The sequence below is a fragment of the Phocoena phocoena genome, chromosome 10 (assembly GCF_963924675.1).
Source record: "Phocoena phocoena chromosome 10, mPhoPho1.1, whole genome shotgun sequence".
Lineage (NCBI taxonomy): Eukaryota > Metazoa > Chordata > Mammalia > Artiodactyla > Phocoenidae > Phocoena > Phocoena phocoena.
In genome coordinates this window covers 85,949,002-86,237,359 of record NC_089228.1, presented here as the reverse complement: position 1 = coordinate 86,237,359, position 288,358 = coordinate 85,949,002, and the positions used below count along the sequence as shown (strand labels likewise).

Below are 288,358 nucleotides of genomic sequence, written 5' to 3'. Positions count from 1 at the left end.
CTGAGTTCTTTGGCCCACTATCCCTTCTTCGTCATAATCCATCAACATCATTAGCACAAAATCCGTCCTAGCTCAACAGTTCAGCCTTTTGTTCGGCTGCACACTTGATTCCTACAAATCTGTTTCTAATTCTTCAACTGTACTCACCTTGGCACTTATCCACCCTGAGTAAATCCTACACCTGGAGGTCACTGGCCAGCAATGGATAAAGGCAAGAAAAAAAAGTGGATTGTTTTCACATAAAGCAATGCTAATCAACCCCAGTTTAGTTCTAATCATTCCTTGGTAAGGCTTTACTACATCTCAATTTGATCCCCAGTCACATTCCTCAAACTCTATTCCAAAACTTTTGCCCTCAAACTGCTAGCCACAGTCCCTCATATCTTTATCTTAACAATAAGTTCACATTCCATTTTACCAAAGTGATTGAAGCCCTTTAACACAAAATGCACAGCTTTCTCCTCAATCTTTTTTTTTTTTCTCTTTCTTCCACCTTAGAGGGAGAAAAATGATTCATCTCAGAATCTCAACCATCATGTATCGCCTTTCAACAAACTAAATGACACAAGAAGAAAATAATCAGTCAAATGCAGAATATGAGACATTCTACAATATAAATGGCTCCACATTTTTAAACGGCATGGGAGAAAAGGATTATGGGGGAAAGAATGTTAGAAATTGAAAGAGGCTTAAAAGAAATAATTACCAATGCAATGGATAGACCTTACATTGATGCCGATGCAAACAAGGTGCATATAAAAAGACACTTGGAGACAACTGACGACAATTAAATAGGGGCTGGGTATTAGATGACAGTGAGAAATTGATGTTAATTTTTAGGTCTGATAATAGCATTATGGGTGTGAAAACAAAGGTCCTTATTAGTTTAGAGACACATACAAAATTATTATGAGTAAAATGATACATGTTTCTTGGAATGTGTTTCAAAAGACTCTGGCGACTTTTTTTCCAGTGTGGGGAATAGATGAAACAAATTTTTGAAAATGCTGACAATTGTCAAAGCTGGATGATGGGTACCTGGGGAATTATAGATCGACTCTACTCTTGTGTATGTTTGAGAATATATATATTGAAAATTTTGAACAAAAAAACAAAGTGTAGGGGAGCAAAATTTGCCACCCCAAAATGTGTCTCTTTGGCATAAGTATGATTTTAGGCTGATTAGTTTTAGGAAACAAACTACACAGAAAGTCTTTCTTTTCACAACCCCCTTAGCTGCCTAAAGAATTTAGATAAAGGGCCTGTTCCCTAAATACAGCTATCACCAGAGGTATCTGCAAAGAATATGGGCTCCGTGGGGAGGAGGAAACTCAGCAGGGCCTAAAGAGCAGAGTCCACTCTGTGTCCCATTGTCTTTGCGTGGCCCAGAAAACATTTTTTTACCAAACATTTGCTTTTCCATCTCCATGTGAATTGCCTTCCTCCCCTTTAAAGTCCCAAACCACTACCCACAACATCCTCTTTTGTCTTTAGCTGAAGAGGGTATTTAAGGTGAGGGCTTCGGCCATTTTGGTGAACTACTAAGTTCTTCTGGGTGTCTCCCATGTACCCACGTTATTAAACTTTTGTTTGCCTTTCTCCTGTTAACCTGTCTCATGTCAATTTAATTCTTAGAATAGTCAGAAGAACCTAGAAAGGTAGAGGAAAATGTATTCCTCTCAGACAAAAGCAACTAAAAATCTTTTTTAAATCATTATTTAAAACTCATTCTTTTATTCTAACCTCTTAAATCTCCCTATGTTTGGTTGTTCACCCACCCTCCGCCTTCAAACAAGCTGGCCTCTTCTGTCCTAACCTTCTCTGAATAGTACTGTTTCCGGAAGCTATAACTATCTCCCTATCTTTCTTGAAACCCTGAAATTTTAAGAAAGGAGTCCAGATCACTTCTGCCTTTCCCAAAATTGCATTCACTCCTTATCCCCCCCATTTCCTCTCACCCCGGCAATCTGATTTCTGCTCTCTCACCACTTTGCAATTCTAAAAATCTAAGGTGCTACAGAACTAATCTTTACACAAACAGAAGTCTGTCTCTCTGTCTCTTTCTGCAGCCACTGTCTCTTCTCTTCCAGACCATTCTAAATGCTTTATTTACATTTATTAACTCACATAATCATAATCATCCTAACAATCCTATGAGGTAGGTACTATTATTATCCCCATTTTAGAAAAGGGGAAAATTGAGGCTGAGGAAGGTTGAATAACTTGTCCATGGCCACACAGCTGGTAACCGGTGGGGCTGACAGCCTGGGCATTCTGACCTTTTGCCCATGTGCTTGACTGTCATGCCAAATGACTTTTATTGGGGGCTAGCACAGGACTCCTTCTTCTCCACAAGCCTGTGTGTGTGATGTACAATGAATGCCACAAGGAGATAAGTACATACAGGACTGTAAAAAATTAATAAACAGAAACCTCAATTAAGTAGAGTCTGGAGACCAGAAGGGTGCGCTTTCATGCCCTGTGATGACAGCAGAACCCAACAGGAAGAAGAAAGGCTCCTCTTCTTTCCTGGCAAGGACTCAGCCAATGAAAAACCATGGACTCTGTTTTTTAAAACCCTCCAACCTCCTTTGTCTCCCTATAAAAGTGTTCTCCGTCCCTTGCCATGCAGGGACTTGCACATATCTCGCCATGGCTGCAGACTCCAAACTGTAATTCTCTACTGATCCCAAATAAACTCACATTTGCTAGAGAAATATCTGGCAGTCTATTTATTTCAGGTCAACATTTTGGTGGCCCTTACAGGAACCAGAGAAGATCCCCGAAGGCTCCAGGGCTGGTGAGCAAACAAATGCTTTACCCACAAATTGAGTTCCTTGAGCTCACTGCTTTTCTCGCCAGCCCTGGAGTTTGAAGGTACCTCTTTCTCCTGAATCCAAGATCACACTCTCTTTGCATTTGAAGCTCTCCAGGTTTTATTCCGGATCTGCTTAAAGGCTTTGTCCTTCTGAGTAAGGCCTTGTTCTGTATGTGAATACTCAATTGACACTTTGGTCTGATTTTGAGATTAGACTGTTTTAATCAAAGCTGGCTGAAAATGTCTTCAGCCCATTTTTTCAGAAACAGAGGTTGCATCTCTGAAGCTGCCAGTTTTTCAGCCTTCAGCCTATTCCTCTGGAAGGGATATTCTTGGGAAACTGGCTAAAAAAGGCTTTGGTGTGGCTCCTCCAGGACCAAGCTGTCTCCTTAGAACTGGCTGGGATTAGCCTACAAGCAGTTTGAATTGAGTTGCTTGAGCTGTTTGAGTTGTTTGAAAATTGTTCTTTTACTCCAGAGAAAAACCTCTGAGAAATGGGACCCTGGTTATCTAAATCTTCACACACACACATACAGCTGCTCTGGACAATTTTATGTTTAAAAACCACAGTCCTTCCTCAGGCACATTTCTAACTAAATGAACAGACCTGACCAAAGGCAATTTAGAATATCAATGGCCATTATAGGGAAGTTTTGAAATCCCAAACTTAATTTCCTTAAAACTGAATTAGACTACAATAGCTCAAAATTTTCCAAAATTGAGTGGAATGCTTATTACTTCAATCGGTATTTTGAGGTCTCCCTCCCAACATTATCAGCGGTATAAAATTGTGTCCCTGCCAAATAAGATTTCAAGATTAACTGAGGCAAACAAACAATTGAGGAAAGATAAAATGGCTCCCAGAAGCTCAGGCTCTTCTGCTCTGGCTACTTTGTCTCAGGCTCTGTCTCTTTGCGCCATCTTATCTCTCTCCTTTGGCTCCTGTACACCAAACTCCACCTCCAGTGGCCTCTTCCTCCTTCCCTTCTGTGTTGCCTATACCTCCTCTGTACCCTCAATTCCCACACACAAACTTCCCCTTTTCACTGAAACTCTCCCCACTCTCTTTTCCTCTGAACTTGTCAGAACCTGTCCCTATAAAATGAAGCCTTCTAAGGATCCAGAAGCTAAACCCTTAATTTCTTATATTCCTTGGACTAAAGCTGAACTGCAAGACATAGTCAAGGATTTTCCCCTAAGTAATTGATGATTCTCACAGATTTGCTGAGGAATTCAACATAGCCATTTACACTTATCAAACTGGTTCCTCTGACATACACCAGCTAGTTTATATGCTTCTCAGTGAAGGCCAGGCCAGCACTGGGTGAAAACCACTACCTGGGAGAATCCTGAAAGATCTCTAGAATTACAGCTGAGAGACCAGCCCGCTAACTTATTGTGTAATCAGGCTCAGGCAATTGCTAGGCAACTTCATGGAGCAATTCCCAGGGCTTTTTCAAAGTCTGTTGACTGGAACAAAATTCAGCCTTGCCCACAAAATTCTAATGAAACTGTTCATGACTATTACAATTGACTTCAGATTATTATTTATTTATTTATTTTTGCAGTACGAGGGCCTCTCACTGCTGTGGCCTCTCCTGTTGCGGAGCCCAGGCTCCGGATACGCAGGCTCAGCGGCCATGGCTCACGGGCCCAGCCGCTCCGCGGCATGTGAGATCCTCCCAGACCGGGGCACGAACCCGCGTCCCCCGCACCGGCAGGCGGACTCCCAACCGCTGCGCCACCAGGGAAGCCCGACTTCAGATTATTTTTAAAGAAAATCTTGGTCTCCCTTCAGACGTTGATTCTGCCAGGTAGTTTTTAACTCTACATTTATTAATGGACTGAACTGGGATCTTTCCTTTCTAGTAAAAAGGACCAGGATAGAATTGGAAACTGTCCATTCCAGATTTAGTTTATCTGGCAAACCAGGTCTCTCACAATCTAGCTAAGTCACCTAAAAGTAAGACTGCAAAGATTCTTAATCTTCACCTCCAGAAAATAAAGGCTCCTAAATGAAACCAAAATCCTCCTAGTTTCTGCTATTTTTGCAAAGATCCAGGACATTGGAAAAGAGATTGTTACAAATGTAAATACTTTTAGACCCCTTCAGTCCTCTAACCTGCCTTCCAACTGCTCCCAGCTCTCAATGACAGGGCTCCAAGGAACTACAGGAGGTTTTCCCAATCCTCCCTCTTAATCAGCTTGGAGAAACATTTCTCCAGATTGGGGATGAATCTCTTCCAGTCCTAAGTGACGCTGGAGCCTCTCTCAGTGCTCAACCTCACTGCTGTAAATCAGCCCCTGCCTCAGAGGACTAAAACAGTTCAAATAATGGGGATTTCCAATGAACCTCAAGAGGTTCCTATCTCTGAACCTGTTCCCTTTTGATTAGGCCCTTTGAGAGATACACACCATTTTCTCCTTAGTCCCTCAGCTCCTACTCATTTATTAAGCCAAGACTTCCTAGAGAAGTATCATGCCAGAATTTCTTTCTCCCAAAAAAAGGAAATAATTGTAGAATTTGACAGTAGTCATAAAAGTACCCAAGAAGGTGAATTAAATGACCCTCTGACATCTTTTATTTGTTCCATTTCTGAGGGTACTAGAGCTGATTTTAGAAACACTGATCATTTGTCCTTATTGAATCAGCTACCACCTTTCTTATGGGTAAAATCACCAACTTATGCTGGCAAAATTCACAGCACACCTCTCATCAAGATTCAAATAGATCCCTCAAATCCTCTTCCCAGCGTTAACCAATACCCTATAAGTAAAGAAGCCCTTCAAGGCATAAAACCGGTAACAGAGATTACAAGGCTCAAGGCCTCATTATCTCTCTGTACTAGCCCCTGTAAGACTCCAATTTTGCCCATAAGAAAATCTAAGGGCCAAGGTTGGAGATTTGTCCTGGACCTCCCAGCAATAAATGACATTGTAATCCCTCAACACCCTGCTTTTCATAACCTTCATACCTTACCAACATCCATTCCCACAAAAGTAAATTATTTGCTGTAACTGATTTATGCAGTGCATTCTTTAGTATTCCAGCTAATGAAGCTAGCCAATACCTTTTTTGCCTTCACTCAGGAAGAAAAACAATTCACCTGGACAATAATGCCTCAGGGTTTTACTGAGAGTCCTTATTTTTCACAAATCCTGATGGCCGATCTGGATAACATAAAGTCCCCTAGAGGTTCTATTTTGCTGCAATACGTGGATGATTTGCTTCTTTGCTCTCCTTCTCAAGCCTCCTCACAGGAAAGCAGCATCCACTTGCTAAAGCTTTTAGTCTTAAAGGAATGTAAGGCTGCCAAAGAAAACTTGCAGTTTGTCCAAACCCAGGTTCAATACTTAGGGCATCTGATATCAGAATAAGGGCTACACCTACATCCAGATAGACTTCACGGTGTCCTAAGTTTCCCCAAACCCAAGACTAAGTACCAATTGCAAGGTTTCCTCAGACTAGTTGGTTATTACCAAAACTGGATTCTAAATTTATCTCTTATGGCCAAACCTCTATATGTTTTACTAAACAATAACAATCCTGACCCAATTTTACAGGAAGAACCAGAAGACATAGCCTTCAAGGCCTGAAAAGAGAGTTCGATAAATCCACCTGCCCTTCAGCAGATTCCCTTTTTGCTTTTTGTATATGAAAAGGAAGGGAATGTCCTTGAGGTACTCAGCCAAAAACAAGGGCACCCCATCTACTCATGGGGTATTAGAACCAGCAACTGGCCCAGTGGCACTGGGATACCCCCTTTGCCTTACAGCCATTATGGCCACTGCCTTTTGGGTTAATACTATTGAGAAAATCATTGTGGGGACCCCTATAGCCATTTTTATACCTCATGAAGTTGAGGTTCTCCTGAATTCTCCTGACACTCAACATTTCTTAGCCAGATGCCTCACCTCCTAGCAAGTCCTTTTGTTAACTGCTCCTCACATAACTCTTTTACATTGTAGTAACCTTAACCCTGCTGCTCCTCTCCCCTCCATCACGGACAAAGTCCTTCACGACCGCTTAACACTGATGACTGATGGACTACCTCCTAACTCCTCTTGATGATCTGCAAGAAGCTCCCTTGGGTAATGTTGACTTCTCAAGGTTCACTGATGGGTCTTATTTAAAAGGTAGCAGTGGCAAATATTGTGCTGGGTATGCTATTGCAACTCTGTTTGATGTTGTTGAAGCAGCATCTTTACCTATGGCTACTTCAGCCTAACAGGCTGAATTATACACCCTTACGTGGTCTTATACTTTAGCCAAGGACAAAACTGACAATATCTATACTAATAGTAGATATGCTTTTGAAGTAATTCATGATTTTGGAATATTGTGAAAGCAATTTGGATTCCTTAATTCCAGTGGAAAAAAAATGTTAAATGGCCCCTATATTCAGAAATTATTGGATGCAATACTTTTGCCTGCTGCTTTACCTGTTATTAAGAGTCTGAGGCATTCTAAAACTTGACTCTCTGCAAACTAAAGGAAACCACCTTGCTGATATTTCCTCAAGGAATGATGGCCTTAAAGGGACCAACAGCAGCCAAACATCTGTCACGGTCCAAAGGGATTTCCCAAGTAATAACTTAGAAAAACTGGCTAGGGAAGCCCAACAATTGGCCTCAGAAAAGGAAAAACAAGATTGAAAATTCAACAATTTTTGGTTCAATAAAAATAGTTTGCTTTGGACCAAATAACAACCCAGTCCTACAGAAGACTCTAAAACTCCCACTCATCACCACTGTACATGCATTAAACCACTGGTCACTGACAAAATTACAACATTCATAAGTCAGTACTGGTGCAGAAACATTAACAAGGCCATAAAAAGTGCCTAACTCACTTGTCCCACTTGTCCAAACTACAATCCAAGAAAGCCTGTTTGTTCTCTCAGACATTTTAAACTACCTAATGGACCATTTGAGGTCTGACAAATGGATTTCATACAGTTTCCTCTATCTCATGGATATAAATATGTTTTAGTCATGGTCTGCATGTTTTCATAGTGAGCTGAAGCCTTCCCTTGAAGACAGGCTGCTGCCTGTTTTGTGGCTAAAGTCCTTTTGGAAAAGATTATGCCTACCTGGGGAACTCCTCATTTACTGGACAAGTACTTCAAAAAGTCTGTGCTGTTTGGCTGGTTTCACAACACTTTCACTGTGCTTATCACCCTCATCCTCTGATTTAATTGAACACATGACAGCATTATTAAGACTCAACTGGAAAAATTTGTAGAGGTCCTCCAAATACCCTGGCCAAAGCATTGTGATTGGTCCTTCCAAATCTCAGATCCACCCCTTGTGAAACTCATAAACTCTCACCCTTTGAGAGAGTCACAGCATGCTCAATACACTTGGCTCCTGCTTCTTTTGACCAACTACCGATAAAAAGGAATATTGCCAATATTGTTTTTATTAAAATAAAAATTGCCTTTAATAAAAGTAACCGTGTTTTGGTAGAGCAATATTTTTACAGTGCATTCTCATGAAACAAAGACCTTAAACATCACACCTTGCAACCTAGAGATTTTGTCTACTGGAAAAGACATCTCCAAAAGAACTCTCGTTAATCTCACCAGAAAGCCCCGTATCAGGTACTTCTAACCAAGCTTTATGCCACCAAACTCCAAGGAATAGACTCTTGGATGCATATAACACACCTAAAGAAAGCATCAAACACTGACTGGACCCTCACATCATCTGATGACCTAAAAGTAAAGATTTCTCAGAATTGAAGCAAACAGCATCTGATGAGACAGCTTTCCCAAGATACCTGGACCAGGCCTGTTGGAAGTTTGTTGCCAACCCTTGGTGATGACATAACACATCAGATGATCGCCAATGTCTATGATCTTAATAACATATGGACTTTAGATAAAAAGTGCCTGAGAGTTCTTCCTCCTATTCCTGTGTTACTCACGTGTGATCTCAATAAGTTTGTAATCTGTACTTTACCTATGACATGAAACACTACACCTAGAAAAGGTCCTTCTCAACACTGAGGGACAAAAAGCTGCTGAAAATAGAAAATCTGACTCTTGATCAGTGATGGCTTTTAGAGAAAGATCTTGATCGCGAGGGGGAAATGTAAAAAATAAATAAACTGAAACCTCAATTAAAGAGAGTCTGGTAACCAGAAAAGGGAACTCTAACACGCTGTGATGACAGCAGAGCCCAATAGGAAGAAAAAAGTCTTCTTTCCTGGCAAGGACTCAGCCAATGAAAGGCCATGGACTCTTTGGCTACTACAGTCCTCCCAACTTCCTTTTCCCCTTTATAAAAGTTTCCTTTTCCCTTGCTATGTGGAAACTTGTACATGGACCACCATGATGGAAAACCCCAAATTGCAATCCTCTGCTAATTCCAAATAAACCCATCTGTGCTATAGAAATTATCTTTATTTCACGTCAACAATAATTGGAGGTTCTTTCACAGTGTTCTGAAAAATCACACCTAGGAGTTTAACCTGAAATCAGACACCTCATACATCAATCTATCTGCTCTACTGAGTTCTGACTTCTTGAAGGCATCAGTTATGACCTACTTGTCTTTGTTTCTCAATTCAAAGGAGATGTTCAACCACACAAAGATTCTGTCCATTGAATGAATAACTGTTTCACCTGCACATATTTACTTGGCTCCAATTGGGAAACGGGGTATGGAATATGCTTGCTCTGGTTGTCTCATCTATCAAATCTTAAAAGGTCCAAATTTAATAAACTTCAACAATGTCATACCAAGATCGACCTGATTCAAATCTGTCCAAATATCAATTACAGTACCTCTTAATAATATGAAAAAAATTGTCTCATTTATTACATCCAGAAATTAACACAGAACTGCTACTTGCATTGTCAAGTTCATCTCACGCTGACTGATTCTGTTGCTCATGACAAAGGTTTCAAAAGTATTGAGCTGACCAAAAGGTTTGTTCGGGTTTTTCTGTAACATCTTGTGGAAAAACCCGAACAAACTTTTTGGCCAACCCAATATTACAAATCTGATTCATGATCAGAATCACAACATTTACAGTGATTATTATTTTAACTTCCCTTCATTCATTATTAATGCCAGCTCATCTCAGGAATATCTGATTCTGTTTAGCCTAGTTGTTTTCAGTTGTTTGGATATTGCATATTCCAAATTGTTGGAACTTGCATACCACGCCTTGAAGCTTTCTTTCTTCCCAGGCAATCTGATGGGAAAGCATGGTATCAACACACCTAGAGGAAGGGTTGTGTCTTATACCTCTTTCTCTTTCAGTATATACTACAGATCCTGTCATACACTAAGCACTCAGTATACATTTGTCAAATTGAATTGACTTACATTCTATCTTGAATGACTGATATTTGAATAACTGTCAGTATTACTTGGTCTTATTTGGAGGGAGAAGGGCTTATTTTAGGGAGCACAATCTTGTAGGGGCAGAAGATTTTTTTCCCGCTTTCCCTTCTAGTTTCTTTTGCTGACCTAATAATTAAATTGACATAAAAGAGATTAACAGAAGAAAAACACTTTAATTATGTGGGTACACGATCCCCATAAAGACATGAGGCTCAAAGGCATTCAGGCAATTGAGGCTTATATGCCATCCTGAGTGAAGGAGAAGGGGGTAAGGGTCTGGGGCTTCAAAGGGGAAGAAGACAATTCACAGGAAGATGAGAAGAGCAAATACTTGGCAAACAAATGTTTGCCTTGCCATGCAGATAAGTCTTCCTGATATAAAAAGTTATTTCTGGTAATAGCTCTCTTCTTGGTACAGGTCCCCTATCTAAAAAACAAAAAAATTTTTAGGCAGTTAAGGGGAAGGTAAAAAGTTCTTCCTGACTCTGCTGGGCCTTTATTGCCTTCAACTCAAAATAATCCACATGCCAAAGTGGCATATTTTGGGGTGGCATATTCTGCTCCCCCTCAATCTCTGGGTTATGACTTCCTGGCTTTTCTATTACATTTCTTCACATATATAAATTACATTAATAGAATCTTAGCAAACCATAAGAACATTTCAGATTTTATCATCTAGTGCCACCAGTCTTGCTTTTGACAAAAGTAGGTATTAACTTTTGATCACACATATTTGCAGAATATTAAGCTTTAATAAAGTTGAAGATAATATTATTAAGTTTTATTAATCATTTGCAAACTGGTGTCCTAGGTATTCTGAAGAGATTGTTACTACTGCTTCCTTTGTTTATTAACTTTAAACCACAGAGTTTCTTTACTTACATCTGTTCTCCTTTTCATTTTAACATTCTGCCAGGTATTAAGTATCTTTTGTAAAGACTGGAAAAGGAGGGTGTTTTCTTGTGTAGAATGATGGTGCATGCTTGAAAAATATGTTATAGGTACAAAAACATGGCACAAGTAATAAAAAATACTATATGAAAGTCCTCAACCAAGCCATAAGGATAGAAAGACAATTAATGCCAAGTGAACTAAGAAAAAGAGCCAATGCACAGCTTATTGCCTGTCTTACACAAAAAAAACAAAACAAAAAATCCTGTTTCCAGCACTTTATGAACCTGCTAAAGACTAAATGGAATCAGATATATAGGCATTCCTCTGATAGTTAAAAGAGGTTAGTATCCAAGTACTTCATAAAGACGTTAATTAAATCCAGCTTCAGTCTGTGCTAAGGCACTGTTCTCTTAAAGTTCTAAATAAATTAGAACTGTTCTAAATAGATTAAGTACACTGCACTCCAAAGAAAAACAGGAGTTTCAGCATGTAGATAAATGCATTGTGAATTAGCTCTTTTAGGAAAAAGAAAAAGGAAAAACAGAAAAACAAAAGTGAGATATTATTAACATCACTGAAATTCACAGATCACAATGCTACCGTTGGTGGGCCTCTCATACATAAATACATATTAAGCCCCTACTATTTGTGCATCATACAAACATACAGTGCCCAAAGGCCTTCATAATCCAGTTGATTAAAAAACCCATAAACACAGAAAAAAGCATTGTCTTGATTGTCTACATAGAAAATCACAAGGGATATACCCCCAAAAAAGCTCTAGAACTAATACATGGGGTTAGCAAGGTCACAGGATACAAGATCAACACACAAAAATCAATTACATTTCTATTCACTTATAACGACCATACAGAAAACAAAATTTAAAAACACAATGTCAGGGGCTTCCCTGGTGGCTCAGTGGTTAAGAGTCCACCTGCCGATGCAGGGGACACGGGTTCGTGCCCCAGTCCGGGAAGATCCCACATGCTGCGGAGCGGCTAGTCCTGTGAGCCATGGCCGCTGAGCCTGCGCGTCCAGAGCCTGTGCTCTGCAACGGGAAAGGCCACAACAGTGAGAGGTCCGCGTACAGCAAAAAACAAAAAAACAAAAAGAAACACAATGTCATTTAAAATCTCTTCAAAGAAGATGAAATGCTTAGGTATAAACCTAACAAAACAAATACAGGATCTATATGGAGAAAATTACAAAATACTGATGAAAGAAATCAAAGAAGGCCTACATAAAAGGAGAGAAATATTGTTCATAGATTGGAAGATCCAACATAGTAATGATGTCAACCCTTCCTAAATTGATCTATAGATTTAATGCAATTTCCATCTAAATCTCAGAAACATACTTTGTAGACATAGACAAGTATTCTAAAATTTATATGAAAAGACAGGCTAGAATAGCTGAAATAATCTTGAAAAAGAGGAATAAAATAGGACGAATCATTTTATCCAATGTTAAGGCTTAGTATATAGCTACAGTAATCAAGGGAGTGTGGTACTGACACAGAGATAATCACATAGATCAATGGAATAGAATAGAGAACTCAGAAATAGATCCACACAATTATGCTCAACTGGTTTTTGACAAAGGTGCAAAAGCAGTTCAATGGAAAAAGTATAGTCTTTTCAACAAATGGTGCTGGAGTAATTGGATATCCATAGGCAAAAAATGAATATCAACCTAAACCTCAAACCTTATGCTAATATTAACTCAAAATCATCACAGACTTAAATGTGAAACAATAACTATAAAATGTATTAGAAAATACATATGAGCAAATCTTTAGGACCTAGGGTTAAGCAAAGAGTTTTTACACTTGACACAACCAATGATATTCATAAAAGAAAAACTGAATTAACTAGACTTCATCAAAATTTAAAAATATTTGTTCTGTGAAAGATCCTGTTAAAAGGATGAAAAGATGAGAAAATATTTGCAAACTGCATATCAGACAAGGGACTAGTACTTAAAATATATAAAGGACTCTCAAAACTTAACAACAACAAAACAAACAAGCAATCCGGTTAGAAAAAGGACAAAAGAGATAAAGAAATATTTTACTGAAGAGAGGATACAGATGGCTAGTAAGCACATGAAAAACATGTTCACTATCGCCAGCCATTAAAGAAATACAAATTAAGACTATGATGGGATATCACTACATACCCACCAGAACAGCTAAAATAGAAACTCATGATAACACCAAGTGCTGGCAAGGATGCAAAGAAAATCAATCTTTCATACATTGGTGACAGGATTATAAAATTGTACAGCCATTCTGGAATACATCTGGGTAATTTCTTATAAACACTAAACATGCATGTAAACAACAGTGTCCTACTATATAGCACAGGGAACTATAATCAATATCTTGTAATAACCTATAATGGAAAAGAATCTAAAAAAGAATGTATATATACTGTGTTTAAATATACAGTATATAGACAAATGAATATATATATCCAGATTTATGTATCTGAATCACTTTGCTGTACACCAGAAACTAACAGAACATTGTAAATCAACTATATTTCAATTTGAAAACAAAAACAAACACACACAAAAATACTAAACATGCAGTGACCATATGACCCAGCAGTTGCATTCTTAGGCATCTATCCCAGAGAAATAAAAACTTCTGTTTACACAGAAACTTATGTAATAGCAGCTTAATTTATTATAGTCAAAAACTGGAGAAAACCCAAATGTTTTTCAAGAGGAGAATGATTAAACAAATTGTGAAAAAATACAAAAGGTAAATATGTCAGGTGATGGATGTGTTAACTCGATTGTGGGAATTTTCATAATGTATATGTATATCAAATCATTATACTGTATACTTTAAATATATTACAATTTTATTTATCAATTATATCTCAATAAAGCTGAAAAAAAACCTATGGTACATCTGTACCATGGAATACTACTCAGCAGTAAGTAGGAACAAACTATTTATGCTCATAAAATCTTGAATGAATCTCAAGGGAAATTCATTGAGAGTGGAAAAAAAAAAGCCAAACTCAAAAGGTTACATACAGTATTCCATTTATATGTCATTCTTGAAATGAAAAAATTAGAGATGAGAACAGATTAGTGGCTGTCAGGAGTTAGAGACAGGTAGAGGGGGAGATGAGGATGGCTGTAAGAGAGCAAGAGGAGAGATTCTTGAGGTGATGGAATTGTTCTGTAGCTTGACCATGGTGGTGATCATATGAATCTACAAATGTGGGAAAATGAATAGAATTAAATACACATACACACAGGAGGACAGGTACAACTGGTGAAATCTAAGATGGATGGATTATACCAGTGTCAATTTCCTGGTTGTGCTATTATACCATAGTAATGCAAGATGTTATCACTGGAGGAAACTAGGTGAAGGTTACAAGGGATCTCTCTGTATTATTTCTTACAACTGAACATAAATCTAACAATTTTTTTCAAAATAAAAAAATTATTTTTAAAAAAGGCATTGTCGCTTAATAATCTAGAAAATACGTACCATAGGAATTCATAGCAGTAGAGAAAGTATGGTCTGGAGCTACAAGTCAAAGACAGGACTTTCCTAAGTGAGTTCATGAAGTATGGTAGGATCTGCTTAGGCATAAAGGAGAGAAGTGACAGCTTCATTCATAGAGTAAAAATAAGGAAGCAAAACTTCCCAGTTTCTGCTAGGAAGATGAGGTAAGACAAATTTCAATAACATGGTAGGCAAGCAATGGAGTTCCTTTGCCCATTTTTTAATCAGGTTGTTTGTTTGTTTGTTTATACTGAGTTGTATGAGTCCTTTATATACTTTATATATTAATGCCTTATCAGACATATAATTTGCAAATATCTTCTCCCATTCAGTGGGTTGCTTTTCATTTTGTTGATAATTTCCTTCACTGTACAGATGGTTTTATATTAATTGGACCAGAGGAAGCAAAATCAGCTCAGATTTCATTCCTTCTTCTCTTTTGAAAAAATGCATCTTTCATTTTAAAAGGGTAGAACAAACATGCTACAAAGAAACAGGGCCTAATATTCATCCATTCCTTCACTGATTCATCAAATAAAATACTAGGCTCATGCAATATGCTTGGTATTTTGCAAGAGGTACAAAAGTGACATAAACATGGTACAGAAATAAAAATGTGACAAGGGTCTAAGTGAGCAAAACCAGGTGGCATCTGTTTCCTCAAAAAGTTTACCAATTTAGTGTAGGAGACGTGTTAATTCAATTGTCACCCAAACAAATGTAAAATTATATTTCCAAAGTGTGATGAAGAAGAAGCTTACAGGGCCATGACAGCATATATTAGGAAGATTTGATTTAGAGGAACAAAGGATTGTGTGAGAAAGTGGTTGGGGAAGGCCTCCTTAGGAACAGATGACTGAGCTGGGATCTGAAGATGCATGGGTGTTAAATTAGGAAAACAGCATGGCAGAGAAGAGCCTGCCTGGCAGACGAATTATGAATGCAGGAGCCTCTTAATAGGGAAGCAAGGCGTGCCTGCTCAAGTGCTGTAAAGAAGAAGGCAGAGTGCAGTATAGCTGCAGAGGTAGGCAGGGCCCCCCAGACTTCACTTTCTAAGCCATGGTCGAGATTTTATCCCAGAACAAAGGGCATTTGTTGATGGGATGGTATAATAAGATTTCTCTCTCAAAAAGACCACCATGCTTATCAGGATTAGACTCGTGGTGCCCCATTAGGAAATACTGCATTAGGCCAGGGGAGAAACGATGTATTTTGAACTGGTGTGGGAGAAACGGAATTAACAAAAAGGGGAAAACGCGAGAAGTATTTTTAGAAGGTATACTCCAGTCTTCCCTGGTGGCGCAGTGGTTGAGAGTCAGCCTGCTGATGCAGGCGACACGGCTTCGTGGCCCGGTCCTGTAAGATCCCGCATGCCACGGAGCGCCTGGGCCCGTGAGCTATGGCCGCTGAGCCTGCGCATCCGGAGCCTGTGCTCCGTAACGGTAGAGGCCACAACAGTGAGAGGCCCACGTACCGCAAAAAAAAAAAGAAGGTATAATCCACTGAATTTTTTGATGGATTAGATATGGAGTAAGAAGGTATCCATATGACTACTTTCTAGTGTCCCAGTTTGCAGAACTGACCAGATGGTGGTGCCCTTCAACAAGCTAAGAAACAGTGAAGACCCCCAGCTGGGGCTGGAACTCATAAGTTCAAGATAGTTTGAATTATGTTTGAGACATCCAAGTGAAGATACCAAATTGACAGTTGGATATGTAATTCTGGCACCCAGAGGCAAGGTTTCAATCAGAGAAGAGATTCTAAGAAAGCCTTTTGCTGATTCAAAGATGTTAAAGTCTCCCACATAGATATAGTTGTAGATCTAGAGATACAGAGAGATAGAGACATATATTCAGGTATTAAGAGAAATTATAGAAATAACCTTGTATTTATGGTTCCAAATACTTTAAGAATTATGCGTTAAAGTATCAAATACCAAAAGAATGCAAATGGACAAATATTTTGAAGGGAGAAAGGCTGATTCCACAAACATAAACTAGTGAGTTCAAAGTTAAGCACCAAAGGACCCTAGAACAGATGAATAAGAGGATTATTTGTGAGCTCTTCAGAAAGAAAACCATAATCACTAGGTGCCAGAAGAGGCCAAAGATTAGGCAAACTCATTCTAATCCTTTTGTTTAAAGAATTATCATTAAAATGTGTCAGACTTAGGATCTGGATTTCAGCAAGGCATTTGACAAACACTCTTTAAAAACTCTTATAAACAAAGAACAAGCTAGATGATGACATTGATAGGTGCTAGAGAGTTGGCTCCAAAGGTAGATTTGAGGTCCATCAAGAAGAGGGTAATGGTGATCTGCAGTGCTTTTACTACAGTGCTGTCCTTTTACTAACATTATTACATTTAAACATTTGGCTGTGAGAATGATATTGATCAAATAGGGAGATGATAAGGTTAAAATTTAAAATAAACAAACCCTGAATCCTAATGTTTCCAGAGAAGTCAGTAGTTTATCAACTGGTGCTGATTTTGCACCCCCTCCCAAAGATATCTGGTAATGTCTGGAGACATTTTTTGTTTTCATTACTAGGGGGAAGGGAGGAAAGGGGTGAAGTGGTGTTACTGACATCTAGTGGGTAGAGGCCAGAGATGCTGATAAACGTCTACAGGATGTAGAGGACAGCCCCACCTCTGCCCCCATCAACCAGGAAAGAATTATCCATTCCAAATATCAATAGTACCAATGTTGATAAAACCTGATATAAATGAACAGATTAGAAAAAGAATTCAAATGTAGCAAAATAAATAAAGATCATTATAACATGCTATATTTACTGCCTCCCTATATCAACTGTATAAATCATGGGCAAGGTATTAGAGTCCCTTCCTTCCACTACAGTAGGGGCTGGAATTAGTCTTCTTGCTCCAGCTATTCATTCAAAAAATATAAAACCATTTCTGGAGACTGATTTACTTTCTCAGGGCTTCTTTTTCTTTCTTTGTAGAAAAAGAGGTTGAACATGATGGTATTTATTGTAGGCTAGAAAATGCCCCCCCCCCCCGCAAAGATATCCACATCCTAATCTCTGAAACCATATTTGGATAAAGGAGGTTATGTGTGAGATACGTACATAAAGTAACAGGTTAGATAACAGGTCCCAGGGGTCCATTCAAATATGATTCTATAATTCTACTGTCATTAGGAGGAGTGGAGTAAGTCAAGTTTCTATCCTACATTTGAAGATTTGTTCATTTAATGCTTAGCTTCTTTTCCAGACCAAAAATTGTGACTTCTTTTGCCCTTACTGATGGTATTATCATCCAACATTAAAGCACTCTTGACTTTCTCTGAATACTCCAAATTCTTTTGGACTTCACAGTTGTAGAATCTCTTATAGAAACCAGCCCTGAATCCAGGTGTGACCAATAATTATAAGCAGAACTAGATAACAGCTGCCTATATTCTGCTTTCCTGCTAAAGTACCTTCCAACATAAACTCACATTTGCTTTTCTAAAATGGTGAACAGTTCAACCTCTCCGTCTTTTCTGAGTATTTTTGAACTTCGTTTTGTAAAGATCTTGCTGATCCTCCCCATACGAATAAGATAAACTTGGCAGGAACTGAACTTAGCTCTATTTGTTTCTAACCTCTAATTAAATGCTAATCCTATCCTTCAGAGGGCTGGTGTCCTCAGCCAACTTATAGTGTACTTTCTCTTCCCTTTCTCATGTTCTCCAACCAACTAGATAAATAAGAAAGGACCCAAGAGAGAACTCTGAACCCTCCTCTTTGGCTGTGCCTATAAAAGAGAAAAGCAATGTAGAAATCAAAGAGCCAGTTATTTAAGAAATATAATGTCAAACTACTGGGTTTTTTTCTAACATTTTAACTGCTTCTAGACCAGCAGAGCAGTTATTATCTCCTCCCAAGCCGGAAGTGCTTCATCAATTACCATTTTCTGGGCATGACCTATTATGCCCATGACTCCAGCCTGTGATATAATGACCTAAGAGAAATCAAAACTTTGTCAATGGTTTCTAAGTATTCCACAGAGGCCCACAATTCTAATACGGGTTCCCCTTTTTAGAAAGAGATCCTTGAAAGGTACCATTAATATGCATTATCATTTACAATATCCTCGCTGTGATTTTATAATTTATAATAAGAAATACATATTTGGCCTTCTTCCCCACTCCTGGCACAGAGCTCTAAAACTTTTGGAATTTTCTAAGTGATGAGAGCAATAATGATGTCCTTCAGTTATGTTAATGAGATGAATTTGGAAAGCCCCTAGGTAACCTAAGGATGGGGGCTGGTTGTCAGAAGGACCAACCCGTGTGGTCAGAACTTTCAGTCCCACCCTCTCACACCAACCTCCAGGGAAGGGAGAGGGGCTGGAAGTTGAATCAATCCCCAGTGGTCAATGATCTAATCAATCATGACTCTCTATAAGGAAGCCTCCATAAAAACCAAGAAAGAACAGGGTTCAGAGAACTTCTGGGTTGGTGAATACATAGAGATTTCGGGAGAGGGGTGTACTCAGAGAAGTCATGGAAGTTCTGAGCCCTTTCCCCATACTTGCCTTATGCATCTCTTCTATCTGGCTGTTCCTGAGCTATAACCTTTTAAAATAAACTTAATATGGTAAGTAAAATGTTTCTCCAAGTTCTGTGAGCCACGCTAGCAAATTAATGGAACCCAAGAAGCAAGCTATTGGAATCTCCAATCTATAGACAGTGGGTCAGAAGCACAGGTGATAACCTGGATTTTCAACTGGTCTCTGAAGTGGGGTGGGAATGGGGGAGTCTTATAGGACTGAGCTTTTAAACTGTGGGTTCTGAAGGTATCTCCAGGTAGATAGTGTCAGAATTCAGTTGAATTGTAGGACACCCAGCTGGTGTCAGAGAACTGCTTGGTTTGGGGGGAAAAAAACAACAACATACTGTAGATGGGTGCAGAATTGTACCCACCAAAAACATGTAACAGTAGGTACTAAAGGGCACACTACAAAAAATTATATTCGCGGCTACTTAGACTTACTTCCACTGAACATAAAAACCTTGTCTAACCTATTTTTGTATGCCATTTTGATTTCAATTGTCCTGTAACAAAATTCATGAAAACCAGTTTTAATCAATATGCCAATTTTATTTCTGAAATATGCAAACAAATCAGTAAAGTTTTATTTGAATCCACTGACAATAATATACAAGTGAATTCTAAAGTCAGGATCTTCAACTTAAATCTAAGCTTGCATCAAAAAATTGGAAAATGGAATGTTATATCCTAAGGTTGTTTCTGTTTTGTTTTATAGAGACAGAGCAATTCACTCATCAACCAACACAAATTCACTGAAATCCCAAAAGGTACATGATCATCACTAATAAAAATGACTGGGTTTGAGATGCATTTTATTCATATAAAAATGCCAGGTAAATGCTGAATAATTATAAGTCATTATTTCAAATCTGATTTGTGAGGCAAAGCATTTGTTTGGCAAAGACTTGTTCCTCTAATCCTAATTACTCAGCAACCATGAAAATGACTACAAATGACTGACACCTTATTTACAAGAACTTTCATATTTTCAGGCTATAATATTTACGCTTATATTGACAGTTCTTATTTAGTCCACCTCATGGGGAGTCACAAAAGTTTAGACATGTACATTGAATAGCAAAAATATTTTCTAGGAACTAAAACCTTGACTTCCACAAGCAAGATAAATAGCATGCCTTCAAAAACATGATCAACTGGTATATTAAAATGAGTTTACTAAGCCAATTAGGTATAAACTATTTATTAGCACAGAATGTATTAAACTCCATTCTCCCTAAAAGCTAAATGACTACATCTTTCCTTCATCCTATATTCTATCAAGTATTATGGTAGGTTTCAAACTGTGTTCAAAAGGGCCTGAGGCATCCTGCTCTAGGCCAGAATCCTACATGTGATCTTTCGGGCCCAACCATAGGCTTTGCCTGGCAGGCCTCATGTTGACAAAGCTGCCATTCCCACCTTAGACTAGGTACAGAGCCAGTGCCCTGCAGTCTCTACTGTGAGTTGCCTTCCACCCACCCCACCCACGCACTGGCCATGCTCATATTTGCATTCCTAGCCTAGGCACCTCCTTTCAGAAGCCTCTTTGTGTATGTTGCGGGCGGGGGGGGCAGTGTCTCCATTATCCTAGGCCCCAGGTCCATAAAATGGCAAGAGCCTTTGATTTGGGGCTCCCTTAGCAATGAGACCACCCTCTCTCCTATCTGCACCAATCCATCTGATCTTTGTCCAGTGCTAGACCATGGGGAAAAATGGGACATTGGGGAAACAAGCACCCTTTCTTTTTGGCTTCTTGCTTACACCATCACGGTAGTGAATAAAGGCTTAATTGTTATGTTCCATTTGACTTGTCCTGATTGAACACTACTATACCTGGAAGCTCCTTAATAAAAGAGTTCCATGGAGGGACCTTGAGGACGTCATGAGGGAGGTGAAGTCAGGTAACAACACTCCTCCCAGCAACCCCCCTTCCCAAAACACACCTACTGGTTTCCATCAGAATAACTCTGTCTACCTGTTTTATATGTTGAGGCTATGAGCAAGATTTCAACTGAGAAAAGAATTGTTCAAGGCTTACCATAAGTGCTTGGTACATCAATAAATATTGATAAAAAAGAGATCAATAAATATTAGTTGTCATGATTACTGCGAATTTAGAAAACAGTATACTAGTAGTTCTAGTTTCTAGATTCTAAATAGTCCTACCATTTTGGAAAGGAAAGAGCCCAGCGTAAGTATCAAGGTCAGCATTCATTATGGACATTCACCCTCAGACTAGGGAGGGCTCCACCATCACAGTAAAGAGGGATCTTGAGACCACAATGAAGTCGTAAAGAATATGACAGATGTTAGAGCCTATCATTACCGGAATCTTCCACTCAGAGAGAGGAAAGAGATAGAAACATGCTGTAATTGGGCTCACAGATGAACGGAGATGAGGATTCTCACCATCATCCTGGTTGTCATCATACCCTAACAGCTACTGTTCAGTGAATATTTATAAACACACACCAGACAGGAAACTTACATGCCGTCAAGACTAATCCTTTAACAAAACCCTGAAGTATAATCTCCATTTTACAGATTAAGAAACTGAAACTTGAAGGGACTGAATAACACTTCGAAGGTCACACAGCAGATGAGGAACTCCAGCTATATTTTAACCAGCTTTATTACAAGCCTCACGCTTTTATCCCCTACCGATAATGGCCCCTTCACCAACGTTCCAACTTGCATAGAGTGAAATATCTGTCCTATAACTTATCACTGTGTTGGGTGCCTTAATAACAAACAACTAATTCTTCTACACTACCAACAAAGAAACACTCCTAGATCATCAAAACAAACTACCCATCACTTGCTCAGACATATGCAGTTAAAGAAAAGCAAACAAATTAAAAACAAAAATCTAAGAGCCTCACAAAATTTTCAACCAGTCATTGACCCAATCCATACTTGATCTCTTAACCTTTTCATGTAACCGTCTTCTCTCCTAGCGTGAATGGTGAACATGAATCTCATCAGCAAACTGCAGAGATATCTAATTGGTCTTTTCCCCTAGCTCCTGAGATCACTTTCAGTTGCTCCACCCACACTCTGCCTCTTGTCCTATAATCCAAACTAGGTCTTCTGATTGTGACAGTAAAATAGAAAGATGTTAAACTGGCCTGTGTGGGATGTGAACACTACACCACGGGTTTTATTTACCTATCTTTTAATTAATTAATTCACAGTTCACAACCCCCCACTCACTCTTAGCCTACTATAAAGTGCATATGTTCAAAGAGAGAATGTACATTTCAAAATGTACAACACCTTAAAATTAGCCCACTGCCCAGCTATTTCTCACTTGAATTAATTTGCATCCATGAATAATTAAGCCAACACGGGGTATTTCTGTGTCCTCATGAATGCCCTGTCTCTCACTAGTCAGTATGACTTTATTGTTAACCACTTCCCAGAAAGGAAATTTCTCCCACAACTTCTCTATGACTTTCATGGTCCTTTAAAAGAGCCCTAACTAGCTGCTAATCGATTCACCCAAAATTCAATGAGGTATCACTATAAGTGATATAAATGGAAAGTTTGCAATCTACTAGGCCAGGTGTCACATGGTCTCCACACTCAACCAAAATATAGATGCTCAGTGCTAGTCAGGGCACAGCTGACTCACTTGGTGAAGTATGCAGATGACTCACTGTGAAATCCAAAGATACCACCGATGAAAATGACTCTGTTTAGCGATGTCTTTCCAATCTGCCAACTTAGTTATAAGATTGGGAGGCTGTATTGCCCATTTCCTGTGTGGTTCTTTTTTCTGCCTGAAAACGATAAAAATATCCAAGTCACTTCTAGCCAGGCTGACCTGTGTCTTTTTTTTTTTTTAAAGACTATTGTCTGGGGCTTCCCTAGTGGTGCAGTGGTTGAGAGTCCGCCTGCCGATGCAGGGGACACGGGTTCTTGCCCCGGTCCGGGAAGATCCCACATGCCGCAGAGTGGCTGCGCCCGTGAGCCACGGCCGCTGAGCCTGCGCGTCCGGAGCCTGTGCTCCGCAACAGGAGAGGCCACAACAGTGAGAGGCCTGCGTACTGCAAAAAAAAAAGACTATTGTCTGTGTTGGCCAATTATGTTCCTTTTTTATATATTTACATTTATTTATTTATTTATTTATTTTTGGCTGTGTTGGGTCTTTGTTGCTGCACGTGGGCTTTCCCTAGTTGCTGAGAACGGGGTCTACTCTGCCGCGATGCCCATGCTTCTCATTGAGGTGGCTTCTCTTGTTGCGGAGCACGGGTTCTAGGCACGCAGGCTTCAGAAGATGTGGCACACAGGCTCAGTAGTTGTGGCACTCAGGCTCTAGAGCACAGGCTAAGTAGTTGTGGCACATGGGCTTAGTTGCTCCGCGCCATGTGGGATCTTCCCGAACCAGGGCTCGAGCCCGTGTCCCCTGCATTGGCAGGTGGATTCTCACCCACTGTGCCACCAGGTATGTCTTGACCTGTGTCTTTTTTGATGTTACTCCAAGACCATAAAGGGCAATGATTATAAGGAAGTGGTACTAGAACCACTAACACACTTGAAGCACAGTGACACTGTGCTCATTACAACCACCGGGCTGAGATGTGATACTGACAGAAACTGCAACTGTTTCTAAGCTGTGTACACTCATACAGAGAGGAGCTGAGGTCAGTGAGGCAAGGAATGGACTCTGGACAAGGAACGTTTGTATTTTAAAAGGAATCGACTAAGATGCCACTGATTCCAGGTTTCAAAATGTTGGTACCTCTGTAAACCCTTCCACAAAATAATAATAGCAATGATTATTATTTGTGGAGCCCTTACTATGTGTTAGGCATTATACTAAATGTTTTAATCACATCATCTCATTTAATCCTTGCAACCCCAGGAAGCAGGTAAGAATGATCCTCTATTCTTACCTGTGAGGCAGCTGAGCAAAGTGGTGATGGAATCTAGAGCCAATTGCTTAGGTTCATATCTGGCTCTGCCACCCATTAGCTGTATCATCTTGTTCCTACACCATGGAGTGGTTTGGATGATTCAAGGAATTGACTTATGGAAAATAATGTGCAGGCTAGCTATGATTATTTCCATACCACCAATGGTTAGCTGGAAGCCACAGAGCTGGGAAGGGCACGTGAGGTGTGATACAATAGCTCCCTGGAGATCCAGCTCAAAGCAGCACTGCTAGCGAGGATGGTTGACACTTAGGGGCAGCCCTCATCAGGGATGATGTTAACAAACATCTTCATCCTTCCATCTGCTGCTTGTTTATCCATCTACATACCAGGAAAAGGCAAGAAGATGCTACTCCTCTGTTATCACTAAAATCAGACCCCTGTTTCTAGGAAAAGAATGCACCCACAGTTCTAGTCCTTAAGTACAAATTCTGACCCAGTGGCAGTTGTCTATTCAGGATGGATCTCCCTCAGACTAAAGTAAGTATAGTTCTTGTTTTAAGTGGGGTTCCCTAGAAGCAGAGCCTGAGACAGGGATTTAGTGAACATGATTTATTGATGGGGTGCTCCTCAGGAAAAATCTGAAAGGGAAAGAGAGAATCAGGATAGGGAAAGGAAAAGAATTAAGCAAGGATGTGGTCTCAGGTAAACTGTAGCCTTAGCCTGATCCATGGAGGACTCTAGAACATAAATCACACCAGAAAGCTATTCCCACCTTGAGGCAAGGAATCTGGTACCTTTTTTGGGTTTTTTTGTTGTTTTTTTGGTATCCTCCTATTAGTGAGTCATTGGCCATGAGATGCTTCCAGGGTGAAGCAGCTGCAATCAGCCAAGGGCAACTCCAGGAGAGGCAGAGGATGCAGGTGGTGAGCCCAGAGTAGCCAATCCCCACATGACCTGGAGGATCTGGGCAGAGCACCAACAGCATCTACTGTTGTCCTATCAGGCAGTAGGACTATAAAAACAAAGTTATTGCCCCTCACACCCTTTATACAGGCACATGACTCCATAAAGAGCTTAATCCAATAGATTAAATGACAAATTTGCCTTCTTACTTAAAAAAAAAAAAATCAAAATAATCAAAATAAAGTCTCTGAATCCTAAAGATCTACCCAAGCCAGGCAGATTCTCCAAGACTCTCTGTTTTAGGAGGGGATGAAATAGGCTGGGGCTCCAACGAGAAGTTCCAGTTAACGGACCTCTTGCCCAGCCCCTGAATAAATCTGTTCCTCTGACTTAGTTTTGCCAAAATGGACCCAGGCAAATGGAAATCATTCCTGACGCTTATTGGCAGGCTACCATATTTTCTACCTCAGAGAAAGTCAGGGCAGGAGAGGGTGTTCCCAACCTCCTTTCTCTAAGGAAATTACAAGACTGAGACAGTTCAGTTACAGGAGTGTAATTAATGCCATTAAACCACTGTTGGGGAATGATTATGCCTTAAATTTAGAGGTCACCTCCCTGTAGGGATTCACAAAGGAAAAATCCTCACCCTTACATTGTCTTTCTCATACTGACAGCACCTCCTGTGAGACAGGCAGACAATCTGCTTTGCTCTATGAGGCCTCTCTGGGCAAGAACACACATTTAATTTAGCATCCTCTGGTACTTCCCCTGGAGGTCTTGTCTTCCATATCCCTTCCTGGGATGTACGCAGGTCCAGTGCCCTGGACAATGGCACAGGGCACCACACTTAGAACTGCCCCACGTTTGGTTTAATGTTCTGATGTCATTCTCCTAGAACTCTTAATAATTTCTGAAGAAAGGGCCACATATTTTCATTTTACACTGGGTCCCACAAATCACGTAGCCATCCCTGGATGTATGTTTTGAGCCAAACCTGGGATATAAGGAAATACTGCAGCACCCTGTAACCTCTACAGGGATTGTGTACCCCATGGGTGTGCTAGTCATTAGTTACTGTCGACCAAATATTTTGGGTTCTCCTTCCAGACACAGGTAGGATTGAACCAAAACCTGTTGCTGATGAAATGTGAGGAGGAAATGATGATGTCACATCTGGGCAAAAGGTGCAGAGGCCAGTGCTCCATTCACCACATTGCCTTTCTCCTGCCTGGGTCATCAAGATGCAGCTTCCCTCAACCAGTCCCCAAGAAAGACAGAGCCCCCAGAAAACCTGTAGTAAACACGTTCTGTGAACAGAATAAACCTTTGTGGTTTTAAGCCACTGAGATTGTGGCATTATTTTCTCCCATAACTTAGCCTATCCTGATGGATGCAGAGGGTCATAAACAGATTCTCAAAGCATCCTTTGCAATACTTAGAGACAGCCTGGGAGAAGAAGCAGCGTGAATGGTGACAATGTCTGATAATGGGGAAGAAGACTCCCACACAAAGATATGATGGGTTAGAGGAAACCCACAGAGTATTGTTTAGTATTGGTTTAGTCCAACTATTCACCACTGAACCTCAGAAAATATATACCATTAGCAGGGCTCACTTGTAATGGTCTCAACAGCAAATACATTTGAATCAGAGGAAAAAAAGTTTGATTAAATTTGTAAGTCCTTCCATCCTCACCATTTTGCTCCTCAAATACTCAGCAAATGCAAATTGCTTCTTTCTTTTTTTTTTTTTTTTTTTTTTTTTTTTTGCGGTACGCGGGCCTCTCACTGCTGCGGCCTCTCCCGTTGCGGAGCACAGGCTCCGGATGCGCAGGCTCAGCGGCCATGGCTCACAGGCCCAGCCGCTCTGCGGCATGTGGGATCTTCCCGGACCGGGGCACGAACCCATGTCCCCTGCATCGGCAGGCGGACTCTCAACCACTGCGCCACCAGGGAAGCCCCTGCTTCTTTCTTAGGATGAGGAAAATAAGGAAAGATAAAATGACCCTAAAAGACCCCAAAAGTTTCCTGGGGTTGACTAGTGAAGCTCAGCAAATAAACAGTATTTTAATAAAATGTTTGATGAGCTTGGGAGATGCAGCAGCTTAAAATAAAATCACCCTATTTCATATTTGTCTCTCTCACAAGGAAGGAACCAAGGTCAATGTGAATTTACAGTAGCCCCTGGAACAGCTCTGTAAAGAAGGGTCTTGTCCTGCCTGCAAGTTGGAACATCTGCAGTGTTCTTTTATTCATGACCAAATGTTTCCAGAGTGATTAAACTGGCATTGTAAATGTGCAGTCTATATCAACTGAGTGGCAAGGATTAAGTGAGATTCAGATTAAAATGCTAAGGGAGTTTGTACCAAGATCAAGCCAGATATATAGTTAACACTAAGAAAATACGTGCTGAAGAAGAAGTGTAAAAACAACCACCTAGAGAAAACTTCAGAATAACAAACTGCACCAGAGAAAGCATCTTGAATGGCAAGTCAGTCAGTGGTGGCTGAAATTACCTTTTTGAAAGTACAATTGCTCAGCAGTATTTAGAAAAAAAATATGCAGCCAAATAAACAACAGGTATATTCACAGTAGATTTGGTTCAAAAAGAAGGTACAATAATAAAGTCCATTTTATTGATACAATAAATGTTGATAAACAAATTTCAGAACAAAATATAATTTGGAAACCAAAAATTAAGAACTGCTAGATTTATTACTTCAAAAGAATAAAAATGCTTTGAGTCTTACAGAGCTTTTCTCTCCCAGAATCCACAACTGAAAGCCAAAATGAATGGAAATTTATTATTTACCAAATATTATTGTAATAGATAGAATAAAAAAAGAACACACCATTAGAAAACATCTGTAACCACTATATGAAAAATGTCTTAAATTTTTGTTCTGTAACGAATACAGAAATAAAATCACAAATCCCTTTCCAGTGACATTTAAAGTGACCTGAGACACTGATTAATTAACACACAGTCAGCCCTCCATATGTGCAGGTTCTGCATCCTTGGATTCAACCAACTATAGATCAAAAATATTTTTTTAAAAATTCCAAAAAGTTCCAAAAAGCAAAACTGGATATTGCTGTGCACCCGCAACTATTTAAATAGCATTTACATTGTATCTACATCTATTTATATAGCATTTACATTGTATTAGGTGTTATAAGTAATGAGATGATTTAAAGTATACAGAAGGATATATGTAGGTTACATGCAAATACTCTGCCATTTTATATAAGGGACTTGAGCATGTGTATTTTTTGGTATCCACGGGGGTCCTGGAACCACTCCCCCTCAGATACCCAGCAACAACTGTAAGTATGATGTTTGAACTGATCCCCCTCCAACCTCCCTGTCTATGGATTTCTAACCTTCTCTGAATCAGTTCACATTCCATGGAATTTCTACCCCATTGATCTGCAGGCCTTTGCTACAACCTGCATTTTTGGATCTTCAAAGAGAACAAGAAGGGCAGCAATAGACTGGCATCTGTATAAATTCCAGGTGGCAGACGTAGGGGAGGAAAATTTGGCATGCCAAAATGTGTCCCTTTGGCATATAGATTATTTTGAGCTAAAAACAATCAAGGCCCAAAAGACTCAGGAAGAAACCTTGACCTTCCCCCTAACTGCCTAAAAGAATTTAGATAGAGGGCCTGTTCCTGGAAGACAGCTATGACCAGAGCTTTCTGCAAAGAATATGGGCCAAGTGTGGTGGGGGAAGCTGGCCATAGCCCAGAGGGCAGAGTCCACTCTGTGTCCCATTGTCTGTGGTGGCCCAGGAAACATTTATTTACCAAACATTTGCTCTTCCATCTCCATGTGAATTGCCTTCCTCCTCCCCTGTGAAGTCCCAAACCACTACCCACAACGTTCTCTCTTGTTTTCAGCTGAAGATAGTATTTAAGGTGAGGGTTACTGCCATTTTGGTGAGTTACTCACTTTTTGTGGGGGAGGGCAGGGGGGTATCTCTCCCATGTATACATGTTAATAAATTTTGTTTAATTTTCTCCTGCTAATCTGTCTCATGGCAATTTAATTCTTAGACCAGCCATAAGAACCTAGAAGGGTAGAGGAAAATTTCTTCTTCCCCAACATGGTCTTCTGCCTGAGAAATTTCCCAAGTTGGCTTCATGGAAACACTCCTTCCCAGACATACACCCCCTTGATCCTGAAGCACTGAATGGGAACAGTGGAATGGTGATTCCCTGTCCATCCTCAGTGTCAAATGAGAATGAGGAAGAGGCCAGGATAACGTAAGTTAGAGGCCAAAGCACAGCACACTGGTTAAGAACAGGGCCTCTGAGTCCATCCAGCCTACATGCAAACAACGTATCTGTTATTGCTCTAGTTTCCACACCTGTAGCATAGGGATGGTAATAGTACAAAACAGACAATAAACCAAATAATCTTTATACAGAACTTACAGGTTATCATGCACACACAAGTCAGCAATATATGGTTGTCATTATGATTATAGTGAATTCTCTCTCTTCTGGGAAAAATTCAGAGACACTCTGAGCCTCTTGGCTCCTTCCATCCTCTTAGAAGAATCACATATCTCTACTTGCATGTTATGGATGCTGATTCTACCAAACAGGTGAACAGATGTGGCTGTCCCAAAATTGGACAGAAAGATAAAATACAGACTGACTGTTGAACAAAGGTCAGGAGGAGGCAGCTGCACAAGAAGAGTAAGTCGGAAACAACATTCAAGGTCCAACCCCTGATGAGGTGTTAAATGATGGGTGGGAGCAGTCCCTGCTGTAATCCAGTTAACATTTAGCACCTAATTATCACTTCTCAGTGGAGTCCAGACTAGATTATTGTGAACTGCAACCTCCAAGCTACACAGGAAATGTTTGATGCTACTAAGCAACAGATTCAATCATTTAACAGGCACTGGCTATCCAGTGCAAGAGATGCAGAGTATTACTCTAGTTAATCAGTGAAACATCATCCCTTTTCTGGATCAGCCTGCAGTTCAGCAGATTCTAGCCAAACAAGATGTGGATGATTTAATCCAAGATTTCCTTCTAAAATGCCTTTTATAACCAGCAATCATGAATATAGCAGAAAATACTGTCTGAGATTCCAAACCTAGATTTTCCTCCACATACGATACAAAGCAATGTTAGTGATTCACCACCTTTGCTTTTGGGGGGTGGGATGATAAATTTCCTAATCCTTTCAGTATCCAAAAAAGCCATTTTCTCAGTATGTAAGTGGGATAACTTCTAGGGATAGAATGATGACTAAAACACAGGTCCTACCCTTGAGAAGCTCTGATACAGAAGTCTAATATGGAACACTTGAGAGAGGGGGCAAAGGTTTTCAAAACAGTAATAAGTATAACAAAATCATTAAAAAAAAAAAAAAAAGATGGTGGAAACCTACAAGACAGAGCACTTAAATCTGCCTAGGAAAGGCCTGGAAGGCTTTCCACATAAGCAATGATATTTATGTTACATCCTGTATTAACAATACAGGCATTGTTCTTACTGACAATTCCTTGGCCAGCGTATTTGAGTATCTGCGTTCCTCTGCTGGAACTGCCAAATTAGACCTCAAAGCCCATATACCCAAGCTGCTAGATACTATCACTTTTCCATGACACTCCACCAACCTGTGATCAAACAGTGCATATGCACCCTCCAAGAAACACACTGATTTTTATTCTATAAAACTGAATTGAATATTTTTGCTATTGAATTACAGTAACCCTCAGGAAAGTTGAAGAAGGACTCACACACAATATATAACACACATACACACAAACACAAATTTATTTTGTAGGTATTTTAGAGAAAGACAGGACTTCAGTGCTTTTAAAATAAAGGCAAAAGATTTAACTCTATATTATAAAATTTTTCAGGTCATATTAGGGTACCTGAAGAGAGAGGAGAAATTAGGGTAGTATATAAGGAGAAAGGATGAAAAAGAGGGGAATATAAAAACACCTTATTTCCTCATTCCTAAGACATTCCTTCACAGACCATTCTCTGAAATCAGAATGCATCATACAATTGATGAAGTTTCATGATCATGAGGTAAATGTAATGCCAAAGTATTGTGAAAATCTTCCCGTGACAATTTCTGAAAAGATCAAAAAAGCAACAGCATCAGAGCACACTAGAATTGGTGAAATGTAACAAAAAATGAGCGAGACACTTGGGGCAGTTCCATAGGCTTCAGACAAACACTTTTGTAGAAGATTAATTGCTCTTCTCACATTGTAGAGTTCCCTGGAATTTGAGGGACAGCAAACTATGCCCTGGTCATCCTGCTCAACATAGAAACTGTCTTTTGTACCCTAGAAAACACGTTCTATTTGTCAACCATTGCAATGTCAACCAAAAGCAACCATTGTTTTTTTTTTTTTTCAATAAGCACCTTTTGGGGGGAAATTTTACAGTTTTTCAGAGTATGAAGAAATGACTTAGAATATTAAAATTGAAAAATGAAGGGTATTTAAGTGTTAAATTCTTGGTTTTACAGACTTAGAAAATTGAAAGACAAAAAAAATTAAGTGATCTGTGCAAGACTGTATTTAAAGTATATTGAGAACTCAATATTCTAGATAGCATGTAGCTTTTTCTATTATGCCATGCTGCCTGTTCTTAGGTTTTAGTGAGTCCTTCGGAAAGACAAATGTAAATTTACTTCCTATGCCCCAAAGCTGTTACATCATCTTATCCTAATCTTTAGGAGTTATGGCTGCTTCAATTGGTAATACCTGAGAGTTACACTGAACCTTTCAAATCAAATCCAGACTTCTGATCTAACTGGATCTTAGTTTGTACAATATATACTGTTTCATAGCAAAAAAAGTGCCGATTATTAGAACATTCGCCTCAGGGACACTGCATACGATGCTTGTTTAGTATGTAACAAACTCAAATAAAAATGAAATAGAACTCCTTCTGATATAACTGTACGAGAAGTAATATTCATAGATCTTCAAATACTCTTACAAAGTATTAACAAGTTCTTCTCTAATTACTGTGGCCAACAACAAGCAATCCAGTGCTCAGCCATAGAAATATCACTCTATCTTCTATTGCAGGGTCTCCTACCTAGGGTTCACTTCACCTCTTTCAGGCTCTCTCATCTCTTTCTTCCATTCTTGTTTCTGGTGTTATTTCTTGGGCTTAATTTATTAAGCTTTCAAGAAGAATACCAATCAAACACATACTTTCCCAGTCCCATTCCCACTTTAAGCTTTTCAATTCCCTTCACTATAAAAGGTTCTGAGAGTCTCTCTGGAAAATATTACCAACTTATTCCTTGTTTTAGACTTAAGCACTGATGACCTAAATGCACATGTAAAATGGCAAGGGAAATTTATGAATTGTGTATTATCAGCCATTACTACTGGAGCTTTAATTTGTTTATCAGGTTGAGCTGCCAGTAACCTAACAGGGCACCAAGGGAGGGACATAGGAGGGATAAATTTTGATTAAAAAATGTCTACATCATGGGTGCTCTCAGAGAAGGCAAGCATAGCTAAGCAAGCTCAGGGAGCAGTGTCAGGAAAACACTAGAGGCAAAAAGCAAAACAGTCATAATAGGGCTCCAGGAAGAAGTTTTCCTTAGTGACCTGGGGTAAGATCTGACCTCTGAAATACTGTCTTCATCCTTCTCTCTCTCTCTCTCTCTCCCCCCCATCCCCCACCCCGACCCCACCCCACCCTCTCTGTCTCTCCCTCCGACACACACACGCACACACACAAAACAAATGCTCACACAACATTCCTATAATTTTAGCCCCATATTCAGAGGAGAGATAATATTCTACTTCATGACCATTATTGCTATTGCTATTGGTTAATGAGTTAATATATGCAAAGCATTTAGAATTGTTCCACATATATGGTAAGTACTAGGTAAACGTTAGCATTTATTATCACTATGTCCATCTATTTATATATTTTTTCCAAAAAAATTACTGACAATTTCCTAAATGTCTAACACTAAAGTAGGTGCTATAGAAGTAAGGGAAACTAAATATGATTCCTGATTTTGGAGATCTTGCTGTGATGAAAATACATGAAAACAGGAGTGGTGCTCAAATCCTTCTGATAACCTTATGAGTCGAGTGTTATTATTCCCATCATACTCATGAAGAATTTGCAATTCAGAGAAGTGTCTTATGAATCCACATTCATGAAATCAGAAGTTAAAACCAGGTCTATCGGAGAGACCTTCATGATGGCAGAGGACTAAGACGTGGAGATCACCTTCCTCCCCACAAATACATCAGAAATACATCTACATGTGGAACAACTCCTACAGAACACCTACTGAACGCTGGCAGAAGACCTCAGACCTCACCCAAAATATTTTCTTTTTTTCTGTGAGTGTGTATGTGTATGCTTCTTTGTGTGATTTTGTCTGTATAGCTTTGCTTTTACCATTTGTCCTAGGGTTCTCTCCGATTTTTTTTTTTTTTAGTATAGTTTTTAGCACTGGTTATCATTGGTGGATTTATTTTTTAGTTTGGTTGCTCTCTTCTTTCTTTCTTCTTTTTTTTCTTTTTTTATTACTTTTTATTTTTAATAATTTTATTTTAATAACTTTTTAAATTTTTTTCTTTCTTTCATTCTGCTTTTCTCCCTTTTCTTCTTATTTTTTCACACTTTACAAAGAGCATCCTTTATTGTGCATAAAAGTTACTGAGAAAAATAAGGATCAGAGTCACTGGGATTTTCAAAGAGATGAAAGAGATCTTTTCAAAGAGATGCACATAAACATAAAAAGGAAGGAAAGCCATCAAATATGGTCTAATAGTTCTGTTCTTTAGGAACTATTCTGTTTCTGTCCAAATCAGGAAAAATACTCTAAAAACACTTAAGTAGCAGATATTTTCGTTCTTATATATATTATGTTCCCGAGGCATTTTGCCTTTTTTTTTTTTTTTTACTTTATTTATTTATGGCTGTATTGGGTCTTCATTTCTGTGCAAGGGCTTTCTCTAGTTGTGGCAGGCGGGGGCCACTCTTCATCGCGGTGCTTGGGCCTCTCACTATCGCGGCCTCTCTTGTTGCAGAGCACAGGCTCCAGACGCGCAGGCTCAGTAATTGTGGCTCACGGACCCAGTTGCTCTGCAGCATGTGGGATCTTCCCAGACCAGGGCTCGAACCCGTGTCCCCTGCATTGGCAGGCAGATTCTCAACCACTGCGCCACCAGGGAAGCCCATTTTGTCTTCTTTGATTCAAATTACATATCATGATATAGTCAAAACCAGACATATTTCTATTTTGAATTTTGAAAGTTAGAAAGGTCAAATAATTTTCCAAAAGAAACAGGTCAATACCAGAGTCAGGACTCATAATTAACATTACTAATTCTCTATCTCAAAATTTGACCATGAATGTTATCCATTATAAAATTTGAAAAAATACAATTGCCTTAGGTTGTCCTATTTCAAAGTTATATCACAAAAGTGACTTGTAAAAATTGAGCATTGAGGATGAAATGTAAGATCACTTTATCTCTTCACATTTCTGCTCTTATAAGATTCATCTAAAGTGAGTATTTCTACAAGTCTCCATTCTGACCAGGGCATGTATTCTGGATAATGTCTCTATACATATATCCACTGTATGGTTCTATAACTTACTACTGATTTAGCATTTATTTAAATGTAAGCAATAAAGTACTTTAAATTGTTACAGACAAAAGAAAATCAATACATAATCACCAAAGAAGAATATCTGTTCTACTCCCTGAAACAATATATTATCTATAAAATGTATTTATGTTAGAAATCGAAAACTTGACATGCTCTGTCTCTTCAAAGCTTCCTGTAAAATAAATGTATTAAATTTTTACTTATATTTCCAAAGACATGTGCATGCTCACATACAGATGCACATACAAACATTCAATAAGTAAAGGGGAAAATCACCTAAATAATCACATAAGAACGATCTTTTTTTAAATAAATTTATTTATTTTTGGCTGTGTTATGTCTTCGTTTCTGCACGAGGGCTTTCTCTAGTTGCGGCAATCGGGGGCCACTCTTCATCACTATTTAAAGCCCTCAGAATGTGTACTATCACTATACAGGTTTGTGATTTGTTAAAAATAGATCTAAACTCACCAAGTAAGCAAGATAACTTCATGATCAGTCTTCAGAATAGTTCTTAGAATTTAAAAATTGCCTATAAATAAAATGACTTACACATCTCTTTGATACATCAATCTGTTGTTGGTCAGATCAGTCATACAATCAACTGGGTCATTCCATCACTGGATGACTTGAATAATATATATATATATATATATATATTATACAGCAGGTTCTTATTAGTCATCAATTTTATACACATCAGTGTATACATGTCAATCCCAATCACCAAATTCATCACACCACCACTACCACCACCCTGCCACTTTCCCCGCTTGGTATCCATACCTCTGTTCTCTACATCTGTGTCTCAATTTCTGCCCTGCAAACCAGTTCATCTGTACCATTTTTCTAGGTTCCACATATATATGTTAATATACGATGTTTGTTTTTCTCTATCTGACTTACTTTACTCTGTAGGACACTCTCTAGATCCATCCACATCTCAACAAATGACCCAATTTCGTTCCGTTTTATGCCTGAGTAATATTCCATTGTATATATGTACCACATCTTCTTTAACCATTCATCTCTCGATGGGCATTTAGGTTGCTTCCATGACCTGGCTATTGTAAATAGTGCTGCAATGAACATTGGGGTGCATGTGTCTTTCTGAATTATGGTTTTCTCTGGGTATATACAGAGTAGTGGGATTGCTGGATCATAAGTAATTCTATATTTAGTTTTTTAAGGAACCTCCATACTATTCTCCATTGTAGCTGTATCAATTTACATTCCCACCAACACTACAAGAGGGTACCCTTTTCTCCACACCCTCTCCAGCATTTGTTGTTTGTAGATTTTCTGATTATGCCCATTCTAACTGGTGTCAGGGGATACCTCGTTGTAGTTTTGATTTCCATTTCTCTAATAATTAGTGATGTTGAGCAGCTTTTCATCTGTTTCCTGGTCATCAGTATGTCTTCTTTGAAGAAACGTCTATTTAGGTCTTCTGCCCATTTTTGGATTTGGTTGTTTGTTTTTTTGATATTGAGCTGCGTGAGCTGTTTATATATTTTGGAGATTAATCCTTTGTCCGTTGATTCATTTGCAAGTATTTTCTCCCATTCTGAGGGTCATCCTTCCGTCTTGTTTATGGTTTCCTTTGCTGTGCAAAAGCTTTTAAGTTTCATTAGGTCCCATTTGTTTATTTTTGTGTTTATTTCCATTACTCTAGGAGGTGGATCAAAAAAGATCTTGCTGTATTTATGTCAAAGAGTGACATAAATGTTTTCCTCTAAGAGTTTTATAGTGTCCGGTCTTATATTTAGGCCTTTAATCCATTTTGAGTTTATTTTTGTGTATGGTGTTAGGCAGTGTTCTAATTTCATTCTTTTACATGAAGCTGTCCCATTTTCCCAGCACCACTTATTGAAGAGATTGTTTTTTCTCCATTGTATATCCTTGCCTCCTTTGTCACAGATTAGTTGACAATAGATGCGTGGGTTTATCTCTGGGGTTTCTATCTTCTTCCATTGACCTATGTTTCTGTTTTTGTGCCAGTACCATATTGTCTTGATTCCTGTAGCTTTATAGTATAGTCTGAAGTCAGGGAGTCTGATTCCTCCAGCTCTGTTTTTTTCCCTCAAGAACACTTTGGCTATTCACAGTCTTGTGTCTCCACACAGATTTTAAGATTTTTTGTTCTAGTTCTGTATAAAAGGCCATTGGTAATTTGATAGGGATTGCATTGAATATGTAGATTGCTTTGAGTAGTATAGTCATTTTCACAATATTAATTCTTCCAATCCAAGAACATGGTATATTTCTCCATCTGTGGGTATCATATTTAATTTCTGTCATCAGTGTCTTATAGTTTTCTGCATACAGGTCTCTGGTCTCCCTAGGTAGGTTTATTCCTAGGTATTTTATTCTTTTGTTGCAATGGTAAATGGGAGTGCGTTTCCTTAATTTCTCTTTCAGATTTTTCATCATAAGTGTATAGGAATGCAAGAGATTTCTGTGCACGAATTTTTTATCCTGCTACTTTACCAATTCATTGGTTAGCTCTAGTAGTTTTCTGGTACCATCTTTAGGATTCTCTATGTATAGTATCATGTCATCTGCAAACAGGGACAGTTTTACTTCTTCTTTTCCAATTTGTATTCCTTTTATTTCTTTTTCTTCTCTGATTGCTGTGGCTAGGACTTCCAAAACTATGTTGAATAACAGTGGTGAGAGTGGACATCCTTGTCTTGTTCCTGATATTAGAGGAAGTGCTTTCAGTTTTTCACCATTGAGAAAGTTTGCTGTGGGTTTGTCGTATATGTCCTTTATTATTTTGAGGTAGGTTCCCTCTATGCCCACTTTCTAGAGAGTTTTTATCATAAATCGGTGTTGAATTTTGTCAAAAGCTTTTTCTGCATCTATTGAGATGATCATATGGCTTTTATTCTTCAATTTGTTAATATGGTGTATCACATTGATTGATTCGCATATATTGAAGAATCCTTGCATCCCTGGGATACATCCCACTTGGTCATGGTGTATGATCCTTTTAATGTGTTGTTGGATTCTGTTTGCTAGAACTTTGTTGAGGATTTTTGCATCTATATACAACAGTGATATTGGTCTGTAATTTTCTTTTTTTGTAGTATCTTTGTGTGGTTTCAGTATCAGGGTGATGGTGGCCTCGTAGAATGAGTTTGGGAATGTTCCTTCTGCCGCAATTTGTTGGAAGAGCTTGAGAAGGATGGGTATTAGCTCTTCTCTAAATGTTTGATACAATTCACCTGTGCAGCCATCTGGTCCTGGACTTTTGTTTGTTAGAAGATTTTTAATCACAGTTTCAATTTCATTGCTTGTGATTGGTCTATTCATATTTTCTATTTCAACCTGGTTCAGTCTTGGAAGGTTATACCTTGCTAAGAATTTGCCCATTTCTTCCAGGTTGTCCATTTTCTTGACATACAGTTGCTTGTAGTAGTCTCTTCGGATGCTTTGTATTTTTACCATGTCTGTGGTAACTTCTCCTTTTTCATTTCTAATTTTATTGATTTCAGTCCTCTCCCTAGTTTTCTTGATGAGTCTGGCTAATGGTTTATCAATTTTCTTTATCTTCTCAAAGAACCAGCTTTTAGTTTCATTGATCTTTGCTATTGTTTTCTTTGTTTCTATTTCATTTATTTCTGCTCTGATCTTTATGACTTCTTTCCTTCTGCCAACTTTGGGTTTTTTGTGTTCTTCTTTCTCTAGTTCCTTTAGGTGTAAGCTTATATTGTTTGAGACTTTTCTTGTTTCTTGAGGTAGGCTTGTAGAGCTATAAACTTCCCTCTTAGAACTGCTTTTGCTGCATCCCGTAGGTTTTGGATGATCGTGTTTTCATTGTCATTTGTCTCTAGGTATTTTTTTATTTCCTCGTTGATTTCTTCAGAGATCTCTTGGTTATTTAGTAATGTATTGTTTAGCCTCCGTGTGTTTGTGATTTTTTACGTTTTTTTCCCTGCAATTGATTTCTAATCTCATAGCATTGTGGTCAGAAAAGATGCTTGATATGATTTCAATTTTCTTAAATTTACTGAGGCTTGATTTGTGACCCAAAATGTGTTCTACCCTGGAGAATGCTCTGTGCGCACTTGAGAAGAAAGTGTAATCTGCTGTTTTTGGATGGAATGTCCTATAAATGTCAATTAAATCTATCTGGTCTATTGTGTCATTTAAAGCTTGTGTTTCTTTATAATTTTCTGTTTGGATGATCTGTCCATTGGTATAAGTGAGCTGTTAAAAGCCCCCACTATTATTGTGTTACTGCCGATTTCCTCTTTTATAGCTGTTAGCAGTTGCCTTATGTATTGAGGTGCTCCTATGTTGGGTGCATATATATTTATAATTGTTATATCTTCTTCTTAGATTGATCCCCTGATCATTATGTAGTGTCCTTCCTTGTCTCTTGTAATAGTCTTTATTTTAAAGTCTATTTTATGGGATATGAGTACTGCTACTCCAGCTTTCCTTTTATTTCTATTTGCATGGAATACCTTTTTCCATCCCCTCACTTTCAGTCTGAATGTGTCCCTAGGTCTTAAGTGGGTCTCTTGTACACAGCATATATATGGGCCTTGTTTTTGTATCCATTCAGCAAGACTGTGTCTTTTGGTTGGAGCATTTAATCCATTCACGTTTAAGGTAATTATCAATATGTATGTTCCTATAACCATTTTCTTAATTGTTTTGGGTTTGTTTTTGTAGGTCCTTTTCTCCTGCTGTGTTTCCCACTTAGAGAAGTTCCTTTAGCATTTGTTGTAGAGCTGGTTTGGTGGTGCTGAATTCTCATAGCTTTTGCTTGTCAGTAAAGCTTCTGATTTCTCCAGCGAATCTGAATAAGATCCTTGCTGGATAGAGTAATCTTGGTTGTAGGTTCTTCCCTTTCATCACTTCAAGTATATCACGCCATTCCCTTCTGGCTTGTAGAGTTTCTGCTAAGAAATCAGCTGTTAACTTTATGGGAGTTCTCTTGCATGATATTTGTCGTTTTTCCCTTGCCACTTTTAATAACTTTTGTTTGTCTTTAATTTTTGCCAATTTGATTACTATCTGTCTTGGAGTGTTTCTCCTTGGGTTTATCCTGTATGGGACTCTCTGCACTTCCTGGACTTGTGTGGCTAATTCCTTTCCCATGTTAGGGAAGTTTTCAACTATAATCTCTTCAAATATTTTCTCAGGTCCTTTCTCTCTCTCTTCTTCTTCTGGGACCCCTATAATGTGAATGTGGTTGCATTTAATGTTGTCCCAGAGGTCTCTTAGGCTGTCTTCATTTCTTTTCATTCTTTTTTCTTTATTCCGTTGTGCAGGAGTGAATTCCACCATTCTGTCTTCCAGGTCACTTATCCGTTCTTCTGCCTCAGTTATTCTGCTATTGATTCCTTCTGGGGTAGTTTTCATTTCAGTTATTGTATTGTTCATTTCTATTTGTTTGTTCTTTAATTCTTCTAGGTCTTTGTTAAACTTTTCTTGCATCTTCTCGATCTTTGCCTCCATTCTTTTTCCAAGGTCCTGGATCATCTTCACTATCATTATTCTGAATTATTTTTCTGGAAGGTTGCCTATCTCCACTTCATTTAGTTGTTTTTCTGAGGTTTTATCTTGTTACTTCATCTGGTACATAGCCATCTGCCTTTTCATCGTGTCTATCTTTCTGTGAATGTGGTTTTTGTTCCACAGGTTGCAGGATTGTAGCTCTTCTTGCTTCTGCTATCTGCCCTCTGTCTCCCTTTTCTTCTGAGCCGTATGGCGGACACGGTGGTCTTGGTGCTCCGGCCGGGTGTCATGCCTGTGCCTCTAAGATGGGAGAGCTTAGTTCAGGACATTAGTCCACCAGTCACCTCCCGGCTCCATGTAATATCCAAGGGCAAAAGCTGTCCCAGAGATCTCCATCACAACACTAAGACCAAGCTCCACTCAACAACCAGCAAGCTACAGTGCTGCACACCCTACACCAAACAACTAGCAAGACAGGAACATCACCCCACCCATTAGCAGAGAGGCTGCCTAAAATCATAGTAAGATCACAGACACCACAAAAGACACCATTGGACGTGGTCCTGCCCACCAGAAAGACAAGATCCAGCCTCATCCACCAGAATACAGGTACGAGTCCACTCCACCAGGAAGCCTACCCAACCCACTGAACCAACCTTACCCACTGAGGGCACACACCAAAAACAATGAGAACTACGAACCTGTAGCCTGCAAAAAGGAGACCCCAAACACAGTAAGTTAAGCAAAATGAGAGGACATAATAACACACAGCAGATGAAGAAGCAAGGTAAAAACCAACCAGACCAAACAAATGAAGAGGAAATAGGCTGTCTACCTGGAAAAGAATTCAGAGTAATGATAGTAAAATTGATCCAAAATCTAGGAAATAGAATGGAGAAAATACAAGAAACATTTAACAAGGATCTAGAAGGACTAAAGATAAACAAACAATGATGAACAACACAATATATGAAATTAAAAATTCTCTAGAAGGAATCAATAGCAGAATAACTGAGGCAGAAGAATGGATAAGTGAACTGGAAGACAAAATAGTAGAAATAACTACCACAGAAGAATAAACAAAAAAGAATGAAAATAATTGAGGACAGTCTCAGAGACCTCTGGGACAAAATTAAATGCACCAACATTCGAATTATAGGGGTCCCAGAAGAAGAAGAGAAAAAGAAAGGGACTGAGAAAATATTTGAAGAGATTATAGTTGAAAACTTCCCTAATACGGGAGTAGAAATAGTCAATCAAATGCAGGAAGCGCAGACAGCCCCATACAGGATGAATCCAAGGAGAAACACGCCAAGACACATATTAATCAAACTATCAAAAATTAAATACAAAAAACAATATTAAAAGCAGCAAGGGAAAAAGAACAAATAACATACAAAGGAATCCCCATAAGGTTAACAGCTGATCTTTCAGCAGAAACTCTGCAAGTCAGAAGGGAGTGGCAGGACATATTTAAAGTGATGAAAGGGAAAAACCTACAACCAATAGAACTCTACCCAGCAAGGGTATTCAGATTCAACGGAGAAATTAAACCTTTACAGTCAAGCAAAGGCTAAGAGAAGTCTGCACCACCAAACCAGCTTTGAGACAAATGCTAAAGGAACTTCGCTAGGCAGGAAACACAAGAGAAGGAAAAGACCTACAATAATAAACCCAAAACAATTAAGAAAATGGTCATAGGAACATACATATCAATAACTACCTTAAATGTAAATGGATTAAATGCTCCAACCAAAAGACATAGACTGGCTGAATGGATAAAAAAACAAGACCCATATATATGCGGTCTAAAAGAGACCCACTTGAGACCTAGGGACACATTCAGACTGAAAGTGAGGGGATGGAAAAAGATATTACATGAAAATGGAAATCAAAAGAAAGCTGGAGTAGCAATTCTCATATCACACAAAATAGACTTTAACAGAAAGACTATTACAAGAGACAAAGAAGGACACTACATAATAATCAAGGGATCGATCCAGGAAGAAGATATAACAATTGTGAATAGTTATGCATCCAACATAGGACCACCTCAATACATAAGGCAAATGATAACAGCCATAAAAGGGGAAATCGACAGTAACAAAATCATAGTAGGGGACTTTAGCACCCCACTTTCACCAATGGACAGATCATCCAAAATGAAAATAAATAAGGAAACACAAGCTTTAAATGATACATTAAACAAGGTGGACTTAACTGATATTTATAGGACATTCCATCCAAAAACAACAGAATACACTTTCTTCTCAAGTGCTCATGGAACATTCTCCAGGATAGATCATATCTTGGTTCACAAATCAAGCCTTGTTAAATTTAAGAAAATTGAAATCATATCAAGTATCTTTTCTGATCACAACGCTATGAGACTAGATATCAATTACAGGAAAAAATCTGTAAAAAAAATACAAACACATGGAGGCTAAACAATATGCTACTAAATAACCAAGAGATCAATGAAAAAATAAAAGAGGAAATCAAAAAATACCTAGAACCAACAAATGATAATGAAAACACAATGACCCAAAACCTATGGGATGCAGGAAAAGCAGTTCTAAGAGGGAAGTTTATAGGCATACAATCCTACCTTAAGAAACATGTCAAATAAACAACCTAACCTTACACCTAAAGCAATTGGAGAAAGAAGAACAAAAAAACCCCAAAGTTAGAAGGAAAGCAATTATAAAGATCAGATCAGAAATAAATGAAGAAGAGATGAAGGAAACAATAGCAAAGATCAATAACACTAAAAGCTGGTTCTTTGAGAAGGTAAACAAAATTGATAAACCATTAGCCAAACTCATCAAGAAATAAAGGGAAAAGGCTCAAATCAACAGAATTGGAAATGAAAATGGAGAAGTTACAACTGACACTACAGAAATACAAAGGATCATGAAAGATTACTACAAGCAATTATATGCCAATAAAATGGACAACCTGGAAGAAATGGACACATCCTTAGAAAAGCACAACCTTCTGAGACTGAACCAGGGAGAAATAGAATATATAAACAGACCAATCACAAGCACTGAAATTGAGACTGTGATTAAAAATCTTTCAACAAACAAAAGTCCAGGACCAGATGGCTTCACAGGCAAATTCTATCAAACGTTTAGAGAAGAGCTAACACCTATCCTCCTCAGACTCTTCCAAAATATAGCAGAGGGAGGAACACTCCCAAACTCATTCTACAAGGCCACCATCACCCTGACACCAAAACCAGACAACCATGTCACAAGGAAAGAAAACTGCAGGCCAATATCTCTGATGAACATAGATGCAAAAATCCTCAAGAAAATACTAGCAAACAGATTCCAACAGCACATTAAAAGGATCATACACCATGATAAAATGGGGTTTATCCCAGGAAGCAAGGATTCTTCAATATATGCAAATCAATCAGTGTGATAAACCATATTAACAAATTGAAGGAGAAAAACCATATGATCATCTCAATAGATGCAGAACAAGTTTTCGACAAAATTCAACACCCATGTTGATAAAAACCCTCCAGTAAGCAGGCATAGAGGGAACTTACGTCAACATAATAAAGGCAATATGTGACAAACCCGCAGCCAACATTGTTCTCATTGTGAAAAACTGAAATCATTTCCTCTAAGTTCAAGAACAAGACAAGTTTGTCCACTCTCACCACTCTTATTCAACATAGTTTTGGAAGTTTTACTCAAAGCAATCAGAGAAGAAAAAGAAATAAAAGGAATCCAAATTGGTAATGAAGAAGTAAAGCTGTCACTGTTTGCAGATGACATGATACTTTACATAGAGAATCCTAAAGATGGTACCAGAAAACTACTAGAGCTAATCAACAAATTTGGTAAAGTAGCAGGATACAAAATTAATGCACAGAAATCTCTTGCATTCCTACATCATTCCTAATGATAAAAAATCTGAAAGAGAAATTAAGGAAACATTCTCATTTACCATTGCAACAAAAAGAATAAAATACCTAGGAATAAACCTACCTAAGGAGAAAAAAGGCCTGTATGTAGAAAACTATAAGACACTGATGAAAGAAATTAAAGATGATACAAATAGGTGGAGAGATACAGCTTGTTCTTGGATTGGGAGAATCAACATTGTGAAAATGACCATACTCCCTGAAGCAATCTACAGATTGAGTGCAATCCATATCAATCTACCAATGGCATTTTTCACAGAACTAGAACAAAAAATTTCACAATTTGTATGGAAACACAAAACACCCCAAAGAGCCAAAGCAATCTTGAGAAAGAAAAACAGAGCTGGAGGAATTAGGCTCCCTGACTTCAGACTATACTACAGAGCTACAGTAATCAAGACAGTATGGTAGTGGCACAAAAACAGAAATATAGATCAATGGAATAGGATAGAGACCCCAGAGATAAACCCACGTACATATGGTCAGCTTAGTTTTCATAAAGGAGGCAAGAATATACAATGGAGAAAAGACAGCCTCTTCAACAAGTGGTGCTGGGAAAACTGGACAGCTACATCTAAAGAGAATAAAATTAGAACACTCCCTAACTCCATACACAAAAGTAAACTCAAAATGGATTAAAGACCTAAATGTAAGGGCAGATACTGTAAAACTCGTAGAGGAAAACAAAGGCATGACATAAATCACAGCAAGATCCTTTTTGACCCACGTCCTACAGAAATGGAAATAAAAATGAAAATAAACAAATGGGACCTAATGAAACTTCAAAGCTTTTGCACAGAAAAGGAAACCATAAACAAGACCAAAAGACAACCCTCAGAATGGGAGAAAATATTTGCAAATGAAGCAACTGACGAAGGATTAATCTCCAAAATTTACAAGCAGCTCATGCAGCTCAATAACAAAAAAACAAACAACCCAATCCAAAAATGGGCAGAAGACCTAAATAGACATTTCTCCAAAGAAGATATACAGATTGCCAACAAACACATGAAAGAATGCTCAACATCATTAATCATTAGAGATGCAAATCAAAACTACAATGAGATATCATCTCACACTGGTCATAATGGCCATCACCAAAATATCTACGAACAATAAATGCTGGAGAGGGTGTGGAGAAAACGGAACACTCTTGCACTGTTGGTGGGAATGTAAATTGATACAGCCACTATGGAGAACAGTATGAAGGTTCCTTAGAAAACTACAGATAGAACTACCATACGACCCAGCAATCCCACTACTAGGCATATACCCTGAGAAGACCATAATTCAAAAAGAGTCATGTACCACAATGTTCATTGCAGCACTATTTACAATAGGCAGGACATGGAAGCAACCTCATGGAAGCAACCTAAGTGTCCATCAACAGATGAATGGATAAAGAAGATGTGGCACATATATACAATGGAATATTAGCCATAAAAAGAAATGAAATTGAGTTATTTGTAGTGAGGTGGATGGACCTAGAGTCTGTCATACAGAGTGAAGTCAGAGAGAGAAATACAAATACCGTATACTAACACACATATAATACGGGATCTAAGAAAAAAAAAAAAGGGTCATGAAGAACCTAGGGGTAAGATGGGAATAAACACACAGACCTACTAGAGAATGGACTTGAGGATATGGGGAGGGGGAAGGGTAAGCTGTGACAAAGTGAGAGAGTGGCATGGACATATATACACTACCAAACGTAAAATAGATAGCTAGTGGAAAGCAGCCGCATAGCACAGGGAGATCAGCTCTGTGGTTTATGACCACCTAGAGGGGTGGGAGGGAGGGAGACCCAAGAGGGAAGAGATATGGGAACATATGTATAACTGATTCACTTTGTTATAAAGCAGAAACACACCACTGTAAAGCAATTATACTCCAATAAAGATGTTTAAAAAAAAAAAAAACCACAATGAGGTATCACCTGACACCAGCCAGAATGGCCATCATCAAAAAATCTACAAACAATAAATGCTGGAGAGGGTGTGGAGAAAAGGGAACCCTCTGGCAAGTTGGTGGGAATGTAAATTGATACAGCCACTATGGAGAACAGTATGGAGGTTCCTTAAAACTCTAAAAATAGAACTACCCTATGACCCAGCAATCCCACTACTAGGCATATACCCTGAGAAAACCATAATTCAAAAAGAGTCATGTACCACAACGTTCACTGCAGCTCTATTTACAATAGCCAGGACATGGGAGTACCCTAAGTGTCCATCGACAAATGAATGAATAAAGATGTGGCACATATATACAATGGAATATTACTCAACCATAAAAAGAAACGAAATTGAGTTATTTGTAGTGAGGTGGATGGACCTAGAGACTGTCATACAGAGTGAAGTCAGAAAGAGAAAAACAAATACCGTATGCTTATACATATATATGGAATCTATTAAAAAAAAATGGTTCTGAAGAACCTCGGGGCAGGACAGGAATAAAGACACAGACGTAGAGAATGGACTTGAGGACACTGGGAGGGGGAAGTGTAATCTAGGACGAAGTGAGAGAGTGGCATGGTCTTATATATACTACCAAATGTAAAATAGATAGCTAGTGGGAAGCAGCTGCATAGCACAGGGAGATCAGCTTGGTGCTTTGTGACCACCTAGAGGGGTGAGATAGGGAGGGTGGGAGGGAGAAGCAAGAGGGAGGGGATATGGGGATATATGTATACGTATAGCTGATTCACTTTATTATAAATCAGAAACTAACACACCATTGTAAAGCAATTATACTCCAATAAAGATGTTTTTAAAAATAGATAAAATAAAATAAAATTAATTAATTAAAAAAAACAGGTCTGTCCAAACCAAATCAGAGCTATAGCTCACAGTGTAGGATGCATGGTTGCCATAGCTACAGTAGACTTGTGGTTCAATAGCTTGGGCAAGGTAAAAAAAGAGCAAGGTAGAACTAAATGTACCTGGGGAAACCAGTGTAAGTTTCAGAGAGGAGGTAACACTTGAGCAGAGAGGATTTCAAAAAGAAGAGAGGGTAGGGAGGAAAAGAGGCATTTCAACCTAAGGAGCAATCTCCTACTGGGGTTTGAGTGATGAGGATCAAATGAGCTCTGATAGCTATTTAAATCCAATACTTTCCACTTCCTTGTTTGGGACAGTTGATCTGTTCACTTGATCTGTTCACTCCAGTAGTATTTATCGAGCAACTACTTGGATAAGGCACCACATGAGGCACTGTCATGGATACAAAGAATATTCCAAAGCACACTCTGCCTCCAAGGATCTTCCTCGAGGAAGGAGCTGACTAGGTAAGCTCACTCTTTTTTTCTTGGCTGTGCTGCACAGCATGTGGGCATCTTGGTTCCCCAACCAGGGATCAAACCTGTGCCCCCTGCATTGGAAGCGCTGAGTCTTAACCACTGGACCACCAAGGAAGTCCCGGTTAGCTCACTCTTTATCCCTTTTCTTCTGGTCTCACAATGCATGTGTAGTTCTCCTCCCACCCTGGCATAGAAAGCAGGTATAAAATGTTTCTGATTAGAGCATAATTCCTGTTACTCTAAGACTGACTATTTCAAATTACAGAATACAGGTTATGAAGATTAATTTTATTTTCAGGAGAAGCAAAACTGTGTCAGTGTCCAAACTAATAAATTTGAAAAATAATTAGGGCTCTAGTTTAACCTAGACTATGAATGTGAAATGTGATCCAAAAGTGAGTTGACAGAGAGAGTATGACGTTTCCATGGAGCGCACTTATGATGAGGAAATTCCAGGCTGGAAATATGAAGAGGTGAGCTCATGGTGCAGGCTAGGGAGCAGAGTCAGAAATTGAATCCAGGTATAGACCAAATGTTAATGAGCCTTCTTTGAGCCTGGTAAACACGGTGAGAGGTTATGTAGATGGAAGGAAAGTGATTAGAAAATCTACTGCATTTTTAATAAATTTGAAAACTTATTACATTTTCTATGATTGTATGACAAAGCACGATTATACCACTTGTGCACACTCTATTTGCCCCAGGGAAAGCTCACTGGGTGAACAAGATGTGCCCCCTTTTCCTGTGGGTTCCATAGTCAAACTTGATGGGAAAACATGTAAATAGGCACTACTGTTACTACTAATGGTAATAATAGTAGCTAACATGTAAGGACTGTCTTTTATGTGCCCAGTGCTTTACCTTTATTTTCTCTAATCCTTACACATACTCTGAGGCAGGTATTATTAACTTCATTTTACAGGTAAGTTAACCAAGACTCAGAGAAGTTTAGAAACTTTCTCAAAATGACACAGCTAGTAAGTAGAAAACCCAGACTAACTTGAAACCCAGATTAACTCGAACGCCCACCGTTAAATGCCTCCTCCAAAAGGCTCATATTGCTCAGAGTAAGAGAAGAGATTGCCATCTCGGACATGGTAACTGGTGGCTGAACAAGATAACAATGCAAGAGACCTGGATTCAGATCTTGGGTGTGCCACTTGCTGACTCTGTGAGCCTTGAGTAAGTCACTAAACACATGGACCTTATGTGCAGAATGGAAGTGGCTCTTGAGAGAATTAGTATATCTCATTTCATGTTACAAAAGTGCCAGAACAATACATAGCACATAACAGATTCTCATTTAAAGCAAGTTGAACTGAGTAACCAAGTATATTTCACTTTAGGAAACCAAAACTAATATGCCAAAATTAGAGTTAACCAAACTCATATTTCCATTTCCAAAGAAAAGGATTCCTCTAGGATACCATTTACAGAACGATATTCTTAATGTGTGTAAAATATAATTTAGTTTATAGGGCTTCCCTGGTGGCGCAGTGGTTGAGAGTCCGCCTGCCGATGCAGGGGACACAGGTTCGTGCCCCGGTCCGGGAGGATCCCACATGCCGCGGAGCGGCTGGGCCCGTGAGCCATGGCTGCTGAGCCTGCGCGTCCGGAGCCTGTGCTCCGCAACGGGAGAGGCCACAACAGTAAGAGGCCCGCGTACCGCAAAAAAAAAAAAAATGTGTTCATGGTATCTTTAATTTAGAGCCTATTTAAAGTATGGATTCTTCAGGAAGGAAGGAACGGAGGGAGGGAGGAAGAAAGGAAGAGGGAAAGAAAGAGAGGAAAAGAAAGAAGGAAAGAAAGAGAGAGAGAGAAAGAAAGGAAGGAAGGAAGGAAGGAAGGAAGAAAGAGAAAGAAAGAAAGAAAGAAAGAAAGAAAAGAAAGAAAGAAAGAGAGGAATGAAGGAAGGAACCTTTCCCTTCACCCACACATGGACCACATTAGGCATGCAGCACACTCATTTATCCAGGAGATTGATGTGACAGCCACAAGGGATTCATTTACAAGGGGAAACTACAACCCTCAAAGAGGCAAAAAGTATGAGTACATCAGGCTTAGCAGTAAAGCCTCGTGCATTTGCAGGTCTATCTGTCCTACCATCTCCCACCCCAACCTCCCTGCACCTTTTTATGTATTTCATGGTCTTTTGTAGAACTAATCAACTGCTGGATGAGGTGTGAATTTGGGCTCCTTTGCTTGTATCTGGCAAGACTGCTTCCCCTACCCTGACAAATTAATTACCTGTGAATACCTCCTAGCAGCCCCGTTCTCTCTTAGATGAAAGAACAGTGGGTACCCTGTCCGTGCTCACCATTTCAAAACAAGAGCATAATAAATGAAGTGATCAAAACACAAGGCTCTGACCTGGAGCCAAGGACAGAGAGCCTGCTGAGGATTCTTTTCAACATTGTTTTCCTCAGCATCAAGTACCACAGAGCACAAGTCCGAGGAATGCCAGCAGAATAGATTTAATATTGCCACGTGGGAGGAAGGAAAAGCCACAGGGGCAAAGGAGCTGTTACAGGAGAGAGGACCCTAGTAACTGGGAGGCTCAGCCTGGAAAGTTCTCCCGGAGAGAGAGAGCTTTTAAAGATGGAGGAGAAAGAGAAGGTGAAGCAGGAGAAGCTGCCTACCCTAATCGGAGACAGAACAAGGGGAGGCCCCACCTGCACAGGGTGTCAGAGCTGGTTCTGCGAACACCAGCTCCCTGTGTTATATTAGCACTTAGGGCTACAGTTTCATTATATTTGCAGGAGCTTGCTTCCAAGTTACCTTGCAATTTCTCCTTAATTGTTCCACCTAGATCTGAGCATCCAGCTGGTTTTAAATGTCTCAAGGGCAGAAACCAAGGTGGCCATTTCATTTATAACTTTCTACAGGGCTGGGCAGCAAAAGAACATTTGTATAATGCTTTCTAGCTTACAGATGGCTTCTTGTACATCAGCACATTTGTTCTTCATCATAACCCTGAGAGGTGGGAACTATTATTATCCTTATTTTATGTGGTCAGTGCACACATGAATGCTGCTTTATCTGTGGATGATTAGTCCATTTTGTTAAGAGGCTTTTATATATATATATATATATATATATATATACACACACACTTTATATACTGGGTACCTATAACATATATAGAGAGAAGAGGAAAACATACACAATTTTGTGAAAGACGAACTATATACAAGTTAAAGGCTTGGAGAATTTTAAATATAGGCTTTAGTTTCGAATACCTCCCAGGAGTATAAAAGGATGTGACAAAAAAATGAGATTACATAAGATAGGCCTTGGTCTTCAAGTACAACCAGCTGAGAGGCTTGCAGAATTCCCTGGAAGAGAAGTTCTTTATCTGTCAGCACAAGGGGTTCTCCAAACCTTGTGGACACCAAGCACCATCTACAGCTGAATAAGTAATATGTCTTATACATACATATCCATTTTATAAGTGATGCAATCATACTCAAGAATTATTTCACTCACAGTAGCCTTTTATCATACATGTATTCTCAAACAACAATTCCTAGAAGAATAACTGCTTTCACATGAGAGCCATCATATGGGGTCTTCACACAGTAGATGGTCTTACTGCCCAAGAACCGGTGTAATATCTTGGAATGGACCCTGGGTTCCTGAGCCCAGATGACCCTCGGGACAAGTGTGAACAGCTCAGATGCCATACTGGAGAACATACAATAAGCATCAGCTACTGCTGAATGATGCTTGACTTCCTTAATCAAAGGTCTCTTCAGATCTCATCTGTGCTTTGTTCTAGAGAGACTTCAATCAGGGAAAAGGGCTCATCTAAGGAGAGAAACAGTAAAGAGAGACGGTGGCTCATCACCATCACGATCATCTTCACTTGTCCCAGCTGATCCTATTTGGAAATCCAGGAAATGCTCTGACAGAAATCAGAAATCCATCTTTGTCTTCCTCGTCAACAGTGTCATTATCATCATCACTTCCCCCAGAATAAAGCTATGCATTCAATATGACTTCAATAAAAGCCCGGTAAATTTCTTAACGAAACATTCAAACTGATTCTCGAATTCATTTGGAAGAGCAAATGGGCAAGAAGAGCCAAGATAATTTTATAAAAGGGCAGAATTGGAACCAGCCCTCCCACATGTCAAGACATTAAACACTATAGCAATTATATAGTATCAGTGTCTGAACAAATGGATTATTTGAAGAGAATCAAAAATAAAACAGAGCTCTGTATACGTAGGAATTTATTTGATAAAGATGACACTGTAAATCTATGAAGAAAAAGATTATTCAGTAAGTGATGTTGGGAATAATGGACTTTTTTTGAAGCAAAAAACATTTGTTCATATGGAGATTCTATATGAATTAAAGAATATAAAAAATATACATATAGCTATGAAAGTGCTAAAAAAATTAGGGAATATCTCTGTGACTGAGGATAGGGAAAGTTCTCCTTAAACAAGATGCAAAAAAAGTTTAAAAACAATCACAAAATCACAAAAAGAATGATAAATACAGGCACATCAAAATTTAAACTATTTATCAAATGACATCATAGACTAATTGAAACATATGGAAAAATTGGAAGAAAATATTTGCAACATAGAGTACAAAGGATCAGTATCCCCTATTAATAGTAGAAAAATGGGCAACATATATTACCAGGCAGTTCACAGAAAAGGAAATATAAATGTCCAATAAAGATGTGAAAGGCTACTCAATCCCACTGGTCATTAGCACATTAAAACCACAAATGATATATCTTTTCTTTTTTTATCCACAAGATTAGCAAAACTGTTAAAAGTGTTGACAAGTCTGACAAGAGGATAGAGAAAAGAACTACTCTTTTGTGTTGTGGTTTGAAATCTAAACTGGTAGAGTCATTTTGCTGGTCATTGTGCAGAAGTAGTTGAAGCTAAAAATGTGTGCACCTTATGATCCTACATATCTAATTCCTGATGGCTTCCCCTAGAGAAATACTTGCACAAGAGAGCTGGAAAGGTATTTATTGCAACATTGCTTCTGTAAGTGAAACACTAGAATTTACCTAGATATCCATCAATAGGGAAATGGCTTTAAAACACATCATGCACACTTAATAAGGAACTCTACAGTAGTTAAAAATAATAAAGTTATTTTACATCTATTAACTTGGATAGATTTTGAAAACATAGTGAGTAGGAAAAAAAGCTGTAGAATAATACTATTGATATGTACTATCTCTGGGGCAAAAAAAGAAATTTTATATATTTCAATACACAGCAAAAGACCAGGAAAGATACACCAAAAAATGACAAGAGTAATTACCTCTCAGTAGAGGGGTAGAAGGATAAGAATGAAATTTTTTTTCAAGCCAGCACTGGCAGACTCCATCACACAGAAGACTCTGACTGGATTCTTTTCATAGGTAAGGTAAGCCCAAAGGCAGAAAGACAAACAGCAACTGAATTATCTATCTGTTCACTGAAGCTGGCAGTTGACTCAAGCAACTAAAGCAGTAAAAGGAGGAGTTTGAGGAGGAGAGGAAGCCAATGAGAAACTTGTGATGATCTCCTCTGAGGACTTTTAAATCAGGCAGGTTATGTTCATTTGATTTAAGTGATTTGCAATGTTGTAATATAAATTCCCTCTGTAACTCTGAAGCTCTTGGTACGATCAGGCTCCCTCTCAACCCTGTGGAGATAGTATTCTTGGGAGCAAAAGCAAACCAGAGGGTTTCTAGCATGGAATAATATTCATTAATTCAACAGGGTGCTGAGGCTGAGACAATCCCAATAAACTGGATGAATTCAGTAGAAGCAAGAAAATAGAGTTAATGAAGGAAAACAATCCATCTCATCCTATTCAATCAAAAGCCTCCCAGAGAGACTGGGAGCATCCCACTGCCAGAAGAATAAAGGTTCAAGTGAATTCCATTTGACTTTCAAAAGCCAGTGTGACCCCAGTGAACATCTGTATTACAGAGTCAAATTAAATTGCTTTCTTTCACGTTTTGCCTTTATGTGTCATGTCTTAGACACCAAAAAATAAAATAAAATGAAATAAAAATAGGGCAGACTGGAAGAGTCAGTCCCAGTGTCAGTTGATGTGAGCCTAGTAGAAAATAAAGTTGGTCATGAGCAAAGTATGTGGCCAAGAAATCTTAAGTAGAACGACAGATCTGAACCGAAGTCCAGAAGGCAAGCATGGGTGAGGGAGGAATAGGAGGGAAGGGTTTTCCAAACGGGCAAGTAAGGTTCTGTGTCTAGAAAGTCAATACAGTTGAGTAGGACAAACATTGAGTGAGCCAAAGATAAATGAGCAGCACCTCCAGGACCAGGGACTCAGCAGAAGCAGAAGGGAGGCCGGCATCCCAAAAGATGGCTCAGAAGCTAAAGGGGCAGCTTTCCCCAGGTGGCTGGACGCTGATCATCAAAACAGCAGCAGAGGGCTTCCCTGGTGGCGCAGTGGTTGAGAGTCCGCCTGCCGATGCAGGGGACACGGGTTTGTGCCCCGGTCTGGGAAGATCCCACATGCCGCGGAGCGGCTGGACCCGTGAGCCATGGCCGCTGAGCCTGTGCGTCCGGAGCCTGTGCTCCGCAATGGGAGAGGCCACAACAGTGAGAGGCCCGCGTACCGCAAAAAAACAAAAACAAAAAAACAGCAGCAGATGCTCTGTGCCCAGGCGTGGGGTCCCCTCCTCCACGTGGGTGAGCCGGTTGTGGCTGAGGTCTGCTAGAAAGAGGTGGGATCACAGCCTGAGGCTACCTACAGCTGACAGTCTCCTCTGGTGATTTTAATGATCTCTCAGCTCTGCTCGCAGGGCACGTGGTAACACTGTAGGCCACAACTTCTTTGATTCAACTACAGGCGGATGACCAGTCGTCATCTTTTGCCATTTTTTTTTTCCTCTCTGTGCGAAGCCAATTCTTAAGGAGAGGCTCCTGCCAGTTGAAGTTTAGTTCATCCCTTGTAATGAGTCTGCTGACTCTAACTGGGCAACTATCATTCACCTTTGGAAACCATAAAGGAAAACACAATATAACAGCTTTGGTGAGAGGAGGGGAATATTTTAATGGAAAACTTGACCATCAACAAAATAAAAACCAGAAAGCATTAGTGAACTCCAAATACCCCAGGAGCCCCATAGCAGCTGTAACATAGACCAGGACTGTCACGTCTGGCTACATGGAGTCCTTTTTGTCCCCCTTTGCACAGAGAACAATGAACTAAAGGAGCAACAGACCTATGAGAGGGCTGATTATTTTGAAACGCTTGCACATTTTTTTCCATGAGAATAAATTCTTCTGGTCTTTAGCCCCATGCAGCTCAGAAGAGAAGGAGTTTGGCAATTAGCATGCCACTTGCACACTCAGAAAATCTCACACAGTCAGATACACCCTGGAATTCATCTTGGTGATTTTATTAAGTCTCACTCAGCTCTAAATTACTGATTCTGAGCTCAGAAATGGCACCACAGGGGGCTGAAAGAGGTCATTTGGATTCCCAGCGTTTCCACGTCCTCCTGAGTCTTCTGGCCAACACACCATTGCTGAGGAAATTAGGCAAGAATCTAAGGATCTAACCATTTCTCAAAGCCCTCACTTCTCCTCAGCCCCCTGACACCCCCCAGCTCTGACCACTGTCCTTTCCTGGAGGTCTTCCCACATCCAATCTCACCCCTTCCCAACTTCCACATAGCAACACAGAGTGATCATTCTAAAGAACAAATCTGATTATATGATTGCTCTGTTTAAAAGCAGGTTAAGGTCTGCTTAACATGATCTGGCCTCTGCTTTCATCTGTAGCTTTATCCTTCACCACTGTCCTCACCACATGTCCCCATGCTCCAGAGACATTAAATTTCAGGTCCTGGAGCACCCTTCCCCTCTTCAGTCTCTGGACCTTCCTACTTGCTGTGCCCTTGGGCTGAAACAATGACCCTCTTGCATCTTTGCCTAATTAAGTCTGATTCACTCCTTCCAGGTTGGATGCAGTTTACTCTGGGAAGCGTGTCCTGATCCCAAAGCCTAAGTGAGGGACTCAGCAGTGCTGGCCAGCATCTGCCACAGCCCTTATCACACACTCCTTTGTAATACGCTCTGATTGCTTGTCTGGTTGTCACGGCCACACTGTCAGCCAGAATTCAGCAAAGCCACAGGATATGTACATTACTGCACAGAGTACATGTACAATCAATACCTACTGACTATACAAATGAAAACAAGAAGCACTGAGTAAGTATAATACACTGCATCCGCATTATCTCAAGTAAATTAAAGAAAGATAGTAACACTTGCACAAAACCTTAACTTTTTTTCTGCTTTTGCGTGTGTGTGCAAATCTCTGAGCCCATCACAAGTGTTAGATTAGGGGGCGAACAGGCAAGTGTTAGTTTGCAACCTCAGGAATTACCCCAGGTGAAGTCTGGCCCCCATGCAGAGGGGCAAAGAGAGACAGAAGAGACAGGCCATCCAGACTGGTAGGTGGTGGATTTAAAAGCAAGGGGACTCACCTGCGAGGCTTATCTGGGTGGCTGCAAGACCAGGAGATCTCTGCAACCCCCTCCCCACCAGAATCTTAAAAGCTTACATAGAACCCTTAACTGGGTTCAGTCACATATTCAGTCCAGATGTTGATTCAGTCAACAGCACACTCTCTGTAGGCTGTGTCCTTGAAAACAGCTCCCACTGTGGGAACAGTAGGCAGACCGTATATTCCAAGGATGGAGGAGGGGGTGTGACTGCCTGGCTCCAGCTCAAGGGTCAACTGGCAGGCACATCCTCTCGATGGCCTCCTCCAACAGCAAGCCATGAAAGTTCGGAGATTTGCACCTTGCCTAAAGTCCTCGTGCCAGGTCTTCCTAAAACCTGCACTAGATGCCCTCCACTGCACAGGCAACCCATTACTGCACATGGGGGGAAAAAATCTGACTTCTGGCAAAGAGAAGAGCCTCAGTGGGTTCCTGCATGCAACATTTAGAGAGCAAAAGAAGTCACCATGCAATCTATGATTACCTTCAGAGAATTTTTAGGTTGTCAAATTCTTGGAAGAAAAATAATCACATTGCAGACAATTTCATTTGTTCATTTCTTTTTTTTTTTTTTTTTTTTTTTGCTATACACGGGTCTTACACTGTTGTGGCCTCTCCCGTTGCAGAGCACAGGCTCCGGACACACAGGCTCAGCGGCCATGGCTCACAGGCCCAGCCGCTCCACGGCATGTGGGATCCTCCCGGACCAGGACACGAACCCGTGTCCCCTGCATCGGCAGGCGGACTCTCAACCACTGCGCCACCAGGGAAGCCCTGTCCATTTCATTTTTTAATGGGAATATATTAAGGTGAGAGGAGAAAATCTAAGAATCAAAGAAAGAACCATTTTCATGACACTATCTAGCATCAATCAAAGGACAAATGCAGGGAGGAGGCCAGCTGAGGTAGGAGAGGGAAGCTGGCCAATAAGAGAGCCCAGCTCATCTGTTTCTCTGCTCTCTTGAACTTGTTATTGCTGAACAGACCTTGATTCGAAAAAGTGCCACCCACATCCAGCAGCTGCTAAGAAGCCCTAATTACCTAACTGTCAGAGAGACAGAATGAGAGAGAGAGAGAGGGAGAGAGAGAACCACAGCCAGTCGTTCCTAACTGCCTCCAAGGGAACAGCACAGTTGTAAGGGTTTGAAAGCATTTGGTGGTAAGAGCCCTTCCTCATCTGTCCTCCTTACAAAACAGTCTACAAAAGTTTCTTAGCAGCAAGAAATCAACAGCAAGACATTAAGCACCCATTATGTTCCTGGCCTTGTGTTTGGTGTAGTCCAGTATTTAAGGAAAGTATAATAGGCAGAGCCTCTGCCCTCATAGAATTTCAAATCTCACTGGAGAGCAAACGCACATGGAAAAGAGAAAGGTACACCATGGACAGAGAGCTTTGTTGAAAACAAAAACATTGAAGTCCAACTTGACAAACAATGAAATACCAGTTCACAACCACTAGAAGGACTAAAATCAAAAAGGCTCAGAACGCCCAGTGGGTACTCTCTTACACTGCTGGTGGGACTGTAAAATGGTGCAACCACTTTGGAAATCTGTTTGGTGGTTTCTGATAAAACTAAACATATACTTAACCCAAAGATCCCACTGTGGTACACAAAAGACATGAAAATATATGTCCACCAAAAGGCTTGTATAAGAATGTTTATAGCGTTCTTACTCATAAGTAGTCAAAGCTGGAAACAACCTCAAATGCCCACTAACCAGAGAATGGATAAATCGTGGTATACATTTACAATGGAATGCAACCCAGTGATTAAACATAGTTATCTACTGATATATGAATGAATCTCAAAATATTATGTTGAATGAAAGAAACCAAACACAAATGAGTGTATACTGTATGATTCCATTTATATGAAACCCAAATACAGGAAAAATGAATACATTGTGAGAGAAATCAGAAAGCTGTGGAGAGTACAAGTTACCAAAAAGATGCAGAGAACTTTCTGAGGGGGATGGAAATTTTACATATCTTATTTTGGGTAGTAACTATATAAGTGTATGTAACTGTCAATATTCATCAAATTTGCCTTAAATCCATGTTTTATTTTATGTTAATTATTTCTCAATTAAAAAAAAGAAAAAAGCCTAATTTGCCAATTTGGCAAAAGGAGCCCTATTCAGAGTTGCCAGATCTTCCTGGTCTGTATACTTTACTACCAAGTCCTTCCTTCTTAAACCTTTTATATGCCCCAAACCTCCCAGAAAAGGGACTTGTCAACATCTCCAGGTTTTGAGAATAGATACGGTCTTTGGGGAAGACAGATATTATTATTCCATTTTACAATAGGAAACAGAAGCTCAGAGAAGTTAAGCAACTCTCCCAGTGTCACCCAGCTGGTAAATGACAGAACCAATATTCGATGTCAGACTACCTGTCTTTAAAGTTGATGTCCTTTTCAATACCCCATGACATCATTCTATAGGGTAGATACTTCCCAAAAATTCAGTACCAAGATTCTGCATCTGGTGTTCCAAAAGAAGGAGGAAATTTTATGACCCATGGAGTTTCTCAGGGAAGGGGAGATTAATACCCATTAACAAGGAATAAGAGGAGATTTACTCAAGAACAAGGAAAAGTAAACCCTTGCAATGTGTCTAACAAACAAATCTTAACCTCCAAAAGACATAAAGACCTCCTACAACTCAGTGAAGAAAAGCCATTGAAGAATGGCTGAAAGATCTGAAATAGCAATTTACAGAAGAAATAAAAAAGCCAGGGGCTTCCCTGGTGGCACAGTGGTTGAGAGTCCGCCTGCTGATGCAGGGGACGTGGGTTCGTGACCCAGTCTGGGAAGATCCCACATGCCGTGGAGCAGCTGGGCCCATGAGCCACGGCCGCTGAGCCTGCACATTCAGAGCCTGTGCTCCGCAACAGGAGAGGCCACAACAGTGACAGGCCCGCGTACCACAAAAAAAAAAAAAAAAGAAAGAAAAAGCCAAAAAACATGCTCAATCTTTTTAACAATTAAAGAACCACAAGGTAAATAATGAAATATGAATTTTGTCCATAAGTCTGTCAAATGTTTTTAATCATTGATAACATCCTATGTTGGCAAGAATTTGGAGTATTCATATATGTAGTGTAAGAGAGGTAAATTGGTACAGCCTTCTGGGAAGACAACTTGGCAGTATCTATCAAAATATAAAACATAAATTCTCCCCAACTCACAATCCCACTTTCATTGTACAGAAATACAAATCCACAAAGACATATGTCCAAGGATTTTCATTAAAGCATTGTTTGCAGTGAGAATAATTAGAAGCAATATAAATGCCCATGAAGAAGGAACTGATTAAATATATGACACTAAACCATAGTAAAATACTATGTAACTGTTAAAAAGAATCAAGTGGTCTTAAAGTAGCAAAGAAAGGGTTATACTTGTAAAGTTGTCTACGATAAATAACTAAGTGGAGGGGCTTCCCTGGTGGCGCAGTGGTTGAGAGTCCGCCTGCCAATGCAGAGGACACGGGATCGTGCCCCAGTCCAGGAAGATCCCACATGCCGCGGAGCGGCTGGGCCCGTGAGCCATGGCCGCTGAGCCTGCGTGTCCGGAGCCTGTGCTCCGCAAAGGGAGAGGCCACAACAGTGAGAGGCCCGCATACCGCAAAATAAATAAATAAATAAGTGGAAAAGGCAAGCTGCACAGAATATAAGCAAAATGTTGCCACTTTTATTTTAGAGCAAAGTAGGCAGGAGCTAAACTATGCCCTGAGTAATGATTCCTCATTCACTAGACTTTCAGGTATTGAATACGATTATGTATTTGAGCATAGTAGGAACTCAAATACGATGTGAAATTTGATTTCAAGAATGGTAATTTAAGTAACCAGCAAAGAGGACAGATGCTGATTCTTGGCAGGAATCCTAGGAGTTGAGGCAAGGTCCCATCTTGATAATCCACTAAAATATAAATGACAGCAGTGTTTTTTGTTTCTTCAGTACATCAGAGTTTATGAAGTGCTTTCACATGTATTCTCTCATTTAATTTAATACTCTCATCAATTTCTTGAGGTTGGCATTGTCACCCTCATGCTGTGACAAGGAAATCTTCCAGTAGGTTAAATGAATAACACATGTCAACTCTAGAAAGCCAGAGATCAAATCTGATCAATTCCCCCACAGGATCCCAGGCTCCTATCACAGTACATCACAAAAAGGGTGAGGGGGCACTCAGAAGTTTATCTGATGAATGTGTGAATGAGTGAGTGAAAGTGAGCAAATTTGCCCCCAAGGTCTTCAGTTTGTTGATTGAACCTCTTTCTGTTACCGACTCGGGTCCTTGGACTCTTTAACCAATAGAAATTGAGCAGAGGCCAGAAGAGGAATTCAGGCAAGGCTTTACTGGAACTCATGCTGCAGCATAAGGGTGCGAAAACAAGTAACAGGTGCCCTTGCTCGCTCCCCGAAGAGTGCGAACTAGTCCCTTTAATGGGGTGAGGGTGGGGGCAGATCGATGGGTTAGGCAGGTGGGATGGGATGGCTTAGGTGCTCTGCTGACCCCTTTGGTGGTGCTGTGTGTGGGGATCACGTGCAGTACCCTGCTTTTGCTCCCAGCACCTCAGAAGTGGCTGTTGGGTTTTGGCTTTTTTGTATCTTATTGTTCATAATTTGCATGCAATTATTTTTAGTCCCTTGTAGTTTCTTTTTATTCTGTTGCTCAAGGAACGCTTGTCTAGGTGTAAGTGCTCCAGTAAAGGGTCCCAGGTCCCGGACTATCTCATTTCCACTCAATGCTACCACGGCCAGGAGGTACGCAGGCAGGAGGTGATCAATATAAGACAAGAAGGTCTCAAGAACAGAAACCAAGATGTCCAGAAGCCTAATTCCCATCTCCTATAGCAGTGAGAGCCTCTAGGGCAGAAGGAATGACTCCTAGTTCTGAGCGCATGCGGCACAGACTTAGCAATGCCAACAGATGCCAGCAGGGCAGTCTCTGAGGCTCTCCCATTACTGTGAGTTCTAGCTCCCACAAACTCCCTGATCTCTCTTGCATCAAAACATGGTGGAAAAAAAAAAAACAAAACAAAACATGGTGGAGTGCGGCAGAGACGTGACTTCACATCTCTGCTCTGCCCCTCACTACCTTCATGGACTGAGGCAAATCATGTAACTTCTCTTAGCCTGTTTGTTCATCTGCAAAAGAGAGGTGCTAATAGTTGCTACCCAGCAGGTATATGAAGGATTAATGGGATCATGAACAGCATCTGATACCTGGCAAACACTCAATAGTTTGCTATTAGTTTCTAATTATGACATGGTAGGAAAAACATCAAAGGTATGGCCACAGAAAATCTGCAGAGAACACAGGAAGCCAAGACGTATGTGTACAAATGTGTGCGTGTGCAGGTGTATACATTCGTGTGTGTATGTGTGTGTTTAAGGAGAGTGGGGAGTCTGGGTCCTGAGCAGAGGTGGTTTAGTGTTTTGATAACAGAGAAAGGGCTATTTCGAATAAGCTCTCTGAGGAGTGAGGTTCTCAAACTGTGTTAATGCCCTTTTGGAAAACCATTAAGACAGTTCTCAGGCCCAGACTAAAGGTTGGAGTCACCCCAGGCATCTCTCCCCTGCCTGAGTGGCCTCTCTAACATCCTTTCACACACATGGGTACAATCGGGGCTCCTGTAGAAAGAAGGCATTCTAATTGGAAGCTTGCTGTTCCATCATTCAGCCCCCCAAGTAGTAATGTTTTGTTACCTGATTATTATAAAGAATGAAAGTGATGCCACAATTTGCTAAGCTTTTGTGATCCAATCGCATTTGTTAATCAAGAGTCTCTATTCCAACATGGTACCAAAGTGTTAGTCCTTCAAATTGGAGATGCCTCCATTAGCAATTTTTTTCAGTCTATAAACATTGGGGAAATGAAAAGCAATAGCTTTTCTGTTATCACTCTCATCTCCCACCAGAGATTCTTCACACTCCCGTTATTAACAGAGCAATGCCAATCACAGGGACTCAGCTGTGTTTTTCCCACTGGCAATGTTGCCACGATACTCTGAGCAGGCTGCACCAGAGGGGCAGAGCCTGGGCTGGGCTGTCTCTCTCACTAAAACCCTCTAATACAAGATCTTAAGAAATATCATGGAGTAGCACAGGCAGCAAAGAGGAAGGGAAGACTTTTCAGAACAATCATGTGGCTCCCCACACCACACCAGCCCCTGCTCAAAAACTGAGCATCTCCCCAGCAAAACTGCCTCTGCTTTCTGTTTCTTTCCAAAAAATAAAAAAAGAGCAGCTGTGGTATACTCCTCACCAGCCTGCCAGAATTCTAATGAGCTCACATGGGGATAGCCTGCAAGGATTGGTGGAGGCCGCCCACGGCACTTAGATACATAGAAATGCAGAAAGCCATAGGGTTGCAGGGGGCAGTGAGAAGGGAGGGAGAGCTGGCTGAGTATTGCTAAGGTAAAAGGAAACCGGGTGGCCCCTTCCAGTAGTCTCTACATGAGCTGTCTGCTAGAGTCTCCAAGTAATATTCCTAAAAAGGCCAACACAGAAGTTTCTGTTTGGGGACACCAACACGTGTAGATCATTGTCCTAATGCTGAGTATATAAAAATGAGCATAGCACAGGTCTGGCCTTGAGGAACTCGCAAGCTAATATTAAAAGGTCCTTGGAATTCCCTGGCAGTCCAGTGGTTAGGACTCCACACTTCCACCACAAGGGGCATGGGTTTGATCCCCGCTGGTGGTCGGGGAACTAAGATCCCACATGCCGTGTGGCACAGCCAAAAAAAAGAAAAAGAAGGTCCACCTGTTGCTCAGATTTTAAAAAACAATGACAGAATATGATACTGTTACAGCTTGAACTGTGTTCCAGAAAAAGATATGTTCTAAGCCAATAACTGTGAATGTGACCTTGTGTGGAAATAAGGTCACTGCAGATGTAATCAAGTTGAGATCAGATCAATTAAGGTGGGCTCCAGTCATTATAAGTGTCTTTATAAGAAGAGGAAAATACCAGTGAAGACACAGACACACAGGGACAATGTTATATGATGAGAGAGGCAGAGATTAGAGTGATACAGCTGCAAGCCAAGGATTGCCAGCCATCACCAGAAACTAGGAAGAGCCAAGGAAGGATTCCATCCAGAGTCACAGAGGGAGCACGGCCCTGCTGACACCTTGATTTTGGATTTACAGCCTACAAAACTGTCAAAGAATAAATTTCTATTGCTTTATGCTGCCCAGTTTATGGTACTTTGTTACAGCAGCCCTAGGAAACTAATAAACTCACCATATACTGTTAAATGGAAAAAAAAAAATAGAAAACACAAAACTTTTATTCTCTCACTAGTGAGTTAGTATTTTTCACTAGATGTTTACTGGCCCTCTTAGTTTCTTATGTGACTTATCTGTTCACACACTTCCAGGAAAGGTAATTCTTTTTTTTTAATTTTATTTATTTATTTATGGCTGTGTTGGGTCTTCGTTTCTGTGTGAGGGCTTTCTCTAGTTGCGGCAAGTGGAGGCCACTCTTCATCGCGGTGCGCGGGCCTCTCACTATCGCGGCCTCTCTTGTTGCGGAGCACAGGCTCCAGACGCGCAGGCTCAGTAACTGTGGCTCACGGGCCTAGTTGCTCCGCGGCATGTGGGATCTTCCCAGACCAGGGCTCGAACCCGTGTCCCCTGCATTGGCAGGCAGATTCTCAACCACTGCGCCACCAGGGAAACCCCAGGAAAGGTAATTCTTGAGGTTGAGAATTAGTCAGCTCTGGGTGCTCCGGGACTGACCGCTTGGCCAGTCCCCTTGAGTCTCCTTTGCTCTACTCAGAGTAGGAACTCAATGCTGTGAGGGTTAAAAATCTCCCCTCCATTGCCTCTTAGTTCCCTTCCAACAGTTGGTCTGGCCACTGACCTGAGCTGTTTCTTTGGCACAGAACAGATTTAATGCAAAATTATTTAGCTTCAATTACTCCCAGTGTTTCAAACACGTTTCCTGTTTCAGGACTACAGAATTAGTACAATCGCTTAGGAACATTAAACATTGCATAAATTGCCTGTTCGGACTCTTACTTGTCAAGCTTTTGGCTGACCTTCCTTGGAATTTAAGATGGGTCCAACTGGGCAAGATGCATATTCCCTCCTGTCCCTTCCTTCCTCACCCAATCCCTCCACTCTCAAAACCCAACACTGTGAGGTGGGAATTCACAGGCATGAGAATCTGCAGACTTGCCCTCCTCCCTCCATGCCTCTCCCCATCTACAGCAAGCCTCAGACTCTCTCCCTCTCCAGAGGAGGCTGGCCACAGGGCAAGGCTGTTGATAGGGGGACAGGGCATGATCATTTTACAGGACACACTTTATGGCGTCAGTTGCTTACTAAGTAGCTTCAAACTATTCACCTTGCTAATATGTAGAGATTTCTAAATATAATCTGCAGTCATTACTGTATAATTTTTCACAAGTAACCTATTATCTTTTTTAGTATTATTATTATTACTTTGCGGTACGCGGGCCTCTCACTGTTGTGGCCTCTCCCGTTGCGGAGCACAGGCTCCGGACGTGCAGGCTCAGCGGCCATGGCTCACGGACCCAGCCACTCCGCGGTATGTGGGATCTTCCCGGACCGGGGCACGAACGCGTGTCCCCTGCATCGGCAGGTGGACTCTCAACCACTGCGCGACCAGGGAAGCCCCCTATTATCTTTTTTAATCCCAAAATAATGAGTCTCAAATTGGGACTACTCAAAGTAGCTATCGGTATAAACCCTGATTCTCTTATAGCCTTTATGTGTTGTTTTATGTACAAGCATGGTTTTATGTACATGTATGGGTTTCCATACCAGACTATGAGCTCTTAAGTTCAGGGTCATGATTGTTTTAATTGTGTATCTTCCTAGCTTGTACCTTGCATGGTACATGCTCAATATAGTCAATGTTTTTGTTTTTGAAAGATTGTCAAAAGCTTAATGTGAACATCTTCAGCCCCAAATTGGCACAGGATGGAGGGACATGTAGAGAGGTACAGAAATAATCAGGATACCCTTATGGAATAGTAGTTGGAGCAGTTTAGACAAGGTCTCTCATATGAGGTGACCTTGTAATTGAGCCTTGAAAGGTGACCATAATTTCATCAAATGGGAAGGGGAAATGATTCAGGAACCAGCACAAGATGGTGCACAAGCAAGTCTTTGGAAAACTGTAATTAGCCTGGTATGGCTGGAGCATAAGATGGAGAGAGGACCCAATGGAAACTTGCAAAAAGTTGCAAAGCGTTTTTCCAAATTAGCCCTTCACCAATAATAAGCACAAACGTTGTACTGTGGTTTCTTCCTTACTTTCAATCCAACCAGTCTTTCTCTCATTCAGCAAGCACATTGAGTATCTATAGAATTTGGGGTACTTTGTTATGATTAACAAAGTATCTGCATTAATCCCACCCCTACAGTAGATTATCCATGCTTCAGAAATGTTATATGGATGTTTAATGTAGTTTGCCTTAGCTCTGGTCTTATAGGATAAGCTAGAGATTGCATCTTTAATTCCTTAATATCTTTCCACACAATCTGCATAAACGATTTATAGACACTGTTGTTTAATAAATGCTTTCAAATTGAGTTAAGCTAACCTTGAGTGGAAGGATAGTAGAAGGAAGAGGGTTAATAGGCAGAAAGAATAAATGTGAAAAGGAAGACATAGAAAGGAAAATATTAGTGCAAGGAAGGAAAATTAGAACTGAGAATAAAGGAGAATTAATTAAAAGATGTTAAAGAGCATAGAATCTTAGGTCTAGAAGGGAGGAATCTGAGGTTTAGATGGATTTCTAGAAGCCACCACTTAAGGATACCTAAATTTTGTAGAAGGATAAACAGGCCTCTAACGTTCACTCTAATGTCAAGGTTCTAGGCAGCATACAGCAATATTACTTTGACTCATATTTGACTAGGCAACTGTAAGACTATTTAAATACCCCTCCCAAAGATGTGGCCCTTATGCCCACATTCTGAGCCATCTGGCAAAAGGTGGAATGGTAGTTACAGCAGCTGAAATAACTCCTCAGTACTGGGAAAATTAGGTTGACAGAATTTCAAAGCATTTTTTAAAAACCACAATACTCTTTCTTCGTTATTTCAAAACTAGAGTGTTCAAGTTCTGAGCCTGTGAAATCAGAGGACCCTGTCTGGATTGCATTATGTATCCACATGCATTATTTCTGACAGGCCAAGTTAACAACACTGTTTCTAACTTGTGCAAATCACACTGCTCTTCAAATTTGCTGCTTCCTGATAGAAGAAACATTCCTCCAAAGTCCTATCTGTCCATTATGGTCTTGGTGGGCATACGGGCATCATAATAGTGACACATAACTCTCCTGTACTGTTGTTATTACATCAGGTTCAAGGGGACCTTGGACAAAAGATGACTAATGACACCCCCTCCTCCTTCAGTGTGGCATAAATGAATCAGACACCACACCAGGAAGCAGTGGAAATAGAAGACTATGAATCAGGAGGCGTGGGTCTTAGTTAAAGTTTTGTCTCTAGCTAGTGATGAACTCTTACAAAAGTCCCTCGTGGCATCATTGATGACCTCCTCTTTAAAATGTGTCCCCATTAAACTTTAATATTACTGACTCTTGACTAGTCCCCCCAATCTAATTGAATTGCTATTTATTGTGAATTAGGTTTTATATTTTCATTGTCTGAAAATTTTGGAGAACGAAGTACTCTACCCAGGTACTTGGATACCTGCTGAGAAAAACCCAGCTTATGCTTCTTTGTCTCCATGACAGCAATTTAAAACAGAGAAAGCCTTCAGCACTGATTCCTCTGGAACTTAGAGAAGCTACTTCATACGAGGTCTGCCACTTAGTTAGATGGAATTTTTTAGGGTGTGTGCATGCAACCAGCAAAGCCGGAGCCAAGGTAAGCTAGGAGAAAGACGCTATTGCACACACTTAGTCATTTTACATTATAAAATCATGCTTCCATTTCTTCAAGAATTCAAGGCATTCATTAGACTACCAGGTTATACTATTAGACAGAACCCAGAACGGAAGAAATCCGTAGTCTTACTCCACAAGAGGCAGGGACATCATCAAATTCTTTGACGTACTCTATTCATCTTACAAAATAGTATAAATACACTAATATTGTTACTGATGGTATTTATATTTGCCATGACAACAAAGAGGGAAGTCATCCAGCTTTAACCTAGAGAACATAAAACTTCAGCAGGCAGCTATCATCATGATTGCCAAGCATTTATTGAGCATGTGCTAGGAACAGGAATTATAAAAATTTGAGAAGCTTCAAATCAAATTGGAAGAGGTAGGACACACGCAGAAAAAGAAAAAAAAAAAAGAACCCAGAAGTAAAAACACTTAAATTTCTAGAGCTATGAGGGTCCACAGTGGGCATCTCACCAGTCTCAACTCTGAATTTCCTCCCTATAGTCACGAGTTTAAAAATCTCACTTATGTTTCAAGATCCAGGTCATTCGCAGACATAGAGAATGGACTTGAGGACACAGGGATGGGGAAGGGTAAGCTGGGATGAAGTGAGAGAGTGGCATGGACATATATACACTATCAAATGTAAAACAGATAGCTAGGGCTTCCCTGGTGGCGCAGTGGTTGAGAGTCCGCCTGCCGATACAGGCAACACAGGTTCGTGCCCCGGTCCGGGAAGATCCCACATACCACAGAGCAGCTAGGCCCGTGAGCCATGGCCGCTGAGCCTGTGCGTCCGGAGCCTGTGCTCCACAACGGGAGAGGCCACAACAGTGAGAGGCCCACGTACCGCAAAAAAAATAAAAAATAAAAAAAACCAAAAAAACAGATAGCTAGTGGGAAGCAGCCGCATAGCACAGGGAGATCAGCTCTGTGCTTTGTGACCACCTAGAGGGGTGGGAGGGAGACGCAAGAGGGAGGAGATATGGGGATATATGTATATGTATAGTTGATTCACTTTGTTATAAAGCAGAAACTATCACACCATTGTAAAGCAATTATACTCCATGTTAAAAAAAAAAAAAGATCCAGGTCATTGACCATTGACCATACTTTTCTCAAAGGCTTCCCAGATCTATCCCATTTGTCCACATATCAGAAGTAATTTCTCAGCTCTTTTAACTCCAACAGCAGCTTATCTATTTCTCTCCTAGGGTGCCTTCTACCTTGCATCATAATTATTTATGTACATGTCTTATTTCCAGGGCCTGATTAGATTAGAAACCTCTGGGAGACAGAATCTTACATATCTGTGAACCTCAACATAACCTAGTAGAGAACATTGGCCATATAGGTAATACATGTTTGAGGAGTGGATCATTCATTGTAACCTGCTCATTTGACAGTTTAAAGAAGTAAGAACTAGAGAAACTATTAAATATCTTGTCCAGGGTCACACTATCAGGGCTGATGTTCAACTGGGAAGCTCCAGTACGACCTTACAGGATGGCAGAATATTGAAACACATCTGTGTCAGTTCATAAGTAACTACTGATCCCAAGTGGCCTCCTGCTGTTCCAGAATATCCCTTGGAATCTCTTGGGTCCCTCATCCAGCATCTACAAAAGTGATAACCAGCAGAGCAGGGGACTTCCAAGACACTGCTAGTTCTGCCGCTGACATCCATCTGGATTGTTCCATGCTCCTGCTGAACCAGTTATTAATGTTTTGAATATCACCACGAGCATAAAATAGTGACTTACAGGGCTCTGACAAGAAACAAATGTCTTACTGCTCTCCCCAATACACTGATGCTAAGTTAGCATATGATAAACTGAGTTCTACAGAACAGAATTCACAGCAATGAGTTCTCAGTGACGACTTTTTAAAAGAAGTTGAACCAGACCTCAATGTTGAAAAAATAAGAAGGAGCTGAATAAGCAGGGTTTTGGGAGGTCACTCTGAGCATGAAAATGAAATCACAGAATGGCTTAGGAGCAGATCTTTGGTATGTTCTGTGTTGGCTACATAATTTGCAGAACCTGGTATAAAATAAAAGTGAAGAGCCTCTGGTCCAAAAAGCAGGAAAAAGTCTTCTTCCTTTCTTGGGGGATCTCTCTCCCAACCTGTCGTGTGTTCTTTATTTGCTATTTAATGTTGTGCTCCCTTGAGCACAAGATAATCACAGAGCAAGTACATACCCTTGTAGGAGTCCAGGGCCCCAGTTATATACATATGACCTCAATTCTCCCAGTGTCCCCACCAAGCCCAGGCCAGAGAGAGCTGAATGAGTGGCTGGGAATCTGTCCTGGGAAGGTGGGTGGGGAAGCAGCAGGAGGTGGGACCACATGTAAACCAAGGCTCCAAACCCCCAGCACATGCTCCATTTTCCCATGAGACTTCACTTACAAAACACAAATCAAAATATAAAATTATTACGAAGTTCAAGATGGCAACCACAGAGCAGCTTTCAAGCGCAGAGCCCCGTGTAACTGCGCTGGCTGCATATGCCCATGAAAGTGGAGCTGGATGTGTCCAGAAGGCAGCAGACAACAGAGTCAGGTGGGAGTGTGGGGCCCGTGCAGGGGAGGAGTAGGACAAGGTGGGGCAGGAGAGGTGTAATCTGTAGGGAAAGCCCACAAGCCACGCATCGCAACACACAGCTTAATTTCTATGTCCCACAAATCAGTTACTTTGGGGACCCAAATAAAATTAAGCAATAACAAAGTTTCTGGCTACCCCTTTAAGATCCTCCCCTTGACTTGCTTCTCCAAAACACTAAAAACGGTAGTCTAGAAGGAGAGGAAAGGAGAGGGAGGAGGGGGCAGAAAGCACACTTGAAAAATAATAGCTGAGAACCTCCCAAATCTGGGGACAGATGTGGATATCCAAATTCATGAAGCTCAAAGCTCACCAAACAAAATCAACTTACAGAGATCCTCTCCAAGACACATTATAATAGAACTATCAAAAATCAAACACAAAGAGATAATCTTAAAAGCAGCAAGAGGAAGCTTACAGGGGAACCCCCATAAGGCTATCAGGAAATTTTTCAGTAGAAATCTTACAGGACAAGAGAGATGGGATAATATAGTCAAAGTGTTGAAAGAAATTGCCAACCAAGAATACCTTACCTGGCAAAGCTGTCCTTCAGAAACATTAAAGCGATTAAAAAGATTAAAAACATTTCCAGACAAACAAAACCTGGGAAAATTTGTCACCCACAGACCTACTTTACAAGAAATGCTGAAGGAGCTCTTTGAGCTGAAATGGAAGGATGCTAATTGATAACATGAAAATATAAAACACACTGGTAAAGGTAAGTATATAGTCAGAAAACTGTAATAATGTAGTATGGTGGAGTGTTAACCACTTAACTCTAGTACAAAGGTTAACAGACAAGTGTTACAAGTAACTATAGCTGTACTAAGTTGTTAATGAATACACAATACAAAAAAGAGGTAAATTGTGACATGAAATAGGAGGGGAAATAGGACATACAAGGAGAGGAGGCAAAGGATAGATTTCGTGTGTAATCAGAATTAAGTTATCAGCATGTAATAGACTATTATATCTATAAAATGTTTTATGTAAGCCTCATGACAACCACAAAGCAAAAACATATAATAGATTCACAAAAATAAAGAGAAGGGAATCAAAGCATACCACTCTGGAAAATTATCAATTCACAAAGGAATGCAGCATGAAAGCAAGAAGTGAATGAGGGAATACAAAACAGCCAGAAAATAATAAGATGGCATTAGTTAGTCCTTACTTTCCAATAATTACTCTAAATGTAAACAGATCGAACTGTCTCTCGAAAGACAGCAAGTGGCTGGATGCATTCAAAAATAAGATCCAACTCTATGATGCCTGCAAGAGACTCACTTCAGCTTTAAGGACACACATAGGCTCAAAGTTAAGGGATGGTAAAAGATATTCCATACAAGTGGAAACCAAAGAAAGCAGGAGTAGCTATACTTTTATTAGACTAAATAGCTGTTAAGTCAAGAACTGTAACAAGAGACAAAGAAGGTCATTATCCATTGACAAGGGGTCAATTCATAAAAAAGATACAACAATCTTAAGTATACATGCACCCAACATCAGAGCACCTAAATATTTTAAGCAAATGGTAACAGATCTGAAAGGAGTATAAACAACAATACAATAATAGTAGGGGATTCAATACCCCACTTTCATCAATGGATAGATCATCCAGAGCAAAAGCAATAAGGAAACAATAGACTTAAACTATACTTTAGACCAGATAAACCTAACAGACATGTACAGAACATTCTACCCAACAACAGCAGACTACACATTCTTTTCAAGCACACATGGAACATTCTCCAGGATAGATCATATGTTAGACCACAAAAAAAGTCTTGGAAATTTAGGAAGACTGAAATCATACCAAGTATCTTTTCTGACTGAAATAGTATAAAACTAGAAATCAATAATTTAATATTATTATTAAATTATTATTAATAATAATAAATATGAAACTAGAAATCAAGAGAAAAGCTTGAAAATGCACAAATATATGCAAATTAAGTATCACACTTCTGAAAATACGAGTCAAAGAAGAAAACAAAAAGGAAAATCAAAAAATACCTTGAAACAAACAAAACTGGAAACAACATAAAACTGTGGAATGCAGCAAAAGCAGTTCTAAAAAAGAAGGTTATAGTGATAAATTCTTACATTAAGAAAAAAGAAAGATCTCATATAAACAACTTAATTATCTCAAAGAATAGAGAAAGAATGACAAAATAAGACCAAAGTTAGCAGAAGGAAGGAAATAAAGATCACAGCAGAATAAATAAAATAGAAACAACAACAAAAAAAAAACAGAAAAGATCAACAAAACTAAGAGCTGGTTTTTGAAAAGATAAAATTGACAAAACTTTACCTAGAATAATCAAGAAAAAAAGAGAAGACTCAAATAAATAAGATCAAAAGTTAAAGAGGAGACATTACAACTAATACAGCAGAAATACAAAGGATCTTAAGAGACTACTGTGAACAATTATAAGCCAACAAATTGGACAACCCAGAATAAATGGATAAATTCCTAGAAACATAAAACTTACCAAGACTGGGGCTTCCCTGGTGGTGCAGTGGTTAAGAATCTGCCTGCCAATGCAGGGGACACGGGTTCGAGCCCTGGTCTGGGAAGATCCCACATGCCGCGGAGCAACTGGGTCCGTGAGCCACAATTACTGAGCCTGCGCGTCTGGAGCCTGTGCTCCGCAACAAGAAAGGCCACGATAGTGAGGCCCACGCACCGCAATGAAGAGTGGCCCCCGCTTGCCACAACTGGAGAAAGCCCTGGCACAGAAACGAAGACCCAACACAGCCATAAATAAATTAATTAAAAAAAAAAAACTTACCAAGACTGAATCACGAAGAAATAGAAAACCTGAACAGACCAATATGAGTAAGATTGAATTAGTGTTCAAAAACTTCCCAACAAAGAAAAGTCCATGACCAGATGGTTCCACTGGTGAATTCTACCAAACTTTTAAAGAATTAACACCAGTCCTTCTCAAACAGTTCAAAAAATTGAAGAGAACACTCCCAAACTCATTCTATGAGGCCAGCATTACCCTGATTCCAAAGCACAAGAAAAAAATTACAGACCAGCATCTCTGATGCATAGAGATGCAAAAATTCTCAATAAAATATTACCAAACTAAATTCAACAGCACATTAAAAGGATCATACAAATTGATCAAGTGGGATTGTTAGCACTGGGACTCAAGAATGGTTCAACAAATGCAAATCAGTAAATGTGATGTACAACATCAACAGAATAAAAGACAAAAATCATATGATCATCTCAATAGATGCAGAAAAAGCTTTTGACAAAATTCAACATCATTTCATGATAAAAATTTCAACAAATTAGGTACTGAAGGAATGTACCTCAGCATGATAAAGGCCATACATGACAAGCCCAAAGCCAACATCATACTCAATGGTGTAAGGTTGAAAGCTTTTCCTCTAAGATCAGGAATAAGACAAGGGTGCCCACTCACCACTTCTAATCTACGTAGTACTGGAAGTCTTAGCCAAAATAATCAGGGAAGGGATGGAGGGAGGGAGAGAGAAAGGGTATCCAAATTGGAAAGGAAGAAGTAAAGTTGTCTTTGTTTCTGAATGATATGATCTTATATAAAGTCCTAAATACTCCATCAAAAAAAAAAAGAACTAATCAGTAAATTCAGTAGTTTTAGGAGACAAAATTAACACACAAAAGTTAGTTGTGTTTGTATATAGGTATACCTCTCATTTTGTTGTACTCTGCTTTATTGCACTTCACAGACATTACATTTTTTTTATTATTTTTTTTTTGACATTACATTTTTTACAAACTGAAGGTCTGTGGCCACCCTGCATCAAGCAAGTCTATCAGCACCATTTTCCAACAACATTTGCTCACTTGGTGTCTCCGTGTCACATTTTGGTAATTCTTGCAATATTTCAAACTTTTTCATTATTATTATATGTGTTATGGTGATTTGTTATCAGTGATCTTTGATGTTACCATTACAAAAAGCTTATAACATGCTGAAGGCTCAAATGATGGCTAGAATTTTTCAGCAATAAAGCATTTTTAAATTAAGGTATGTACATTTTTTAGATATAATGATATTGCACACTTAATACATTACAGTATAAGGTACTTAATAAATTACAGTAACTTTTATATGCACTGAGAAACCAAAGAATTCATATGATTCCCACTATTGCAATATTTGCTTTGTTGTGGCAGGCTGGAACCAAATCCACAGTATCTCCAGTGTGGCTGTGTGCTAACAGTGTAATATCTGAAGGAGAAAAAAGTACTCCCTCCAGTCGCCTGCTCCACCCGAGCAAGGCTAAGTGCCGCTGCCACTCCTGCCTACTGCACCCTCTGTCCACACTAATCTGCAAAGCAAAGATTTCCTGCAAAGAGGGAAGCTGGGCCTCAGAACTGACCAAACAGAATTTCTCAGCCCAGGATTTCAGAAAATGTGAAATTGGATCTTGATCATTGGGAACCTGCCACCATCACGAAGCAGAAAAAAGCAGACAGACATCTGTTCTGTCCAGGAACACAGAGAGCATACTAATCACAAGCTACTGCCTGGTACAGAACACTGTGGCCTTGGCATGGCAAGCTCACAGCCAGGCAGGCAGAGGTTGACCAGGCTGCAGTAATCCCAGGAGCAATCGAGGCCACCACCAAAGTGTCCAGTGGCTGAAGGCTCTGCCTCTCAACAGTGGTAAATGAGTAACATGGAGTCCCTTCTCCATCCTCCTCTTAGGGACCCTAAATTCCAGGAACAAGTCTGAGAACTGAGCCTGCAAGCTGAATCTTGTGCTTTTTTATTCCCTAAGCCTGTCATAATACTCTCTTCTCTCTTCCTTTTATCCAAAACTTATCCACCTGTCTCTCCAGATCCCATCATTCATTTACTAATTTATTCATTTACCATAAATGAGCGCTTAATTTTTACAAAGTGATGTACTAGTCATTGTATAGATTACACAGTGAATTGTAGGTAAATCTTTCCTTCACGATGTTTACAAGCCTAACAAGGGAGAGTAAACAGATATATAAATAACGCCAATACAAGGCAAAAATAAAAGTGGCAGTACAAGACAAGATGGATATATTCATATATATGTATATGTACATATATATTCAAAATAAAGAACAATGAATCATATTCAAGCATATCAAAGAAGGCTTTATGGAAAAGATACTCGCCATGCTAGGACCAAACAGCCAGCACTTGGAGACACAGATATGAGGGAAGAAGCATAAAGAACCACTGAAGTAAATAAAGGCAAGGAAGAAAGTACAAGCTGTGTTTGAAAAACACCGAATATGTTCAGTGCGATGAGAAATGAACTTGGAAGGGGAACAGCATCCCTCTGGAAAACAACTCAGGAATTGGCAATCTCTCCTGACCTCTCTTCTCTGTGACTTTCCAAAATGCTTCTGTTTGTATCTCACCCTTTGTGCTCTAAATGGCAGACACTAAATAAATGTGTGTTGAATAATGAATTAATAAGGCATTTGCTGGTAAATATTTCTATGTAATATAACTCAGGGGAAATGTGCAGTGTGTTTGAAGTGAAAACTTAACTGCTTCAAAGTGATCTTCTCTGTTCCCTAATGTTTGCAAAACTCATAAAAACTATGGTTTGTAAAATGCAAGATAATGGTGATAACTCACATTTTAAGGGCATCTTTGGGTGTGTAACTGATATCTTACTTTATCTCACTAATTCATGTTACTTCAGATAGAAAGAAAACCAAAGGCAGATGCACTAGTGAATCTGGAAGACCCCTATTGCCCCCAGGTACCTGGATAGGTATGTCCATCCCTGTGTTACTTCATCAGAAACTTACAGAAAGGCCAGAGATGCCACAGGTTGGAAACAGATCTGGTAAAAGGAGATGAAGCAAGTGGATAGTGCCTAGGAAACTTAGAAGGCTTGAGACTCCAAGCTGAAAATATTCATAGGCTCCCAAAAGGTTTAACTAAATCATCAACATCATCATCATCACATCATCATCATCATCACCACCATGGCTATCATTTATTGAGTAATTTCTAAGAACCAAGCATTGTGATAAATGCTTTATAAATATAATTTTATTTAATTCTCATAACTACCATATGAAGTAGCTATTACTATAACCATTTTTTAGATGGAGAAAACGGGGCCTACTGTGGTGACGCAAGTTAACCAGGTTAAACAGCAGGAGGTTGTAGAAGCCAGGATTAAACCCACGTCTGTCTGATTCCAAGCCCTATTTAGACTAACTCTCTGGATTAATGGATGATAGATTCTTCGTGCATTGTCAAAAGAGACCATCACACTTAGCAGAAACTAAAAAGAAGTCAGCCACGCCCTTCCCAAAGACTAACCTCTGATAGATGTACAACTCTGAGCCCCTGAATTTTTCCACATGTGCTGATTCTTTTGGACTTTCAAGGATAGGAAAACACAGTAGCCATGTCACAACCTAAGAATAAATAAACCTTCACCAGATCCACACACTGAATATGGAAAAAAAGCAAGCTAACAAGCCACATGTCAAAACTCCTGAAAGATGCACTTTCATGAAGACTGGGAAGGGAGAAAGAAATAAGTGGCACCTACAGGCTTAAGTGGTGTTGAAACTGGGACATGAGTTGCAAACCAGAGGAACATGGAAAACACAGCCATCTTTTGGTTCTCCTCAAAGCATTTGCTCGACATTTGCTTTGATATATCCACTGTTTAATAAAAACAGAGTTGTTTCTTAGTATTTTTAAGCAAAATATCACTTATACCCTAAATCCTCTCCAGGAGATAACCTTGTAGATTCCAGTGCCCCTCCACCATTTAGCAGCTGTGTGACCCGTGACGAGCGATTGTGAGCCTGTATCACCATGGGGGCAGGTCACTTCTCTCAATGCCTCAGCCCCCTCATTTGTAAAATTAGAATAATAAAGAATAACCCCCACACATAGGGCTGATGTGAGGATTTAATGATTTTAATATGCATATAATGAATATATATATGTACAATACTGAAAGCAACGCCTGGGACATAGTAAACACCACGTAAATATTGGATGTTATTATGTGTAGAATGATTATGCAAATATTAATTATTTTAGTAATCATTTTCAGCATTATGCCACTTACCAGGGGTCTGCAGAAAGTCTCCTGAAGCAGGGGGTCGTTGTATTTAAATGCTAACCTGCCCACACCTACACACATTTTTCTGAGGTGTTCACAGGTAATTTTCTAGTATGTTCTTGCCTTCGTGCATTTGTGTGTTTTTCCTGAATATCATCATTTAATTCATTTTCTCCATCATTCTTCCATATCACCCATGTAAGTCTAAATGACCTTGGGATCGGGGGTGAGGGGAGACACTGAAAGTGCCCAACGCTGACAGAAGTGAAAAGGTTCTTTCAGTCGGGCACCGCTCTACCAGCCGAAGTTCCTCACCTCGGGTCTCGTCAAGAACAAAAAACAGGGTCCGGATAAGCCTTTACAAATGGGGGGCCGGGGCGGGGTGGGGGGTGTGGAAGAAACAGCAGGTCCGTCTGCCTTCTCCATCCATCTACAAAATACGTGTATGGAGGCTGCTACGGCCAGATACTGTGCTGGGCAGGAGAAGAAAACTGGACATGGCAGAAGGCAGAGAAGATGCCCGTCCCCGCGGAGCTTCCGAAGAGCAAAGTAACCAGCCTCCCAGAAGGCCGGCCACCCTCCTGTGCGGACCACCAGACTCGGGGCGCCGGAAGCGGGACTGGCCAATCCGGGCCCCGCCCACTCGCCTCACGTCCGCGCAGCGCCGACCCGGCCCCTTCGGCGGCGGCGGCTGCGCGGGCCTCGGATGCGCGGGCACGCGGGATGCTCAGCTGTCAATCACGCACAGGTTGAGCTCAGCTAGGCTGGAGCAGCGGCGGCGGCGGCGGCGGCGGTGGCGGCGGCGGCGGCGGTGGCGGCGGCGGCGATGGGACCCCAGCGAGAGATCTGCGGCTAGCTGGCTGCATTTGCTCCACGGGTCAGGGGATCGCAGGGGGCAGGTAAAGCCTTGCGGAGCCCAGGGGTGAGGTTTTCTAGGCTCGATGAGTCCTTCTCCCGCTCCTTTTTCTTTCCTTCCTCTCTCCACACGCACAAATATTCATATTTTCTCTCTCTCTCTGTCTCTCTCAGTCACACACACACACACACACCACACCCCTAACTCGTTCACGTTTATTATATGGACACAAATCTCTACAAAACCCATGCGTATTAAAATCCACGAACACGTACAAATTAGGAGTAGCTAACTCCATGCTTTGGCGGTTTGTGGTTTGTGTTATGTAAGAATTTGGGAGGTATACAGGGAAAACTCAGGAGTTTCTTTCCTGTGAGACAAGAAAAGTTGTAATATTAGATAAGAGTAAATATGTATGTATTTGGAGTTTGCAAAACTGATTTGATTTCTTTTCCAGGCTGAATTTACCCCCTCCTTGCCTTCCCCACTCCTCTGCCGTATCTAAAGACGTCTGAGTTTTTGATATGATCTCAGCACCTACTTCTTTGTGTTGTTAGAAAGGGGGCTTGGGTGGGGGTCCTACCAAAGCTGATGACCTCAAAGAAAACAGCTGGAGTTGAACAGCTTATGTTTACTTAATTGGTTCCTGGCTCTGTAGCAGAAATGTTTTCAGCACCTTGAAGAGCTCCTTTGGCTCCAGACTAAGCCAGCCTTTAGTGAAGGGCATGTGTGGAGTCAGTTCCCTCAAAGAAAAGAGGGAAGGTGACAGATAAAAAGAAGGGACATTTAATGAGAGAGACAGGCACAGATGAGAGACAGACAGACAGACTTGTTTTCTTTTACTTATCCAGACCCAGAATCCTAATATAATTTGCTTCTTTGTCCAAATCTGCTCACATACCACCCACAAAATAAAAATTCAGGACAAATAAATGAGTCTTGAAGAAGGCTGGCTTGGCCATGGTACATACAGACTGAACCTGGAAAATACTGAAAACAGTTTTTCAGGGCTCAACCAGGTGTACACACCTCAAGTCTTTGAGATTCTCCTGCATATGGATGGGGAACTGTTCATCAGAAAGAATTCTTAATGCCTCTTGAAAAATATAGCCCCAGTTATTTTATTTCACATGACTACAGTAATGTAGGAAACCAACAGCTCTATAGCTAGCAATGGCTTTTTAATTAAATCTTGCATGGGCACCTGCTTTTCTTAGGCAGATGGAAAGTAACATGATCGTGATAGGAAGAAAATGGATATAGGAGTAAAAATCAACCTAATGAGTAAATCATCCAAAGAGCCTTAGTAAGTCTAAAATGCATGTAAATGGATCATAAAATACAATGGCTATAAGATTAATTTATTTTACACTATAATGGGATAGGCACCAAAGAGATCAAGTCTGGAGTATCTGGGAAGCAAGTCATCTTTTTCTTTACAATTTGTAAAACACAAATTGGTCAGTCTAGTTGGTATTATTGACTACATGGAATAGAATTATATCAAAATGAGAATATATTTATATAATGTGTTATAGTTTACATAGCCCTTTTCATTTATATTGTCTAAACTCTCATGAGAGCCCATTAAAAAGTTATAAAATATGTTATACTTTTGTAAAAAAGAAAAAACTATCTTTGCTCTTGAACAGGAAGTCCTTTGTCAATGTTTTTGTCAATATTAAATGATTCTTTACAAGTTATAAAAATGACTTATGAAGTTTAGACTTTTATCTGGATCACATTCTGCAGAGATTTTTGTTCTTAAATAGGTTTGAAGAATGAGCCATTAAAAGGAAAGGTCAAAGAGTAAACAACAAGAAGAGGAAGAGGAGGATTTCAAAGGTAAGACTCAAACTTTGTCACATGTAAATTCATAAGCACCTTCTGGTCTGCACATCGATAAAGAAGAGGTTTAAAGAGAATATGGGTTCTTTTTCTCTTCTCATTGCGGTTTTGGACTTTATTTTACCTTACTTAAAAGTACATCTCAAAGGGGCAAAGTAATAAGATAACTGCGTATCATTACCCCCTTTTTTAAAAATTATAAAAGTGGCTGCATAGCCACTGACTTAGAGGAAATAAAAATTCACAGTGCAGAGCCACAATCTCTACCACTATTCCAGGACAATAAAATATCTCTGAAATGGTTCACTGGTAGAAATACATTTTCAGGTTTTAAGGTTATGCTTATATAATTCCAGAATGCCTAATTTAAATATGAAAAAGCTGTTAGCAGGCTTTCATGCCTTCCTGCATCCACTCTTGAGTCTAACTGATTCTTTTAAGCGAATTGACCTTTTGGTGTAGTGTTGGATAAATGGTCTAAATCAGCTATGCGCCTATACCTTGCAGCACTGGCCCTGTGGAAAAGTGTCTCTAATGGGAACTTCACTCTCATTATCTCAGAATGATTTTATGGGAGAGAAAAGCGCAGTATGAAAACTTGAGTGATCTTTCAGAGAGAATAAATAGAATAGGGCCTGTGCCTGGCTTCACAACTGACTCACACATAGAGCCATGGGAAAACACTCATCATGGCTATGAACATTTTTCAAGTAAAACAAAGAGTAACTGCTTCTATTAGACTGAAATTCAAATTTCCAACAAACTGATACTTTAGTGTAGTAGTACACATATAGATCATGGTAACACACACATGGGTTTGTTGCTGAATAATCATTCAAGGGATTCTCAGCATTTATACTTCTTCCTGCTGCAAATACCCCGTTTTGGTGCCCATTTTGTTGCACTTACTGCTTCAGAAGTGTTTCTTCTTCTAACCCAAGAGTTAACTGAGAGCAAAATGTGTGTCCCACTCATCTTTGTAAGCACCGTCTCACGTAATCTGGCATATAACCAGTGGTTTAAAAACACCGAAGGAAGGGAGGAATGAGAAATCAAGGACCACTCAGGCCATCATCCACACCAACCCATCTGAAACTCTGTGCCGAGAAATTTCAAAGTGGTAAACAGGACAGAAAATGTCCTTGCCCTGGTGAAGTTTACAGTTTATCATGTACAAGTTCTATCAGACCATCAAATAAACCACATAACAGAGGATCAGGTAATAACAAGTTCTATGAAGGGGAACAAATCTAGACAAGGGGATAGAGAGTGATAGAGGGCTGATATTGATTATGCTCATGTAGAAAGCCTCTTAGAAGAGTTTGGGGGTTTGAATATCCATTTAATGTATAACTGTGCACGCGGTTGAGATAGATACCATAAACAAATAATAAAAAGAAGAAAACCATGGATGGATCCTCACTTATCAGCACCCATAAGGTCATTCAGGAAAAAATGAAAACAATTCCCCCTTCATAGATGACCAAGTAACCAGACACTTATGCTGTTTGTGCTCCATCACGATGGCCATGCTGGCAGTGAAGATGCAACAGGCTCCACCAGAGTGTTTATAAAATGAAAACTCACAAGGACTCATTTAAATACAATACTGGAGAATATTTTCACTCACCTCCCCCTATGCATGTGCTTCCTAGGATGTTAAGTCTTTCTCTCAAGAAAGGAGCCCCTTCAGGATCCATCACTAACAGCAGCCATAGATTTAACATTACTGTTTTTGCTGCCACTACTACACCTATTGAAACACAAACACCACAATTCTCATGAAACCTTACTCATTAAATAAATGCTGAGGCAAGCTGAAACGCCTTTGCACATACCTTCCCTTTCTTCTCAACCCTGGTGTATCATATACTCATTGCCCAGCTTTTAAGGTGACTTTATGAAATGACCTCATGTATCCTCTTTATGATACTGGAGGTGTCAATCAACCAGGTAGATTCCAAATAACTGTAACATTTTCTATATTGGGACAAAAAGTTACCTATGAGGAATGTAACTCTCTTGAGTTTTTGCAAGTGCAAAATTTCTACTCTAAAATGTTATATTTTAAAATACATGTTCTACCACGTGATCCGTCTCCTCTAACAGTGAATTCCAACATATTATATGTTTGGAAAGATGTATGAAACCTCTAAGACCCCCCAGGGACTACTATTTTAGGCAACATACACTATACTAAAATAACTTATTGAACAAATAAACAATACACAACCATTCAGTCTACTGAATACCAAGTAACTAACCTAACTAGTAGGTTATATACTCTTTTAAACTAAAGCTTCATGCACACTATAATAAAGCAATCTGACAATCAATCATTGAGAGCATGGGAGGAGATGGGAAATCCCTAAACCCAGTTCTTTATCAAACAAAAATAATCGACTCATTCTGTAAATTCATGACCAAAGACTCTTGAAAAATCTATGTCTAGAAGGAATTAGAGGTTATCTGGTCAAGCCATCTTATTTTAAGGATGATGCAACCATAGCCCAGAGAGGTTACCGAGCTTACCTGAGATGTCAAAACCAGTAAGCTGCAGATCAAGAACTAGCATTAGAGCCCATTCTCTGCTCGGTGTGGTTATCACAGCGCAGGCCATGTTCTTGTACTTTGTACGCCTGGAGGGGAGAATAAGATTTGTTGGGATTTCTCTTCTGGAATGTATCTAACATCACTAAAAATCCATTCTGACTTAGAGTAGAGCCATCTATCACTCAGGCTCAAAAGCATTTGTTTTATGACATTTTCTATCTCTTTTATGATTTTACCTATATTGTGTTTAACCAAGTTGGACTACTGAGTCTCATCCTATAACGCAGAAACATTTAACCTAGTGTGCTGGAAACAAGCAGTGCAGGGAATGACTACAATATGTCACAAGGTCCTGCTCTGCACCAAAGCTAAATCCTGAGAAAGAATGATTTTAGCATCTAAGGAAGATAACTCTTACTGTTGCTATGAGGGATTGTTTTTATTCCTATCATATCTATTTTTGTCCTTTTATCATGTTAAAGTCTCCAATGCTTTATTGAAAACCTGAACATATATATTTGTATGAGTTGGTTCTGATTATGCAAATATGATTCAATCTATACTCCTGTTTACTGTATTGTCATCTTTCATCTGCTCCCTGACTCATGATATAAACTTTAGCAGATGATTTTTCTTTGCCTCAGTTTCTTCAGTGACAAAGCAGACTTAGTAATACTAATCCCATTTCCCCTTGACTGAAAGTTTATTAGAATGTCTTAAAAGAAAGTGCCTTTAAAATTATTCTACTTGAATATCACTAGTAATGGCCCCTTATTAATCATCTTCTTTGTGTAAGCATTAAATAAAAGGTACTGAAGAGATCATCCTAGCATTTAAAATATGAAAACTAGGTTAACAAAAGAATTTGGTCCATCAGACATTGCAGCTCTAATCAGGCAAAGTCCCTTCTGAAATCTTGATTTTTTTATGAAATAATATCCTTCTGAAATGTTAAAAAGCAAAAAAACAAAAATAAATTTCCTTTCCTGATCTCTCCTCCTGGGTGATTTCTTTAGATGGTAGCTGGACCTGAGACAGGAAGAAGTCACTAGGAGGTAGGCACTAAATGTAACATTGACCAACACTTTAAAAGATGAGGTTATCAGTCACCATCAGTTATACCTGTTTGCATCATTTTTTCTAAGGTCAGGGCCACATTTTCCTGAATTTGACCACATGTTCTAACCAAAACCCACTTATGGCTGAGGGCACACATTTACAAGATATTCTTAAGGGTTCACTTTGTGGCCATGGGACAGTGAGTCCCTGGGTTCAACTTTGACTTTAGCCCCATGATTCTATACAACCAAATTAAGTGGCCACATGGGAACCCCTGCTAGAATTTTACATTAAGTTTTTCTTGTAGGTGAACATTACTACTTGGTTTCTTGGCAAGTAATTGAACACATTTAATATGTCTTCTTATTGCCTGGATTATAGCACAGGTCCTGAGAACCTGGGTCAGTGAGAAAATTATTCTCCTTCTATATTGTTCCTTGCTTTGTCATGTTGAGACAGGGAAAACTGTCTAGAGTTTAAAACTATGTCCACACAGGGAAAACCATCTAGAGGATAACTGAACAATCTAAAAAAGTATTTCATATTTCTAGCTACCTATTTATCTGCTTATATGGAGATCAAAAAACCAAAGAACAAACAGAATAACTGAGAATTCTCTTACTCACCAAAATTTCTGTCCTTCAGTAATTCCTTCTTTTTAACCATGAATTATTAACCACATGCCTCTAAGGTCAAATTAGATCAGATCAAGTTGAAATTTCCATCTGAAGAAGGCAGAGTCCCAAACAACCCACCCAGAGCTTAGTTTCATTAAACAATTCTCTGAATTTTTTATTTATAGTAGACACTTAATGGGAAATAGTAAAAGGCAGGTTTACCTTCTGCATTATGCTCTAGCATCCCACGTGGACAGATGTATCCACAAATAATGCCTGAAATATCTGGAGTTAGAGTCAGTAAGGTATCAGTTATTGGCCAAGCCATTTGTGATAAAGCATTAAGCAACTTTTTAATAAAGCTTCTGTACAACTTGACAATTGTTAGAGCAAGATACATGAGATCCGAAGGCAAAATTTCAAATAGCTACGTAACACCATGTAGTTTCCACAAGGGAACATGGTTAAGCATTGAAGAGGACAGGCCAGGACAAATTCCATCTGTACCAAGTGAGAGTGCCTTCCTAATCCTTTAACATGGAAGTGTAAAGACTACTGGATTCTAAGAGATTAAAGATTTCTTGTCAAGACACTGAAAATCTCAGCTTCTTTGTTGCCATTTCTCATGTGCTTCCTGCTTAAATTTTTGCATCATCTAAGTGAGCTGTGCTGTTATGTCTTGTTTCATTTATGGAGAACCAGTTCTAGTCATTGAGTGTTTGGGATAATTTTGCATTCAGTAGAGAAGAGCAGCTTGGGTTAAAAAGGCAGGTCTTTAAACGTGTCTTTTCTTGCCAGAAAAGAGCATTGTTCAAACAGGCTGACATTATTCAGCCTGGTTCTTACCTTTAATTTGCCTTTTGATCCTGAGGCCAGAGCTCATGTGGTTGATGCCTGTGGGTGCTGTCATTCCAGCTGGGAAGGATGAGTTCTTGCAGCAACGTTTGTGGCTCCAAGCAGGCACAAGCTGCTACCGAGGGCGGGTACCAGCGCTATGGAGTCCGGTCCTACCTGCACCAGTTTTATGAGGACTGTACCACCTCGATCTGGGAGTATGAGGATGATTTCCAGATCCAGAGATCACCTAACAGGTGGAGCTCAGTATTCTGGAAGGTAAGTAAAGAGCATGTGTTTAACTCAGGAAGTGGAGAAGTCATTTGATACGGGAAATAACTCAGCTATAGAGAACTGAGAAGTCTGGGACTCTGTGTGTGCATCCCTCTCAGTGTTACTAAGTTCAGTTTTCTTCCTTAGGAAAGGAGACTATAACCCTTGGGCTGAAGAAAGCCTCTACACACAGCACAATTGTTGACTTGCAGGTTAAACATAAATAGATATAATTGCCAACATTAATTATTATTTTTGCTATTGTTATTAACGTGCCACTAAATTCACCAACTATGACAGCCATCCAAAGGCAAAACATGCTTTCAGCCTCCCTTAAGGTTTGGTAAGTATCATTTGACAAATTACAATAATTATTAGAAGAAACAGTTGGATACTAGAGAGAGTTAATACTGAGACATAATACAGTGGTCAGTCTGCCAGCTCTGCCTCTCCTGGATATGTGATCATGAGGCTTTATGAGCTTCATCTTCCTCAAGTGGAAGGAGCCTCACTAGACAATAAGTTCACTCATTCAGCATATAATTAGTGAGCACCTACTCTGTGCCAAGAAGTTGCAAAGTACCAGAAACTAAAGTGGTAAATGGGAGAAGAAAAAATCCCTTGCCCTCAAGGAACCTACAATCTATCGTGGGAAACAGACCATAAACAAATAAACCACACAACAGAATGGTAGTGGCAAGTGCTATGAAGAGAAATAAATCAGAATAAGAGGATAGGGAAGGATGGAGAACTGGTATTTAGTTATGGTGATCACAGAAAGCCTGTCAGAGGAGATGACCTTTGAGCAAATACCAGGGAGTAAACCATAAAATTACCTGGCTGAAGGTCACTGTAGGCTGGGAAAATAGCAAGTCCAAAAGCTCTGAAATGGGAACACTGGTGTGTTTGAAAAATAGCAAGAGATCCAATCTGGTTGGAGAGGAATGAGAGAGGGGAAAGAACAGGTGATGGATTCAGAAAAGTAACAGGACACAGATGATGTGTGCGGAGCCTTGTAGGTAACAGTGAGGACTTTGGCTTTTACCTTGAGATCCATGGGAAGCCACCTGAACATTTCAAGCAGATGAGTGACATGACCCGACCAGTATTTTAACAAGATCATTCTGGCTACAGTACAGAAAATAAATTATAGGAAGGCAAGGATAGAAGCAGCTAGATTATTTAAGAGGCTGTTAAAGTATCCAGGCAAGAATAATGGTGGCTTAGATTACAGTGGTGTTAATGGAGATGGCAAGAAGTAGTCAGATTTAGCATAAAGTTTGAAGGCCAAGCTGTCAGGACATGTTGGCATATTAGAAACGAAAGAAAGAAGAGTCAAGCATGACTTAGAGACTCGCAGCCTGAGCTCTTTAGTGGATGATGCTATAATTCACTGGGATGGAGAACACCAGGAGAGCAGTGGGATGGGTGGGGAGTCAAGAGTTGGATTTTGGCATTGCTACATTGGAGGTGCCTATTAAACATGCAAGTGGAGATCTCTAGTAGCAATTTAAATATACTTCAGCTCATGAATTGGGAGTCGCTGATACATACAGTGTATATAAGATACCAGACTAGACAAGATCACCTAGGAAGAGAGTATAGACATAAGAGAGAAGACATCGAATGTTCCAACATTTAGAAATCAAAAAAAGGACAAGGATGTAGGAAGGGCTACTGAGAAGGCACAGCTTTAGATGATGCCTCGGATTCCCTCCAGGTCTAATATTCTGTGTTTTGGAGGTTTCTGATCATCCCCAACTTTCTCCCGAAAGATCCCAGAAACTTTGACATTGATACTGACACAAATTTACAATGTACTGGCAATAGAGTTTAACAAGAGGCAATGTAACATAGTGATGATTATGAGCACGGACTCTGGCCTCAGATTACATGGGTTCAAATCTCAGCTCTGTAACTTTGGGTAATTTAACTGACCTTAAATGAGCCTCTAATGGTGATACTTATAGTACCTACCACATAAGTTGTGAGAATTAAACAAGATAATAGATGCAAAGAGCTTAGAACAATGTCTGGTAGGCACTCAATAAGCACTTAATATATTAGCTCCTAGTACCAGATGTCATATGGAACACTGAGTTCTGAAACAGAAATAAAACTGGAAATCTAGTTAATAAATAAAATATTGGTAATGTGATTGTTACTATGGATTACCCAAGACCTGTGTTGATTCAAAATCTTACTAGTGTCAGGCACTCTGTATTAGAATTGGTCAAGCCAGCCTTCTTATTCTCTACAAGTGTCACCTCTGATGACTCCGTACTGGCCTGGACCAATGAAATACATAGCCAAGCTTGGCACATCTTGTATTTACCCAGGCAAGTGGGTGGTTGCTTCTCTATATGTCAAAAAAACAAATATTTGCCTCACAGGTCTATTGTGCCAAGAGCCTAAAATGCCACTGACATACAGAATACTGCAAATGCTAGTGGTTCCAAAGCACTAGTAGTGATATGAGTTGTGAAGCTATAACTCCATCAAATAATACATGGGTACGGATTTACAATAAAGAACTCTCAGTAAATTACCAAGCCTAGAATTCAGATTTCAGTATTTTCTCTCTTCTGTTTAACGCAAACAAGATCCAAAAGTATTTGTTCCCTGTTGTGCTGGACCTACTTCAGAGAATAAAACCAGGCAAAAGTCCATGGCTTCACAGAGAATATATTCCAGCAAAATCCAAATCTTAGACTTACATCCTAACCATAAAACACTAGACTGGGCACTCAGAAGCCTACAGTCAACTTGAAAAACCAAAGAATTCACTGTCTTAGAGACCTCACCCCTACCAAGGGAATAAACCAACCATTCTTGGGTTTCCTCCTAGGGAATATAAGGGAACTCATGCCAGCGAGCATATGAAGTGCTTTGAATCAACACAGAGAGAAGCACTGATTATGCACGTGTTTCTATTATGATACTTTTTTAATGTTTTTTTCTTTCATTTCAATCTGCATCTTGTAAGTGGTTCAAGATGTGGGCTCCCCCTTCCCTCTCTTCCACTATAGCATTGCTGAGGCCATGTGGGTCTCTCACTGTGGGCCACGCTCACAGAGCCTCAGGAGGACTCTGCCGGTGAGCCAGCTCCTTAGCAGTGGGCAGCAAGGAGGGGCTTAATGAGAGCAGGGATTGGAATCAAATGGGCCTGAGCCAGAAACTTTGCTCTACCACATGGACCGATGTAACCTCGCTCTCACAATGCTGTTCTTCCTACGCATGTTTATATGTCCACTGTGCACAAACCTCTGTGGTGGGCTCCGGGATTCAGTTGTGAACACAACACTGTTCTTCACCTGACGGAGTTCACAGTCAAATAGGGAAGGCAGATGTGTACAGAGTTTGTTACAATCCACCGTGCCAGTTGTTGCAGTACTTACTGGACAGACCTGATGCAGCCTGGGGAGGAGGTGACTCCACAGAAGAGTTCACAGGAACAGAAAAGCACTATAGAAAGAAGAGCATCGCAGAAGCTGTGTCATGAGAGAAGATGGCATGCTCAGGAGATGCCAACAGTTCACTGTGGCTGGGGTAAGAGTTAGGTGTGGAGGACAAAGGCCAAGAGATGAACACGGTAATGTATACAAGAGCCAGATCACAGAGACTCAGCAAGGCTGTGAAGCAGAAATTTCTCCAGAACCTTCCTGCTTGATTGAGTACAGTGAGTAGGTAAGATAATAAAGCTAGGCTTTCTTGGGAAGGTTGTCTCACAATCAGGTGTAAACAGCCCCTACACACACACACACACACACACACACACACACACACAGTATTATACACATTCTCTGTGCCTCACAGCTTCTGGATTACTGCATGGTGGCCTCCGCCACTGCTAATTTACCTGCAACTGCTGCCATCTGCAAAAATCTATGTGACACAGTCCCACCTACCCCCTGCCACCCACTGCCTCTGCCCAAGGGCCTAACAGGCTGTGGTGGAGTTCTTCTTTCTCACCCTTGCACTTGACCTTGACTAAGACTGTTGCTACTTGACGGTGCAGCAGACAGCTGAAGTACTGCAGGTATGAGCTAATGGGAGCAGTCTTCTTACCCCAGTCGTTCTTTCCTCACCCCAGGGTTACCCTCCTCCTTACCTTTCCCTCAACCAATATCAGAAATCTCCCAAATGGTGTTAAATAGCAACGGGCAGGTACAAGGCAAGACCGCTTCCTCCACAGACTTACTAAAAGTGAAAATGATGCTGGTACCTCTCTTTTCTCTCAAAACCCTCCTCCTACCTGTCCCAATCTCTCCAGTTTCCCCCTTAAGCTAAGTCAGAGTTTAAACTTACATCTTGGATTTCTCTTCAAAGTCTTGCTAGATATTAAGGAGATGGTTTTATTCTAGAAATGAATAAGGAAGTCCCTTAAGAGGAGAAACCATGTGGTATTATTTTTTTTTTTTTAATTTCTCAGATAACACTTGAAAAATGGACAAAGGATGAGACTAGCCATGGAGACCATCAGAATGCTGTTGCAGTGATCTGGGCAAGAGTTAATAATGCTCTGTTACCATTAGAGTAGCTGTAGTGATGGAGAGACAAGAGAATTCTACGAGACAGAATCAATAAGATTTAATTATCCATTGACTACGAATGTGAGGAAGGACTCAGTGAATGGGCAGGTGGCAGGAATGCAGAAAAACTGGGAAGGAAAGAAGAAAGGAACACCATTTTGAATATTTGGGTTTTGCAGAGCCTTTGGGACATTTTTGTGTAGATCCTCCCATTGGCTGTCATAAATGTGGGGCTACAGCCCAGGAGAGAAATCTAGGCTGGAGTTGGACATTTGGAAGTCACTGGTATATAGATGCGAATTGAAACTGCGGCCACAAATTAAACCATAGAGAGAACATATTGAGTAAGAGATGTGAGTCAGGGCTGGAACCCTGGGGGACACCAATAATTTAAGAGTGTCTGGCAAAGCAGGTTAAGAGTGAGTTGTTAAAGACAGAAGTGGAAGAGAGTTGTGTCAGCGATAACCATTGGTGAGGGTTTTAAGAAAGCCTAAGTACTTAAAATCAATGACTGCAGAATATGCAAATGAAGAAAAGAAAAATTGGATTTGACAATTAGGAGGTCATCAGTGACCTCAGAGAGAGGGGCTTCAGTGAAATGGTGGAGGACTAGGCTTGGCTACCAAGGATAGGAATGAGTTCAAGCAGTAGCTAGTGGAGGACACAGGGCTCTAGAATAGGTTTTGAAGATGGAAGCGATTGAACGTGCTGACAGGCTGGAGGGACAGAGCCTCTGTAAGGCAGTGGAGCAAATGCGGGATCCTGCTACCCAGGTGAAGGAGGGCTGTGGAGACTGTACCAGGTGACGCATATGTGGAAGGACCTGATCCCAGCCCGGCACTGGTCACTGCTTTGCAAAGCTCAGTGTCCCTACAAGCAGATCAGGCAAGAGGGTCAGGACAGACGAGTTAGAATCTGCCATCACTCTGGCAGGTGACAGCACTCTGAGCTCAGGTCCTGCTAAGGAGCGGTGGGCAGCAGCCCTCAGGGCTGATGGAGAAGAAGAAAAGCCAGTCTTCACTCTTGCTGCGCTTCTTCTGAATTTTACCTCTAACCCAGAAGGCTTCTTTCCCATTTAGCTCCATCCAGCAATCTCCCCCCACACGCAGCTCTTCCCTGCCATGCTGGTTCTTGCCTCCACCAGTCATTACCACCTCCTCTCTGCCAGAACAGCTGTGTTGCTCCTGCTGCCAGCTCCGCTTATTGGAGTGAACTGCATTTTCAGATCTCATCAGCTCACAGACAGACCACGAAGGGGATGCTGGTCAAAAAACAGCAGCTTCTGGCTTGTGGTCCCCAGAAGTAGAATTTCTGGAATCCAAGCTCTCCCCTCTGTCCAATCCTCCTTTCCAACAGCAGGGACTGGGTTTTCACCCTTCCTTCGCACAGGCAAGAGAGTCATCAGAAGTCACAGCACAAAAACTGCTCTTGCTGCTGTCTTTAAAGTTTGCTTTTCATCACCTGGAGAGGCCCTTCTCTCTCCCTATTGGTGCTGATCTAACATCCCACACCACCAGGCTACTCTGGGAAGCCCCTCACCCAGCAGCATTGCAACTCTTTGCATGGCTCCAAACAGAGCTGGTTTGCTCTCTTAGAACCTTTTAAAAAACCTCTGTGTTGCATTTCTTAAACTCTATTTAATAGAACCCCTTTTCTCTTAGACCTGGGACCACTTCAACTTAGAGCTGTGTCCAAAGTTTATGATACCATATGGCATCACTCCCAAAATTTTTATTCCATTCAGTACTCCAAGATGGTACCAGGATTAAGCTGATATATCCCAGCATCCCTCCTCACCACTACTACACTCAGGGAAGTATTCCCAGCATTTTTCCTTCATGCCTACCATCCCACGCTCTCCCTGACATGTTTGAACAGGTTTGGAGTCCCTCTCTGGGCACATCTTTTGGAGATCCTCATTAGACTTGCATTGATGGCACCCTCAGAATCCTGGGCATTACATACTATTCACTATGTCATGCTCCCCTCCACAGATGGCGGGCCTCTCTCTGATCCTCTGATTTAACAGGGAATAGGGAGAAGGCTTGGGGAGGCCAGCCACTTTCCAGTTCTTGAAATGAGCAGGAGTTCTGCCATCTGCAAGGCAGGGTTTGCCTTTTAGCTTCTGAGTGATATTCCAAGAGTGGATTTTAACCTATAAAGCACTGCTCAACTGAGGAACAGACTGCTCTGAGAATCAATCACCTGGCTCCGGATTCAGCAGTCTGGTGGTTTAAGTTAGTCAGTCAGGAATATATATTGGACACAGGCTGGACTGACTGCTGCGGAGAGAAAGACAGAAATAGAAGATGGAGCACCCTGGCCTCCCTTGCTCTTAAGAACCTTAGAAACGAAGATGGATACATTTTTGCTGCCCTCAATTTTTGAGAATCTGTACCAGTTCTTGAGGAGGGAGGTAATTTAGTGACATATGAAGCATGTCACCATGGATATTTAAGTTAATTTAGTTTGTGCATTCAGAATATTCCAACGTGAGTCATCTTTTAAATATTATAACGGTTAGTCTTTGAAGGTGAATTTGACACCATTCTTCAAAACATGTACAAAGTCATCCAAAGTGTGATTTTACAACCCAATTTTTTCTGCAGTACTTATATCTTATGTATAATAGTTTTTCTTTTTCTTTTTTTTTCCAGAAGACATTATACTGACTCTTTTTGTTGGTTTTTCAGTTTCTTTACACTATTACATAATGGAAATTTGTTCGTATATGGTGACTAAAACTTTATTGTAATTTTTTTTAAATTATAGAGGTAATGTACAAAATAGTAATCGGTGAAGTATCATGGGAGAATGAAAGTGGGGAGTGGGGCTTAGAAGTCATGCAGACCTGGGTTAGAGACCACGTGCTTAAAGAGTGGACTTTGAACTATGTTTCTTCAATCCAATAAACCTCAGTTTCTTATAGGTGAAATGGGGATAAAAATATCTACATCTCCTAAGATGCTGGTGAGGATTAAGTGGAAAGCACAGTGCCTAGGTCATAATCGATGCTCAATAATATGAGCTCTCTTCCCGCCTTTGTTAGAGTGATGGATTTGCAAATGTTTTCTATTATCCAAACCCTCTACTAAAGAAGTATCTAATAAAGTGTATTACCCTGAAACATAGTAAATAAATAGATAAATATACTTTAGATGTTCAAGATTAAATGGTGTTATACATTTGGTTATTTTTCCAACCTTGTTATTTTAACTAAAAGCAATTAGGAACAGGAGGAAATGAAAAATGTGTTTAAAAAATAAGCTGTATTAGCTGTTCTTTATTCCAAGTACTGAGTGACTGTTGCAATGCTCTTGCCAATGCAGCATAATTTTACAAGAGGCACATTTCCAAATAATAATAATAATATCTACTTATTACAATGTATGACTTAGGCAGGCACAGGGTTGAGTGCTCTCGTTTTGTCCTCACAGCTTTATGAGGTAGGTACTATTATCATTTATCATTTTATAAATGGGAAAATTAACGAGAGTATTTAAGTAACTTTCCTTCTATGATTCAAGTACTAGTTGCCAGTGCTAGAATCCAAGGCTGAGTCTGTTAATTCCAAACCTCCAAGCTTAAACTGCCAAATGGTATATTACTTTCCATTTTCAGTGGGTTACATTTTATTAGAACTTGAGCTAATGCAGTTTCATCTCCATCTGCTGCTCTTAACATTTCTCAACATCTGCACAAGTAAAGCCCAAACAGCTACATGTTAGAAGAGAAAAAGCACTGGCCTGGAGGTCAGATCTGTGGCTTCTAGCCCATCCTCTGCTACTTGCCAGTTGTCTATCTTTGGGGCAGTGACCTACCCTCCACGAGGCTACATTTCCTTGCCTATAAACTGGTAATGATGGTTCCTTCTTCACTTGCTTGGGGAAGGGGTGAGTAGTTACACAGACTGTCGATGGCCACCTGCCGAAATCACCTCTATGTTGAACAAGTTGAGTATATTACTCATCACAGTGAGACAGAATGACACCATAGGGGCTCCTGGGCATTTCAGTAAGAGAGTGTAAGAAAGGATGTATTATAGGATGTGGGCTTTAGTTGGGTGACTTGGGATTGCAGGGGTTTGGAAAGTCTACAGGAGCCAGAGTTCACTCTGGATTATCAGGAATGATCCTATGATTGGGTATCTTAATAAATCCTATCTATACAGAGAGCGGACTAGAGTGAGACTAAGACTGTAACTGTAAAGAAGCACCAGTCATTTATACTGGGTGGGGTGGGAGGTGCGCAGAATCTTGCGGTTTGCACAATGACCTTGTTTTTGTCTGCGCTTAGACAAAATTATGAAGTGGCCTTGGTTTGTCACACTTCATCATGGGTGCAGAATGAGCCTGTCTGATGTTGAGGTTCTGCAAGATTGATTGTGCCCACAAAACAGCATGGTATCAATGGGGGCCCCAGGCCAGCTTCTAAGAACATCAAAGCCTAGTGGATAGAGTAAGGCCAGCTCCTGGGTATCCGGGCTGCTTTTCTCTTGCTCAAGACCAAACAAGACAAAGTAAGCCAAAGGGGGCGCTGTTGATTGCAAAGCATTGGACAAACAGGAAGCTCAAAGGAAATATCAAGGCAGTGCTGCAGTTCCTGGTTGGCATCAAAATCAGAAAAGTCCTCCTTCACCTTCTTTTTTAACTACAAAATTATGCAGGCTTCTCATACAAATTAGAAGTGACTGGGGAAAGTCTCTTCTCTCAGAAAACAAGGCCAGTCCTGCCCTGGAGACCTGAAGTACCAGGTTTACTCTGTCTTATTTCACTGTCTTTCGCTAGGTTGGACTCGTCTTAGGCACAGTCTTCGTGATTCTCGGATTGACTGTCCTGGCAGTGGGCTTTCTTGTGCCCCCCAAAATCGAAGCCTTTGGTGAGGCCAATTTCGTGATGGTGGACACACACGCTGTCCAGTTTAATGGAGCCCTTGACATGTGCAAGCTAGTGGGCGCCGTGCTCTTCTGCATCGGGGGCACGTCCATGGCAGGGTGCCTGCTGATGTCGGTGTTCGCAAAAAGCTACTCCAAAGAAGAGAAATTCCTTCAGCAAAAGTTTAAAGAGCGAATCGCAGACATCAAGGCCCACACCCAGCCCATTACAAGAGCTCCAGGCCCGGGAGAAACAAAGATACCAGTCACTTTGTCCAGGGTTCAAAATGTCCAACCCATAGCGGCAACCTGAAACATTTTCCAGCCCGGTCCTCCCCTCTGTAATTTATGCCCAGTGTTACAAGGGAGCAGGCCAGTTTGGGAAATGATACAGATTTGGTGTTGACCTGCCCCAGGGCCATGCTGGGCTGTGGGCAGTGTGGTGTGTGAGCTCACATTCATTCCGTTCAGTGGCCCTGGGAACCGTTGATGTCATGGGTCAGCCTGGGCACATGCACCCAGCTGCTTAAAGAGGTGCTGCTGGGTGCCCACCAGGAACTCTCTGGAACTCCCCTCTCATACAGTGTGACTTTGTGTCATTTTCCGTGTTCTTGGAAAGCGCTGAACAGTTTAGAGCAGCCTACCAATGGCTGACGTGGTCCGTTTTACTTTCTAGTATTGGTTTTTCTAATCTTTCCTGTGTGGTGCTGCCTTCCATTCCTTGTCTCACTACATATAAGATATTGTCGTGTGTTCACAGAAAAATCAAGTTCCCTGATTTTGACCCAAACTTTGGTCTTTTAACTCTAACTTAACATGAGGTTCTTGAAATCAGACACAAACGTATCAGAATTCTCCATAAGTCTTTTGCTGTTTTCTGTAGTGTTTTCCCACTTAAAGAGTTCAAATTGCCAACTTTAGAATCTTGGGAAATAAATTAATATTAGGAGAATCTATTTATGCAGTGTACAAACGCACTGAATTAGAAGCCAAGAAATTTGAGTTCCTATTACTAACTATCTGTGTGATCTTGGGGAAAGCATTTAACCTCCCAAGCCTCAGTTTCCCCACCTATAGAACAGGCATCCTGGTCTGTGATGTCTGAGATTCCGTTTTTGCCATGCATCATTGTGTGTCCATGACCAAGGATGTTTACAGTGTTCTTGTGGCTCTCACCACAGTGGGATTCTTCCAGACCTGGACTCCCAGAAAGTCACCAAATCAGCAGCCTTGATGCCACCTACTTCTAAATATCCAACTCCAGCAGTTTATACAATACAGTCATATTTTTATAAAAACAAAAGTAAGCCATCCTCCAATAAGAAACCCCTGAGTAGATATTAACCTTAAAGAGGGTTTTCTTTCTCATAGAAGACATTTTCTTCTCCAGTAAAATGTTCATCTCATCCCTTTACACTTTTATTTAATCTGTGGATTTAAACTAGCCTGAGCGAAATGGAACACATGACCTTGGTATCCTCTCAGAATCTGTGCCACCTTCAAAGTCTGCCTTTTTTTTTTTTTTTTTCCCTTTCCTTCACTGGATAAATAAAATATGTGAACAAGCAGAACTCGAATTGCATTGTCATTCCTTTGGTGTGGCTGTTTTCTCTCCAACATGTAATTTTCCATTCTGAGGCTAAATGAGCTCTGCTGGTCCCCTGGCAAAATGGAAGAATAAATGAAGCAATTAGTGCTTTTGTGCACATGGTTTGTTTTGCATCGTCCAGCATAAAACATGGGGCAAATCAGCATCCTTAACAAGGATCATTAGCTAGGTTCGGGAGAAACTGTTCTAGTTTCCTCAGGTTCTTATCTTCCTGTGGCAATGCCGTTTTACTTTTGTTCTTTGAAGCCTTATTCAAGTCCCCAGGCACCTGTTCAAGGCAACATCGTGAGGCTTTCCATGTTGGCTTGCGTTGTGTACCAAGAAATCTTTGAGAATGAGATGACTTTCAAAAGCCTCCAGAATGAAAAATAATGACTGTAGGGCTTGGGAATTTTTAGGTGCAGGCATGCGAGCAGCCATAAAAAAATCAGCTCTGTGCCTCAGACAAAGGCCTCAAAGGAACAGAGATGGAGGAAGTAAGAGCTGAGTCTGAAAGAGGGATTCAGCATGCCCTGTCTTTCCTGTCCTGCCTAAGCTTTGTGGAAACAGGTACTTGTAAGGACCCTCCCAGTCCGTGGAGCAGGGATTGAGGGATATTGAAGGAAAGCAGAGGAAGGAGGCTGAATGGTATTAGGAAATACAGCTTGATCTTTGCAAAGAGTACAGGCCTGTGCAATTAGAGGGTGAGGAGCAGCCAACTAAAGACTTCACAAAGCCATTTTCAGGCCTGTTTGGGCAGATGTCAGGGGTATGGCAAACTGCAACAGTCCTAGAGCCTTGGTCTCAGCCTGCTTGCTGGCACTGAACCAATCCATCCCTTCAGTACTGAAACTTCTAAAGCAAAGTAAAACCACAACCCTACAGTTGGGGAAAGAGGTGGACAGAAGATGCTGGGACTGCAACAGAATAAACTCAGAAATGAGTTCTGGCCTAGAGATCACATAAGCTGAGGCACGTGGAGTCAGTAAAACCTCGAATGATGTAGGACCAACCCGGGCAGAAAACCCCACGCCCACCCCACATCAGCTCTGATCTAGGGACCTCCATTCACTCAGGCACTGCCAGTGACTGAAGCCCTCTTTCTTCACAGGACAAGCCACTACATCTTCTGATGGCTCTAGATGGTTAGAAAGCTTATCTTCACATCTTCCCAAAATCTGCTTTCTAACCCTTCCACGTCTTGGGCCAAATTCTCTAATTCAAGGTTACCTACAAGCCTAACCCCTCTTACAAAGGACGACCTTACCTCCAGTCCATCACCACCACCCCAGGCTACGAACGTTTCCATTCAATTATTTTCAATCCTGTCACCTCTTTGATTATCTTCTTCAGGGAGACATTTCTATAAAATCTCAATGTTCCCCATTTGTCCATGTGAAACTGAGCAGGACCCTGTGGGGCTCCTGGACACAAGAGCCTTCCTGTGTCCCCTTCCCTGAGTTCCAAAGGGCAGTTTCAAACAGTTGTAATCAGAGAAAGGAGGAAATACAGAGATAAGGGAGGAACAGTCAAAAAACAATAGCATAGCCTTGGGGGCAGGGTCCTGGTTCTCCCTCAAGGGATACACATCACAACATCTTAGAGCTGTTTTGCAGATACTGAAGCCCCCACCAGGTGGGAGAAGTTAACAGTATGCCACCTACTAGCAGGTAGACCCCAGACCAGTTGGAACCAGAAGGTTGATGATGCTGACTCCCACTTACCTCACCACCAACCAGTCAGAAGAATATCCATGAACTGATCACACCCTCTTTGAACCCTTGCCATAAAACTTCTCGCTACCCCTTCCAAGTTGGGACACACAGTTTTGAGAGCATTAGCCCACTGTGGCCCCCTTTGCCCGGCAAAGCAATAAAGCTATTCATTTCCACCTCACCCAAAACTGAGATTTAATTCAGTGTCGGGGTACAGAGGCCGGATTCAGCTTCACATGCCACCTATTAAATGGAGCACCTAGAAGTTTTCAATTTGACGTAGGTTGTAGATTCCCTGACTTCATTAATTGCCTTGCTTACTATGTACACAGTACCTCAAGCCAGAAAACTGATTGTGCAAGCAGCAACTCAGTGTGCTTCCAAGGCCTCCTGTCATCTGGTCCAGCTCCTTTCTAGTTTTATTCTGACACATTCCCCGGAACCCTGCATCCTACTTGTACTCAACCACTCTCCTCTCTAAATGTGCCTGCACTTTCATGCCACCGCGCCTTCACTCACCATGCTTATTTTACCAGCAATAACCATCTGCCCATTCTCTGCCTGTTGAACTCTTCATTCAAGGCCACATCAAGATACGATAGCAATAAAGGGAAGAACTAGTATGTACTGAATGGGAAGCACCACTGAAGCATTTTGTGTATAGTAACTCATTCAACCCTCATGTTAGGGGAAACACTTGAAACAGCCCACCCTGGCCAGGCAAAGACAGTAACAATTTGCATGAGTTATTTTATGATGGGAGATCCTGGTAAAGAACACGGAACTAACAAGCCACCATCAAGCAGAAGAATACAGGAAAGGTCAAAAGGAGAGAGGAGACACCACTCCACATTTCCTACCAACCTCCCAGAAACCTCCTTGTTGGAATCCATCTTGGCTGAACGGTTCTGCTCACCACCCGAAAGGACCCTGAGTCAGAATGACTGGCCAGAGACAACCCGGAAACTAATCCCATCACCATAAAACCCGAGACTGCGAGCCACGTGGCAGAGCAGTCCTCCTGGGTTCCCTTACCCTCCTGCTCTCCACCCGGGTGCCCCTTCCCAATAAAGTATCTTGCTTTGTAAGCACATGTGTCTCCTCAGACAATTCATTTCCAAGTGTTAGACAAGAGCCCACTCTTGGGCCCTAGAAGGGGTCCCCCTTCCTGCAACACTCACAAAAACCCTATGAGGTTGGGACTATTATCATATGCCCATGATACAAGGGAGAAAACAGGCAAAGAGAGGATAACTTGTCCAAGGAGAACTAGTGAGTGACAGAAGCAGGATTCAAATCTAGGCAGCCTGGCTCCAGGAGCTGCAGGCTACACTTTCATCCAATATTCTCTTCTGCCTCTAGAAAGTCACCTTCTGTCTGCAGCGCGCTCTCTCTCTCTCTCTCTCTCTCTCTCTCTCTGGCTCTCATTCTCTCTCTCTCTCTTACTCTCCCCATGGTTCAGACTTAATGTTTCTTCCTCAAGTGCCAGCATGTTGTACAAACATATTCTATTGCACTTATTATAGTGATTTGTTTCCATATCTGTTTCTTCCATTAGAAGCTAGACTATTAGCTGCTTGGGTACAGGGAGTGTATCTTAATGAGTGGTGAACCCTCAGAAATGAATATATAAAAAGCTATGTGCTATTATATGGTCATTTAAAACAATTATTGCATTTTTACTTAGAGCCAGGCATTGTGCTGGCACTACAGAAAACAAAGAGATGATTAACAGGAGCACTAAAGTTTTTTCATATCTAACGTGTGTGTGTGTGTGTGTGTATGGGTAAAAAAATGGATTTTTGGAGAGGACTAAAGACTAAGAGTATAGATTTGAGTACCCCTGAGCAAAGCTCTCCTCAATCTAACATTTGGGGTGGGGGGAGCCTCGTCTAATGGCTAGCTGGCCATTACTATATGTAAAAGCAAACTTCTCCAGCCAACCAGCCCTGCTCTGGGGAGCAGAGCTACCAGCTCTACTTCCCAGTCCTGGAAGAAACTGATGGAAGAGATAGACCTGCCTAGTCATGAGCAAAGGAAGTTGTCTCCAGCAGTCCTAAATAAACAACCAGATCTTCATCCTTAAATATGAAAGTAAAATCAGAATCATCAGACATCTGAGGGAAAACCAGCACCTTGAAAGAGTATATACGTATAACAGACTTCATAGGAAACATAGGTATTTCAGAAATCACAGGAGAATTCTAAAAAAAATCCAATTAGTCTTCAGGAAGAAATTGCATCCATAAGATAAAAATAGAATACTATGAAAGGGAACATCATATAGTTTTAAAATAACAAATGAATAAAAGAATAAGTTGAAGAAGTTTTTCAGAACATAAAATCTCCCTCACCCATTAAAAAAAATTTTTTTAAATGAGACAAAAGATGAAAGACATAGAAACTTAATCAAAGAGAAAAATACAGGAAAAAAGATTAGAAGTTTTAAATGAATTAACAGAAGAAAATTTCTCAAGGCTATAGAATACAAAAATCTTCAGACTGGAAGTACCTGCTGAAGATTCAGCAGTGTGAACGGTTAAAAAAGGTCCCATGTTTTTGTGAAATTTTAGGACAGAAAAGATAACAAGGATCCAAGAAGCTTCCAGAGAAAACCACCAACATCTATAAAAAAAATAAAAATCAGACTGGGAAAAGAGAAGGGCTGTGATTTCATGCACCAGATGGTAAGGTAACTTTTAGTCTATGGAAAATACATTTACTCTCATCAACAAGGGGGAAAATAAGCAATAGAAACTCCAAAAGGAAAATTTAGACATTTACAAAGCCAAAATAATGCAAACTGTTTACTTGTTTTCAACTTTCAGAATCAAATTATAGACAAAAGTCTAAATTATGATTATGAAACTGACTGCATATGTGATAAATCTGATGATGTTAGAGTAAAGGTAAAGCTAGCAAAAATCTGTAAGCAGAAGGGAAAAGATAATAGGAGATAATGGTAGGAATACTAATGTCCTCACCTAATCTAGTGAGAAGTCAAGAGTAACTGTTGAATGTTTATGGAAAGAAATAATGGCCTAAGATTATAATTTGCAATTATAAAGATAACCCAACTAAAGAACTAAAAATGAAACATAAACATTGGAAAGGAGAGATAAAATAACATGAGATGTAGAGAGTAAATTAATCCCTCATCTTTCATTACAGGAAATCAATCATTACTGTGTCAGTTAATAAATCAAGATATTATAAATAAGTACATTATTTAGGGTCATGGAAGAAGTCACTGGAAGAATTTCAAACAGGAAACATTAAAAGAGGCTGCCCTGAGAAAGGCTGGGGGAGGCCAGGGGTAAGGTCAGACTGTATTTATTCACATAATGAAGACAAGACAGATGTAGTTCCTGCCCCTGTGGTCTTTATATAGACTGTAAGCAAATCACTGTTGTATTAGAAGCTACAAAAAGGAATATCAAGGGATCTTGCTTAAACAAAGGGATTTTTCCTAGATTAAGGTTCTGGGAAGGACTCTCTGAAGTAATCATGTTAATCTGTGTCTTGAAATATGAGTAGAAGTTAACCAGAGTGATCCTGGCCTAAGGAGAAATTTGTTCTTCTGGTGTTGGGGGGCGGGGGCAGTGGACTATGGGAAGAGAGATGAGCTTTCAAGGCAGAGGCAATGGCACCTACAAACTCACAGGGCCAAGAGTGAGCACGGCACAGAGAAGGAACTGTATTTACTACCTTCTAGATGAAGCGACCACACACCCTGGGAAGAGCGTCTGGGATGCCAAGGCATCTGGGATGAGCGTCTGGGATGCCAAGGCCACCCAGCTGCACAACCCCAACCTCCAACATGAACAACACCCCCTAGAGTTGTGCAACAGGCTGTACGGACGATGAAGGTGAGCAATAGTGCAGGGTAAGGTTTTCTAAAGACAAAGATTAGGCCAGAGGAGACAAGAGAAGCTTAAGGATAGCAGAGGACCGCTGAGAGCAGCCACTGTGGGGACAGCAGCTGGGAGTCGATCAGAAGTGAATACAGAGCTTATGGAGGAGAAGAGATGCCTGGTGCCCCAGTGCTTGAGTGCTCTGGCTTCCTCTCCAGGTCCCTGTCTGCAGCACATCCCCAACCTCAGAGTCTAGTCCAGAGGACTCACTCCCTTGTCACTTCCTTTGCCTTCTGAGAAATGAAAAATGCCAGCAAGAAACTCTGAGCTTCTCACCCCAATATCTTACCCCTGCATAAATTTACTATCTGTTCTAGGGGGTAAAAACAGAAGAAAGAATCTATCATCTTTGTTTTGCTAGACAGCCTCTTCCAGAGTACTGCATGATGCCATGGAACTCAGAAAGGAAACAATGCCCAGAAAATAATGAAAACAGCTTATGCTTATCGAGAGCTTTCTCTGCTGCATGCGATGTGACAAAATTCTTATGCATTTTTGCATTTTATTTAATCTATTCTTGAAAGAATCCTAAGGCTGACGACTACTAATTCTTCCATTTTACAGATGAGAAAGTCCAGGCTGAGAAAGATGAAGCATTGATAGTTCACCCAAGAACATGCAGCCAGAAAGTGATCAAACCAGCATTTACTCTCAGGTAGCACCTCAATGATCTCCCTCCCTATGAACAGATTCTTCTGGAAAGGATGAGAAAGTAGGTACATCTCGTCTCTGTTCAAAATGTCCCAGATTAAACATGTCCTTTATCACAGAGCTCTGCACTTCTACGGAGCATTAAAAAATGGGCAGGAAATATTATATACGTATGTTACCACTACATGGGAATTCAGTCTAAACCAGTGCAAGGCAAGACTCCCTCTGAACTCAAGTGCAAAGTTTACCAAAAAATCAGTCCAGATTGCTATTTCAGTTTCCCCAGAAATTTGATAAAGGGAAAATCTGCTAATCTGTGAGCTCCTTGAGGTCAACACCTTGTCTTACTTGTATTTCTCCCCAACACCTAGCACGGCATCTGGTTCCCAGTAGAAACTCAATAAATGTTTGCTGAAGATATGTGTTTTAGTTCAAAAAAACTGCAAAAATTGTATTCTCCAGCCCAACCTCCTGGTGACCTCCACCACTCCAGATGGCATTGGTAAGAATCACGTTTCCCCTGCAGCACCCAAGTGCCTCGCATTGTTTGATCTGTCCTAAAATGCGTTTGCTGGAACTCCCAGAAGTATCAGTGCCTCAAAACTCACAGGAGGCTTGTGCATTTTTAACTATGTGAGCACAGCCCAACCCCTAATTGAGAGAGGCAGCAGAGTCTACAGGTTCTGAAGGTTCTGGACACAGGCTCTGGAGTCAGACCTTGTCAAATCTTGGCCCTGTCACTTTGTAGACTACAGAACTCTGGCAAATCACTACAAATCTCTGTGCCTCAGTTTCCTCCACTATCAAGAATGATAAAAAAAAAAAAAAAAAAGAATGATAACAGCGGGCTTCCCTGGTGGCACAGTGGTTGAGAGTCCGCCTGCCGATGCAGGGGACACGGGTTCGTGCCCTGGTCCGGGAAGATCCTACATGCCGCGGAGCGGCTAGGCCCGTGAGCCATGGCCGCTGAGCCTGCGCGTCCGGACCCTGTGCTCCGCAACGGGAGAGGCCACAACAGTGAGAGGCCCACGTACCCGTGTACCAGAAAAAAAAAAAAGAATGATAACAGCATGCATCCACAAGGGTTGTTGTTGAGGATTAAATGAGTGAATGCAGATAAAGCAATTTGGAGCAGTGACTTACACAGAGCTGGCACTTAATAAAAGCTAGTTGTTATTTACAGGGTGTGGTTCATTTAAAAGGCACCACTTAAGGCTACAACAGAAGGCAGGTGTCTCCTGCACACATCTGCAGACACCCCTACAATCACCCCTACTGTCGGTCTGAAGTGATTTGGAACACGCCAGACAGGGCACTGACCTTTTCAACATCAAGTTTAATTAAGGTTGGTGAGGAGCTAACATGAAATGTTTCATGTCTTTCCATGTAGTTCAGTAAGAAAGATTTATTAACTCATTAAAATGTCTTGTTAGTTATTTTCAGCTGCTCAAAATGACTGCTCTTTCCAGCCAGCGACTTCTCCCAGGAAAGACCAAAAATAGATTCTGACCATGTTGACTTCCTAGGCTGGCATTTGCGTCACTAGACCATGTTTCTCCAACATGAGTATCAAAAGCTTAAACAAGTGTGGTGCTTGATTAAAACTCACCTGCCTCTGGTAACATGCAGAAGGCTGTAGATGTGTCATGGTGAGGCCACGTCAGGCTAGAACCTTCTCCTGCTTCTCTTTGCTATGGAGTGTTGCACTGGCCAGAGGAACCTGGTTATAGAGAGCCGGGTCTCTGTGATGTGCTGACCTTGCTTCCTGGAGACCAACTATCTGAGCCCATCAAACTCAAGCTAATTCACCCCACTCTCCATTTAGCCCATCAGACTGTGTCCATTTCTACAACAATAAAACCACCCCAGCTGTTGCCCCAGCTGCCTCACCCTACCTCTTCTGTCAATTTGCAGATGTCTTCTGTTTTTTTTTTTTGAAGAGAGCAGAAATTCTCTTCAATACACAACTCCTGAAATTTCTTTCTCACCTCCATCTCACAAAATGTGCTTAACTCAAGTGTACAATAATAAATCCCCGCTTACATTGTTCGTGGATATATGCTTCCTCTCTGCTCTTTCTAGTGTTTTCTGGCTAGATTAGAAGCAGTAAAACATAGTAGTTAATAAGGTGAGCTGAGAAGGGAGGAATCCAGACACTTCTTTTTACTAGTTGTGTGACTTTGAGCAAATTATTTAATTCATGTCTCACACACTTTGTCAAAAGCATGAAAGTCATAATAGTACCTTCCTCATACGGCTGTTGTATTAAATTTTTTAAAAACCAAATAAGATGCTCAGAAGAGTGTTTATCGACAGTTATGTATCAAATTAATACTATCATTTTTGTTGTTGCAGTTTTGTTGCTGTTATTATTGTTACAAGCTGCTAGTGGGCAGGGGTCAGATCACCCAGTCATAGTGCCAAGCAGAGATAGATATTTAATAAACTTCTTTTGATAATGGCTATTGATGAGGATAAGAATGAGGGGAGAAAATGCCAAATAAGGTCTGGGTTTTTAATAAAGTAGGCAAAAATGATTTCCCTAGCAACCAAATTTCTGAATGCATTTCCACCATCTTCTCAAGCTTCCTATTTATTATGACAATTTCCTGCTTTCAAATATTGAACACTAAACAGGAAATTAGTTTGAGGATGATGGTCTCCAGCCAAGGAGAGTAAAGCAATTTCCGTGGCAAAAGTAACCAGACACTCTTCCTAGGACATTTTCTTCAGAAAATGGATATAATGAACATGGACCTTGAAATAATCTCAGTGGACTTAAAAGTTTCACTCCTAGAAATGAAGGGCAAAGTTCCACTTCATCTGAATAGCCCAAATTGTCATCACAATTATGGTTAATTTTCTAACTGGAGACCGCCTTTCATAAACACAAAGAAGACTCTGATGCTGCAAGTTGGAAAGTGGGTGGCCCCCTGGCGACACCCTCACCGTGTCAGGGTCACTTATGTGTACATGAGCAGAGAGGCCAGGATGAAGAGCCTGGAGGCATGGTGCCAAAAGTGCAGGTGTTACCAACATAGGGGCCTTGGACACTGTAATCAACAGAAATTGGTAAGAAGCCAGACGAATTCAGGAAAGGCTTTACTGGGACTCATGCTGCAGCATGAGGGAGTGGAAACAAGTAACAGGTGCCCTTGCTCACTCCCCAAGGAGGGCGAGCTGGTCCCTCAAATGGGGTGAGGGTGGGGGCAGATAGGTGGGTGGGGCTGCAGGGGTGGCATAGGCAGTCTGCCCACCCCCTTGGTGGTACTGTGTGCAGGAAGCATGCACAGGACCGTTTTTCGCTCCCCACACCTCAGAAGTGGCAGTTGGTTTTGGGCCTTTTTCTATCTTATTGTTCATAATCTGCCCTAACGGTGCATGTGCATGCCTGCATTATTTTTGTCCCTTATAGTTACTTTGTATTCCACTGCTCAATAAACATTTCATTTAAATATTAACCTTGTGAATAATCCTTACACCATTAAAACAAAACTCCTTGAGCAACATCATAATTTATATCTATATCTGTATTTGCATATAGTAAACACACTGAAAAGGATAAATAAATAAAAATAAAATTTAATTAATGATGAAGATGATAATTTTTAAAACTTTACACTAACATGATGTCCAAACCAGTATCTGGTTACCTACTAGTATTTCATAGAAAGTCTACCACTCTGGTCATTTCACATTCACATAATAGAAACTTTCCAATATGCATCCAGATTATCTGTGGCTTTTCACTTGGGCTGCGTGGGTTGGAATTAACAGTAATTAAGGCTCTAAGGTAAATACAAAGACGAAATCCCTGAATTTTACATGTAAACAGCTTGTGTGATCAATGTAAAACTTACCAAAACTAATGCCAAGATGATAAAACATCAAGCAGTATGGGTTTGATCCACCCGACTCTCATCCATACACATACTCACACACCAGCATCACCATCAACACCATCTCCTCCTTAAGATTAATCAGCAACTTTAGTAACAGACAAAAGTTGTGAACCTAGCTGGTCCAAGCTAATATAGGTACAGCAAGACCGAAAGTATGAGCTTTGGAGAGTATTTTTGTCAATAATGGAAAAGCACCAATAAAGAATCAATTCTGGCTCAAAGGTGGACAGTAAAGAGGCGGTAAGAAGCCAGGGAAAGTTGGCAGGAGTCTCAAAAGAAGATGCCAAAAACCAAGTCAGAAAGCTAATAATCCTAATACCTAACAGCTGCGGATGCTTACTCTGTGCTGACTACTGTACATGCGTTCTCTCTTTATGGCCTCCCAGGTCAACAAGGTAGCTACTATTATTTTCTCTTTTGCATAAATAAGCAAACTGAGGCTCAGAGAGGTTGAAAAAGTTGCCTAAGTCACACAGTAAGTGTTGAAAGACAAAACTCAAACCAGGTCTGCCTGGTGCTGAAGCCTGGGTATTTAAGCACGAGGAACAGTGGAAGTGACCCAAGAGGAAGGGAATAGAGAAGGCAGCAGGAGGCGGACAAGCCCTGGTCATCCAGCACCTCCACGGATGAGGGATTATGGCTCAGGACAGCATGTAAAAAGCCAGGCTCATACTTGTCTGCTCATGGCATCTGTGTCTCATACGAAGTAAAGAATCCAGAGATAGTCCTACACCAAGTCTTGGGGTCCCAGTTCTTCCCCACTGAGGACCTGACATTGCCACAGGGGACTTGCCTAGGCTGAGAATTCAGCCTTCTTTGAGTTCTTCGACCTAGGTTTGGCCTTCAGCTCTATCTGCCTTTGAATGTAAGAAAAAATAATTCTTTTAAACGCTGCCAGTGAGGCCCTCTGTATTTCACACTCAGCTTTAAATTCTTGACTAATAGATCCGAACCTGTCATTTTCTTTCTTCAATGTTTAAAGGATACTTAGCAAGAGCAACCTAATTCCATAGCCCTCCTTAGGGCAACTATTTCCCCACATACCTCTCAAATCCCAGAGACACTGCATTTATTGCATCCTCTTTCATTTATATACTGTCCCAATTTACCACAAGTGACATAATATGCCAGAGACCATCAAAACTCCACCTACCCCAGTGATGGGGTATTGCTATCTGGCTGATGAGTTATCCACCTCCAGAATTCCATCCTAAAAATCTATTTCCAAAGCCTATGCTATTATAGGACCCCTGTCTTGGGTTATGTCCCTAGATGCAGGACCTAAGATGGGGATTTTTATATGATTTATTGAGGGAGGGTTCTTAGAATAAGAGGAATGGGGAAAACAGGGGAGGGCAGTGGAGAAAGGAGAGCAAGGATATACCTCAGCTAAAAAGTGGGCTGATCCCACAGGGAGTCCTGGAGCACAAACTGCACCACGGAGCTAGCCCTACCTTGAAAAAGAAGGTGGACATTTTTTCCTCCCATGTCAGTCAGTCATTCACTGTAAGCTACCAGCGTGAGAATGTAACCTCCTGGGAAATGCAGCTTCTGTTTGGCTGAGGGGAATTCTCTGAAGGAAGTCAGCACTCATAGCATTTGGTGGAAGGGTGCCCTGGCCAAGTAAAATGGGATCTGGATGGGGCACCAACAGCATCACCCATTTACCCAAGAGTCAATGAAAAAACAGAGAAAATTACAAGCCAAATGACAAAAAGAAACAATATGTCTCAAAACTTGTGGTTATAGCTAATGTGATACATACTGGTAAATTCATAGCCTCAAACGCATATGTTAGAAATGAACAAAGCCAAAATATATTAGCAAGGCATTCAACTTAAGGAGTTACAGAAAACACACAGAAAGGAGAAGGAAAGAAATACTAATGGTAATAAGAGAGAGCAATAATGAAATAGAAAAATTATGCAGAGGATCAAAGAAATTGAGTATTTTTAAAACATTAATAAAAACAAATATCTGGCAATATTGAACAAAAAAGAAAAACACATATAAACCATGTTAGAAATGAAAAAAGAGAGACTATGACTAGATTTAGACAAGAGTTTTTTAAAGTTCTAAAAGAATACTATAAATAATTTTGGCAAATAAATTTGAAAACATGAAAGAAATGAACAACTTTCTAGATAAACATCAGTTGCCAATTTGATTTGATAAACAGAAAACCTGAATAGACACATAACCTTAAAAGAAATCGAATCTTTTAAAACACCACTTCAAACATACAAACACAACACCAGGCTGAGACCATTTTAAAAGATTCTTCCTTCTAAGGAAGGGCACTCACTAGCAGAAGATAAAAACTTAATGTTATCTTGAGTATAAAATAAACAGAATTTGTTTAAAAAAAAACACTTCTAAACTAATATCTTCTCATGTATACTCACTGACAAAAAAAAAAAAATCCCATTACGTAATTTAGGACTCAGCAAAGAGAAGGAATTTATATTAGTCGGCTCAGCCGCCATAACAAAATACCACAGACTGAGTGGCTTAAACAACAGGCAATTATTTTTCTCACAGTTCTGGAGCTAGACGTCCATAATCAAGGTGCTGGCAGATTTCGTTTCTGGTGAGGCCTCTCTTCTTGGCTTACAGATGCCTACCTTCTTGCTGTGTCCTCTCAGAGCCTTTCCTTTGCGCCTGTCCAGAGAGAACGAGCTCCTCCGGTGTCTCTTCCTCTTCTTATAAGGACATCCTTATAAGCATATTCTTATAGAATAGAACCCCACCCTCATGACATTTAACCTGAATTTCCTCCATAAAGGCCCTGTCTCCAAATAGTCACACTGTGGGTTGGGAGCTTCAACCTACAAATTTGGAGGAATGTGATTCAGTCCATAATAGGATTGTCCTCCAATCTTGAGCCAAGAATTTCCCTAACACACGTGAGAATTTGGTATAGTTCCCACCACAAATCAATGGGGGAAAACTGCATGTTCAATAAACGCCGCTAGTGTAATGGCGGGTGGGGCGGGCGGGCGCGCCGCCTCTAGCGCTCGACCTTCCGCTGGAGACCTGGATGCCGCGAGACTGTCTGCGCGAGACCGGGAGCAAGGCGGGTCGAGGTCCCGTTCCGCCAGTGGTCAGCGGGGCAGGGTTCCTCCCGGTGAGAGGCGGAGTGCAGCCCTCGCCGCCGAGCCCTCCAGGCCCTGTGGCGTCGGGCCGGCGGGTGAGCTGGGGGAACCAGGGACAGACTGGGAGCTGTGTTCCTGCAGAGCTCCAGAGCCCTCGCCACGGCCACCCTCTGGCCAGGGCCCAGGCCTTGAGGCGGCGGCTAACCTATCCCCCATCCCCGCCTCCACGACCTGACGGTGGCCGCGGTCTCCACGGGTCGAAGTTCGTGGGACCCGGCGGCCTCAGGAACAAATACAGTGAAACCAAGGGGAGTATCTCATTGAATTTTAAACTCTGTGGGTATTTTTTGCAATTTAAAATCATTTTTGTTATTACTAAACCCATAATAAACGAAAAGAGAACGGCGGGACATCCTTGCATCATTGTCTCTTTAATGGAAGATTGAGTTTGTGAGGGCATTTGAGAGACCTGTACGATGATTTAGTAGATTAAGGTCACATTCCGGGGAGAAAAAACACTTTTAGAAACCTGCAGAAAAGCTGTATGTTTAGTCTCATAAATAAGAGTTTGATAACCAATGCATGCTAGCCATTTTACAGCACCTTGTAGAAATTACAGTCCTTGTTGGTTACGGGAAGTTTCTAATGTCAGTTAGCCACGTGGTCTAAAGAGATTTGACTTTGGCAATCTAGATGCCTCCTCAGTTGCCCAGGTTTGCCTATGGAATAACAAAGATACAGGGGTCAGCTGTACAAGAGATGCATTAATGAGTTCTCAGTGATGGTACCTGAATCACACACATTTTGTTATTACATATTAAGAAGGCAAAATGCTTTTGCTTAACTGTTTTTGCTTCTCAAACATGAAAGGAAAACACAAAACTATTTTAATTCAATAGAATGAAGGCAGTGAATATCTTACAAACTGAAGCAGAATTTTAACCAATCTCTTTGTAAAACTGAATTTATTCCTATAGCTATATCTACACTAAATGTGCATAATTTGTTCTCTTTTTACCTTTATCATAACAAAAATTCTGAACCTGTGTTTCTCTAATACCATTTCATAAAAGAAACAACAGTGAGTTTTTTTTTAAATATCCCTCAAATTTTTATCAACTAAACAACATGTATATGAAGCTGTAAAAAAAAATTTTCTTTACATAATGAAGTTTAATATCTATGCCAAGTAGAAACAGAAATATCTTTTAATGTGCTGAATTTCCACATGGTTTAAATCAAAAGTATTATGCTTGTGAAAAAAATGTCATAAAAACAATTAATACGTGAAATATTAGCAATACAACATCATAAACAATAAACTATCCAAACACATTTTAATTATATAAAACACAGATCTATTTGCTAAAAAAAATACAGCAAACTTACAGAGTGAGCACTGATACAGAAGTAAAAACCTAAAAGCTCATAATTTGATCAAAACAAATAATTGTCCTTGCAAAGAAGAGTTCTAAACATATACAAAAATGATGAGCTCAACTTAATCTTTACCTACAACTTCAATAATCACCCATTATCATTGTACATATTAAGGATTTAAGACACAAGAAAAACACTGAAGCAAAAAAAAACAATAGGTTTTCTTCAGTCTTCTTCTAAAATTGACTACAGTCATTCCTTCTTCCCATATGCCATTACATTTGTGACAGTAACTCAACCCCTCAAACTATGTGGTTTAAGTGGATTAAGCAACAGAGAACACATTTGGTTCCATTCATAGATTAAAGCTAAGTCGTTGTTGGCTTAAGTCAGCGGAGCTCCATTAGTTACCTCCTGATTTTATAAATGCTTTATTGTTATCCAGACATTTTTTAATTCCCCATCTCCTACAGTATGCTATGCCTCTTCAAAAATAATATTTTTCTTCCTCATCAACATGTAGGGGCACATATTCATTCTCCAGGTCACTTAGACTTCATGGTAGGAAATATACCAATTTCATGTGGTAAGAACAAAAATCAGACCCATCTAAATACCAGGATAGTTTCTGAAAAGCAAAAATCGTACACTATTTACAAAAATGATCTTTAACAATGAAGAACTGTATGTGCTCATCACCTTATAAAAACAGACTAACCTTAAAAAGAAATCCTTCCATTCCAGGTTATTACACTCATACAAGGAAGCTAAAAAGCTTCTGCACTGAACTTGAACATTATATAAACTAATAGACTAATAAGTCATACTTTTATTCTGTTTGTGGTGAACTTGGCTACTTGGTACCGAAAAGAGTCCTCTCTACATGTTCATGGAAATCACACACACATTCACAAGCAGTAATGACCTTTTGACAGAGCCCGTGTTTGGTTGGTACAAAATATTCTGAGCCAAAGTATATGGTACTTAAGACTGATGACAAAGGACTAAAGAACTGTATTCTGTAGTTACTTCAGAAAAAAAGATTTTATATATTAATATATATCTCACCCCTCCCTAGAACAAATTTTCCATTAAAATGCTGGTAGCTTTTTTATTTTGAGAAGAATTTTAAACCTCTTAAAGTCTTCAGGAACCATGTTTTAAAGTACCATTGATATACATCATTTCTTAGCATTTCCTTACCAACAGTTTTTGTCCACTGCTTCTCTCAAAAGAGCCTTATTCCATTAATAACATTTTAAAGTGTGTGAGTGCATCTGTGTGAGTGTTTGTGATGTGTCTGTGTATATCTACATAGTCTATTTCTGTTCAGATTGGCAACAGTTCAGATGTGATGCTTTCTGCTTAGCAATTAATCTACTTTAGAAACTTTTGCCTTGGCTCCTTGTTGAGCAAAAAATGGAAGGATAGAGCTAATTCTTTAGGAGAGTCAGTTAACAAGATAAAGAAGCCTTCCTGTTGTTCTGTGGCCACAATTTTAACTAGGTGAATTAGCTTTATCCTTTGCGTAGAAGGTAAGTTATTTAGTGAAATTTTCGAGGATGTTGGTTTTTGAGCTATAACTGGAAGAGTTAACATGAATAAGCTCACATTAATATGGCTTCACGATCGTGAGCCTACAGAGAGATCTGACTGACTCTGAGCCACATATATGTAGGATGGATCTGTGCTTACAGACAACAGCAGGAATCAACACTCTCATCATAAAACGGGAGGCACGAGAGGGTATCATACTCTTCCTGAGTCTGGCTTTCTAATATTCCCCCCCAAAATGTCTTAATAAACAAAAAGTCATCCTATGTCCATAGAGAAATATAATGAGTAAAAAGTTATCTTATGGCCAGAGTATCTTGTTTTATAATTCGAAACCCATGGATGCTCAAATGCAATTTTAACAGAAGCTAAACCAGGTAATACGTCCTTTGCATGAAAATGACTTTAGTTAAAAATCTTCTTTATTTGCACTGCAAAACTCCTAATGTTCCATTTCAACTAACAAACCAGTTGCTGACAAATGTGTGAAAACCCAATTAAATTTAAGAAAAGCATTTCATTAAAACTATGAAAATCTATCACAAAGAACAGATGAAAGCATTCTGTGATTGGTTACCACATAAAAGCTCCATGAGTTTTTCTTATTAACACCCTCTATAAAACAATACCTGAAGCCTAACCAAGATCTCTTCTGCTCACTCACATAAATGTTCTCCAAATCTGTCAGTAAGTCTCACTTAATTTGTGGAGCTACTCTGCCACGGAGGCCACCATTCCCACAAGGAAAATGTCCACATTTGGAAGGTGAATTAACTTTCATCATGTGTGTTAAAGTCATCTCCAAAATGACATTTACAATTTTAATCATCTGTCAGTGATTTCTTCCTTGGTTGGACGACATAGTTCTTTGTGTTTTTTTTTTTTTTTTTTTTAGTAACATATGCTTGCAAAGTGTTTTAAAGTTATTAGTGACTGTTCATCCCTCAAGTTAAGTCACAATTATATCCTACAGACAGGTGGTGAAATATGCACATAAAAGATAAGTATTACGTCCCAATTTTTTAATTTTTTGCTACAGGTATTGTGGCCTATCACCTTCTTGAAGTATACTTAAAATACCAAACTTTGTTTTTCATTTAAAGTAACATTGTGCTTCACTAAGATGACTCTTAAAAAGTTCCTGAAAACCTAAATATTAAGTATGATGAAGCAAAGAACAGGGGGAAAAAAAGAGACGGAATATCTTTATTGAAGAAGGAAAAGAGAGAGAGAGAGAGATAAAATCCTCATTAAAGAAAGAAAAAAGAATCACCTTGATAATCAGTTATAATTTCTTATATGTAATCCCACATTTTTATAAACTATTTGAAATCATTAACCCCAGGCCCAGTAATAGTGTGGGAATTTAAAATACCAGGTAGTCTATTTCCCTAGCAACAAGAATTATTAAGATTGTTGCTTATAGTCTGCAATGCTTTACATTGTCCCATTTGAAAAAATAAGCCTATTAGTAGAAAGCACCATCTAGAGCTTATATTAGAAATATAGGACCCCATTTATAATCATCCTCCCAGATTACTATACCCTTATATCAGTATCTCTTTCCAACACTGTTACATTATATTCTCTGCATATACTTCCTATTTGTGGAAAACATTAAAATAGCTTCTAGGAAAAATACACCAGTTTTCTATAGTATTATTAAGTGCTTTATGTAACTACTTTGATTCCAAGTGATTGGTTATGAAACCTGGAGGGGAAAAAAATCTTTTAAACTTATCATTAATAATGAATTCTATGAAAGCACAAGAAGTTAAAATTTCAAATTTATAACTTATACATAATTAACAAAAATATGCTTTAATGTGAGAAAAACATATTTCTATATTTAAGGAAGAACTGCATCATCTCTTAAGAATTCAAAAAACTAATACGATTATTTTTTTCTCCATATATACCTAACAAGGCAGTTTGAGTTAATTAACTCCTAAAACTGTAATCAGGAACTGGTTTCATTATGACAATTGTTAAACTTTTTTCAACAATTTCTATCCTATAGCTTCTAATTATATAGAAAGGAATCTGCTTGAAAGTCTAAATATAACTGACCATGAAAATAAATATTTGCTGATACCCCTAGGGGAAAAAATATGACAAGGCGGTCCTAATAGAAATAAGGCAAAAGGCAAGAGAAATTGAGGAGTAACAAACTCTTCATATAGCCTACTTTTTTTCTACTATGCCGTCTTGTTCTTTTTGTTAAAAAACTGTTTGGAGAAAATTCAATCTTTGGAATAGCCAATATTGAACAATAATGCAAAGGAGAAGAGAGGAGTATTATTGGTATTGGTAGACTGGATCAACGAAAATCCATAGGATACCAGAATTTGAAAAACACCCAGCCAGTCTCAGTGATATAATTGGGTGTTCCTTTATAATTCCTTCCTGAGTATGTGTCATTAAAGCCATAAGGATTAAAACCTGCAGCAGTTAAGGGAGGGGCATGACAATATTTGTTAGGAATACACTGAATGAATACTTCCTCCTTCCAAAATGAATACCTTGTTTTCCTTTTTGTTCTCTTAAGGTGGATTTTGGCTAAGGAGGAAGAAAGAAAGGAGTGTCAACAAGACACAGAAACATTTCAAACTACTGCCATCTTCAAATTATCTCTGAAACTAAATTGCAATTTGTTTATTCAAGAGTTTATTGCTTTAAAAAAAATAGTACATGTTTTCCTATTATCATTTGTTTTAATTCTGTGCCTTCTTAGATAAGTGCTTCAGCATAAGCTGCCATCTAATAATCTCACTTAACAAGAAAAGGAATGATCTTGTTCTTTTTCATCTTTACAAAGACAAGTGGCCAATTGTCTTCCAGTGCAAATTCCCCTCTATTACTCTTGTTTAATTTTTCTAAATGACTTTTTAAAACACATCTCATAAAAAGTCACTCTGCTTTAGTAGCTATTCAAAGTTATCTAGTGTTTCCCATTAGTTTGGCCTCTAATTTTAAATTTCAGTAGGTAGTATTCAACCATATTGTCACATTATGTTTAGCAATAACTGTATGCTTATTATTCGAGTATTATAACCCTTAATTTTTCTTATACTCAATATACTCTCTTTTTAAAAATCATCCATGCTACGACAGATTATCCTTGTTTCGTTCATTGTTATCGTTTTCTTGTGAGCTGGTGATTTTTACTTCTGGCTTTGGTGGTCTTTGAGGGTCCAAGTCAGCCTGGAGGAAAACAGATGAAAACAAAGATATTTAGCTCTTTAGTTACAGAGGCAATAAAATTTACAAAGGAAAAATGACTCACGATTGCCTTTAATCTTATAAATATTCAACTAAAAATAGTTCCTTGGGTTCCCTATGTTGTTTAGTCTATCATCACCCAGTGGACATGACAATCTCAAACTTTACTTGTTCAGAAGCCCTTTCTGGGACCATAACCCACCACGTGCTTAAAGGGCACAGACTCACCTCCTGAGCTTCAGGTGTTATTTTTCTCAATTTTTTTCTTTATTTCCTTTTGAGCTTTTCTTTTCAACAACATACCTACACTTTTCATTTTAGCATTTTCAGAGAAAAGGGAAGAGTAAAATGCAGCAGTCCTCCTCTCATGTCACATTAGTAATCCAGCCCCATACCAGATGTCTTTTATTAGTTTTCTACTAGAATTCACAAATTCTTTGTGACTATGGTACCAAGCACCATCGAGTAGATAAGAGGACAGAAAATGAAAACATAAAGGCAGCTTCTGGAACAGCAACCCTGCCCCTTGGATTTCTCATACATTAATGATATCTCATTACAGTTTGTCTTTTACCCACTGGACTGAAAACTAAGGGAGTAAGATTAGAATTAGCTGGTTTTCAAACTCTGTTCCATGGAATCCTGGAAGTGCCATAGCTTTCACGTCCTAAGTGCTTGAATAATTCCCTAAGTGTGAGCACAGATGCACACACACACACACACACACACACTTCATGCATGCACACAAGTGAGCAAAAGCAATAGAAATACCTCTTCACATCCACTGCCAGCTCCTTGAGACTTTATTTCCTCGTCCACTGCTTCTTGAAGCTCATTATTAACCTGGTCCAGTTCCTCGCCATTTTCTTCATTGGTGCCTCTGCTCACACGAGCAGGACCTGCCTGCTCCTCCCTGTGATCCAGGATCTCCTCTGCTTGCTCTGGAGCTTCAGTAGCCTCCCCGCCTCCTTCCTCTTCAACTCCACCATTCATTCCTGAAAAGTCTTCCTTCTGTCCCACTTCCTTATTTTCTTTCTCTCTATCTTCCTCATCTACTATTTCTGCTGGCCTCTGATGGATCAAAAGGAATAATGGATAAAAATAGAAAGTATAACAGAGATTTTCCATGGCACATTATAATAATGTAATAATTATAATATCACTGTCAAGTGAAACTTCCTTACATTTGCATATATACAGTATATCTTGTGTTAACCTTTACAAATATACCACTCTTCACAAATACTTTCTCATTTAATTCTCACAATCATCCTGTGAGGTTGGTATTATTCCCATTTTACAGGTGAGAAAACTAAGGTCTGGGGAGACCAAGTATCTAGCCCAAGATTCCACTGTTTGTAAGTGGAACAGCCAGAATGAAAATGAACCATGTGACTCCAAAATCAATGTACTTAATCCCCATGGCAAAGAGAAAACTACACTGCAGGATACTTGGCCAATGTCTAGTGGCCCAGAGGAGGAGGTAAAAAAAAATTCTTTGTGGAGAGATTATCATCCCCACCACTAGTGTCTGGTATGTATTTAAATCTCTAAGTATGAAAAAGGGCAATGGCGATGGCCAGGATGTGAAGCCTGGTTTTCTAAAAATAAACATGGACAGCTTTCCACACAATGCCTAAGAGAGCTGACTGTATATCTCTAAATACAAAAAGTGATTGTCGAGGGCTTCTCTGGTGGTGCAGTGGTTGAGAGTCCGCCTACCGATGCAGGGGAGACGGGTTCGTGCCCCGGTCCGGGAAGATCCCACATGCTGCGGTGCGGCTAGGCCCGTGAGCCATGGCCGCTGAGCCTGTGCGTCCGGAGCCTGTGCTCCGCAATGGGAGAGGCCGCAACAGTGAGAGGACCGCGTACCGCAAAAAAAAAAAAAAAAAAAAAAGTGATTGTCGTGCAGATCCAAGGCCAAGAAACTATATATTCTTTCTATAAAAATAAGAAACGCTCAAGTATTTTACAAACTAGGCATTTTTACTGTTATTTAGATACATGTAAGTCTGTTTTAAAAGAGAACAGGAGGCCAAGTTCCAGAGCCAAGACTTCGGAGAAAGACCCAGGTTCAAGGCCTGGCCAGGCACTTACTGGCTGTTACCTAACTTCTTTGAACTTCATATTCCGCACTTGTAAAATGAGAATATAATAAAACTTCCACGGAGGTTAAATAAGTTACCTACAGTGCCTAGCAAAGCACCTGGCACATCATGATCCTAAAAAAAAAAAAAATTAAATACCTTCCCATTTGTTATAATACATTCTTTCCTGGACCTACCATATTTCTTCATTGGCCTTAATAAAGTATGAGTTTTTTAAAGGATAAGGTAGAAACAGAATTTGTTTTACGTTAGGACCCCACTTCTGCCTCTTTCTAGTCATCTGACACTGGACAGGTCAGTTAATCCCCTGGTATCTGTTAAACAAAGGTTTGAGGTGCAATTAACTCTGACCTCCCTTCCAACTCTGGAAGTCCAATCTCCTCTAACTACCCAAATTCTTATTATGGGACTATTAATGGTCTTCTTATAAAAGTTATCATAATGCTCTCAGTTTAGGAAGTAAAGAAGGAAGCAAATGGAGCAGAGTAGACTAAAAAAACTCAGGATAAAATTCAGCACAACATTATTTCGAAGAGGAAAGAGGCAGGACCATGAATTCCTATACTCTGTCCAACACAAAGTCTCAGATTTGATTACATGATATCAAAGATGCCATTTAAAAAAATGAAGGTTAAATAAATGAATTCTTAAAATATTCCAATAACCATCGTCTTTGTCATCAAAGACGATGTCATCAAAGACGATGTCATCAAAGACTAAATTAAATAATAGTACACTGCTTCTGCATCTTTCAAATTTCCATTCAGTTGCTTAGTGTCAAACTGTGTAGAGCCCTAGTGATCCCTAAGCATGCTGCCCAGGGGGAGGCCCTTAGGGAGGCCAAATGCTGCACAGAAACTAAAGGTGGGAGGGGATGGATCTGCCAGATGGTGTGGAAAGAAAAGGCAAGAGATTTATAAAATGAAACCCACAGCGCTTGGTAAGGATTTCTGGTTTTTATGCATAAGACCTAAATGAATGAAGGTGAGAAAAATTTTCAATTTCCAAAGGAGAAAACACTATGTTCCCATCTCCACACGCTTGTCCCACCCTCTCTCAATGCAGAGAACAAAGACGGCAGAGCATTGACGCAGACGCACTAGAAGTGATGACAGGAGAGTGTGGCAAGAGACAGGGTGGGCACTGTCTGTGAAAACAGAGCAGAGGAAATGTCTGGAGCCAAAGGTGACATTTATGTCACTGAGGAGAAAGGGCTTCTGAGGGACCCAGGGAAGGAACCGGCAGCACCAGGAGGTCCAGAGGCTTGCTCAGTAAGACACTGGGACAGAGAGGGGACTCTGGGCGGGAGAGAGTTAGAATAAAGAGCCTAATGTAAAATCGATAGCTAGTGGGAAGGAGCCGCATGGCACAGGGAGATCAGCTAGAGGGGTGGGATAGGGAGGGTGGGAGGGAGATGCAAGAGGGAGGGGATATGGGGATATATGTATATGTATAGCTGATTCACTTTGTTATAAAGCAGAAAATAACACACCATTGTAAAGCAATTATACTCCAATAAAGATGTTTAAAAAAAATGCACAGAGAAAAAAAAAAAAGGAGCCAACTCAGAGAAACACGGCGGGTGGCTCCCCACTAACCTATCAGAAGAGGCCATGGAAAGGCTCAGGGGTCTTGGACCGAGAGACAGCAAGTTCCCTTGATGGTGACTGAGGGATTTTTTAGGGGATACTCACAGGGGGACTCTAAGAGGCACTGGAGGGCTCTCAGGCACCATGACTCGAGCTAATGGGCCTGGAGCAGCTGTTTGTGCTGGGCTAGATGCCAGGCATTCAGAGACAAATACGACTGTGACATCAAAGAGCCCAGAGCAGTACTGCAGCACATCACGTGATCGTGGGGCAGGAGGAAAGAGCGGTAACTCAGCGTGTGGCAGCCTGGGGCCACATCCCACACAGTCTGGGCACTGAGGTTTCTACAGCACTGCGTGAATGGTGTCCATAGGTGGAGAGCAAAGGACAGGCAGCAAATACACCAAGCAACCGTCACCCGTATGTGCCGAATGCCACTCTCAGCATTCATACCTTCATCATTTCCTAAAACCCTCACAAGAACCCTACGAAACAGGCTTCTGATGCCCATTATATGAATGAGGAAAGTGAGAAATCCCTCAACGCTGCCTGCATCACACCGCAGGTGAACCAACAGGGTTAAGATGGAACCCAAGGTGGTCTTGTCTCAAAGTCCTATATTCTTTCTCCAAGAAACAACACAAGCAGTTGCTAATGTACCTAGCACTGCTGCAAGCACACCCAAGTATACTTTCAATGGCCAGAAAATATGACGTCTGCAGTAGGCAACATGACTTTTAATTTTAATTCTTTTAAAGAATTACTGACCTGAAAACAAAACATTTCTGGATTTCTATTAAAGACTGGTAGATCTAGGGAAGGAACATTATAAACATTGTTAGGCAGAGTACTTGAAGCAGGACATAACAAAAATCCAGAAATACTACAGCGCTAATGGCCAATGAGAGCAAAAAGATTTCTGTGCAAGTTACCTCTGAAAATTGGATAATCGTGTATCGCACTTCTAGAAATTGTAATCCTTACTGTGCCTAAAGTTGCCTTATTCAAAGCAACTTTGGGTTTTGGTTTTAAAGAGAAGTTATACAGCATTTTTTTATACAGCATTTTTAATACAAAATCTTTAATAATGATACCAGAAAATTCAAATTTTAGTGTAACCATTCAGGAATCTAGATATGTCCCTTGCCTCTGAGAATCTATTACAAGAGCTTGCTAAAGTCTGCTAAGGTGACTACGGCTGTCTAAATGGGAAAAAGTCTGTTTTCCTTTACTGATATCTGGATTTATACCTAAAAGTTACAGAATGATAGAGTGTTGGTTTCTAGGTTTTAGTTTTAAGTCTCTCATCCTACCCCTTTCTTTGCTCCCAATCCCCAAACGCATATACATTTTTTTTCCCCTTTAATGAAAAGAGCTGGGCTGGGATCTACCCTAATCTCTTTTTAAGGATGGAGACACCTAGCCCTAAATTCAGCTCTGTTCTCTTCGCTGTTATTACCACGACTACTAACAAGCGGTATTATGCTTTCATCCCATTATTTCTATTAGACTTTCCCAGCACAGCTATTTTAGTAGTCATCAAACGAAGCCATATCTGGTTGGCTCAACTTTAAGAAATGCTGGATTATGGGGCTGAAATACCAATTTGATCAATTTAAATAAGATGGTTACATTAGTTTAAAGGCTTATAATCCTTTAAAATACCCTGAGTGTAGTACGAAATTTATTATTACTACAACACAATTCAGGACAAAAAAAAGAAAGAAAGAAAAAAATGCTTCTATGACAGATCTGTAATGAATAAATGAAAAGCAATGCGCTTTTTGGTGTAATCTCCTTTGAAGCAAGCGTTAAATTATTAAAGATGTTTCTAGTGTATACATCAATCAAATCATCCCCAGAAGGAACACTGAGTTTTACACCCATACACACGCACACAGATAAAATCTATACCGTGGTAAGGGCCTACAAAGAAGTAAAAAAAAAAAAAAAACAGCACTCCTTCTATAAGAGAGTGGGTGTCCATTATTAGATAGCCATACTATATTTGAATAATGTGTTCCCACTCCACTCCACCAAAAAACAAAACAAAACAAAACTTTGCAACTATTTAATTTCTTCAAAATTCCCAAGTAGTTCTCAGCCTCTGCCCGTTTAGCTGGCCCTGCCTGATTGCCCAGCTAAGCAGGGACAGTCACAGCCAGCCAGACGCCAGTGTTAGCGCAGTGAGCCAGGGGTGACGTGTACACAAAACCCACGTTCCACCCGCACCTCAAAGAACCTTACAAGATTCCGATGATGTTTGCAATTTTGACAGAGAAAAGTGGACACAGGAGGCAAAAGGGCGAGGGTGGAGGGTGTGGGGAGAAAGGGACAGGGACATGGATGGAAAAGGTAAGAGTTAGACATCGCAAGTTCAACTTGAGAGAGTGAGGAAGGAGGAAGAGAAGCAGGAAGGGAAGAACCCTCTTTCCCAGATCCAATAACACTGTCCCTTTTACACTGAAGGGAAGCAGAGCTCCCACATGTGACGCTGCCTCTCCTTCCTGCAGAAGCCAGTTCTCATGTGATTCCAAGAGACTGTGTTCATAACTGAAGAAGCTCGCCAGGCAGGGGTGGGGGTTCCTGGACAAAATTTCTGCCTGCTGATGTTTTCTACAATGGTGATGTCAGCTGCGCGAAATGAAGCAGCCGTGGTCTGTTGGGAAGGCAGGGGTCACTGCAGCTTCAGTGACCCACCTCACCCTTTGGAAACTGAGGATAATAATGACCTCACAGAAGTGCAATAAGGACCAAACGAGATCATGCACATGAAAGACCACTATAAACTGAAAAGGCTACAAATATATATATACATATATGTGTGTGTGTGTGTGTGTGTGTTTATTATTGTTACCACTCCATCTTTCTTGCCCTTGGATGGAAAGAGTTGAGAGGCTGTTGTCTGATGAAATAGTATAATACAGGATTTGCACTACAGTCATGAAATCGTATTCTAGTGGGCCACTTAGAGCAGTCTCCCTTCTAAATCTCATTCACGTGAAAACAAACAAACAAAATATATCAAGACACTCAGCAATTATCTTGCCCTTCTTAGTTAATACAGTTAATATGCAGGCTGATGTTCAACTTCTGGCCCAATGAGACGGTTAGGTGTGATTTTCATAAACTAATCACCCTTGCTTTTAGTCACTTAGTTTATTCTTTGCTTCTGAGTGCCCTGGTATGCACTTCTCACAACAAATTTACCATCCAATAGCTTTTATTTTTTCTGAACTCTATTCACTCTTAAAAGTAATACAAATGTGCCAGCAGTAAATACCAAGAAAGGGTGACCTCCGTAAATGAGTATATGCATTTAGGTAATGCACGACTTTGTCTTCAGTTGTAATGACAGGTTGGCAGTAGCCGGTTATTCATCCTGTTTCTACCTTTACCCGGAAGGCTCTTCCTTCCCTTCGTTAGACCCACCTTCTCTTGAAGCCTTCCTGGTCCCCTCAGGCAGTTGTCACTCCTGATTTGCGCCCTCAGAACACCTGTCAAACTCTAATCACAGTGTGCCATTATCCCCTACTTATGTTTGATATGAAAATAGTGAACGTGGGGCACTTCCCTGGCAGTCCAGTGGTTAAGGCTTCGCCTTCCAATGCAGGGGGTGCGGGTTTGATCCCTAGTCAGGGAGCTAATATCCCACATGCCTCTCGGCCAAAAAACCAAAACATAAAACAGAAGCAATATTGGAACAAATTCAATGAAGACTTTAAAAATGGTTCACGTCAAAAAAAATCTTTTAAAAAAAAAAAGGAAAATTGTGAACGTGAATTGCTATCGAGTACGTAGATGCCTCAAACGATGTTTGGAATGACTGTGGAATAATGGGGAAATAACCTCAGCTCTAGGGAGGCCTTCTGGAAGTTTCTAGAAGCAAGGGCTCTTTCTTCTTCATCTTTGTGTCCATCACCACATTTCCCACAGGATTGTAATTCATCGTCTTGAATTAAACCCAAATGTGCCTCCCACAGATAAAAGCCAACAGAGTATGTGCCTTCAGGAAAGGACAGATGATGGTGACAAGGCTCACGTCTGTTGCGCGCTCTCCAGGGACCTGGTCCTATGTTCCATGCACCTCATATGCCTAATCGTATTTAAACTAACCTCATCACCATTTGAGGAAAATACTATTCCCATCCCAACTTGCAGATAAACAAACTGAAGCAGAGATAGGTAAACTTGTCCAAAAGCCCCACCAATAGTGACAGAGGGATATGAATGCTTTTCTGACCACAGGACTGTACTACTTCCCCAAGATAATGTACAGAGCAACATTCCAAACTCAACACGATGCTAAATAGTTACTCGCAGCCTCATGTCTTCCAAGCCAATGCCTCTCCATCACCGGGCATCTTGTTAAATGCAGATTCTGAGTCAGCAGTTCTGAGCCTCTGCATTTCCAGCAGCGCAGGTGCTACTGATGCTGCTGGTCCCCAGGTGACACTTGGTGAGGCTCTAAACCACATATAACACAGGTATGGTCATAAATACACCACCACCCCTAAAAGACATCTTTGGTTAAAATTTCTAATTGTAATTATGCCTCGTTAGATGAAGGTCATATTTTAACTTAAAAAATATGAATTTTATTGAAAACTGGGAGAAAATAGTACTGACTGTTGACAGAATGATATTTAGCCATAAAGACAGTTCTACAAGATTTATTCTAATTACATCACCCTGCCACTCTTTCTTAGGAGTCACTTTATAAAAAAGAAACACATCATTGTTGCCAAGGCGATAAACCAGGAAGATATTTTTACCTGTGCTTAAAGGTCTTCTCCCCTGGTGTTTATGTTGAATTTAGTCAATTTGTGACTAAAATTTTAAGAGAACCAGTTTTCACATAGACACTGTTTCTCCATCCTGAACTTTCAGGACTAGCTCATTCTTGTGAGTAATTGTGTAATACTATATTCTGTATAAAGCACAATTCTTACGTTTCGCTGGAGTCAAGAAAGGGTATTCATTATACTCTCCCCTATATACTCACTAAACTGATGTATATAATGATTGCACAAATCATTTAGATGGTTCCAGTTTCAAAGCCTCACTGACATCAAGAACGTCCGGAGTGCAGCTAGATTAACAGACATATTACACATATATGTACAATTACAGATAATACGCACCCTTAAACATAGAAGTGTTTATAAGAAAGGTGAGACTTTTACCTTTTAAAAAGCACTTTTCAAAAAAAAAAAAAAAAAAAAAAAAGCACTTTTCTTATCATAAGCAATTGCTCTTGATACTGTTACTAGAAAAGTGACACCAGACTTTCTCCTTAACATGACACCAGCATTGATATTCCAAGTGCCTTTTTGCCTGCATTTGCCTACATGCATATCTTACTATTTATTTTGTAAGGGATATCCTGGGAAAATGGTTGATTTGTATGGCAAGACAGAAAAGGTCTGGTAGTTGTTATTGCTGTCTGCATCCTAGCAGGGATGGCTCAGGGGAAACCATAAGTATTCAGGTTTTCTAGAGAATATGCATGCAGTTACAAAGGTTAACTCAGGAGTCCTGAGTGGTAAGAGGAAAGAAGATGGAATATGGAAATCGTATGGAAATGAGCCACAAAATATCTGAAGCATCAATTACTTGGAAGGTATTTTCACAGACAGATGAGGCTGCTCAAGTGACTTACACTTTAAACTCACATCACACCTTTGAAAGTAACAGCAGCACCAAAACTTGGAAATGGGAAAAGGCATCTAAACAGACACTACAGCTGATGTCCTACCTACTTTAGAAGTAAGTGTTGGGACTTCCCTGGTGGTGCAGTGGTTAAGAATCCACCTGCCAACGCAGGGGACGTGGGTTCTGAGCCCTGGCCAGGGAAGATTCCACATGCCGCGGAGCAACTATGCCCACGCGCCGCAACCACTGAAGCCCACGCACCTAGAGCCCGTGCTCCACAACAAGAGAAGCCATCGCAATGAGTAGCCCCTGCTCACAGCAACTAGAGAAAGCCCATGTGCAGCAACAAAGACCAAATGCAGCCCAAAATAAATAAATAAAATATTAAAAAATAAATTTAAGAAAAAGTAAATGTTGCTTTTTCTTATATTTATATCAGAATTCCCTGAGAAGTATATTTGAATGTTTAAAACCCTCGCTATCTGAGATAACAGCACATGCTACAACTTTCTAGGCAAGAGAGCCTACCTAACCACCCAACTGTCCTCCTCATTCTTACCTGTCAGGTCTCCCTCCCTGAAATACCCTAGACCTAGAAGCTGGAGCTCAGAACGGCCCCCGCCACACACACACAAATGAAAATACTACCTTAAATGTCCATTTCTCCATGAAGCATTTGCTACCTTTGAAATTTGGGAGTAGGATTTGTTACAGGCTTTGGATAGAAGGTGTTTCTGTGGATTTGATGGCAGAATTCAGGCAGAGATGTTGAAAGTAAAGAAGTTACTACACTTGTTTTTATTTCTGTTCCCATAGAGACTAAAATCATCTCCTACCCAAGCTGAATGAGGTGTTTGGAAATAATCAGTTTCAATTTTTCATGACAGCAAAGTACTGCTTCCCGTTTTCAGCTTTCAGAGGCTTACATTCACAGAAGGGAAAAAATGGTTTAATGTGGTTTGAAGTACAATGGCCTACAAAAAAGGGTGGTTCTATTTACAGACATGACCCTCTAAGGACACAGGGAGAGGGAAGCTTTGGCCAGCCACCTGCTGAGAGCTGGCTCACCCAGGCCCGCTGAACTCCACAAGTTCCCACAACACTCATAGGATAAGATATAATACCTTGAAAACTTATATTTATATAGCTATTTAGCCATCTTAGAAAAAAACCTGCCCCATTAAGTTTTCTCACTTCAGAAGCGTTGATTTTCTTTCGCTTACATCAGAAATCGCTGAAGGCTATGTTTTAATGTTTAACACCATTTCCATCAATTAAACACAAATCAACAAAGGTGATGTCACAGAAGGCCTTGTTGATGATGCACAGGGAAGTTAAGAAGCCAGAGCATCCTCATCTTAACTCTTCCCACTGTGTGTGATGCTTATAGCACCAACCACGAACATGGTTCACTAAGAGGAGGTGACCTGAATGCAGAGAATGGTGAAAATACTGTTTGTACGTAATTCCTTTCATTTCAGGGAAGGCAGTGAAGGCCGAGTAGCCCTTCGCACAGATGGAATTTGTCTGTGAGATAATTAGAAGCCCCTAATCTCCCCACTTCCCAACCTTGAAGTGTTGAGACAGAGCACCAGACTGGAAGCCAGGAGCCCTGGGCGCCTGTGTAGACTCCCCAACCCCCAGCAGGCTGTGTGTTTGTGGGAAAATGGCTTTCCCCACTACAGTATGGGGATTTGTTTCTTCAATGGCAAAGCAAGGAGTTTATTCCAGCCTCCTTTCTGGTTCTGAACATTTCCTAATTCTTATTTTAATAAATACATTTCACTGAAATAGATGTAGGGGTCTGGTCAAAAGAAGCAGCCTCCTTTATCTTTCTGTGTATTTTACACATGAACATGAACAAGTAACACAAACAAGCTCTCCATTGAGCTTACCCTTCATAAGAGAAGCTGTCGGTGACTGCTGATTCTCCAGAAGGGACAAGATATGTCAATGGGTATATCTGGACTTCAAACCTCCTGCTTCTGGTTATAGCCTCTAGGCTGCAGATTCTTTAAAATGGCATTGTGTTCTATATGTGTAGATTAATCATCACAAACTTAAATGCCCCCAGTGGCAGGGCAAATAACATAAATGTGTAATTCAGGACAGGTATGAGGTAATAGGGAGTGCTGAGGTCTGCAGTAAACTGAAGAGTACACGCCCACTAAAGAGATTCCATATTGTAAGCCCTGGGCCAGCCAAAAACATTCTCTCATAGGAGATTTGGTCACAGGCTGCCAGTTTATCATCCCTACTGCAGATTCTATGAAGCCAGTTTATTTTCACAGCGATGAATTAGTGTGAAAGAGATTTCTGGTTAAACACAGCAGACTGAACAAATGTGTGTGTGGCGGGGGTGGTTTGTAGCTTCCTTCCAATTTCCCTCTAAATTTTAGGTAAGGGCAACTTTAAAAGGGATGAAGCTAGAGAGATACAGAAGACCGGAATTTTGGAAACAGCCACAGAATTTGGGAAACTGTAAAGGCACTGGACATGGGGCCGATTAACAGCAGAACCAAGTAAGCTAAAATTTGAGTCTGTAGGGAGGGGAAGCCAAGAAGCAAACTTTGCACATTGAAAAAACCTATAGAAGGCTTGGGGATTGGAGGCACCATCTGTCTCTGGAAGAATGGGCATAGGTATCGATATAACTAAAAACAGGTGGATTGGCTTAGAGTCTTTAAATGAAGGAGGCAGACTCCCAAGATCCCCTTGCTGACCTTGGAGAAATAAATGAGGTTTATTCTTTAAAGATATTGAACTATAAGGAAGCTGCACTCAAGCAAAGTGAGAACAAGGGCACCGTACTGAAACCCAGAAGGATATATCTCTCTACTTAAAGTCTTTTACTTAAGGTCCCCAAGCCACCTTCCCACAGTCAGATCCCAAAGTGCTCAAAGCCAGGCTTACACCGTTAAGGCAAGAGGTTGAAAGACTCCACTCAAAAGAAATAGACCAACCCAAAGGAACTACACAGATACTGAAAATTGGAGGTACGCCAATGAAATGGCAAAACAAATCACTCTACAGTGAAACATCCCTAGCCTGATGAGCTCTGCCTGTGCACAGAGAGTTTCCTTAATGCTTCCTTCTAAAATCTAACCAGACATACACCTTAAATTTATACAATGTTACATGTCAAATATACTGCAATTAAAGAAAAATCTAACCAGACAACCAAGGAGAGCCTCTAACATGGAGACAGAGATCATGGAGATAGAAAGATAGAAAGAAAAAAGAAACAGAAGAAACAAACATAGTTCTGGAAAAGAAAGTTTAAAATAATAGGTTAATCCTTGGAGAAATAAGGGAAGAGACCACATACATAAAATAAGAATAGGATGCTATAAAAAGGAACATTCAGAGAATATGAAAGAGCTCTTAAAAATTAAAACCACGGGGCTTCCCTGGTGGCGCAATGGTTGAGAGTCCGCCTGCCGATGCAGGGGACACGGGTTCGTGCCCCGGTCTGGGAAGATCCCACATGCCGCGGAGCGGCTGGGCCCGTGAGCCATGGCCGCTGAGCCTGCGCGTCCGGAGCCTGTCCTCCGCAACGGGAGAGGCCACAGCAGTGAGAGGCCCGCGTAACGCATAAAAAAAAAAAAAAAAATTAAAACCACGATGGCTAGAAAAAAATCAATAGATGGAAAATAAACCCTGAAGCTTGTTGATTTTTTTTTTAAAGTTGAGAAAATAGAAAAAAATCCATGGAGGTGGAAAGTAGGAGAGATAAGTAGAGGATCAATCTAGGAGGTCCTATATCTGAATACTTGTAGTTCCAGAGGAAAGTAAAGAAATAGAAGAAAATTATCTAAGACATAATTCAACAAATTTTTCCAGAACTGAAAAACAAACATTTTCAGAATAAAAAAGCCCATTGAGTGACTTCCCTGGTAGTCCAGTGGCAAAGAATCTGCCTTACAATGCAGGGGACGTGGGTTCGATTCCTCGTCAGGGAACTAAGATCCCACATGCTGCAGGGCAACTAAGCCCACGAGCCACAACTACTGAGCTCGCGCCTCAACTTAGAGAGGCCACGTGTCACAAATTACAGAGCCCGTGTGTCCTGGAGCCTGCGCACCACAACTAGAGAAGAGAAAACTCGCACACCACAACTAGAGAGAAGCCCACGCGCTGCAACAAAAGATCCCACATGCCTCAACGAAGATCCAACGGCTGCAACTAAGACCTGACACAGCCAAAAATAAATTCAATAAATAAATAAATCTTTAAAAAAACACAAAAAGCCCATTGAGTACCCAGTCGAATAAGTAAAAAGACCTGCACCAAGGCACATAACTGGAAATTTTCAGAACACCAGGAACAAAGGAAAAAGCCTAACAGCTTCTAGAGAGAGAAAAAGGATTATTTACAAAGGATCAGGAAACAGAATGACATCAAACTTCCCAACTGCAAATCTGGATGGGAAGGCCAACTGAGCAACACATTCAGAATTCTGAGAGAAATTATATCTAACCTAGAATTTTATATCTAGTCATGCTTACAGTCAAGTTTGCTAGAGAGAGAGAAAAAAAAAAGACATTTTCAGACATGCAGAGTCTCAAAAAATAAAAGTTCCTCCCATGAAGCTTTTCCGAGGCAGCTGCTAGAGGTGAGCTCCACAAAAACAACGAAGGTATAACCAAGAAAGAGGAAGATGTAGAACCCAGGAAATAGGGAATCCATCCACGGGAGAAGCAAAAAAATTCCCAAAATAATGGTGAAGAAAAATACCAGGATGACTCTGAAAAGTAGATCCAAAGAACAACTAACCAGCCTGAGGCAGATGATCGAAAGGCTTGAGAAAAAGATCAAATTGAGATTTATTATCACTGTGTACATCTGAGTACATCAAGAGGAGATCAACAGTTCTGGCAGAGTTTGGAGATGGCTTGGTAATGACTACAGAGAATAGAAAACTAATCAAATGAAAACTTAGAAAACTAAGCAAATGAAAAAAACATAGGCAATTACTAAAATAGGGAGGAGGAAAAAATATTACACAAGAATATTTCTCTATTCCATGAGAAACAGCTAATAGCTCAAATCGGTTAGGTCTATAGAGCAGGAAGAATCCAGGCGGGGAAAGCTGGGGCAAGTGGTTGCAGTTTTTGTCATAATTTTTCTTGGATTGGTTGACTTTTAAAAAGAGTACATGTGTAACTTTGTTATTAAGGATTTATTACGTTTTAAATCAAGCAACAAATAAGAAAATAATATATACCACAACCTCCAATTTAAAAAAAAAAAGAAAGCTTTCACTGCTCCTGTGTTCATGACGCTGGTTTAAATGCTATTTAATGAAACTACTTAGCATAAAAACATCTTGCAATTCTCATTTTATTACTACTCAAAATCAACTACAAATGGATGGAAAAAGCTATAAAACAATCCAAAACCACGCTGAAGTTACAATCCACATCTTCTGCTCTCTTCTCTCAAATGGAACAAAATCCAAAATATAATTGCTTCTTTGCCTATTTTATAGGTATGTATTTGCCTGTGTCTTTGAGATGGGGGCTTCTCCTGCCTGATCTTTACTTACGAGAGGCAGTTTACTTAACTATAATGGAACGGTCTCATTTCTTGCCTCCTTAGCTTGGAAAAGCATCAGTTTAAAAATGGAACACAATGACACATAAGTCATTGGTGCCAGGTATAGCCACAGGTATTAGTTAATCAGGCACTTCCCTCACTGCTTACGGGAAACCAGATTGATTTAGAATGTGCATGCAAAAACATTAATTTTTGAAAGAGTACTTTATTCTTATAAGACCTAAACTCTCCCCTGAGAAAAGGTATTTGTTCTGGCCTCCCCAAACCTATAAAAGAATGTGACATTCTTCAGTTTCCCATGGGTTTGGACGTAGTATTAGATCCAGGATCATTCATTTGTCTCTAAAAAATTAAGAGTCTAGACCTTGGGACAGAGCTCAAACATGTTTTTAGCTGAAATTAGTCCACAGTGCCCCATTACACACACTTAAACACATAAACAATGCCAGATGGGATCAGTAGAGGCCATGAAAGACTATGGAAGATCTGAAATTTTTCCATACTTAACAAGCTAACACATTAGCCTGCCATCTCTTCATGGGTGCTGGCAGAAGACAAGAGACTACTGGGTCAGAGACAAAGGACTTTACTGCTCACAGCAATAGCAGTAGCCAGAGGATCAGCATTTGCACCCACTCCCTGAGGCCCCATTTCCACAGGGCAATGAGAAGGGGGTGATACACATGGTGGCTTATATTACAGGGGAAGGACCCCATGCTTAGAGAACCCAAATCATTTTTCTCCAAATATTTTCATTGTGGTAAAATAAACACAGCAAAAAATTTTACCATTTTAACTAGTTTTAAGTATACAATTCAATGGCACATCTTTTATAATGGATAGTAAACGCGCCTGACCTTTGCACTCTAGGGAGACATTATCTTTATTATACTGGACCATCAACAAACCTAGCCTTTGATCCACACCAGGATTTCTCAGTCTCAGCACTATTGACATTTTGCACTGGACAATTTTTTGCTGTGAGGACAGTCGTGTGCATTACAAGATATTTAGCAGATTCCCTGGCCACTACCCACTAGATGTCAGTAGCACTCCCTCACTTATAATGATCAAAAACGTCTCCAGAAATTGCCAAATATCCCCTTGGAGGCAAATCACCTCCAGCTGAGAATGACTGCTCCAGAGGAAGTCACTATCTCTGTCTTTTGAGGCTGTTCACTACACAAACATCCTTGAAAAAACAGTCCAGAACAAAGGCAATCTGTGCCTCTACTCACAAAACATGCAAAACACAAGAGATCCATGGAGAACTGCCTCTCGACAGAGGCCTTAAAATTTACTTCTGAAACTTGATCTGCTTTTCAGGCATAGATAAAGTACTTGGCCAATTTGCACATGATATTACACGCACACGCACCCTTCTTCGTGGTACTTTGACTAAAGTTACAACATGAACCATTTAGATGATAGGAAACAAGTTCAAAGAAGTTAAGTAGGTATGGCCCGAAAGGAAATGTATGTATCATTTACAGCTGAGCCAAGTAGTATATAATAGTTCTTTTCTTATGCAGGAATTTTTCCCCTCCTTGGGTTAATAATCGGCTTTTGTGGGGGAGGAGTGCATTTAATACTCTTCCCCAGAACACTCCTGTGCTTTGAAGTTAGACACACCTGCATTCAAATCCCAATTCCTCTACTTAACAGTACAAACCCGGACATGTAATTCCACCTATAGGAGCTTACTTTATTTCCATACATAAAGTGAAGGTGATAAGACCTATCTTACAGGGTTGTCATAACAATTATATGAGAAAGTGCCTAGTACAGTGCCTGGCACTCAGTAGGTACTGAATAAACAGTAGCTATTGCTATTACAGGTCCTCAGAGTGGTTCTTACTATAATGGAGCGTTACACTAATTTCTCCACACTCTCACTTGGTTTTCCACAATATTTATAACATAGCTGCTTAGGATATGGAGCAAAAGACCACCAGGCCATAGAGAGAATGACTCTAAGACCTGACTTCATAAGCATCTCGTGCCAACCCCATGAGCTAAACAATCCTAACTCTATTACTAATAGGGTCAAAGAAGAAAGCAGTTCTGACCTTTTGTTACCTGGTTTTCTTTTCTTCAAACTGACCTCAATTTGTTGATATTGCCCAGCTTTCACCAATCTGGTTGTTTTTTTTTGTTTTTGTTTTTGTTTTTTCTGGTACACGGGCCTCTTACTGTTGTGGCCTCTCCCGTTGTGGAGCACAGGCTCCGGATGCGCAGGCTCAGCGGCCATGGCTCACGGGCCCAGCCGCTCCGCGGCATGTGGGATCTTCCCGGACCAGGGCACGAACCCACGTCCCCTGCAACGGCAGGCGGACCCTCAACTACTGCGCCACCAGGGAAGCCCTACCAATCTGTTTAATCTGTCTCTCCTGCATACTTGTATTTTAATAAGCTAGCGCTCTTGTGTCAAATAAGAAATCAAGCTCTGCAGACACTTTGGATGGCTGTTCAAGTATCATCAGGGATCAATTCCTCTCGTGCTCTCCCCTTCCTGGTGATCATGAAACTCACAAGTAAAGAAATACCGATCACAGATTTCAAAACTAAGTGATTAACAAAGAGATCTCCTTTTTGGTGATAATGCTATGACTTTCTCTTGATATTTGGTATTTTTGACTTTGGAATATAAATTAGTCTTGGTTTCTGCTGCTATTAGGTGTTGTACATACGTGATGATTTCTCTTCTTTGTCTTAAAATATAATATTTAATTATAGCTTCACCGAAGACTTAAAATTCCAATTTCCCTCAGGGGAAAAAAAAAATACCTATAACTGGAGCTTATGAAAAATTGTTAGTTGCAGCTAATCCTGAATAATAACTTGGATTTTTGAAATCTGTGTGATGTTTAACACATTAAGCTTTTCATCAGGAAGGTGATGCTTACAGAAAATGCCTGTGGAATAATCAGGCAGCAATCTCACTGCTACAATGTTAAGACAAATACAGCTGAGAACATCAACTACGGAATTTGCTGGATTGTGAAATTTGCTCTTTGAAAAGGAAATATCACATAATAGTCAGGAAACAAGTGGCAATTCCTGGTGACTTTGTATTCCCTTGAGCCTGGGATTATGAATTCCCCCTCCTCACCTAAATTCCAATCCTCCACTTAGAATTGTAAGAAACTTGATTGAATTCTATTAAAAAACCTAAACAACTTTTATTTCTTGTATCATTTACCCAGAATGAACACTACTTAGTTCCTTCTATAAGCACATGTGTGTACACACACACACACTCCTAAAAGTACAGTGTCCCATTGGCCTAAAAAGAAAATCAATACACACTTAGCAAATATTTGAGCTGCGTTTATATAAGCAATTCCTTTACAAAAAACAAATTTCAACCATCGCCATTTCAAGGACCCTAAAGGAGAGAAAATAACGGCACTTTTAAACTGCTTTTCTAAATGAAGGACTTTTTTCTAGATTAAAAACGCCCAAGCCAATACTCTTTTTTGTATCAAACTTTTGCCGTGTTTCTCATACCTAACTCCAACCCACCTCATTCTTCAATGCTGTTTATTAAACATATACTATTGTCTGTAATAATAAAGACTCTGTCCAAATAGCTCCTCTTTGTGGGAATACGAGGAAGAACTGAAGGTGTTTTGTTTTATTTTTAAGGTCGTTCAGCCACATAGCTAGCACCTGAGAGCGTTTAACTCGCACCTGCATAAGAAGAGCACAGGGCAGGTAACACAAAACTTGAAAGAAAAATAGTATTTGGTTTACACATATTTTTAAGGTATGGAGACTACCTGATCAATTGGAATCTCAACTTGAGTATCTTCATCTTCTTGGACTTCTGCAGCCCCCCGCGTTTCTGATCTTTCCTCTCCAGCTTTGAAAACGCCTTCATCTATTATTTGAGACAAATACACAGTGAGAATCAAAATCCAATTGTGACATCGTGTGGCTGAATGTTGAAATTACAGTCAAATACCTAATGAAGATTATTTTTCGTAGGTATTCTAATTCCCCTTGTATTGACAAGATTTTTGTAGCCCCCAATTCTTCTATATTTTCATTGGGAAAAGGTTCAGTGACCAAGACAAGGCTGACCCAGAAGAGCAGGGCTATTTCCCAGCCTCTCCTCACCCACTGGCTACTGATTTAATAACACAGCACTTGGAAAACTGGACAGCTACATGTAAAAGAATGAAATTAGAACACTCCCTAGCACCATACACAAAAGTAAACTCAAAATGGATTAAAGACCTAAATGTAAGGCCAGACACCATCAAACTCTTAGAGGAAAACAAAGGCAGAACACTCTATGACATATATCACAGCAAAATCCTTTTTGACCGACCTCCTACAGAAATGGAAATAAAAATAAACAAATGGGACCTAATGAAACTTAAAAGCTTTTGCACAGCAAAGGAAACCATAAACAAGATGAAAAGAGAACCCTCAGAATGGGAGAAAATATTTGCAAATGAAGCAACTGACAAAGGATTAATCTCCAAAACATACAAGCAACTCATGCAGCTCAATATCAAGAAAAAAAACAACCCAACCCAAAAATGGGCAGAAGACCTAAATAGACATTTCTCCAAAGAAGATATACAGATTGCCAACAAACACATAAAAGAATGCTCAACATCATTAATCATTACAGAAATGCAAATCAAAACTACAATGAGATATCATCTCACACCAGTCAGAATGGCCATCATCAAAAAATCTACAAACAATAAATGCTGGAGAGGGTGTGGAGAAAAAGGAACCCTCTTGCACTGTTGGTGGGAATGTAAATTGATACAGCCACTATGGAGAACAGTATGGAGGTTCCTTAAAAAACTAAAAATAGAACTACCATACAACCCAGCAATCCCACTACTGGGCATATACGCTGAGAAAACCATAATTCAAAAAGAGTCATGTACCACAATGTTCACTGCAGCTCTATTTACAATAGCCAGGACATGGCAGCAACCTAAGTGTCCATCGACAGATGAATGGATAAAGAAGATATGGCACATATATACAATGGAATATTACTCAGCCATAAAAAGGAACAAAACTGAGTTATTTGTAGTGAGGTGGATGGACCTAGAGACTGTCAAACAGAGTGAAGTAAGCCAGAAAGAGAAAAACAAATACCGTATGCTAACACATATATATGGAATCTAAAAGAAAAAAAAAGAAAGAAAATGGTCAGAAGAACCTAGGGACAAGATGGGAATAAAGATGCAGACCTACTAGAGAATGGACTTGAGGATATGGGGAGGGGGAAGGGTAAGCTGGGACAAAGTGAGAGAGTGGCATGGACATATATACACCACCAAATGTAAAATAGATAGCTAGTGGGAAGCAGTCGCATAGCATAGAGAGATCAGCTTGGTGCTTTGTGACCACCTAGAGGGGTGGGATAGGGAGAGTGGGAGGGAGGGAGATGCAAGAGGGAAGAGATATGGGGACATATGTATATGTATAACTGATTCACTTTGTTATAAAGCAGAAACTGACACACCATTGTAAAGCAATTATACTCTAATAAAGATGTTAAAAAGTAAAAAAAATTAAAAATAAATAAATAAAAGAGAGTTGGATTGAAAAAAAGCCAGTGTTGGGAAAAAATAAAAAATAACACAGCCTTGACACCCCGTCCCCCTCCGGCCGAGAACCTGCCTTCGCTTCCTGCCCTCAGGTGTGTGAGAGGACCCTGTTTCTTTCCAATAAATACCAACACATCAAAAAAAAAAAAAAAAAAATAACACAGCCTTGTACAAGTACTTAGATGGGAAGGATTTCCTACCTATTATCTCTGCTCTCTCCTCCTAGCCCTGAAACAGTGATGATGCTTGGTGCTTGAAAATACTCCTTTTAGAAGTTTGCCTTTCCCAAAAGAATGTTATACGCTGAAATAATTATTCTCTCTATTCAGAGTAACATAAAAAAATATTTTTTACTGTAACAGGATCATAGAGCTGACTCCACATCTCACACAAATCAATCTTTTACTCTGAAGGTGTCCACAGTATTTTCACAACCTATGTCTTAAAACCCTTAACTATAAAAGTAACCCAAATTTCTAAGACTTTAGGTTAAGCTCCTTCGACTTGTTCTCCCACAGGAAGCAATAAGAGCTGTTTTCCATATTTGAAGTAGTTTTAATGTCTTCCCTCCCTCTTCTCTTCTCCAGGCCAAGTAATCAAAGAATCACAGGACCATTTGTCATTCTGTCCATCTGTTTGCCTCAAGACAGGTCTAATGCTTCAGTCATTCGCATGGATGTTTTCTCTGCCCAATCATTTAAAATCCCTGGGGATGGAGATTTCACCTCCTTCTCTGATCATCTATTCCAGTATTTGATTACCCTTACAGTCTAGAAAATGTTTTTATCTTTTGTCTTAAAACCCCTTCTATTTCTCAAATGGAAGCTTGTTTCCCAGAGCACAAATAGTTAACACATTTCCCATGATAATACTTCATATTGTTAAAGTTATGAAGTCATTCTTAATTAAGCATAAAATATGTCTTTACCTTCGCTGAGGATCAATTATATGTAAGGCACAATATGAGCCGATGTGACCTCCTAGGATATAAATGAGATGTAGATTTTTTCCAGTTGCTTACAGACCAATGAGTAGACAGAAATACATACACACCACTAATAAGGTACCCTGAGGTAAGAGGCATAAGGGCTATGGCAGAGCCCTAGTGGAAGCTTAGAAGGTACAGCCAAGCGAAAAAGGAAGGAAGGAAGAGAGAGAGGAAATATAACCAAACTCAAGCCCTTTTTGTTTCTCCTAGAGAAACAATTTTCCCTTTTAATTACTTTTTAATTACTTCTCTACTATCCTTTTCAAAAACCAGGAACGACAGAGCTATCCCCAAAGCTGATTAGACATGTTAGATTAATTTACATGGATTAATTCCATTTTTTATTGAAGTATAATTTACAATGTTGTGTTCGTTTCAAGCGTACAGCAAAGTGATTCAGTTATACATATATACTATTTTTCATATTCTTTTCTATTATAGGCTATTACAAGATATTGAATATAGTTCCCTGTGCTATACAGTAGGTCCTTATTGTTTAACTATTTTATATATAGTAGTGTGTATATGTTAATCCCAAACTCCTAATTTATCTCCCCGCCCCCTCCTGCCACTACCCCCTTTGGTAACCATAAGCTTGTTTTCTATGTCTGTGAGTCTTTCTGTTTCGTAAATAAGTTCATTTGTGTCATACTTTAGATTCCACATATAAATGATATCATATGATATTTGTCTTTCTCTAACTTACTTCACTTAATATGATAATCTCTAGGTCCATCCATGTTGCTGCAACTGGCATTATTCGTTTTTATGGCTAACATTCCATTGTGTATATATACCACATCTTCTTTATCCATTCATCTGTCATTTTGAGGATTACCTGCAGCAATAATTTAATCCCAGACTGGTTTTTACTCTCAGCCAACAACCTTGTCACCTAATAATCCTTTCCTTCCACCAGCTCATGTGTGCATAAGCAATCCAAGGTAATTTTTCATTCACTAGAGTTTTCTCAGTTAAATCATCCTGTGTATACATTAATTGAAAAAAAATATATATATATACAGGAATCACTACACAATCATCATCAAAATGATGATTTCTGCATAGGCAGCTATTTTGGGTTATCTCTGCAACCCATCTCCCCAAGGACACAGCTCACCTAGCAGGTCTAATGATTCTGTCCTAACTCCATAGCATCTTATAACTCAGAGCATGGATGCAAATGAAACTGCAGTTCAGCAATATCAGAAAAAAGAATATAGAAAACAAAACAGAATATGTGATGATGTTCTCATGTATTTGGCCTGGAGTAAATGCATAGTTATGGTCACAAGCTCAACAAAGCAATCCTTGAGCTAAGAAAAGTACAGGGAAAGACACTTCAAAGGGCAAGGAAAATAGCTTACAATTATTCTGTCCTAAAAGAAGTGAAAGGGAGTAATCCAAGTCTATAAAATTGGAGTCAACAAGGATAGGGCAAGGTGATGTTTGTCTCTCCATCAAATTCTGGAACACAGAACTCAAGGAAATAATAAACATTACATTGATGGTAGAAAACATTAATTAAATGATAGAAAAATAAATTCCACTTTATTCACGTGTGGAGTCCATAATTCTGAGAATGTATAGAGGCAGAATAAACTAATTTCAAATAGAGTTGCACATTTTATCAAATGTTATCTCCAAAATGGTTTAAAAAGGAAAGTTAAGGTGTGTCTGACATTCATTTCTACCTTCTGAAATACCTTAGAAGACAACAATCATACTCATCCACAAAGTGTCCCTGGAGTCAACCTTTAGAGGTAGATGCTGGTCTCAGTAGACTATGACCTATGTCCATGACTTTTTTGGACAACATTTTTTCATCCAAGTATGGCACCTGCTTTCAAGGGAACCACAAAGAGAAACCTACAGATACCAAAGAAATATATTGTTAATGCTCACATTCAATGAAACGTTTAACTGTATCCAAGCAGAGCTCTGAATGGCTTGCAGATGTGTTTTAGGATAAACATTTCACAAGAAAAGAAGAAAGAGATCAATAATAACAAATAAAATGGAAAGGGCACTGAGATGGAAAATGGCAACCATAATGATATAAACAGCAAGGAGACAAATCAACAAAGCTCAACATTGAGTATGGTGACAAAAAGAGAAAATACAAAGATAGAAGTGTTTGGTAGAGGCATGGTGTAGGATTTGTTCACCACTAAATGGAGACGTGTAAGCCACCTCCTTCAGCAGCACTGAGCAAGAAAGTAAGGTTGGAAAGGAATTCACAGAAATAAACAGTGATGGAAAAAAGAAAAGCAAGAAAGTTACTTTGTGATAAGAAAAAGGACTTGAATTTTTATTAAAAATGTTATATAAAATTTAAAATAGGGGAATATGAATTTCCAGGGGAAATATTTTTAAATAGCATTTTCTGATTATAGATTATTTAATACACATGCATGCATTTTAGAAAATTTGGAAGATGAAGAAAATAAACGTCCTAATCTCCTGATCCAGAGTTTCTCTCTCGCTCTCTCACACACTCATAAAACTGAGATACTGATGTATATATAATTTCAAGAGATTTTTAAACTTTGAAATCATATCATGAGCATTTCCCACATCATTAAATGTTATCTGAACACATAATAAATTGGTGGTACCATGCTGTAATTAATGGACAATGAACCTGGATTCTTGCATCTTCCCCTACTTAGAAAAGCACTAAAACCATTAACTAAGATGTCTGTTCCTCGCAACTAGCAATAACCTTCTGTCAAGATGAGCGCTTGAATTGGGTGATTGGGATTGACATGTATACACTGATGTGTATAAAATTGATGACTAAAAAGAGCCTACTGTATAAAAAAGTAAATTAAATTAAATCAAAAAAAAAAAGCTGAGCGCTTGATTGCATATATCCCTTTGTCAAAATCATATATATGTACTGGCCTCCCCCCTTTACCTCTTCAAACAGTTCTCAGAGCTCTCAGAGACTGTCTTCCAGGTTATAATCCACAGATTGGCTCAAATAAAATTCTCCATTTCTTGCTTAGATTGACTATTGACTTATTATTTCCACTGAAAATACTATCTTTTTTCCTATATGAACATACTACGATAAACTTTAATTTCTAAATTAGGCACAGTAAGAGAATATCCAAATTGCCAGCATCACTACTCTTGCACTTTGGGGCCATTATTAAGTAAAATAAGGGTTACTTCGAACACAAGCACTGCGATACCTCTACAGTCAATCTAATAACCAAGAGAGTCTTTAGACTAAAGTATCTAAAGAGCAGGCCACACCAGACAAAGGGATGATTCACCTCCCAGGTGGGAAGAGGTGGGAGAGCACAAGATTTCACGGCGCTTCTCAGAACAGCCTGAAATTAAAAACATGTCAACATAATAAAGGCCATGTATGACAAACCCACAGCCAACATCGTTCCCAATGGTGAAAAACTGAAACCACTTCCTCTAACATCAGGAACAAGAAAAGGGTGCCCACTCTCACCACTATTATTCAATATAGTTTTGGAAGTTTTAGCCACGGTAATCAGAGAAGAAAAAGAAATTAAAGGAATCCAAATCCGAAGTGAAGAAGTAAAGCTGTCACTGTTTGCAGATGACATGATACTTTACATAGAGAATCCTAAAGATGGTACCAGAAAACTACTAGAACTAATCAATAAATTTGGTAAAGTAGCAGGATACAAAATTAATGCACAGAAATCTCTTGCATTCCTACATGCTAATGATGAAAAATCTGAAAGAGAAATTAAGGAAACACTCTCATTTACCATTGCAACAAAAAGAATAAAATACCTAGGAATAAACCTATCTAAGGAGACAAAAGACCTGTATGCAGAAAACTATAAGACACTGATGAAAGAAATTAAAGATGATACAAACAGATGGAGAGATATACCATGTTCTTGGACTGGAAGAATCACCAATGTGAAAGTAATTATACTACCCAAAGCAATCTATAGATTCAGTGCAATCCCTATCAAACTACCAATGGCATTTTTCACAGAACTAGAACAAAAAATTTCACAATTTGTATGGAAACACAAAAGACCCCGAATAGCCTAAGCAATCTTGACAAAGAAATACAGAACTGGAGGATCCAAGCTCCCTGACTTCAAACTATACTACAAAGCTACAGTAATCAAGACAGTATGGTACTGGCACAAAAACAGAAATATAGATCAATGGAACAGGATAGAAAGCCCAGAGATAAACACACACACATATGGTCACCTTATTTTTGATAAAGGAGGCAAGAATATACCATGGAGAAAAGACAGCCTCTTCAATAAGTGGTGCTGGGAAAACTGGACAGCTACATGTAAAAGAATGAAAATAGAACACTCCCTAACACCATACACAAAAATAAACTCAGAATGGACTAAAGACCTAAATGTAAACGCAGACACTATAAAACTCTTAGAGGAAAAGAGAGGCAGAACACTCTATGACATAAATCACAGCAAGATCCTTTTTGACCCACCTCCTAGAGAAATGGAAATAAACACAAAAATAAACAAATGGGACCTAATGAAACTTAAAAGCTTTTGCACAGCAAAGGAAACCATAAACAAGACGAAAAGACAACTCTCAGAATGGGAGAAAATATTTGCAAACAAAGCAACTGACAAAGGAATAATCTCCAAAACATACAGCAACTCATGCAGCTCAATATGAAAAAAACAAACAACCCAATCCAAAAATGGGCAGAAGACCTAAATAGACATTTCTCCAAAGAAGATATACAAATTGCCAATAAACACATGAAAGGATGCTCAACATCACTAATCATTAGAGAAATGCAAATCAAAACTACAGTGAGGTATCACCTCACACCAGTCAGAATGGCCATCATCAAAAAGTCTATAAACAATAAATGCTGGAGAGGGTGTGGAGAAAAGGGAACCCTCTTGCACCCTCTAACACACCATTGTGTAGCAATTATACTCCAATAAAGATGTAAAGCACAAAACAAAACTAAAAATGTATAAATTGAAGAAGTAAAATAAAATAAAACTTATTAACTGTTGTTTCTGGAATTTTCCATTTACTATTTTTAAACCACAGTTGACTGCAGAAAGCAAAACCACAGGTAAGGGGGAGCTACTGTACTTCATCCAGGGCCAAGATCAGTGAGCCAGTGTGAATGTTCAAAAATATGATGAACATTCATGATGAGTGTTCAAAGTTATGTGAACGCTCAAGGTGAAAGTTCAAAAGCAGGCCTGAAAACCAGAAAATTAAAATTAACACCAAAGAATTGCCAGCAAGGCCAAAATACAATGGTAAAGAATTTGAACGATACAATATGTTCCCCTTCTGTCAGTGCCACGGTAAAAAGCAACTAAAAAGGGGAGGGGGCAGATAAATTGGTAGATTGGGATTGACATATACACACTACTAAATATAAAACAGGTAACTAATAAGGACCTACTGTATAGCACAGGGAACTCTTCAATACTCTGTAATGCCCTATATGGGAAAAGAATCTAAAAAAGAGTGGGTATATGTATATGTATAACTGATTCACTTTGCTGTACACCTGAAACTAACACAACTAAATCAACTATACTCCACTAAAAATTAATTTAAAAAAAGAAAATCACACACAAAAAAGCAACTAAAGACACACTCCATGGAAGAAGGTGCAACATTAAAAACTTAAAACACCTTCTTGCAAGGATAGATTACACAAGAAATTTAAGTTTTTACAAAAATATTCAGTTTTTCATCGAGGGCAATATTATGCAAGCACTTCAAAACCTTACATTTTCCCTTTATTACGACGGCTCGTTTAAACTGGCACAGTAAATTTAGATCATAACAGCAATCGTTATGCGCAATGGTTGTATAGTTATTGCTATAAATAGCTCAGACCTCCTAACCACAACTCACTAAGGGTAGTTGCCAGCTAGGGTAGGGGGTTTAGCCTCTAATGGGACACATGATTAGTTTTAGCATCCCTCAGGATTTTCATAAAAACAGAAGTTTAGTCTTACTCGATCCCAATGTCAACAGGTAAGTGTCCCTTTTTGCCATATACCATCCATCTGTGAAATTTTGGTGTGCCAATAATCGTCTGGCACACATTCAAGATTTCTTCTAATCCCCTTATAATAAGCTTTAACATAATTTTCAACTGCTCATGAAATTATTTCTTGTTTGAGTCTTAGCAATTTTGCTTCCTCTAAATTTAATTGTACATTGTAAATGTAATAATAGAATGCCTGTACATCATATAAAAATAAACTTTTCTTCTATAGGTAGGAAAAAGTAGGTTTTTGGAAAAAAGTGATAATGCAATGATTTCTCATCTCAAAATGCCCCACCCTAGCTGAGCACCTCATGGTAAGCTGTCTAAAATCACTGCCTCCATCCCTTACCCACATACTTAGCCCCACACCTAGTCCAACCTCTGTAGCAGCATCTCATAAAGACTGCTCTTGTCAAAATCAGTGACCATAATGGTCACCTTTAGGTTCTCATCTTACTTGATCTCTTAGCAGCTTTTAATACAAGCGATCTTTCTCTCTCTCTTTCTGTCTACCTATCTATTTGTCTGTCTGTCTATTTCTCCATTTCACTCTGGTTTCAGCAGAATCAACAGATGCTTCTCTTCAGTCTTCTTGGTCAACCTATCCTTCTCTGTTCAACTTCTAAGTGTTGCAGTACCCCCAGAGCTATATCGTGAGTCTACTTCTCTATTTACACACGCTTCTTAGATAATCTCATCCTGATGATGGCTTGAATACCATTAATATGGCAACAACTCTCTAATCTATTCAATATACCAGCCTCTTCATAGGTCCCCAAGCTCATATATCCTATTGCCTAACTTGACAACTTGCCTTGGATGTCTAATGGGCATCTCAAACTTAACATGGTCATAAGAGAACTCCAGGTCCCCACTGTAAACTGTTCATCCTCTATATTCCTCATCCCATGACATGGCACCTCCACCCAACCCCCAAATCTGGAAATTATCCTTATTTCCATCTTGTTCTCACTCCCTATTTCCATTCCATTCTTGGCCTGTCAATTCAATCTCCTTTTAAATATATCCCAAATATGTGAATATTATTTCCAGCTCCACTATTAGCTTGGTTTAATCACCACTATCTGTTGGATGGGCTATTACAACAGCTTACAAATTAGTGCTCCTCTTCTTCTACTCTTGCTTTCCTCTGAATCATTCACCACACAAAAGCCAATTAATATTAATAGGTTATAAAAATTACCTGGAAACTCTGACACTTTCCAACATACATAGAATCCAAGTTCCTTACCATGGCTTACAGAAATGTGTTCTGGTCCTGAACTCCCTCTTAGACCACATTTCATACCAATTTCCCTTTGCCATTAAACTCCAGGTACATTTTGTTTCTCCAGCAGAAAACTCATTGCTACCTTATGGCTTTGTCCTTTTTACACCTTCTACCTGGAATGTTCTTTCCTCCCTTTTCCCAAGGTAAGCTGCTCTTTCTCATTCAGATCTCAGGAAACCCTCCTCCAGTTCAAGTAGTCACCCAGTCATTCACATTGCTCTGTTTTAATTCTCTCTCACTAGCACTTATTACTACCTGATATTTTTCTTGTTTATTTTGGTGTTTTAGTGTTTGTCAGTCTCCACCAAAGTGCAGGCTCCAAGAGAGCAGGTACCACACCCATATTGTTCACTGCTCTGTAGCTAGCATGTAATAGAGCTCAGCACACAGGTGTTCAAAAGGTGTTTGTTGAAAGGATAAACAGCAGGCACTCAAAAATATTTGCTGCATTGAGATAGAATGTAAGGAGAGTACAATTTAAAAGCCACTAGCCCAGTCCACTAATTCTCTGTGTTGCCCCAATCTGGCCACACTTGGCAGTACAGCTTTTTTTTTTTTTTTCCTGTACGTGGGCCTCTCACTGCCGCGGCCCCTCCCGCTGCGGAGCACAGGCTCCGGATGCGCAGGCTCAGCGGCCATGGCTCACGGGCCCAGCCGCTCCGCGGCATGAGGGATCTTCCCAGACCGGGGCACGAACCCATGTCCCCCGCATCAGCAGGCGGACTCCCAACCACTACGCCACCAGGGAAGCCCGGCAGTGCAGCATTTTGAGGAGGAGGATAAAAAGGGGTGAAGAGAAAGAAGACTGGAGTACACCTACACAGGGATCAATAAATTAGGCTATGTGTGGTAAGTGAGATAATACCCGCGCCCCCCCCACGTCTCCATCCTAATCCTCAGAAACTGAATATATTACATCGCATGGCAGAGGTGAATTAAGGTAGCAGATGGAATTGCTAATCAGCTGACCTTCAGATGGGGAGATTATCCTGGATTATGCAGGTGGACCCAATGCAGCCACAAAGGTCCCTGTAAGTGAAAGAGAGGGGCAGGGGTACCAGTGTCAGGGTGATGTGATGTGAGAAGGAGTTGACTGACCATTGCTGGCTTTGAAGATGGAAGGGGGCCATAAACGAGGGAATTGCAGACAACCTCTAAAAACTGGAAAAAGGCAAGAATAGAAACTTTCCTCTTAGAGATTCTAGAAGGAATAAAGCCTCGCCAACAGTGTGATTACAGCCCAGTGAGGACCCTTTTGGAATTCTGACCTCCAGAACCCTAAGATAATAAGCGTGTGCTGTTTTAAGGCACCATGTTCGTGGTAATTTGTTACAGCAGCAATAGGCAACTAATACACCATGTGTCCAAAAACTATGGTCTAGAAAGAATACTGGGGCAGTAGCCCCTGCAAATCCCCTTTCTGACTCCTTCAGGTACTTGCTGGGTGAGGGCAGGCAGCTGAGACACCCCCTGTTCCTCCTGCTGTGAAGGCAGTGGTCCAAAAACCTCCTGCAAGTCCTCTGCCTTCTGTTTTCCGTCTCTAAATGTTATTACTTCTCTCTCTCTCTCCCTCCCCTACAATGTACAAAAAACACCACTCCAGATACCCACGTCTGCCAGAAAGAAGAAAAGGGATTCGATTTTTTTAAGTCCTCCCCTACCCTAAAACCTTCGTAATAAAAGCCATTTGCTAACAAACTAAAGAGCGAGGATAAATTTGATACACAATACTGCTCTCATTCAATTACTACGCTGAGGATCAAATTCAATGCTTGGATGCACACTGCACTGCAATTCAGCTCTAATCTTTCTTCTTTGAATCATGAATAGACATGTTAGTGTATATTACACAGCAAAGCAATAACAAACACTCTAGTGAAAATAAAAATGCTCCTCAATTATTTTTCACTTATCCCTTATGAATTTTATTGCCTAAAAAATGAAAGCAGAGCTGCTGAGGTAGGGCAGTCATGTCATTAGTGTGTAGCTCGTAATCAATAAGAATCTGTTTCCCTTACAGAAATGGCAAACTAGTGCTTGTGCATTTTTAGCCTTTCTGCAACTAGAACGGCTAAAATGAAAGCATTTCCTAGTTTCAGTACATCAGTGTGTTCGTTTAGTAACATTAAAATATTTTAAATATGTTAAAATTTTAATGTTAAGTAAGAAAAGTTACCAAGTAATTAATGAATGATACATTCAGGTAATTGCTAATAATCAGTATTTAAGCCCAACGATCTTGTTTAAAGGATACTTTCTCACCAGAATTATTAAAAGTTCTTTTAAAATAATACTATGAACCATATTTGAATGTGTTCAGTGTTTGAAACTGATTGGAACTTATCAGGATAAATAAAAAGAAAAATAACAGAGCTAACGCCCAGTTTTAAATACTTTATGGAATATCTATTAAGTGGAAGCTCTTTTTGTAAGCAGGAAAGTCTAGCATGACTATAAACATTTTACTATGATTTACTACTGAGACTTTCTCATAAAAATGTTAAATTAAAAATAAAATATTAATTTTAAAAAGCAGCTCATTAAATCCAGTAGATTACTGAGAAAAAAATGTGAGCAACAAGGAGCTCATGGCTTTCAGTATATAAGATAATATTCTAAGAAGAAAAAAGGATATAGATCTGTTTAAAAGGAAGATTATGCTGTCTTTGTGTCACATCAGTTACCAGAGGCGTAATTCGAAGTAAAATTGGTAAGAAAGTGACATACAAATTATTTTCATTAGCTAATGCTAAAGTGAACTATATTCATATGTGAAATATATTGAATTTCCAATAAAACCCTTCTTAGATACAGATTGTTGTCATCACAACATCTTAATGAAATTAAGAAAGCACTTCCAGAAAGGTAACTCTATGTGAAGTTTAGCAAGTAGGGAGGTGGAGAGGAAGAGGGATTCCCATGTGATAACACTTCCTGATGAAAGGATGCTGGCCAGCCCTCCTCTGATCCTTATAACAACTTGCACGATATCTTCCTCACACCACTCACCTGAACTAAAGAATATTACCATTAGGCAGAACGAAAAACTAATCAAATAACAGCTAATATTCTGAGTGTATCTAACTTAGTACAGCCATATTGCCCGAATGTTTTTTAATCACTAATTGTCTCCATATGTTTCACTCTGACCCATAAACTCAAATGGAAACTCTTTACAGGAACAAGAAATATCACAAGTGATATTTTTCTTTGGCAATTTAGAATATTACATGAAAATAACTTTATCCATCCACTTAGATAGGCTGAGTTTACTTAACTGCAGTTTGAAGTGTATCTGGCTTCTTCCTATTTCCTGACTCCCACTCCAGGTATTAAATATCATCTGTTATGCAACTGATGTTTAAATTTGACTATTAACTCTTTGCATAGACTTCATCTTAACCACCATGGTTAGTTCACCTTGACTTTAAATGGGCATAACAAAATTTTCTAAGTGTAGACAGAAAGTAAAAGTAGGATTATTATCATTGATTTCCCCAGATCAAAGGTAATTTTGTTCTTATCCCTTCATTTCTAGTTTATTCTTTTCAGATACAGATGTTTTAGATTTTCATCAAAATCAGAAATATTCAAAGTACAAAGACTAAAACACATATATATAATAATTAGCATTCATGACAAAATTATTTTATAATCTATATAAATTTTGATATACTTTATAAAGTCCGTAACAGATACATGGATCTGAGAAAAATAAAATACTTCTGAGTTGGTTTACCTAAGCCAACAAGTATATATAGTTTTATGGTTTTTTTCATTTCTAATTTTGTAACCTTATAAAAATTACACTGCAAATTAGTTTTAGTTTATCAGAATAATTGAATTGTTCCTCAATGGACCCCAGTGACTTGAAGTTACTTAATAAGTGGCCGAAAAATCATGATTCCTATTCTTAATTCTGGCTGGTCCAACTACCTCCAAATGACCTTGCGTATTTCAGTCTGTAAAAGAGTTAGCCATACTCAAATTACTTCTCTACCCTAGAAAATGTATCAAGGTAACAAATGGCGTACTTGCATATAACAGAACTACACAGTGCTCTTAAATTCCTCAATTTTTGTTCATTCATTCATTCATTTACTGTGCCAATATTTACCAAACCTTCTCACGCCCAGGCATGTGCTGGATACCAGCCACGGAAGAGATGAACAAGGCACTGGTCTCAAGATGCTTACTGTCTACTAGAAACTTAAATGGAAAAATCAGTAGAACAGAATGATAAATGTAACTAGTGCTACACCGGCTGTCAAGAGTTCAGAGAGGTAGGCAAGGGTGACAGGTGGGTGTGGTGGTCAGTCAAAGAAGGCTTCTGAGAGACAGAAGCTACAAATCAAAAGACAAGTAGAATTAGTTATTGAGGAGCAGAGGAAGGGCATTCTAGACAGAAAGATCAGTATATGCAAAGACTCAGAGGCACTGGAATGCATGGTCTGTTCCAGGGACTGAAGTCAGATGAGCATGGCTGCAGCAAGGAGGCAGGGATGATTCAGACAACCTGATTGACAAAACCAAGAATCTGAACTTGAGCCTGAAGATGATGAAGAGCAACTGAAGGATTTGATGCAGGGAGCATCGGGCTGGGGGAGTGCCCTGGAAAGAGGGCTGCCTAGGAGGAAGGGAGTGTGGATTCATGGCAGGGTGGGTGTGGAGGGGAAGATAAGGAAGGAAAGGTATTACTCAAGGGTCTCTAGGACGATATTGCTGATGTGGAGATAACGGGTCAGAGTGAGAAGATTAGCCAGGATTGTAGAAAGGAAAGCCTGTAATATGGGTCAGACTGAAGTGACAGAAGGCTGGTATCCTGGAGAGTTCAAAGAAGTGGAATGGGAAATAAAGTATGGAATGATGGGTCATGAGGTTCTGAAGCACAGAACCCACAGCCCCCATTGGGGTAGTGGGACAGGCACTGTTCTGTGGGGCTGTGGAGACACACTAGACATTGCAGGTCCTGAATGAAGGCATTGGCAGCGGGATGGACAGGAGGGGACACGAGAGACACGTAAAGGTACTGACAGGACTCCGTGACTGCCTGGATGTGTGAGGTGAGAGAGACGGAAGAGTCAAAGCGGGAATCTAAGGTTTATGGCTTGGGTGTCTCAGTGGTTAGGAGAGCTATTTATCAAGACAAGGGACGGAAAAGGAAGGGGGTGGGGGTGGTTAAGAAGGGAGAGTATGAGTTCTGATTTTCATATGCTGCTTTGAGTCCTCTGTTAGGCATCTTGAAAGACATGTCAATTAAGTGGTTGGAAATATAAATCTGTTAACTAGGATGAAGTTCTAGGTTAAGGATACTGATTTGGAAACTGTCAGAGTACAGTTGGTAAATAAAGCCAAGGGTCTGGGAGAGAACTTGGAATGAAAATAGAAGATGGCTGGGGGCAGAATTCTAGAAAAAAAAAATTGAAGGGATGGGAAGAAGAGGAACTCACGAAGATTGAAAAGAAATAAGGAAAGAACAAGAAAAAATAAGAGTGAGATGTTACGGAAGCCATGGGAAAAGCAAAAGTCAAGTGCAAAGGAATAATCAGTATTAAAAAGTGTCCTCCGGCACCCTGATGATCTGGTCAACTAGGTGAGAGTTATTTTAGCAGAGCATAAAATATCAGATTATATTGGGGTGCAGTATAAAAGGGTGGTGCCTATCACAGAACACAGGCAATATGGACCACTCTTTCAAGATGATTGGCTGTGAAGTGGAGAAAAGAGACCATAGTCCTGTAAAACCCAACTCAGAGGCCTGATGCCATGGAGGTAGTAAGGGCTGAACAGGGTTAAATCCCACCTCTTCTGACTCCTGCCTTCCAAAGAATTTGTCACAGATGTCAGCACCATAAAGCTGTTGCTAAATTTATGTCCCTAATGCACAAGCATGTCTAATGAAATCCAAGCAGTCTTGCAAACTCAAACAATCCCCATTCACGCATGGCCAAGTTAAACCAAAATGGATTATCTTCATCTTGATAATATAAATGCAGCTGGAATTGTATTTCATGAAAATATTATCCTTACTACACAGACATTTATTGGAGTTTGAGCCTTAGCCAAAAATCCTAAATGGATTACAACATGGTAGTGTGGCTGCAGGGTGTAAGGGGGTATGGGGAGATAGAGCAAGAAGGAGAGAAGCCTATGGGCAGCACCCATCCCAGGAAACAAGGCACCTTCAACTTGCACACCTGAGTTAAAGCATTCTATTAGCATGGTCATTCACAATCATTTCAGACAAAGAAATGAAAGATGCCTTGGCTTCAGAAGACTACTAAGAATTCATGCAAGGAACCTAAAAACCAAAGGCTAAAAGAGAAACCAGGATTGTAAATTTTCAAAATCTATCTGCAGTTGATCAACTTGAGATGGAAGGCTGAGATACTTCTCTAAAAATTGTTTCTAAATTATACACAGCATATACTTAAGGGATTAAATACCTAGCTCAAATATGAAAATAAAAATGAACTTAACGTGCATTTTTTAAAAGTTGGTTATTAATCCCAATTATTACTAAATTACTCTTTCATCATCTAAGGCTCCAACATTCTTTCAACTTACTAGAATAATATGCTTTAAAATAATACGTTTGGGCTTCCCTGGTGGCGCAGTGGTTGAGAGTCCGCCTGTCGATGCAGGGGACGCAGGTTCGTGCCCGGGTCCGGGAAGATCCCACATGCCGCAGAGCGGCTGGGCCCATGAGCCATGGCCGCTGAGCCTGAGCGTCTGGAGCCTGTGCTCCGCAACGGGAGAGGCCACAACAGTGAGAGGCCCACGTACCGCAAAAAAAAAACCAAAAAAACACACAAAATAATATGTTTAACAATGCCAATCCTACTAGAAGTATAAAACAAGTATCACCACTTTCAAAAGCTAGTCTAATCCTGAGACAGGTGCTAGTGATTCTGTGAACTGTGCTCCTCATTCAGGGTAAAGTGACAGGTAGTGCAAATGTGCAAATCAGTACAAATCAGTCATCCTGAATAAAGGGACTGGATAATTTTTCATCATACCTAATTGGCACAGGTAATAGACCTGAATTATTCTTTAAATCTGAGTGAGGGTGTTTTCAATTTAACTCAGCATTTTACAGATTTGTCTGCTTCTATTTGCTTTAGACAGTCAAAGTGATATCTCTTTAAATGCTTAGAATTTCAGGTGTTTTAATCTGCTCCACAGCAATTTTTGAAGAGGATGCTAAATTGCTATCAGAGCTGATGCCTTGCTAAAGACATAACTTAGCTTTGATTGGTAGTTAATCTTCCATCTTAACATAAAATGGGAATTTAAAATATACTCAATTTAGCATATCTTTGAAGACACATAAAGTACAATTCAAGAAACTGCTATCAATAAATAGTAGATAAAAACAAATTTTTTCATAAGATATTTTGCTCTGCAGTATCTGCTATGTCCCAAATTTTATTTCAAATAGCCTGAAATAGGGCTTCCCTGGTGGCGCAGTGGTTGAGAGTCTGCCTGCCAATGCAGGGGACACGGGTTCGTGCCCTGGTCCGGGAAGATCCCACATGCCGCGGAGCGGCTGGGCCCATGGGCCATGGCCGCTGAGCCTGCGCGTCCAGAGCCTGTGCTCCCTAACGGGAGAGGCCACAACAGTGAGAGGCCCACGTACCGCAAAAAAAAAAAAAAAAAGCCTGAAATAAATCCATTTAAATGAGTCTATTGAGCTCCATGTTAAGATGATTAATCATAAATATGCCCATATATTTATGTCTATGTATCAGCAATTGATAGACAATCAGATATAAAATGACCGTCACTTTATACAGATATAAACTTAGTACCAAATTTGAGAGAATCAAGTAAACATAAAATGTCCAGGCATCAATGGGAAGAGATCTCAACAGCTTCAGATGATAATGGGAAATATGCAAATTAGCTACAAAATAGTACTATTTATCATGAAACTATCAAGGAGTCAAAACAGATCAAAGCAAATCAGTCAGCATTTTGCTCACTTTGATTTAATGTTGTTCCAACACAGGTATTGACGGGATATCCACCAGATTCTGCACTCTTTTCATTTAATGTTATGACTTAGGGATTTAGTTTGGGTCTATAACAAAAATTGATGTTTGCTGTATGTTTGCAAAGATAGAAAACATTCTCCTCTAGCATTTTAACCTATGATTGAAGTTCATCGTCTAAGAATTTCATTACAAAAGGAATAATTCTGGTTCCTTAAGCTAAGGAATGGTATCTTTCAGATATCCTTGCTTCGTTTTTAACTGATAATTGACAAATACCAGTAATCTATCTGTTTTAATCTTGGAGAGGAGGAACAGAAATAAAGCAACCTTTCATTGAATTTTTCATTAAACTGTAATTTTTAAGTATTTTCATTGCATTAAGGGTGGTAAGAATTAACTTTCATTTGAATATTATATTTCCCATACTTGCAGTCAAGATAAAACACAAGTATTGGTAAACCTATTCACCAATATCTATTTTAGAATAAGTGGAGATGCTTACTGTTCAGTAAAGAAACACTTTTTTCTTCAGCATTTACCTAGAGCAAGATGTAAATTAATAATAATGGTAACAATATTCACGATGATGATCATCTAATACTTATTGGATGCTTATTATACGACATACATCATTCTAAGCATATTACATGTATTAACTCATTTAATACCATAACAGCTTTATGAAGTAATTAATAATATTTCCTGCATTTTATATATGAAAAAGGGAGGTCCCCTAAAGGTCGTAAGCAGTGAGTGGTGAAGCAGGATTCAGACCTAGCAATCTGACACTAGAGTCTACATTTTTAATGGTGGGTTTCCTAATCTGCCAGTTTTGACCCATTAGTGGATTGTGACATCAATTTAATGGGTTGCAACTATGTTGTTTTTTTTTAATAAGACAGAAGAAAACAAAATATTGATTGTTATGCCAGGGTCAGCTTCATGGGCATGTGACCTATACAGTCTCATAGGGCCCCATTCTATGAAAAGCCCCCAGTTTGGCTTAATCTGCTGCCACCATCTTGAAGTTCTTAATAATTTTATCTTTGAACTTGTGTTTCGTAAGTGAAGTCCAATGAGACAATGGAGCACATTCATGAGGGGAGGATATATGCATAATATGTGTGCCAATGGTTCCTTACCTTAGGGTTTGTGATGGCTGGTGAGTACAGAACTCAGGTGGACTCATCAATGGGTGGACCCATCAATCGCATGGGCGACTGTCAAGACTCAAATGAGTATAGGATAAGCATGTTACGTCTGCATCTGAGAAAGGTGTCGTGGGGCCACACTTTCCAATAAAACCAGCACTTGCTTCCAAGGAAGAAAGAAGCCAATGGCATTGTAAGAAATAAGAAAGACCAAGGATGACCCTAGCCTACTCTTTTGTTGATAGAATGTGCATATTAAAAGTGAAATAAATAGCTGAGCTAGTTTTATATACAGTATTTCCACTATTCTGATAAGAACAAAATGCATATGCAAATATGAGCTAAGAAATACAAATTGTGCAATTTTGGTGATTCCATATATGAGTTAAGTGGTCTTATACTATAGCATTATGGCATTGCATGTTATAAAGACAAATGGTATGATTCATCTTAGTAATTTTTTTTTTTTTGGTTGAAAGGAAAGTTTGCTTTCTTTTTTTAAAAATAGATCTTTATTGGAATATAATTGCTTCACAATACTGTGTTACTTTCTGTTATACACCAAAGAGAATCAGCCATAGGCATACATATGTCCCCTTATCCCCTCCCTCTTGAGCCTCCCTCCCACCATCCCTATCCCACCCCTCTAGGTGGTCACAAAGCACCGAGCTGATCTCCCTGTGCTATGCTGCTGCTTCCCACTAGCTATCTATTTTACATTTGGTAGTGTATATATGTCGATGTTAAGCTCACTTCGCCCCAGCTCCCTCCTCCCACCCCGTTTCCTCAAGTCCATTCTCTATGTCTACATCTTTATTCCTGCCCTGCAACTAGGTTCATCAGTACCATTTTTTTTTTTTTAGATTCCATATATATACGTTAGCATACGGTACTTGTTTTTCTCTTTCTGACTTACTTCACTCTGTATGACAGTCTCTAGGTCCATCCACCTCACTACAAATAACTCAGTTTCGTTCCTTTTTACGGCTGAGTAATATTCCATTGTATATATGTGCCACATCTTCTTTATTCATTCATTTGTTGATGGACGCTTAGGTTGCTTCCGTGTCCTGGCTATTGTAAATAGTGCTGCAATGCACATTGTGGTACATGTCTCTTTTTGAATTATGGTTTTCTCAGGGTATATGCCTAGTAGTGGGATTGCTGGTTCATATGGTAGTTCTATTTTTAGTTTTTTAAGGAACTTCCATACTGTTTTCCATAGTGGTTGCATCAATTTACATTCTCGCCAACAGTGCAGGAGGGTTCCCTTTTCACCACACCCTTTCCAGCATTTAATGTTTTTAGATTTTTTGATGATGGCCATTCTGACTGGAGTGAGGCAATACCTCATTGTAGTTTTGATTTGCATTTCTCTAATAATTAGTGATGTTGAGCATCTTTTCATGTGCCTCTTGGCCATCTGTATGTCTTCCTTGGTGAAATGTCTATTTAGGTCTTCCACCCATTTTTTAATTGGATTATTTGGTTTTTTTGATATTGAGCTCCATGAGCTATTTGTATATTTTGGAGATTAATCCTTTGTCTTTTGTTTCATTTGCAAATATTTTCTCCCATTCTGAGGGTTGTCTTTTCATCTTGTTTATGGTTTTCTTTGCTGTGCAAAAGCTTTTAAGTTTCATTAGGTCCCCTTTTTTGTTGTTGTTTTTATTTCCCTTTCTCTAGGAGGTGGGTCAAAAAAGATCTTGCTGTGGTTTATGTTTATGTCAGAGAGTGCTTTTCCTAAGTCTTCCTCTAAGAGTTTTATAGTGTCTGGCCTTACATTTAGGTCTTTAATCCATTTTGAGTTTACTTTTGTGTATGGTGTTAGGGAGTGTTCTAATTTCATTCTTTTACATGTAACTGTCCAGTTTTCCAGCACCACCTATTGAAGAGGCTGTCTTTTCTCCATTGTATGTTCTTGCCTCCTTTGTCATCAATTAGGTGACCATATGTGCGTGGGTTTATCTCTGGGCATTCTATGCTGTACCATTGATCTGTATTTCTGTTTTTGCACCAGTACCATACTGTCTTGATTACTGTAGCTTTGTGGTATAGTATCAAGTCGGGGAGCCTGATTCCTCCAACACCATTTTTCTTTCTCAAGATTGCTTTGGCTATTCAGGGTCTTTCGTGTTTCCATACGAATTGTAAAATTTTTTGTTCTAATTCTGTGAAGAATGCCATTGGTAGTTTGATAGGCATTGCCTTGAATCTTCAGACTGCTTTGGGTAGTACAGTCATTTTCACAATATTGATTCTTCCAATCCAAGAACATGGTATATTTCTCCACCTGTTTTTGTCACCTTTGCTTTCTTTCATCAGTATTTTATAGTTTTCTGAGTCTTTTGCCTCCTTAAGCAGGTTTACTCCTAGGTATTTTATTCTTTTTGTTGCAATGGTAAATGGGATTGTTGCCTTAATTTCTCTTTCTGATTTTTTGTTGCTGGTGTATAGGAATGCCAGAGATTTCTGTGCATTAATTTTGTAGCCTGCAACTTTACCAAATTCATTGATTAGTTATAGTAGTTTTCTGGTGGTATCTTTAGGATTTTCTATGTATAGTAGCATGTCATCTGCAAACTGTGACAGTTTTACTTCTTCTTTTCCAATTTGTATTCCTTTTATGTCTTTTTCTTCTCTGATTGCCATGGCTAGGACTTCCAAAACTATGTTGAATAAGAGTGGTGAGAGTGGACATCCTTGTCTTGTTCCTGATCTTAGTGGAAATGCTTTCAGTTTTTCACCACTGAGTACGATGCTTGCTGTGGGTTTGTCATACATGGCCTTTATTATGTTGAGGTAGGTTCCCTCTACGCCCATTTTCTGGAGAGTTTTTTTATCATAAATCGGTGTTAAATTTTGTCAAAAGCTTTTTCTGCCTCTATTGAGATGATCATATGGTTTTTATTCCTTCATTTGTTAATGTGGTGTATCACATTAATTGATTTGCATATATTGAAGAATCCCTGCATCCCTGGGATAAACCCCACTTGATCATGGTGTACGATCCTTTTAATGTGTTGTTGGATTCTGTTTGCTAGTATTTTGTTCAGGATTTTTGCATCTATGTTCATCAGTGATATTTGTCTATAATTTTCTTTCTTTTGTGATATCTTTTTTCAGTTTTGCTATCAGGGTGATGGTGGCTCCGGAGAATGAATTTGGGAGTGTTTCTCCCTCTGCAATTTTTTGGAAGAGTTTGAGGAGAATCAGTGTTAGCTCTTCTCTAAATGTTTGGTAGAATTCACCTGTGAAACCATCTAGCCCTGGACTTGCGTTTGTTGGAAGATTTTTAATTACGGTTTCAATTTCATTACTTGTGATAGGTCTGTTTATATTTTCTAATTCTCCTGGTTCAGTCTCAGGAAACTGCACCTTTACACAAATTTGTCCATTTCTTCATGGTTGTCCATTTTATTGGCATATAGCTGCTTGTAGTAGTCTCTCATAATCATTTGCATTTCTTCAGTGTCAATTGTGATTTCTCCTTTTTCATTTCTAAATCTTAATAATTTAAACTTCCAATTTAAATTTTCTTTACTCAGAATGACAATAAAAGCAACATAAAAGACACCATGACAAGCTGAGAAAGAAAGAGACCACAGAAGAAAGGAAAAAGTATATATTTAAGTACCTTTAACAGCACTTTTTACCTGCATTTTGAACAAAACGTCCCACATCTCCATTTTGCACAAGACCCTGCAAATTACATAGTCGGCCCTGTGCAGTACACATAACCAGGGTAACTACTGTTTCACAAAACTTTTATTTCATGAAACAAATATACATAAGCATATGCAGGTTTCCTGTATCACAATGTAAATATTTTTGTACGATGAGTCACAGAGAGTTTAAAAATCACTTCACTACATTGGAGAAAATAAAAGGCGTAAAAACCCTCTCTTCTTGCCACCTGGAAGATAATCCACTTAACGAGGGTAATGCAATTACTTGAACTCCAGCTCCCTGTTATGTTCTATTTCAAGTCTAAAGTCCTCTGTTCAATTCCTAAAGACCATCATACTATGGACTGACTCTCCAACACGCCCCACAGCTCTGCAACTAGACCCCTCAACCCCAGGGGAACGTGATGGCTCTCGCTTCCCTGTCCTCCTCACCTCCTGGCCTCTCCTGAATCAATCTCCTCCCAGCCACAGCGCTAGTCCATCCTTCCCTTCAGGACACAACTCAAGGGCCCCTTCCCCCAATGTCTTTCAAGTCTCTGAAATTTTTTTTTTTTTTTTTTTTTTGGCGATACGCGGGCCTCTCACTGCTGTGGCCTCTCCCGTTGCGGAGCACAGGCTGCGGACGCGCAGGCTCAGCGGTCATGGCTCACGGGCCCAGCCGCTCTGCGGCATGTGGGATCCTCCCGGACCGGGGCACGAACCCGTGTCCCCTGCATCGGCAGGCGGACTCTCAACCACTGCGCCACCAGGGAAGCCCTGAAATTTTTATACTTACTCTCTGTACCGTAATGGTACCACATTACAGGCAATTTAGATATTGCCAGAGAAAGGATATTGAGATTGTCTCATACTCATTTCTCCCAAAGCCCATGACATGTAACCTGGCTGGGCTACACGTGGCACTCAATATGAAGCCAGGAGAGGGAGAAGGGACCTAGTTTTTCTGAACGCCTACTATGTATGCTAAGCACATTCCTCACGATTACCCTGTGAAGTAGGTGTTTTTATCCTACTTCATAAAGGATCTGAGGATTAAATAACTTGTCTAAGGCTTCACAGAGCCAGGACCAAGGCCTCAGCTTCTCCCAAGCTTCGGCCTTTTAAATGATACCTTGGAAGAAGCATCACCAACATTAAGGTAATGAACTACATGCTAATTAGACCAAACCTGAGCCAGTGCTGTAAGAGTCACAGGGGAGAGCTATTTTACTTTTGAACATTCAGGCTGCCTTCTAAGTTATGGATGAGAAGAAGCAAATTCAAAAATTGAAAATGGAAATAGCAGGTCTGAGTGGAGGGACATGTGAGGAAGGGTGAGTAGTTTTGAGATTATTCTGGGAAAACAAATGAGAAAAGGGGAGACAATACCCTTTAAAATAAGTAAAAATTGTAGGACAGTGTGAGAAATTAAACTCTGTAGGAATAATGGAGAACTGTCAATTTTTAAAAATTGATGGCTCGGGCACAGAGCTCAAGGCATGAGCTTGAGTCTGGCATGTGCTTTGGACAGAGCGGGAGGAAGAAAAAAGTTTCCTGTGTGTTTTGTTTAATGAATGGAAAGTGGAGGACTCTCTCTGTGAGCTTTTCTTTAAAAATTTTAACCTCCGATTGAACCTTCTAACCATCTTTTAGGACAACTCTTCTTCCATATGAAGTAAAAAGAATATTTTTTCCTAACTTAGGGTTTAGCTGTTAGAATCCTTCCATAAAAGGCATAATTGCCAAAATAACCACAGGTTTAATACCTGATTATATCAGAAATCCCAGTGGAAATAAAAATGTTAATGTGGAATATGAGTGGAACAGGCATTAATATGCGGTCTGAGGACATCCATAACAATTTTATTCTTAGCTCAAAAGTGAAAAGCAAGAGATTTAATTTCAGGGTTAAAGAAATTCTGAAAAGCCATCTGTTTCCTTTAGATGTTCCTAAAGCTTACGTATATTTTATTTCATTGAAAGAAGAGCTAAAAATGAGAGAATAATGCATTGAGCTATAGGTATAACAATAGTACATCCATAAGGCAGTGGGACAAACTAGAATGCAAAATAAAAATAATCAAAAAATTAAACAACTGTTTAAACAGTGAAGTCACTAAGTTTCATCATAATCAAAGTTATTTTTATTTCCAATCACATTTGCTTATTTGAACATATTTTCTTCTGCGGGGGGCAAAAGCTGAACTTTCATGAAAAAAAAGGACTGACTGAAACGTATATTTTCATATGGGGATGTGTGGATTAAAAAAATTGTTATGTTCCTTTTCAAAAAGTCCGTGGCCAAATGACTTGGGCAGAGATTAATGAATTCCACCCCCGGGTATAAATGTAATCTGGCAATCCTCTATCAGAAAACTTTTGGAAAAAGCTTTTAAGCAAAGAGGGAGCTCATAATATCATTGCACCTGTGCCTAAGTGAACTGACTTCTTTATGAATACTATTCCAAGAATATTCACACGGTCCAATTTTACATTTAAACGTGTTACACGTTGTTCTTAAATATATTTTAAACTACACGTTTTGAAACCAGATGATAAAACCATATGCAATGGTCTTGACTGGTCACAAAGGAAGCAGAGACAAGGTTGGTATTTCTGTACATACCAACCTTGTGTGAGTTGGGCTAACTCTACCCCAACACTGACAGTTCTTCACTGTTCCTGTTAACTCAGCAACGGCAAAACTACCTTTTGTGTATCAAGCATCCCCTCTCACTTTCTCAATTCATCTGTTTTACAAAATTCATGCCGTTTGCAACAATTTTACCTTAACTTTGGAAAGGGCTTTGAATTGTTAGAGATGGTACACATTGGCAAATTAACAACTAAAGAAATAAATGCATAAAGAAAGACATTTTTACATTAAATAAACAATCCCTGTAAATGTGTTGCACACCTGACATACTTCCTTGAATTGATTAGCTTGCAAAAAGAAGCTGTAAGTTGCATTGCATAGGGATCATGACAACCAGGCTTATTATAAGTTACCCTGTGTCTGGGGATTTCCAGCCAATAGTTGCCATCCTTGCCTATGTAGCCACCAAACGGGCAGTTACAAAGAAAAGGAAAACTGACAGAAAATGGTTAAGACTACTATTCATTTGAAAGAGGTTAAAAGTAGAGACTGTTCTTAAATGTCACTGTACTGAGCTTTCCCACCAGTGGGAAAGAAAAGTAAAAAGTTGCTTTTCCTAATGCATTAATGACCTTGACCTCATCCTTGACCTCCCTTTTAACACAGAGGATTGAGACAATCTGGATCATCTGCAGATGCCCACCAGGCACCCAGATTCCCACCAACACTCTCAGGAAAGAGAAAAAGAAAGAGTTCGGGAAGGTCTCTCCCTGACAGGCAGAGGCAGCAGGGGACTGGCATCACCAGAGTCCACTGGGAATGGGCTCCGGGTCCAGCTTTACAGTTTATTGGCCCTTCCGTTTGTCTGTCCCATTCATCTGTTCATCGTCTGAGCGCCAACTCTGTACCAACCACAGCAGCTGCTCTTTAGGTGCTGAGGATACAAAGAATAAGACAGCCCTTGCCCTTGAGGGAAATGGCAATGACTGCAAATCAGCACAGCGGCTGTCCTAGAGGTCTGATGGGCAACAGCTCGGGGTACGGTGGTGCACAGAGGAGACAGTCGTCGAATATCCAGGGAGAAGAATACCCAAGGAAATCATGCCTAAGCTGGTGTGAAAGAATGAATAGCATGGGCAAGGCCATGCAAGTTACAGAGCCCACTTGGCCAGTACATATGAGGAGCTGCCTAGAGGCACTGGAAGTGAGGGGTCAGGGTGGTGAGAGGTAAGATCTGCAGGGTGGGCTGAGGCCAGCTGGTGGAAAGAGCTTTGTAAGCCAAGTAAAGGGGTTTGGTCCTGCAGCGGGTAGCCTCTGCAGCGGAAGAACATGCTGAGATTTGAGTTTCACACAGACCACTCAGGAAGTGGTTAGATTTGAGCTGTCGTAGCGGCAAGTGGGAGGCAGGAGAGCCCTGGGGGTGGACCAGTGTGTTAGCCTGGGATGTTGGGACAAACCCTGAGACCTTAATATTTAAGGGGAGGCAGAATAAATAAGAGAGGTCAATGAACGAAGGCTGAAGGACACAAAGAGGTGGGGGGGCAACCCAAGAGTGCTGTCAAAGTTACCAGCATAGAGATTGTTTTCTAGAGACTGATCAGGGAAGTTAAATAACAGTAGCATTTAACTATGCTTGCTTTATACCAGGCACTTTGCATATATCAACTCAATCAATACTCATAGGGTTGTGATAATAATAATCGTATTACTATCTCATTTTATAATTGAGGGAAGCGAGGCAGAGATCACTTAATGAACTTGTCCAAGATGACACAGTGCTAAGTGACAGGGTAACCCACATGGGGCAAAGAGGCCAAGTAAAAGGAAGCTGTAAAAAGGTCATTGGATTTAACCTTCCAGCGGTCAAGGACAACCTTGGCCAGTGTGCTTTCATTAGAAGGTTGAGAACTGAAAAATGATTCCAATAGGCTGAAGCATGAATTGTAGGTGAACAGTCAGAGATATCAAGGGTGAAGTATTCCTTTACATAAGCCAATGAGATCTGAGTCTTGACTAACATGATCTGCTCAGTTCTTATTAGCCAGAGCATTCGGTGAGTGTGTGTGTGTGTGTGTGTAAGCACATGTACACATGTGTACACACACGTGTGTTGTATATTGATGCTTGAAAATGAGGAGGTGATAGAAACCAGAAGGTGAAAGAGCTTATGAGACCCTGTCAGGAGTGTGGTCCTGAGGATGACAGGGGGCTGCTGACAGTGACCTGACCCGCATCCTTCCCAAAGACTTCCACCTCCATGAAGCTCGCCCTGGCCTCTCAGTCTGGTTTTGGCTGTCCCTCTTCTGTGATCCCCCAGTACCCTAGCCCTGCCCCTGTCATGGGTGGCACCCACCTCCATTCCTGGACTGTGAAGACCAACTAATCTGACTGTGAATACCTCGAGGGAGGGGCCCATGTCTTGTTCATCTTTGTATCCTTAGCCTCTAACAGAGTTATGACATCAATCAATAAAAAAAGAAATGTGTGGATAAGTGTTTCTGCCAGATTATGTGCTTTGAAATATTCCTCTTGGAGCCATGTAGATGATGGCATAGAGAACACGGGAGTGAAGACATTTCTTTTAAACACCTTATCTGCTCTTAGGTCTCCTCCAATTTGGCGGGGTGAGGGAGGGGGGATTTTTATAAATGGTTGCTGTGTCCGTGCTCCAACAAAAATTTGGAAACGCAGAGCTGCTGTGGGACTCTGTGTGCTTTCCAAAAATTTTGAAACGGAACTAAATGTTTGCATCATTTCCGTTAGATACACAAAGAAAATTAGGTTGTCAGTAAGTAACTGTTGAGTATCTGCTACATGTTGGACAACTTATTAGGTGTAATCAATCTAGAGTAGGCAGTAGACAAGTAAATGAGAAAGTCTGTCACTGACCTGGACAAGCATGAAGCTTAACTGGATAAACATACACACACACACACACACACACACACACACACACAAATGAGTGTGCATATATACATTATAATATATATACATATATACATATGTATATAGACATATTCATAGGAAGATGGATGGAAAGTTCACAAAGGAACATGAAAAAATGAAGTAGGAACCTGACTATGAAATCAGTCAGCCACAATGAGTATTCTAGCCTGCTTCCCTTCACAACAAGTCCCCAACCCCAGTCATTCAGTCATTGCTTACTTCTTTATGTAAACGATATAGAACTTCTAATGTTAGCAAGCCCTTGATTTACTTATGTTTGACACATTACATAAAGAGAGCCTTAAACAGGAAGTTTTGCCTATACCATTACACACATACACACACTAATATGCATGTTCTGAGACTACAGCTCTTTGGTGGGTCTGAAACTCCCTTTTCTTTTTTGACTAATTTCACCTAAATAAATATCCCCCCTAAATCCTGGCAACTGGTCTCCTGCTTTAAGATCACGTGCTCCCATTCATACCAGAGCAGTAAAACAGTACATCACTCTAAAGCATAGTGCAGCAAATCTCCATACACGCCCACACATCACTGTGAAACATTTATATCCAATATTTCAGCCACATGCCTACGTCCTACAGTTCCACTTTCACTTGCTTACAGCTTTAATCACAAATTAGCCAACAAGTGTTTATTCTTTGTCACCTGTGTGTTCATAACCGTATGAGGATAAAAAACGTTTAACACATAATATTTGCCCAGTAGTGGATCTATATGCTAATTGGAAGTGAACATCCATTGACTGACAAACTTTCGTTGATACCTGCCCCCCACCCACTATGATCCAGGTATTATGCCAGCATTCAGGATACAAGGATGAACAAAGGCACAGTCCCTGCCCTAGAATAGATCATGTTCACGATAAATAACATTTTATATAATATGTAACCTAATGAAGGTCTGTGCGAAGGGCAAATGGTACCCTTAAAAAAAAGAGTGCTTATTTTTGACTGAGGGCTCAGTGACAGTTTGACAGAGACAAAGAAATCTGAGCAGACTCTCGCAACGCTTTCAGGAGCCCAGTGGCTGGACCATCCCTGTCTGAGCACGAGCCATGAAGACTAGAGCAGACTCGACAGGACTTACAAGCAGGTGAAAGAGACAGGCTGGGCTCTGGTGAGCAAGAAACCACCAGAGTTTCTAAGATAGAGTCCTGATCCTGTCTGCATTTCAGATGATAACTTGTGACTGTCAAGAATAGATTAGAAATGAACAAGACTGGAGTCTGAGAACCCCTCAGGTTCTGCTCAGGTCGGACTGCTCATAGGTAGAGAGGATGTGACCCAGGGAACGGCAGTGGGGTCTAAAGGCAGAAACTCCTTCCAGAGGTGTTAGAAATAGACCAAACAGCAGCCTGTGGGATGCGGCAAGGGTGGAACACAGCTGACAGATGACTCTGAGGTTTCTCACTTAGGCATCTGAGAAGAATACGTGAGGAAGACATAACTGGAGGGGATCCGCGAAGAACGGGTTTAACTGAGAATCTAATTTAAGTTCGAAAATTCTGTACTATCAGTGAAGGCATGCAGGAGGTAGCTGGGATGCAGGACTCGTGTTCCAGGGAGATGTGGATACAGAAGAAGAGAGAGGCTGTGACCTAACTCTGAGGGACACTACACTTGAAGATAGATAGGGAGACAAAGGAGTTACCTTTCTTCTCGGACTGAGAAGGAACAGAAAGGGAAAGGGAAAAGCAACAGACAGGATTTTCACAAAACCAAGGGAAGAGGAGTAGAGAAGATAGCAGGGTGCCCACAAAACATCACCTTGATGTACTGATTTAATTAAGCGATAAATAACACGGATACCTTTTTGCGAACAAACCTCTACCTAAGATGCCAGTTTTGCGACTCAGTAAGGTCACAGACGTGAAAGGTTAAGATCAGTGTGAGCGAGGATTATAAAGTCTTCCCTGGGGGAAGCTGTACCACTTCCCCTGGACTTTCAGAGAATGTAGGTTATGCAAAAGAGATATGGTGGGGCAGGACACACCAGTCAAGAATTAAAAATAAGAACAGAGCATTGGAGGGGCAGGGATCATCAAGGGACCTAATTAAAGAGACCAGTCCTCCTGGATTCATGGTGAGGGGTGGTGGGAGATGAGCGGTACCAGTTGAGCGGGCTACCGTGGAGAGCCTTGAGGGGCAAGCAAAGACGCTGGACCATCCTAGGTTAAGCCATAGATCTGTCTTCAGTCTTGTCTGCCAGGAACTCCCTGCTCTGTACTAGTAACTGACCACAACAGCCCCGAATGATTCTTGGCAACTCTTTCCACGCTAGCTTCTGCCCTGATAACTGGCTGGGCAAGAAAACAGAAAGACAGAAACGGCCTGCTGGTTTTGCTCACAGGCAGCAAATGACCCCTCCTGCCCAGTGTTCACAGCTGACTGTCCCTTGATTCATCTGATAAACAGAAGGGGGCATTTCAAAGATGTCCAGTGGCTCACCCCTCGGAAATTCTCATTAACCTGACTATCAGGGTGGGAAAGAGAGATAAAAGACCTGCACTTTCTCATTGCTTAAAAACTGCTCAAAGGTGGTGATTTTCACACCTGCTGATTTGGTCTTTAAAGAGCCTTGTGAGATGAGAAAGATCACTGTTCATTTTTTCTTCCAGCCTCTTCCTTCTCTTCTGTGGTTCGTGCAAAAACACCCTGATTTTAATTCCTAGGTGGAATGTTGGCAAGCTTCGATAATCTTCTTTCACAATCTCTACTAAACACACATAGCAGCAGATTAGATGTGAATTATCAGTATCTTAAATAACTGAACCCGATGAACAGAAAGGGCTTTCACTCTTAAGTAATTAGGTGAAAATCAGGTCTGGCTTCTCTTTGGAATCTGGAAGCCTCTTTCTCCTGCAGACAGGAGCAAAAGGTTACAGTAAATTTGAAGAAATGTCTGCACCCAGCTTGGAGAAATTTACACATTGGCTTTTTAAATGAAGGTACTTTTTATAGCATTAATTGGAGATTTTAAGCAGCAGGTGGTGTTATTTCATTTTATTTTGTAAGGAAAGGTCTAACAGTGAATTATTTTGAGGTTTTTCTCAAGCTCTCTGAAATGAAGCTTTTACTGCCTGCTGCGTAATGGCCTTCTTTTGCCATGTAAACATGAGATCAATATAGTTTTAAACAGAAAGGTTTTTCTAATGCAGTTTTGGTATTTTTCAAGCTGTGATACAGCTGATAGGAGTTCTTATAAAATGTGAATTACAGGAAATTCATATTTATAAGCTTCTGCAAGTAATTTTAGAGCGCTGACTTTTAAACACCTGCTAATGAAGAATTCCAAGAGTAGCACTGTGCACTAACTTTTAATATTTCCTCATATACATCTCTTTCCCTAACCCAGGCCATGGTGGAGGAATCATGGCTTGAGGCCTTGCCAGCGTGGGTCTCTTTTTGTGAGCTTCTGGCCACTGTCCTGAAGTGAGGGTGTGACTCCAGTCCCCTGAGGGAAGTTCACAGTGGCCACTGCCAGGTTTGGCCATCACAGTCTCCTAAAGTGCTTTTTGGTTCTGTCTCTGTCTTTTAATTTTCCCTGGAAGAATACTGAAAATACCACAGCACTGGGAAGGAGGCATGTGGCAAAAACACAAAGACAGGTTTCCCCTTACTCTTTCTGTACTGGTTTCCAATTGCAGCTGTAACAAATTACCATAAACTTGATGGCTTAAAACTACACAAGTTTGTTATCCTACAGTTCTGGAGGTCAGGGTCTGAAATGTGTCTCCCCAGGCTAAAAAATCAAGGTGTTAGCAGGGCTGTGTTCCTTTCTGCAGGCTCTAGGGGAGAATCCATCTTTTTGCCACTTCCAGCTTCCTGGAGCCACCTGCATTCCTTGGCTCGTGGCCTCCTTCCACCTTCAAAGCCAGCAATGGCCCACCATTGAGTCTTTCTTACGACGTCAGCTCTCTGGTTCTGACTCTTCTGCCTCCCTCTTCCACATTTAAAGGACGCTTTGGAGTCCACTGGACCCACCGAGGTAAGTACGGACCATCTCCCTGTTTTAAGGTCAGCTCATTAGCAACCTTTACTCCCCTGTTGCCCTGTAACATAACGTATTCACAGATGCCGGGGATTAGTACATGGATTTTGGAGGGCCATTATTCTGCTTATCACGTTCTCACTAAATCTTTCAGGAAAGGAGCACAAAAGGTTTTCAAGACACTTTTAAAGAAAGTCAGCTGGTCAAATAGAAAGGTTGGTTTAGTCTGTGGGAGCAGTCTCTTCAGAACACATTCTAATATGATAAAAAAAAAAAAAAAAACCTGAACACTTATGACCATGTCTTCATACAACTTGTTAAATGAAGGTAAATTGTTAATGTGTCTCAGTTCCACTATTCTACACTCATGCCCTTCAGAACCAAACTACAGAGGGATGAGTCCCTCTGTCCACACTTAGACCTGACTACTCTCAGGATGGGAGGAGAAGTCAGAGGGTCGCAAGCCCAGCGAATGGCCAGCTCCCTCTCCTGTCATTTTCCCTTTGAGATGCCTGGGGTTGGGCTGCTGGCGTCCCTGCCCCCCTACCTCCACCCATACCCCCCACCCTGCTTGGATAATGAGCCCTCTCCTACCTGGGCCAGGACAGCGTTAGCACTTGCTTCCAACCCCTAAGTCCCCAAAACAAACAAACAGCCCTTGTGAGATTTTCCTGAGGGATTTAACAGGTTGCTGTTGTTGTCGTCGTGATGTGGGTTTTTTAATCTTTCGTCTCTTTGAGGAAGAGGTGTAGCAGAGTGCAGGTCCGCCTGCACCTGCCCCTGCCTCATCACATGTCTTTGAAAGATACCGGAAAGACACGTGTGGAACCAGAGGTGGCAATTCACCGAATTACAGCAGCAACATAAAATCTTTGGAGAAAGTGTGTGATGATTTGATCAGAGGCGTGAAGGGAAAGAATCTCAAAGTGAAAGGACCAGTTCGGATGCCTACCAAGACTCTGAGAATCGCTACCCAAAAAAAAATCCTTGTAGTGAAGGTTCTAAGCCTTGGGGTCATTTTCATAGGAGGACCCACCAGTGACTCACTGACACACATGGTCCTTCCGAGATTGTTAAGGTGACTTCTATCAGCATTGAGCCCCGATGGAGGCTGAAGTCACTGCTGCAGACGCTTAAATCAAACTTTTGAAAGTTGACTATAAGTTGTTAAAAAAAAAACTTCTGTAATTCAACAATATTTATTGAGCACCTACTACGTGCCAGGCCTTGTTCTAAGAACTAGGAATTCACATAAGCAGAAATCTCATGGCCTTGTGGAGGCTGGGAGTAGAAGGGACAGTGGAGATTCAATAGACACAATAATCATGAATATTACATCATGTAAGTGCTATGGAGTGCTAGAGAGAGGGAGCAATGTTCGAGCCATAAGGTCAGGCCTCATTTTAAAAATAGCATGTAAACAAAGACTTAAAAAGCATGAGGAATGGATATCTGAGGGGGAATGCTCCAGGGAGAGGAAATGGCTGAGTCAAAGGTCCTGGGGAGGGAAAGAACACAGAAGTTACCAAGTATTAGGAGGGTATAGGTTTTTCACAACAAAAGCTAAAGTTCATTTGAATGCAAAAAGACTAGATCCGATTTTTCAAAAAATTCTCCTCTACAACTGTCTTCAATTTTTTTATCTGAAGACTGTCTATTCTTTTGACCACCAAATAATTTGCCATTTTCCATTCAATAATGGCAGGGCCCAACCAAGGACCTAAGAGAAACTGGAAGAAGTCATCACTGAGGGGCAAAAATGATACAGAAAAGGGGGGTTTGTGGAAGACACACTTGCCTGACCTGTGACTTGTTCTCCAGATGCAGAAATGGAGCCGTGAGGAGGTGTGCGCTCAGGGCACCTCCACCCCCATGACCTCGACAGCATCCCTGCTCTCTGACCTGCCTTACTTCTCTGTTTCCTGGTTCGTCGTCGTCTCTCTCCCTCATGAGAAGGTGAGAATATTCGCTGCCCGAGAGCAGGGATGGTGCCTGACACCACTGATCACCAAGGGGACTCTGGGCCAGTCTAGCCCTCAGTAGCAGGATACGTGGGCTGTCCATTCTGAGACCAGGCCAGGAGCCCTGGTTATAGAAGCAGGTCCATGTGAAAGGAAAAGATGCCAGTCCGGAAGCTGAATCTTTCTCAGGAAAAATACTGCAATTACTACACGCAAGAAAAGTTTAGTTTGAAAAGAACAAGCTCCTGTTTCCTGGTACACTCCTTTCCAGCCAGCTCAGATCTGGGTCGTGTTGAGACAGAGAAACGACCCTTCTCCCCACCCCCACCACTCCCACCAAGTGTCAGTACTTGGGGAAACCTTTATCTGAGAAGAGAGACATTCTCCTCACTCAGATGGAAAGCGATTGAGGTGGGGAAGCAAGGAATGGCAGGAGGTATTAAAAAAATCAGAACTGTAATTATTTACGTGATGAAAAGGTGCTGTACAGAGACACCATGTGATGGAAATATTCCCATCACATTAATAATAATAATAAAAAAGACCTTCACCTCCCGTGACAAGAAGCTGCAAATCTAAATAATTTTATCTTCTCCTCTGAATATTTCCCAGGGTACAACAGTAGCTCTCAGGCAGAAAGAAATTATTCACTGAGAACATGAAAATACTCCCTTTCAGAAATGACTTCAAGATAATATTTGCTATGTGACTTTGGTAATTTTATACACACACGTATAAGTTTCTTTTACTAAAATGCTCAATTTAGTTGATGGAGCAGTTTAAACTTTATACAGCAATTTCATCCACTGTAACAGATATAAAAAGATCTATGTCTCTGCCGTGTCTAAAACGTCAGAATTATCCATAAAGTCAAGCAGTGCATTTAAAAATCTGTTCATATAAAATGCCATAAAATCAAAGCACCACATCTCAATTAACCAGGCACGGAAATATTTTAACTATTGTCATATAGCATAATAAATATTAACTCATTAAGTTTTCAAATGCCTAAGCAACGGAAGTTTATACCTGCCCTGCGAACAGAAGGATGTTTTCCCGTTTAAATGAACACACCATTGCCGTTGTATTTCAGAACTTTGTCTTCTGTGAAAGTTCACAAAGTTAACTCTATCAGCATGTTCAGGTACTAAACACACTCACAAATACTAAAGTGTAAGCCAGAAGACCATCAAAATTAATTAGATCATTATATTTTAGAGCCCCCAAAGGACTCAAGAAAGCAAATGGTTCAACCCTTTCACTTCCCAATTGAGGACAGAATTGTTGGATAATTTGCCCAAGGCATGACTAGACCTATATTTCTCACTTAACACAGGCAATGCTCTTTAATTTACACGAGGCTATATCTGGTTGCTAGACAAAATATTATTGCGGGGCAGAGGGGTGTTAAACATGGGAAATCAATTCATGGTGTTGCTTTAGCAACCATGGAATTCTCTCTATAGCTTAACACAGTGCCTTTTGGAGAGTCAGTAAATAGTTGCTAAATGTGAATGAATGGATGGAATTCTTGGAAAAAGTATATTTGCTTCAAAGTATACTTCCTTCTGGCCACGGGAAAACCGGGCAAACTTTCCTTTCTGCATTTGCCTAGGAGCAGCCTGGGAAACACCTTTCTCCAGTCTGAAGACATTAGAGCACGACTATCCCAGGTAGCACTTGATGGTTTTCCCTATGTTTAATTCATTTTTTTTTCCTGTTTCTAATGTGTTTTCAAGTGGATATAAGCTCAGTAGGCACGAGGTTCTTATCCGATTACAGTGGTATCAGACTTCATAAGAAAGTTCTGATAAAACAGCCCCTATTCCAAACATTACACAATTTTTCAATTTAGGTGTACTAATGGGCTTATTTCTAGAATAACCCTAGTAGCCTCACAATTCACTCAACATAAAATCACAGGAGGTCCTGTTTCCCGGACCTTCACCTGATTCCCTTCCTAAATAATTTATATTTTTTGTAAATTAAGCCTCTGCCCATTCAAATGTGGTGCAGCTGGTTGTTTGCTTTTTCTTTGTTTAAATCGCCACTGTTTCCAAAAATGCCAAACACTTATCATCGGTGCCATTCTTTTTGATACTGGACTACTTGCTGAATTCACTGTTACCTATTTCATGTGTATGTCTCCTTCTGCCAATGAAATTATAAACTGCTTAGTGCCAAGCGGCACATTTACAATATCACAGGGAATAGTCAATAAATTCGTGTTATTTCACCTCCAGGTTAATTGTTTGAAGCTACTGGAAAGAAAGAACCATGTAAAAAGTGATCTCCAATCAGGCAGTTTAACTAGAAATCCACTCCTTCCAGAACTGTTTGTGTGCATTTAGGAAAGGAGGCAATAATGGAAAGAAGTCCAAAATAGGTTCACTTAGCATGTCATTAATGAGGAAATTTCCTTATTTCTTTTATACAGGGCTGCTAGTTTGATAGATGAAGAAAGCATCAAACATAGAATATTTGCATTTCAACATAACAGTTAATGGACTCACTAATCCACATATCTTTGTGTATATAATGGTAAAATTTGGGTTGGAAAATAACATGAATATGTGTATATAAGTGGGTTGATTCATCCATTATTTTACTTAACAAATATTTACTAAGTGTCTACTAAAGACCAGATTAAATGCAAATTATGGTCACCCTTCCTTCAGTATCCACAGGGGATACCAAAATCTGCGATGCTCACGTCCCTTATGTTAAATGACATAGTATTTGCATATAACTTACCTTAGATTACTTACAGTACCTAATACAATGTAAATGCTATGTAAATAGTTGTCAGTGTGCATAAATTCAAATTTTGCTTTATGGAACTTTCTGGAAAAATTTTTTCACATATTTTCGATCCGCAGTTGGTTGAATACGTGGAAGCAGAACTCACGGAGGAGCACACCTAAGCTGAATCTTAAAAACAAGTAAGTTTTGACAAAAAAAAGTTTGGGTGGCAGTATGAATGCAGAGAATTTCAGACAAAGAAGCCAGTAAAAACCAAGAGGGAGTATAGGGCATGGAGGAAATCCCAAGCCATTTAATGTTGTAAGAGCATCAAGCCCAGTTTAGGGGGTATAGGAATACGATGTGAAACAGTCATGAACTTGAAGACCTTCAGCTTTGTCTGTGGGTGACGGGGAGCAACTGGAGGGTTTTAAGCACGTGAACCACACATAGTCAAATTTTGGTCCAGACAGGTGACACTGGAAATGAGAACAGAACAAAACTCAGGGGGAAAGACCGGAAAAAAAAGGACACCTGTTAGGAAGTTACTGTTGCCTGTTGAGAGCAAAGGTGAGCCTAAACAAGGGCTGTGGTAGAGAGATGAAAATTGGGAAACTGTCCTAATATTTAGCAAGTAAAGTCAGCAGGATGTGGTGAACAGTTGGGAATATGAGGTAAGGGAAAGAAAGAAGCCAAGATTGTACATAACTTTTCGGCACAGATAAATATTGCTGACATTGATCGAGATAGAAAGTGTTGCGGTGGGAGATGGTTAGTGTAATTTTAGGAATGTTGGGTACAAAGTCTTTGAACCACAAAAAATGCTCATCTGCATCCAGGTGTCAGTTTGAAGAAGAATCTCTCTCATGGACCCTATTTGCTTCAAAAAACTTATAAAAATAGTTGGATACCATGTAGAGAGCACACTGCCAAATATCTAGATTATGGTAAGATGGAAAAAATAACACGTTACAAAATCAAGACCCAAAATTAGGTGAACAGGCTGAAATACAGACCAACAAGATTAAATTTAATAGGAAAACATGAAAAATCCTGCATTATAGGATGGGAGGATGTAACTTGACAGCTCTCCGTGTGAGTGTAAATGGAAATTTTGGTAGCACTTAAACTTAATATAACCTATATTGAGTCTGAAAACTTGGACTCCGTTCATAGAAATATGTAATACATTTTAATCATACATTTTTCAGATTGGGGTGGGTCACAAAATCCTGAGTTCCATAAAAATGTTTCAGCGGCCACCACAGTACATGAGGAGGAAAATCATGAGCAGGTGGGCCTCCCAAACTATCCAGAAAACTCCCTGCAACCAGAAAAGATCTCCGTTTATGGATTACACAAAGGGGACTTTTTGTAAAATTTCCTCTAACGAAAGGGCTCCACTTCCCAAACCACTGACTGTGATCCTAGGGTGTAATCGGCCCATAGTAAATTCTGCACAAGTCAAACCACATCTTGGTGTTCGGTTCCAGGCATCTCATATTAAGGTGGCCACTGAAACACTCCAAAGTTTGCAGGTAGAATGTAACCGGGATAGGAAGATGAAGCAATCCTTCTCACTGAGGAGTGGCTGAAAGAATTCAGGACGTTTTAGCTGGAGAAAGACTGAAATGAACATCAACACCTGTCTCCAAATTTCTAAGGCGCTACCAACTGGAAGAGTCATATTCTCCACGCCGTCCTTCTGATGGCTTCGCCGGGAGCAGAGTGGAGATTACAAGCAAGTAGATTATGGGCCAACACAGAAAAGTATTTACACTTAGAGTAAGAGAAACGGTTGCCCTGTGAGGACAAGAGCTCCCTGAATATATGCAGGCAATTCTATCGGCTGGAGGAACCACTATTAGCTTTAACAGCTATTGTCTTGCAATTCTAGAATAAAAGACATGTGTAATCCAACTGTATTTTCATTCGATGCCTCAACTCTGCAGTAGACTGCTATTCTTCCCATTTTCATTCATTCTGCCAGTACCAAGCATTCACTGGAAACATGAATATTTTCAAACATGAATTAGATGTGATCCCGGCCCACAAGTAGCTCACAGTCCAGTGCAAGAGGCGGATTTGTCAAGAAGTCATTGCAGGTGCATGTGGTAAGCACAGCTGCGGTAAGGAAAAGCTACGAAACCTCCCTGGAGAAGGAGTAACATGAATGGCATCCCCTTCATGTCAAACGAAAGGACAGGATACTAGCCTCCTGCTAGACTCAAGTCCCTTTTAGAAACACATTTCTCCCCAGCACCACTATCTTATTTTCAATAACAGGTGGACCACCTCATGCAAAGTCTTTTCTCACTTTATTCGGTAAGTCTGCTTCACCCAAGGATTGTAGGCACTAATTGGGATGACTGCCTGGTTCACAGGCAACCCTTTTTCCTTCTTGTAACAGCACTACTCCTCCAAACACTGAGGTGGTCATGTGACCCAGCTCATCATAAATCATTATTCCCCAGCCCTGATAGGCCCCAGGGGTGGACACATACTTGTAAGCTGGGCCAATCAGAATCCTTCCCTGTGATTTTTTTTTTTTCCCCAAACTGCAGTTGAAAGTTCTCTTTACTCTCATGTTCCTGGGCTAAAAAGATATAATCCAGGAGCTGTCAATAGCCACATTCCCCTCACAGGAGGAAAGTCTGTGTGCAATAAGGGAGAATGAAGCCAAGGGGCTAGAAGAATCAGAGCTGAAAGATACAGAAAGAATATTGTGGATTTTTGTGTCCCTGGTTCCAGGTTCTGAGGTCCCTGGCTTTGCCCTGGACTTTAAAATTCTTTTTTCAATTCTGCAAATTATCTATTTCAGTATTCAAAGTCACTTTCAACAAAAAAATACATGTAATGAGATTATTCTATAAAACAAAACTTAGGAAATAACACACCAACCCAAATGGGTGTGAGATGCACAAAAATAGAAACAATACGTATTTCCATTTTTCAACTAAGAACATTTCTGAGCACTAACAATGTGGCAGGTGATGTGTAGGTGCTGGAGACAGAAAACAGATATGCAAACCAGTCAGTACAGGTATGGACAATGTAAGTGCATATAGATTTGGGTGTAGCTGTAATGTAATAATTAAAATATGCATAAAGGGGCTTCCCTGGTGGCGCAGTGGTTGAGAGTCCACCTGCCGATGCAGGGGACACGGTCCGGGAAGATCCCACATGCCACGGAGCGGCTGGGCCCGTGAGCCATGGCCGCTGAGCCTGCACGTCAGGAGCCTGTGCTCTGCAACGGGAGAGGCCACAACAGTGAGAGGCCCGCGTACCGCAAAAAAAAAAAAAAAATATATATATATATATATATATATATGCATAAATATCATACATGGCATAATTTGCAGGTTAAAAAGTCAAAATATTTGAGAACCAATGAACAGCGGCACTGACCAGTTAGAAATCATAAACTAGTGTGGCTATTGGCCATAGTAACAAGTACAAGCTGAAAATCAGCTCTTATTATCATCAGATTACTTCTTTTAATTCACCCTAAAAATTAATTATCCTCCATAACTCCTCAGTGGCTTTAAGGAGATACATCAGAAAGTAGGAAGAGGTTAGAGGTAGTAACTGAACATTGAGTTCATGCCAGTTTTTCTGATTACAGGCATCATGCAATTTATCTCCCGCTAATTGAACTGTAAAGTTTTTTTTCCATGGGGGTTTTGGGCTACATTTGAAATGGTTGGACTTTTAATAAAACTCCTTTGGTCAACAAGATAAGAAAAGGCCTTTCAGTTGTATTGCTTTCCAAGCTCTTTCCATAAGCTAATTTACACTGTGGGCCTCAGTGGTGGAAAATCATTAATGTTATTATTTTGATTACTAGGTATTTTGGAATAAATGACTTAAAGACTAGAGGACTAGTCAGTTTCAACATCAAAGTAATCCAAAGAGGCTAATCGGCACTCTGCCATCACATATGGGCTGGATTGATAGAACATGTTTAATAGCACATGCTGGGGGCAGAAACAAGAGATAGCCTACACAGGGAAGTACCTGATAAAGATGGGCAGACAAAGAACCAATCCCTTAGCAGCTGAGAGTTCAGGATATTCATAAAGCTTCCACTACCCAAAAGCAGCAGGGGCAACTTCATTTCCATTAAGAGAATGGGAAGGAAATTGAATATCATAACAAGATAATGGGCTCCTGCTTGTGCACAACTACTTGTATAAAGTCAGAATGTCTGCTGACAAAGTGCTTGTTACTGGTATCGAGACAACCGGGAACAATGAACGTCATTTGTACATGCTTCCTCAGGGGAAATTCTTTTTCCCTAGTTGTGGGATGCGAGTACTTTTCAATCTCAGTAACAGAATACAAGCTGAAGTTTCACCATCAGTTTAGAAGACCTGTGACCTTCAGCCAGCTGGGGTTGGAAAGGAAGCAGTTTGATGATCCATGATAGCTATGCATAGGGAACATAAACATTAAAAGGGGAAAAAAAATTGCTCTTGTATTTCACTTTGTAGTTCTCCTACAGGAGGCCTTTCAAAGACTAGGACCAAAAAGGATAGAAAGAACTATGAGTCTTAAGCTTGTACAATGCTAGCATTTTCTACATGGAGCTTCCAGGATGGCAGGATATTTTACTTAAAATATATTTCATGTCATTTTACACTAAAGCTTGACTATATCTCAAATCACGTCTCACAGGTCACAATCAAAGGTGCAATCACCAGCTTTCTTCATATTTTGATGGGAAGGTTTCAACGAAGAAGTGAAAATTGAAAGATCTGCAGAAAAAGTATGCAGTGAATCATATTTTTAAAATACCATATGTCCTCTGGAATTTTAAAATAATTTCTAAAATAGGCCCTAACTACAAAAACTCTACGGCAAAAACAAAAAAACCCACTACTTTTCCATATTCATGAAAAGCTCACTAGGGAGAATATTTAAATATCTTTTGGCAGTGTTTTTAAAGACTTACAAAGCACTCAGAGAATAATCTCAAGAGAGCATATTTAAATAGTCCGCCCTCCCCAAAGTTCTTCCAACCTGTGATTATTTACTGTATGTCTTTCTATATTTTAATTTCTATAGTTTTCTATAGCCCGAAACCCTGGGCTTATGAATTCCTCTTCTAGAAAAAAGAATTAGTGTGGGAAACTCCACACCTGCAGGGTAACCAAGTCTTATCCCACTTGTGATAGGAACCAAAGCTAGGCCTGGTGGGAGGCTACCCATCTCTGCAGACTCAGACAGACTGCTGCTAGCTGTGTTATTCTGGGCAAGTTACCAAACCTACCTGTACCTCACTTTCCTTATTTGTAAGATGAAGCTAATAAGAGTCCTACCTGATGGGGCTGTTAGGACTAAATAAGTTAATGTATTTAAAGTGCTCAGAACAATACCTGGCACTTTAAAAGTATTGAATATTATTAGTACTACTATTATTTTTATTATTATCATTATCGCTGTTAAGAGAATGACAAATTCCACTTGCCTATTGCTACAGCTTATGTGGGGCTGAGGACTAGTTTGGAAAGAAGGCGCAGGCATGGCCTGCGGCCAGAAGCTGGACCAAGTTGTCACTGGATCCATGATTGATTCTGTCATGAGTTGGAGCTCTTACGGGGCAGGAACCCTAGACCCCTGAAAGCACATGGAAGCATCCCAAAACACTGAGGAATGGGAGTGGGAGTAGAGTGGGAGTGAAGAGAGGTCCGGAGGGAGACAGAGCAGAGAGACAGACAAAGGTCTAGAGATAAAACTCAATATGTCCTCACCACCTGTTTCACAATTTGAGTTAATATTTACTTCTGGGCTTCCCTGGTGGTGCAGTAGTTGAGAGTCCGCCTGCCGATGCAGGGGACACGGGTTCGTGCCCCGGTCCGGGAAGATCCCACATGTCGCGGAGCGGCTGGGCCCATTAGCCATGGCCACGGAGCCTGTGCGTCTGGAGCCTGTGCTCCGCAACAGGAGAGGCCACAACAGTGAGAGGCCTGCATACAGCAAAAAATATATATATATATATATATTTACTTCCTATCTCAATGCCTGTTCTTCATTTCAGAGCTCACACCTATAAGAATCACTAATAAGGCTTACAATGCAGCTTCCTGCTAAGGAGAACTCATCTTCTCATCAACGTATATAAGTATCATCCAAAAGACCTCTGAACAGACAACCAAAGTTTCTGCTTTAGAAGCAAATAGTTGCCATAAACAGAGCATTTTCAACCTAGAAAGTAAAATCCAGAAGACTTCAAAAGGGATCATGTTGCTGCTAACAATGAATATTTAATTCTGTTCCCAAAATCTCTAAAGGAAAATCCAGAAATGGTGACCATCTGTGTTTGCTTCTAACAGTCCAGATAGAAATACAAGTAAGTGCAAAATGATTTGGAACCAAGAAGCCTAATCAAAAGATTTTCCTTAGGGCTTCCCTGGTGGCGCAGTGGTTGAGAATCTGCCTGCTAATGCAGGGGACACGGGTTCGAACACTGGTCTGGGAAGATCCCACATGCCGCGGGGCAACTAGGCCCGTGAGCCACAACTACTGAGCCTGCGCTTCTGGAGCCTGTGCTCCACAACAAGAGAGGCCGTGAAGTGAGAGGCCCGCATACCGCAAAAAAAAAAAAAAAAAAAAAAAAAGTATGTGAGATGGGCTTAAGAGTAAATCAAGGGTGGTGGGGAAAAGACAGAAAACTTACCCACTGTAAACTTACATGAGATGAGCTGTAATCACCCTGACCTTTCATCACATGGATGCCTCTGACACCTTAGACTCTCCTTCGTTTGATCTGGCCAAGTACATGTCACCAAGTTCAATGAGAGCAACAAATTCTTTATCTTAAGGGCAGAATCACCCTTAAGCAGAGTATGAAGCTGGTCTCCCCACCTGCCCGTCTCCCGTTCTGTGTCCTTGCCTACACTTCCTGTCTAGTCTCTACCTGGAGACCGATGCTCCGTGTCCTCCTCTGGCTCCTGTCAGTGCCCTCAGGGGGCTCAAAGCCCAATCTTTCTAGGCAATGCTCTGTGTCCCAAATCATTCTTTCCTCCACCTGCAAACCCCAGCAAAACCCCTCAAGGCAAACTCATGTACCAGAAACTGAAAGCAACATGATGGACTGAGGTGACCCAGGTTCTCTCCTGCTACAAATACATAAAATGACAGATAAAATGTGAACACAAAAGTTTCCTTCATTGCTGAGCTCTAAAGAAAGGGCAGTCCCCAGCTACTGTACATAAAGAAGGGTGCCTCAGGGGTTCAAGTGGAGATGGACAGGGATTTAAGCTCTAGGGTCTGGGAGCTAGGATTTTTTTTTTTTAACATCTTTATTGGAGTATAATTGCTTTACAATGGTGTGTTAGTTTCTGCTTTATAACAATGTGAATCAGCTATACATATATATATATATATATATCCCCTCCCTCTTGTGTCTCCCTCCCACCCTCCCCATCCCACCCCTCTAGGTGGTCACAAAGCACCAAGCTGATCTCCCTGTGCTATGTGGCTGCTCCCCACTAGCTATCGGTTTTATATTTGGTAGTGTCCACATGATGGAGGGCTGGAACCAAGACCACAGCATAAACCTGGAACCATTTCAGGGGTTCCAAATCTCTGACAAGTGGACTTTAAAACCAGGCACAAGACTAGGAAGCAGCAAGAAAGCTTGGCATCTCCCTGGGGTCCTTGAGAAATCACAATTCCTACCACATACTATGCAAAAGGCTGTAAGATCTAAAGTTGTACTATCCGAGTACTGAAGAAATCTCCAGCCAAGAAACTAACCATAAAACTGGTCCAAAATCAGGAAAATTCCCATGGTCTTAGCAGAAGCAAATGCACTCTGAAGGGATGCTGCCTCAATCCTAGGCACACAGGACTGTCTTAGCAAAACGAACAAGCTTCCTGTGGAAGATTAGCTCACTGTCAAAATTTGCAGATGAAGTGCAGAAACTAACCACCTTGAGGGAGAGTCAGTCAACACAACAAAGAGAATTAGCACTCCCAAGGGCAGGAGATGATAGAACACTTTTTAAAGTGATCACTGAAAAGTGCATTCAAATGATTAGAGAAATGAAAGAGAATAGAAACAGCGCCGAAGGAAAGGAACAGTACAAATAAAAACTAGCAGGTTTGGAAAAGGGTCAAATAAAACTTCTAGAAATGAAAAACATTGTCATTAAAGTTAAAAACTCAGTGGACAAGATTAAATACCAAATAGATTAAACAGATTATCCCAGTTGAAGAGAGTACTCGTGATCCTGATCCGGCAGATAGAGCTAAGGAAATCACCACAATGCAACACAAAGTAAAAATCATGAGAGATCAAATTCCATCTGGCCAAATTCTAACAAAGCAAGTTGAATATTTTTCCATAAAATGGTTATAAATCATGAAAGTATGTAATGTTTACTCTCAAAGGATTATTTACATTTCTTTTAAAAATCTATTGTTCCAAACGACTAGATTTTTAGCAGTAAAAATTTAGAGAATATTAATTCCCTAACCGATTTAATTATGTGCCATCTTCCAGGTATTTACTTGATGAACCTTAGTGTAAGACCTGTCTTAGTTAATGATGAAAAGTCTCAAGTTGGTAAATGGAAGAAAGCCAGTTTTTGTTTTTTTGGTTGGTTTGTTTGCTTTTAAGTAACTCTTGTCTTTCCTATATGCATATATATGCTTCCTGTTGCTTTGCTTCACAGAGCACATATAATGAAGAGAAATTGCTGTGAAATGAGTCCCACTTTCTCACTAATTTTCATTATAAAATCAGAAGTGTATATCTGTAGGAAAAGGTAACCCCAAAAGAGATTAAAACATCCTGTAAAACAGTTTATTGAGGATCAGTTTGGTCTTAATATACATAAAGGGAGTCAACTACAGTCATGTTTTGAAGAATCCCAAGAAAAATCTTTTCCAGCCAGTGCCTACTACCTGGGATTCCACTAAAATAATCTCAGCAAATGCCAAACAACAAGACATTATTATTTTTAACTTGGTGCAACTGAGCTTCTTGTCGTCTTTTCAACAGGTGATTTTACTGGGAAGGGGGAGAAACAAGAGATGGTTGGAGGGCTCTAGTCATCTAAAGATGAGGTACTCTAAACTAAAGATGGATGTGCTAAAGAAGGGAAACAGATACTGAAAGAGAGGAAGGAGAACGCTCCAAACTTTCCAAATAAAGCTCCATTCAGTCTCTCTAAATACACGCTGTGCTCTCTTTAATTCAAGTAAGGACTGGTTATGGGTCATTATCACACACAAAAGGAAAGTGGTTTGAAGGAGGGCTGTTTGGAACGTAGGTACAGCAATGGGCTCTGAAGCCAGAGTGACCTGTTTTGAAACTCAGCGAAGTCCCTTAATAGCTGTGTGATCTTCAGTCTGTTCTTCAACCTTTCTTCAGCTCAGTTTCTGCACCGGCAAGTCGGAAATGAAATGCCTTCACAGTTGTTGTGGGTATTCAATGAAAATGTGTTGAAAAGCACTTAGTAGAACACCAGCACTAAGTAGCTGCTCAAAAAATTTAGCCATCCTCGTTACTGCAAGACATGGCATGATGTAGTTCCAGGGAGCCGGGCTTTGGATGCAAACCTGGACCCCTTCACTTACCAGATCCAGGACTTCACACACAAGTTACATGGTTTGAACCTCTTCAAGTCTCGGGTTCCTTATCCATAAAACTAAGATAGTAGCTGCCTTGTGGAACTGTTATGAAAATTAAATTATACCGCATGCATAGAGAATTTAGTATGGTGCCTGGCACACAGAAGTCCTTAATCAGTGGTAGGCACAATTTGCTAAAACCAGTTTAAGTGGCAGGGGATGTGTGAGTAAGCAAAGGTCACTATATGACCTTTGGAATATTAAGACACTAAGAGGCAAATTTTAATCTGTAATTCCTTTGAGGGCAGAAACATCTGTCTACTATATGCCTGGTCCTCCACATATTGAGGGCTAGCCCATAAAAAAAGATGTGCTGGGGCTTCCCTGGTGGCGCAGTGGTTGAGAGTCCACCTGCCAATGCAGGGGACACGGGTTCGTGCCCCAGTCCGGGAAGATCCCACATGCCGCCGAGCGGCTGGGCCCGTGAGCCATGGCCGCTGAGCCTGCGTGTCCGGAGCCTGTGCTCCACAACGGGAGAGGCCACAACAGTGAGAGGCCCATGTACCACAAAAAAAAAAAAAAAAAAAAAAGATGTGCTGATCCACCTCACATAAAAAACACAACAAATTAAAATGACTAGAAACATTTTCAAAATATGAACCTCTGCATAGGTGTTAAATTAAAATGGGAGCTCAATAGGGAATAGCTAGTAAGATGTTCGAAAATATAATGCATCTGTCTTCACATGCCAATTAACCTAATGCCCTTACTCCTTTAAAACCGTAACTACCAATGACCAATGTGCCATCCAGTGAAAAGCTTTAGTTTCTTTTTTGCGTTTAATCATTTTAGGTATTTGTTTTCAGAAATTAAATAGAAAGATGTATAATGAGGTGACCGTAATCTCGAAGCTTCCTTCTACTTTGATTTCTGTTATTCTCATTCAATATATTAAAACTCAATCCTACAATAGACCATTCATTCTGAAATGACTCACTTAAGAATACTGGGTGATTCCCTAAACAAAGGAATTAGCAGAGTGAAAGGCTCTGCTTTATGATTCTATTTAAAAGAAGGTTAATGTGAGCTGATTGCTTTCAATGCCTCCGTAATTAAAAATATACTACAATCATAGCTTCTTGGAGATGGGTTAGAAACCTATTTAACTACTATAAATTACTAAAATTCTACTTAGGGATCTTATGGTTTGAGTTCCGTGGAGGAAGACAATTCTCTATTCACTACGGTACCTTTTTTAAAATTTATCCCATTAAGAAGTTCAATACAGCTTCTCTTCTAAAATTTTCAAATAGTAAAGCCCTGACTTTGCTCACAGCTGTGCTGCTATGATATACAGTAATAGAGCCTTTCCTGAATGAATAAGTTCAGAAGTTTCAAGATAAGGAGTGGATGTGTGAGTTGCAAAATGCCTGTACTTTAAGTGTCTATCTCCATGACCCTGTGCGTATTTTATCCAAACCTAAGTAAACCAACCAAAAGTGTTCAATTAAAAAACAAAAATGTTAAGGGATGGAGAGTGAGGAGAGACTTCATTGAAAGGACTGCCAGTTATCTGGAGAACCACATTCCTCAGGAATATTGTACACTTAGCCCAGTGCTTGGAGATAGACTTAGACTTGCTGAGTGAGGGATTCTGGTCCCTCCCTGATCCCGTTTCCCCTCAATATTACATTTAAGCTGCAATATTACTTGAATTGTAATTTTAAGAGTTAAAGCTCTTTTTTTTTTTCTGTTTCTGAATGAGATCACTAATAGTAGTCTAACAGGATGAAATACGTTACATAGGGAGGAAAAATTACTTTTACTCTGCCCTCTGCCAACTAAAACATTGTCACTTGCCATCTGGTTCCAGAGGAATGAAGTCAGTAGCCATTGCAGTCACTGACCTTCAACACGCCCTGAAAGGAGTTCAGGGTGGAGATGAGGAATGAGGCAGGCACTCTGTGCTCTGGGAAAAACTGGCAGAAGAGGCCTTCAGATAGATATTTTCAGGAGAAGACTTTATGAGCTCAATTTCTTGCATCTCCTTATATCTAGAAAAGCACTAAAATCATTAACAGAGACATCTGCTCCTTGCGACTAGGAGCAAGCCTCTGCCAAAATGTGTGCTTGACCACACGTACCCGCTTCACTAAAATCGATGTAATACTGACCTTCCCCCCTACCTCTTCAGAACAGTTCCTCAGAGCTATCTGTGAGGCCATATCCCAGGCTACAGTCCTCATTTTGCCCCCAGTAAAACTTAACTCACAACTCTCACACTGTGCTTTTTTTATTTCAGTCAATACCTCTCATGTTTAGTGACTGGGGTTTGTGAATCAAACTGACAAAAAATTAACAGGGGAAAAGGTTTATTCACATGCACGTGGAGGCTTCACAGCAAAGAAGTGAAAACCCAAAGAAGTGGCTAGGACTGGGGGCTTATATACCATTTTAACAAAGGGTGATACACTGTAGAAAAGTGGGTAGACTAAGGGGAGGAGTTGGGGCTTCTAGGGGTGGTAAATTGCTGGATGGTAAATATGTGGGCGAAACTAATGGAAGATAAGGGTTATTTTGGTGAGGTTTGTTTATACAGTCTTAAGTCAGTGCCATCTCCAGTGGTAAGATTAAGAGTTGTTCTCTTCCTGGTATGGGACGGGGAGACAACTTTACAAATGAAATTTTATGCTCTGCTTTTAGGCAGAAAGGGAGAGGAAGGAGAGTTCCTCCGATGTCTGCTGTTTCCCAGTGGTCTTAGCTCAAAATAAGTCTTATGCCAAAATGGCACGTATTAGGGCAGCACACTCACTTTAAGAACAACCGTGTAGCAATAAGTGAAGATAGTAGTGGCTTCATTCATTAGCCACTGGTCTGTGCTTTAAGCGCAAGTGTTATTTGAGAGGCTTAATTAGCTGGCTCAAGTCCTTTGTGATTCGCTAGGTTTTGACCCCAGTTCCTGGCAGCCTTCCTCTCCCATCCTCTTGACTTCATCTGATAATCTCTCACCTGAGGGAGTAAGGGGGGGGGGATGCGATGAGTGGTGAAAGATACCAACTGGCAAAAAGAACCTCCAAGCAAGTTGGAATCCACTGAGTTAGAGGTGAGTGTAAACAGGTAACCAAGAGGAAAGAGGCCAATATCAGATTGTCAAGTCCAGGTTACAGGGCCAAAGGAAAAGAGAACAAGGCCAAAGGTCGACAGAGAGTGGACTGAGTCACAGGCCCTTGTCTGCTGCCAGTATTGATGGCTAAGGTATAAGTGGCGCCACTGTGCTTAAAAGACAAGGACCAAATGAACCCCACAGAGGTAACAGGTTTGCAAATATTATATACTCCCTCCTTATGGCAATAAAAAATGTGTTCTGAATATACATATATTCTATGCATTAAATTTTTAAAGGCATGTTGTGCCTTCTAGTGCTACAAGGCAAAAGTTATTGGTGGTACAATTATAACACACACAATATGCACACACAGATATATATAAAATATGTGAACAATTCTTTAAAAAGACTGCTTTAGAGGGCTTCCCTGGTGGCGCAGTGGTTGAGAGTCCGCCTGCTGACACAGGGGGCGCGGGTTCGTGCCCCGGTCAGGGAGGATCCCACATGCCGTGGAGCGGCTGGGCCCGTGAGCCATGGCCGCTGAGCCTGCACGTCCGGAGCCTGTGCTCCGCAACGGGAGAGGCCACAACAGTGAGAGGCCCACGTACCGCAAAAAAAAAAAAAAAAAAAAATGACTGCTTTAGAATGGAAATTATTCTGCAAAATATCATTTTCCAACTTACATTCCAATCCTTACACCTATCCTATTAATTCAGCACTAAAAAAAAAAAAAAAAAACAGAAAATATAAATCATACCCCTAAAGCCCTACTATACCAGACATCAAAATTACATAGCATGATGATGCATAATTATGGCACTTTCAAACAGCACTTGAGAGGGTGTCACAAGTGATGAAAAATGTAATTTATTTCTACTGACAGATATTAATTGCTCTGTGTTAGAAAATGTTTGATCCATTACTGATAAGCAAAAATGGTAACATAAATGCCTCAAAAACAACGGCAAGGGAAGAGGTATAGTTCTAATCATAAAAACTCCCATAGCATAAGGAAAGGCAATTTCTCAAAGAGGACATCTATTATTAAAATTTGTAAGTCGTTGCCAAGACACAGTAGGAAGAGGCTCAAATGTGAAGTCACTTCCAGCAGGTCTAAAGTGTTATTAATCTCTTATATAGCACTGGCTAATTGGGGTTTAGGATTTTGCCCTGTTTCCTCAGCAAATTGTCTTTGTTAAGGCGAAACTGGATGGTTGCAGGGGAACTTTCAGAACGAACAGGAGCATATGTACAGAACAGATTATTCCTTTAAAATTGAAACCGAAACGGTCACAAATGAATTTCACTTGTGGTTTAGCAGGGCCGTGCTTTTCCCCTGTTACTACTAGGGCTACTATTACTGTCCGTTGATTTCAGTCTGTTACTTTAGAGATTATGGAATTGGGGCAGCACTGTTAGGTGATGCTGGCTTCCATAGCTTGTGTGGTAAACAGAAGTCATCAGAAATCTCATGAAACTCTGCTATTTTCAAGAGAATTCTAGGTGAGCTCCTTGGGTCGGCCAACTCCATTGCCGCCCAAAACCTATGTCAACAGCCACACCCTTTTCATTATCAGAGTCTGTCTAATCTAATCCACACCTGTATAGCATTGCTTCCAACTCTCTGGTCTTGGGCACCATTCTGACACCTTGTGTCTAAATTCTGCCCCACATCCTTACATCTCTGTTTCTGTCAATAGCACTGCTAGTCTCTTAAAAAGCTAGGCGGGATTTGTTGAATTATCATTGAATCCACCTTAACCCATCCTCTAAGACTCCTGATTAATCTGTTACCACCTTGCAATGCACATTATCATCTCTAATTACATAATTTTTTCCAGGGCCTTTCCAGACTCCTTCCAATCCCATCCTGTACACAGACATCAGATCATTCTCCCTAAAACACTGCTTTCACCACATCAGAACACTGTGTGCATACTCAGTCTCTCCAATGCTTTGCCTCTGTAGCTGCAGAATAATTTCTAAGTGCATTAGCTTGACATGTAAGGCCCTTTATGATCTGACCTCAGCCTACCTCTATGGACCAGGCTACCATCACTTTGCTAACTAATATTGTTCCCTCTAGCTAGTGTGATCTGTGAAATATAAACACAGAGGAGTTAAGCTTTCTTGCCTCTGGATTTTCACTCAGGCAAATTCCCTGTGAACTCACATCCTTGTTTCCCATTTTTTAAAATTTCAGATCAAATTCCAGGTTCTCTGCAAAACCATCCCAGCCCATAATGACTGTCTTCTTCTCCCTATTGCACTCATGCAGTTTGTATTACATCCTTCCTTGTACTGTCCAATCTCTGTAAGTGGGGCGTCCTGATTCCAACCAGATCACAAGCCCCCAAGGGCATGGACTATGTCAAATATTTCCAGAATCCCATAACCTATGCTCAATGAATGCCTGCTGACAGAGCTGTCTGATCAACTTCTTTAACAAGTAGAATCCAAAGGAAAGGGAGAATGCCATGCTGGCCTACAGAGCAAAGCCACAGAACCAAAAGGATAAGCGACAATGACTGGAACCAGAATTTTAAGTGGAGGATAAGACAGAGCTGAATGAAACCATGTGGAAACATATACAAATTCAAACACAGCTAGACCAAAAGAGGAAGTCATGGTAAAAGCAAACAAGAGAGCAAGAGGATTTAATGGGCAAGAAAGTGGTAGAGTGGTGACCATTTTGCAGTGTATACAAGCACTGAATCATTATATTGTACACCTGAAACTGATACAATATTAGCTGTCAATTATATCTCAAAAAAAAAATTTAATGAGCAATAAAATAGAAAGCAGATGGTAAGGGTAGGATGAACCTGGAGCCATTCCAAAGTACAAAATTAAGAAACGTCACCTACCTGACAAATACAGGACATGGCTCTCAGCAGTGACAGCACAGAAACATTTTTCAAGGACCTCAGGAATTGTTACCAAGTTTGGCCCTATGCTGAGGCACTAAGCAAGTCTCAACAATTTAAAGAGATTGAAATTATTTAAGTATGTTCTTTGACTACAGTGGAATTAAGCTAGAAATCAAAAAAGATACTAGAAAATCCAAAAATTTACTGTTTTGAAATTAAGTAATACCATTTGAAATAACCCTGGGTCAAAGACAAAATGACCATGGAAATTTTTTAATATTTTCTATAAATAATGAAAATAAGACAAAGTAAAACATGTTGGATACAGCAAAAGCTCTGCTTAGAGGGAAATTTATGATTTTACATGTATACATTAGAAAAAGGACTGAAAATCAATGCTCTAAATAGCCATCTCAAGAACTTAGTAAAAGAATAAGTTAAACTCAAAGAAAGGTGAAGAAAGGAAATAACAAATATGAGGGCAGAAATTAAATGAAAAATAAACAACATATAACAGAGAAAAATCAACAGAGTCAAAATTAGTTATTTTAAAAGAACAGTAACCTTGAAGGACCATTAGCAAGACTGATTATGAACAAAGTTTACCAATATGGGGGAGTGATAAATAGTACATTAGTATATATCCTACGGACGTTTTTTAAAGACGATATAAGAAATAACTTTATACCAATAAATTTTAAAATTTAAGTGAAATTAACTTTTAAAACATAACTTACCAAAACTAACACTAGAAAAGATTAAGAGCATAAATATCCCTAAAGCTATTAAAGTATTTTAAAATTCACATAAAGAAAATTCCAGGTCTAAGTAATTACAGCAATGAGATACAAAAAGGACAAAACATCATAGACAATTTGTTTACTCCAAAAATACAGTTAGTTTGATATCCAAAAATCAATATAATTGGGGCTTCCCTGGTGGCGCGGTGGTTGGGAGTCCGCCTGCCGATGCGGGGGACGCGGGTTCGTGCCCCGGTCTGGGAGGATCCCGCATGCCGCGGAGCGGCTGGGCCCGTGGGCCATGGCCGCTGAGCCTGCGCGTCCGGAGCCTGTCCTCCGCAGCGGGAGGGGCCACGACAGTGAGAGGCCCGCGTAACGCATAAAAAAAAAAAAAAAAAAATCAATATAATTCACCACATTAGAAGAATAAAGGGGAGAAAAGCATAAATATCATTTCAACAGTTACAGAAAAGCACTTAATATGATTCGAAACCCATTCCAATTTTTAAAAAATCTCAGCAAACAAAAAAGGAAACTTCTCTAATAAATAGAACCTCCTAAATCTGATAAAATGTATGAAAACTTAGACTAAACATCATTCTTAATGGTGAAATGCTGAAGGCTTTCCCCTTGGGATTAAGAACAGAATAAAGTTGTCTGCTATCACTAATTCTATTCTATTTTGTACCAGAAGTATAAAAAAGTAAGGAAAAGGGCTATAACAGTGAAAAGAAAGAAATAAAACTGTCATTATTTGCAAGCAAAATGACACTGTATTTAGAAAATCCAAAATAAATCACAAAAACTATTTTAAGTGTTAGGGGAACCACTGACCAAAACCACTCACCCTGGCCAGGCAAAGACAGTAACAATTTGCATGAGTTATTTTATGATGGGAGATCCTGGTAAAGAACACGGAACTAACAAGCCACCATCAAGTAGAAGAATACGGGAAAGGTCAAAAGGAGAGAGGAGACACCAGTCCACATGTCCTACCAACCTCCCAGAATCCACCTTGCTGGAATCCATCTTGGCTGAGTGGTTCCGCTCACCACCAGAAAGGACCCTGAGTCAGAAAGATTGGCCAGAGACAACCCGGAAACTAATCCCATCATCATAAAACTTGAGACTGCGAGCCACGTGGCAGAGCAGTCCTCCTAGGTTCCCTTACCCTCCTGCTCTCCACCCGGGTGCCCCTTCCCAATAAAGTATCTTGCTTTGTAAGCACATGTGTCTCCTCAGACAATTCATTTCCAAGTGTTAGACAAGAGCCCACTCTTGGGCCCTGGAAGGGATCCCCCTTCCCGCAACCTAAGTAACAGTTAAATTTAATACTGTTACAGAAAACAATGTCAGATATATAAAAATCAATTGTATTTCTAATAGATCAGCAACAAATAATTATTAAATTTAAAACAACAGTATTTATAACATCACCAAAAAAGCATAGAATACCTATGAATAAATCTAATAAGAGCTATGCAAAATATATAAAACATAAGTGAGAAAATTAAGAAAGACAAATAAATAGAGGGACATACCATGCTTATGTACTGACTCAATATTTTAAAGATTGGTCTATAGATTCAATTTGATCCCAATTAAAATCCCAGCAGGTGTTTTTGTGGAAATTGGGAAGTGGATTCTAAAATGTACAGACAGTCTTAAAGAAGAACAAAATAAGCTGAAAGCTTTATCTTAACTGATGTCAAGATTTATGATAAAACTAAAATAAAGACAGTGGTTCACAAGGATAATAGACCAATGGAACAGAATAGAGCAGGCATAACTGGATTCACACATAGATAAACATCAAATTTAAGACAGAGGAAAATGATGAAATTTTCAAGAAATGGTACAGCATCAACTAGATATCCACATGGAGAAAAACTAATCTTGACTCCTACCTCATACCATAGGCAAAAATCAATTACAGACGGATTGTAGCTTTAATAGCAGAAAATAAAGCAACGAAGCTTCCAAATGAAAACATGAGTCCTCGGGATAGACAAAGGTATTTTTTAAACAGGACATGGAAAACACTAACGCCAAAAAAAAAAGTTAATAAATTGGACTTGAAGATTACAGACTTCTATAATTCAAAAGAAATCTTTAAGAGAGTGACAAGCCACAAAATAAGAGAAGATATTCTGATATTCAACAAATGAGTCATTTATAAAGAACTACAAATCCATATGAAAAAAGGCAGATAATCCAACAGAAAAACGGACACAAGACTTGCATAGGAACTTTACTAAAAAAATATCAAAATGGCTAAAAGACATATGAAAAGGCACTTAACTTCATCAGTCATCAGGAAAATGCAAATTAAAATTGCATTGAAATACCATTACTCACCTACTAGAATGGCTAAAATTCTTTAAACTGACAAGAATGCATGTTGGGGAGGCTTGTAGCAACTGGAATTTTCATACATCATTCGTGAGAATGTGAAGTGGCACAACCATTTTGGAACATTATTTGGCAATACCTATTAAAGATGAAATACATATCTCATATGACCCAACAATTCAACTGAAGTACTTGCATATGTTCACCAACAGATACATAGCAAAATGTTTATAGGAGCACTACTCTCTAAAGCCCCAAACTGGGAACAACACAAAAGTCCACCAACCGTGGAATGCATAAATAATGCTAGAGTAACGCAATGGAATACTATACTGCAGTGAGAATAACAAACTACCGTTATGTGCAACAGAATGAATGAATCCCACGAACATAATTTTCAATGAAAGCCAAACATAAATAGGTTGCAATGTAGTGTATAATTCTATTTTTAAAAGTTCAAAACTAAGAAAAACTAATCTATGATGATAGAAGTCAGGATAATGGTTTTCTTCAGGGGGTGATGTCTGGAAGGGTAGAGGGGGCGGGTCTTCTGAGTTGCTGGTCATGGTATAATCTACACTAGGTCTCTGTCCCCAGGTCCTAGGTTCCTGACACAGAGCTCCTAAAACCCTTGGAATTTCCTGAGTGACGAGGGTGACAGGAGGGTCTTTTGTTCTAATGAGGTGACTCTTGGCAGGCACCTGGATACCTCCAACCTGAAGGAGCTGGGTGACAGAAAAACCAAACCTCGATTAAAACTTTGGAACTTTGGGCTTCCCTGGTGGCGCAGTGGCTGAGAGTCTGCCTGCCGATGCAGGGGACACGGGTTTGTGCCCCGGTCCGGGAAGATCCCACATACCGTGGAGCGGCTGGGCCCGTGAGCCATGGCCACTGAGCCTGTGCATCCGGAGCCTGTGCTCCGCAGCGGGAGAGGCCACAACAATGAGAGGCCCGCGTACCACCAAAAAGAAAAAAAAAAATTTGGAACTTTAAGCTCCCCTCCCTCCAGCCTCCAGGGAGGGGAGAGGGGCTGAAAATTGAGTTAATCATGAATGGCCAGTGATTTCATCAATCATACCTACATAACGCAACCCTAAATGACCAGGTATGGAGAGGCTTGGGGATAGTGGACACTTCATGATGCTGGGAGGGTGGCGCACTTGGAGAAGGCATGGAGGCTCCTCCCCCTCTACCTTGCCCTGTGTGTCTCTTCCACTTGGTTGTTCTTGAGTTGTATCCTTTATAACAAACCAGTATTAGTAAGTAAAAGCACTTTCCTGAGTTCTGGAAGGGGGTGTAGGGGTGTGGTGTAGAAACCCCCGACTTTGTAGCAAGGTCAGACAGAAGTGAGGGTAACCTGGGGGCCTGACACTTGCAGTTGTCACCTGAAATATGATCTGCCTTGCGGGACTTATCCCTTAAACCTATGGAGTCTGATGCTAACTGCGGGCAGTCAGAGTCAGAATTGAATTGAACTGTAGGGCACCTAGTTGGTGTTGGTGAATTGGAGAGATGGTGTGGAAGAGACACCACGTATTTGGCATCAGGGAAAAAAACACAAAACAAAAAACCTCGCACAGATAATGTTCTATTTCTTGATCTGGCTGCTGGTCACGTACTACTCAATTTGTAAGATTCATCAAGATGTCAACTTATGATTTGAGCACTCTTCTATATATATGCTATGTGTCCATAAAAAGTTTTTTTTAAGTGTGTCCAGTGTATACCAGTGTGTGTGTCTGTGTAGCCACTCACTCTTCTGGGAGGCACTGGGATGCTCAAGGGAAGAAAAGGATTTCCAAAGATTCAGACATTTCTGCTGCTTGGAGCTTAGGAGAATAGAGTGAGTAGCCTGGGTCTGTGTATGAACAAGAGAGGGAGTCGTCAGGAGGCTGACTGAGCCTTTGTAAAATTTCGTTTGGTGGGAGGGTAAGGGGGGACTCAACTGATAGTTATGCCCCACCATTTAACGTGAGAAATTAGAAATGTAAATAATCTCTAATCCAAAGTGGCTTTTAAATCCTCTATTAATGGAAAATCCAATATCACGCAGACAGCACTACACAAAGAATAATTTTGCATTATAAACTGAGTAAAATTCATCAACTCAGTTTGGTTTTAAAAGCCTCCATTTTTTTTTTTTTTTTTTTGCGGTACATGGGCCTCTCACTGCTGCGGCCTGTCCCGTTGCGGAGCACAGGCTACGGACACTCAGTCTCAGTTGGCCATGGCTCACGGGCCCAGCCGCTCCGCGAAGAGCCTCCATTTTTTAGTGGTATCTTCGTAAGGCTGTTAGCTTAGCAGCACACTGCACCAATTCAGGGGCCATCCGACCACGCTGATTTTTTTTAATTAAATTATAACAAGATTAATTTTTCAGTTTTCCCCACATAGAGCCATATATTGCACCTCGGCTTTAATACTGATTTCTTAAGTCAAGTAAGCAGTCTTTTCCCTAACCTATTACCTCTCCTTGAATTTAAACAAAAATGTCTCCATTTACATGGATGTATATCTCCTTTGCCTGGGCACTGTAGCAGGCAGAGACCTTGTTAATCTCTAGGCCACTGGGAGATGTTTGGTTAGAAAATCTGTTTTAATCAAGCTAACTTTGATTAAGAAATATCATCATAAATAATTGCAATGCCTAAATTCAAATAAAAGCACAGCAAAAAAAAAAAAAAAGGTCACACAGTGTTTGGAAAAATTCCGTCATTCTCTCATCACACTTTACAGGGAGCTAACTGCGTGTAAGAAACTGAGCCAGATGCTGGAGTCATGAAGATGAATAAGGCAATGATAAGGAGGAGTGCTGGCTCGCAAATTGTTCAGGGACCAGTGGAGAAGGGCGACGTAACACGCGCTATGGCAAAGTCACGTACTGCTATTGCAGCCCGAGAGAGGGAAGGCTCAATGCTGAGAGTGTCAGGACCAATTTGACAGAAGGGATGATGCCACTGTGAGTCTTAAAGAGAATAAAGTTGATGGGAACCGGGAGGGTATTCTAGGCACATACAAATGACGTGGCAACAGCTCATGCCATCAAGAAAACTCTCAAAAGTTCTGTACGCCCGACGTGCATGCAGGAGGCTGGTGGAAGATGAAGTTGGAAAGAAAGGCCATGAAAGTGAGAAGCTCCTGAAGGAGTTTCATTAGAAACAGTTTTGCGGTTTTAGGACATTGCTGGCAGAGTTATGAAGGGCAGACTGGGAGAGTGCTCAGGAGACCTAATCTAGAAGGCTGCAGGGGTCTGCGTGAAACATACGGAGCTTAAATCAGGAACGACCAGGCGAGGAGGACCAGATTCAAGAGACTCTAAGAAGGTCAAACCTGTGCAAATTAGCCCTGATTGAATGTGGAGAATGAGGGACATGGAAAAGTCTACGCTGACTCTAACGGTAACAGGATTAAAATGATGGGAGAGGTAATGTGGAGGGGATTAGAAAGGAATGGGGCAGAGACAGGTCGTGTCCCGAACTTCCACGCCAGCTGGCAGAAGCCACAGACTCCCCCTCTGACCCCCACCCACCAACACGCATCACTCCTGGTTTCTGGCTCCATGGGACACTGAGACAAGGAATGAGTGAGGAAAACTAAGTATACAGAGGCAATTCAGAGTTTGGGGGATTTTTTTAAACATGTGCATGTAGGGTGCCTGTGAGAAATCAAGGTAGAAATTGCAAGTAGTCAGAAATAGGACCCTTAGTCTAAGAAAAGTGGTTGAACCTGGAAACAAATTCCAATGTCCTGTCCGTAAGGATGCATTAAGGGCGTTTCCTAGCAAGGGATACATAATAATGAAAAACGAAAGTCCTTCGGTCACTTTAAGGAAAAGTCACAATTTTTGTTGTTTTTATGGGCAATGGCCTTTAGTGTAAACTGTGATGTTCACTGCGCCCTAATTCCAGGTACTAAATAAAGTTCCTCATTTCTGACTTGGAGATCATCTCAAACTAATTCCTATCTCCTTACATAGATATTGCTATTAACCACTAGCCTCTTCAGGCACTTTGTACTTTATAAAAGTGTTTTCACATTCATTTTCATTAATGTTCCATTATGATGAAAATGCTAAATAACCATAATCGTGCTTTTAAATTATAACCTAAGGGTGAACCTGGGAATAAAGTCTAAAGAGAATTTGATGATTCTCTCAACTAATTTCTAAAAATTAAACAGCCAACCTGCCTCACAAATGAAAAATTGCCTTATATCCATCTACCTACTACAGAAATTTTTATTCCTTTGTCCCTTCTGTCTGAGGCTTGCTCAGAAAATAAAAACCCCTGAGGGGTGAACTCATCCATCTAAACGCTATTGAGTACTGTTGTAATTAGATCTGGAACTCTGTTTAAGTTAGCAAACGTTACCAAATTGAAAATGTAATAAATCTCAAACATGCGAGGATGGAAAGCACCAGAGAAAACATGGAGACCATTTGTTAGTAATGGTGCTTATTGGTTCCTTTTAAGTTTTTGTCCTGGGTAGCTAATCTTCTTGTCTCCTAGAATAATGACAGCCCACCCCATTCATTCCCAAATTAGATGAAATCATTGAGAACTTCGGTGCCAGTGAGGGGTAAAAGATGGTATTCTTTTATTTAATTGAGAAAAACAGTCACTGTTCCCTTTTGCTCCTAATACATTCCTGGGCTAGTCTGACATGGGAACTGTCTATGCATTCAATTGGATCTTTTTGGTAGTTTTACAGTTACAGAGGAATAGTCATTCATTTTCAGACTGCAAAATTTTCACCTCATACGAAAAACAATTTTAGAATTCTGAACTATCTTTTCCTTCGAATCCCTCACTAAGTACAGTTTAAATCAATTTTCTTGCTATGATTTTCTGGTGTTCAGTTTCTCTACAGAATGACTCTGCCTCTGTTTTTGATCTGAGATGTTAATGCATTTTTACCTTTCCTGCTGCTGTGCACACAAGGTTTATAACGCTGCACTAGGGACAATGTCTGGAGGAAGATCATTGCGCTGATGTGAGTTCAGTGCCTTGCATTTGGCCTTAGCTTTTTGTTGGTGGTGGTGGTGGTGGCTTTTTTTGTCTTATAAATGAATTTATTTCTTAAATTTATATAACATTGCGGCCCTGTAGGTAGCTTTTTTTTTCTTATTAGTTATCTATTTTATACATATTAGTGTGTATATGTCAATCCTAATCTCCCAGTTCATACCACCACCACTACCACCCCCTCCCTTGCTTTCCGCCCGTGGTGTCCATATGTTTGTTCTCTACATCTGTGTCTCTATTTCCGCCTTACAAACTGGTTCATCCGTACCATTTTTCTAGATTCCACATATATGTGTTAATATGGCCTTAGCTTTATATAAAATAGACACAGAATCACTCCAACACATTTAGGCTGTAGGCAACTGTAAAGTCTGATTAGGGAAAACTCTAATCATGGGGAAAACTCTAAACTTGGGGGCAAAGGACCTTGTTCACAGGCTGTGATACCTTGGAAAGAAATCGCTGTCACTTATTAAATGCCTTCTGGCTTGCTGAAGACTGCAAGACACTAAACCTTTCTGCACTTTGGTCTTTGGCTCTGTAAAATGGAAATTATGATTTCCATTTATGAATAATATGATTTCCACTTAGGAATAATACCTACTTATCAGTGTTTGTTCCATGAAACAAGTGAGGTAATTAGAGGTACAGGTGCTAACCAAAGGTTTTTCATTTCTACTTCGTCATGTCCTCTTCCTGTACTTGCTCCTTAAGAGTCAGGTTTGGCCCTTCTCTTCTCAATCTGTGGGTCCTTCCTGGGCATCTTCTCCTTTACCTTGGCTTCAGCTCTCACCTATTGGCTGATGACCCCCAGATCTCCATCTGCAAGGGGAGTCTTTCCCTTTCCAGCTGATCCATGCACACCTCCACCAAATGCCAGGTAGGTCCCTCTAACTCACCGGGTACAGCCTTTCTCTCCTCCTGAGCACATTCCCTAAAAGTTACTGACACCAACCATCCCCCTTGTTACCCAGGCCAAATACTCAGTGTCCCCTTGGATCCCACTGACTCTCTCCCACCTTCCCAGATGGTCTCAGGTCGTATTGCCTATCTCCTACGTATTTCTCAAATTTGTCCTCTCCTCTCTATCCCACTGCAAAAGGCTATCAAGTCCACCATCATTTCTCTCCTTGTCTACAACAGGCCTTCTAGATTCCCCTGTTTCCAAGAAATCCTCCTCTGGTGTCCTGCCCATAACCTCGTAGCCCAACCCAGAGGTCTAGGGCAGCTTCGCTGGACAGTTCCCATACACTCCCAGGCCTTCCTGCCTCAAGTTCCCGAGTCTCTGCCCTAGGCCTTTCTCTGGCCACAGAAGCTTGTTCAGCCTGAGTGTGGGACAGGCCAGAGTACTCAGTGAAACGTGGTTTTTATTATGGCATTTTAAAGAGAATGAAACCTTGCCCAACTTCACAGAAACAATTTGGTATTATCATCTACTTGTATGAATTAAGAATAAATGGATAGCTTTAAACCAACAAAGCTCAAAAGTACTCTATACATATTTTCTCTTTATCCCCATTGTGATAGCATGCTGCATGGTGATTTCCAATAAAGATTATATCTTCTTTCAAGAACAACTAGGATAACTGAGAAGAATAAAAGTAGAGTTCATATAAAAAATAGCCACAGTGTACAGAGGAGTCACAACATATTATATGAGTGGAGAAATACCTCTCCCCTGTCTGGTAGTACCAAGTAGTATTAGTAATTCTTCCAGAGACCGTATTAAACACATTTAAGCAGAAATGGCCTTGTTCTCGGGTACTGTGCTGCTACTTTCTAAATAGGCAAAATTGACATGGAGCCCTAGGAGATGACTTAGTACCAAGGAGGAACAAATTGTCAATGCTCACAACATAAACACATTTGGTATTTATGCGCAGTAAATAGAGTTTGGTCATGGAAATGGAGACGGAAATTTTTCTTCTTCCTCGAGGAAAATGTCTTGATAAAGATATAATTACAATTACCCGAAGAAAATGTGTAAGTGCTAAGCTATTAGTATACAAGAGAGAAAATGGAGTTGCCCCACTGATTAGCAAAGTGTGGTACATAGTAAGTGCTCAGTAAATGCTTATTGAAGAAATGAAAGTGGTGTTCTAGAAAAGGGGGTGGGTTCATAAGTCTAAGGGAAGGGGAAGGAAATTCGGACGCAGTGACGGGCTTGGGATGCAAGAGCTTAAGTCCTAGGATATTCAAATAACTATTAAAAAATGGGATTTGGCCATTTGATAAATAAACTAAAGGTCAACCTCAAAAATATCCACCTTCAAAAAAAAAAAAAAAAATATCCACCTTCTTCAAGGTTCCCAAACCTGAAAAAAGTAGGTTGGGTTGCTAAAGACTCATCCCAGCCTGGTATATACTAAAGACTCATTATTATACCACATTGCGGAAGAGGAAAATCTCCTTGCTAGTAATAATAACTCCTACCACCTACAAAACAAAAGGAGCTCAAATCAACCATTCTCATTTACAAAGAGAATATGAAATCCTGAAAAATGGAACAGGGAAAAACAGAACTCCTCAAAATCTCTCAGATAAGCTTCAGCATTGACTGTGATATGTCAACACTCTTCACTAAAGGAAGACAGGTCGAAGCACTTACACATGAAAGCCTCCCTCCCCCTGGACTCTTGGCATCAGTGCCCTACAACTGCATGAGGGTGTCACCTCTTAGCCAGTGTAGGCCAGCATGGCAATTTTTAGAAATCATTAGCCACTGATATACCCTTTGACTCTGGGAAAACTGGTTTCTCCTCTTTTTCCCCCTTTTGTAAAACTAGGGAAATGCTGTTTACCTAATTCTGAGGATTTGTAGATGAGGCTTATAAAATATCAGATTAAAATCCATAGTTGAGATGTTCTAAAGCATCTAAAGTATCAGAATCGTATCATAACCCAGTGTTTGGAATTTGTCACCCTTAATTTCAGTTGTCACCACAAATGTAGGCATAATGGACCTACACACACACACACACACACTCAACACTGAGTGCTACTCTGAGCAGGATACTCTGCTGGGTGCTTGCCTGTGTATCACGTGTGAATAATGGCCGAGGAGCTGCTGATAGTCTAATGGACCAAGTCCCCATCCTGGTTTTATTTCACCACAGGGCTGGCAATAGGAAGAGGAAGTTGGGGAGGGGGGAAGGGTAGTAAATTCCACGGCTACTTCTTCCTGTCACACTGTCACCTCCCACCATCAGCATCTCACAGACATTCCTGATATCAGACCCCTCCCGAACCAAGTCTAGGTCTGGGCCCTACTTCAGAACCTATGATGAAACACCCGGCCGGGGTAACCCAATTTTAGTTTCTTCCTGAAAAGCAGAAGAATTACACTTCAGAAACTCATCATTGGTATGGATCCACATTTCTCTATGATAAGGTATAGAGAAGTTCAGAGCTAACTTCAGAGGCAGCAGAATCAAGGGAATGCTGTGAAATTTGTCTGGGTCCTTGATGGGCACAGAAGGAGAGAGGAGCTACTTAGAAGTAATAGGTAGCATCTATGAAAAGGGAGTTTGGCAAGCCAAAGCCTGAAGCCAGGGGAAAAAAATCAAGATGAGACACTCCATACATCATTCTCTTTCAGAGGATCAACTGCTACAAGAACCTCAGTCTGGACCTCAGTGTCCCCACCCCTATAATTCCAGGTCCAACCCCTCAATCTCTGCCTTTCTCTTCAGACCCAAACCCCATGGGATCCCCAACCTCAAGACTCTGGCCGACACCAAGAATTTGACCTGGGGCAGCTCTGCATCCCTGGGCACCAGGGTAACGCGAGTTCCTGGCATTCAATATGGAACTTCTAGTTCATTTCCCACCAGGAACATTACAGTACACTGCAGCTACCTCCATGGCACCACGAGTACAATGTCAGAATTAAGACGCATTATGGGTTAGATAGAACTGTATGGGCTACTTGTACGGAAAATGTGATGCAATTACCAAAATACCTACTTAAAACAAATTTCTGCAGTAAAATCTTCCAAAGGTTTGGAAATATCTACACAATTCAACAGCTCACAAACTTCTCCTTTTGAAAACAAAGAGTATCTTCACATCCCAACCCTCAGCTACATGAAAAATAGCCCCCAAGAGAAGCTTACTGCCTCAACCTGACATCAGCTGGAAAAGAATGCCTTTCTCACAATGCTGCTCCATCCAATGTATAAAGTGTGTAAGAAGTCAGGATATGAAAAGAATCTTTTCTAGAAAGGGCTAGGTTCTTACTCCTCTGAAACCGAGATAAACACCTTACTGGTATTCAGCCAACCTCTAATTTCTCAATATCCCAGCTGAAAGTGAGAGTATATACAGGCATACCTCATTTTATCGTGCTTTGCAGATACTGCACTTTTTACAGATTGAAGGTCAGTGGAAACCCTGCGTTGTCAGACGATGGTTAGCATTTTTTCAACAATAAAGTATTTTTTAATTAAGGCATATACACTGGATTTTTTTAGACATAATGGTATTGCACCCTTAGTAGACCACAGTATAATGTAAACATAACTTTTATATGCACTGAGAAATCAAAATATTTGTGTGACTTGCTTTATTGTGTTATTTGCGTCATTGTGGTAGTCTGGAACAAAACCCACAATTGCTCCAAAGTATGCCTGTATTCCTAAACTAATTTTTATTACTAGAATTTGAATAGCACAATAAAACTTCAAGGGATTACTAAGACCCCTGCTTTGTGAAGTCATCTTGGTGCCTTCTTATATACTGTCCTCCGGTACAGGACATCCTTAGTGGGTGAGACTTGGGAGAGCACATTTGGAAAACATGCTTCCTGTTTTTATCTTGAGTCTCTTGGGACTGCGAACCGTGCAAGTGCCTGAGCTGGCTCATCAGCTGAACCAAAGAAGCTCAAGTTTCCATGTCCCCTGATCTGACTCTGCGGACGGACCGTAGTAATGCTTCATGCTTGGGGCGATGCAGCAAACCATGTGCAGTTTGTAGCCATTAGAAAAATTCAAGAGCATGACTGCCCAAGGGCAGTCACCCAGCAAGGTCATAATATTCAGACACCCATTCCCGGCACTGCATCTGCTCCCTATCATTAATCAGGAGTCTAAACATCACACGTTCCTTGGAAACAGTGAACGATACTGGGAGCAAGCTAGGAACTGTATCAAGGGTACTAATCCGTGTGTGCACACGTGCACGCCCACACATAACAGAAAGAGAATCACATCCTTCAAAATAAAACAAGTCTTGGGAATTCACTGGCGGTCCAGTAGTTAGGACTCTGCCCTTTCACTGCAAGGGGCACAGGCTTGAAGAGAAAACAGGTCTTGTTTTTGCTTACATTTTAACACTCTGCTTTTAAAAAGTATTTATAATTATCAATACCGCATAAACCATAGCGATAACAGACCGGGATATTTTCTCTACAGATTTCCCAATATTCTAAGGAGCCCTAAACCCACGATACTTCCTGTGTTCCAAGGGGTCTAAAAAACACTAATTTTTTTTCATGTAAAAAATTATTAAAAATATCAACGAATACAATCAATCCCAAAACACTATACAATATTTCAAAGCAATCATCATTACAGCTTTGCTCAGAGAGGAGAGAATAGCTAGGTAACAGCCTCTAAAACCTATCTCAAGGCACCACTCAGGTGGAAAGTGCAAGGAAAACATACGCTGGTCAGTTAAGCTGGCATTTAAATGCAGCACTAAAAATGCATTTCACGCCCAACTTCATCAATCACCAACCAATCTTACTTTGTATCTTGGCTACCAAAAGAAAATGGGATTTGTTTCCCTGAAGAAATATGTCACTGCTCTGCTTGAATTATTAAGCTTTATTATTACAGAGAGAAACTGAGTCGGAAAAAAAGAAGAAACAAGAAAAAGAAATAAAATTAGACCCAGGTTGCCATCTACAGACTGTTATCAGCACTGCTCACTCATGAAGCATTAGATATCAGAGTATCAGTAAATATCAGCAGTAAAATAAAAGGATAAATGTATGACTACAATCGTAATGATAAAAATCAAGATAGCCTACAAAGTCTCCTTTTTTCTAATTAACGTGAGAACACTAAAGAACACTGGTCAAAAATTTGCACAATTTAACATATGCTCGAAAGGAATCATCGATATGCATCCTAACTCTTAAAATTTAACACTTAGAAATCAAATTGAATAGATTACTTAATTCCAAATTTAAAATATTTTTAAGCAGCAAAGACTGTTTCATCTCTATAATCAAATTCTTGCATTTTTATGCCATATTTGTATATATTGAGAAATGATTACCACAGTAAGTCTAGTCAACATCTGTCCCCACACATGGTTACAAAACGCTTTTTCTTGTAATAACTTTTAAGCTCTACTCTCAGCAACTTTCAAATGTGCAATACAGTATTAAATTCTTGCACTTTTGATTCACTGACTCACCATATACCTTCCCTTTCATTTTGCTTCAAGTCCTTATTGCTTTTCCCTTTCTAAGGAATAAGAGCCCTCTGGAGGCATGAATGTCCAAAATCGCGCACTTGGTTCTAATTACTAAAACAGATGTCATTAAAGCAAAAAGCAACTGCAATAATAAATGAATATGGAGGCTAAAGGAGTAATAAAAAAGAGAGAGAGACAAAGACAGATACTTTTGATAACATAACATAGAAAATTTCTATAGCCAAAGACATCTGGAGGGAGATCTGATAAGGAGAAATAGCTCAATTTTCAAAAGTAGGGATTTAAGCTAATAAACTTATCAAGTGATGATTTAATCTCATAAACTACACAAAACCTTTTTTTCATTTTCTCTGGGAAAATTGGTTTTGGAAGCCAAGATTCATTTTCCAGGTCATACGTTCTCTTCATCAAGATGAAAAGATACAAAATGCTTCATCTAAACTCTTATATATGCTTCTAGATCTGTGGTATAAGCCTCTTACTGGGGAAAAAAAAAAATCCCCAAACCTTCATGTGAAAAACAGCAGCTGTAGTTCTATGTTAACACTGAGATACAGCAGTGAAAAACCTATCATCTGCACATTATAAAACTAGATTGCAAAATGTACACTTAACATGGACAATTAAAACAACTGCAGGATTCTCTAAAGACACAGTAAGAACAGCTGAGGGCTTCTACCTTTTCTTAGCACTTTAAAAACGTGACTTGTTTCGTGGTCAACATGTTTTTGTTACTTTGACCCCCACAGATACAATTATTGTTGAAAACTATTTGTGAATTTCTATAAAAACAAAAACACTGATGGGGGGGTGGGATGAATTGGGAGATTACAATTGACATACATACACTATTATGTATAAAATAGATAACCAATAAGAACCTGCTGTATAAAAAATAAAATAAAATTCAAAAAGAAATAGAGAAAAAAAGTAAGTAAAAAGAGTGGATATGATAAACTTTGCTGTACAGCAGAAACTAATGCAACATTGTAAATCAACTATACTCTAATAAAAATTTTTTTAAAAACACTGATAATTCAACTTTTTAATAAAGTTTACTTTCCTGTGAAACACGGAAATGCTGATTCAGCCTCTTGTGTTCCCAAGTTTCCACGAATGAAATCACCTGAAGAGATGATGGTCCCCTTTCTTTTGAGGGACAACTACTGAATCTAACTAAAGACTTTCAAAAAATATATTGGAAGTAGGAGTTGGTATTTTCATAAGCTAGTAAGAGCCTTGCAGAAAATAAAAAAGTAGCACTTTATAAGAGCCTTTAATCAAAAATAATTCATGAAGAGTTTAACATGAGTCCTGTTTCTTAGTGGGTTTTAAAGTATTACAGAGACTTATCTATTTTGTAATTTCCATCATTCATCCATCAATATTTATTAAGCGTCTCATCTGTCAGACCTGTGCTAATTGTTGGGGACCGAAAACAAAAAAACCAGTAAGACATAGCTCAGGGCCTTGGGAGTTTCACAATCTAGTATATACTGATTAAAATAAACCCTCTATTCTTTTTTTTTTTTTTTTTTTTTATTTGGCTGCACTGGGTCTTCGTTGTAGCATGCGGGACCTAGTTCCCTGACCAGGGATCGAACCCAGGTCTCCTGCATTGGGAATGCTGAGTCTTAACCACTGGACCACCAGGTTAGTCCCAACCCTCTATTATTTTTAATGCTCATGGCATGGCATGCTTTTCCAGGCTAGCTTTTTCCTTTGGTGCCTACCATACAACAAGCATTCAATAAACATCCTTTGACTGCATTTTACTGGCCTCCCTGTTTCAGAGTCACTGGAAAGGATTGCACAGACTTAAAGACAAAAGCAAAACTTTGAAGATAAGTCTTAATATGACCCCACATGTTGAAGAATGCTAACGGGGCTAAAAGAAGTTAAGTGACTTGCTTGAAGTCAAGAGCAGAACTGGGACAAGAATCTAGGACTCTCAACTTCCAGCTAATCTCCACCATTTAAATCTCTGAAGATATAAAAACCCCTCCACTTTCTTCTCTATGGAATTGGCTCCTTCCATTTCACCTGTTCTTTTAACTTAGTCTCACACATCTTTCTTCTGAAACTTTAATCATCTGAGCAGCGTCTTCTAAACACTCACACAAGTTCATGGTGTCTTCTCAGCTGTGAAGCCCACTTGAGCTAATTCTAATGCGACACTTCACGTGGACTTTGAAGTGAGCTAGAGCTCCCAGCTAGAAGCCAAGCTCTGGCCATGAATCTGAAACTTGATCCCATTCATCCTTTTCCAGGGCAGCCTGGCATGTCTTCCAGTGGGGGTAAGTGGATCCCAGGGGGCGGGAGAAGCCGTCACTCCTCCAGCCTTGTCCCAGCCAGCCCCCCGCCCACAGCGTCACTCCACCCTCGTGCGCTCGCCCCACTGAGACCATGCTCCAAGTGAAGCCAAAAAGAGCTTGTCTTCACAAAAAACTAACATGAAAAGTTCACAATTCTTTTGGCACTCATCCTTAGTTTATCACACTTTTATCTTGAAATCTTGTACTAATGCAAAATGTTTTAAATTATTTTATACCATCTCTCGCCTGGTCATGCAAGACACGTAACTAACTTGGTACATATTGTTTATTGGTAAAGTTGTGTGTGTGTGTGTGTTCTCCTGGATATCAGTAAAATCGGTGAAATATCTTTTTGGAAAAAGTGATCTGTGACTAAAAGCAATTCGTAATGAATGTGAACAAGGGTTGTATACACACGAATAAGAGAGATCAACAGTGGTTGGCAAAAATGTTAATCGAGCCCTTTTAGCTGAAACACAGGATGGTAAAAGTTACCTTTTCCAATACGACCACTCAAGACATATTTTACCTCAAAACACATGTCCTTGGGACTTCCCTGGTAGCGCAGTGGTTAAGAATCCACCTGCCAATGCAGGGGACACGGGTTCGATCCCTGATCCAGGAAGATCCCACATGCCGCGGAGCAACTAAGCCCATGCGCCACAACTACTGAGCCTGTGCTCTAGAGCCCACAAGCCACAACTACTGAGCCCATATGCCACAACTACTGAAGCCTGTGCACCTAGAGCCCGCGCTCTACAACAAGAGAAGCCACTGCAATGAGAAGCCCACGCACTGCAACGAAGAGTAGCCCCCGCTCGCCACAATTAGAGAAAGTCCATGCGCAGCAACAAAGACCCAAAGCAGCCAAAAAAAAATTTTTTGATAAAAAATGTAAAAAGCACATGTCCTCGTAGCAGATCTCTAATTACAAATAGAAATTAAGCATGAAAAACAGCAGCATCTCTCATACGCAGAAAGTCTTCTTTGAAAACTCTCATATAGGACAATAAGGAGTCTTTTCTGTAGGCCCAGGAAAACAAATGGATCTATTTACAAATTAAAATTGTATCACAGCCTTAAGATAACGATAATCAATAATAACAATATAATAATAATAACAACAAACTTACCACTGTTTGGAATTGTTTGTGGCGAACTCTTTAACTTTACGTTCTGTTTCCCTTTCGTGGGTTTTTCTGAATTCACATCTTCTTTTTTCCCTTTCCTCTTTGGAGGCTGAGGAGATGAGTTGTCGCTGGATCCGACTGTTGACTTAGATTGGCGATCATTTCCCTACATGGCAAAAGATTAGACCCTTACTATCGGCTGATGAACTCCCTAAGCGATTAGTATTCAGTACAAGTCACTAACTAGTGGTCAAAAGGGCAGGGGCGGGAGATGGGGGTATTGTACTGATTCTGCTGCTGTCCACTACCTACATTAACTCTTCTTGGTGACAGAGGAAGGGTCTACCAGAGGAAGGAGAATAAAAATAATAGCACTTGACAATTGTTGAGTACTTAATTGTACCAGGTGTTCTATGAAATTGTCTCACTCAGTCCTCATAACCTGAGAGACAGGTACTGTTATCACCCCATTATACAGACAAGCAAATGAGGCTTAGTGGTTAAGCGTGCCCAAGGTCAGCCAGCCAGCAAGGAGCAGAGCGGGTCCGCTGTCTTAACCTTCCTCTCCCTCCTGCACCTTTCAGAAGAATCAGCAGCCAGCTATTGGATGAGGAATAATGACAAACCCGTTTGATCAGTTAATCTAGAAATACCTTCTTAACTGATCGTCACTGTGAGTGTATCGGTATCATCATACAAGCGCTGTGCTTGTAGAAATCCTCTGATATTGACTCATCTGTTGGTGACTGCCATGGTCTCAATGAATCACAAACCCAGAGCAACACAGACACAAGCAGCTCAAGACCACATGCCCTTCATTCCTGCAAGGCGGCCCCCAATGATCACACTTTTGGTGGTTGCTCTGATTCCCGTGTGCCTCTCGAAACGAAGACCTTGCATCTGCAAAGTGAGCTTCTCAGCATGAAGGTGAGGTTGAGTTCAGTGGCTCCTGTCACTGGCCCATAAACAGCTCCTGGGGAGCCACATAAGAATCACTACAGTGGTGGCTACTGTACCCAAGGAACAGCTGTGCTGATACTCAGCCACTGCTTGGCCATTGCGAGAAACACCCTCCTAACAAGACAGCCTTGGCCTTCAGACGCTCAGGTGCTACACTTACCTGAGTGTGTAAGGTGTGAGGCTGCAGGTAGTGGAAAGAATGCACGTTTTAGAGACCCAAAATACCCATGTCAGGGCCACTGCACTGCCACTAACCACCTACGGGACCTTGCGGTAACTAACTCCTACCTTCTTTGAGCCTGAATCCTTATCAATTGAATGGGGTCGATGTGCCTGCCGTGAGGTCCATCATTAGGATGAAATGGTAACGTTTATAAAGTAATGAGTACCGTGCCTGGCATGTAGTTTTGTTCAAAGACTATCAGAGTGCTTCCTTCAAGAGCAGAGAGTTAATATCTTTTTCTTAAAAATCACACCAAACTCACACAATATTGGGTGCAATCTTTATGCAACATCTGTAGTATGCTAGTATCTGAAAATAAGTGTAGCAATATTAAACAAACAAATCTGCCTAGAAACCTACTATAACTGCCCATTTTAAACATTTATATATTCAGTCATCCAGAAGCATTTAAATAGTTTTAGCTATCACCCAATTAAGAATAGAAAAATTCACAGCCTTACAAATGAAGTTATTTATGCTATTTTGTCATAGCCTACAAGAAAATGAATTATGCATAAATTTATTAACATTATGAAAACTTGTCCAAACCTATAACACTTTTTTTGCATAATTTTTTAATTTCCTATTCCAAATGCAATTTAAACATACAGTTTCCATTTAATTATTGCATTAACTGCAACCAGAGTTGGGTTTTTTTTCTTTCCTTTTCTTTAATGATTCTTCCTCACAAGGCCATAAACTTTCAGGCAGGAAAAATGGCTAATGTGATTATAGAAGAGATTCCAAAACCATCATGTGAGAAGAAACCAACGCCCAGGTCTCACATTCTAGTCTATTTGCAAACAAGTCTATTCGTCCCAAGATTCTAAAACTTTAAAAGCCTTGAATAAGAGGAGTAACCCTTCTAGCAAGCCTAATAGAATGTTCAGAGATGCTGTTGAACTTTCAAGGACTGAAATGAAACTTAAAGAATGAGAAACTCTGGATCTCAGCATAATGGTTTATTACCGCTCTCTGGGAAAATTCTTATTCACAAAGGGGTAAAACAAGGGAGAAGCAGATGCCCCATCCTGGAGTGTCTGGGGATTCATATAATTTTAAAAATCAGGGCTTCCCTGGTGGCACAGTGGTTAAGAGTCCGCCTGCCGATGCAGGGGACACGGGTTCGTGCCCCGGTCTGGGAAGATCCCACATGCCGCGGAGTGGCTAGGCCCGTGAGCCACGGCCGCTGGGCCTGCGGGTCCGGAGCCTGTGCTCCGCAACGGGAGAGGCCGCAACAGTGAGAGGCCCGTGTACGGCAAAAAAAAAAAAAAAATCAACTCTGTTGTTGAATATACAGGAAGTTCTGATTTACTACACCTCTATTAGGGACACTCAAAAGGGCGATTTGGGAGCATCAAGAAAGACTAGTTGATTCCAATAACTATATGAAGCATGGCTTTGGTAATTGACACTCATGCATTCAAATACTGATTAATGACTAACTGCCAGGCACTTGGTGAGTAAGAACTAAATTAAACTGAGTAAAAAGGAAGAACTGTTTTGTAATTTGAAGACGGGAAAGAATTTAAATGCTTTTCTTTTTAAAAAAGAAAACATGTCGTATAGCACAGGGAACTCTACTCAATATTCTGTAATAACCTAAATGGGAAAAGAATCTGAAAAAGAATAGACATATGTATATGTATAACTGAATCACTTTGCTGTACACCTGAAACTAATACAACATTATAAATCAACTATACTGCAATATAAAATAAAAAATTAGAAAAAGAAAATATTGATTTATCTAAAAAAATGAGATATATAATAAACACAAAGATATAAATAAATTATATAATATAAAATTATATATACTCATTTATATAGTTAATTATATAAATTATAGATAATATGTAAATAAGTTATAGAGAAAGGGAAGGGCAAAGGAATAGAGAGATGGATTTTCCTTTCTTTTCTGAGACTTCTGCATGTGACTCATAACTTGGATACATGGATAGTCATTGCTATTTGTGGGGCATAGGGAATAGGGGAGTTTTGCCATCTCATAAGAGCTATGATAGTTGATAAAACAATATTACTAAGTACCTCTTGTGTGCTTAATACTCATAACCCCAAATATTTACCAAATGTATAGATAGGTATTATTATCACTATTTTACAGAGAAAGGAATTAACTTTCTCAAGTTTACCCAGGTCTGATTTTTCTGCTACACTGAACCTTCCTAATACCCAAGACACTAGAAACAGCCATTATACAGAATGGTTCCCTAAAAAAGCTACCTGGAAGTAACAGATGATGACTTTTTCCCAAAGTGGAAGAAATCAAGAAGCAGCCAAATTTTACAGCGTGTCCCATGTGAAAACTAGACCCCATGTGACACTTTAACCACTGTCCTGTCTTTGCCACACACACATACCAAAATATCTGATAGGAATAGAAAACCTCTGGCCCAAACAAACAAAAAACTAAAAAGAGCCCTTCGATCACCCCTCACTCTACTGAAACTGGGATTTTTTCAGTCATTCCCTAGGCTCTTTCCAACAAGATCCAATCAACTCAGGTTTCTTTCGTTACCAAGGGAGACTCATTTTCAGCCCCCATGAACATGTGTCAAAGACATATGGGCCATAAAGCATCAAGTTTAAAATAATTTTGTGAGGGATTTGCCACACACACGGCAGCCTTCACAGTGTGTGTATTTCAGCGATGCACCCAGGAGACCTTCTGAGCAGGGGACCAGACCCAGACTTAGGCTGGCATTTCTCTCACTGTGCATCTAGTGATGGGAAGTGTGAGAAACCCTTTTATCCAAATTGGACTCCATTTCCCAAAGGGCAAAATGGAATTTGGGAACCATTTGGAATTGACCTTGCTTCACCGTGACTTTGATCATGCCATTTTCTTACCAAAACCTTAGCAATTGCAATATTTGAACCTGTAAATATTACTGATCACAAGATACATCAGCCACATGGTAATAAGGACAACTAAAGACAATTTAACGTCGTCTTTGGCTCTTTCAAATACGTCCCTGATTTTACATCTCTTCCACTAGAGGGTGCTTGGATTCCGTGTGGTGAGGCCTCGCAGCTAGAGAACAGCCTCCCGCCGGTGGGTTAATTTTTCAAACTTAATAGGACTGCAGAGGATTCCTTTTGTTTTCAAGGCTAGAATCACAAGGTAAAATTATTCTTAATGTGCTCATCTCTGTGACTCCCCAGTCTGAACAGGGGTAACTTCTGGCATTCCCTGGCTGTTTTGAAAGGGTCTGATGGACCCCCCGGAACCCCCCAGCCCTGTTACCCACACTCCCTACCACAAGGGTGGGGCCTCGCGCACACATACCCCTGCACAGCAGGGTCCTCTATGCAGACTATGGCAGCTTTCTCTCTCTCTCTCTTTTTTTGTTTGAAGTTCTATCAGGCCCCCACTCACACTCTCCTTCATGCTGCAATACAGCCATTCCTAGAAGGCGGTGTGGAGAAATGATTTCCTAAAAATCCAGTTGTGTCCCCTTTGATTTGCATCACGGGTTCGGAGATGCCTTCCCTTTGATTGGACAGTAGCTCCGAAAGTCTTAAGCCTGCTCGCCTATAGTCCCATTCACTCACAGCCCCACTCAGTGCCAAGCGGTTAATAATCTTAAAAACACGTACATTCTCCAGGGAACCAATTAATTAAAAGAAAGGAGCAAACTGATCCTTCTCTTAAAAACCAAGTTTGTGCTTTTGGAACGCCTGACATAGAATATCCTCTCTGTGCGGCTCACAGCACTCACTCACACATCCACTAGACGGGTTTCCTGAGAACCTACTGTGTGCCTGGCGGGTTACTCCCCTTGGCTGAATATAACCTCGTAAAAGAGGCCCACCCTGGCCACCCAAAGGATACTGTGCCCTCTCTCACTTTCTCTTTCCATATCCTCACGCATTTCTCTTCAAGCTTATCCCTGATTAATATCACACGTGTATTTGTTTGTCTTTTTCCTCCTCCAGAATAGAAGCTTCATACATTTACAGTTTTCTCTGGAATCTCTGTCTCCCCTTCCCCACAAGCACTAAAACAGTGCTCGGGACATAATATGGACTCAATAAACAGCTATTAGATGAACGGGTCAATCAGTGACAGCAGTTACAATACGCTCCAAGAAGAAATAGGATAGAGGTCCATCTGCTCTGCTGCCTCCTGTCCAAGTCACCTGCATCACTCACCTGGATGCCAGCCGTCCCACTGCCTCCTGCTTCTGTTCTTGCCCCGCCCCCCTTCTCTGTAGACAACACAGCCAGAATGATCCCTTAAAACTGCAAATCAGGGCTTCCCTGGTGGCACAGTGGTTGAGAGTCCACCTGCCGATGCAGGGGACGCGGGTTCGTGCCCTGGTCCGGGAGGATCCCACATGCCGCGGAGTGGCTGGGCCCGTGAGCCATGGCTGCTGAGCCTGCGCGTCTGGAGCCTGTGCTCCGCAACGGGAGAGGCCACAACGGTGAGAGGCCCACGTACCGCAAAAAAAAAAAAAAAAAAACCCTGCAAATCAAATGATACCACTCTCTATTTGTATCCCTCAAACGGTGTCCTGGTAAGGAATAGAATCCAAACTCCATGCATGGCCTACACAATCGGGCCCTGCCCGCCCCTCCAATTTAATCGCAGACCACTCCAGCCTTCTTTCTGCCCCACTCCTTTACGCCAAGCTTTTTACCAAGGGCCCTTGTGACTGTTTCTCCTGCACCCACCTTGTGTGACTGGCTCCTTTACATCATTAAGGTGCCAATCTCAGAGAATCTTATATCAATTAGTGTCCTAATTAGTGCCCACATTTTATTGTCCTCATAGCACTTATCACCATCTGAAATTGTTTATATATTTGTTTATTATTTATTTATTTTTGGCTGTGTCGGGACTTAGTTGCAGCTCACAGGATCTTCGTTGAGGCACGCGGGATCTTTTGTTGCAGCACGTGAGCTCTTTGTTGCGGCCTGCAGGCTTCTCTCTTGTTGTGGCATGCGGGTTTTCTCTTCTCTAGTTGTGGTGCCCAGGCCCCAGGGCACGTGGGCTCTGTAGTTTGTGGCACACGGGCTCTAGTTGAGGCGTGCGAGCTCAGTAGTTGTGGCGCGCCGGCTCGGTTGACCCGCAGCATGTGGGATCCTAGCTCCCCGATCAGGGATCGAACCCGCATCCCCTGCATTGGAAGGCGGATTCTTTACCACTGAACCACCAGGGAAGTCCCTATATTTGTTTAGAGATTGATAGTCTGTCTACCGCATTCTTCCACCCTCCCTACTCCCACACAGATACAGGCACTCGAACAAAAGTTCCTTGAGGTCTGAAACCTTGTCTGTCTGTTCATTAATCTATGCCAGTTGCTTGGAGCAATTCCTGGCACTCAGTAAGTGCTCACTAAACACACATTGGATGGATGGCTGGATGAGCAGATGAATGGATGGATGAATCTACAGAATGCTTAGGGAGCATGCATTGTGGAAAGAGAGGTAGACTCTGCTATCAATGTATTTTTCTAAGTCATAGCATGGCAATATAATTTTGAGTCTTTGCTGTGTATGAGATGGAAATTCATCTCAAAATATAACTTGGAATCTTAAAAGGTCACTTCCTCAAAGAGGGCTTTTCCTGACACACATATCTAAGTACTCCTTTTACCTTCTTGCATATTGTTCTATACTTTTCCTTCATTTTAGTCACACTTTGTAATTACATATTGCTTTGTGGCATCGCCAACGTAACCCTTGTCTCCCTGAGTAGGCCAGGGCTAAGAGAGAGTGTTGTGTCTTTTTGCATAATACCATCTCCCTGGTGCTTAGTTCCATACCAGACACACAGAAGACTTCACCAATCATCATTAGATGATCCAGTAATCACAGCACAGGTCTTCCAAACAAGCGAGCAAGAAAGAGGCATGTATGTGCCTCCTGTGTATGAATTTTAAAACGGGAAACACATTACACATTTTTAATAAAAACTCAGACATTCTAAATTTCAGAAGAGTAAGCACCTAATCCTGAAGTTCAGTAATCGTGGATGTAAAGAGCTGAGTCCTGATCTTGGTTCTGACATGAACTTTCCCTATGACCTAGGTCAGTTACTCAACTACACTTGGTCTCTGTTTAACCATCACCTTTCCAGCTGTACTGTGAGAGTTAATGAGCTCACATGTGCATGGGACGTGGAAGAGATTCCACTCCAAAGTCCTGAAGAAGAGCAAGAGGATAGAATTTCCAAACCCTAAATTCCTGGTTTTTATTTAGCTTTATTGTGGCTAAAATATATTTTTCAGTTACTAGAATTCTCTCTCTCCCCTTGCTCTCCACACACATGAAGTTTTGGGTCCTCTGTGGTTCTCACTGCTCTGTCTGTCTGTCTGTCTCTCTCTCTCTCTCGGCACCCACTCCCCCATCCTCTCACTCAACAGCATGAAGAACCCTGCTCCCTGCCAGGCTGTGCTGGGTGCGAGGAAAGAACACCACCATGACACGTCTCTGCTCTTCGACTATGACCATCATGTGGATGAACTTGCGAATCAACATCTGATGTCCTCAGCCTCTGCCATTTACAACTACTAGCTGAACATTTTTCACCTAGATTCTGTGATGACACAACTCAATGCACTGGAAAGTAAGCAGGTCACTCCTTCCTCTAGTTGCCCCCTTCTTAGCCATAGTACCACCATTTTCTCTGGCATCCAAGCTCGGAAACTTGCAGTTATCTTTGGCTCCAACTGCTCCATTAATCCCCTGTATCCAATCACCTAGCAAGTCCCTTGTTTCTTCATGAGCAATAATCACCTACTGCTGCTCCCTCACCACCTACCTGGTCTAGGCTCTTGCCACTTTACGCCAAGGTTATGGAAGTTGCTTTGTAACTGACACCTCATCGATGGCCTCTCACCATATTAAGGTTTTCTCCACATAAAAGATCTGGCCTTTCTAGACTGGACTTGGATCAACATTCGCACTTCTCTGAAGCCTTCATGAGCTTCCCTTAACCCAAGGCTAAAGACTAAACTCTACATTCTGACATTCGAGGTCATCTAAAACTGCCACCGGGGCTTCCCTGGTGACGCAGTGGTTGAGAGTCCGCCTGCCGATGCAAGGGACACGGGTTCGTGCCCTGGTCCAGGAAGAGCCCAGATGCCGCAGACCGCTGGGCCCATGAGCCGTGGCCGCTGAGCCTGCGCGTCCAGAGCCTGTGCTCCACAACAGGAGAGGCCACAGCAGTGAGAGGCCCACGTACAGCAAAAAAAAAAAAAAAAAAAACTGCCACCATCTACCAAGTGAGCATGTCAGCCTCCACGCCAGGAGGGGCCTCTGTTCCAGCTGGCCTGAGGGACTCATTGTCCGCCTGGGGTCAGAAGCATTAGCTCCCTCCAAGCGGGCCATCTAGACTCAATCCTTCCCCTCCATTTACTCAATGGAGCGTTTGGAGATGCTACTTCTACTATCTGTGTTTCCTTTTCTCTTTTTTTTTTTTTTGCAGTACACGGACCTCTCACTGTTGTGGCCTCTCCCGTTGCGGAGCACAGGATCCGGACGCGCAGGCTCAGCGGCCATGGCTCACGGGCCCAGCCGCTCCGCGGCATGTGGGATCTTCCCGGACCGGGGCACGAACCCGTGTCCCCTGCATCGGCAGGCAGACTCTCAACCACTGCGCCACCAGGGAAGCCCTCCTTTTCTCATTTTTAAATGCAATAACAACAGTACCTGCCTCATGGAGTTAGGGTTAAATAAATCACATCTGTAAAGCCCTTGGCATGGTGTTGAACCCTCGAGTGTTCACTAAATATCAGCCCAAATTATTGTTTCTCCGTGCGCTCATCTCTGCTCCTTTCTCCACACTGTCCTTTCTATCTCCCTTTCCTCTCACTAACCTTCACCCGAATCTTAAACAGTCCTCAAAGGCACAGCTCAGATTCAACTTCCTCCATGTACTTTGGCCAATGCACGTTGATTCCTTTTGTCTCATTCCTTCTGTATACCTATCTCAGCACATATTTTATATTTAGCTTTAGCTTGTTAGTTACCTTTTCAAACTATTTTCTCTATTTCAATTAGACTGTAAGTTTCTTGAGGGCAAGAGCTTTGTCATAAATAGTACAGTAGTTACAGCGAATGAGTGGGTATGTCTGTTGTTTGTTATACTGAGATCAGCACTATTTCTTCACACAAAATTATTTTTCTTTTTCAAGAATTTCACATGGTATTACAGAAAGGGGGGAGGGGAAGAAATATCTAAATCATCATTAGGAGACAGTATCATTGCCCAGCAGCCACCTGTTTTACAAAACACCAGTGTAAGCGTTTTCCTTATTTAATTCAGAAAGGGGAAATGTCAGATCACTTCTGACCACTACAGGTCAGGAAGTTCAACCAAAAGAGTAGAAAGAAGTTTCAGCCAAGAAGACCTGTCAAAGCAATACTCCAGCATGACATGAAACTCACCTCCATGAGGGGGTACAGACAAAAAATACAAATAGGTTAAGAAGTTACCTACTAAATACTTGTCACAGTTCCCATATAATGGGTATTTAGTAGACATTTGCTGAATTAACAAATAAATGAATGAATGATGGATGGAAAAGATTCTGATAAGGAGCTAAATATTTGGAATGATTCTCAATCTTTTAAAGGAAGATAACTGAGGATTACTATTCTGTTACAAAAACTTTCTTTTCAGTCTTGGTCAGTGACAGAAAACAAGACTGGGCAGACCACTGGTGTGACGTAATACAGCATTTCTTCTCATTTGTGTATCACTGCCTAGATTTCAACCATGGTGTAAATTTTATCAGGTCTGTATATTAGGAAAAAGATATTTTGAAATCCATATTTTAATAATGTTAGCTCTCCTTTAGAAACTTAGTTGTAACATTAATGTTCTAGTGTTGTTTCACATAATTGCTTATATACCACAAGGTGGCTAAGTTTCATTTCTTCGAATTTAATTGAAAGCCAAAGGACAGTCTCTGTGTATCATACAGAAATATAGAACATTAATGAGTAAAGCATCTGATACTTACACTCCCTTTAGACCTTCTGGATCCTACAATAGGAGGTAGTGAAGAGGCTTTCTGACTGCGGAAACAAATTGCAATTTAGAAATCTGAGCATTATTTACAAATAATATATAAGGCAAGATAATCGTCATCTCAATTTGTCATCCTGACATGGAACTCAACTACTTACTGACATCAGTATTTCACAAAAAGTCCCATAGACGTTCCCAGTTTCACAAAGACCACCATAACATTTCCAAATTCCATTCCAAAAGACCTTTAGTGTTTTCTTGTATAGTATTTTTTAATATTATTTTTTTAATTTATTTTTGGCTGTGTTGGGTCTTCGTTGCTGCGCACGGGCTTTCTCTAGTTGCAGTGAGCAGGGGCTACTCTTTGTTGCCGTGCGCGGGCCTCTCATTGTGGTGGCTTCTCTTGTTGCGGAGCACCGGCTCTAGGCACGCAGGCTTCAGTAGTTGTGGCACGTGGGCTCGGTAATTGTGGCTCGCGGGCTCTAGAGTGCAGACTCAGTAGTTGTGGTACACGGGCTTAGTTGCTCCAAGGCATGTGGGATCTTCCCGGACCAGGGCTCAAACCCATGTCCCCTGTCTTGGCAGGCGGATTCTTAACCACCGTGCCACCAGGGAAGTCCCTCTTGTATAGTATTTTAATTGATGCTTACAAATAAATTTAGTACTGTCTTAAGTTTTTTCATAGCATTTTAAATCAGATCTCTAAATTTTCTATTTGCATTTCAAAAAATCATTTCCCAAGCCGAGTGATGATTTTGCCAGATGGCATTTAAAACTATAAATTTCCATAGTTTTTATCATGTCTATAATGTCTGCCTCTGATAGAAGCATAGAATAGTAAAACACTGGCATGTCTATTCAGGGAGTTTCTAAACCAGTCATTCTCATCAAAAAGTAAAAAATTCTCTTCGGCTCTAAGAGTAAGTTATTTCCCAGATGTTTCTATTATAGGAAAAGATCCATCTTAAAACCCAACCCATCTTGAAACCTAACCCTCTCTGAAAATAAGGAGGCCACAGAGATAAAGGTAAATCTTACTAATCTGTCTGAGAGAGGCTACCATGAGCTACCTTTCTCGCTGCCATCAAGTACAAGCTCTTACTGCAGTGTGTACTGCAACGCCCAGCAGCCTAACCCAGTATTGTTTAGCAAAGGTTGTGAAGGATTTGATTTCATGGATGGGTAAGGATGGTTAGCAGTAAGTCTGCTTGCTACTTCAAACACCACCCCTGAAATTCCATTTCATCTATTCTTATGAAACCCTTGGTTAGCCTCTCCATCAAGCTACACAGATTGCAAATTAATGGAGAACAGATTGGTGATATTCTGCTCTATCTCTGCCACAAATCACCCACCCTAGCAGAGGACAACTACAAAAAGTCAATTTTCTAGCAAAGTGGACACAGAAAAGCAGCAGAGATGGATTGCAATGCACCATGAGCAAGCCAAACGGGCCCTGCATCCAGGGCTGGGGCTCTTCATGAAAATGCATGCCTCGGCGTCCATCCACTGGGCTGAAATAAGGCATTCTTCACAAATATATGACATCTCATAGAGGAAAATGGTCCACTGTGCACTGTGTGTAGTTAATAGTGTAATCTTTAAAATTCTGCGTGTAATAATTACACACCCAGCCATTCTACTTATTTGTACAAAAGGAACTATATCATTTTTATATTTTACTATTTTTATTTTTTAAAGTAGAAAATATGCATTTTTAATGACCTTTAGAAGTTTCTCTACGCACCAAGTGAAAAGTTATTCTGTCTAGCTAACCAGTTAAGATGCTATTAAAACTTCTAATAACGTATGCTGTTTAGAAGCTTACTGCCCTGTATCTTTTTCACAAAAATAAGTCTTCATTATAAATTCGTAAGTGAATGGTAAAACAATACTATATAGTCTATCATGGATTCCTCAAAATTATATTTTCATGCAATAGTTCTCAATCTCCAATCATGGCAAAATAAACACCGATCAATTCATTTCATACATGCTTTCCATTTTAACTGATAAACAAGATTCTATAAAATAGACCAGTGGTCAGCATAAGACTCAATGCTATTTCAAGTGATAATTAAAATGTGAGAAGTGAATGAGGATGCAAACTTACCCGTAAGGCCTTCTCATCGTTGACTTGTCAAAAAGTAATTCACTGTAAGGCAATTTCTTAAACTTATCTCTGCCGACAGCCACGTAAAACTGCCCATTCTCCAACTCTGCCCCACTCTCAATCAGTTTTCCTTCTAAAGTATAAAGTCTGCCAAAATATGAATGCCAGCGATTAAAATTTTAACAAGCATTGCATGAACTGCTTAAAATCACAGAGTCAATTAAAAACCCTGTTCTTAAGTTGGCTCATTCGTTACTATGCTAATTACTGAATTATAAATGCTTCAAAGTCATTAGACTCAGCTAAATGCCATTGCTATAATGCAGATGCAGTTACTCTCTAGCTGTACAGTGTTTCATCCCAAGAAACCTGACAATCTAACATAATGATCCCCTATTGCTGCCCTATTTAGATTTTAGAGGGAAAGAATTAACTTGTAGAGAACGTTGTGCTTTAAATGAAGCTCGGCTTCCACTGAAGTTTGATTCTTCTACTTATATTCTGTGAGCACCTTTAAAATTCATTTTCTTAATGCATTGGTCAGGTTGACAAGCCACTTACTGCATTCCATGCAAGAGCAGCCCTCAGCCAAAATTTTACATCCAAGCACACAGAACTGGGTCAGAAAACAAGAGGTGAGAGGGCAGGCGGTAAAAGAACCCATTGCTAGTATTAATGATGCAGAACTGCATAGCGTTCATGCTTCCTTTCTTTTTTCTTTTGCCTTCCCTCATCTTCCCAGAATCAAGGGATTTCACAAGAACTTCCCTTTACTGTAAAACTGCTGCCGCAAACTACAATATGTTACTTATTAAAAGAACAGTGATAACTTTGCTAGACGATTTAAAGTGTCCACAGAACTTGTTTAAAGAACAAGAAAAAACAGACTATTAGAAAACTACACCACAAAGACAAGGCATGTCTTTGAAGGTGATAAACAAAAGAGTTAGTAACTGGAAGGGTTTTAAGATAATAACTTTTAAGATTCTCAGACTTCTTATATTATATAATTAAGGGCAGTGATAGTTGCCATTGACCTGTCTACTTGTTTACTGATTATGTGAATGGCCATATCATATGGAGTCAAGAAGTAAAACAAAAACAGCCACCAAACCCCCTAAAATGTGTTAGTACTGAGTTGGTATAAAGATGCTAAAGTCTTTCTTTATAATGTAATTCTATCCCTCAAAGTCTAAATACCAACACTTAACCCAGATATCTGGACTACCTTGACCTACACCAGGGTTGCTGAACATTATTGACATTCTGGACCTGATAATTGTAGGAGAGGTGGGGAGGCTGTCCTGGGAATTGTAAGAAGTCAACAGCACCTTTGGCCTCTACGTACAAGATGGTAGATGGTAGCTGCCCCTATTCCCTGTGGCTCCGGACACTGCAAGCATCCCCTAGTGGCAAAATTGCCCTGGTTGAGAACAACTGGCCTAGATCCAGTTATTCTTCTTTCATTTTCCATCAAAATAGGAAGATCTGAATCAGTAGTTAACTTTTTTTTTTTTTTTTTTTGCGGTACGCGGGCCTCTCACTGTTGTGGCCTCTCCCGTTGCGGAGCACAGGCTCCGGACGCGCAGGCTCAGCGGCCATGGCTTACGGGCCCAGCTGCTCCGCGGCATGTGGGATCTTCCCGGACCGGGACACGAACCCGTGTCCCCCGCATTGGCAGGCAGACTCTCAACCACTGCGCCACCAGGGAAGCCCAGTAGTTAACTTTTATAGCTAGAAATTAAAAGGCAGCCAAGTTGTGACTCTGGAAACAGCCAAAATTTGACTGGTTTCCTCAACAGGTAGGTAAAACATACTGAATAAATTCTAGTCTGTGATTTGAGCCTTCTTTTATATGACTCTTGTTGACCTGCTTTCTTACTGTGCTACAAAGCACAAGAATCATAAACAAGGAGTTGAACCAATTTGTGTGGGATGTTTTTGATATATATACTGATGCACAGGGAGGGTCCAACCCTTCCTGCTCTGTTCTGTTAAGGGAGGGTAGGCGTGTCCCAAGTAAGCAGCAACCAAATCTCATTCATGTCTGGCATTACAGTAAGAATTAAGCTTCTCCAAGTATTCAGGTGTTCAGGGGACATATAACTATATTCTCATTTCTGTATTTGTTCTGGAATGTATTTTATTTCTATGTATCAATTTGTTCATATCAATATATGTATGAATAGGTGTATCTGGGCATGCAGTTGTGTGTATGTATCTTTGTGTGGTTCATATTATTTATGGAGTGGGTTTACATCTATGTATGTGTCAAAAGACAAAACTATATATCTTTTAAAAAATATCAGTGTATAACTGTTGAGATCTGCCTTTACTCCCGATGCCAAAATGAAGTCCAAAAGGATCAAAGGTTTAAATGAAATTTAAAAGTTGAAAGACTGAAACATGGGAGAATATTTTTATAATCTCAGAGTGAAGAAGCCCTAAGCTAATCATAGAACCTAATGATCATAATGAAAGATTGAAAATTTGACTGCATCAAAATTCATCATATCTGTGTGCAAAAAGAAACATAGAGTTATAAAAATACAAATTGGAAACATATTTAAATATGAAAACATATTTAAAACTCATATATGAGAAAGGGCTAATTTCTGTAATATATAAAGAGTCCCTATAAATCAATAAAATAAATGTGCAAAGGCTATGAGAGATATATATTCATATGTAATAAATATGTTCATTCATATATAATGGGAGATAAATGTATGGCATTTATTTACAGACTAGCTTGGTAGTTAACAGCACAGGCTCTGGAGCAGACTGCCTACTAGGTTTGAATTCCAGCCCTTCTATTCGTTACCTGAATAATCTTGGGCAAGTAAATTTCCCCCTCTATGTCTCATGTTTCATGTCTATTAAAAGAGAATAATAGAACTAGTCACCTCATAAGGTTGATGAGTTAATTAAGTTAAAAATGTAAAACACTTGGAATAATGAATCGCACACAAGAAATGATCAGTGATGTTGTTGTTGCTGTAGTATATTAAATAAATAAAATTCAAGAAACAATGAAATACTACTTTTACCAAGACAAAATGTTTGTTAGTTTTATAGTATAGATGAGAGCATGAAAAACAGGCCCTCTCATGCACTTTTGGTAAATTAGTACAGACTCTTTGGAAGACAGTTGGCTGTATCTATCAAAATTTAATAGCATTCACCACTTGATACAGCAATTCCACTTTCCTCTCTTAATAAACTCTGCTTAGATACAAAAATATGTACTGTAATAGCAAAAGGCTGAAAATGACCGAAATTTCCATCAAGAGGAGACTGTTAAATAGATTAAGGTACATCCATAAAATGGAATATTTTGTAATCGTTAAACACAATAAGATAGACCTATTTGTGCTGATAAGAAAACTGTCCAAGATTTTTTGTTACAGGGAAAAAAGCAAGGTGTATTTACATATTTATTCATATGTGTGTGTGTTCCCATTTGTGTTTCTATGAACTCCAGTTTCCATCCTGCAATGATGCAGAAAAGTACTGGAAAGAAAGACTGGGGAACCTGAGGTGGGAGAAATCGTTTTTATTTATATTTTTGCCCTATTTGAATTTTTTACCGCATGTGAAGTATTACACTTTCAATTAAAACAATTATATTTAAAATCACAATGGTTGTGAAACTATGTATACTAATGTATGTAAATATGCATACATTAATCTGTACCCACATTTAACTGAAAAACGTACAACCATCTGAGAGCTTATTTTACTCTATATGTCTATAGTGTTCTCTACCAGTGGAGTATGTTAGAGAGACTGGGTGAGGATAATATTCAAGAATAACTACCAGAAAACTCTTCACTGGATTTCAAATATTTGTGTGTCACATATTATATATAATCTCTGTACATGTCTATATTATTTGTAACCTTCCCACCTATGAGATAATAAATAAGTGAGCCTCCATCAAGGTATAGTTTCATAGGCTTCACAACTTAAAAGCCATGACTTTAATCTTCACTTAAATATTAGAACTTGAGAAAAATGTTTTTGATTTCTCAAGTTTAGGCAACCCCACTTAATTATCCTCTCTAACTTGCCTCCTTCCTAAACCCACTAATACCTCCTGATGTCTGATTTTTTTACCTGAGGCAAGTAATTTGGACCATCAGATAATTATAAATATCTCCTAAAGAAAAGGACAGTTATTTAAGAGTCAAGAAGCTGGCTCACTCAAAAAAAAAAAAAAAAAAGTCCTTCTCAAATAAAGCAATGCTGATGCTTGCCTATTCGCTGTAAATCAAAAGAAAAAAATAGTTAATATTTGTTGATGTGCTCTATGTGCCAAAGAATATATAAACAGTTAATATTTGTTGAGAAGTTACTATGTGCCAAGTACTGTTCTAAGCTCTTTATACAGATTAACTCCTTCCTAAAACAACTCTACAAGGTATGAACAATTATATACCCATTTTACAGATAGAGAAACTGAGGCATATAGAGCCTAACTGGTGAGCTGAAATTCAAATCTAGGGGCCAGTGACTCCAGAGCCTCTTGGGAATTTCCTCAGCAATTCTGAAACCCATCCACTTGCAAGATTAATTTGACATACCTGTGGACAGCCCCACTCCTCAGAGTTATTTTTTCTGTGACCATTTGTAGTACATGATCCCACTGATTCAAGGCTTTTCTAGGGATGAGGAGTCTAGAAGCTGGGTTTATAAGGTCTCCATTTGCAATCAAGCTGGAAAAAAAGAAAAGCCAGTGAGCCAAACCGTTTGACACAGTTATGCCTTTAAAACTACAAAATAAATCCCAACCCAAAAGGAAACCACCACCTCAATTTTAACTCAAAATGTAAAGGGCTCCAACTTACAAGATAGCGCAGGGTTCCAGAAGTGGTTTTCTAAAGCGAGCTGACACATTGATCCTGCTGTGGATTACTGGTTTTACCTTCAAAAGCAAAGAAATACAAATCACCGAGCTTATGAAATACAAAGCACAGAGTGCTTTTTTATTTTTCCCCCTATGAGGAAAAATTACAGGTTTCCAGGGAACTGGCTGAGACCTGTGCTGCCTTGGTTAAAACCTTGCTTTTTTTCCACTTACATAAACACTCTGGGCTCACCCTCTATAGATGGCATGTTGCCTTAACAGAGCTCCAAAGAAAAATTTCACTTAAGCCCTGGGCATACTGCTCATGGTCTGTGCCAACAACAGAAACTGTTGAGCTGTTATGAGAATTTTAAGGCAACTTTTTTAAGCAATTACTTTCTGTAAAACAAAAATAATAAATCCTATAAAATCTTGAACTCCCAAGTGTCCTCTCCCTCCAGCCACAACATAGTGTTTGGTCATCTCCCCTCATCCGCCTGCTGCCTAGAGTTTCTGGGTCCCCACCAGGCACTTGACCCCATTCTAGTTTCTTGAGACTGACTTCATCAACTTTTCTCGACTTCACTTCTTCCTCTATCCACCAGCCAGACTCTGACCACCACCCTCCATTCCCGAACCCCTTGCATCTGGGTAGGTCTGGTCATCTTTCCGGCTCCTTTTGCTTCCAGGGTCCAGGCTGTTGTACCGAGAACCACATGGCCCCTCGGGCACCTTGGCCTGAGACAAGGCTTTGGCATCGGCCAACCCTGTCCTCCTCCCAAATCAACTACTTCTTACATTTCCCACAGTGAACTGTCCAAATCCCTACCTTTCATCCTAAATCCTAAAATCACACTCCAGGCACGCTCACTCTCAGTTTCCCTCCAATCTTCAAGAAAATAAAGGCCAACAGGCATGAAGGCTTTCAACCTCCCTTCCCTCCATAACCCACTTCATCTACATCTTCACCACTTTTCTCCTTTGCTGCCTGTCTCAGGAGAAGGATCCTTATCCCTTTACAAAGCTAAGCCCCCATCTTGATTTTATCCCCTGCTGCCTCTACTTGCTCCATTAAATAGCTAGGACCCTTCACCCCCATCTGGTGTCTTCAATTTCTCCCTTGACACTTTGGCCCTTTCTCTCCTCTTCATCATTCCTCTTCCTAATTCCTCCCACCCTATCCTCTCCTCAGTCTTCTGCTATCTGGTTTCCACTGAAAGATATATCCCAACTCTTAAGCTTGGCCTAACAAGGACCCCCATGACCAACCACTGCTTCCGTGGTTCCCTCATCTCCCACTAACACTCCTTCCTCCCCAGCCCCTAGTTGTGACTTTAGGTCAAACCAGCCTACCTTCCTCCATTAATCATCAAAACTATGCCCTGAATAAGTACTTACTATTTAACCCCATTTTACAAATAAAGAAACTAGAGCTTAATTAATTAATTTGCCTAAAATCACACATACTAAGGGACAGGGTTGTCCATACAAGTGAACCACTATTTGCTTTGCACTTTGGTAGTTATTCTAGAGATAAATATTAACCCTAAATAATTTATGGGGCTCTCTCTTCAATCAAATTATGCCATTTTGAGAAGAACAAGTGGTAGAATTCTTCTTGACTCTCCAGTGCCTAAAACAACACTTGGCAATGCCTGCTAAATGAACAATAAATGTTTACTGAAATTTAATTAAAAGAGCCTCTAATTCAGAGTAAAAACTTTTTAATCAATCACAATAGTTTTTTTTTTTTGCATTTTAAACCCAGAGATTCTTGGCCCTAAGCTAATATTTGCAGTGATGTTGACTTTAAAAAAAAAAAAGTTTAACAGATAATATATGCACCTGACCAATATTCAAGTGGTAAAATGGAGCATACAGTGAAAAGGAAGAATCTTTCCCATTCCTGTCCCCCAACCACAAAGCTGCAACCAGAATTAGCAATATTCATTCAAAGGCAGCCTATACCTACATATACATATTGTCTTATGTGAACATTTTATACATGTAATTTTTAAACACAGGGATAACTTGCTGTACCCATTCTCCTGCACCTTGCTTTTTTCATTTAACAATTACCGTGGCAGTTGTTCCATGCTGGTAGTTACAGTAAGGGTTGCTTCATTCTTTGTAATAGCTGTGTATATTCCACACCATGGATGTGCCATAATTTATTTAACCTGTCCCTCAGTGACAATCCTGTTGGTTGTTTCTAAATTTTGCTGTTGCAAATAATGCCATGATAGGTTTCCTCGTAAATATCTATTTGCATAAATATGTAAGCATTTCTGTAGAATAAATTATTAGAATTGAGAATTTGCTGAAATAAAGAAGAGGCAGTTTTTTCAGTTTAATGGCATGTATTGCAAGCTTACTCTTGATTGATCCCAAGGGTCCCTTGATTTATTTAGTTCATACTATAGCATAAGAAAATAGATTCGATTTCCAAGGAATAAAGTTTTGTGGCCAGGGTTGTAGTTTATAGCACCTTGGATGACTACAAATCCCTCTCCCAGCAGATTTGCTTCTTCTTAAGGCTTAGCTTGTTTAACTGCAAATGAGTCTTTGCCTGTGTGAAGGACAGGCCTTTCTGATTCTGCATCTATGCTGATAGTATCTGCTTCGTGAAATCCTCCCCACCTCTTAATACTGACTCCCTGGCCACTGAACTTAAAGCTTCTGCCACCTGCCTGGTTCTCTATTGCCCTTCCCTGCCTTTTTGTTTTTTTTAATAGCACTTACCATCATCTATCATATTGTACATTTTACTTATCTGGTTTTTAATTTATTGTCCCTACTGTTACTTTGTAGTTACCCTCAATATTAACTAGTAATGTATTGAGCACATACGTCATACCAAATGTTATTTTTTCAAATGTCTTTCCTTCCAACCTTGATTGCTTAATACCCTGTTAGATTGTTGAATTAAAGATGAAGGTGAATACATTAGACAAACAAATAACTTGGAAACTCCTGTTGAGCTGCCTGATATATGCTATTTTTCTTTAGCGCATACATGTCTATAGTTATTATATACAGAAATTCACAAATAGATGATTTTTTAAATAATTATATAACTTTATTCTGAGTCTGTAAGTTGTTGCTTGAATTAAATTAAACCATCTGTCTTGAATAAGTTGTTTTCCTCATTCAGTATGACAAAAATACTCTCCAAATGTTCATGATTAACCAGCTGAACTGAAGATTAATCCTAAATATATATTTCTTTGAGTCATTTTAGTTAAAATAACTAAATCAGTCTGTTTCCAGATATACTAATAAAAGAATTTGAAAAAATAATCCAAGTAATATGTTTGAACTGAAAAAAAAATGTAAGACCATTGTATAAAACAATTAGGACTTTTGAGGGGAAAAAATACCATTTTTCATTAAAAATGCATTTTTCTAATTGGCTTTTTTTTTTTAATAAATTTATTTTTGGCTGCATTGGGTCTTCATTGCTGTGCACGGGTTTTCTCTAGTTGGAGCGAGCGGGGGCTGCTCTTCGTTGTGGTGCATGGGCTCTAGGCACGCGGGCTTCAGTAGTTGTGGAACACGGGCTCAGTGGTTGTGGCTCGTGGGCTCTAGAGCGCAGGCTCAGTAGTTGTGGCACACAGGCTTAGTTGCTCCGCGGCATGTGGGATCTTCCCGGACCAGGGCTCGAACCCATGTCCCCTGCATTGGCAGGTGGATTCTCAACCACTGTGCCACCAGGGAAGCCCTCTAACTGGCATTTTAAATAATAACTTAAATCACAAAATAATTAAGCAAATCAACTACATATAAGGGGAGCTTTCCCAGAGCCCTTATCAGTGATTAAATGTTGGTCACTTGGTGCTAATCTAGAGACACTGTAGCTTAGATATGGGAAACATAATAATCAATTAGAATATATTTTTAAAACACGTACATTTTCTTATTAGGCTGTACACTTTCCCTTGCCCTTTGAAAATAAATAATGTTTGAAATATGAGAATAATGTGAAGTAGCAACACACCTGGTTATGGAGGGATGGACCCCAAAGGACTGAGTATGAGGTATTCCCACTCAGACCCCTGTATACCAGGAATGTCTTGCTGGTGAGCATCCTGACCAGTGTTAGGTGTAATCTGTGACTATGGAACCAAATCAACTGAAAAGGCATCAATGCAAAACTCGAACATTCATTGTGGACTCAGCAGAGATCATACTCCCTGTTGGCTTTGTCAGTTAGTGAGGGAACCACCGCCAGGAAAAGCAGAACATGCTTATAGCTGACCTCTAACCTTGATTCTGCACTGGGTTCAACGTTGTCTTGGAAAACCCAGTTTATTTGGATATTGAGAAGTAGGTTAGCCTGGTGAATCAGAAAGGAGTCACTCCCTGAGTAGAAATTAGACAGCTGGATGGATAGATAGATAGATTAAATATTTGGCTAACATTTTTCTTGGAAATATTTCAAAGTCAAAGAGGGCAAAAGTGACTTAAGCATGTTCACTCTGCTAGAATGGGATGAGCCAGGTCTTTGAATATAAATCACATGCACCTTTCAATATATCACTCTGCCTCTGGTATCTTATTTAGATTGTGTTTATGTCACAGATGGCTATACCAACAAACAAACAAACCAACAAAACCCAACAACAAACAAAAAAAACGTTATGTGAATTTGACAAGTCTAAGTATATAATTTAACTCAAGTTCACAAATTCCACGTGACACTTGGACAATATCACAGCTGGGTCAAATTCAAGGTAAAACCTGCATGACTTAAAAACATGAATTTTTATTTAAAAAAATAAACTCAATGAAACTAAAATTGTTGTTGTGAAAATACATATTTGGATTAATAAGAACAAGATCTACAAACTGAGGAACTGACTAAAGGTCTGAAATTCTGAACTCCAGGACTCATTGCCAATTCAACACCTCACACCTCATTTTCTTGCTCTGTAAAAACAGAGATAATCCTGCTAAACTAGCCCAAAGGGATGCTCCATGAACTAATTAATGAAGTGGCAATACCATTCTCTGGGGCTGCTAAGGCTGAATGCTTCAGGTCTACCTGCCTCAAATCTCAGCACTCACCACCTCTTGAAACCCTAGGCCAAGTAAACCAAAGTCGGTCTAAGAACCTGAGGAAATGATGCCTTTAAACGACACCATCATGAAAATCTAATTACCACTGATCTCTTGTAAAAACTCCTGATACATATTAAAAATTCAATTTTAAATTGCTTTTTAAAAAAAAAATCACATGGGCTTCCCTGGTGGTGCAGTGGTTAAGAATCCGCCTGCCAATGCAGGGGACGTGGGTTTGAGCCCTGGTCCGGGAAGATCCCACATGCCGCAGAGCAACTAAGCCCATGCGTCACAACTGCTGAGCCCGTGAGCCACAACTACTGAAGCCTGGGTGCCTACAGCCCGTGCTCCACAACAAGAGAAGCCACCGCAACAAGAAACCCACACACCGCAGCGAAGAGTAGCCCCCTGCTCGCCGCAACTAGAGAATGCCCATGCACTGCAATGAAGACCCAATGCAGCCAAAAATAAATAAACAAAATAAATAAATTTTTTTTAAAAAATCACGTTTTTGTAACTGTCCATATATGATAGACCTAGGCATTTAGGAAAAAAACATACTGAAGCTACTTATTTGCAAAATATAGCCCAACCTACACAAAGAGCCTTCAACTCTATTTTCCTTCACTGCCTTCAGATGAAGTCCACATGTCCTGGACTTGGGTATTTGAGATCACATCTGATCTGGCCCCATCTTTTCACACTCTAACCTCATTTCTCACTATTCTATTGCCTACCCTCCACTCATCTGGATATAATTCTCCTCAGAAATTCCATATCATTTTGTCTGAATCTCCATACAACATTTTTCATAGGTATAACATATTCCCCTTATGTTATCAATATTTTCATGGACTGCATCTCTCTTTTATTTTTTTTAGTAATGAGCCTCATCTATAACTCAAAGATCCATTCATGGCACTTTGGCACTTTGGACGTAGAATTCACTCAGTAAATACTTTTTTTAAATTGAAGTATAGTTAATTTACAATGATGTGTTAGTTTCAAGTGTACAGCAAAGTGATTCATAGATCGATCGATAGATAGATACTTTTTCAGATTCCTTTCCATTACAGGTTATTATAAAATATTGAGTATAGTTCCTTGTGCTATACAGTAGGTCCTTGTTGTTTATCTATTTGATATATAGTAGTGTGTGTATGTTAATCCCAAACTCCTAATTTGTTTACCCTCCTCTCCTCTATGGTAACCATAAGTTTGTTTTCTATGTCTGTGAGTCTATTTCTATTTTGTAAATATGTTCATTTGTATCATTTTTTTTTAGATTTCACATATAAGTGACATCATATGATATTCATCTTTCTCTGTCTGACTTAATATGATAACCACTTAATATGATAATCTCTAGGTCCATCCATGTTGCTGCAAATGGCATTATTTCAGTCTTTTTTATGGCTGAGTAATATTCCATTGTGTGTGTATATGTGTGTGTGTGTGTGTGTGTGTGTATACATTTTCAGTAAATACTTTAATTAAACAAAATTGGGACCAATGTTTTTGAGCATATACCATGCCCAGAATTGTATCAAACACTTTCCACGTTACCTTGACTTTTTGTAATATCTTTATGTTACTTATTTTCAAATAAGTTTACAACTGTAAAACACAACAGAATTTATAAAATGCTTTCACACTTATAGTGATGTTTGTTCCTCAAAATAATATTATAAAGTTAGTATTATTCCAGTTGTATAGAAAGGAAAAGATGAGCCTCTCCACCCCTCAAGGTCACACAGTAAGCAAAGAAGCAGTCACATGAGTCCACTTCTGATTCCCAGTGCAGGGTTCATTCCTACTGCTAATGTTGCCCAAGACAGAAATTGGCCACTAGCAGAAATAGTAGACACATATTTGTACCCATTTAAGTAAGAGCTTTCTTGAATTATATACAACTGAATATCTGTAAACATTTATAAATATAGGCATATCTAGACCACCCTTATACAGTGGTTCCAGTATCTTCTCAAGACCACCCAAGTTCCTCTCCCCTTCACTGCTACCTGCCAACTATTCTTTACATGATCATATCAGTATAATTTATGGAACTCCAATGGAATGAAAACTGAAATCTGTTAACCCCCTGAAATTTTAGAAATTCCAGAAAGGCATGGTGGCTAAATCACCCCAGCCACTGAAATATTTTCATCAGCATTGTTATATAATAATAAAAAATTCCAACCACTCTAACTTCAGCGACAACCTAGTTATAGGAGATGTCTCTAATTATAATGAACCAGCTGTTTAGAACATTCCCAGAAAGGTCCAATTCGTTTCTATGAGCTGATGCAACCACTCCTCTCTACGTGGGTCCTCTACAGGTCCCTGTGTTGTTGTATCCAGTCCAGGGGCTGATACCCAAAGGAAGGGTTACGATTCATCTATCAAGTGTGAATTATCATCTCTCATTCAGAGGGTCATTTTTCTGACAATAATGGATATCTTAGCATCAGTTTGCATATTTGGCTTTTGAACTGTTCTCTAAATGAATGTCTCCCCCTTCACTGAAGTAGGAAAACAAGTCAAAACAAATTCACAAAATGACATGGCTATTCAAAACAGCAAGGTAAAAGATTTCTTTTAAGCTTAAAAGTGACCCAAAAGTTACATGTCATTATATATTTGTCTAAACCCATAGAATATATAACACCACAAGTGAACCCTAATGTAAACTATGGACTGTGGGTGATTAGGATGTGTCAGTGTAGGTTCATTAACTGTAACAAAGTTACCGCTCTTGTGAGACTATGCATGCCTGGGGGCAAGGGCTATATGGGAGATCTCTGTACCTTCCCCTCAATTTTGCTGTGAACCTAAAACGGCTTTAAAACGTAATGTCTAAAAAAATATTTTTTAACTTTTATAAAAGTAACCCAAAAGATAATATACCCATCATTAGTAATACCTTCCTTGAAAAATTCTTAAGTATTCTTAAGCATATATTTAAATGTGTCCATACTGCTAAATCTTTTTGTCTTAAAAAACAAAATGCCCACTAATTTTCATCAAATTCTGAACCATCATATCAATTTCCCAGCATACCACAAATTTTTAAACTATTGGCTTTCTGGTTTAATTTTCTCTCTCTTGCACTTTGTGGAATATTTTGAAAGATCAGATAATCCCAAGCATTCTGAATATATAATGTTAAACCTCACATTTATTAACTTTATTCTAAAATAATTATTTGCAAAGGACACTCTATCTTATAGCAAAACTAAACAGGACTTGAGTCATTTTTAAGGCATTCATAAGTCTGCACGGGTTTCCCTAATGCTATGCTGAAGAGAATAACATGACCCTCATAAAGTTAAAAAATAACCAATTAACCCAAGAGAACTCTTAGGAGTAATTATGGAAACCACTACTAACAAGGCATTGAAAAGAAAAAAATTTTTTTGGATTGTTTGTCTTTTCTTTAATATTCTTCTTTACTTACTACAACTTGCTCTCTATTTCACCATTGTCATTTTTGTTTGGTTTGTCTTCCCAAATGGGATTCTGGTTACCATACCAATCTAGGCAGTGAAATGTAAAATTTCCACTAAGAATGCAGAGCAGCTGGAAGTGTGTACATAACAATGCAAGATGAAAGGTTACCAATGCCGAGCATGCGGGGGCAGAGTACAGCCTCCACCTGCATTTAAATAAGTCATTTAGTCCCCAGGATTCCCACTGAAGAATGTGCCAACTGTACAGGATCTAAATGCTGTCTTTCATAAATACTAAGAAAGCTATTAACATGTCAACGGATGGCAAGAGAAAGTACACTAACATACTTAGCAACTAGTAGTGGTTCACGTACAATGCGCTCAGGGCTCTGTGTGGAGGATTCAGAACTGTGCACGAAGGGCAGAGAGGGCCTCCATTCTCAGTGACTGAGCTTCTGCATAGGGTGGGATGCAGGAGTGAGAGAACCATGTGTGATTAGAAGGTTGGACCTTTCAGTCTTACTTCCCAGACCAATAGGAAGGGAAAAAGAACTGTAGGTTGAATCAATCACCAATGGCCAATGATATAACCAACCATGGCTATGTAATAAAAAAAAACAAAGGACAGGGTTCTGAGAACTTCTGGGTTGGTGAACACATGGAGATTCCAGGAGAGTGGCCAGCTCAGAGGCATGGAAACTCGGTGCCCTTCTCTAGGCATCTTGCCCTATGCATCTCTCCCATCTGGTTATCCTTTTATAACAAACCAGTAATCTAGTAGGTAAAATGTTTCTCTGAGTTCTGAAAGCCACTCTAGCAAACAAAAAAAGGGGGTCACTGGAACCTTTGATCTATAGCTGGGTCTTCAGAAGCACAGGTAACAACCTGGACTTGAGATTAGCAAGTGGGGGCAGGGGGACGGTCTACCTATCTCCAGGTAGATAGTGTCAGAATTGAGTTGAATTGTAGGACACCCAGCTGGTGTCAGAGAACTGCTTGGTGTGCCGGGGCGGGGGGGGGGGGGGGAACCACACACTGTAACTGGAATCAGATCGTTAGGAATATTTTTTGTAATTATAAAATATTAGAAACAATCTAAATGCCCACACATAGGAGAATGGTTGAGAAAAGTATGGTACATCCATACAATGAAGAGCTCTGAAGTTGCAATTAAGAATGAGAATCACCTATACGTAGATTCCCAGGATATATTGTTAAGTGAAAAACAGCAAAGTGCCAAAGGATATCTATAGCGTGGACCCTTCATATAGAAAAGAAAGGAATATAGATATAAAGATAGAGACAGAGGTAGAGATACATATCTGCTCATTTGTGGAAAAAGATAGGATAAAGACAGAAACTAAGGAGAATGGTTTCTTATGGGGAATGGACAAGAACCAGGTATAAAGAATGCAGGACTAGGAACTAAGCAGTAGGAATGGGAGTGGGGCAGGGGGTGAGAGACACTTCTCTCAGTATATCTTTTTGTACAGCTTATGACTTTCAGGACATGGCAAATAATTAAAATCAACCACAATGTTGTGTACCCAAAATAGAACATAAACAGGAACAAATGAACCTAACTGTATTATAATAAATAACACAACCACACTGAAAAAGAGGGCAGTCATCAGTTAGATCCCTTAAACTATAACTTTCTTAATAAATAATAGCCTGTAACCTGCCTTCACTAACCAAGCTTGCTATTATTGTTCTTGCAAACTGCATACCTTCCAAGTTTCGCATAGCTTAGACATACATCACCAGACTTCTTTGACCTCCCCCTATAGATAATACCTCTGACATATAATAACTGTTGCTTAAAATGTTTTTCAGGATCATGGAGCTAGTCTTGCCCAGCTCAAACCTGTCAAGACCACCGACCATTCAATGGGGCCTGTACAAGTGTCCGATGGATGACCTTTTGACATCAGAGGGCCAAAAACTCCACCCTCAGATCATGTTAACACTGCCATTTTCTCAACATATATCCCATGAAAAAGCATGTTCAGCCTCCGCAGAACACCGATTATTTCACCTTTTTCTTTCCTCCAATCATCTTTCCCCCACACCTCAGACCACCCTGCTCCCTTATCCCATCAATATCCCAAGCCCCTTGCCTTCAGGGAAGTGGATTTGAGATTTGTTCTTGGATCTCCCCCCTTGGCTGCCTTGTGAGTAAAACTTTTCTCTGCTGCAGACCTCAGTGTCTCTGTGTTTGGCTTGCTGTGCATCGGGCAAACGAACCTGGTTCCATAACAAAAGGGATGAGAAAGAAAAAAACTAACCTAACTAACTTGGGACAATAGTGTCCTTACTGTATACTGGAAAACTAAAGACAAAAAGAACTACACAAATACTGACTCTAGTCAATTAAATGTTTCTCATAGGAGTATGAGGTAGCAATTTTTAAACTATTTTGTAAGTACATTAAAACTGAACAGGGCTTCCCTGGTGGCGCAGTGGTTGAGAGTTCGCCTGCCGATGCAGGGGACACGGGTTCATGCCCCGGTTCGGGAGGATCCCACGTGCCGCGAAGCAGCTGGGCCCGTGAGCCATGGCCGCTGAGCCTGCGCGTCCGGAGCCTGTGCTCCACAACGGGAGAGGCCACAACAGTGAGAGGCCCGTGTACCGCAAAAAAAAAAAAAAACTGAACAAATACATGAATATACTGTGGATAATGAGAGTGGAGTTTCCCAGTTGAGAGAAGTAAGTTTCATATAAGGAATGGGAAAGGACAGAATGAACCCTGTGCTTCTGGTGTGGAATTGGAGGTATCAGTATGCACTCAGTTTTTTAAATATATATCTGCATATATACACAGATGGATAGATATAGAAATAAATGTAGGTGTGTGTATTTGCATATATACATATATTTTCTAGCTCTGTCTATTGAGAGGCCCTAAAAGCCATGACATCTCAGTAGCAAGGAGCACCCCTAATGTCCAGATATTGGTTTCTAAATACCATTCTCCATTAAAATGAACTAGGTTTCTTTGGAGAAGCAGTTGATTCTAAGGGCCAGAGAAGGAAAGATACAAAATGAGCCTGGAACATCTTGTGGTGCTAGAAAGTAATGAAGTGCTCAAAAAAATGTTAGGACCATGTCAAAATGACACAGAAGCCATCTGGAAAGAGTCCCCAGTGGGCAAAGCAGGAATAATTTAAGTAACAAAATGAATAATGATGGTACTGGATTTTAACCAAGAGAATAAAATAAATATCCATGAGTCCATACTGATATAAAGAAATAACTGAACAAATGAATGAACAGATAAATAAATGTGAGAGAAAGGACAACTCTCCCATTCACTAGAATTCCAACTAATAAATGTAGAAGGCACAATGGAAACAGGAAACTATCATTAGGTAAACACCACTGTAATAACTGTTGCAGGCAAGAACCATCCATGGATAATAAAATTGGTGAGTGATATCCTGAATGATGAGAAAAAGTATGTTTGCATAGGTTCAAAGTATCTCCCCTCAAGATACTTGTTAATTACAAAGGAAACACAGTAACTTTACAGTGGAGAAAGCTGTTAGAGTCCACCTTAACCAAGAGCTCGAAGCTAGTATCACCAGTAAGAAGACGTATCAGCATTATTTACTCTAACGACAAATACAAATTGAAAGAGGATTAATTCTCGCTGATGAAATCAAGAGATTTCCCTTCCTAACTTTTTCTCAGAGCATTTACTTTAGAAAACTTGCAACTGTAAGCACCTTCTCCTCTCTTTGAAAGGTATGTATAATCTCTTTGAAGATTAAGATAGGCCTTTGTCAACTTTATCACCTGGTAATGTCTTTCTCAAAGACCTAGGATGTAAACATCAAGGGAGATAGCACCCCTATTTCCCACTTTCTGTTGGAGGACAGAAGCCTAATTTCAATGGACACCTTGCTCCAAGTGGTAAGCCTCACCTCCACCTTTCATAAAGATATGAATACTATAGTTTGTTTTTCTTCTGGATAAAGCAAACTAGCTAACACAGATGGTCACCCCAATTACCAGGTGAACTGATGATGAACTGTGTGTGACAAATGGTACTCTCAAGTCCTCACACTTCAGAGCTAGTTATTGTTTATCTTGAAAACATGTACGTATATTGTGGGTGGCACCTGCTTGACTATATAAAAGAGTAAAATGTCTTTCTGGCATTGCAATTTCTTAGATTGCCTGTGATTCACATCATGTTCTAATTTAATGCACATTCAGTAATGAAAGTGCTTTCTTTCTCTACTACCTTTGAGGAGAGGATTTCGGGATTGAGAGATTTTGTTTTAAATTTCTGGATTGAGGGATTTTGTTTTTAATTATATTTCCCCAACAGTATCTTCTGACATGATGCATTGAACAGGGCACAAGATCACCTCCTGGTATTCTTGCCAAAAAATAAATAACCTCAAACCCAATCACAAGAAAACATCAGGCAAACCCAAACTAAAGGACATGCTACAAAATAACTGACCTTCAGAGTTGTGAAGGTCATGAGAAACTGAGGAGCAGTAACAGGTTAGTGGAAACGAAGGTAACATGATAAACTAAATGCAGTGTGGGACTCTGGGTTGAATCCAGGACCTGAAAAAAAGACATTAGCATGAAAACTGGCAAAATTTGTATAAGATTTATAAATTAAGTCATTGTATCAGTTTTAATTTCCAGCTTTCAGTAATGATACTAATGTTATGTAAGATGTTAAAAGAGGAAGCTGGGTGAAGTAAGGTGTACATAAATTCCCTGTACTCTTTGACAACTTTTGTCTAAAATTATTTCAAAATAAAAAGCTAAACAGATATAATCTTTAACACCCCTTACCATAACTAAAGATCTGATACATAGGAGGCCTCCCTTGCCCTGTCTTCACCTCCTTCACCCTATCTTCTCTCAATAATCATGCACAACTCTGCACTAAAAATGTAAAAAAAACTTCCCGAGATAACCAACAATAGTTTCCACTTGTAACTAGAATAAATTTAGGCACTTCTGTCATGTGATTACATTTGGGTTTTGGTGTAGTTTCAAAGAAACTTGACCTTCTATTACTTTGTTAAGCCAAGAGACAACTTGGAAAGAACAAAAAAATAGTCATCCTAAATTCGACACTAAATTAATAATTTCTTGCACCGCTAAAACAGAGAAGTTATCTCCCAAAGATCAGTCATGAGTTTTGTCACGAATACACAAAAAGTGGTGGGGGAGATTTTTTTCACATACCAGGCCTACTAGCTCAGAACAATAAGAAACAATGATTTGTTGTTAACCGGTGAACCTAGCTTAATTGGGAAAATATCTGCAATCCCTTAGGGGAGAACTAGGTCAAAAGAACCTCACCTCTACATCAAAATTGCACCATCCAGGAGGTCAAAGCACATGATGTAGATAAAAAAGAATGTTCAAGGTTCAGTGAGGTATTTTTCCTCAAAAAACAACAGTTCAGGGCTTCCCTGGTGGCGCAGTGGTTGAGAGTCCGCCTGCCAATGCAGGGGACACGGGTTCGAGCCCTGGTCAGGGAAGATCCCACATGCCGCGGAGCAACTAAGCTCATGCGCCACAACTGCTGAGCCTGTGAGACACAACTACTGAAGCCTGCGCACCTAGAGCCCGTGCTCCGCAACAAGAGAAGCCACCGCAGTGAGAAGCCCGCGCTCCGCAACAAAGAGTAGACCCCGCTCACCGCAACTAGAGAAAGCCCGCGCGCAGCAACGAAGACCCAACACAGACAAAAATGAAATAAATTTATTAAAAATAAACAAGAATGGGGCTTCCCTGGTGGCGCAGTGGTTGAGAGTCCGCCTGCCGATGCAGGGGACACGGGTTCATGCCCCGGTCCGGGAAGATCCCACATGCCGCGGAGCGGCTGGGCCCGTGAGCCATGGCCGCTGAGCCTGGGCGTCTGGAGCCTGTGCTCCGCAACGGGAGAGGCCACAACAGTGAGAGGCCCGTGTACCGCAAAAAATAAAAAATAAAAAATATAAATATAAAGAAGAATGTATGAAGAACTTTCACTTACATTCTTCTTTAACCCATTCTGGTTACAGAATTTGTTGCCTGCTGTCTCCTCAGATAGATGGTTCACTCTGTGAGCCCAGGGACTCTGTTTTTTTCATATTTCTAATTCCTCCAGCACAGCCCAGGGCTTGGCACAACAGCAAACATCTGTGGAGCCCTCCACGTGACCATGAACCAGCCAGTCAGGGTTCCTAGACTATCAGGGCTTACCATTAACAGGACAGTATGTGTTTTGAGTTGAGTTGAATTACAAGGAAACCTAGGTTAGAACAGTTACTGTTGTCATCACCAACTCACAGCTGAGGAAACTGAGGCCATAAAGCAACCAAGCCAGGGCTTTCAACTCTAACTCCTGAGATCTCTCTGCTTTACATAACAAGCATTCTGTTTCATTTCTACTGACACTTTCTCTGTGAACCCTACTTACTTAAAACTAATCTCTTCTAATATCTTCAGTGTCTTTTAGCATGTGATGTGTGTGAATTTCACACATATCATTAGTTTTCATTGCAGCGATCCACTTTTAATCAATCTCTTAACATTATAAACTTATAATGAAGACATGAGATGTTACAAGCAAACAAAATGAATATTCTTTAAACAACGAAGTTTTATAGTCCAGTGAATGTACTAATATGTCTTTCCCCTTGCATTTATTTGTCTCTGCTTAATATATATTTAGCTTGATTTACACTTTAATGCCCCACATTTGTTACTCTCCAACAGATGGCTAAGACGGCAAGCACAAGGAAATGAGGTCTAAATTAACGTCCTTCCATTTTCAAGGAAGAAAATATAGACGGCCTTCTGAGTGTAGTATAAATTCCCTGACAATGAACATCAGAAGATGTCAATAAATAGTATTTGTTTAGGAAGCAAAGAGGAATACTTTCTCCAAGGGCATATATCTCCTCCACATATACAGAAACTGGATAAGCTCTCCTGCTCAAAGAGTAATTCCAAATCCCCTGCCTACTGGCACTGAGTTGTTGACAACTGAGGATTTTAAAGTGGATTCCCCTGTGTAGACGTACCTTTACAGTTATTAGATCTCAAGGTAATAAAGAGTTAAGATTCCTGTAAAGTTCACTACCAGGGATATTAAACTAGCTGTGCTTTGGACATCTGAATATGCGATGCTTATGAATTCAACTAATTGAGGCCACAACTTGTGTATCTGAATTACCTTCAGGCAGAGGGGTAACTTGTATAGCTAGAATAACCCAAGAGTTGAGAATCACTGCTTTGGGGACTTGACATAGCCAAAGCACATTTCTGTCAAGTGTGAGGCCCATGGCCTACCATACCCCAGAGGTCATTGCTCAAACTATTGGCCAACACAGCTACGAAATTTTATGCGTCTATGTCCTTGCTCGTGGCCTGCTTACCTCACCCTCAATATGTCTACTGAACTACTGATTTTTCAAGACCCAGCTCCTCTCTGAAGTGTCCTTTCTCTGACCCCACTTGCCACGCAATAGTAATTGCATTCCCCTTGGTACGTTCATCCACATCAGGCTTACACACTGTGTGCATTTATCACACTTTACTACTGTTATCTGCGTGCTCATCTATCATTCCTGTGAGACAACAAGCTCTTCCCTGGAAAACAGGGGTCACATTTTCTCATTTTTCACCCCAATCATCCGGTTCAGCATCTGACACATGGTAGATATTCACTTAATATTTCTTTTTTTTAATATTAATCTATTTATTTTATTTATTTATTTTTGGCTGCATTGGGTCTTCATTGCTGCACGCAGGCTTTCTCTAGTTGCTGCGAGCGGGGGCTACTCTTTGTTGCTGTGCGCAGGCTTCTCATTGCGGTGGCTTCTCTTGCTGTGGAGCATGGGCTCTAGGCACGTGGGTTTCAGTAGTTGTGGCATGCGGGCTCAGTAGTTGTGGCACACGGGCTTAGTTGCTCCGCAGCATGTGGGATCTTCCCAGACCAGGATTCGAACCCGTGTTCCCTGCATTGGCAGGCAGATTCTTAACCACTGCTCCACCAGGGAAGTGCACACTTAATATTTCTTGATAACTACAACTTCAAGACAGAGATAACTTTTTCCAGTTCCCAAAACAGTACTTTAGGTCCCAGGATCAGGGTTGAAACTCAGGCCTATTTAGTTCCAAAATCCATGCTGTTTCCACTAAGCCCTGCCCTCTCTCAATGATAAATGATGCTAAACTGAAGCATTCAGATAAAAATGAATGGGCACTCACCTACTGACGGAAGCGTATAAATTAAAGTTTGGAGAGATAATTCAGGCTCAATAAGCTTGGTTACCCAAAATGCATGTGGATGTGTAGTGAGCAGGGGAACATGTACAAAATAATAAATAACACAACTGAAGGAAAGTGTTTACCCTCATTCCCTTTCCATGTAAGATAGACTTCTTGGAAAGCCTTTACCATGTTTTTTTGTTTCTTTGTTTTCCTGAGCATAAACTCTCACATTAAGAAAAAAAACAGGGCTTCCCTGGTGGCGCAGTGGTTGAGAGTCCGCCTGCCGATGCAGGGGACACGGGTTCGTGCCCCGGTCCGGGAAGCTCCCACGTGCCGCGGAGCAGCTGGGCCCGTGAGCCATGGCCACTAAGCCTGTGCATCCGGAGCCTGTGCTCTGCAACAGGAGAGGCCACAACAGTGAGAGGCCCGCGTACCGCAAAAAAATTTTTTTTAATTAAAAAAATTTTAAAAAGAAGAAAAACAAGTTCAATGAAATCTTTTATCAACTCAGGTTTGTTGAAAGATTCGTTTGAAAAAATATCACTGCATTTTTGCTTCACTTCAACTCCTCATGTCTACCCTGCAATCCCAAAATTTTAAAGGTAAGGTAAGGGAGAATGGTGATAGCTTGGAACTAAGGATACAGTGGAGACAGAAAAGCAACATTAGCCACCTAATGTCCCAAACAGAATGGGAAATCGGAGAGGGATTCCTTCTATCATCCCAAAATTGGAACCAAGCTATTTCTGTGATTAATCTAGGTTTTACAAGAAGAGGCCTAGCTTACTCTGTGCCTAATTACATTCAACACAAACAACTCAAGAAATCCAAGAGATGACACAAAATCATTTCCACATGAAGCACTGAGTCTCCCCTGGGCTATCTTCTATTCTGCCTGCGTTTATATTTATAGTGTCAAAACGAAGACATGAATGAATAAAATGGTCAGGGGGTGTTCAGATTTCCACGCTGTGTTCCTTTCCATTTTGTTGTAGTGTTTATATAATGTGAAATACCGAAGGGAAAAAAAAAGCACATTTATTTAAGAAAGCAAATCTCTTACACTTGCTTGGATATGGAGGAAAAGACAGCTCTTTTAACCTGCAAATGAGAAAGAATGTTACTTCATCCAGTAAGTCTTCAGTGAACACATTACCAGGAACTGCGGAATTTTTCTTTTTTTTTTAATTCCACCAAACATGCTTCAGAATTACTGTACCCCAATTAGCAATAACCATAAACGAGAAGCCAGCTTTGTTTGCAAGGACTGTCTAGTCCATTCCCAGCTGATCCCTCCCGGTGCTACTCTCATTATGCACACTCAGAAGAATAACTGTGTTTGGATGGCTTGTTGTTGCAACTAGGTTTCTGGGTTACCAGTTACCAAACAACCCTGGACTAAATGTAACTTCTAGACATACAGTTCCAGAGATTCTGAAACCTGCCATATGCATTCAAAGATAAATTGCAATCTTCACACCCGTGGGGTGTAGACTAGTAAATCAAAGTAAAGGGTCACCCTGTATAAACAGTATTGGTTGGGCAACCTTGCAGTAAAGTCATTCTGTCTAGCTTCAAAAGAGGAGGAATTTAGCCTCCCAAACTATCTGAAAACTTGGCCTTTGAAAATGGATCACCACAAAGAACACTTAGGAATTTTTATCTTGTAAATTTGCTTTGTGGGCGTGTAAGGCAGGCTGCCTTCTTTTTTTTTTTTTTTAAGAGAATTCCTTTATTTTTATTTTTTATTTTTGGCTGTGTTTGGTCTTCGTTTCTGTGCAAGGGCTTTCTCTAGTTGCGGCAGGCGGGGGCCACTCTTCATCGCAGTGCGCAGGCCTCTCACTGTCGCGGCCTCTCTTGTTGCGGAGCACAGGCTCCAGATGCGCAGACTCAGCGGCCATGGCTCACGGGCCTAGTTGCTCCGCGGCATGTGGGATCTTCCCAGACCAGGGCTCGAACCCGTGTCCCCTGCATTGGCAGGCAGACTCTCAACCACTCCGCCACCAGGGAAGCCCCAGGCTGCCTTCTTGATTCAACATTGGTCCATCTCTTTCTAGATTGCTGGGGGCAGGTAGGATCCCACAACTCAAGAAGGACAGAGAGAATTTGGAGAGGAAAGAGCCACAGCCACTGAGGGGCAGGAAAATAGGATCCCAGAGGAATGATGTTTTAAACGGACACTATTTGTCTGAATAAGAGGGGGTTAGGTTGTGGTTTAATCATATTTTTCAACTTTGTGATGAATCTTTCCCTAACACAGGGGTGCCTGTTTGTGCTCCCAAAAGGCTTGAATTGCAATTTTAAAAACTTGAGTATTTTCATCATTAAAATGAATTAGAATGAAAAGCAGCTGGAGCATTTTCTCTACTCTAAAAACACAATATTGGGGGAGAAAAGGAATACTGAAATAAAAGGAAGGCAAAAATTGAATGCCTTTTCCTTGTCCTTTCTGGCATGATAAGGACACATACTGTTATGCATCAGCTTGCCGTCTTATACCCCCAGCTCTTCCAGATGTCTCCCTTCTTTCACTCAAACAGCTACTGAAACCTCACCCCTTCTATAAAATCTCTCCTATCTAACTGGAGATGGGCAGAGAATTCTCCCTGGGGACATAGACTTCCCCCAGCTCTCCTTTACTCACAGTCCTATAATATGCCTTGAGCCATTGCTTATACACAATGTTAATAAATCAATCTAAGTCCTAGTTCAATGTTTCTTAAATTGTCCTATACCTTTGTCAGCACTACCTGTCTTGTATCACAAGCTCCTAAATGACTGCCACCCTCTCTGTTTTGATAAGCTGCCTGGCTCGGTAGCTTGATGACTTGGAAACATCAAAAGAAAGCAGCAGATTCACCCTCATGCAGTGCAAATAGTTTGATATGGAACCGCTTTATTTTGTAATTCTATGTGAAGAAGTCTTTTTAAATTTCTTTAAATAACAAAGAAATCACAAAGTTGACAGGTATTTGCTTCTGAAAAAGAAAATGTACCTCAGATCAATTAAGGAAAAAAAACCCTTATGTGGTTTAAAGAACAAACAAAACTGACACAGGCTTGCTGGCAGTTACACTTCTACTAAATACGTGAGGCCCTTTAATTTTGATTAACTTCTAAATCATATACATCATTTATCCTCTCTGAAAGAAACAGGTATTACTTTTGCCAAATTACTAGTAAATTCTCTACGTCTTCGGGTTAGACAGGAAAGATTCCGTATCATCTTAACCTGACTTCAAACACTTTTATCAAAACAGTCTTCAAAACTTCACAACAGAAAACTCTATTTCCTCTAATGAGAATGGATGATACATTATATATAAAATGGTAATATTTTAAACCCGACCCTTTATTTGACAACAGTCACTAAAATTATCTAAACATGGTACAGACTCAGTGACATTCAGATGACAGCTCAGACTGGTATTGTAAGGAGTTACCTTGTCACTCATTCACTTATTTCTTAAGCAGCTCTTTCATTTATTAAATTTTGCTAATCATAATTTGTTTTTATCTTACCTATAGCTTTGACTCCCTGGTATTTCAATCCCTCTCCTATGCTAATCATTAAGCCAAGTCAACCACAAATACCAATTGCAGAAATGATCTGGAGTATTTTTCACCAAAATTAACATGTTAATAAAAATGTTATCAAGAAATAAAAGTCAGGACTGCCATGGTGGCACAGTGGTTAAGAATCCGCCTGCCAATGCAGGGGACACGGGTTCGAGCCCTGGTCCTGGAATATTCCACATGCCACGGAGCAACTAAGCCTGTGTGCCACAACTACTGAGCCTGTGCTCTATGGCCGCGAGCCACAACTACTGAAGCCCACCATGCCTAGAGCCCGTGCTCTGCAACAAGAGAAGCCACTGCAATGAGAAGCCCGCGCACCGCAACGAAGAGTAGCCCCTGCTCGCCACAACTAGAGAAAACCCATGCGCAGCAAGGAAGACCCAACACAGCCAAAAATAAATAAATAAAATAAATAAATTTTTAAAAAAAGAAATAAAAGTCAATTGGTGTGGGGAGGGGAGATGGTAGCCAACAACGCATGCACTTGATCAAAAATATCTTCACTTAATCAAAAATATCTTCACTTAATCAAGACATCACAGCATATATACTTTTTAACTTTGAAAATAAGACATGAACACACTGGAAAGAAAAAATTAAGAGAGTAAGGATGAGGACATCCAAAATGCTAAATATAAGTTGCTTAGAAAGAAGAGGAAAAAAAATATTTGGAAAAAACGTAAATGTGACCTAATTTTTAAAAATTAAGCACAAAAGTTATTAAATAATTATATTTAGGATTAACTTCTCTCTATTACTTATATCTAAGTATATATATTTGATTACAATAAAAATATTTGATATAGTTAGAAATATCTAAAATTAAATAATTATATTTAGGATTAACTTCTCTCTATTACTTATATCTAAGTATATATATTTGATTACAATAAAAATATTTGATATAGTTAGAAATATCTAAATTCTTTCAAATATTTCGTCATAATTACATGAAGTCACTTTTTCAGATTATCTGCATGTGAATGTTCAAATTTATCAGATTAAATTCTACATGTTAATAGAATGTTTCTACTCAGTTCTACTGACAAATTACATTTCAGAAGATCAAATTAAATGGTTCCTTCATGATCTGTTTTCTGTGTTGTCAATACTCTACAGGAAAAATTTCCCAGAATAGAGTGGTGCTTCCTGAGCAACCAGAAGACTAAGGAGAAGTTGTTTATATTGGGATAAATCATATATATACAGTGTAGTTAATTCTATAAGCAATTAAGCGAAAAATCAGTTTGTTTCTGGATACTCAAAAATAAGAGATATGAAAAGGAGGAGAGCCTTTGTAATAATTCACAAGGTAATCATCAAAATATTGACATCTGAAGGTATGCAATGACCGTACCTAAATGCTATAACAGAAACAAATTCCCAGTGTGGCAGAGGGTGTGTTCCAAAAATGGCCACAGCGATACTTCTGGCCCACTTCCTTTTCCAGAATCTTGCCAATCCCCACTAAGAGGTGAAGTCTGTTTCCCCTCCCCCCAAACCTAGACAGGACTTTGGACTGCCTGGAAGAATAGAACGTAAGGGAATGTAAGGGAAGTGATGTTGCATGACTTCTGAGTCTGTCTATCTGCCTGTCTGTCAGATTCTCTTTCAACACTTGCCCTTAGAACCCCACCATTCTGTGAAGAAGCCCAATCTAGCCCACAAGGAGATACCACGTGGAAACGGGCAGGTGAAGAGGAAGTAAGGTCCAGCTGACAGCCACCATTCGCCACCATTCATGTGAGTGAACAGCCTTCCCATGATTCCAGCAGTCAGCCTGCAAGTATTCAGCTAGGGCTCCAGACTTCATGGAGCAGAGAAAAACCATCTCTGCTGTGCATCCCTGAATGCCTGACACACAGGACCCATAGGCAAAATAAATCATTGTCATATGCTTCTAAATTGTGGGGTAATTTACATCACAGCCTTAAAAACTGGAACACTTCATTTTCAAAAAAAATCTGAAATTTTTTAAATATGAAGGAAATAGTAGTATTTAAAGCAAAAACTGATTACAGCCATTTTCATATACCAGGAAAGTAGCATGATTACTATTCATTCGTTCAAAAAAAAATTCTGTGTGCCAGATACTGTGTTTAATGCAGGGGTGGTGCAAAGATGAGTGTCAACAGATGTAATGACTGACCTCTTAGAGTTTATAATCTAGGGGGAGAAAAGACTTCAATCAACTATTCAGCTACACAAAGATAAATGCAACTGTAACAAGGAGAAAGGCCCAATATGCACCAATAGTGGGGGAATTTGATCTAGTTAGGAAGGTCAGAGAGGGCTTCCCTGAAAAAATGACACTTGAGTTGGGGTGAGTATGAGCAAAAGAGGCAAAGAGAAGAACAGGGGAGAATGTTCCAGGACTCAGAGAACAGCGATGTGCAAAGGTCCTGAGACAAGAGGTAGCATCGGTACACCATGGTCTGAAGGAAGGCCAGTAGTCATGCAACGTCACTTCTGTTGCATCCTATTCTCCCAGGCAAGCCAAAGTCCCATCCAGGTTCACGGGAAGAAAAATTAGACTCTACCTCTTGATGGAGAGTGGCAAGGTAAAGAGAAAAGAGCAAAAGAAAGTGTTGGAAGAGTGGATCTGGAAGTATATGAAGGTACAAGAACACGTAAGACAATATCCTTCAGACTTTTATTGACCACCACTCAAAGAAAGGAATACATCTTACACTGCAACTTAATTCACATGTACACACACTCAATCAAAATCAGTTTCACAAAACAGGAGTTACCTTCACTACTTATCATGCAATCTACTATCGTCTATTCTATCTTTGTATGTATTTGTCACAACTAAATTGATTTTCAATGTACTAAAGGGTCACAACCTGAAGTCTGAAAAGCACTGGCATAAGGCCTAAGAGGGTAAGTTAAGGAATTTATCTCTATGCTAGGAGTAATGGGAAGTCACTGAAGGGTTTTAAACCCCATGGTAACATAATCAAATCTGTGTTTCAATACTCTGGTTGAAATAAAAGAGAAAACAGAATGCAGAAGAAACAGAAAGAGTGTAAGACGAGGTAGGAGACTACCAAGGAAAACTGGGCAAGATACGATAGTAGCTTGAATTATGATGATAGTGGGGGTAGAGGTGGAGAGAAATGGATGAATTTCAGATACTTGAGAGTTAAAACTGATGGAAGTGATTAACTACACACTGAGGATGAGTGAGGTTTTTGACTCTCAAAACAAGATGGGTAAGTAGTACCATTCTCTGAAGAAACAAAGGAAGAAACCAAGTATAGAGCAGGGAAGACAGCCCTTGCAAACAAAACTGACTTCTAGTTTATGGTGATTGCTCATTGGGGTACAGTAATTTTGAAGCACATTTAGTGAAAAAAAATATTTTAATAACTTCACAGTCCCAGATACTGTGTTCACTGAAGAATAGTTGAGACTAACACTGGATGAGGTATCACCTTTTATCACCATGGGTGTACTTGCCAAAGACTAGACACAATATACTATCTTGAGCAGCTAGAAATAGCCCTGAATTTTTGCTTAGCTAGTTTATTAAAACTGGGACTTAGGGCTTCCCTGTTGGCGCAGTGGTTGAGAGTCCGCCTGCCGATGCAGGGGACACGGGTTCGTGCCCTGGTCCAGGAAGATCCCGCATGCCGCGGAGCGGCTGGGCCCGTGAGCCATGGCCGCTGAGCCTGCGCGTCTGGAGCCTGTGCTCCACAACGGGAGAGGTCACAACAGTGAGAGGCCCGCATACTGCAAAAAAAAAAAAAACCAAACCTGGGACTTAGTGGTGGTCCTCAATAAAGAAGTTAAGATGCCAATTTTTCTTCCATATAATTCAGAGCCAAGGTCGGCAAATTATTGCCCATGGGCCACATTCTGCTTGTTCTCTGGAGCACAGCCACCACTCACGAGCTGCCAAGAGCTGCTTTCATTCTACAACAGCAGAGTTGAGTACTTACAGCAGTGACTATATGACCCAAAAGCCTAAGGTATTTACTGCCTGCCCTTTACAGAAATTAGTTAAGTGACTCCAAGGAAGGAAGCAGCCAAAGACTTCAGGAGACAGAAATCTTGGAGTAGAATTTCATGAGCGCTTCGGCCACTAGTCTCCTACCTATGTGACTCAAAGAAGGATCCCAAACACCCTCCCTTCAACAAGGCCTTGAGGAACCCATGGGTGAGGAACATTGCTCCAGCCACTCTAAAAGTGCGCTGGTGCATAGAAGATGCTGCATTTTAAGTGGGCTCTCTGGTTCCAGCGGGGTATCAGGATTGCTGGGATGGCAGAAGGAAAAAGCAGCACTTCATCTCCAGGGACAAAGCAGGCAGAGTAACCGTAAGAGGCAGCACAGTCAATGTCGTAACCACAATAAACTGACCTGTAAGGCCCTATAATGCTGCCTGAATGATCTTGGGACTTCTAAGGTTAAAAGAGTTGTGCGACTCACTACTTCATTTCTATAACAAAAATCTCCAGATCTTGTAAACAGAAGCCTGACTCAAACTTCCAGTTGTCATAGCCCACAGTCAATTATCAGACCTCACAGCCCCTGAAGGTATCCTGATACCTGAGGCCTGGCCCTTGCCAAGCGATCTTATATCCTAATATCACAAATAAAAACTTCTGAGTCTTCCTCAAAGTCCTTTCAATGAGACCTGAAACCATTCACCAGAGAACTATGCCCTGGGGGGGAGTAAAATACTCAGCCCACTGAGGAATGAACAGACATTGGCTCTTGGGCACAAACTCTGAATATATCTCTTAGGGAGAAACCCTTGTGTTTATGAACTGAGATATGCCCCAAATATTTTCAATAGTAATACAAAAAAGAAAGAAGGGGCTTCCCTGGTGGCGCAGTGGTTGAGAGTCCGCCTGCCGATGCAGGGGACACGGGTTCGTGCCCCGGTCCGGGAAGATCCCACATGCCACGGAGCGGCTGGGCCTGTGAGCCAAGGCCACCGAGCCTGCGCTCCACATCGGGAGAGGCCACAACAGTGAGAGGCCCGCATACCGCAAAAAAAAAGAAAGAAGGAGGAGCGATTAGAAATAATCCAAATGTTACCCATTGGAGAATGAATAAATAGTAGTATATTTATAAAATGGAACACAGTGCTGCAAGGTGAATGAAAGAGATACAACTCCCCACAACATGAATGAATACCACAAATAATGCTGGGCAAAATAAGCAGGTTGCAAAAGAACGCACAGAGTATGATTCCATTTACCTAAGTTCCAAACTTAACTACATATTGTTTAGGATAACATATATATGTAGCACAACTATTAAGAAAAACAAGAGGCAGTGAGATGATAAATATAAAATTCCAGATAGTGCTTACATTTTGGGAAGAAGCAAGAAATGGGACTAAGGAGAGACATAGGGGCTTTAACTATATTTGTTCTGCCCTGTTTCTTAAGCTGAATGGAGTACACAGATGTTAATTTTATTGTTCTACAAACTGTAGCTATGGTTTCTCTTTTGTAGGTTATATATAATTCATAGTTTCTTAAAAACAATGATGTTAGTGGAAAACACCAGCAATCCCACATTGACAACACTACCAACAGCTCAGATCCCTCCAGAACAAACATGTGAGCCACCCAACCAATTAAGAATGCTAAGCAGATGAAGTATGGGTGGGTCAAAAAGTTCGTTCGGGTTTTTCCATCAGATGTTACAGAAAAACCCGAATGAACTTTTTGGCCAAACCAATGTTAATTAAAGGTAGGAAGGAGGGTAGAAAAGGAAAGCATGAATACTATCTCCAGTCTCATGACTCTCTGAAGAAATACCCTATTTCCTTTCTTGTGATGTCTTGTATATCTTGGATATTGTCTATAACTAATATCCTCCCCCCCATCTCATTGACTTATAGGAGGTAATAATAATTACATTTATGTCAAAATATTGAGTTGGGACGGCAGCAGAACTAGAAAAAGAATAGACATCACCCAGAGATCCTGACTTGGAACAAGATACAATAACTAAGGTGACAATGGGTAACCTCCTTCTGAGGAAGAGGATGAGTATGTCTTCAGAGGTATCAGAAACGTTAGCATTGATTTTGGCAGAAAGATGTATAATAAATACTTGTCAGATTTTGGCTTTCCGGCATCTGAATGCATCTTCCATAAGAATAGGGTTCCCATCACATGAAGCTTGGGGAGAAGAAGATCCTACCACTAGTCACAGAAGGTTAAAAAGGCCGATGTCCACTTTATCAGCCCTACCGTAAGCTAAACCATCAGAACATGACCTTTGCTTGGCCCAGCAGTCCCATCCAGAGCTTTAACACCAGTTCCAGTGACACAACAAAGCAGAGAAGGTAAAAGTGGTACCATCAGTAGCAATGAAGCCCAGTTTCTAGGGGTAGTGTTTACCACATCTACTGTGAAAGGTTCGGGGCAGTGGCCTGAGAAGCTGAAATGTCTCCATTGATCATGGTGGTGGCAGTACCATCCTTAACGGCCTGGTCCTGTGGCATAATGTGGTCTGGATTCTAGCTGCTTCAATTCCCTCATTCTCTGAGCTCAGTTCTGCAGCTCTACCAGAGGTTTTAAAGGATATCCAATATATTTTTTTAAATTCCTTTTCCACTAAAATAAGACACAGATATTTTCTTTTCCTTCCCAACAATATCCCAACTAAGTCAAGTGTATATTTTTCACTCTCTATACATCTCAGTCTTTGTGAAATTATGTAAACTCTCAATATTTGAAGAACAACTCCAAGATTCAGTCTCACGCCCAAGTTTACTGTATGCTACTTTATTTACTAATGTATTTCCTCTTTCATGTATTTATATAATAATAATCTCAACCATTTATTAAACATCTAATCTATGGTCATCCCAGTCAGAAGGAGTGATAAGTATCTCCTAGCATCCGTAGAGGGTTTTGTACTCCATCGAGCATTTACATTTACATTTTCTCCTTTGGGACATAGCCAGTAAATGCAGCCAATACAATGTCAGTGATCCATCTCTTATTTCACTTACCACAGGGCTCTTGTTAACGTCAGTAGCAATGAGGCATAATTTCCATTAATTGAGCTCTAACTATCAGAACAGCGCTGGAAGTTTAGTGTGTGTCATTCCGTTAAGCTCCAAACCCTCCCACATGCAAGAAGGTCTAAAATAATAACAGAAACACAGAGCACCCCATTGCCAGACTCCCCTTCTCCACACACCTCAACAAAGCCTTCTTCTATAATCGTTTAGGATCACTTAGATGGAGTACTGGAAGACTGCCATTATGATTCTATAATTCTGTCTATATACTCAGAATAATCCCATGGTGTCTGGGACACAAGCTAAACTGACATTGCTACAGATTAAAATGCAGATATCTAACCAAGATTGTCTTTCTAGGATAATTTCATTTATAATAAGCATTGGACAGATTCTCTTGGCACCAAATCTGATGCACACAACTCTACTAACTTGACACCATAAGCTAGAGCAAAGGGAATTCATAAACAGAGAATTACAATTTGAATATGGTTCTATATAAGCAAGTGAATTAGGGAAGTGGAAGAGAGGAAGAGAGTTTAGGAATAAATAAGAGTCACTAAGTAAAAATGCTGAAAAATCCCAATGACAAATCACATTGCCTATGCCTATACTTCATTATATACATATCCATGTATACATGTTTAGATAATAGGTAAGAAGAGTCAGACAAAGGTAATCAATATTATTGATAAAATAATTGAAACAGGGATAACATAAGGGAATAGCAACCTGATTAGAAGAAGTACCAGCTAGAGAAAAGTTAATTCAATCCAACTTCCATATACTATTTGACTAATTTAAATATTAGCCAACTGAGAGTTCATGAGAAACAGCTACACTGCAAAAGCCATACTAAAAGAATCTCTATGCTATAGTAAATATATATATTTGTAATTTTTAAATTGATATTTCAAACCTTTTGTTGTTATTTTTGCTTTGGGGGTTTTTTGGTTTTGTTGTTGTTTTGGCCACGCCTCACAGCATATGGGATCTTAGTTCCCGGACCAGGGGTCGAACCCATGCCCCTGCAGTGGAAGCGTGGAGTCCTAACCACTGGACCACCAGGGAAGTCCTCAAATCACTTTTTCAATCCAGCTTTTTTTTGTTTGTTTTAATTTATTTTTGGCTGCGTTGGGTCTTCATTGCTGCATGTGGGCTTTCTCTAGTTGCAGCAAGTGGGGGCTACTCCTTGTTGCGGTGCACGGGTTTCTCATTGCAGTAGCTTCTCTTGTTGCAGAGCACAGGCTCTAGGCACGCGAGCTTCAGTAATTGTGGCACGTGGGCTCAGTAGTTGTGGCTCGCAGGCTCTAGAGCACAGGCTCAGCAGCTGTGGCGCGTGGGCTCAGTTGCCCTGCGGCATGTGGGATCCTCCCAGACCAGGGCTCAAACCCGTGTCTCCTGCATTGGCAGGCGGATTCTTAACCACTGCACCACTAGGGAAGTCCCTTTAACCCAGCTTTTAAAAACCAGCTGTGGGAGATCCCACAGCACACAGGCTAATGCAAAACTCATAGTACAGGAAATTGAGCTATCTGTTCACTTCTAGAAAAACAAGCTGTGACTATGGAGTTTTATCAATCACCATATAAGTTACAAAATGGAACTTGGGTAATATTAGATGACTTCTTTTATAAATATTGCCAGAAGTTGGCAGCCCAGTTACATTAGGTTGTATAATTTGAAATAGCAAGATGGCCAGGGAGGTTCATAAATCTTTGAAACTCAAAAATACTGCCAGAAGGTGAGGAAAAAACCACAAAGCAGCATGGACTGACTGCCACTAGAAATTTCCTAGAGAGAAATGTCCCAGGTTAAACATTAGACATTGCAAATATACCAAGTCCATTTAGTTTTCACTCTCCCACAGGCCCTTACCACTTAGTTTTGTCCCCAGCTAACAGGTGGGCTGAAATCAACCTTATTTCAACAAACCAAACATCCAAACTATGTAATCATGGGATGACATCTGAGCTTGATCTGGCTGGCTGCTTAAAAAGGAGTCTTTCACAATAATAAATGGGAATTTTCATTGTTGACCAAGCTAGATACTAAAGCACACCACCTTTATACTTCAGGCTGAAATAAACCAAATGTAAATAAATTGCCCTACCTTTAAAAAATGCCTCCATGCATCCATTTTGAAGGACACAGAAATATGTTTTATTTTGGACACAAAGATAAGATTATCAGCCTACTACCTGTGGGACACGGACCTTTTTAGTTGTTCTGCAATACAGTGATAGATGTAAGCTGAATTTCACATACATTCTCACCTATGCCTTAAACAATGCCGCACTTGAGAGGACAGCTAGATGTTTGGGGGACAGTCTGGGGCCAGGGACCTAGTAGAACTGAGAGTCCATGGGGTCCCAGTCCAAGTTCCTGCCTTCATTAGCATGGTGTTCTCACCATGCTGTTCCACGAGGAACAGTCTAAGGATTTATTGCTGCTCTGTGCTACTCTGGATCTCTGAAACCAAGTTTCCACAAGTTAGGCATTTAAGATTACTCCACAGCGCACACACACAAATCTGTTCTTAATTAAAGAGAAATATAATTTAAACTGTTTCTATATCCTAATAAAAAATGAATGCATCATCACAGATGACCTTATATGCTTGTTTTTTTTTTTTTTTTTTTTTTTTTGGCGCTATGCGGGCCTCTCACTGCTGTGGCCTCTCCCGTCGCGGAGCACAGGCTCCGGACGCGCAGGCCCAGCAGCCATGGGTCACGGGCCAGCCACTCCACGGCACGTGGGATCCTCCCGGACCGGGGCACGAACCCGCGTCCCCTGCATCGGCAGGCGGACTCTCAACCACTGCGCCACCAGGGAAGCCCTGCTTGTTTATTATTACTGATTCCTTTGAGTTTCACTTCCCTTATTCCTTTAACACCTCACTCTCTTGGGTTTTCTTTTCTGAATGTACAATGTGTGGGGAAAAAAACCTGAAACATCTCTTTAGATGGCTGCTGTATCTGTCAAGGAGGTTACGCTACAGTTCTAAATACAAAAACCACATTCCAAAACAGGAATATTCTCCAAACCCTTTACTTTCATGGTGTGCCTTCAAATTTTGTTGCTTTTTAAAAATTCTGACTGGAAGTACCAGCAAATCACAGCACCGCCTGCTTATTTACACAGAAGAACTCTGCAACTTGAGAAATCACAGCCGAAGGTACCAGCACGGATTGCTGCCAGTTACCTGGGCAGTTTCCTCCCACACACTGCTCCCTCCATGAGGGGCTGTGATGACAACCTGGGAAGGAGTCCTTCCGGGCTTCCCAGGAAGACTCTGACGGCAACCTAACCCACAAAACCTGAGGTTAGAGGGAAACCTCAATTCACCTCTGCCATTTTGGTATGCAGCTGAAATATGCAAGTCAAAGGAATGGATTTATATTTTAAAACAGATGAAAAGAAGATACGACACTTTCTTTCAATAAATGCTTAGTAGTCTTAACCAAGTTTTTTAAAGCTTTCTTTCAATCTGACTGAAATTCTTCAAACTTCACACCACAGCTTAATTTTTTTTTCCCCTTTTCGGTACCCAGTTATGATGGAGAAGACCTAGTCACCATATTCTTTATAAGCATTGAAGCCAATTATTAATTAGGTCTAAATAAAAAATTCTCTCCCCCTGGATTAACACTCTCTGGTATTATTTTTCCCATCTTTTACACTTTTTCACATAGCGTCTCTTTGAAAACTCTTTTCAGCGTCCTCTGACAACAATTACCTTGCTGTAATTTCTGACTGGCACATACTCAGTGTCTTTTTATATCTGTGTGGCTAGAATCTAGCCCACTGCCTGGCATTCAGCAGGCTCTGGATAAATATTCTCAAGAAACTGTGAAATCGTACATGAGCAGCATTCAATAAATGGTTGAGCATAATTTGTCTTCCTTGTGACTATACTTCGCTATTTGGTCACATTTTCCTATTATTCCTACCATGTGGAAATAATCATACTTCCATCATGAATTGTCCCTTTGACTCACAAGAAAATGCAATAAGCTCATTCTAAAAATCATCCTAAAATGTGAACCTAAGTATTGATTTTCTAGGAGATGCAGAGTATCCATCAATGAAAAGCTTGGTATACCTTGGCAGAACTTCAGATCGTACTAAATAGGCCTAAAATTTCATCTTCTGTGTTTCCAAATCTCATGTACTGTACGAACAAGAAGTTCTGTTGGTGTTGCCAAAAAGGGCTTTATTTTCGTGGGGCCAATGAAATGTCTTACTGAGAATAGTTCAATACTTAGATTTAGTGATATTTTTAAACACACATAATTAGCTAGCAATTTATTTTATTAGATATTTTTTCTATTTTTTCTTAAAAGGTTGATAATTTTTTTTTATCTGCGGTACACGGGGCCTCTCACCGTTGTGGCCTCTCCCGTTGCGGAGCACAGGCTCCGGACGCGCAGGCTCAGCGGCCATGGCTCACGGGCCCAGCCGCTCCGCCGCACGTGGGATCTTCCCGGACCTGGGCACGAACCCGCGTCCCCTGCATCGGCAGGCGGACTCTCAACCACTGCCCCACCAGGGAAGCCCCGATAATTATTTTATAACTGTTTATTAAATGTCTGTCTTTGCTTAGAACAGCTTATTACTATAAATAGAAAAGATATACATACCCTAACGTGCACATCTTCCAATTTCACAGACATTCTAAAATCATGTCTAAATGCCAAATAGAAAATGCAAGATATTTGGAACAAATGCCATGGCACATGTTAATGGAGAAACTAAAATCACCCGTCTTTTAGATTTTGATCAGAGCTGAATAGGGTTATTAATGGATATTTTTCATTAGACCAATATTTTCCAGGTTGACATAAACAATTCTCTCTTTCTTCCTCTTGTTCACACACATACACACACACACACAGTTCAATACTGAGAAAAGTGAAAAGACAAGAAAGCGTGAAAGAAAAACGAGGGAATTCCTGGTGGTCCAGTGGTTAAGAATCCGCCTTCCAATGCAGGGGACGTGAGTTCAATCCCTGGTCAGGGAACTAAGATCCCACATACCACGGGGAAACTAAACCCACGTGCCGCAACTACAGAGCCCTCGCACCACAGCAGAGGATCCTGCATGCCGCAGTGAAGATCCCATGTGCTGCAACTAAGACCCGACACGGCCAAAAATAAAATAAATAAATATTTTTTGAAAAGAAGAAAGAAAAATGAAATATGGCCAGTTTTGTTCTTCAACAGAAAACTCTATCTTCCTAGAGCCTTGGCAAGGTCATAGACACCTTGGAATCACCATGACCACTGATGTGAACTGGCTGTCCTTAAAAGAATGCCTCTCACTTAGCAGATACATTAGAGAGATGGGGGAAAGGTGTAAAATAAAAGATTGGAAAGGGGCTTCAATTATTGTTGGAAGAGCTCACAAAAGTGGGTTTCATTTTCTTTGATTCTTCGATAAATTAGTAAACTTGACTAACATAATCTGGAAATCTTTCCCCAAGTTAGGGAAACAAATATTTAGGAGTTTAACTATTTTGTAGTTCCCCCTTTGAACTCAGAATTCCCAGGCTAAAGATTAGTTAGTGAAACCACAGAGCCCCATGCCTTCCCGCAGTAAGGTTAATAATTACACCCAATTTAATGTCTAGAAATCCATTCCCAACCCAAAGCCTTTAAGTAGCAAATCTCATAGTATGTTTCACTGCAGATGGTGCCTAATGATTAAACTGAAATGTGAAGTTTTGATAATGATATTCAAAATCTTAAAGACATTCACTGGGTGACTGACCAGAAGTACAACCCATGTTCCCACAAACTTTTCAGACCAGGCCAAGTTCTGAGGCTTCAAAAACTCACTTCCATTCTTTCCTCCCCTCCAAGGTACTCCTACAATACTCTACCCCATTAAGAAGAAACAACAGTTATCCAAATTCTCCATAAATGAAAATCTAAACTGAGAGAGGTGTATTCAAGAGGATCCAATATGATGTTTATCCAACGAGTAAGCTTCCACTCCTTGGGAAGACATTCATTAGTGTCTTTGGATTCTAATTTGAGGATTTATTTTTAAGACATCAGCTCGGGACTTCCTTGGTGGTGCAGTGGTTAAGAATTCACCTGTCAATGCAGGGGACATGGGTTCAATCCCTGGTCCGGGAAGATCCCACATGCCGCAGAGCAACTAAGCCCGTGCACCACAACTACTGAGCCTGAGCTCTAGAGTCCACGAGCCACAACTACTGAGCCTGTGTGCCACAACTACTGAAGCCCGTGTGCCTACAGCCTGTGCTCCACAACAAGAGAAGCCACTGCAAAGAGAAGCCCGCGCACCATAACGAAGAGTAGCCCCCGCTCACCACAACTAGAGAAAGCCTGCACGCAGCAGTGAAGACCCAATGCAGCCATAAATAAATAAATAAATAAATTTATGAAAAAGAAAAGAAAAAGAAAGAAAAGAAACTGGAGTGGGAGAGAACAGAGAAGAGAATGGCAGAGGGAAAAAAAAGAAAGAGGAGGTCAAGAAGCAAGGTCAAAGACTAGAACCTGAACTGGCATATAACACCAAGCTATTTTTAAGAATGAGGAAGTCTGATATTAAGTTCTGAGTTGTTGGCACTTCTAGATTACCTATAAAACCCACTTCATTTCTACAAACCATTGGTAAATTTCACCACACACAAACTTGTGGGAACAGGGTATCTGTGTGTACATCAATGAGAGGATTTCACCTCTGAGTTGGTGGGGCCTTAAACAAATACAACCTGTAGAGGAACAAGACAGTCTATGAACTCAGCTAATACTTTGGAAGCAGAAGCTCAGGCAAAGAGGTGAGCATGAGGTAATAATCCCCACAGGAATTCACAGAAGTCTTGGGAAGAATGTAGGACATTCCAAAGGCTAAGTAATGGAGGTTCAAGCCAATTTTATCTCGACCATAGGAGACGGACAACTCCAGCCATTATTCAGGTTACAACTAGCAGCTTAGGTGTTTATAACTCCAGGAAAATGGAACAAATTTTCCAGAAATTAGGAGTTTATTGCTCCTCAAAAATTAGTCCCATTATTTCCTGACCCATTATTGAGAAAGTTCAAAAACTGTTTAGCCCTTAAAATGTGGGCTTTTGAGCCAAAGAAACCTACAAGTTCTACAGCAAAGATCAATGTTGGTAGAGTTAAGAGTAAGGCATGGCAGGCAAGGAAGGCTAAAGAGTAGTCAACTCCATGAGGACAGGGACCATGTTATTTGGTTCTCAGGTGACAAGCACAATGGCTGGCACATAGCAGTCACACAATAAATCCATGTTAAATGAATAACATTCATTTAATATAGCTCCAAATTCTAGTAGAGACAATAAATGAATCACACAAAGGTTTAACTGAACTAATTTTATCCCTGAAACAAAAGCTAGATAGATAGTGGCCATGAAGACTTCTAAATTATTTGAGACATCCCACCCATATGTGAAATGCAGAATCACCAGGCACGCTTGAGACAAACAGATGTCTCCCTCAACTATGATAAGGAACATTCAACACTATAGAGAATTAAAATGACTACCAGCCTATTAATGCTAGGTACGCTACAGAATTAGCAGACCTCCGAGGGACGTACAGTCTAACAGGCAGCTCTGACACGTGTTGATGGCTACCAGCAACAGGAACAAGTTTGTAGTCAGACAAAATCAGATTTATTGATTTGGTGCAGCGAGGGATGGCACTCAGAGAAAGCACAAAATGACGCTGAGAAAGACGGAGGAGGGAATCATCTTTTGTAAGGTTTGGGCTCTCGTTGAAGGATCCCAAGGAGGGTCTAAGGGAAGCCGATTCAGTTCTGGAGTGACTGCAGTTTTGAGGTGAAATTAGATGTGGGGGTTAACTAGGGGTTGTTCTGAGGTGAGGGTGATTTAGCAACTAAAGATGTCCAGTAGGGAATTCCCTGGTGGTCCAGCGGTTAGGATTCCACGCTTTCACTGCCGTGGCCCAGGTTCAATCCCTGGTCGGGGAACTAAGATCCCACAAGCTGCGTGGCGTGGCCAAAAAATAAAAATAAAAAATAAAGATGACCAATAAAATATGAGAACAGCAAAGCAGGTCTGGAGTGTCAGCTGCAAGTAAGCATTAATCACTGAAAGGGAGGCCCTTATGGCATCTTACAGCTGCTGCAAAACTGGGAGAAGCAGTGTTCTATGATAACTTTGCAGCTGGCCTAACTTTCAGCTGGCCTGCTATGTGTCTGTCCTCCAAGCCTGACTAGTGGCAAGGCTGCCTTTGTTGCTTCTCCATCCAGCTGATTTTCACTCTGTCAGAGACAGGCTTTGATCTTCACACAGATACAAGTATTAAATAATCTTCCTTCATCAAGGAGTAGAAAGGGACATTCTCAAAACCTTAATCTAAGAGAAATGGGCCAAAAATAAAAGATTCTGTTATATTTTAAATCTTTTCAAAACTGACTGACCCATAAACCTAATCCCATCTACCCTTCTTCAGTCCTCCAAGCATCCCTCTAGCCCAGCACATGTGCCCTGGATAATAATAGTTGGTTTACTTCCCTGTCTTCTCCCCTGGACTCCAAACTCCTAAAAGAGAGGGGAAGTACTCGTTTTATACCTGGTGACTCACAGCTCCCAGCGCACCCTAAGTGCTATGTAGCCAAGCTGTCTGCTTGTCTCCTCTGTCCAGAATGGCCCTATCCAAGGCCTCTTACACAGTGAAACAGATTTTGCTCTCTAAATAAGTGTTAAAGAATGTCATAATCTAAAGGATTCACTACATGGAGGAGACAGGGAAGAGCTGATCAGCCGATCAGCAACATCTACAACTCTAGGTCAAAGAAGAAGGAAGCTTCCCTTTGAAGAGCTCACCGATGGCTTTGTTGCCACCTGATAAAGTCAAAAGCACTTGAAATAAACAGCTCAACACAAATGGAGTTGAACCCCTACCAAACTGAATCGCTTATTATGCAGTACTGGAGATTTTCGTATATCTGTCTTTTCAGCAAGACTGTAAATTCCTGGAGGTGAGAGGTGATACATGTCTTGTTCATTTTGCTCCCCTGCTCTCTGCCTACCATGCTGCACAGTACGGGTGTTCAATCATGTGAAAGCAAAGTGGATAAAGCAGAAAAATAAGAAGACCCTCCTTCAGTTAAAGGGAAAGGGTAACAGCATAATATGGGCTGGTAAGCAAGAGGAAAGGTATCCCACATGCGGATCAGAGGCCCCCAGTGCATGAGGACAGAGGGCTCCATAGACGGCTTCCCTGAAGAGGAAAGGAAGAAGCTGGTGAGTGGACTTGGAACATAGAAACATAGAACGAGATCTGAAACTGGGCAGAGAGGAGCGGGGAAAGGAAGCAGAGAGAGGACTGGGAAGACAAAAATAAGGAGATGAACTACCAAGGTCAGAAGATGAGAACACTGTCTTTGTTAAATCCACCACCAGGAGCTCCCCTGGTGGCACAGCGGTTGAGAGTCCGCCTGCCGATGCAGGGGATGCGGGTTCGTGCCCCGGTCCGGGAAGATCCCACGTGCCGAGGAGCGGCTGGGCCCGTGAGCCGTGGCCGCTGAGCCTGTGCGTCCGGAGCCTGTGCTCCGTGACGGGAGAGACCACAACAGTGAGAGGCCCGCATACCGCAAAAAAAAAAAAAAAAAAAAAAACACCACCAATGCAGGGAAAGCGGGAAGAAAGATGAAAATATAGCTCAACACAATGACTGGGGAATAGAGGCAGGAGTCCAAGGGGGGCCTAGAAGGTCTCTTTATCTGGATGTTATTAAAAGCAAGACCTGGTGTCGAGAGGTAAGGAAGGGCTCAGAGCCCACAGAGCAGCCCAACTTTGGAGCAGGTGCAAACCACAGTCACCATTTTGCTTTTCTTTCTCCCATCTCCTTTTTCTTCTCTGTCTTTCCTCCGCTTCCCCTCCCCCTTCCTCCTGCTGCAAAAAGTGTTGGCCACATAAGACGACGTACTTCTTTCAGGTTAGTGGAACAGATGCCTTAGAGTTCTGCCTTTGTCTGTCCTGCTGACGTGGCTACAAAGAAGAAGAGGAATAGGACTAGCTGTCCTTTCAGTGTTTCTTCCAAGATGAGTTTCATGGCACAGAAGGGCAACGACAGAAACCACAGCAGAACCTGGAACGTCAAGATGACATGCCCATTCTCGTTACGTGACCTGCAGTCAGCAAGTGGATACCACTGCGTCTACACTATTAACTGTCTAAAGAACAAGTAAACTGTATTATGGACTTGGGCGGGGGGTGCTCCGGGAGGACGAAAGGAATGCTGCTGACCCCCAGCACCCACTGGCTGGGTTTCCTACCACATGCGAAAACCTAGCCACAGCTGTGGGACCCAACGCCACACGTCCTACAAAACCCCAACAAACGGCAAAAGTCCTTCTGTTATAACGTGCATTGTGAATAATCAGAATTAATATGCTTCAAGCAATTAGAAAAACTGAATCATCTACCTCAATGTGGTGGCTTTCATTAGGTAACCCCAACACTGAAAACTTAAACAATATGAAATATGTCAGATTTGAGGGAAATGTGCCCAGTTTTGATGAATAGGTAATTTTACTAACTCTTCATATTGAAACATCTTTGAATAGACATTGTTTGTGCTACTACTGCATTGAAACTTCTTCCCTGAAACAACTCTAAACTCTCCAATTCTATGTATTCATGTTCCCACTTCAAAATTATTTCTGTGATTGGGAGAAAGATGTGTTATCTTCCTCCAAAGAATAGCAGACATCAACAGTATTTTACCAGGTGTGCACTCTTTTCTCAGTAGACACAAATGTTGAAAGGAAATCACCACCTTAGATCAAGAAAACAGAATCTGGGGCTTCCCTGGTGGTACAGTGGTTGAGAGTCCGCCTGCCAATGCAGGGGAAATGGGTTTGTGCCCCGGTCCGGGAGGATCCCACATGCTGCGGAGCAGCTGGGCCCGTGAGTCATGGCCCCTGAGCCTGCGCGTCCGGAGCCTGTGCTCCACAACGGGAGAGGCCACAACAGTGAGAGGCCCGCGTACCGGGCAAAAAAAAAAAAAAAAAAAAAAATAGAATCCATAATATTGTGAAAGGCCAGTGTCTGTCAAGTTTGTTCTCAAATTTTGAACATAGATTGTCCTCTATCTTATAAACTTGAGGAATTCTAAAAGTCTGATGGTTAATCACTTGTGAAAAAGAGAGAGGTATTTCTGCCCAGTAAGAACTACACACATAAAAGTGAGGTTCTCAGCTCAGTCTACAAAAGCCTTTCTGACTTGTGCTCCACCTAAAACAGCATCAAGAAGACTGCAGAACCAACAGAGAAAGTGATATCTCTATGGGAAAATGCATTCAGAGTTCCTATTTGGGATGCCCGTAACCCAAAACTCTCCCTTGCTGGCAATGAAAACAGGGGTCTCCTTGTTCAAAGCAGGCTTTGCGTGTGGTCATGGTGTGGACTTTGGGGAGGAAGGTGTCTGTGTTGAAGATCAAGACTGGAAATGCAAGGGACTCCCCTGGCCCAGTGGTTAGGACTCCTCACTTCCACTGCAAGGGGCACAGGTTTGATGCCTGGTTGGGGAGCTAAGATTCTGCATGCCGCGCCGCACGGCCGAAAAGGAAAAGACTGGAAATGCAAAGTGAGGGAAGTAAATACACTGCTGTCTAGACTGGGAGGGAAGGTTGAGGGGGACAAAAGTGGGAGAGTGGGGCTTGGGTGGATGAGGGAAAGTGCTGAAGGTCATGGACAAACAGAACAGTTTCTTACCACCTCCTCCCACCTGCTCTGCATCCCCAAAATGACCCCCTTTGGAAGACTGCGAGGGAAAGGACTGAGAAGAAATGAAAGGCTACAGCAGGATCCATGCAGTTAGAGCAAATGAGAAGGGGCAGGAATCACCAGTAAGAAGTAAAGTGCGAGAGATACAGTGTTCTAGAAGAGGGAGAGATGCTGTCTTCTAGTTGGAGATAAGGGGTGGATTTGTCACATGTAAGACGTGCATTCATAAATCAGAACCTTGTCGGTGTGGCCCGTGCACAGGCCCCAAGTAAAGAGAAATCAGTAGTTACTGCTCCAAAGCGGAAGAACAATTAGCAAATTAAATTCACTAGAGTCCTTGTGAATGCTTCTTTCGTTAAGGATGATCTTTTTTTTTTTTTTTTTTTTTTTGCGGTACACGGGCCTCTCACTGTTGTGGCCTCTCCCATTGCGGAGCACAGGCTCCGGACATGCAGGCTCAGCGGCCATGGCTCACGGGCCCAGCCGCTCTGCGGCACGTGGGATCCTCCCAGACCAGGGCACGAACCTGTGTCCCCTGCATCGGCAGGTGGACTCTCAACCACTGCGCCACCTGGGAAGCCCAATCTTTTTTTTTTTAAGTATATTCCAAAAATTTTTGGCACACCTCTTGCAATTTGCCAGACCCAATGTCTTCATCAAAGACACCGGAATCCAGAGTAAATATACACTCGTAATTTTTTTGGAATTCACACATTTCAAATCCTACTGCAGAAATTTGGCTTCAGTCACTAACTTCAAGAAAGGTATTGATAGCTTACTTCAAGCGATTGTGTGTCCTTCAAACAATATTATATCCAGAACTAATACACTAATGTCTTTTCTTACTACTTGTTACAGATACTAACTAGCAGTCATTCTTTACCTGTAACATAAGCACCACCTGAAAAATTTATATTTTTGTCTACGTTAAGCTATAAATCTTATCACTTTCATACATTATCAACTTTTCATACACTGAAAATCAAAAATACAAACAATAATATTTTAAATAATGTCTGGGATTACCACGTTTTCCCACAAATTATTTGAATGATGAATTTAACGTCGCGTTATTAAAAATACCGCACAATTAAAATTTTTTCTTACGTAGTTTTTTATTTTTCCTAGAGGGACCCATTTGTTCCTGTTGGGCATAAACCCAGCACGGGAGGAAATGGCCAGAGCTGAGGGGTCTCCCTGGGGCTCTGCACTACAAATGAGGAAAAACTCCTTTCCTGTTCGTCATTTCTTCACTGGCAGGACACACCCACTGGGAGCACTTGACTCTGTGGGGTCCAAATGGGAGGAGGGCAAGTCTGGCTGGTGAACAGAATCCCAATCTGGGTTTAACTATCATTTTCCCTGTCTCACTGGGACGTTTAAGGCTGTTGCCTTAATTTTGTTTTTAATCTATTTTTTCATCCATAAACTAAGGAATACATCCTATAGAATACCCACTAGAGACGATTCCACTAGGGATCCAGATGCTATGTGGAACATAGTGGAATGAATATCTGTGTCACAAGACTCATTGCCAGTCTTCATGCAAGCTTCTGGTGACCACGCTCAAGTGAACTTTAATGCAAGTTAACATGGAGGTGTTTTCCTGATATCACAGGAAGTCTTAACAGGCTCCTTTGAAAGCCTCAGGGCCAGTCAGAGTGATCCCGGCCATTTCAGACATTGGACTGTCAGAAGCAAGTCAGGACAGGGGATGTAGTTTTGGCAAAGGTTGGTATCACAGTGCTCAGAATCTCTTCTCACTTGACAGGGAAAATCCCTATGGGTTTCAACCAGAGAACACGCAGCTAGAAAATGGGAGAATAAGAGCATGTTGTGTCTAGTCCTACACATCTGAGGACACCTACTCGGTCTGTTTCTGATAATGATCCACAGAAAGGGTTATCTTTGCCTTAAAACATCTAATGTCCTGTTTATATACATTAGACAATTTATCTCGATTAGAATGTCTTCCAAATCTCTAAGACATAACATAAGAAACACAAAGCAGCACTGTTACTATTATTTGCATTACCTCTGTATTCACAACTTCCATCGGTCTTTTCTTGATTTCTCCTATGTCCAAGTAACTGGGGGAAAAAAAAAACAATAAGGGCTTTTTTTATTACTTTTGAATCAGCTATGTAAATTGCCTTTTTAAAAATTATTAAAATATAAAGCTAGCCATAGGAAATACTTAAGCCTAAAGTAAAAATCAATAGCTACTAATTAAAAGCCATTATAATAACAGGAACTGCTTTCAGGGCTGACACATGTCCATGCTAAACTTCAATGAAATTGAAGTCTTAGAAATACATACTCCCATTGGGGAACATTTTTCCCCACAATGGTCAGCTACTTACTATATATATGGTATTTCTTATTTTTATAGCAATTTTGATATAAAGAGTGGTTTGTGTGTAAAGCTGCTTAATAGTTAGTTCTATTAATCACAGACTTTAGGCCAAAGAAAGTAGTACTGATCCCATGCATTAGAGTAACAACTGTGAAAAGCTGGGAAATCTTTTTTCCTGGGAGAGCACTTTAATGATCCAGAAATGCTCAGCCATGTGGGATGGATGGTTTAGGCACTGTTTCGGCTAAAATACAGATGGGTAAACTAGTTAACCTCTGGAGACCCCTATTATTCCATTACTATTTGCTACATATATTAACTAGTGATCATTCTTTAGCTATAGCATAAGCACAACCTAAAAACTTTATACCTTTGTCCACTTCAAGCTATCTGTCCATCACTGTGATCTCGTTACACTGTGCTTCATACATAGAAGGTGCTAAATAAATGTTTTAATATTAAAAATAAATATAAATCTAGGATTTAATTTATAACCATAGATAGAAAGATAGATACATTCTCTACCTCAACTACCATAATTGCTGAGTTGCCAAAAAAGTTCATATTAGAATTAATTTTGGCTATGTTTTATTTTGTTGTTTTTTGGATAGAACGCTTTACTTAATCCATACCTCTGCAAATTATCATGTATTTCTCTTACATAAACAGTATTATACAAGACAGTGAAAATTCTCCCTCCACTTAACAATAAGATGGGTCTTTTGGAAATCTTCAGGGACTGATTTCTGACATAACAATAAAACATTCTAATTGTCATGTGCAGGAAAGTGATTTCAGGTCCACATGTAGTAGAGTCAATGTCCCAAAATGCATAAGGAAAACTCTGGGGAAAATAACAATCTCTAGAATTCTCTGCTATAAAGTAAAGGTTTAATAGCTACCTGAAGTTTAATCACCGTTTCAAAAATATTAGAAGAAACATGAGTAAAAGATATGCAAGAACAAAGTTGATCATTTTCATTTGAAAAATATTTTTCCACCATTGTTATCTTCCCCAACATCAATTAGGGTCTACATGGCATGAATTACCCTCAATATCTTTTGGGCTTTCTTTTGTTCTGCCAGTTTCTTCATTTGTTATGTAAACTTAAAACTGCAAAGCTTCAAATATATTCAGCATTTAAATCTTCTTGGCTTCTATCATTATAACCATAGATACTACCACTTTAACACAAATAAATATTCATCTGTCAGCATGGAAAATTAACCATGGACACTGTTATAACAAACTCAGGGTTTTTGTGTGTGAGTTAAAAGCAAAAATAACCATGCAAATCTCTTTTACATAAATATATATATATGTATGTGTATATATATATATATATATATAAAGAGTGATTTGAAGTGCACTTTCTATTTGGTTTGGAACTGTACCTGTTTTTATCTTTTGAGTTGGTAGCACTAAATAAACAAAAGAGAATATGAATTATTAAAGCGAGTCTGGAATTGCAGATTTACATTCCCATGAAATTGCTTCATATGAAAATTATTTAACTTAAAAAATTAACGAAGTATATAATGAAAGGAACTGGACACAGAGATGCTTTGCGTTTATAACACTTCGTTGTTTACAAAACACGTTCACATCCATACCATTTACTTTCTACAACAAGACTGTGAGGTAGGAATGGTTATGCTCCTTTTCTGCGTTAGGAAACTGACTAGCTGTGTCAAGTGAATTACACAAGGATGCAGAGCTAATAAACAGCTCAAACACAAGTCTCCTGACTCTCAGCTTTAAGTTCTAAGTCATTTTGAAGTACAGTTTCATTTGGCTCTTTTCTAAGGAAGTTAGACAAAGCATACTAAAGGAGGTTTCAGGGAAGGGAAACTAAATCCAAATGTATCCCTCACCTCCCATAAAAAGAACATCTGGCATAACAAAAAAGCAGAACTCCTAGAACTCAATTTAAACAAACTTACACAAGCTAGGATGATATTAGATAACTTTAGTGATACTTGGGAAAATAGTTCTACACAATCAGAAGTCACAAGCATAGATTTTATGCTAAAGGTTTTTTTTTCCCATCCTGAGGCCCAAGCTGAATTTTAATTAAAATATTATATTAAAAACTATGGGGGGAAAATACCTATGGAATATAGACTTACCATACAATCCAGCAATTCCACTCCTAGGTATATACCCAAAGAGAAATGAAAACTTATACATACCCAGATAATGAAAACTTGTACATACCCAAAGAGAAATGAAAATGTTCATAGCAGCATTATTCATATTAGCCAAAAGTGAAGCAATCCAAATATCTATCAACTGATTAACAGATAAACACAATGTGGTATAGCCATATCATGGAATATTATTCAACAATAAAAAGAATGAAGTACTGATATATACTATAACATGATAAGCCTTGAAAACATTATGCTAAGTGAAAGAAGACAGAAACACAATAGGTCATATATTGTATGGTTCCTTTTACAGGCATACCTCATTTAATTGCACTTAACAGATATTGCATTTTTTTACAAATTGAATCAGGTTTGTGGCCACCCTGCATGGAGCAAATCAATCAGCGCCATTTTTTCCAACAGCATTTGCTCACTTCATGTTTCTGTGTCACATTTTGGTAATTCTTGCAATATTTCACACTTGTTCATTATATTATATTTGTTATGGTAATCTGTGATCAGTGATCTTTGATGTTACTACCATGACTTGCTAAGGGCTCAAATGATGATTAGCATTTTTTAGCAATAAAGTATTTTTTAAATAAGGCATGTACTTTTTTGTAGACAAAATGTTATTATTGCACACATAATAGACTACAGCATAGTGTAAACATAACTTGCATATACACTGGGAAACCAAAAAACTCCTGTGACTTGTTTTATTGCAATATTCACTTTATTGCAGTGGTCTGGATCAGAACTTGCAATATCTCCGAGGTCTGCCTGTATATAAAATGTCCAGAATAGACAAATCCATAGAGACAGAGAAACTAACCACTACTGATTAGTGGTTACTAGAGCATGGGGAGAAGGGGAAACTGGGAAGGTACAGGGTTTCTTTTTGGAGTGATGGAAATGTTCTACTATTAGTTTGTGGTGATGGTGGCAAAACTCTAGGAATATACTAAAAACCACTGTGGTTTATGTTACGTGAAATATATCTCAGTAAAGCTATAAAAAAAACCCTATGGAATATTAAATTCTACCTGTCCTACAGTACCCACCCCCACGAGGAATAATTTCTCTCAACTCCCATATAACTTTAACTAACTTTCTAATTGCACTCATTCTTTTGTACTTTGCATTAAAATTACTGGTGTGCATGTAGTCTGTCTCCTGTTAGATTGTGAGCTCCAAAAGACAAGGAGTCCTGTCTTATCTTTGTTCCCTTCAGAGACCTAAGCACAGTTTGCTGATTCACTGAACGCCCACAATAAGTGAGTGCCCTGCCAGGAGCTGGGGATAAGCACCACTAACGACCTCTGTCCTTGAAGGTTGAACCATCAAGTACCTGGTGACAGACATGTAGACAAATACAGCAAGCCAGTAAACTTTTCCAAGCATTAAGGAAATAACATAAACGTGCAGGAGGTGGGAGGAGGGTCACAAAGTGGGGTGTGGTCAGTTCTACTTGGAATTGAAAGGTTGAAAGCACTTTTCTTCATGGGTGACAATACTTCCAAGTGATTTTTTTTTTTTTTTTTTTTTTTTTTTTTGCTGTACGCGGGCCTCTCACTGTTGTGGCCTCTCCCATTGCGGAGCACAGGCTCCGGACGCGCAGGCTCAGCGGCCACGGCTCACGAGCCCAGCCGCTCCGCGGCATATGGGATCTTCCTGGACCGGGGCACGAACCCGTGACCCCTGCATCAGCAGGCGGACTCTCAACCACTGCGCCACCAGGGAAGCCCCTTCCAAGTGATTTTTAAGAAGTCTTCATTTAAACTCAAATGATAGGTTCCAACATTGTAAATCAACTATACAGCAACAAAAATTAAAATGAAATGGTAGGTTCCAAGCAAAAGTGGAAAGAGAAAAAGCAGAACAGAAAATGCCAAATATCTAACATGACATTTGTGTTACTCTTTCCAAATAGCTAGTCACGGAATACTTTTTTTTTTTTTTTTGATTCCCACTCCTTATACACACATTTAAAGTCTGTTCCTACTGCTCCGTACGTGCACTTTCTTTTCCAATCACACTTTCAACCTCTGACCCCAGCCGCAGCGGGAGCCTTGAGTGGCATCAACCCGCACAGTCACAGCCCCTGAGCGCACCGAGGTGTGGGGTGGGGCGGGGGTTATTCCATTCCACCTTAGAACCCTCTGAAATGACGGGCGGTGGGGATAGAAGGACTCACTTGAGTTTCTTGAAGGCTTCCTGGCCCCCAGCCACGTAGTTGCCCCCGGTCTGGATTTGGTCTAGCTTCCGGATGCGGTGCCCGGTCCGCGGGGTGTAGATGTTCCTGACGGCCCCAAAGGGCGCCTGAACGCCGCCCGTCACCTCCTTGAGGAAGGCGTCGAAGCTGGACACCTTCTTCTCGTGGAAGACGAAACGGCGCCCCGCGAAGAAGGGGTCCCCGTTGCGGTACACCAGCACGCTCTTCACGACCGGCTGAGACAAGTGGCTGGACCTGGCGCTGCTGCCGCTCATCTTCCCCACCGGACGCCGCTCCCGCTCGCTTCTCAGCGGGGAGGCACCTCCGCTGCCCCAGCGGCCTCACGGCACACGCTGCGCGGGGTCGCGTCCTGAAACGAACGGGCAACAGACAAGCTCAAGGGTAAAGGCGAAGCAAGTGCGTATGCCGGGCTTTCACCCCGCGAAGACCCTGCAGCTGCAGGACACGTTCAAGTATTTCACCAGAGTCTGCACAGCCAATCAGCAATCGCGGTGCGCGCACGACACCTGTTTCACTCGCTACCGGCAGAATCGGGGTGTAACCACCTCTGCACAGGAGCCGCGCGGGGGGCTTGAAACAGGCAAACTTGGTGCGCCCGGGAGGGAGGTGGGAACACACACACACGCACACACACACGAATTATAAAATTATAAATGTGATGAAACTTCTTTCCTCGCCTGGCTCTCTCCCCTCTCAATCTTCTGTTTGTTCCCAAAGTAATTAGGGTTCCGGCTGGAATTGCCCAGATTTTTCTTTGCGGAGAAATAAATGCCTAAAGTGCATTGAGAGAGTTTCCCAGACCCCTCCCCTCCCCAGATGACCTGCACCGCCCCGCGGCGAAGCTCCCATAGGCATCTTTTGAACACATAGGGCAGAGGCAGGCAATCAAGTCCCAAGGCGGGGGGTAGTGGGTGGGATCCCGGGAGGCGCCCGCGGCCGGAGTACCTACCGACACCCGAGGCCCAGTTGGGGGAGGGGCGGCTCGGGCCGGGCCGGGCCGGGCCCGGCCGGGCGGGGCGGGGGTGGGGCAGGGGCGCCGCGGTGAACTCGGCTGCGGCCGCGCGTCGCTCCCGCTGTTCCTCCAGCTGCCGTTGCCTCTGCGGGCCTCCGTCACCCGGGGCGCGCGGGGGGAACGGAGTTGTTATTTCTCGCCGTTTCCATAGCAACTGCAGCCACGCGCAGGGAGCGGAATCAGTGCACTAGGCCTGGCTCGCTCCTGGATCCCTCGGGCTTTGCCCGCAGCCTCCGGCAGAGACTCGATAAGTGAGTGTTTTGGGAGGAAGGAGGGGAAGCCTGGGAGCCATTATCATGCAGTCACTCTATAAATGGACGCCTACTGGGTGCCAGGCGCTGTGTTGGAAGTTGGGGGATACAGCGGCATAGAAAAAAATCTATTATTTTGAAGTGCCTACCATATTCGTAGCTTTACGCCGAGAAAAGGTTGCCTCAAGAAGGCTAAGTGGCTCTCGGTGCCCAAGAGCCCACATCCATGCCGTTTGTATAGATTGGATCGATGTATGGTAAGATGGGGGAGAGGAGCTTTGAGACCTTCAGTGAAGAGGTGCTTTGTCCAAGCTACTGTGGGACACATATTATGGAAGCAGGAAAATTCTCTTTAAAAAGTTGAAATCTTCCAGCTCATCTCTCCCAGTGTTCCCTTTGTTCCTCCTAAGACGTCCCTACTATGTGTCATGTGCAAATTTCATTACTGGCTGTTCCTAATTCTTCATCTATGAATAAAAATAGTGTTAATAAAAACTACCATTATGGTAGTTAACTACCATAATGGTAGTTAATAACTACCATTAATTGAACACTTACCATGTGCATTGTGCTAAGCACTTATTAGATTATCTAATTTAATGTTCACAGCCTTCAGAGGTAAATACTCTCTCCTCAGATGAGGAAACTGAGGCGTAGAGAAACAGAAGAAATTCACCTCAGGTCGTGTGGGAAAATTCAAACCCAGTTTTCTGTGATTCCAGGACCACCTTAACCACCATGTCATACCAATCTGAGAGACGAATGTATGGGACATTGCAATCTGGGGCAGAAATGTTATTATTAAAGTTACTTAATACATCAATGCCTTGAAAGTTAACAGTTTTCAAAAGAAGACTAAAGAGGAGAGAACAATACAGAGGGAAAATAGAAGAAGGAAATTTTGTGAGCTGGTTGTGAAGAATACACAGGTTGAGGGAATGGATGGGGAAAATATCTGTGGGGATGTGCTACCAAGTAGGTGAATAAGACAGAAAACCTGTTTTGAGGGATGAAAGGCAGTAAATCAAGCCACCCCCAGACCACCTAAACCTCCCTACCATCCATATCCATACCAGCCCAGAACAAAATAAAAACATGTGGCCTCTTGTTCAAAAATTATGAATTTCAAGATGGTGGCCACAGAACAATAAACTAAGCATGAGGATCTTCTGAGTGTGAAGCCTTGTCATCAGCCCATGAAGCAGCCCCACATCTGTATTCTGATGCCTCCCCCAACACTATCTCTAGTCCAGATTTGTCTCCTGAGCCCAGACTCATTTATCCATTTGCCTCTTAGACAGTGATATGGCGATAAATGTTTACTGGTTTGCAGGGCGGGGAAAGCCTTGATTCACAGCACTTGCCAACTTTTGTAGTTTAAGTAGTGCAAACAAGGCCAATTTCCAGCTCCAATCTGACGTCACAGAAAGCATGAGATGTGCAGTAGCATGTATGTTATTTCCACCATTCAGATACAATAGATATATAACCTCAGAGATAATAGTAAAATGGGGGTGGTGATGAGTTTTGAGTAGTTATTATCTTTATTTTTAATGTAATTTATTTAATTGTATATTTATGCAATGACAATGTTTAAAATTCCTGGAAATGTAACAATTGAGTCGGGGCTTCCCTGGTGGCGCAGTGGTTAAGAATCCACCTGCCAATGCAGGGGACACAGTTCAAGCCCTGGTCCAGGAGGATCCCACATGCCGTGGAGCAGCTAAGCCCATGTGCCACAACTACTGAGCCTGCGCTCTAGAGCCTGTGAGCCACAACTACTGAGCCTGTGTGCCACAATTACTGAAACCCTCGTACCTAGAGCCCATGCTCCACAAGAGAAGCCACCACAATGAGAAGCCTGTGCACCAGGCTTATCTATATTTAACTATGGCGGAGAAACAACAACAGAAATAGTCATATATTTGCAGTCTTTCTCTCTGCTCCTTTTGCTTGCTGAATTTGTGTTAGAGCTCTTCTCTGTTATACAGAATCCCAACACAGCAAAGGGAGAAGGATTTCAGAAGCCAGAAAAGTTAGATAAACACTGATCATGGTTATCATCAAAAAGACCACAAATAACAAATGTTGGTGAGGATGTGGAGAAAAGGGAACCCTTGTGCATTGTTGGTGGGAAAGTAAATTGGTGCAGCCACTGGAGAAAACAGTATGGAGATTTCTCAAAACACTAAAAGAACCACTAATTCGAGAGATACATGCCCCCCAATGTTCACAGCAGCATTGTATACAATAACCACGCTATAGAAGCAACCCGAGTGTCCATCAACAGACAGCTGGATTAAGAAAAGATGATCAACAAAGCCAAATGTTGGTTTTTTGAAAAGATTTATAAAATCAACACAACTCTGGTGAGATTAATTAAAAGAATGATAGCATAGGGCTTCCCTCGTGGAGCAGTGGTTGGGAGTCCGCCTGCCGATGCAGGGGCCGCGGGTTCATGCCCCGGTCAGGGAAGATCCCACACACCGCAGAGCGGCTGGGCCCGTGAGCCATGGCCGCTGAGCCTGCGCCTCTGGAGCCTGTGCTCCGCAGCGAGAGAGGCCACTGTATATGCCACAGACCTTTAAAAGATAATAAGATTGATACCATGAACAACTTTATGCCAATAAACTTGAAAAAGAATGAAATGGACATAATCTTAAACATAAATAACTTCCCAAATCTGATTAAAACAAAAACAACTAACAGGACCCAAATGACTTCACTGGCGATTTCACTGGTGACTTCTGCCAAACATTTAAGGAACTATAATTTCAGTCTAACGCCAAATCTTTCAGAAGCTAGCATAACTTTTATACCAAAATCTTGCAAGGACAATATAAAATGAAAATTACATAAATGCAAAAATTCTAAGCTAAATACTAGGAAACAATTACCATGAAGATATACTATAACTAAATTGGATTTATGCCAGGAATGCAAAGTTGATTTGACATTAGAAAGAGCCATTAATTTAATTCCGCATGTTATAGATTAAGGGAGAAAATCAGATGATTATGATTTGGGATTTAATATGGATTAAGGGGACTTCCCTGGTTGTCCAGTGGTTGAGACTCTGTACTTCCACTGCAGGGGGCATGGGTTCGATCCCTGGTCAGGGAACTAAGATCCTGCATGCTGTACAGCACAGCCAAAAATAAAACATAAATAAATAAATAAGGATTAAAATTAAGAATTTATGTTCAAAGAAAGAAACCAAAAACAGAAAAAAAAAAAAGCCACAAACTAGGAGGTGATATTTATAAAATATATAACCAATAAAGGACTACTTACTGAGAATATATGAACTATTCAGTATGCAAAAAGGTAAAGAAAAAAACCCTAACTCAACTTTTTAAATGGGCAAAAGAGGGCTTCCTTGGTGGCGCAGTGGTTGAGAGTCCACCTGCCGATGCAGGGGACGCGGGTTCGTGCCCCAGTCCAGGAAGATCCCACATGCCGCGGAGCGGCTGGGCCCGTGAGGCATGGCCGCTGAGCCTGCACGTCCGGAGCCTGTGCTCCGCAACGGGAGAGGCCACAACAGTGAGAGGCCCGCGTACCGCAAAAAATAAAAAAATAAACATAAATGGGCAAAAGATTCAGACAGCCTCTTAACAAAGGAGGAAATCTAAATTAGCAATAAACATATGAAAAGATGTTTAGCTTCATTAGAAATCAGAGAAATTCTAATTAAAACCTCCAAGATTTTGCCCCCAGATTGGCAAAAATTAAGATATGACAAACCAAAGTCATCGAGGATGGAAAGCAACAGGAACTCTCATCCACCACTGGTGAGACTATAACCTAGAACAACCACTTAGAACCAGCATTTCTTCTACTTTGTAAATACCCTAGAAAAACTCCTGCACATGGTGCATCAGGAGACATCTACAAGAAAGTGTATAGAAGTATTTCTCATATTAAGAAAAGAGACAATCCAAATGTGGAAGAACAATAGAATGGATAAATAAATAGATAACAGACAGTAGAACACCATATACAGCGGTGAAAATGAACTCAACAGCGTACACCAACATGTACCAACATGGAAGACTACCCACAAACATAATGCTGAGTCAGAAAAGCAAGGCACAGAAGAAGAAATAGAGTACATTTTCACTAGTATAAAGTTCAAACGCATGCAGAACTAAAGAATTCACTGTTGAAGGATCCAAAATGGTAAAACTATAAAGAAAAGTAAGGGAGAGTGATAGACACAACATTCAGGACAGTGGTTACCTGTTGGCATTGGGGGTGGGGTGGGGGGAATACAGGGGATGGGATGTGGCAGGAGCATTACGATCTATTGTAGGAAAATGGTAATATCTCATTCTTGGACTGGTGGGGGTGAGGGTGTGGTGCACACATGTCTTTGTATTATTGTTAATATTTTCTATCCCTCATATACCTTATAAATATTTTGTTATACATTCAAAATTTAGGCTTTTTTCCCAAAAAAGAGTTGGGATAAATAAGCTTTCTTATTTAGAAGGAAGGAGGAGAAGGAAGAAAGGGAGAGGGGAGAGGGAGGGAAGTAAGAGAAGGGAGAGGAAGTGGGGAGGGAGGGAGAGGAAGAATTGGGATGCTTGTAGGCATTCAGCAAAGGAGAGATTCATGGGAACAATAGCAATTGGGTAGGGCCACCCAGAGGAGGTGAGTCTTGAGGTGGGCCTTGAAGAATTGATTGGATGTGATACAGTGAAGAGATGGAGGAGAAATGAAAGGAGGCTTCATGAGGAAAGGATGATGAGCAAAGACAATATGGGGGAATAAGCCTGGGAAGAACCCAAAAGGCAAATAGTCATCTCTGACCCAGGCCTGGCTCAGGAGACAACGGGAGGCCTGTGTCTGCTGGGGGAGGCCGTGGTGAAGGACAGTGAGGCTGGATGGCGGAGCCCCAGCAGAGAGGAAGCCAGGTGAAATGAGAGGCTGCCTGAGGAGGCCCAGCCTGTGGTGACCAATGTCCCTCCCCTCTGAGGAGCTGAAAGGGAGAATCTGACCCCCGTGGGCATGCGAGAGCCTCCTGAGTCCCTTAGCCATCTCAAGGAATCCAGGTTTTATACTCCTGCTCTATCAGAAATGCTCCACGGTGGTTGAAGAAATCCCTACTCTTCATCTTCTAGGGCTTAACTATGTGGAATCTGGAATTCCCTGAGAATAAGGAGGCTGCGGGCTTCCACTGCCTTCTCCTCACTGTGATCCTGCACCTGGGCTGGGACTTCCCTGAAGCTCCCCTCCCTGTGGGCTAAGGTTAGAAACCCTGAAAACCATATGCCCAGAGGCCTCATTAGAGTGTGTGGTGAGTTGGGAATATGGCTGTACCCTGAGAGGGATCTACAGAGGATCCCTCCAGCTGAGGGCCCTGTGAGACAGGGCCACTCATGTGGGTGACCCCAACATCAAGACAGACCCTAACACGATACCTGAGCGAGTGGAACAAGTCAACCAGGGGTGGGTTCTGTGTAAAATCCCACTTTGTATATCTTTAGGGGCAAGGGATGCTCTCTAAGGCAGAGTATAACATATAATATAAATAAAGGTATAAGTACTGCCATTTTCTCTGAATGGAATGCTTAAGTACCAGGTTTTTAAGTACAGTTGAGTCTTTCTTGTCATTCAGCTCTCAGCTGAATGTTTACCTCATCAGAAAGGCCTTCCCTAATAACCTTATGTAAAATGTCCCCTAGTCACTGTAGGTCACAACACCCTGTTCTGTTTCTTGTTTGTGGCACTTGCCACTCTGTAGAATGTCCAGGAGAGTGGGACATTGTCTGATCTGTCACTGCTCTATATGAAGTACTTAGAACAGTGCCTGGCATATAGTCTAGCAAATGAGTATTGTGTGTGTGTGTGTAAAAAGAGAGAAAAGGGAGTAGGAGAGAGGAAGGAGGGGAGGAAGGGAGGGAGGGAGGGAGGAAAAGGGTAAAGGAAGGAAGCTGTCCTAGCTCAGGTCTCCAATATGTCCCCTACAATATTCATGTATGTCTGAGCATGTCTGCCAGACTGTTAGACCCACCAGGAATGTGTTTTTATGAAAAACTAAGGCATCACTGGAAAAAAAAAAAAACTCATCCTAAAGTAAAAAGCTGTAAGAGAAGTAAACCCAGTAACAAAGGCTAGATTGTGGGAGAGGGGCAATCTGAAGTTTAGCATCTCACCTGTCAGGTTCCAATCCCCATGTACTCATTATGGGGAATTGGATGTGGCTATCAGCAAAATTTGAAATACATATTTCACTATAAATTCTATAAAGCATTGAGCACAAACAGCTCTTCTTTTATGCTGTGTGTAAAATATAATCTGGAAGGGAGATGGAGAAGAGAGGCTTTCTGGTACAGGGAGCAGAGTCACCTTGGCGGTGCCTCCCTGGACCCTGTGGACTGTAACGTAGCATCCATGGCGCTGGGACCTGGCAAGAGACAGCATCACCTCACAGAGGCAACGGTACACAGGTGGCAGTACCTGGCTTCACAAACAGTAGAGGCCTCAGCAGGAAATAGCACCAAAAGGAGCTAGAGCAAGAAATGAGGAACATGCAGAAGCTGGGCAGACTTAAGAGTTCACTCCCTGGGAACTCTTCGAAGTAACTGCAGGAAGTTTCAAGGGGAAAGTTATGGGATGCACATGCATGCTTCATAGGAAGCAATAACCTGCCAAGCTGTGCCTTAATAATTTTGACCAGTTTTACCCACTGGCCTGATATGACCTGAGAAAATATAGGGGTTTGAGATCTTGAAAGTGAGAGAGGTATACTCAAAAAAATTAATAGAACCTAGTGATGTTAAAAAAGACAAGAGAGTAACTATTTTAAATATCAGTGTGGGTTTTTTAAAGATAAGAAACGCCTCTGTATTAGAGAGTTTCATCCAGAGATTCTGAAATGCAGCATCACATCTGCTTCACGATTGCTTCACAGACATACCACTTCTGTAGATCCCATTGTAAGAGGTATGATTAATGAGATTCCTTACCCTGTGACTAACCAGTGCAATAGTCTGAAAGCCCTCCTCCCTTGCTTTAGGTTGGGTTAATTCTAAGGCATAAAGTATACTTCAGAGCTCCCCTGTGGAATCACGTTGAAGTGGCCCTCAGTGGGATACTGCCTGAAATCATGCCCTTACCTGGCTTCTTACCAATTCCTTTAAATGCACTTTCGTAATAAGTCACTATATACAAACCTATGACCCTACCCCTTCTGACTCTCTAACCTCCAGTCCTGGACCTTAGCTGCCTACCTAATGCATGTACACATTCATTCATTCATTACCAAATACTAGCTCAGAACCTACTCTGGGCAAAGCACTATTTCTCATTTATAGAGTATAGTAAATATTCTGCCCTTTCTCTACCTTCTGTGCCCTAATTTCAGCTTCTTAAAAGGATTCCTGTCATATTGTATTAGAACTTCCCCTAATGATAATTACCTCTTTAAAGATCTCCAATTACAGGCACATTCTGAGGGAATGGGGCTTAGGACTTCAACATAAGAATTTTTGAGGGGTACACCTCATAACATCCATTATTTGTAATTCGAGTAGTGCCAATTCTATCAAATCACCACTCTCCTTATTTTACATATTGTTTGTTCTAAAGAACGTCTAGTTATATCTGTTAGTTATACCCATTCACTTCTTTTTTGGGCAAGTGGATAGACCCATAGGTCTTAGAGTGAACCCAAGCTGAGTTTAAAGCTGGTGGTGAATAAAAAACACTAACCATGAAACGGCTCAACGAACCTATAAATGCTAGCTCAGTGGCATGAGGTACCAGTAAAGGATGCAGCAGAACTGGAACTATAGCGACTTTCAATTCTTTCAGTCAAGTCATTACCAATTGACTTACTCTTTGATTTGTTTCAGTGCATCTGTTGGCAATATACATCATTTGTATCATCGATCTGTTTTGTTCTTATACACTGTAGTTTCTGGAAACCGAAGAACAAAGTATTACACTATTTTACAGAAAACCAGAACCCCCTTGAGACTTGATCATTTATGACAACTGAGGACTAGAGCAAAGAGCTTGGCTTTTTAAAGGGTTTCTGCCTCAGCTTGGGAGGTGTAGGAAGCTGCTAGGCTGACTTGGCTTGCCTGCAGGACTGCTGGAAGCTGATGTAATGTTGATACTTTTCTTTGAGTAATTCCCCTTACAACACAATTTACTCTGTCCTACAAGGAGTTTGTTGTGACACTTTGATTCTTTAAACAGAAAAGCTATTTAAACAAAGCAATTTCTCCTCCATGGTGATTTAACTGTCCAACTATAGGGAGGGGAAAAAAAAAAAGAACTTTCACAAAACTAGGCAACCTAAGCTCAAAATCCTTTCAACACTCCATGCAATTCTCCATTCCCTTCACTTACAATTAAATTATTTGCATCACAAAAATAAACTCAAAATGGATTAAAGGCCAGACACTATAAAACTCTTAGAGGAAAACAAAGGCAGAACACTCTATGACCTAAATCACAGCAAGATCCTTTTTGACCCACGTCCTACAGAAATGGAAATAAAAACAAAAATAAACAAATGGGACCTCATGAAACTTCAAAGCTTTTGCACAGCAAAGGAAACCATAAACAAGACCAAAAGACAACCCTCAGAATGGGAGAAAATATTTGCAAATGAAGCAACTGACAAAGGATTAATCTCCAAAATTTACAAGCAGCCCATGCAGCTCAATATCAAAAAAACAAACAACCCAATCCAAAAATGGGCAGAAGACCTAAGCAGACGTTTCTCCAAAGAAGATATACAGATCACCAGCAAACACAGGAAAGGATGCTCAACATCACTAATCATTAGAGAAATGCAAATCAAAACCACAATGAGGTATCACCTCACATCAGTCAGAATGGCCATCATCAAAAAATCTACAAACAATAAGTGCTGGAGAGGGTGTGGAGAAAAGGGAACCCTCTGGCACTATTGGTGGGAATGTAAATTGATACAGCCACTATGGAGAACAGTATGGAGGTTCCTTAAAAAACTAAAAATAGAACTACCATATGAACCAGCAAACCCACTACTGGGCATATACCCTGAGCAAACCATAATTCAAAAAGAGTCATGTACCACAATGTGCACTGCAGTACTATTTACAATAGCCAGGACATGGAAGCAACCTAAGTGTCCATCGACAGATGAATGGATAAAGAGGGTGTGGCACATATATACAATGGAATATTACCTAGCCATAAAAGGAAACAAAATTGAGTTATTTGTAGTAAGGTGGATGGACCTAGAGTCTGTCATACAGAGTGAAGGAAGTCAGAAAGAGAAAAACAAATACCAAATGCTAACACACATATATGGAATCTAAAAAAAAAAAAAATATATATATATATATATATATGATTCTGAAGAACCTCGGGGCAGGACAGGAATAAAGACGCAGACATAGAGAATGGACTTGAGGACACGGGGAGAGGGAAGGGTAAGCTGGGACGAAGTGAGAGAGTGGCATGGACATATATACACTACCAAATGTAAAATAGATAGCTAGCGGAAAGCAGCCTCATAGCACAGGGAGATCAGCTCAGTGCTTTGTGACCCCCTAGAAGGGTAGGATAGGGAGGGTGGGAGGGAGACGCAAGAGGGAGGAGATGTGGGGATATATTTATACGTATAGCTGATTCACTTTGTTATAAAGCAGAAACTAACGCAACATTGTAAAGCAATTATACTCCAATAAAGATGTTAAAAAAAACAAAAGTCCCTTCCTAGCCAAAAAAAATTATTTGTGTCACCCTCAACACGACTTTCTTCGATGCTGAATTAATAAAATTGTTAGCTTATCTTCTTCAACTTGACTCTACAAACTGGCCAGTACTTTTGGAATGGTTTCACTATGCCAAACTAAGTTCTGTTTTTCTACCTCCCAGTTCTCTATTTATATGCATAATCATTAAGTAAGTAGGTATAACTATCTTATTTACATTAAGTCAGGAGTGATGTTTATAAAATGAATATATTTATCTTTAAATATAAGGAAATAAATGAAAAAGAAATAAAGCCAAAGCTTAGTAGTCAGTTGATACCTCCCCCCAGACCCCACAGCCCAAAGAATTCAAGGTCCTCTGGTCTCTGGTGGGCTCGCTGCCTCTCCAGGTTGTTATCAGATTTCATTAAAGTGAAAATTAGAGTAATGCATATCTGAGGTTGATTTTTTTTGTTGGTAGACTGTGCTAATCCTTTTGTAATTCAGATTTGGGGCAATAGAACCACACAGTGAATGTGGCTTGGGCCTGTCTCCAACATTCCAGGGGCTTCTTTCATATCTTCACACTACTAACGGGCTACATTTCTCCACAGACCTTAATTCTACACAACCTCAGAAGAGAGTTTCTTTTCTTTCCTTTTTTTAATTCCAAAATGAAAATCACTATCCTTTAACACCAACAAGTATGCTTTGATGGCTAGTTCTCTGCCTCTACCGTCATTAAAAGGTTACTTCTGTGAAAACCTTAGATGTCCACTTTGGACTAACAGTTTTTGAGTTAGTGTTTTAAAGGATTTTCTTTAGGTCACTGATAATTACTGAGGTAAAACAGTATTATCCCTTAGTACCTGGGGGGGTTTGGTTTTGTTTTCGGATCCATGTGGTAAGCCACAGTGAATTTATTATAAATAGAAGACTTCCATGAAAGAAAACTACCCCCTGCTGTGAACAAACCAAGAGAGAAGTTAACCATTACAAAGTAACAATTTTGCAGGAAATTATGTCACTAATACAGAAGTTATTGGTTAACTGCAGTCCAGTTTCTGGATTAATGGAGGGAGCTGCTTTAGGGAACTATGATGTTCTGATGTTATTTAAAGTTTGGGAATTCTAATTAAAAAAATTTTTATCAGTCAATAAGACCACGACCAGCATAGGAGATAGTATTATTAAGGCTAGACAGTCTAATGTTTGCTCCTCACATATATCGGTTTCTAACTTAATTATAAACTACAGAAGTTTCAGTGATTGCACAATATAACATTTTTTCAACCCTCTGTTTTATGACCTATTTGATCACTTCCCAATGACATGTTCAGATAGAGCAGCAAAACCATACTGAGTGCAGATTTGAAAAGCGCTTCTTAAAACATCTATGTGAGTGGATGACAAGGTTTAAATACCATATAAGTTAAAATGCAGTAAAACCTTTCCTGATAAGAACCCAGGGAATTCCCTGGCGATCCAGTGGTTAGGACCCTGCACTCTCACTGCTAAGGGCCCGGGTTCAATCCTTGGTCGGGGAACTAAGATCCAACAAGCCATGCGGCGCAGCCAAAAAAGAAAAAAGAAAAGAACCCAGCACACCCTGAACCCTGCCTAACTGACTTTTTCCCATGAGTGACTCAAATTTAATCTGAAAGAGACAAATGACAAAACAATATCAGAAACTTACTTAAGCCAGAAGGAAGAAGAGAGGAAAAAAAGAAACAAATAACTACATTACATTTATTTTTACATTACATAAAAGATGCACATTTTTTCCCACCACCTTTACATCTCTGAAATTGGGATGTGCCTTACAAAGTCCTACACTTGTCCTTGACCAGGTGGTGTATTGTGTGAGCAGGTAAGAACCTGGCCATACTGTTCACAGTGTCACCACTTGAGATATGTTCATGGTTGGTACCTCATGTGTTACGTTTAACTGATTTTTTAAATGAACTTTTTAAAGATTTTTTTAAGATTAATTTTTTTAAGATCATACCATGATTTAGCATTGAAACAAAAAAGTTTTAGAAATGCCATGATATTTTGCTTACATTTTCCCATTTATATACAAGAATGTCATGTGATAAAGAGCTATGTCTAAATAAGTCTAAAAGAGCACTTTCAATAAGTATATAATTTTTAAAATCTATGTTATAAGAAAGCATTGTATCATCATTTAAATTGTATCATCATTTAATTGAATTTAATATTTTTCCTTGTTAGGGGTACATAAAATAACGGTGCATCTTGCAATCATGTTACCGAATTGGTCTTATGGACCCTGACTTGGGCCCTAGCCCAGCCAAGGCCTCCTGTTTCTTTTCCTATTCAGATTCACATGGCCAATAATGAAACTGATGCTGAGACTAAAACAGTGCAAGCTTTATTGAATGGCCATTCAATGGCTGAGAATGGAAGTGGAAACTTAGTTCACAAATCAACTTCTCGGTCCGGCAAGATTTTTAAAGGTAAGGTTAATGAGGGAGAGCCCTATGCATTGGTTTTCTGGGAATGGGTGGGGTTCTTCCTGGAACTGGACTGCCATCTCTGTTTCTTCCTTCTATGGTCCTTCCTGTCTTGGCTGCCAGTAGGTGTGTCATTTAAAATGCTAATGTAGGGACTTCCCTGGTGGCGCAGTAGTTAAGAATCTGCCTGCCAATGCAGGGGACATGGGTTCGAGCCCTGGTCTGGGAAGATCCTACATGCCGCAGAGCAGCTAAGTCCATGCACCACAACTACTGAGCCTGTGCTCTAGAGCCTGCGAGCCACAACTACTGAGCCCGCATGCCACAACTACTGAAGCCCACGTGCCTGGAGGCCGTGCTCTGCAATAAGAGAAGCCACCGCAACGAGAAGCCCATGCACCACAACGAAGAGTAGCCCTTGCTCACTGCAATTAGAGAAAGCCCGTGCGCAGCAACGAAGACCAAACACAGCCAAAAATAAATAAATTATAAAAAACGAAGTAAATAAAATAAAATAAATGCTAATGTAGTACAATGAACATATAACAGGGCTCAAGGTCTGCTGGAGGTCGGGTCTTCTGCCATCTTGGATTTGGCCGGTTGTTCTAATCAATTCTGGTGGCCTCTTGTTTTTCTCTTCTGGTGGTTTCCCATAAGACAAAGATAACACTTGCCCACAGCTTACCTTCCCTCAGGGAAGGGAAAGGGTTAGAGCCCGAGGCTAACAGCCATGGTAACAATCCCAAGTGTCTTAGATTGGAAGAGGTAGTGTCATTCCAGTCGGTAAGGTCACTACTCATAAATCTCTCCAACAGCTTCACTTGTACAGCTGGAATGCCCCACCCCAGGATCTTCCCTGACAAGTCTCTGCCCTAGTTGCCACCATCATTTCCCCACCACCAAAATCAGAGTTTCCCAGGAAAGGAAGAAGCAAAGCTGGCAGCTGCTTTTTTAAGGATCCAGCCATCACCTTTTACTCTCATCAGTCAACTTTGATTATAAGATATTATGGAACTCAAAAGTAAGTCTACCTGGTATAAAACCTAGTGCTAGTGTATTAATCAGTAAGAAATTACATTTAGAATCATGACCCAGATTACCAAAGATTCATTTACTGTTGCAGAAAATAATAATATAGCTTAGAGAGCTTCCCTGATGACACAGTGGTTAAGAATCCTCGTGCCACTGCAGGGGACACAGGTTCGAGCCCTGGCCCCAGAAGATTCCACATGCCACGGAGCAACTAAACCTGTGCACCACAACTACTGAGCCTGTGCTCTAGAGCCCGTGAGCCACAACTACTGAGCTGGCATGCTGCAACTACTGAAGCCCACGTGCCTAGAGCCCGTGCTCCACAACAAGAGAAGCCACTGCAGTGAGAAGCCCACGTACCGCAACGAAGAGTAGCCCCTGCTCACCACAACTAGAGAAAGCCCGCACGCAGCAACGAGGACCCAATGCAGCCATAAATAAAATAAATAAATGTATAAAAAAAAATAATATAGCTTAGAAACATTCCCAATAAGAAGGGTTGAAACAAAAATGAGGTTTAGCTAACTCACCATCAGCTAAATCTTCACTTTCTGGTAAACTAAAATTATGCCATTCTGTATTATAGTCAAGATCCTATGAGAACTTCCCTTAGGCATTAGGGTTATATTAAAAATGTTTGGATTAAAAAAAAAAAACATGTATCGACGTACCTCTATCAGTTTCAAAACTTCACTTCCAGGTCTGGTAAACTGGGGAAGGTCTAGAACATTTCCAACCTTCCTGAAAAAGTGAACTTAAATTCTTCTAACATCTTCCTAGATGATCATATCTGAACACGGCTTCCCTTTGTGTTGGCAGAGGGTGTAAAAAGTACAGTGGCATATCCATATGATAAGCTCGGTTTTTAAAAGAGTAAAATGGTAAAATTTAGTAAATTACATACCATGTCATACAAGGTTTTATTCTATTTATTTAACTCTATCTCGCCCACTCTAAACTTCTTGAAAGTAATTTTTCACCAAATTTGCCATATCATTCTTGGCTGTTGCCTGGAGCCAATTCAAGCACATTACAGTATGAAGTACATGTACATTTATTTTTTAAAGCATATAGATGTACTTCTATTAAGGTCTATTATCTTCACACACCAAAATCTTCACACACACATATTGACAGCTGCTAAATTTTTATAAAAATTTTTAAGGGCTTCCCTGCTGGCGCAGTGGTTGAGGGTCCGCCTGCCGATGCAGGGGACACGGGTTCGTGCCCCGATCCGGGAAGATCCCACATGCCGCGGAGCGGCTGCGCCCGTGAGCCATGGCCGCTGAGCCTGCGCGTCCGGAGCCTGTGGTCCGCAACGGGAGAGGCCACAACAGTGAGAGGCCCGCGTACCGAGAAAAAAAAAAAAAAAATTCTAAAATGCTGCTTTATATTAAACACCTTCTCAATACACCTGTATTTGGTACATAAAGGTGGAGACTGCACCAGTTATCAGATGTCACCATATACCCTGTGTTTTCTCCAAAGGAGAGGATATTAGTTCTAATACTTTTATTCTGAGAAATTCTTTAAACCATCTATATGGTGCAGCAATCTTTCATCTACAGGTATGTATGGTCAGGCCACTCAAGATGGCTGCTTTCTTGCTCTCTGTACCCTCCCCGCCTGACCAGGGCCTGCTTCACCTACACCCTACTCACAAGACTGACCTTCCTACATACTTGCCCCAGCTGTTGAGAGTTTATCAAAGGGGCGGTGAGGGGCGTTCCCCTCTGCTGGTTTCCCTGGTAACTAATGAACCCACCTGACATCAGTTCCCCTATAACTGGTCATATCCCCCCCCCCCCCCCCCCCCCCCCCCCCCCCGCCCTCCCCAGGAGTAAGACTACCTCCAACTCCTGCCCGCCTGGTGTTGCTCCAGGACCTGGCTTCAGAAGTGTAAGTTCCCCCATCCACTAAGCCATTGATGTTTCTGATTGCTCACTCCAGGCTCTTTCTTCCATCCTGAAGCTGGGCAAGCACAGCCCTTGTAGGCCTATGGAGCACAGCCCAATAAGGTGCTATCTTACACTACTGGTTTCAAAACATGTAACTGAAAAAAGAAATGTAGTGGCAAGTGTTTCGATTATAAAAATGGAGATGTGGTTAGATTCACGATGGGTAAACTAGTTGTGATGGTTGATTTTATGTGTCAACTTGACTGGGCGTCTGCGAAGGTGCTTCTGGATGAAATTAGCATTTGAATCAATGAATTCAGTAAATTGTTCTCCCCAGTGTGGGTGGGTGTCATCCAATCCACTGAGGGCCTGATTAGAAAAAAGGGCAGAGGAATTCTCCACCTTTTTTATTTTTCCTGCCTTCTGTTTGAGTGGGAATGCCTCATCTTCTCCTGCCCTCAGACTGGTATTTACACCATCAGCTCCTTTGGTTCTCAGGCCTCAGACTCAGACTGAACTACTCACCCACTTTGCTGGGCCTGCAGCTTGCAGATGGCAGATCAAGAGACTTCTCAGCCTTCATCATCGTGTGGGCCAGTTCCTCGTAATAAATCTCCTTCTATCCTCTTGGCTCGAGTTCCCTGGAAAATCCTGACTAGTATACTAGCAGTGTTTCTGATTTCTGTATTAGGAATTCCCTGCATCATTGAACTCTGTGGGACAAGCAGGTATTAAAACAGTTAATGAATAAATAAGCCAGCATAGGAATAGTGCTCCCTCTTGTGGCCAAATTCCTTGAAAATTTTCCAACAGGGGAAACCTATCTCTTGCAGACACCAGGTGTTGTCATGGACCCAGACCCCAGAGAAGCCCACTTACCATTGTAGGTGCTGTATGTAAACAGGAACATGATTTTAAAAGCTGGGATTTGGGTTTGGGATAACGCACACAAATAAATAAGCACACACATTTAAGCCATAAAAACAGGAAAAATCATATTTTACTGGAGTCTGGTACCATTAGATTTTCACTTTTTAATGTCTACCACGTGTGAAGAACATGTCTAGACACATCGAAAGGGATATATCTTCTAAAGGCAAAAATGGTCTTGGGGTTTTGTGGATTCTTCTCCTTGTTATAAAATACAGTAGTTCTCAATCAGGAGTGATTTTGCTCCCCAGGAGAGAGTGGTGATGTCTGGAGACATTGTCACAACTCAGGGAAGGGGTGCTACTGGGACCTAGAAGGCAGAGGACGGGGATGCTGCTAAACAACCTACAACATACAGGACAGCCCTCACCCCCAAATTATCTGGTTCAAAATGTCAATAGAGCTGAGGTTAAAAAGAAACCCTGGTATAAGAATTCTTTCATCCTTTTCATTCATTTGTAATATATAAACCTTCAACTTAACAAGTAGTAGTTCTTCATCTCTTGTGTATTTTCTGACAACCACAATACTTCCATCACACCTTAAATGCAAGGGAGATTTCTTAGTCTCGTCAAATAAACATTCTATGTTAAAATTTCAAAAAAAAAAAGTAGTAGTTATTAACAGCAAAGCCACATACATTCTGTTAGAATTCCAGCAATAAAGCTAAAAATTCAGGAAGGATGATTCTTTTGAACTCAGTCTCGTGTCTGACTACATCCTTTTGGATTATATATTTCGCCTTATAATGTAATATATTTACAACGTTTAACCATTGTTCTTCAAAATAGAAAATATATTTGGATGTTTTGGTTGCTAGCTACCGTGAGATATAAATTCAGTTATTGTTCTCTCTTAGCAAAATACTAGGAGAGTGAAGCTTTTAAATTAACTCCAGGTGGATCCGAAATGTTTTCATTAGGAAAACATGCCTGCTAGCGACAGGTGCGTTGAGAGCGGGAGAAAAGAGAAAAGATTGATGCGAAATAGTCATCCCTCTGGCAATCAAGGAAAAGCAATTCTTTTAGGACCTGGAGCCCCAGCCTGGGATCTCTGAATCCTTAGGCTCTGTGAAAATAAGAGGAGTCTGAAAGCTATTTTCAACATTTTAAAAATGCTCTAATAACAACTTAACACTTATCTACAAGAAAATTTCTTAGACTAACTAAAATAAAAATCTCGGTGTGTAGACACTTACTACATACAAGTTCATTTCATCTGATGAAATATTGTAGGAATTTATAGATCCTGTGGGACAAAATAATACGAGGAGCCTTTTGTGATTAAATAAAAAGTTAGAAACTACTGCCCTAGGGAAACCTAGCAGTTGAGATAAGTGTGGAAAAGTATAATCACGGTACTACGATATTGCGCCAACTTTTTTCCTCTAGTTTACTACTTGCAGTGCTTAAGTGCAGTGCTTGGTATATAATGATAAACTCAAATATTCTGGCTTAACCCAGGACTTTAAAAAGGAGTAGAACCTCAACTTCAGAATGGTGGTGATGACAGTAAGAAAGCCACAAGGGAAACAATAGAGGGACAATGGGCCAGACTCCTAAACCCATCACAGAGAACCCTCCTCTCACATCAACCCTGGGGATCTGCATTTGTTTTTATCAAGGAGACCCATGGGTTGTTTCCTTATGGATCTTAGTGAAATTTAGAGCTATAGTAACTTCTAGGCCCTCACCTTAACTACTCTGCCACCATAGTGAAAAGCAGTGTTCTTTCAGGGTAACTCCACTATTTTATTTGGGGGTCACCGCTGTTTAGGCCAGTACATGCTAACAACAGACAAAGTACCCACACTCCTCAGTCTCCTTTGCTGGCTCTTCCTCTATCACTCCGGTTTTGGTTGGTGTGCCTTGGAGACTGTGATCTGGACCCTTTTCTCCCCTCCTTATTATACACCCCCTGGCCCCCAGGCAATCTCCTGCACGTCTATAGCCTCACTGATTATCTATACGCCAAATCCCCCACATTTATCCATCTAGCCTAGATAAACCCATATTCTTAGCTCCAGACCAATGATCTGTTTATTATTCAGTTGGATTATTTACTAGGCAGTCTCAAACACAGCAGGTCCAATGTAGAATTCCCAGTCTTTCCTCTGAACTATCTCTTCCTCCATGTTTTCCTACCTCAGTCAACAGTACCATAATTCAGTATTTTACTTCTCCCAGAGTCATGGATTTCATCTTTACTTTCTGTCATTGAATGAATTCGGTCCCCATATTCATATTTTGAAGCCCTAACCCCCAGGACCTCAGAATATGACTATATTTGGAGATAAGGGCTTTAAAGAGGTAATTGAGTTAAAAATGAGGCCATTAGGGTGGGCCCTACTCCAATCTAACAGATGTCCTTAATAGAAGAGGAAATTAGGACTTACAGAGAAACACCAGGGATGTGCAGTGTGCAGAAAAAAGACCATGTGAGGACACAGCGAGTAGGCAGCCATCTGCAAGCCAAAGAAAGAGGCCTCAGGAGAAACCAAACCTGCCAACAGCTTGATCTTGGGCTCTCAGCCTCCAAAAGAGTGAGAAAATAAATTTATGTTGTTTAAGCCATACAGTCTGTGGAATTCTGTTATGGCAGCCTGAGCGAACTAATACACCCTCTCCCTCTCCCCAGTCACCAAGTCCTACCCACACTACTTCCTAAATAACTCTTCAGTCTATCCTCTCCATATCCGTTTCACCTGTCCTCATCCAAGCCCCCATCAAATCTTTTACGGATGCCTGCAGCAGCCTCCCAAAGCTCTTCCTGCTTCCCCTCTCACCCCCCATAACCCAGTCTCCAAGGGAAGCCAGAGTGACCATTGAAAAATGAAAATCGAGGGACTTCCCTGGCGGTCCAGTGGTTAAGACTCCGTGCTGCCACTGCAGGGGGCGAGGGTTCAATCCCTGTTGGGAAACTAAGATCCCACATGCTGTGTGGCATGGTTAAAAAATTAAAAATTTTTTTTTTTTGTGGTACGCGTGCCTCTCACTGCTGTGGCCTCTCCCGTTGCGGAGCACAGGCTCCGGACGCGCAGGCCCAGCGGCCATGGCTCACGGGCCCAGCCGCTCCGCGGCATGTAGGGATCTTCCCGGACCGGGGCACGAACCCGTGTCCCTTGCATCGGCAGGTGGACTCTCAACCACTGCGCCACCAGGGAAGGCCAACAATTTTTAAAAATTAAAAAATAGAAATGAAAACCAAATCCATTCCCCTAGTTTAAAACCCTTCAATAGTGTCCCCGTTTCTCAAAGAATGAAATCAAAACTCTTTCAGTTGGCTGGCAAAGCCTGGCATGATATGCCCCTGCCTTCCCCTCTGGCCTCATCTAGAATCACTTGAGCTCCAGACACAGCCACTTCTGATAGGTCTTCCAGTGGCCAAAGAACACTAGTCTTCCCACACAATTTTTCCCCTTGTTGGAAATTTTTCTTAGCCCCTCCTCTTCATTTGGCTAATGTTTATGCGTCCTTCTGGTCTCAGCCAAATTGTCACTTCCTAAGAAGTACTTTCCTTGGCCTCCCATGTTGGATCACCTCTTATAAGTCCTCATAGAACTCTGTACTCTTCTTTCATAGTACTCTTCTCAAGTGAAATTAAACAATTATCTGCAAAATCAGGTTTTTTTTTTTTTTTTTTTTTTTTTTTTTTTGTGGTACGCGGGCCTCTCACTGCTGTGGCCTCTCCCGTTGCGGAGCACAGGCTCCGGACGCGCAGGCCCAGCGGCCGTGGCTCACGGGCCCAGCCGCTCCGCGG

At 40.5% G+C, this 288,358-nt stretch overlaps 2 protein-coding genes and 1 pseudogene across 2 annotated transcripts; 2 read left to right on the top strand and 1 right to left on the bottom strand.

The window, feature by feature from the left end:
* The first annotated feature begins 77,212 nt into the window (after window positions 1-77,212).
* On the top strand, window positions 77,213-95,439 carry NRSN1 (neurensin 1). Its single transcript, XM_065886061.1, has 4 exons — window positions 77,213-77,322; window positions 79,052-79,124; window positions 84,272-84,469; window positions 93,783-95,439. The coding sequence occupies exons 3-4, from the start codon at window positions 84,281-84,283 to the stop codon at window positions 94,179-94,181; spliced, it is 588 nt and encodes a 195-aa protein (XP_065742133.1). The 5' UTR covers window positions 77,213-77,322; window positions 79,052-79,124; window positions 84,272-84,280; the 3' UTR covers window positions 94,182-95,439.
* Window positions 95,440-114,772: 19,333 nt separating this feature from the next.
* On the bottom strand, window positions 114,773-267,555 carry DCDC2 (doublecortin domain containing 2). Its single transcript, XM_065886003.1, has 10 exons — window positions 267,263-267,555; window positions 262,594-262,648; window positions 221,475-221,551; window positions 221,211-221,342; window positions 216,625-216,771; window positions 214,504-214,558; window positions 204,328-204,490; window positions 133,583-133,683; window positions 115,661-115,960; window positions 114,773-114,871 (listed from the first exon to the last, which is right to left on the bottom strand). Exons 1-10 carry the CDS (start codon window positions 267,553-267,555, stop codon window positions 114,773-114,775), a joined length of 1,422 nt encoding a protein of 473 aa, XP_065742075.1.
* Window positions 166,851-167,195, top strand: LOC136129509 (small ribosomal subunit protein uS10-like; annotated as a pseudogene).
* Window positions 267,556-288,358: the final 20,803 nt, after the last annotated feature.

Bases quoted from the DNA above. Each gene is read 5' to 3' on its own strand.
- NRSN1 (XM_065886061.1), top strand. From the start codon at position 84,281: ATGAGTTCTTGCAGCAACGTTTGTGGCTCCAAGCAGGCACAAGCTGCT. The intron at 84,470-93,782 runs GTAAGTAAAGAG...GTCTTTCGCTAG, and splicing joins GGAGCTCAGTATTCTGGAAG to GTTGGACTCGTCTTAGGCAC.
- DCDC2 (XM_065886003.1), bottom strand. From the start codon at position 267,555: ATGAGCGGCAGCAGCGCCAGGTCCAGCCACTTGTCTCAGCCGGTCGTG. The intron at 262,649-267,262 runs GTGAGTCCTTCT...TTTTTCCCCCAG, and splicing joins GAAGCCTTCAAGAAACTCAA to TTACTTGGACATAGGAGAAA. The intron at 221,343-221,474 runs GTAAGTTGGAGC...CTTTTTTTCCAG, and splicing joins CTGGAACCCTGCGCTATCTT to CTTGATTGCAAATGGAGACC.